The following is a 274,278-nucleotide window of genomic DNA, read 5'->3' as shown; positions in this document are numbered from 1 at the left end:
ATAACTCATTCCATCAAATTGCCTGGGACCAAAGTCAATAGGCTTATTGATAAGGAGCTTGTTTTTTGAGAATCTATTTTCTAGGCTCATTGCTGCCTGGTCAATGACCACAAAGAAGACATGATTCTGAAAACTTTTCAGTGGGTGAGAAGAAGGCTCATCCTTCGTTTACTTTCCTGGCTATATCTTTTTTTTCTCACAATTTTTTTTTGGGGGGGGGGGGGGAAATGATTTTTTTCAATCACAACATTTATAGATTGTTCCTCAAAAGGGGCATCAGCATTTTTAATAAAGGAGTTCAGTGTTTTAACAAGATCAGGGAAGGTACCCCTGAGGTTAAGCAAGTGGCTTTTTGAGTTTTCTATCATGCGCCATGCTTACAGTACGTCTAGTCCTGTTAAGCAACTGACTTTTTGCATTTTCTATCATGCGACATGCTTGCAGTACATCTAGTCCTCGTGTTTGGAGATATTCTGATACTGGAGGGGCAATTTCAAAAATATACATAAACAAAAATGCAAAAACTAATCATTTTGTGTCCAACAATTATTTAGATTATTTGCTTCACTTACTGCTTTGTCACCAAATCTGGGGCTCTTAGAAATGTGCTGCAAACAGCACAATAGTATGCCATACAACTCTTTCGACTGGTCATGGAAGGAACCAAAAATTTGACATATTTGCTCGACTATTGTGTGTCACCAGTTTTCTTAAAGAGGAACAATCAGCAGGTTAGACAAATCTAACCTGCTGATAGCCGCTATAGCGATGGGGATACTGAGGAGGAAGGTATGTGTGTTACCTTCCTCCTTGGTGCCGGTCCGGTGCTGTTAGTTGGGGTAAACTCCGCTTCGGAGCACCATTGGGAGCACTGCCATGTCATCTGGCCTGCCACTTCTTATGATAATGAAGGGGGCGGCCAGATGACGCGGCAGTGCTCCTAATGGTGCTCCGGTTCCCTGACTAACAGTGCGTGTCCGGCACCAAGAAGAAGGGTAAGAGATAGCTTCCTCCTCAGCATCCCTCGTGTTATAAGGGGCTATCAGCAGGTTAGATTTGTCTAACCTGCTGATAGTTCCCCTTTAAGTTTAGCTAATTTATCATGCCTTTAAAGAGGACCTGTCACCCCCCGTGGCGGGGTGACAGGCTCCCGACCCCCCGTTAGATCCCCCTATATTCACGTGATCCCGCCGGGTCCCGCTTCCTGAGCCGGTCGGGTCACGGCGATATCAGCGCCCGAAGCCCGGCGCGTGCGCTGAGAGATGAGTCCGATGCCCATAGAGAATGACGGAGCATCGGACTCCCCATTCATTCTCTATGGGCATCTGACTCTGCTGTCAGCGCGCACACCGGGCTTCGGGCGCTGATATCTCCGTGACCCAACCGGCTCAGGAAGCGGGACCTGGTTGGATCACGTGAGTATAGGGGGATCTAACAGGGGGTCGGGAGCCTGTCACCCCGGCACGGGGGGGTGACAGGTGTCCTTTAAGTCTGATTAGAAACCTGTTCAGTCCATACATTAGATCTTTCGTAGGATTCTGAAAATAAAAAACAGCTGTCTTCTCCAACACACCAGGGAAATCTTCACCTGATAATAACTTTTTGTGGCATCAGTTATCACCACGTTCAGTATATGTGCATAGCACCGACTATACGCTACATTACCGGACATGGCCCTTACTAGGGCCTGAACACCACTGTAAGCTCAACTCAAAGAACAGCCAAAGAACAACCAATAATATTGGTAATGCTCAAGGAAAATGTATCCAATTGTTCCCTCAAGACTGAGAAAAGCTCTTGTCCAGTTGTGCTACTGACATCAATTAGGGAAAAGAGTCTTTAGTTGACATTTCTTTCTTTTACATAACATAAAATAATGCTGCATTGTTCCTGAACTAAAACATATTGGGGAGATTTATCAAACATGGTGTAAAGTGAAACTGGCTCAGTTGCCCCTAGCAACCAATCAGATTCCACCTTTCATTTTCAAAAGAGTCTGTAGGAATGAAAAGTGTAATCTGGTTGCTAGGGGCGACTGAGTCAGTTTCACTTTACACCATGTTTGATAAATCTCCCCCATTGTGTGCTGTCTGTTTCCACACTAAACTTGACCGCATCTTTCACAACCTGGCTTATTTTCTCTTTTACCGTACTTTCCATGATTAAAGGGGTATTCCCTCCAAGAGCTAAAAAAATGAAATGCTCCCAAACCTCGCTGGCCTTACTCACCAAGTCCCCCTGAGTATTTTGAGACGTCTCCCATCTTTCTAGCTGCTGCCGTTCCTGAGTTACAACTTTTTCTAAAACATGGTCTATATCCAAGATAGGAAACTACATTTCCCATCATGCAATGCTCATGCCTGATGATGGTGAAGTAGCAGAGCTGAGACAATGAAGGAGATGATGACAGTGTAGCAAAGCTGAGTTGGAAGTGAGGGTGTAGCAGAGCTGCATTGGCGGTGACGTCGTAGCAGAGCTGAGTTGGCGGGGACGCCGGTGTAGCAAAGCTGAGTTGGCGGGGACGCCGGTGTAGCAGAGCTGAGTTGGCGGGAACGGTGTAGCAGAGCTGAGTTGGCGGGGACGCCAGTGTAGCAGAGCTGAGTTGGGGATGCCGGTGTAGCAGAGCTGAATTGGCGGGGACGCCGGTGTAGCAGAGCTGAGTTGGCGGGGACGCCGGTGTAGCAGAGCTGAGTTGGGGATGCCGGTGTAGCAGAGCTGAGTTGGCGGGGACGCCGGTGTAGCAGAGCTGAGTTGGGGATGCCGGTGTAGCAGAGCTGAGTTGGCAGGGACGCCGGTGTAGCAGAGCTGAGTTGGTGGGGACGCCGGTGTAGCAAAGCTGAGTTGGGGATGCCGGTGTAGCAGAGCTGAGTTGGCAGGGACGCCGCTGTAGCAGAGCTGAGTTGGGGATGCCGATGTAGCAGAGCTGAGTTGGGGGTGATGCGGGCGATTGCGAGGGGGCGGAGCTTGTCGCGGGGGGCGGAGCTAGTCGCGGGCGATCGCGGGGGGCGTAGTTAGTCGCGGGTGATTGCGGGGGGCGGAGCTAGTCGCGGGCGATTGCGGGGGGCAGAGCTAATCGCGGGCGATTGCGGGGGGCGGAGCTAGTCGCGGGCGATTGCGGGGGGCGGAGCTTGCCGTGGGCGATCGCGGGGGGGCGGAGCTTGCCGCGGGAGATTGCGGGGGCGGAGCTTGCCGCGGGCGATCGCGGGGGGCGGAGCTAGTCGCGGGCGATCGCGGGGAGCGGAGCTAGTCGCGGGCGATTGCGGGGGGCGGAGCTAGTCGCGGGCGCTTGCGGGGGACGGAGCTTGCCATGGGCGATCGCGGGGGGCGGAGCTTGCCGCGGGCGATTGCGGGGGGTGGAGCTTGCCGCAGGCAATTGCGGGTGGCGGAGCTTGCCGTGGGGGCGATCGCGGGGGGCGGAGCTTGCCGCAGGCAGGGGGGGGGGGGTGCCGCCGGTGAGTGCGAAGGCTATGCTGCGGGTGAGTGAGGGATGCCACGGGTGATGGGGGAGGGGCTGTGTGCTGCGGGTGAGTGCTGGACGGTGCCGGGAGGCTCTGGACACGGGGTGAGCTCTGGGCTGGGGGTGACCAGGTGGCTGCTGTTAGAGAGGGATGTAGTCACAGCTGCGCTGATCACTGTCTCCCTCTGTAACAGCAGCCACCCCATCAGTGTTCTCAGTCACTTCACTGTGCTGGGACTGAGGACACGTGGTGCCGTCTCAGAGGGTGGGGGCCAGGAGCAGGGAGCGTGTCGGTGTGGACTGAGGTCTGATGATTCTATGCAATCCGTCGGGGTGAATGCAGCTGGATAACAGCAAAACTGTGCAGAATCCATAATAACTTTATATTGGAAAGATGGAAAGCTACGGGTGGGCAGCGTATTAATGCAAAAATAATTTTGGGGGGAATACCCCTTTAATTAACCAACCAGTAAAAAAAACGCATACAAAGCTAAGTAAACGTGCTGATAGATCCCCCAGCACACTTCCCTAAAGGCCCTATTACACAAAGCGATTATCGTCCATATTCGGCCGTTACGGCTGATCGCTTAGTGTAAATAGGAGGCAATGATCAGCCAACATGCACGATGTCGGCTCATCACTGTCTTTCAACATGTCGAAACGTCAACAATGATGATAGCAACAATATGCTGCCGTCACTCCATGCAATAGAAGCGGCGGCAGCAGCAGACTGCCGCTATCTCCTATGGGCTGCCCGGACGATCTAGCAATCACCCGGGCCAGACACGCATGGTTATTACACAAAACAATGCACGGTTGGTGTTCAATGATTTCAGGTCAGGGCCTAAAGAAACGATGAGCAGATGATCGTTTCATCGGCTGCTAGTTGTCTCTATTACACGGAGCGATGATTGGCCGATTACCGTTCCGTGTAATAGGGCCCTAGGATAGAACACCAGGATATTCTGTGAATTCTCACACAAAAAAACTAAGACATTTTTTTTTAACGTGTCCCAGAGACCTCCTGTATAATAATGTATCTGTGTGGTCATTGATGATGGATATGAAGCACATGGCACGTATACCTAAAATATATTCCCTATTCACTGTTTTACTCTTGTCAGCAAATATTAAACAGAATAAATGGAGTAAATCTTTCAAAAACTTTAGGTGTATTGTATAGTTTACAGCTATTATATAGTTTACAGCTATGGGCCTGGCTGGCGTATTCACAGTCCCTGACCCTGAGATACAAACATCCTCCTGAATCCAGGTCGCACACATAGAATTATAGATTATGTGATTTACGGAAGCCTCTGAGCTCTGCACAACTCAATGCTCCACTTATTAAGCGTCTGCGCTTTCTGATTACTCTAATTAGCAGCTGCTCGTTTTCTGCCATCAAAGCAGAAGAGCCGATTTATGACCGTACGCCGCTGTCTGACTAAGTTCATGGTTAGGAGCTAAAATCCAAGTTTAAAGAGGACCTGTCACCGACAGGGAACCTGGAGGAATAAACAGCAACTTAGAAAACTATATACAAGAAATTCGGATAAATTGAAAGTTTTGCTTTCGAGATTTTTTTAGATTTGGTTTAGAAAGTTTGCTGCTTTCCCCAATAAAGTAATGGAGGAAGACCATGTGCTTAAGGGGTACTCCGGCAAAAATCTTTTTCTTTCAAATGAACTGGTTTTGGAAAGTTTATGTAGGTTTGTAATTTACTTCTATTTAAAAATTTCAAGTCTTCCAGTACTTATCAGCTGCTGTATGTCCTGCAGGAAGTGGTGTTTTCTTTCCAGTGCGGCCACCTCTGTCCATGACAGGAACTGTCCAGAGCAGCAGCAAATCCCCATAGAAAACCTCTCCTGCTCTGGACAGTTCCTGTCTCGGACAGAGGCGGCTGCAGAGAGCACTGTGTCAAACTGGAAAGAATCCACCACTTGCAACAGAACATACAGCATCTGATAAGTACTGGAAGAGTTGAGATTTTTAAATAGAAGTAAATTACACACCTATATAACTTTCTGAAACCAGTTGATTTGAAAGAAAAAGATTTTGGCCGGAGTACCCCTGTACTGACCGCAGAATTCTCATAGGCTTATGAAGAATCTTTAATAGTAAGACATTCTATGTGATAGAAACTATAATGGTAACGGAGACTAGCTGCCTGACCATAATAAATCATACAGATTATGATGGATATAGGTCCACAGGCAAGAAGACTATAATGAGCACATAAGCAGCATTCACCATGACCTGTGAAATGATGATAAATTAAGTACGGTATCTTCCAGCTTCAAAGAAAATTATAGATGCAGTTATTACTTTCACTAACATCAAAAAAATCCATTTTTAATGGATTGTCCAGAAATTTTCGGATGATTGTAAACCATGGGTAGCCATTAGAATGACTGCTCTCTTCCTTCTGTAGGATAGATATTATGTATTGCCCTAAAGCGGTGGTTCCTAGTTAGAGAGTCAGAAGACACATGACAACAAGTGACATCAGGGATTCATAGCATCTTGTACAGACTTACAATAAAATTACTAGTTTAAAGTTTCCCTGTCTTTTAACCTGCTGATATGTCTTTATTGCGCAGGAGGCGCAGAAGATGAAGGTATGTCTTGTACATTCATCCTGTGCACCGTTCCCCAGCCGGTCGCTCCATTGATAATCATTAGAAGGGGGGATATCTGTGCTATAGGGGCAGGGCAGTGCTACTAACAGTGCGGCTCGCTCGACCGGTCACCTATTAAGTTGTTCCGGTTGACGCCACCTCTGTGGTGGTTGGTTGGTGGAATATATCTCAGACGGTTATAGTTCTGTCGTGACGCCAGTGCTGGTTCAGCACACAGGTGGGATGGTACACCTTCTTTAGTGTGTGGCTGTATTGGTCCCCAATAGTCGGTGACCTGCTGGGTTGTGATAGGTCTCTTGGGCTCTTATTACAGTGGTTCGGAGTGGAGATGTGACCCACCCGGACTGTCGATACCGCCACCCACAGAAAAGGGAAAGTGACCCAAGGATAGTGTAACTGGTGTAAACGGGTGCTGGTGCAATTATTACTAAATCCTAGTTGAATAAATAAACTGATCTTTACTGACAAGTCTTTGATAATACAAGGTAATAGTATAATACGTGACTGATACGGACTTGCTTTCACTGGATATGTACTGACAGTTGCAGAGGTGCTGAGGTAGAACGGTAGTGATAGTTTGGTTGAGTGCTGAGTAGAGAAGAGTGGAGAGGAGTTTGTCAAGAGAGTCTCAACCCAATTTAGTAGTGTGCACTGCCGGAAATTTAGTAGAAGAGATACATGAAGAAGAATACTTGAAAAGAAGAATACTTGTGCCTGTGTTTCAACCTTTGTCATAAACGGAAAAAAGCCAGCTTACCCCATCCACCGAGCTTCACAGCACGGGCTCACACTCCAACAGGTATCTGTTTGATTATAGACAAGATCAAGTCTATGAATGGGGCAGGTGGGAGCAGGTGTTCTCTACACCTAAGTCCATCCTGAAAACACGTAAAGGAGGACGTAGACACAAAAAGAGTAGAGTCACCTTCAGCTCCCCAGATGCCGAGACCACTGATGATCCCTCTGGTTCTGACTCCAGTTCCACCAACGTCACCTCACAGGCTACATATTACAAAAAACCCAAAACTGTACGGCCCCCAAAAAACGCCAACGCAAACGTGGGGGCAGGAAACATCATAAATCAGGAAGGAACCCCGAGTCAGAACACCAGAACGAGACTGAAAGAACAAGATCAAGTGTGATCAACTTGTCTTCCCATGCACTTACAGATACTCAGATCGAAGTTTTGTCACTAGGTCTCAGCTTCGCACCGGTGCAGAACTTCGATCTATTTGCTACCATAAAGGATATAAATAAATTCATCCGGGATCTTACACTGAGGAAACATTTTTTCCAAGAAGATGAAACTATGGAACCAAATGTGCAGTCTATACAGCCTAATATATATCAGGGTCTGAATTTCACCGAACAATTTTCTTTAAAATGCCTGACAGAGCTCCAGGAATTAAATAGTGAAACGGAACAGGATATACAAGATCCACCACGCTTTAGGATGGCTAATCCCCAGTATTATCCTTTACAATCTCGTACCGACCATATGGAACACTTTCAGCAATGTGTATTCAGAGACCTGAAAGAACTGTCTGAGAAAATGCCAAGCACAAAGCATAAATCCAACCTGACTATACATCAGAAGAAAGCCTATGAAGATCTCAAGAGCTTAGACAACATTGTAATAAAAAACTCAGACAAAGGGGGGGTGGTGGTGGTGATGGACAGGCAAATGTATGATACACAAATACAATTATTACTGTCAGATCAACAAGTATACCATAAACTGTCTGGTAATCCCACTAAAAGTTACACTCAGGAGCTGCAAAAATTATTACAGGAGGGCATAGCACTACATGCACTCTCTGATAGAGAGGCTGAGTTTCTCTGTCCGCAGAACCCCACCACCCCCATCCTTTACGGTCTACCCAAAACCCACAAGGGGGTAACTCCACCACCCATGCGCCCCATAGTCTCTGGACGACAGTCGCTCTGTGAGAGACTGTGCGCATGGCTGGATGGTTTGTTACAGCCCCTTGTGCGGCGTGTCCCAGGCTACCTAAAAGATACCACTGATGTTCTAAGATCACTCCATGATGTCCCCTGGGAACCAGAATACACCTGGGTAGGTTTGGACGTAGTTTCATTGTATACGTCCATCCCTCACCCAGTAGCTATGCAAGCATTAGATTTCCATCTACAAACGTATAGCCATTATGATTCAGATTTGATTGTGTTCATCAAGATGGCCACCTGGTTTCTCATGACACATAATTTTTTCTTCTGTTCGGGCAATTTTTATTTACAGATAAGTGGAGTTTCCATGGGAGCCAAGTACTCCCCCTCCCTTGCTAATCTCACTATGTCCTTTTGGGAGGAAAAATTCATTTATACTGTGTCTAATCCCTTTCTCCGCTCCATACAATGGTATGGCAGATACATTGATGATCTGCTCATTGTATGGAGCGGAGAGATGTCTGATTTGGACCAGTTTCTGTCTTACATCAATTCCAACTCTTGGAACTTACAGTTCACAGCGAACATGCATCCAAATACTATGGTTTTCCTGGATTTGACACTGCAGGGTATTCCAGGCCAGGCTATTGGCACCACAAATTTTAGAAAACCCATTTCAGGAAATACCACACTACATGCTAAAAGTAACCATCCCCCGCACACAATTAAATCCATTCCAGTAGGTGAACTTCTCCGCATGAAGAGAAATTGCAGCCAGGAGACACTCTACATACGTGAAAAACAGATATGCACACAACGTTTATTGGACAGAGGGTACAAAAGGTGGATGATCGACAGAGCATGCAAAAAAGCGGACACTAGGAGTAGAGAAGAGTTATTACAAGACAGAACCACATCTAACTCACAATGCAAACAGAAACCTACACTAGTCACTACATTTAGCCCCCAATTCACACACATAAAGAACATTGTTAATACTTATTTACCCATCTTGAAGGTAGACCCTATAATGAAGACAGTATTGTCAGACGGCATCAATGTTGTATCTAGACGAGCGCGCACATTAGGTGACACACTATCACCATCTATGCCGGGTAACAAAAAACATCGCAGGAATAATGCCACTTGGCTCAACACAGTTGGGTTTTACAAATGCGGCCATCACCCCTGCAAAACATGTTCATATAGCATAACACGCAAAGAATTCACCGATACAGGAGGTAACAAAATATACCAAATAAAATCTTTTCTAAACTGTAACAGCTTTAATGTAGTGTATATTATCCAATGCACAAGCTGTAATATTTTGTATGTAGGCTGTACAACTCGTAAGTTGAAAACCCGTGCTTGCGAACATCTATACGATATTGAAAACCCGGGCAACAGAACACCATCCGGGGCTTCAAAACACTTTCTAGATATACACAATGGATCCACTAAATCCTTTCGCATATTTGCCATTGAAAAAGTACATACCACCATCAGGGGAGGCGACACCCAGAAGCTACTCAAGGACAGGGAAGCTTTTTGGATGTTCTGCCTGGACACCTGTTTCCCCCAGGGCATGAATTTAAAGAGAGAACTTCTCATTTATTATTGATTATTTCTGTGTTCTATATGTTGGGAATTATCATACATACTCCACAAGTTGAGACCACATATACGTGATTGCCCCTTTTTTTTTTTTTTTTTTTTTTTTCTCGGCCAGTAGCTTGGTTATATTCCTCTATGTAGCTATACTGATTCCTGATGACTCCCATGTGAATTCATGTCTATCTGCTCAGCTGTTTAGCTTTCAGCACTGCCATACCAGTGTGAATTCCTGTCTAGTTTTCAGCACTGCTATACCAGTGTGAATTCCTGTCTATCTGCTCAGCTGTTTAGCTTTCAGCACTGCTATACCAGTGTGAATTCCTGTCTCACCCCTAGCATAAGTATGGTTTTGTGCTCATATGTTGAGCATGTATGGCATTTGGGGCAAAGGTGTATATATTACACATACACTAGTGTGATCTGTGTTTTATGATGTATTTTGCTATTATGAATCACTAGTCTTTTGTCTCCACAAGCTGATCACACTTATTTAGTTCTCAGCTGTGCGGTGATGCAGATGCAGTCAGAGAGGTGGGCGGTTCACTGCCCTGCCCCCCCGCCGGCTGGTAACTATTTATTGTGATCTAACTTAGTGGAGGATAGCCATGATTAAGGCTGCGGTGTAGCAGCCGAAACGCGTAGGCTTCAGTTGGGGGCATGCCGCACGTGTGTACGGTGACGGAGATACAATAAACAACGCACTTGATTCCACCTTGCCGGGAGCTGGACTCGTTTCTTTTCCGTTTCAACCTTTGTCACTATTACAACCTTATGCCCTGCAGTGTCCTATGTAGTTTTCTGGTGTCACTTGCGCTGCGAGAGTACGTAGGCCCTTGGCTGCTTTGCTCTATTCAGATCAGTTCCTCTGTCTAGGATACTTTCCTGCACTGTTAGAGATGTTCATGGCGTGAGTTGAGGTGTTGAGGTAGTATAAGTGTTGGTCTAAGAAAGAAAGTCTCTGAGTTCTCCATACATTTCCACTACAGCTGGTCTGTCCAGGACAGGGAATCAGGCAGAGAAGAGAGTGTATAGAAAAGAAGAGAGTAGAGATAGGTAGAAAAAAGGAACAGCATCTCTCATTGGGGTACAGAATCACAAGATACAATAATAACCCTTGGCTTACTACAGCTGTGCAACATAAATAGATATATACAGTGACATCTTGTGGTAAAACCTGAGAATGCACCTTTATTACCACTTTACTTTGTAGTACAGGATTTTTACGACATGTGCCCATACCAGAAACACCCGTGGTGGGACACCACATATCCTATGAACTTTTAATTCAATAAACGTTGGCTGCAGTTGTTTTTTTTTTTACTGATGGTTGCACTTTCTAGCACGGAGGATCCTTCTCAGGCGTACCTGGTGCTGGTTGGAATTATCCATTGTATCTTTCCTAGGCAGCATGTGTCCCTGTTGCTGCTTTTTCCATAGAAAACATTTGATTGATCTGTTTGCAGACATTGTGCAAGTGGCTTTTGCAGACTGGACTATGTGGAATAGAGGTCACTTACAAAGAGCACTGTACTTTTATCACATACTGGCGCCATACGGTATGAATGTCTCCCACTGTGGTCGCTGAGGTCAACGATATTTACTGGACCAACCAGCCCTGAAGAGATGTAATGATGGTTATTTTGTGGTCAATCTTTCCAAACAGGTCAATATAATTCTATCAATATACATATACTAACCACTATGGCCAATAGGTTTCCTTCTGTATCCTGTTTCATATGTCTATGTGTAGAAAGAAGTATTTTACCATGGAAAACTCTGTAACCACAAGACGTCTTACTTAACTAGGACATGAGCGAAACATACAGTAGGTTTCAGGTCACTCATTATATGAACAGGTTATAATGCCACAGTACCTGTAGTCTTTTCATATGGTCACTCAGGTATTCTGGAGCATGGGCTTGGTTTAAATTAAAGGGGTACTCCAAGTAAAGATTATTACTTTTAAATGGTGCCAGAAAGTTACCGTATTTTCCGGCATATAAGACGACTGGGCATATAAGACGACTCCCCAACTTTTCCAGTTAAAATACTGACTTTAGGATATACTCTCCGTATAAGACTACCCCTCTTCCAACGCACAGCAAATAAAAATTAATAAAAATCCTCAGACAGCAGCAAGACCTGAGAGGCAGAGAAGGAGGTATAGTAATACTGGTAGGATACAAGGGCGGCCAGACGGGTGAAAGGGCTGTGTTTTTCTGGGCACAGTGCCACTCTACCGTATCTCTTTTTTCTGTACCCCGCACACCTGCAGCTTGTTCTGCCCTTCATATGTTTCCCGCATACGGCGGGGGTGTGGGCATTTTTTAGTTCCTCGCACCATATGTGGGGGCTGCAGATTCTCCAGTCTGATTCCAAAGCTTTTCATCATCCGCCCTATAAGAAGACCCCTGACTTTTGAGAAGATTTTTCTGGGTTAAAAAGTAGTCTTATACGCAGGAAAATACTGTATATAGATTTGTAAATTACGTCTATTTAAAAATATCAAGTCTTCCAGTACTTATCAGCTGCTGTATGTCCTGAAGGAAGTAGTGTATTTTTTCCAGTCTGGCACAGTGCTCTCTGCTGCCACCTCTGTCCATGTCAGGAACTTTTCAGAGTAGCAGCAAATCCCAATAAAAAACACTAAATTGCCAGAGCAATGCTCAGAGAGAGGATTCATCCTCCCCAAGTGCATTATTCTACATTTGGAAACATTGAACTGCAGTTTACATTGTTGTGACCACTTATCTAGCACAGCTAAATCATTTTCCATATTACTGACACCTCCAGGAATATCAACCCTGTTGCACATTATTGTGTCATCAGCAAACAGACAAACCTTACCTACCAAACCTTCTCCTATATCACTATCCTTACCTACCAAACCTTCTCCTATGTCACTATCCTTACCTACCAAACCTTCTCCTATGTCACTATCCTTACCTACCAAACCTTCTCCTATGTCACTATCCTTACCTACCAACCCTTCTCCTATATCACTATCCTTACCTACCTAACCTTCTCCTATATCACTATCCTTACCTACCAAACCTTCTCCTATGTCACTATCCTTACCTACCAAACCTTCTCCTATGTCACTATCCTTACCTACCAACCCTTCTCCTATATCACTATCCTTACCTACCAAACCTTCTCCTATGTCACTATCCTTACCTACCAAACCTTCTCCTATGTCACTGTCCTTACCTACCAAACCTTCTCCTATGTCACTATCCTTACTTAACAAGCCTTCTCCTATGTCACTATCCTTATCTACCAAACCTTCTCCTATGTCACTATCCTTACCTACCAAACCTTCTCCTATGTCACTATTCTCACCTACCAAACCTTCTCCTATGTCACTATCCTTACCTACCAAACCTTCTCCTATGTCACTAACCTTACCTACCAAACCTTCTCCTATGTCACTATCCTTACCTACCAAACCTTCTCCTATGTCACTATCCTTACCTACCAAACCTTCTCCTATGTCACTAACCTTACCTACCAAACCTTCTCCTATGTCACTATCCTCACCTACCAAACCGTCTCCTATGTCACTATCCTCACCTACCAAACCTTCTCCTATGTCACTATCCTTACCTACCAACCCTTCTCCTATGTCACTATCCTTACCTACCAAACCTTCTCCTATGTCACTATCCTTACCTACCAACCCTTCTCCTATGTCACTATCCTTACCTACCAAACCTTCTCCTATGTCACTATCCTTACCTACCAAACCTTCTCCTATGTCACTATTCTTACCTACCAACCCTTCTCCTATGTCACTGTCCTTACCTACCAAACCTTCTCCTATGTCACTATCCTTACCTACCAACCCTTCTCCTGTGTCACTATCCTTACCTACCAACCCTTCTCCTATATCACTAACCTTACCTACTAAACCTTCTCCTATATCACTATCCTTACCTACCAAACCTTCTCCTATGTCACTATCCTTACCTACCAAACCTTCTCCTATGTCACTATCCTTACCTACCAACCCTCTCCTATGTCACTGTCCTTACCTACCAAACCTTCTCCTATATCACTATCCTTACCTACCAACCCTTTTCCTGTGTCACTATCCTTACCTACTGAACCTTCTCCTATATCACTATCCTTACCTACTAAACCTTCTCCTATATCACTATCCTTACCTACCAAACCTTCTGCTATGTCACTTACAAATATATTAAAAAGAATAGTACCCAGAACGGACTCATGTAGCACACCACTTCCTTGCCTTCCCAACTGCTGCATACACAGCTCATTGGCAGTCATAAAATGATCTGCTATTATCAAGGGCCGGGTAGCAGAAGGAGCTGCTGAGTCTTATCAGACTTAGATCAGTGTTAGAACCATGTTATAGAGCTGTATTCCCCCCTGTGACTGGGATTATTGAGTCAGCTCAAGTTTAAGTTGAAGTCAGGATAAAATAAAACAAAAACAAAAGATATAATGGACACTGACAAGTAAATTGATTGATTGGGTTCTGAGTGTTCAAACCCCCAATGATCATTAGGATGAGTCGTGAGAAGCACTCACTACGTATGTTCCCTCTTTGATCTGTCTTTGCAGCAGGAGCTGGACTCTTCCAGTAACGATACGTTCACACTGAGGAATCCGTGCTGAGATTTCAAGCAGATTCCGCCAGGCAGTCTCCACTTGAGTGCCGCACATTCCATAGACTCAATGATATTTACCGGTGGATTCCGCCGTGCGCTCATAGAATTGACATGCCAATTCTTTGGGCGGATGGCGGAATCCCCTGGCAAATATCATTAAGTCTATGGAATGGGCGGGACTTAAAGCGGAGACTGCCTGGTGGAATCTGCTTGAAGTCTACGTGTGGATTCCGCAATGTGAAAGTACCCTCAGTCTGGACCTCCCTCCTGCAGTGAGATGTGGAGGGCAGCAGTCATTCTAATTCTGTGCAACCTCTTTAAAGATTTTTTTTTTAAGTGACAGGGACAAAATAAAAAAAAAAATAAATGTAAAAAAACCAGCTTTCTGACAGTCTTCCTATGTCCTAATGAAAAAGGATCTGGAGTAGTGGTGGAGACGGCACTGCTGTGGTGGTGGTGCTCGTGGTGGGATGGCGTCCCAGATGTAGTAGAGAAGAAAATCCCGGCACTCACCAAGTAAAGTATTACTTATTTATTCTGTGCAAACATCATAGAGTACAGGAGGACACGTTTTGGCGTATAGCCTTCATCAGCTGATGAAGGCTATACGCCGAAACGCGTCCTCCTGTACCCTATGATGTTTGCACAGAATAAATAAGCAATACTTTACTTGGTGAGTGACAGGTTTTTTTTTTCTTTACTAATGTAAAAGGAGACAATGTAATGAACCATTTTAGCAGCATTTTTGTTGCTATTGGAAGGAAAAAGTGAAAATAAAACACAAATTTTCTTAAAAGTAAAAACAACTAATAACTAAAAACCTTTGTATCACAAAAAAAAAATCTGTACACCCAAATATGTGACTTTGGTGAAACTATAGAATGACTTCGCAGGACATAGGCATCCTGGTTTAGGATATGGGACATGTCTCCTGCAATGACGGTCATACTGGGAGCGTGTGTACGTGTGGCCTGATCACACTGGAAGGATGTTCATCCGTCCCTGAACACTGCACAATGACCCTTTACATTACTACCGCAGCTCAGCAATATGTAATCCCATAAATAAAGTCTATTTGGATTCCAGTGCGGTCTGTCTCCCATCACAGGAGTAATGACCTCCTTACAGTCCTCCCATACATTAGCTGTTTACCTCTGCAATATTATGCGGCCTATGGTTAACTCTTTATTGGACAAACTTCCTTTCCGGAAAAAAAAAGCTATGATATAGAAATTCATAACCACACTGAAAGGTTATTATCCTGGATGTGACAGGCAATATAGCAGTTTGACATTAAAAAAAAAAAAAAAAAGATGCGTGGCGTAAAGAAGAATACGGGCAGAGAAGTGAAGGATTATGTAACATGGATCTGTCATTTGCAGATAATACCATGAAGACTGTCTAAATCCATTCATTTAAACACTGGCTTAATGATGCTAAGAGCTCCTATTGTTGGATAATAATAGGGTTAAAAAAAAAACCTGAAAGGGCATGTATGAAGCTCATGTACATAGAAGGTTTTTGTTCCCTGACACACAGCCTCTTTTTTTTTTTATCTGGGGTACTGTCACAAAATATATATTTTTAAAGAAATTAACAAGGGAGATAGCAATTTTGCAATATTTTTTTATGTTTAAATCAACATTATACATATGGCTTGTCCGTTCACTGTGTACGCGTACAGGTGCTGTGCATCCACATTCAGAAGCAGAGAATCAGAGAATCCTGGTGGTACTCGCATTGTATGGTCAGCTCTCCTATCACAAAGTACCAAAACCCCTGTAACCACACAGTGACATTATACTGACTAAATTGTAACATAAGCTGCAGATCTGATAATAGAATTAATAGAACGGCACACGGCTGCATACTTCTGTATCACTCTGTGGCAGCGAACATGGCTCTGTGTGTCACTGCTGACATGCATGTCATAGGTTCACCATCATGGGTCTAAGGTTTATGGTGGTTCTCCAACTCTCCCCATGACAGATGTCATGGGTGGAGAGCCTGGCCAGGCATGGTGTATTTTCACTGCCCACAAAAAAAAAAAAAAAAAAATCATACAGTTAGGCACCCCCCAATAATAACATCATACCAGTGGCGTAGCTACCATAGAGGCAGGGAAGGCGGTTGCTATGGGGCCCGTGGAGGGAGGGGGCCCAGGGAAGATAAGAGCCTCCTGTGTCCTTTTGCTTAACCCCTTATTTACTGCAGTGTGTAAGTGACCCAGTGTTCTCTAACATGCGGCAAAACAAAAAAAAGGTTAATACAGAAGACAATTAGCTCTCTGCCTGACTACTCTGATAACCTCTGACCTCTGTTAGTGTGTAGGGGAGGGGGGTCCCATACAGTTTTTTGCTATGGGGCCCCATGAATCCTAGCTAGGCCCCTGATCATACCCCCCAATTGAGATCATACCTATTCCCCAGAATTGGGCAATATGAATCACGAAAGCAGAAACTATTGCTTCTTGATCGTAAAAATAAAAACAACCTCTATTGAAATCCCACATTACCAGCAACTGTATACAGAAATACAAAGCCAGCTGAAATAAGCTGCACCCACGTGGCGTGAGAGATACAATGAAACGCTGGTCCAAAAGTAACACATAAAGAATAATAACGCAAAGCAATCCATATACAGGTTAAACCAGCAAGCAGGTGGGATGCACAAGCAGTAATGTGCCTTCCACCCACCCGCAGTTTAACTTGTTTATACGGAATAAAGATGCTTCTGCTAAGAGGATTTGGTGAGTGATGCTGCTTCTCTTTCCAATGGACGTTCAAGCATTTTCTAGCATTAAACAATGAAATTACTGGTCTGATACTGTTTTTACTGGTCAGTAAGTTGTCACAGCAAACATTAATGATTATGGTATTTAACCCTTTGAGGACCAGGCCCAAAATGACCCAGTGGACCGCGCAAATTTTGATCTTAGTGTTTCCATTTTTCCCTCCTCCCCTTCTAAGAGCTCTAGCACTCTCAGTTTTTTATCTACAAGGCCATGTAATGGCTTATTTGTTACAGGAATAGTTGTACTTTGTAATGGCGTCATTCATTTTACCATAACATGTATGATGGAATTCCAAATATATTATTTATGAAGATATAAATTGGTGAAATCGCAAAAAAGAATGCAATATGGTAACGTTTGGGGGGTTCCTGTGTCTACGTAATGCACTATATGGTATCAGCGACATGATACTATTATTCTATAGGTCAGTCCGAACACAACCATATGCAGGTTACACAGATTCTCTAATAATATATATTTTTTTTTTAAATGAAATCCTTTTTTTTGGCAATTAATTATAAATAAAATGGGACTATTGTGACGCTTATAACGGTTTTATTTTTTCACCTATGAGGCTGTATGGGGTGTCATTTTTTCCGCCATGATCTCTAGTTTTTATTAATACCATATTTGTGAAGATCGGACGTTTTGATCACTTTTTATAATTTTTTTTTATATATAATGTAACATAAAATCGGTAATCCGCGTACTTTTTCCCCTCTTTACGTGCACGCCGTTTACCGTTCGCAATGACGCTTGTTATATTTTAATAGATCGGACAATTACGCACGCTACGGTATATTATATGTTTATTTGTTTATTTATTTTTATATGTTTTATTTATATAATTGGAAAGGGGGGTGATTTCAACTTTTATTGGGGGAGGGGTTTTGGGGTTGTGTGTTAGTGTTTTTAACTTTTTTTTTTTTTACACATTTGAAGTCCCTTTGGGGGACTTTTACATCCAGTACTTGGATTTTTACACTGATGAATGCTATGCCATAGGCATATCAGTGATCAGTGTTATCGGCGATCTGCTCATTGAGCCTGCCTGTGCAGGCTTAGTGCAGCAGATCGCCGATCGGACCGCACGGAGGCAGGTGAGAGACCTCCGGCGGCCCGTTTTACCGATCGGGACCCCCGCAGCCACACTGCGGGGGTCCCGATCGGTAAGTGACAGGGGACTCCCCCTGTCACTTACACTTAAACGCCGCGGCGTTTAAGGAGTTAATGACACGCGGCAGCGCGATCGCTGCAGCGTGTCATTGCCGGTGAGGTCCCGGCTGCTGATTGCAGTCGGCCCCCACCTGCTATGGAGCGCGCTCCGCTCCGGAGCACGCTTCATAGCGGGAGAAACACCCAGGGCGTACAGTTACGCCCTAGGTCGTCTGGGGACAGACTTCCATGGCGTAACTATACGCCCTGGGTCGTCTAGGGGTTAAAAAATACCTCTACTGCATATTCAGATCTTAAAGTGTCACTGTCGTGTTTTTTTTTCCTTGCAGAAATCCAGGCGATTTTAAGAAACTTTGTAATTGGGTTTATTAGGCAAATATGCCATTATCTGCATTCAAAAAGACTTTCCCCAAGTCCCCTCCCCTCATCTCCTTTCATTCATTCACTGCTCATTATCAGGAAAACTCGACTTTTTTACATCAGTGTGTAACCTATGGAGAGGGGAGGGGGAGAGAGATTAGTCGCCAGCAGAGAGCAGAGAACAAAGCATTACACAGCAGGAGCTATGTGAAAGCCGGTATTCAGAAGTCAGAGAGGTCAGTGCTGACTTTAGAGGAGATAGCCCAGTGATGTAGCTGTAAATTAATTTTTTGTTGTCCTGTTTTGGTGCCTCATCTCCACCCCTCCCCTCTCCATAGAAAACAATGAAGACAGGGGGGAGAGCTTCAGGGTGCGTTCACACCTACAGGATCTGCAGCAGATTTGATGCTGTGTTCAGTTATTTAAATGAAATCTGCTGCAGAAAATCAGCTGCAGATCCTGTAGGTGTGAACGCACCATTAAACTGCTTTTTCATGATAAAAATGCATTTTTCGGCTAATAAACCCAATTACAAAGTTTCTTAAAATCGCCTGTACTATTGATTTCTGCAAAAACAATTTAAACGACAGTGACACTTTAAAGGGAAACTAACAGCATCTTCAGCATCGGCGCTGATTCTGTGATATTTTAATCCCTATATGTCCCCCCCCAGTGCATCAGTCTGCCCCCAGCTGGCCCACTCTGCTGATATTCATTGGGAGGGGGCGGTTCAGTCCACTGGGGGCGGTAGACCCGTCTCCAGTGCACCAAACTTACCTTAGAAACTTACCTTTATCCTCAGCACCCTGTGCCCTATAGGAACATACATTCCCCTTTAAACATTGGGTTATAGACATGTATGTGTAAAAAAATCCAATGTGACTGATCAATATTTTAGCCACATAATAGTTAAAGCAACTCTGTACCCACAATCTGACCCCCCCCCCAAAACCAGTTGTACCATTGGATTGGTGCTTTTAATCCAAGATCTGTCCTGGGGTCCGTTCGGCAGGTGATGCAGTTATTGTCCCAAAAAAACAACTTTTAAACTTGCAGCCCTGTGTCAAATTGGCGTCGCCTAGAGTGTGTGTGCCCTAGGATTGCAACACCCCTCTGTCCCTCCTCCCTGTCCTCCTCATCATTAGAAATGCCCCAGGCAGGATTTTTCCTATTCATCACCTGTCTGAACACTGCACAGGTGCCTAAACGATCCAGCACATGTGCAGCGTTCACACAGGTGATAAATAAGAGAAACTGTTCTAGGGTCATTCCTAATGATGAAGAGGGCGGGCAGGAGGGATGGAGGGGTGTCGCAATCCTAGAACATGGGTACTCTAGGCCACTCCAATTTGACACAGGGCTGCAAGTTTAAAAGTTGTTTTTTTTAGGACAATAACTGCATCACCTGCCAAACGGACCCCAGGACAAATCTTGGATTGAAAGCAGCTATTCAAAGGTACAAGTGGTTTGGGGAGGTCAGATTGTAGGCAGTAGTGGATTATAATAGGGGCGTTTTGGGCAGCAGCCCGGGGCCCTGAACTCCTGGGGGGCCCATGACCACCCAAAAAGACTTATACTTTCAGTGGTGTACTGTCTCCTGGCTACACTTCTGCCATGATTTGCAAAAATCACAGGTTTTTTTATGGCAATTTTGCACAAATCAGGACATCATGACATTATTTATCCTGTACTATAAACACCAGGCTAGTGCTGCCATAGTTAAAGGGGGGTGGGGGGCCCAGGCTTGGTGAACAGCCTGGGGCCTATGGTAAAGTTAATCCGCCCCTGATTGTAGGTACAGAGTCACTTTAAGTAATGACAGAAGAGTCCTTGCACAGCTATTCCTTTTTTCCCTTGGATTGAGACTACCTACTTTCCCCATCATTGGACTCTCCATGGGCTACTGTACTGCCACAGGGCATCCAGCTCCCTGGGAATTAAAGTGTCCATACACCTTCAATAGCATCAGCTTACAGCTATATCTCCGTTCAGTTGGCTGAGTGTCCATGTGTTCTACATGGCGAGAGCTTTGGCGGCAACTTATCTCCCTAAAAACAAAAGGGTCAGGCTGTTGAAATCCAACATTTCCGATCCTTCGCTTCCTCTATATAATCTGCTGGGGAAGAGTTGGGAGGACTGGCCCACTAAAGTCATTTTACTAAAGGCCATGTTCACACTGGGTTTGTTCACACTGAGAAATAGGCAAAGAATTGAAGAGTAAATTTTCTTGAGGAAAATTTCTGCTTCCTGAGTTGGCGCAGAATTTGTTCCGAAAGTGGAAATTCAAAGCCCCAGTGACTTCTATGGGATTTCTCTAGCAGAATCCGCCCTAGCATATTCCAAGTGTTAATTCCGCTGTGTGAACAACACATTGGAAATCCCATTGAACACAATGGGACATTGCCCTGTACATATTTTACAGGTGGAATTACAAGTGGAATATGCATAAAATTAAGAAAGGATTCAGCTTGAAATTCCTTGCCTGTTCCTCAGTTTGGACATACACGGCATGATTTTCTGGGGGAAGCGAGAAGTGTCCTGTTTAGCGCTCGCTTCCCCCTCGTTCCCCCACTTGCTGCCTGTGCTATTACACGACAGATAGGGAGCAGCGGGAGGGGCCACCACAACAATCCTCAGATTGTTTGGCCTGGCCATTGAAGTCCTATTAGGGTATATGCACACTGAAATTCTTAAGGATAACTTGCCGCAGATTCCGCCGCTCACTCCCATGCGCTCCCGATTGTCTCTCTGCCTGTCCCATAGACTCCATTCTACGCTCAGGAGGGTTTCGCCATCCGCCCAAAGAATTGATATGCCAATAATCGTTTAGTGTAATAGGGACTTAATGTGTTTGTGGCCTAAGGCCTTCTGCCACTCACATCTCATTCCCGGGTTTAGTTGCTCTGATATCAATAAGGCATCAAGGCTGTGCCCCAACCTTAATCTGACCCTATATATACAACTATGTTAGTCTAGACAAAAACTGAAGTCTGCAAGTCTGTCTGGCTAAGCCAATACAAAGTAATAGCGGTACTATATGTAAAAATGAGTCAGTCATAGCTGGAGGGGAATAACTACTTCATCCTTACAGTCAGTATTATTAGACAATAAGCAGTTGACTCATGGAGTGGTGAAATCCAACAATGCCCATTGAAGCAACAGGGATGCCTCCTTATTGCTATCAGGTATGGCTAAAGTACAGACTCATCCAGCACTACATATATAATATTCCCCTGAGACCTGTGTCTTTTTAGCAGTGAACACTCATCTCACTTTTTGTACCCCAGGAATTAAGCTAGCAACCTACGCAGATACAGATGAAATGTTCAAGTGCTCAACAATTCACACTTCACTAAGTGGCAACCCTCCTACCTCCAAAAATGTGCCTCGCATGTAACTCTTACCTTGCCAGCAAACTGGTGGAACTATACCAACTCACAGTCTCTTTCTATGCTATGCCATGTATACAGGGCCGTATTACCAGCTGCTGCTGCCCTAGGCATTGAACCTGAAGACGCCCCATCTTCACTCACCAATTAGCATCAGGACTTTCTAGTTTCTGAACATCATATTGATATCTGACCGGTCTGGCCGCGTTCCCATATTTACTGTACGTCACCACATGCAGCCGAAACCAGACCCTCATGTGGTAACTATTAGGCGTATGGCCAATAAACCTGGTAACAGCACATGACTACTGGGGAAGAAATAGGAGCGTGGTTTCGGCCGCATGCATTTCTCTGCATGTAGAAACATTGTCTGAATCGCGTTTTTCATGGTTTTTAATGGCTTAAAACATAAACAAATTTCCACATTAACCCCTTAACGACATCGGGCGTAAACTTACGCCCTCGCGCCCTGGTACTTGGCGCATCAGGGCGTAAATTTACGCCCGATGTTTCCCCGATCGCTGCGTGTTCACACACAGCGGTCGGGGAAGATGGCCTGCTATAAATCATAGCAGGCCATCTTAGCTTCACGGCACGGGGGGTGGTTAACACCCCCCGTGCTTACGATCGCTGCTATAGGCTGATCAATTCAGATCAGCCAATAGCGGCGATCGGAACCTTTCCGGGTCATCGGCGACCCGATGACCCGGAAAAAAATGGCGGTCGGTGCTGTCCGAGGAAGGCACCGACCGCCATTACTGTAAAAAGTAATGGTGATCGCCGTGCCACCGGCCCGATCGCCGTGAACGGCCGGCCGGCCGTTCACGGCGATCGGGCCGGTGGCACGGCGATCAGAGTCCCACAAAATAGTAAATACCTGCCCTGGACCCCTCAGCTAGGTAGCCGAGGGGTCCAGAGCAGGTATTTGTACATTACTCACCTGTCCCGGGCTCCTGATCGGCGTCTTCCGGGTTCGCGGCGTTCTCGTCTTCGTTCGGGTCTTCGGCTTCTTCCGTGACGTCACGTTCGGCTTCTCTCGGCTATTTTCGGCTCCAGCGTCGGCTCTTTCCGTATTTTGCGCTCTGCTGCCCCCTAGCGGCTGATATGTGTAATACACTTATCAGCAGCTACAGGGATATTCAGAATGTAGAATTTTTTTTTTTTTTTTTTTTCAATTTTTTTTTTTTCTATTTTCCGCACCCTATCGCCGCTGAGTGTTGATCAGCATCGCACGAAAGTGCGCTGCTAATCAGCAACTCCTCCTTTTTGGCGTAGGGTGTTTTTTTTCTATATCCTACTGCCACGGTCTGCTTATAAGTGCCGCACATAAGTGCGGCATTTAGCAGCAACTCCTTTGTTGGCGTAGGTTTTTTTTTTATACTTACTGTAAAAAAACACGTAAAAAACACTACATTACACCACACTACATTGAATAAAGTTTGACACTACACCACTATATACCCCATATACCAATCCCCGTATAAAGACGGCCCCCAGGGTGTTTTCGGCGTCAGAGGGATACGTTATTATTACCTCCGACACCGAAACAGCCAGTGAGGATGAATGGGGGGGATCCTTCTTTCCTCCATTCATCCTCATCATCCTGTGACGTGTCTGGGGGGTAGCATAGCGTACGCTGCCCCCCAGACACGTCTTTTCCGCCAGAACCGTCCCAATAAGAGATGACGGTATGGTGTGAAATTCTACAAACTGTGTGAGCGTACCTCTGGGTACACTTACAGATCCAGGGTACGTGCACACTGCGGAATGGCGAAGGATAACCCTTTGTGCATTCCGCAGCTGGCACCCACCGGCGGACTGATGCGGGCGCATGTCTCCACCCGTGTCATAGACTCCATTCTATGCACGGGCGGAATCCGTCGTCCATCCAAAGAATGAACACATTGGACGGAGAGCGGAATCCGCCCGTGCATAGAATGGAGTCTATGACACGTGTGGAGACGTGCGCCTGCATCAGTCCGCCGGTGGGTGCCAGCTGCGGAATGCACAAAGGGTTATCCTTCGCGATTCCGCAGTGTGCATGTACCCTTAGAGTGTATGTAGGAAGGGACACCCGAATCCAGCCCCCAGATGCCCACTCCCCCCCCCCCATCCTCTGAGTTAGTGGGGACATCGTCCGGGAACTGATCTTCCCACTGCTGGATAAAGGTTACCACCTGTACGGGGATAACTTTTATACCAGCACCCCCTCTTCTGGTCCCTCGCTGCCCGAGCTACTGTAGCTTGCGGCACGATCCGAACATATCAGAAGCAGTAATAGAGCCCTAATATTTAGCAGCCATGGAGCGGACCCAGCGCTTCTGGATATGAAGGACCCCGTATCGCACCAGGGCAACATTTTCCAGGTGACGTCCCCCACACTGGAGAAAGGGAGACCCCAGAAGAAGTGCAGAGTGTGGCGTAACAGGGGGATCAGGAAGGACAACATTTTCCAGTGTGACGCCTGTCCTGATCACCCCGGCCTCTGCATACTGGATCGCTCCAAGGTGCACCACACGTCACTGGGGTTCTACATTATCTAAATTCTGTCCCTTATTCCTATTTCAGGGGTCACGTTGATCCAGGGATTATTCTGATCGCCATTATGGAGTCGGGAAGGAATTTTTCCCCTGTGATGAGGCTACTGTCGTCTGCCTTACGAGGGTTTTTTTTTTGCCTTCCTCTGGATCAACACAGGTTGAATTTGATGGACACCTGTCATTTTCAACCTTATAAACTAATAATTGGCCTAATACCCCCAAATAAATTAGAATTGTCCCTTTTCCCCAGCTAAGTAGGTATGGCCGCCATTCCCATTAGAGGATGCCATGATGCAATTACAAAGCCTCTGTGCGGCCAGGACAGTAGAAACCCCCCACAAGTGACCCCATTCTGGAAACTACACCCCATAAGGAATCTAACAAGGGGGGCAGCGGGGATATGGCCCCCTGGTGACGGCCACATTTGGGACGTGAAAATGAAAAAAATTGTATTTTTTATTTTCTCGGCACATGTTCTACGTAAGTGCCCGTCACCAGTGGGGTCCATATGCTCACTGCACCCCTTGTTAGATTCCTTATGGGGTGTAGTTTCCAGAATGGGGTCACTTGTCGGGGGTTTCTACTGTCCTGGCAGCACAGGAGCTTTGTAATTGCGACATGGCCTCCATCCTCCATTCCAGCCTCTAAATGGCGCTCTGTCCCTTTGGTGACTTGCCCTGTGCCCATATGGCACATTATGCCCACATGTGGGGTATTTTCGTACTCAGGGGACACTACCCTACACGTTTTGTGTTCATTTTCTTTTTTAACCCCTTGTGGAAATGGAAAAAAATCAAGGCTAGACCAACATTTAGTGTAATTTTTGTAAAATTTTTACTCTAAATCATTAATCTTGTCATGTTTTTTCATTTTCACAAGGGGTTAAAAGATAAAAAAAAACATTTAATGTGTAGAGCAATTTCCCCTGAGTACGGAAATACCCCACATGTGGACATAAAGCGCCATGCGGGTGCAGGGTAAGCCTCCAAAGGGAAGGAGCGCCATTTGGTTTTTGAAGGCTGGATTTGGATGGAATGGATTTCGAGGGGCCATGTTGCATTCAAAAGGCCCCTGTGTTGCCAAGACAGTTGAAACCCCCCACAAGTGACCCCATTATGGAAACTACACCCCTCAAGGAATGTAACAAGGGGTGTAGTGAGCATATGGACCCCACTGGTGACGGGCACAAATGTGGAACAATGTGGCGTGAAAATGAAATATTACATTTTTTACACTATAATGTTGGTTTAGCCTTGAATTTATCATTTTCACAAGGGGTTAAAAGAGAAAAAAACACACAATATGTGTAGAGCAATTTCCCCCGAGTCCGTAAATACCCCACATGTGGACATAAAGCGCCATGTGGGCGCAGGGCAAGCCTCCGAAGGGAAGGAGCGCCATTTGGATTTTGGAGGTTGGATTTGGCTAGAATGGATGATGAACGCCATGTCGCATTTACAGAGCCCTCGTGCTGCCAAAACACTGGAAACCCCCCACAAGTGACCCCATTCTGGAAACTACACCCCTCAAGGAATCTAACAAGGCGTGCAGTGAGGATATGGACCCCTTGATGACGGGCACATTTGTGCCATGAAAGTGAAAAAATGAAATTTTTCCCTTTCACGTCACATTGTTCCACATTTGTGCCCGTCACCCGTGGGGTCCATATGCTCACTGCACCCCTTGTTAGATTCCTTGAGGGGTGTAGTCTCCAGAATGGAATCACTTGTGGGGGGTTTCCAGTGTCTTGGCAGCACGAGGGCTCTGTAAATGCGACATGGCCCTTGAAATCCTTTTCAGTGAAATTCAGCTTCCAAAAGCCAATTGGCGCTCCTTCCCTTTGGAGGCTCGTCCTGCGCCCCCTTGGCACTCTATCGCCACATGTGGGGTATTTCTGTACTCGGGAGAAACTGCGCTACACATTTTTTGTCTTTTTTTGCCTCTTATCCCTTTAAGAAAATGAAAAATTGAAGGCTAGAACAACGTTTTAGTGTAAAAAATAAATTTTTCTTTTTTCACGCCATATTGTTCGGAAAATCTGTGAAGCACCTGTGGGGTCCAGATGCTCACCGCACCCCTTGTTACATTCCTTGAGGGGTGTAGTTTTCTAAATGGTGTCACTTTAGGGGTGTTTTTTAGGTTTTGGCACCCCAGAGCCTCTGCCAACCTGAAGTGGTACAGTCAAAAATGACCAAATATAACGGAGGCGTTGAAATTCACTAGGCGCTCCCTTATATCTGAGGCTTGTGGTTGCGTCAAATAGCGCAATAGGGCCACATATGGGGTATTTCTATAAACTGCAGAAACGGGGCAATAATTATTGGGGTGCATTTCTCTGGTAATAGGTTTATAATTATGAAAAATATTGGATTACAATAAAATCTCTGCACAGAAAATTAAAATTTTCAAATTCCTTACACACTTAGCTTTTATTTCTGTGACTCCCCTAAAGGGTTAAAACACTTTCTGGATATGCTTTTGCAGAGTTTGGGGGGTGCAGTTTCTGAAATGGGGTGCTTTGTGGGGCTTTCTAACATACAGGCCCCTCAAATACACTTTAAACCTGAACAGGTCCCTAAAAATATCTGATTTTGAAATTTTACTGAAAATTTGGAAATTTGCTGCTAATGTTTTAAGCTTCCTATCGTCTAAAAAAAATGAAAGATAGTTTAATAAATGCCGCCAACATAAAGTAGACATGTTGCTAATGCTATTTAATATATAATTTATGTGGTATAACCACTTTCTGTATACGCAAAAAAGTTTCAAAGTTGGAAAAATGCATTTTTTCACATTTTTTCACATTATTTGGGTTTTTTTCATAAAGATTTGTTATGAGTATCGACTCCAATTTACCAGAAATGTAAAGTACAATATGTCACGAGAAAACAATCTCAGAATCAGCCGGATAGGTAAAAGCATCCCGAAGTTATTAATGACTAAAGTGACACTGGTCATATTCATAAAATTTGTCTCTGTCATTAAGGCCATTTCAGGCTCTGTCCTTAAGGGGTTAAATCAATGATTAGAGCCGTCTGCATATTGTTTGGTAGATTGGATTGGTAGATTGGTAGGTAATAGCTCCAGACGTCACATTTACCACCACCACATCAGTCCTGAACAATACCACCAAACTGTGACTGGATAACACCGCTATACCAGACCTGACTAATACCACCATACTGTGACTGAATAACACCCCCATACCAGACCTGACCAATACTGCCATACTGTGACTGGATAACACCGCCATACCAGACCTGACCAATACCACCATACTGTGACTGGATAACACCGCCATACTAGACCTGACCAGTACCACCATACTGTGACTGGATAACACCGCCATACCAGACCTGAGCAATACCGCCATACCAGACCTGACCAATACCGCCACACTGTGACTGGATAACACCGCCATACCAGACCTGACTAATACAACCATACTGTGACTGGATAACACAGCCATACCAGACCTGACCAATACCGCCATACTGTGACTGGATAACACCGCCATACCAGACCTGACCAATACCGCCATACTGTGACTGGATAACACCACCATACCAGACCTGACTAATACCGCCATACTGTGACTGGATAACAACGCCACACCAGACCTGACCAATACCACCATACTGTGACTGGATAACACCGCCATACCAGCCCTGACTAATACCGCCATACTGTGACTGGATAACAACGCCATACCAGACCTGACCAATACCACCATACTGTGACTGGATAACACCACCATACCAGACCTGACCAATACCACCATACTGTGACTGGATAACACCACCACACGATACCCGACTAATACCACCATACTGTGACTGGATAACAACGCCATACCAGACCTGACCAATACCACCATACTGTGACTGGATAACACCGCCACACCAGACCCAACAAATACCACCATACTGTGACTGGATAACACCGCCATACCCTACCTGACCAATACCACCATACTGTGACTGGATAACAGCGCCATACCAGACCTGACTAATACCACCATACTGTGACTGGATAACACCGCCATACTAGACCTGACCAGTACCACCATACTGTGACTGGATAACACCGCCATATCAGACCTGACCAATACCACCATACTGTGACTGGATAACACAGCCATACCAGACCTGAGCAATACCGCCATACCAGACCTGACCAATACCGCCACACTGTGACTGGATAACACCGCCATACCAGACCTGACTAATACCACCATACTGTGACTGGATAACACAGCCATACTAGACCTGAGCAATACCACCATACTGTGACTGGATAACACCGCCATACCAGACCTGACCAATACCGCCACACTGTGACTGGATAACACCGCCATACCAGACCTGACCAATACCACCATACTGTGACTGGATAACACAGCCATACCAGACCTGAGCAATACCACCATACTGTGACTGGATAACATCGCCACACCTGACCTGACCAATACCACCATACTGTGACTGGATAACACTGCCACACCAGACATGACCAATACCGACACACTGTGACTGAATAACACTGCCACACCAGACCTGACCAACACCACCATACTGTGACTGGATAACACTGCCATACCAGACCTGACGAATACTGCCATACTGTGACTGGATAACACTGCTATACCAGACCTGACCAATACCGCCACACTGTGACTGGATAACACCGCCATATCAGACCTGACCAATACCACCATACTGTGACTGGATAACACCACCAGACCTGACCAATACCACCATACTGTGACTGGATAACACTGCTATACCAGACCTGACCAATACCGCCATACTGTGACTGGATAACACTGCTATAGCAGACCTGACCAATACCGCCACACTGTGACTGGATAACACCGCCATACCAGACCTGACCAATACCGCCATACTGTAACTGGATAACACTGCCATACCAGACCTGAGCAATACCACCATACTGTGACTGGATAACACCACCACACCAGACCTGACCAATACTACCATACTGTGACTAGATAACACCGCCACACCAGACCTGACCAATAACGCCATACTGTGACTGGATAACACTGCCATACCAGACCTGACCAATACCACCATACTGTGACTGGATAACACAGCCTTACCAGACCTGAGCAATACCACCATACTGTGACTGGATAACACCGCCACACCAGACCTGACCAATAACGCCATACTGTGACTGGATAACACTGCCATACCAGACCTGACCAATACCACCATACTGTGACTGGATAACACAGCCATACCAGACCTGAGCAATACCACCATACCGTGACTGGATAACACCGCCACACCAGTTCTGACCAATGTGATCATACTGTGACTGGATAACACCGCCATACCAGACCTGACTAATACCACCATACTGTGACATATTACTCCCCTAACAAGCCGCACAATGACGTGATGTCAGCCACACCGTGGCCACAAGCTGCACAGCCGCTCTGTGATCTCCTTCTCCATATAGCACATAACAATTATAAATATATTGACTCCTTACGTAGTTGGCGCCACAAAAAATCTGAGAAAGTTCTCCTAAAATAGCAAGTTAAAAATGGGCCGAGTATAGATGTGCATAGACTACGGGCAACGTCAGCCCCTGTAATTTACCTAACCGCTGATATCACGGAGAAATGGAGGATTTTTTATTTTTTTTTAACCCTGCGAATGACGTGGGCGCAGACCTCACCCTGGCTAATGAGTGATTAGGGAGCGGGTCGATGCTTTGATGTGACAGCAGGCGGAATAAACACATTAGTGCTGCTAGCAAGTGGAACAGACACCGCACGTGACGTCACCACGCTGCACACTTGTCACCGGGATTAGGACACTGCCACCATTTTTTTTTTTTCCGTTTCTATAACAACCTGCAACCTGTTGGTCTCTAGCTGTTGCAAAACTACAACTCCCAGCATGCCTGGGCACCACTGGCTGTGCACATTACTATTATATCTGGGATGGGGAACCTTTGGCCCCTTCAGCTGTGGCAAAACTACAATTCCCATCATGCCTGGACAGCCAAAGCGAAGCTTTGGCTGTCCAGGCATGATGAGAATTGTAGTTTTGCCACAGCTGGAGGGCCTAAGGTTCCCATCCCTGTATTATATGATAGTAGTCAATACCACTGTTGAGCTATGGCCATAAAACATTCATTAATGGTAACCCCAATGTTATGTATGGTTCTGATCCCAACACTGAAGGTTATAGTGTCAGGACCGCAGAGAAGAGTTGCATTTAGAGCAGCAAATACAAAAAACTACAAGTCCCAGCATGCAACGGCAGCTCTCTGCACCGTTGTTCTAACTTAGGCGGACCTCCACGCTGTGCTGGGAGTTGTAGTTTTGAGGTCACAACGGTCTGTACGCCACACCAACTCTATAGAGCAGTAAGACACGGTGACGTCATCGGGCTCCTCTTGGGAGCGTCACGGAGATCTGTGCGCATGCGTCCTCCTGGCTTCACCACTGAGCGACGCCACGTGACCCCGCGTCCTGCGTGAGCGGTATGTACGGAGCTCGGCGGCCGCGTTAGTTTAGCTCATTTAGCGTTTGGCCACTTAAAGGGGAAGTTCACTTCTGTGCTTTGTGAACGCGGCAGGCCTGGTGCACATAGTGCGTTTTTTATTGTGCTGGAAACCTTCTACTTTGCTGAGTATATGGGCTGTGGAATTGATACTGGTGATATCATTGTATTCCCTGGATTTGGTGGCTGCCATTGGATGACTTCACATCAAACCTTGCTCAGTGATAATTGGACCTGGACATAGGACACCAAGTGCTATAGGCCTTAAAGGGCTCATCCATAGTTTCCCTAGTGTCAGTAATCCTGCTGATCCTTCCGCTCACATAGAACAAGGCCCCAATATAAGGAGCGACTGAGTACTGATCCTCCTGCCCCAGGGCAACGCCAACCCCCTTCCCCCACACACCCCTAGATTTCATTCACAACAACCCTCCCATTGCAGTTGTGCTGGAATGATACTAATGTAGGACCACCTGCAGAGAGGGGGAAGGGAGGTATACAGTATGGGGACCACCTGCAGAGAGGGGGAAGGGAGATATACAGTATGGGGACCACCTGCAGAGAGGGGGAAGGGAGGTATACAGTATGGGGACCACCTGCAGAGAGGGGGAAGGGAGGTATACAGTATGGGGACCACCTGCAGAGAAGGGAAAGGGAGGTATACAGTATGGGGACCACCTGCAGAGAGGGGAAAGGGAGATATACAGTATGGGGACCACCTGCAGAGAGGGGGAAGGGAGGTATATAGTATGGGGACCACCTGCAGAGAGGGGGAAGGGAGGTATACAGTATGGGGACCACCTGCAGAGAGGGGGAAGGGAGGTATACAGTATGGGGACCACCTGCAGAGAGGGGGAAGGGAGGTATACAGTATGGGGACCACCTGCAGAGAGGGGGAAGGGAGGTATACAGTATGGGGACCACCTGCAGAGAGGGGGAAGGGAGGTATACCGTATGGGGACCACCTGCAGAGAGGGGAAAGGGAGGTATACAGTATGGGGACCACCTGCAGAGAGGGGGTAGGGAGGTATACAGTATGGGGACCACCTGCAGAGAGGGGGAAGGGAGGTATACAGTATGGGGACCACCTGCAGAGAGGGGGAAGGGAGGTATACAGTATGGGGACCACCTGCAGAGAGGGGGAAGGGAGGTATACAGTATGGGGACCACCTGCAGAGAGGGGGAAGGGAGGTATACAGTATGGGGACTACCTGCAGAGAGGGGGAAGGGAGGTATATAGTATGGGGACCACCTGCAGAGAGGGGGAAGGGAGGTATACAGTATGGGGACCACCTGCAGAGAGGGGGAAGGGAGGTATACAGTATGGGGACCACCTGCAGAGAGGGGGAAGGGAGGTATACAGTATGGGGACCACCTGCAGAGAGGGGGAAGGGAGGTATACAGTATGGGGACCACCTGCAGAGAGGGGGAAGGGAGGTATACCGTATGGGGACCACCTGCAGAGAGGGGAAAGGGAGGTATACAGTATGGGGACCACCTGCAGAGAGGGGGAAGGGAGGTATACAGTATGGGGACCACCTGCAGAGAGGGGGAAGGGAGGTATACAGTATGGGGACCACCTGCAGAGAGGGGGAAGGGAGGTATACAGTATGGGGACCACCTGCAGAGAGGGGGAAGGGAGGTATACAGTATGGGGACCACCTGCAGAGAGGGGAAAGGGAGGTATACAGTATGGGGACCACCTGCAGAGAGGGGGAAGGGAGGTATACAGTATGGGGACCACCTGCAGAGAGGGGGAAGGGAGGTATACAGTATGGGGACCACCTGCAGAGAGGGGGAAGGGAGGTATACAGTATGGGGACCACCCGCAGAGAGGGGGAAGGGAGGTATACAGTATGGGGACCACCTGCAGAGAGGGGAAAGGGAGGTATACAGTATGGGGACCACCTGCAGAGAGGGGGAAGGGAGGTATACAGTATGGGGACCACCTGCAGAGAGGGGGAAGGGAGGTATACAGTATGGGGACCACCTGCAGAGAGGGGGCAGGGAGGTATGGAGACCACCTGCAGAGAGGGGGAAGGGAGGTATACAGTGTGGGGACCACCTGCAGAGAGGGGGAAGGGAGGTATACAGTATGGGGACCACCTGCAGAGAGGGGGAAGGGAGGTATACAGTATGGGGACCACCTGCAGAGAGGGGGAAGGGAGGTATACAGTATGGGGACCACCTGCAGAGAGGGGGAAGGGAGGTATACAGTATGGGGACCACCTGCAGAGAGGGGGAAGGGAGGTATATAGTATGGGGACCACCTGCAGAGAGGGGGAAGGGAGGTATACAGTATGGGGACCACCTGCAGAGAGGGGGAAGGGAGGTATACAGTATGGGGACCACCTGCAGAGAGGGGGAAGGGAGGTATACAGTATGGGGACCACCTGCAGAGAGGGGGCAGGGAGGTATACAGTATGGAGACCACCTGCAGAGAGGGGGAAGGGAGGTATACAGTATGGGGACCACCTGCAGAGAGGGGGAAGGGAGGTATATAGTATGGGGACCACCTGCAGAGAAAGGGAAGGGAGGTATACAGTATGGGGACCACCTGCAGAGAGGGGGAAGGGAGGTATACAGTATGGGGACCACCTGCAGAGAGGGGGAAGGGAGGTATACAGTATGGGGACCACCTGCAGAGAGGGGGCAGGGAGGTATACAGTATGGAGACCACCTGCAGAGAGGGGGAAGGGAGGTATACAGTATGGGGACCACCTGCAGACAGGGGGAAGGGAGGTATACAGTATGGGGACCACCTGCAGAGAGGGGGATGTATACAGTATGGGTACCACCTGCAGAGAGGGGGCAGGGAGGTATACAGTATGGGGACCACCTGCAGAGAGGGGGAAGGGAGGTATACAGTATGGGGACCACCTGCAGAGAGGGGGATGTATACAGTATGGGGACCACCTGCAGAGAGGGGGCAGGGAGGTATACAGTATGGGGACCACCTGCAGAGAGGGAGATGTATACAGTATGGGGACCACCTGCAGAGAGGGGGAAGGGAGGTATACAGTATGGGGACCACCTGCAGAGAGGGGGAAGGGAGGTATACAGTATGGGGACCACCTGCAGAGAGGGGGAAGGGAGGTATACAGTATGGGGACTACCTGCAGAGAGGGGGAAAGGAGGTATACAGTATGGGGACCACCTGCAGAGAGGGGGAAGGGAGGTATACAGTATGGGGACCACCTGCAGAGAGGGGGAAGGGAGGTATACAGTATGGGGACCACCTGCAGAGAGGGGGAAGGGAGGTATACAGTATGGGGACCACCTGCAGAGAGGGGGCAGGGAGGTATACAGTATGGAGACCACCTGCAGAGAGGGGGAAGGGAGGTATACAGTATGGGGACCACCTGCAGAGAGGGGGAAGGGAGGTATACCGTATGGGGACCACCTGCAGAGAGGGGAAAGGGAGGTATACAGTATGGGGACCACCTGCAGAGAGGGGAAAGGGAGGTATACAGTATGGGGACCACCTGCAGAGAGGGGGATGTATACAGTATGGGGACCACCTGCAGAGAGGGGGCAGGGAGGTATACAGTATGGGGACCACCTGCAGAGAGGGGGAAGGGAGGTATACAGTATGGGGACCACCTGCAGAGAGGGGGAAGGGAGGTATACAGTATGGGGACCACCTGCAGAGAGGGGGAAGGGAGCTATACAGTATGGGGACCACCTGCAGAGAGGGGGAAGGGAGGTATACAGTATGGGGACCACCTGCAGAGAGGGGGAAGGGAGGTATACAGTATGGGGACTACCTGCAGAGAGGGGGCAGGGAGGTATACAGTATGGGGACTACCTGTAGAGAGGGGGAAGGGAGGTATACAGTATGGGGACTACCTGCAGAGAGGGGGAAGGGAGGTATACAGTATGGGGACTACCTGCAGAGAGGGGGCAGGGAGGTATACAGCATGGGGACTACCTGTAGAGAGGGGGAAGGGAGGTATACAGTATGGGGACCACCTGCAGAGAGGGGGAAGGGAGGTATACAGTATGGGGGGCCTTACTGCAAAGTGGGGATGTATACAGTATGGGGGACTATCGGGGGTTGGGGGTATACAATATGGGGACTACCTGCAGAGGGGGATGCTTACAGTATGGGGACTACCTGCAGAGGTGAGATGTATACAGTATGGGGGACTACCGGGGGTTGGGGGGGTATAAAATATGGGGACTACCTACAGAGGGGGATGCATACAGTATGGGGACTACCTGCAGAGGGGGGTGCACACAGTATGGGGACTACCTGCAGAGGGGGATGTATACAGTATGGGGACTACCTGCAGAGGGGGGAGGTATACAGTATGGGGACTACCTGCAGAGGGGGGAGGTATACAGTATGGGGACTACCTGCAGAGGGGATGTATACAGTATGGGGACTACCTGCAGAGGGGGATGCACACAGTATGGGGACTACCTGCAGAGGGGGATGTATACAGTATGGGGACTACCTGCAGAGGGGGATGTATACAGTATGGGGACTACCTGCAGAGGGGGATGTATACAGTATGGGGACTACCTGCAGAGGGGGATGTATACAGTATGGGGACTACCTGCAGAGGGGGATGCACACAGTATGGGGACTACCTGCAGAGGGGGATGCACACAGTATTGGGACTACCTGCAGAGGGGGATGCTTACAGTATGGGGACTACCTGCAGAGGGGGATGCATACAGCATGGGGGAAGGTATACAGAATGCAGAGTAGGTATACAGTATGGGACTACCTGCAGAGGGGGATGTATACAGTATGGAGGAAGAACTACAGAGGGGAGGGTATACAGTATGGAGGAAGAACTACAGAGGGGAGGGTATACAGTATGGGGGAAGAACTACAGAGGGGGGGGGGTATACAGTATGGGGGAAGAACTACAGAGGGGGGGGGTATACAGTATGGGGGAAGAACTACAGGAGGGGGGAGGTATACAGTATGGGGGAATAACTACAGAGGGGGGGGGGTATACAGTATTGGGGAAGAACTACAGAGGGGGGGAGGTACACAGTAATGGGGGTCCTTACTGCAGAGGAGCTTACAGTATAGGAGCCTAACAGCAGTGGGACACACAGTATGGCAGATAGCTACCATATAGAGTGGGGCCACAGTGTAGGGGCATACTGCGTTTATTTGAAAATAAGACCTATCTTTTTTTTTTCTTATTTTTGGAGAAACCCGGCATGTTGGTGTTTTGTTGTATGTCTTATACTGCTGTTCGTTCTCCTATTAATAACCTAGAGTCGCTTCTTGTCTTTTTCTTTTCTGTTTCTTTGTGATGTATTTGAGCATTTCTGTGTTTGTTTTTTTGCAGCTATTTGCGATCTCTGAGGGGAGAGGTATATATGCAGGGACATCTATTACAGCTATACCAATATACCACACTGAGAAAAGACTTGTTCAGAGGACGAGAGCGTCACATGCAAACCTCACCGATTCCCTCCCAGTGACTTCCTCAAAACTTAGCCAAGGTTCCTGTTTTCTCGCCCAGGTATAGCTCTCATCATTTCCATAGTGCTGGTTACTTCTAGATCATTTTACTTTCAGAGACAAAGGGGGATCAGTTGTGGTCTTGGATCGAAAGTGACACTAAGGAAATATGCAAAACCTTAATTCACCCTGACTCTGACCCCTCTCCACCAATACAGGAAGGCTTCTTCTCTATGAGGTGAGAGGTCTGTTATAAATACTTTTACTGAACATGTGTCATTATTTATATGGGGAACATCCACTGTGTCTGGATTTTCAATGTTTTCCAAAGAAATATCCCCCTTTAGAGCGCCCATTTTCCCTGCAGCATACAGTGCAACTTCCAGTATTAGACCCAGGACCATGGACTCACATAGTGCTGGGTCTCTCAATGGAGGCCGCAGCTATAGACACAGAGCGGGACATCTCATAGGGTACCATTGTATTCAGTGGGGAGAACGGCACTCAAACGCCTATTCCAGGGCCAAATTCAAAATACATTTACATTAGAGAAATTACTATTGTGTACGTTGCTGAACTTGAGGAACACTTTAAGGGAGCGCTGTATACAATCTTCTTTGTTTCTTTTTTTTCCCACCCAGTATTTACTGACTCGGGTACGTTTACCTCCTAATCATAAGATGTCCTCAGAAGAATCCACACAGCCCCCAAATGGAACTACCATTGTGAGTGTTCTGTCTGTATGGTTTTGCTCATAGATATTGTCAATATGCTGTGAAGCTGAATTGCCATTGGGGGGGGGGGGGGGGGGGGTTGCGGTGGGGGTATATGACCTCTGTGTGCCTAATGTGAACACCAGGGAGACTGCAGCCGTTTTTCCTCTCAAAGATATCATCTCTGCTGAGTGTTTTGCCCACCCAAAGAGAACAGTCGGGCTCTCTAATGAGGACACTGTGGTATTTACTAATTTATTATTTTTTACTGATAGGTAACATTGTTAGAAAATGCACTAGAGGTGCACAAAAATAACAAAAAACTGACTATACTCGTCTGCCCTGAACCACAACAGCGTCTGACTTAACAGCTCCCTATCTCTGCTGTTTCCTTCTACCTGTGACATGTCGTCCCCACAGGAAATGTCTTACTGGACCAGCCACCGCTGTGATCAGTGATTGACTGGCTGGGCATTTGTTGCAGGGACGATGCATCACAGGAAGCAGGAATCGGCACAGACCGGGAGCCATCACACCAGGAACTGCGGAGGGATTGAGGAGGGTGAGTATAGTTCTTTCAAATTCTCATGCACCCCCAAGTGCATTTCTGAACAATTTCATGACGCTGAATTACTTCCTTAAGTACATCCTCTAATACACATTCTTTCCAAGTTGTTTGGAAAACATTATTATCCTCTCTCAATCGACTTTACCTTCTTCCTAAATCTTTTTAGAGTCGCATCTGTCCTTTTGGATTGGGACTGAAGTTAGAAACACTACATCCTTTCCAAGGGCAATATCGACCATTTGTGGGGCGACCCTGTCAGTCATGTAATTCAAAAAGTATGGTAAGTGCTGCGTCATGGGTTCTGATTTGCTATAGTTATAATTTTTTTTTTTCTTAATGACACATAATTTACAATGTCAACTTCATGTTACATGCAGGAGGCCTTCTTCTATAAGAGACACACGAAGATGGGATTTTGTAATGCCATCCGTATAACAGAGGAGAACACCCGGTGCAGTATATATATATATATATTAGCTTGGATATATTGAATTCATATGGAAGAGGTTAAAGGGGTATTCCCCCCCAAATAATTTTTGCATTAATATGTTGCCCACCCATAGCCTTTTATCTTTACAATATCAATTTATTATTGATTCTGCACAGTTTTGATAGATGCATTCACCCCCACTAAACGCAAAGAATCATCAAAACTCAGTCCACGCCGACACTGCTTCCTGCTCCTGGCCCCCACTTTCTGTGTTGGGATCTCGTGTCCTCCGTCTTTTCAATGGGCTGGGTTAACACTTCTAACGGCTTCTCATCTGCAGCCTCTCGTGCTCACCCCCGAATAACCCCCTGCCACAACTCACTCACTCATCTCTGCTATGTCACTGCCTCAACTCTGCTATGTCACTTCCTCAACTCAGTTAGGTCACTACCTCAAGGTGGAATACCGCTTTAAAATGGTTTTCCAGGCTTTAACATTGTGCACACCAAGCCCTTTACTGTAGTTCCCAATGGACAACCCCTTTTAAATACCGACAAGACAAATAATAGGTATCCACATGAGTCTAATTTATTCCTGGCACGTTTATGTCATCTGGACTTTTAGAACTTTAGAGCTAAGCAACTGTTCACTACCTGTTGTTAAATTTAATCTGTCCATAGAGCCCAAGATGGAACACAGGAAGTAGGGCCGGGGCTTAGGTGCAGGGGACTGGGAGAGAGCCTAGATCCGTGCTACCTTACTGTGTCTGAAAAGTAAATCAAGGATGCCCTCTTATTTCTTACTACTCCTAAAGTTTTGGGCTGCTGTGTACATTCAATAATTGAATGAACACCTGAAAAGACCCCTATTTCATCATTATCATCAATAGCAGTTCAGTGCTATGTGAAACCCTTTCCTTGCTGTACTGCTACGGTTTTCTTCCTTTCTGCTCCAATAGCACCTTGCAAACCAGTACATAAGTAGTTCCATCTTTAGTACTGTACTGTATATCATCCCCCAGCATAGTGCCAGCCCGTTTGGTCCTGTGTACTTTATCCAGCACTGTGTCATAGCATAATAGAGAGGAGTAAGGGCTCTCTTGTGATAGGTCAGACAGGTAGGGTAGAGGATGTGCCTGTGTGAGTACTGCTGGAAACAGCTCAGCTCTGGCCTCAGCTCCCGATATGTAGAGAATTAGAATTAGTTTTGCAGCATGGAGGGGACTTCCATAGGCTCAGTAACAGAAGTGACTGGACTAAAATCACATTTTCACTACTTTAAAGGGTGTATAAATACGTTTGCCCTTATGTTTTAGAGGGTTTGTTAACATAATGTTTGAGTGCTAAGCAGAATTTTATTCATTATTCTCTTCTTGATGTGCAGCTACCGTGGCTGGTTAGTCAGAAGGTTATGCCATCTTCTCTTTATATGGGGAAAGCCAGTAGATCAAGACCTCTCTATAGAATGGTCTGAGAAGATATGTAAATTTCCCAGGTAATATGCTTATTTCTTTGCCTCTAAGTGTCATCTCTAACAAGGTAATATACAGGAAGAAGAATTGCTTGGCGTATCCAATCCTGCTTGCTGTAATTTCCTTTAATAACATTAATTTGTGTCATTACGTGTAGTTAATTTGTAGATTTGACCTAGTTTCTGAATACGCCTGTTGAGATGTCTTTAATTCTCCATATGCTTTCCACATCGTAGAATACAGTCGGCTATAGAGATAGAAAAAGAAAAGAATGATAGACCTCCTGTTTCTGCAAGTGCTCCAAGCAATGAAGCCCACAAGGAGGTGCTGAGTATTTTTGGCCACATTCAGAAGTCTCTGTCTCCCAGACTCATAAGGTATTTGGAAATAATAAAACTAAAAAAATACTTGCCTACCCTGATCCCTCTGCACCCCTCGGTCCGGCAGCTACTACTTCTTGCTCTGAGCTACTTCAGTGTTGGGCCTGCTCGCTCAGCCAATCACCAGCCATGGCTAGACTCTGCTTCAGCCAGTGATTGGCTGTGCAGGCAGGTTATGTGCTGTCCCGAAAGCAGGGATGTCACCAGACCAGGTGCCGGTCCTATAATTTTGGCAACGCTATCTATGTAGATTGTTTTGGAAATATTCCCTTTGCATTGCAATAAAAATTCTACAGAAGTGTTGACTCCTCATTTTTTCAATTCTGCTTCATCTAGAATAACAAGCTGGATACTGGTGAAATTACTCAACCGATTGTATTTGAATCTTCAGCTCCATTGTGGACAGGTGGCCACGCTAAAAGAAGCATCTGCTGCGGTGAGACCCCTCTGCTATGTAACCAAGTACCACTCTGACATGCACTTATTATAGGGGCCCTCTCCGTACCTGATGGCTGTCAGCTGTCACAGTTAGTCACAGGTTATTTAACCACCTAGGGTTCGTGTTACTGGTGACAGTGCCATCTATATACAGTAATACCTCGGTTTCCGAACACCTCGGAGTTCGAACAATTCGGTATTCGACATAAATTTCCCCCTGATGTTTTGCTCGGTACTCGAACATTGCTCGATATCCGAACAAAATCAGGGGGATAACTGATGTTCAGCTGACAGTTAGAGGTGTTCGGGAACAATGAGAGGCAGGAGCGGGCAGCTATTCAAACTTGCCGCCGCGCTCCTGCTCCTCTCAGCTGCGGGGGACACCCTGTAGAGAAACGGGGATTCCCCTCATTATGATGGGATTCCCCACTTCTTTACAGGGTGTCCTCCGCAGCTGAGAGGAGCAGGAGCACGGCGGCAAGTTTTAATAGCCGCCCGCTCCTGCCTCTCACTGCGGGGATGCCCTGTAAAGAAGCTGGCCGCACTGCTCCCTGCACTGACCTGTCTCCACATCCCCCTGCCGGCCCGGAGCCCTTCCTATACGCTTCCCCAGCCTGTACACTTCTATAGCCTGCGGCGCTCCCGTGCTGTTGTGCCCGCGGCTCCGCTCACCGGCTTCTTAGCTTCTTGCTCCCTCTGCTCCCCACCACCTCTGCAGACTCTCCTTCACCCTGCAGAGGCGGTTGTGAGCAGCGGGAGCAAGAAGCTAAGGAGCCGGTGAGCGGAGCCGCGGGCGCAACAGCACGGGAGCGCCGCAGGCTATAGAAGTGTACAGGCTGGGAAAGCGTATAGGAAGGGCTCCGGGGCGGCGGGGAGGATGTGGAGACAGGTCAGTGCAGGGAGCAGTGCGGCCAGCTTCTTTACAGAGCGTCCCTGCAGTGAAAGGCAGGAGCGGGCGGCTATTAAAACTTGCCGCAGTGCTCCTGCTCCTCTCAGCTGCCGGGGGCACCCTGTAAAGAAGTGGGGGATCCCATCATAATGAGGGGAATCCCCGCTTATTTACAGGGTGTCCCCCGCAGCTGAGAGGAGCAGGAGCACGGTGGCAAATTTAAATAGCTGCCCGCTCCTGCCTCTGTTGCGGGGAACATGGAGCGTTTTTACGTTCTGTGGGCCAGGTGCTCTGGTGTAAAAACCGATTAATCAGATTTACATTGTTCCCTATAGGAATTTACAGCTCAGTTCTCGAACTGCTCGGTTCTGGAACAGCCTTCCAAAACCGATTATGTTCGAGAACCGAGGTACCACTTTAGTTAGAAGTCACATCTTCAGATCGGTTGACATTGCAGCTGGAGGACGTCTTAAAGGGGTTATCCAGTGCTACAAAAACATGGCCACTTTCTTTCAGAGACAACACGACTCTTGTCTCCAGCTCAGGTGCGGTTTGCAATTAAGCTCCATTCACTTCAATGGAACTGAGCAGCAAGTTGGGCTGGAGTGCCCAAGCTGGAAAGTGGCCATGTTTTTGTAGCGCTGGATAACCCCCTTTAGGACCTCCATGGCTGCCACCTCAGATCTACTATTGAAGCCTGTGACTTAAATCTTCAGTTTTGCATTAAATTTTCACCCCAAAAAAAAAGTAAATATAGTGTTCCCTTTACCTTCCAGGTAGTAGTAATAAGAAAAAGATTGGTGGTCTATTTAGAGTACTGTAAACATTTTTTAAATCTCTTATAGTGCCCAAAGACACCGCTCGTCTTTCTCTGCACTCATCCTTCATGGCTGGATTTCTTTCTTGTACCTTTCATCTTATTCTCCCAAAATCTTAGAGTGCCCCAAGTTGCCTGGGACGGGACAGACTGCTCACCACTGATCAGGTAAAGATTTACTGCCTAAGGCCTCATTCACACATAATTGTCTAAAATTACGGATCCCCAGTTATAATAATATATAATGTAGTGGTCAGTGAATTGCGTGAATAAAGACTAACACCAGTATTCAGCTTATGGTATAACATTACAATTGAAGAGAATGAGAATTTCCTTCCGGCCCCCCCCCCCCCCGTCAGTCAGTGGTATCCGTCCCCCGTCAGTCAGTGGTATCCGTCCCCCGTCAGTCAGTGGTATCCGTCCCCCGTCAGTCAGTGGTATCAGTCCATCTTGGACCATTTAGGGGAATTAGCTTTTTACGCATTACCATAATACATTGGTTCGTTGTATGTATGCAAAATTAAAAGAAAAACAAGCTTAAATACTTTTGCCTATAAACTGGGGGAATGTTACCGTATTCACCTCAGTGATATATTAAGGTTGATGTAATAACTCGTATCGCTGTCTAGTCGCACAAGGTAGAGGATGTTCGGAGTAGCCAAGGGCTTTGTTTTGCTAATCATTAGTTATGGCTCATTACGTAAACCACTGACTGTACTTCCTGCACTTCAGATATTGCTGAAAGGGGGTCTCCGGGTCTCTAAGTAAAGTTTGTGCTCCTCTTGTAATGTACAGTATATACAGCAGCATACTAAAGTACTTTTTCTAAAAAAAGTTCTAGGGAATACTTTGCAACTGGCAATGCGAGCTACCTGTGGTAATGGGGCTGACTTCACACTGCTTATGTAACGTATGCTTGACCTGCCTTGTGCACGACTTGTTTTTGGACAGGGTACAACATTACACCTGTGTATGGTCTTTGGTTACTATTAAAGGCATATGCAGCCTAATAAGCCCCCTTAAAGGAAAAGTCTGGCCATTTTCAAAAACGGGCAGGGGCAGGGGGGAATATAAAACTTATCTCTCCCCATGTCTGTGGTGAGCAGTGGGACTGGCCTCGGGTCTCCTGACAGAGGTCACGACTCGGGGGAAAACGCCTGTCCCCTCTGATAGACAGACACTCAACCAATCAGTGACTAAAGCGATGTTTCCCCCTGTGCCCCTGGCTAGTATAGATAGATATAGATATTCTCAGGCTAGACCATGAATATCTGATAATGGGGGTCCAACTCCTGCCTCCCACCCCAATTAATCAGCTGTTTGCCAGAGCCACAGCACCAGTATACATCAAGAACAGAGCAGGAAGCAGACAGCTCCGTACATTATGTAGTGGACATACAGGGTTACTACAGCTCAGCTGCCAATAACTTCAATGGGATCCAGCATGGCCACTATGGAGCCATCTTCTTCCTGCTGTTTGATAGGGGTGTTGGGTGTTGGACGCCCATGATCAGAGAGAAGTCCTAGCAAACTCTTCTAATTAAAACTTTAAATAAGTGTATGGGATGTACATATCTAGAGCTGCACAGTGAGCCCCACACAAACCAATAGCAGTGCAGAAGTTCCTGCAGAACTTTACAGACCTAGGATTTCCCTAATGTTTTAGATGTTAGCGGATTTAGAGAAATACCCTATAATGATTGTCGCCCTGAGATTATCACTAAAAAATGTATTCTGGGAATTGTAAAGAACCCTTCATTTCCTGTTTACTCGAGATTTACGTCTCTGTAGATGTCTCCTAGTAGCCTGGGGTCTGAGCTTTAACAAGTACCAGATTATATAGATCCGCTGTATCCAGCACGTGAGGGTTTACAGGCTCCACACTGTGTATATATATATATATATATATATATATATATATATATATATATACAAAGAAAATCGCAATTGAAGACAGCGTCTCTTAGAATATCAAAAAAGTTTCTTTTATTTTATTTAGCCATATGCGTACAAAATATCAAACAACGTTTCGGCCCTTCAAAAAAACATACTGAGCCTTTCTCAAGTACTTGAGAAAGGCTCAGTATGTTTTTTTGAAGGGCCGAAACGTTGTTTGATATTTTGTACGCATATGGCTAAATAAAATAAAAGAAGAAACTTTTTTGATATTCTAAGAGACGCTGTCTTCAATTGCGATTTTCTTTGTGGATGAAGTACTGGGAACGAGCCAACCTGGTGGAGGACTGTGCGTCTGTATGGAAATACCGCTGTTTTCACTTGGGAGAAACTATATATATATATATATATATATATATATATATATATATATATATGCTTTTTAGGCAAATAAAACCGCCAGAAACATTTTCAGAAGGTGTCCAATTACTAGATTTTACTAGATCATATATACAGTGTTAGTTGTTTTCAACCCACATATCCTGCCTTTTTTATTAAAGGGATCCCTGCATGCTCACTGTAGAAGGAGACCGCTATGAATCAGCCACTGTTTCCTTTCGTATTATTTGCTGTTTCAGCGTAACTCCATTTAAGTAAATGGGTCCAAGTTGTAAAACCACTCACTTCCTGAGGACAGGAATGGTGCAGTTTTTGGAAGAAATATCTATGTTTGTTTAACACAATCTGCCCCTCCAAACTCGTACCGTCAAATAGCTGCTTTTAATTGAAGATCTGTCCTGCCCCTTGTCAGATTCGCATTGCTTAGAGTGTCTATGCCCTGGGCCTGCACTGCCCTGCTCATCATTAGAAACACCCCTGGGTAGGATTTCTCCTATACATAACCTGTCTGAACACTGCACACTGCCTTAAAGTGACACTGTAACCCCCTTTTTTGCATTTTGACTGTAAAGGGTGTAAAGGGTAAATGTTACAGCTTTCATTACTTATTTTATATCACACCTCATTGTGCTTGTTCTGGTAAAAAGTCGTTTTATCACCTGTGGATTGGTATATGTGAGCGGGGCCTTGCGGCCTTTGTGCCACATCGCTCCGCCCCTAGCGCCACTTAGCCCCTCCCCCATCCGTAACGCCTTAGCACCCATTGGAAGGGCCAGCCTAAGCTTTAGGCCCCACCCCCCTAGATTGTCCCACACCAATGGCCGCTGAGGGGACAGGGCCCATGTGGCGATGACGCCACAGATGGGGCGGGGCTAAGTGGTATTAGGGGCGGAGCGATGTGGGACAAAGGCCTTGAGGCCCCGCCCACATATACCAATCCACAGGTGATAAAAACGACTTTTTACCAGAACAAGCACCATGAGGTGTGATATAAAACAAGTAATGAAAGTTGTAACATTTACCCTTTACACCTGTGGAGAGCAGTCAACATGCAAATAGGGGGTGACAGTGCCACTTAAACAATCCATCACATGAGCAGTATTCAGGCAAGTGATGAGTAGGAGAAATCCTTCTAGGGGCATTCCTAATGATCAAGAGGATGGAGAGGAGGTGCAGGCCTAGGGCACGGACACTCTAGGCCACACCAATTTGACACAGGGCTGAAAAATTAAAAGCTGTTTTTTAGGACAATAACTGCATCACCTGCTGAACGGACCCCAGGACAGATCTTGGATTAAAAGCAGCTATCCGAAGGTACAAGTGGTTTGGGGGGGGGGGGGGGGGGGTCAGATTGTGGGTACAGAGTCGCTTTAAAGTGTCACTGTCGTGAATTTTTTTTTTTGCAGAAATCAATAGTCCAGGTGATTTAGTAATTTAGGTTTATTAGCCGAAAAATGCATTTTTATCATGAAAAAGCAGTTTGAAGGCCCCTCCCCCCCTGTCTTCATTGTTCTCCTATGGAGAGAGCTAAATAAAAGACCAAAACAGGACAACAAAGAGTTAATCTACAAATACATCACCCTTCGAGCTCCTCTGACAGTCACCACTGACCTCTCTGAGCTCCGATTACAGCTGTTACCCAGCTCTGTGCCTGTAATCCTCTGTTATCTGCTTTCTGCTGTCGGCTAACTCCCTCCTCCCAAATAATAGCATATTTGGCTAATATACCTGATTACAAAGTTTCTTCAATTGTCTGGACTATTGATTTCTGCAAAAAAAAAAAAAAATACGACAGTGACACTTTAAGGGATTAAACTAATTTCTGAAATTGAAAATAACTATCAATCTATAATTTTCTAATCAATTCTCACTTCTATTAGTGAGCAGACACTATTTTATGTAATAGGTTTTCATATTTTTTTATTTCTTTGGGGGAAAAAAGTTTTGTTTTTCATATTCAATGTAAAAATCAACATAGCTTTGCATTAAAAAGGAACCCAAAAGGGTGCTGTACATTGAGCGTGTACCATGAATAATGGCCTTATACTTTCAGCAGTCAGCCGGTGGCACCTTGCCTGGGATCCGGCCATTATTGTCAGATGTCAATAGTTCTAAGTGTAGGCTGTGTTCTCATGAATATTGATCCCTGCCCATAAAAGCTGCCTTTGCTATGTGTCGTGTACCTTTAGAACACAGCTAAATGAAGCCGGCATAGTAACAGGTGCCGTGGTTTTGTTTGTGCCTTTAAATGTTGGTGCAGATGGTGTGTCCAGGTGTCATCGGTCCCTGTGAAGAAAGAGGTTACAGAGCCTTACTGGGTTATTTCTTATGTCAAAGAGCAAGCTTATTATTCATAGATTCATAGACCCAGGTGTAGAGGTACATTCGGCAGCCCTAGTTAAAAATTCTAAAAAAAAAGTTAGTCCTCCAGTCAGGGTCAGCATCACCATCCCCAGTGTATACTGTAACTATTGCATAGGGCAGGATAAAGAAAAGTAATGGGCTTTTGGCGGAGCCTTCAGGTGGGTCATTTTCTTAGATCTTTACCTAGTGGAACTAGATTTGATAGACCTCTTACGGGCTTTGAACGAAGGAGCGGGTCCTGTGCGTCATGTACTGCCCTCTCTCCACCCCACCCCCCCCAAACACTTCGAGCACTTCTTATTTTTGCGAGTGGGGGAGAGATTTTGGGAGGTCTCTTACAGAACAGCAAAAACAGCGAACAGCGAAAGAGGTGTGGAGAATTGCTTCTGGTTTTACAATATAATCTCTTCCGTTTTCTCCCGAATTTTCCTTATTGCATTTGTCGGAAATACCTATGAGGCAGTATTGGGGTTTGGTGGTCCGCCACCTGGTCAATGCCGCTAAAGTTTGTATCCCAGCATTGTGGAAAAGTGCAGAGACTCCCTCAGTGAAAATGTGGTTAAGAGAGGTTGAAAAAACTTAAAATGGAAGATCTTACATCACACTTAAGGGAAAATGACGATAGATTTAGAGATATATGGGCTTTATGGGGTCAATATAGAGAATCGAATGAATTCAAAAGTATAATGGTCATATAGATTTTGTAATTGGAAGGGGGGGGGGCTTGGATGGGGGTAGGGGGGGTTGTGTATGTGTGTGTGTGGGGGGGGGTACAGGGTGGGATTGGGTTTGTTTCTCTTGTTTAACATTTGAGTGTCCTTTTTCTCTCGTGAGTTTTTTTTGTGTGTAGAATGAGAAAATTTAATAAAGGAAAAGAATGGAAAAAACAGAAAAGTAATGGAATAAGTATCACATTATATTTATGTATTGTTCTTTATTATGCATGCTACCATTTGTGTTAATGATGTATATGTAGTGAATCAACGGATTCTATACTCACCTTAGTATCCATGTGCTGGTTATCTTATAAGTAATAACAATTCTTTTTATATTTTCGTATAGGTAATGCACTGACTGTGCCTGCACTACATGTCTATAGTATATTAGATTTTCTTCATTTATTGGTTTTGTACCATATTATACTGTCAGTCAGGTGTTACTCAGTGATTCCTCGCTTCCTAATGGGTATTCTGCAGTGCAAAACCTCAATTCCGACCATTCCTGGACAGCCAAAGTCATGGGAATTATAGTTTTTCCACAATTGGAGGGCTGAAGCTTCCCCAACATCTGTTCTGTATGGTTCTCTTTTGTTTTGTTTGGTTTAACCCAGGAATGGGGAACCTTTGGCCCTTCAACTGTTGCAAAACTACAATTCCCATCATACCTGGACAGCCAACGTCAGGTTTGGCTGTCCAGGCATGATGGAAATTGTAGTTTTGCAACAGCTGGAGGGCCGAAGGATCCCCATCCCTGGTCTAACCTGAAAGGAACCTTTTGGCCCTCCAGCATGATGGGAAATGTAGTTTAGCAGTAGCTGGAGGGCTGAAGGTTCCCCATCCCTGGTCTAACCATTCACACAATGGGTCCCTGTCAGATACTTGTTACCTATTCTGCAGATTGGTGCCAACTCTTAATCTTGGCATAACCCAAGCTGCGATAGTTAGAACCATGATGGTTTGAGATGAGGTCGGCTGTGCTCATTTATGTGTATGGGAAAGTCGGGAGAGAACTGAGCGGATGTTGAAGTTGTCTAGGCAGCTTACTGCACTTACGCCTTCATGTTGACCTTTTGGGTGGTCTCTGATATTTCTTCTTAGGTGGTTCCTGCAGAAAGTAGGTGTTGTCTTTATTCCACCGAATGGATTGTCCAGACCAGTGGGTGAAGCTGTTCTTTCTGCGGTAAGGGATGAGGCCTCACATGTTATCTTGCCCTGATCTCTATCTCTATAGCACATATATATTATTTGATATAAACCTTCAGCTGTTACACTGCTATACAGTTTCAGATGTTATAGACATTTATTTTCACTGTTTTACTATTTAGTTTGGTGCCTGACCTTGTATCACATCTATTCTAACAGTATATGGAGACACTGCTCACAGAAGGGCAGCATTTGCTGGTGTTTCTGGAGTCTACCCCCTCTTCCAGTTGTCGCCATGTTTCTCCTGCCGCCCATGAATGGATCCGGCAGATGATGTCCGCCATGCAGTCTGGAGCAGTGTCGGACATCCTTATTGTACCTGTGGGTATATCCTATGACTCTTGTCCAGGATCTGACGGCAGTGGTAGACAGGTTAGCGTATACCAATACATGAGATGTTCCTGGATGCTTCCTACCTCTCCTCCTCTAACATCTGTCTTGTTGCGCCAGCTGGCGTCTTTTTTGGGATTGTGGCGATTCCTCACGTCCGCCTTCTGTCCCTGGGCCAGCTCACTGGGTTGTGCACGTGTGGATTTTGCTCAGCCCTTCTCGCTACAGGTTGGTTTTTCATCTCTCACATTTACATTATTCATTTTCCACACAATGAGCCGTATCTAGTGACACTGTTCCATGAAACTCGTGAATTATGAGCGATTTCTGAGAATGGAACGAACATTTAGCGCATGTGCGAGTTGTCATGAAGTTCTTCTTAGTTTTGTGTTGATCTCCAGATTCTAGGTGTTTGTCTGACAGCTTCGGCTTTTACAGCTTCTGTTCAGTTTGTTACCATCTAGCGCAGCCTGTTGTTTTGATATGTTCTCCTTTATAACATTATTTTTTCCTCATTGCTGTATAAGGGTTTGTTTATTTGCATGATGTAATATTATGCTAGATGATGGTTTAGGGTAAAACCATAACTTCTAAATATTTTTGGGGGAATTAATACATCAGTTCTTTCATAGTTTTTTTCCCCCCACTGTGTTTACTGTATGGTAGAACAAATGGATGGATAAATTATGTGACTTATCCCTCTTTTCCACGACCTTTGTTGGGGGATTGTCAGGAGCTCATCATATACATGTAATCATCAATCGTCATTTAGAAAGCTGCAGGTTTAGTTGACTTTTATTGCATGGGTATGGCCAACTTAAGACTCCTCTGTGCTTGATGACGACTTAGGGTCCTTTTACATTTGACGATTTCTGTTTGCAGGCAGCCGCAAACAGGCGCTGATCAGTGAGTTTGCCACTCGTTGCGGTGCCTTAACATGGCGCAAGAAATTGAGTGGCCGGGCTGGGCGAACAATTTATATATAATTTGTGCAGCCATGAAAACTGACAGCTTAGATATACATATATCCGTGCAGTCAGTTTTCAGTTCACACAGCATACTTACCTAGTGGGCTGCTGCTGTGATCCGGCATCCTGTTCTCCAGCTCACCTTTCCAGCTTCGGTGTCTTCAGACCTCTCCTCCTACGGCAGCTTGAAGATACAGCGTCTGGACTGGAGAAGAGGATGCCGAATCACAGCGGCAGTGCACAAGGTAAGTATGTACTGCAGTATGATCTGCAAACTGACAGCACCAATCCTTGCTGTCAGTTTCCCTTTATTGTTATCGACCTCACATCCTCTGTTTACAAAGGAAGATGTGCAGCTGATGGCAATAAATTTTGAAGCCTGTTTTAAACAGACGATCAGCCGATTGGCGTTTGCCCAGTCCTCAGCTGGTGTCTGTCAGTTTTACATGGACTGATTATTGGCCACATAATCATCCCGTGTAAAAGGCCCTTTGGTAAGCTGACATACCAAACATCAGAGACAAAAGGTGACGGACTTTATCACCCTCCACAAAGATTGGTAACAGTAGTGTAGTCAGGCACGGTCCTTATCACATGTTTCTGTATATGTTGTATGTCCCACGTTTTGGGATGAGTTACCTGTTTTCTGTTACAGGAGTACATAAGCAACTATACCTGGAAACATTCAGCACCTGCCCCATGCTTGCGGGAGACTCTTCTCCCTCGAGTTCTGGACACAAGGTAAGGAACATGAAATAGCTGTGTACTGTATGCTACATTGGAAGTAGCTTGGGTATCTGAATGTCCAGGCTAGGTATACGTAAGCCATATACTGGATTGTGGGCAGCTCTATATCCTGCCCAGCGTTAAAGGGGTACTCCCGTCCCGCAGCCGCTTTCTGGTCAGAGCTGCCGCATCAGACCTGACGTCTCAAGGCAGCTCTGCCATTCAGTTGCCGAGGTGGGACTCCAGAGTCCCGAGACCGGCCTACGGCCTCTGATTGGCAGAGCTGCCTTGAGACGTCACGCGATCCGGGCACCGACGCTGGAACAGGGGAGGTGAGTGACCTCTGGCTTCAATTCCCACCCACTCCCTGGCGATCCACCAATACCCCCCGGCCCAGAGTACCCCTTTAAAGTCACATATCTGATAGGGAGTAGAGATGAGCACAACTCAAGCATGCTCGAGTCTAGTCGTTCAGCATTTCAAAACCAGTAGCTGCAGAAGTTAGATACAGCACTAAGGAGTACGGGAAAATGGCTGTATCCTTGTTTTGCAGGCAGTCCTCAGACTGCATCCACCTTCTTCAGGCCGCGGAATTGAAATGCTGATCGTTCAGGTTTGTGCAAACCCAAACTTTCATCAGATTCTTTCATCTCTACTCCTGACCATCCAGATTACATAGTGCACTGGTCTGGCTGCAGTTCCCTACACAGCCAGGCGAGCCTATGTGCAAGGAAAGCTTAGAATGGGCAACGTTGCTAAACCAGCACTGCTGTCCCGTATTCTCAGGATCAGCGAGACACCATCACATAAGGTGCTAAATAACCATATACCTTACCTGATCATTATTTATTCTAAGAAATCCCATTCTTCCTCTTACTTATTTCAGTGTTTGCAAACAATTGCAGAACATTGTCTTGTGGTTTTTCTTTCCTTACATACCGCATAGACTGTGCGGAAACGACACAATGAAAGCATTGGTAAAATAAAAAAAGAAATAGTATTTCAGCTGTCAGAAGGAGAACATTTCATTCCATCCCATCCCATCCAGGAGTATTTATATCCCCACTTGGGATTACACTTCACAGATCCTGTCTTAAATAATGAAGAATATTGTTTCTTGGATAAATGAGAAGAATTGTGTGGGTTGTGGTCTGTATTGCTTCAACCATTTACAGTTCTTAAAGCTAAATATTGCCTTGATTCCAACCTTCCGAGTAGCTAAGCAGCAGATCAAGGAGTATATTATGTAAAAAAACACCGGACACATGCAAAGCCCAAATGTGGCAATTAATATTCCACTGTACGGGACCAATGGTTTTGGCAGGTAAGTACGCCAGGACTTCTGTCCTCAGTTTGTGTTTGGTATTGCAGCTCAGTTTCATTGAAGTAAATTGAGCTAAGTTGTAGTACCACATACAGCCTTAGGACAGGGGTGGCGCTGTTTTGAGGGGGGGGGAGCCACTTTTTCTATTCCTGCACTACCCCTTCAAACAGTGCATGAATGTAGGGGGAATAAATAAAGGCTGTGCTATTTGTATATTAAACATGTACTGATACCAACGAAGAAATAAGGGAAATTTTAAAGCTTTTATTTATTTTATTTTTTTTCAGTATAAGAAACATGTTTTGTTTATTCGTTTTTAACCAGACTGAGTAGTCTAGTTTGCAAAACCCATTTTCTTATACTCTTCTCAGTAAATTCTGTTTTTTCATGTTTACTTTCAATTTTATTGAAAGAATTTTTAAAGCATACAAAGCGTAATAAAAACAAATTGTCTCAACCAGCAATAAGACGGATATACAATTTGTTAAAAAATACAGGCACAAATGGTGAGGCAGATTAAGTGCAATTTGCCGAACAAAATATGACAACTGTTTCAAGGAATAACAATATTCTAATGGCAAACCAACATTTGGGCCCTGTGTGCCTGGCAATAATGAGATTGACGAAACCCTTTCAGAACAATATACCAAAAGAAATCAAAAGGGAGATCAGAAAAGGTCAAAGAAGAAAAAAGGACAAGAGAGAAGAGGAGAAAAGGCTCAAATAACCCAGCGCTCAAGCGCACCTGTATCCATACCCAGCCACAACGTAAAGTATCAAGAAAGCCTTGCTATGGAGAATCCACGCCTATGTGTCTCAGCAACCAGTTCCTCAGCACATCGGATCTTAAACAAAGCAGCAAACCATTCCACCAGTTAATGGGGATCCACCGATTTCCAATGGCAAGGTGTCACCGTCCATGCAGCAGCGAAAAAGTGGCGCAGCACGCCCTTCAGACTCACCAAAGTGACAGGTAGAAGAGAGAGAAGGGGGTGATTCGAGGAGTATCGGTAATGTGCTTCCCCAAAAATTCCTTATACACCCTCATGACCCCATCTCAAAAAGGCTGAATGCGAGCGCAGCCCCACCAGTTATGCAAAAGTTTGCGCAACTCCTGGCCACACTTCCAAAACCTCTCTGATAACTCTGGATACATCCGGTGGATAAGGGAAGGACACCTATACCATCGGGAAAAGATCTTATAGTTTATTCCTTCGAATGGGAAACTAGACAGCCCATGAGTAAAAGTACATATTTTTAGCACTTCTTCCTTTGAGAAGGAGACCCACAAATCCCTCTAGTACATTCTGTTTTTAGAGGGTAAAAGGGGGGGGGGGGTCCTATTGTTAGGAATAGACAGTGTGTAATGCCTCATTTCCCCTGTGGAGGCGCTGCAGGGAAATTGAACATTTACCGTCAGGTTGCCCACAGATTGCAACTGATCGCAGGAGCATACTGTTACTTGCTTAACCTAACAGGACCCTTGTAATAAGTAGAAGTTTTGATAGTTTAGAACGCTTTACGTCAGAGAGAGAGAAGAACCTTGCCCTAGAGAAGATTCTGAGCAGCTACTAGAACAGGGATGTCAAAATGGAATGATGGAAATTGTAGTTTTGCAACTGCTGGAGGGCTGTAGGGTAACACATGTGTTCTAGAGCAAGGGTGTCAAACTCTGGCCCTCCAGCTGTTGCACAACTACAATTCCTATCATGCATAGATACTGTCCAGGCATGGTGGGAATTGTAGTTTTGCTACAGCTGGAGGGCCAGAGTTTGACACCCTTGTTTAAGAAGGTGGCAAATGCTCATTTATTACAACTCGATAAGTCCATTCATTTGACTACCTAAATATCCTAATACATTTTCCCTGTAGTGACTGCAGGAAAGGATATAAGCCACTCGTCAGGACATGAAGAGTATTATGTGACGAGACTCCCTATTCACTACAGGGAGGGATAACAAGCGTTGGTTATATTGTGCTGACCATGACGGCACATAGTAGTTATGACTCCTACGGTTATAAAATCTGTATGGTGTTGGTTCGAATCAGATAAAACTTTCATGTATATCAATATGAACAAGAAGTACTGTACTGGTTCTGCCATGTCAGGAACTGCTAAAACGTCACACAGCTTTTACCAATGCAGATTGCCTATAAGGCTGGTGCTCTCCTCTGTACTCTACAGGCACCAGTATCCTCCTTCTCCAGCTGGTGAGAAGGCATGGTTGTGAAGGGACAAGTTGATTTTCTTTGTTATAGCTCAGATCCTGCTTGTTTCTTATGTTTCCTGTGCAGGAATAGCATGTTTGATGAGCCAGCACTGGATAAAGACCGGGCAACAGCTCAAGAACCAGAGCAGGCCTTAGTCAATGGATTTCTACTGCACTCATTGAGAGGTAGTATGTTTGTATTGTTGGATAATCTCTATGACTTCATCCTTCCACCTAGCATGGACATTTTTACTACACTTTGACCTCAGGTGGTGACACAGATCATGCAGCGTACCTGTCAGTTTCAAAAACATTTGACATGTCAAAAGTCAGGGTCTAATTGTTCAGATTGCAACCGATCAGGAGAATGTGCCAGGAGAAGTCATGCTCAGCAGGTTCTCTCTACCCGCTTTGTGTTGTGTGACTGTGACGGTCGCATAATGTAAGTCTATAGAGCTGTCTCGCTCACATAGACACAGAGCGAAGAGAGGCGCGCACAGCATCGCAGTTGTCTCCTCACTCGTTCCCCTGATCGGTCACAGTCTGAAGTCTCCCGACCAATCAAAACGTTTGACATGTCACTGTAACATAAAGCAACAGCCACCTGCAAGTGTCATGACTTACCGCACATTGTGAATAGAGGTATTGCTGGCCAATTTTTGTATTTTGTGTTACATGTGGGGGAAGGGGGTGGCTACCTCCGGTTGGCTTGCACTTCACCCATCTCCTGTAGGTGTTTTAAACAGAGATTAGTTGGATCCTTCATGCCCAGTTTGTAGGCTTAATGTGAGTCCAAGAGAGAGCAGTGTTAGTGTAGGACCATCAGTCTGAGGTCACCTTTATGCGGTGAGATGGTACACTCTGTTTAATAAAATAGTTTGCTAAGAACCTTTATTAAAAAATAATCTTTAGAACAGGTCGTGTGTATGACAGAGGGAGTATATGCAGTAAGTCCTGGCATTTGCAGGTTGCTGTTGCACTTTGCTTTTTTTGTCTGTATTTGCAACCTGCACAGTCTAAACAAGTATTAAGAGTGCTGGCCATTTTTTGCTTTATGTCTCTATGACATGTTAAAAGTATTAGTTTTTTATTAAATCTATGGCACAGCAGGGTTTATGATCTGCAAGTAAGATGGTGCTGTGATTTTAATGTGTCGCACAGTTTATGATCGTAACATTTCATTGCTGTATTGCAATTTATGAAGGTGGTATTTGGTTTAGTGACAGTGACCACCTTTGTGTAAGGTTTGGGGAGTTTAGCTGCTGCCGTGAGCACAAACAATAGGACGAATGTCCCATCTCTGGGACCCACACCTGTGTCAACAGTGGGTGTCCCATGACCCCTCTGGACTGTCTAGGTAACATTGTGGTGGAAAATGGAGATGTGAAGGTACATGCGTGCAGATTTCTCCATTCTGTTGTTTTGGAGTTATGAAAAGGCAAAAGGTGGGATCCACATCTATGAGAGAGTTGTGTCCTATCCACAGTATCGCAGTATAGGTCATACATGTCTGTTTTGTTTCATTGCCCATCTAAAGCCTTGTGGGTTGAGGACACTAAGCTATATATTCATATCTCATATCTCACCTCTCATATCTCATATCTCACCTATACATTGACCATAAAAGGGCTGTAGAGGTAAAAAAACAAACAAAAAAAAAACCTCTTCTAAAATAACTATAATGTTAGCCATGAAAATCTACCTGCACTTTTTGATGTTAATAGTACGTTAGTATATAAATAGTCCTTAGCTGGGAATGGTGCCTCCAAAAATAGCCTCTTGCATTTATTTCTAGCTAAGTAATATAAAGACTGTGGATTTGGTGCTTTATTGTTCACACATCCCAGCGAGAGTCCCTGACCAAGGCCTGGGACGGACGTGACTCATACACTGTGAAGAGAACTGTATCCAGGTTTCTTTGTTATGCTAGGTGTTACCGACACTTTAAAAGCCCCGAAATACTCATTCCGCCAAGTGTTCTCTCTTATAGAAGATTATGCCTTCCTCAGATCCCACCATTCCTGCCTATTCTCTACGTTACCGCTCCTGACCATAGCGTTTTGCAGTATCCTCCGCTGCATTATTCCGTTAAGTTCTGAAAAACACCTCCGCTAACTTAAAATTCAATGGGATTTTTTTTTTATAATAGTTGGCATCGGGGAATGGTACTTTGGCAGGCAGACCAGCGTAGCCCACTAATCTGGTAATAGGTCACGTCTTTTTAGCCTTATACACTTCCTTAAAAAATCTGCTAAGGGTGCGTTCACACCTACAGAATCTGCAGCAGATCTGCAGCAGATTTGATGCTGTGTTCAGTTATTTAAATGAAATCTGCTGCAGAAAATCAGCTGCAGATCCTGTAGGTGTGAACGCACCATTAAAGTGATTGTCTACTATGCTTTCCATTGTGTCAGGTGAGTATGAGCCCAGGTCACATATCTATTATCCTGCTTTCTGAGATCATATTAGTCGTGTCTAGTGACGGGTCCAACTTTTTTTATTTTTTATTTTTCTATATCCAGACCATCTTTTTCACGTCATTCTATGCAAATGCTAATTCGCACATCCTTCTCTCTTTCTTCTTGCAGTCGGGTTGATTTCGGGTTCTTTACAACATTACCTGATGAGCTGATAGGAGATAGATTACTATGTGATGGAGTTAAGCTTGTTTATTTCCGAGCTGTCACCGTGCCGCAGCCTCTCACCCCCCTGATCATTCGCTCCTCCCCACATCATGTCGTAGGCGAGCGGCAGATGGATTTATTCTCATTTCTTTCCTCTTCATTAATGTAAATTGCTCCGTCTCCCTCAATCCTTTTGTCTGGGGGCTTTTTGAACACTTTGATATGTTGGTGATTTGCGTATACAGCTGAAGTGATCCTTTGTCAGATGACAGCAGCTCAGAACAATAAAGTGGGGGCTGTAACAATATCACAATGGATGGCACTTTTCACAAGGAGATAGGTGACCTTGTGCCAATGATATACCCTCTCCAGCCTCCTATTACTACAAGAGTATCCTACACTCTTTGTTATATGTCTACGAACACACAGTAATAGTATATATAGCTTTATTGAGATTCATTGTCCTTTCTGTGCACCATTCCAGGTCACTGAATAGCTTCTAGATTCCTCTTTAGCTTGTCGTCTATTTACCATTGCATAATACAAGCCTAAGTGTGACACGTGTCATTTCCTTCATTGTAGGAGAATCCATCAAAAAAGGTGTGCCATTCAGGGCAGCTTTTGTCTATATGCCTTATGAATGTCATAGAGCAGGGGTCTCAAACTCAATTTACTCGGGGGCCACTGGAGGTAGAGTCTGGGTGAGGCTGGGCCGCATCAGGTTTTCCACAAGAAACCAAGGGACAGGGGTGTATGACTATACAAGAGGGCACATAAGGATAGGGATGTATAAGTATACAGGGGGCACATAGGGACTGGTGTATGACTACACAGGGGGCACATAGGGACAGAGGTGTATGACTATACAGGGGGGCACATAGGGACAGGGGTGTATGACTATAGAGGGGGCACATAGGGATAGGGGTGTATGACTATACAGGGGGCACAGACCCTGACACATAGGGGTGTATGATTATACAGGGGGCACATAGGGATAGGGGTGTATGACTATACAGGAGATCACATAGGGATAGAAGTGTATGACTATACTGGGGGTACAGACCCTGGCACATAGGGATAGGGGTGTATGATTATACAGGGGGCACATAGGGATTGGAGTGTATAATTATACAGGGGGCACATAGGGATAGGGGTGTATGACTTTACACGGGGAACAGACCCTGGCACATAGGCATAGAGGTGTATGACTATACAAGGGGCACATAGGCATAAGGGTATATAGAGAGCCGTTTGTGCTGTATATGCAGTGTAGGAGGTTTTAGTTTGGTAGTACATAGCAATATACAGTATATTGCTGTGTGCTGTAAGGGTGACCAAATTTTCCCTACAGAGCCTTAAAAGGGTAAAATTCCACTCAGGTAAAATACACGTTGAATTGTGCCCCCTTCTGGAGACTAACAATTCATTCTATACTTATATCATATTCAGTCTCCTTCCCCCAGTTCTGAGCCTGCTGCTTCTTGCTAAAGACACGTCAGCTGTTCACTTGGCCTCCGCTCTGAACCCCCTCTTCCCTCTCCTTTCCGAGATGGTTCATATACACTAAAAGCGAAATATGGCCAGCACTTCAACACCACTGTTTACACTGTGCAGGTTGCATGCTGTTGTGGCTAAAAACCAAACAAGAACAGCAACCTGCAAGTGTCAGGGCTCAAGATGTATACTCTCTCTCAGTTGTACACATGATAAAAACCTGTTCTAAAGATTTGAGGTTCTTAGCAAAATCATTTAATCAAATAGAGTGTACCATCTCACCACATTAAGGTGACCTCCGAGAGATGGTCCTATGCTAACAATGACTTCTCTTGGACTCACATTAAGCCTACAAACTGGGCATGAAGGATCCAACTAATCTCTGTATAAAACACCCACAGGAGATGAGTGGAGATGGGTCCTGTTGGCGTGCACTCCTCCCACCTCCTGGGTGTAAACACAGTTTACTTGGATCCTTCATGCCCAGTTTGTAGGCTTAATGTGAGTCCAAGAGAGGCCATTGTTAGAGTAGGACTATCTTTCTGAGGTCACCTTAATGTGGTGAGATGGTACACTCTGTTTGATCAAATGGTTTGCTAAGCATCTGATTTTTAATAGATAAAATTCTTTAGAACAGGTTTTTATTGTGTGTGCGATGGAGGGAGTATATGCGCTATGTCCTGAAACTTACAGGCTGCTGTTGGACTTTTCTGTTTTTGGCTCATAGAAACAGTGTACCTGTCCAGCTGTCTCTGCACTCTGTAATGACAGGAAGGTTAATCTGAGGTCAAGTTGCTGATGACCTTGCTTTGATTAACCCTCCTGGAAACTCTGCTACACTGATGGGCAGCCTTACCTCCCACCTCGGGTACTGTGTATTCCAGTAAGAATATATAGTACACAGGGGGAAGGGGACCCTGCTCCTTGATAATAGCAGGGGTTCAGAAATTGCAGTTGCCGACACAAACATAAGTGGTAGCAGAGGGGCTCGTGTCGCCCCTTACTGGTACCAATCACTTGAAATTACCTGGTAAAGAAAGAGGAATACATTTATTTTAATGAAGTTATATTATAAAGTATAAAAGCAATGTATTATCAAAAAACTTCAATAGTAGCTGCACTACATCAGTGGCATCGCTCCACAGGAAACAGAGCGAACTGCTTCACTGTAGTGCTGGTACTGGATAGCTGACCATTGGGAAGCCAGGTCTATAGCTAGACTGATACCCTACCCTGTGGACTTTACACTAATCCTTCGGCAAATAACTATGACCACTTTAGGGAGAAGTCCGGCGAAAATTTTTATTAAAGTATTGTATTGCCCCCCAAAAGTTATACAAATCAGCAATATACACTTATTACGGGAAATGCTTATAAAGTGCTTTTTTCCCTGCACTTCCTACTGCATCAAGCCTTCACTTCCTGGATAAAATGGTGATGTCACTTTCTGGATTAAATGGTGATGTCACTTTCTGGATTAAATGGTGATGTCACTTCCTGGATAACATGGTGATGTCACTTCCTGGATAACATGGTGATTTCATGACCCGACTTCCAGAGCTGTGCGGGCTGTGGCTGCTGGAGAGGATGATGGCAGGGGGACACTGAGGGACACAGGGCACTGAGGGGACACTGAGCATCCCCCTGCCATCATCCTCTCCAGCAGCCACAGCCCACACAGCTCTGGGAGTCGGGTCATGATATCACCATGTTATCCAGGAAGTGACATCACCATGTTATCCAGGAAGTGACATCACCATGTTATCCAGGAAGTGACATCACCATGTTATCCAGGAAGTGAAGCCTTGATGCAGTAGTAAGTGCAGGGAAAAAAGCACTTTATGTGCATTTCCTGTAATAAGTGTATATTGGGGATTTGTATAACTTTTGGGGGGCAATACAATACTTTAATAAAAAAAATTTCACTGGACTTCTCCTTTAAACATTACAAGGTCTAGCTGTAAAAAAAGCACAGTATGGACTGTTCATATAAACAGTAATGCCACTGATCCACAACAGTAGTAGCCGATAAGCGCTGCGGAATCTGTCTATACAAATAAAATTATTATTATTACACAGGCTTTCTCCTAGATGCCTAGCTGTATACATATTTAGTCTGTGTAACTCTCTGCAAGGGCAAATTGTGTGAAAATACATGGCTGCTGTTTAACCCTTTGCTGTCTGCCATTCTGTGTTTCAGCTGCCGTGTCGTGTACAGCCATCATGCCCTCCCACATTATTGCAGCACTTCTCCTCCATAAATACAGAGTTGTAAGTACTCACAGTGTATGTATGCCAGTAGCTAGAAGACTGTAATAACCCAAGAGTTATTTATAGGGTATTCTGCAGTGGTTGGTGATATTGTTGTTACCTACTGTAAAAACTCCTTTTTAGGGACACAGATTTTTTTTTACGTCTATGCTAAAACTAGACTAATATCGGAATATTAGGAGTGCTGAATAATTGGATACCGTAGGATACCCTATGGGGGAGATTTATCAAACATAGTTATAAACATGGTTTATCAAACGTGAAACTGTCTCAGTTGCCCCTAGCAACCAATCAGATTCCACCTTTCTTTTTCCAAAGAGTCTGTAAGGAATGAAAGGTGGAATCTGATTGGTTGCTAGGGGCAACTGAGCCAGTTTCACTTTACACCATGTTTGATAAATCTCCCCCTATGTATAGTGCACCATATACAGTTTTTGCCCACTGTGCCCCTCTGTCCAGGAAAATTGTCTACCAAAGCATACTGGGCATATGATAAGACACCCTCGTGGCCTACACTGGAAGGTGCACCAGGACGCACCAGGATGTTTCCCTGTGTATATAACTTTTACACTCCACATTGATTACACAGACAAATACAGACGAGATATAGTTACATAGTTACATAGTTAATACGGTTGAAAAAAGACACATTTCAGGTGCTAGTTGTATGTATGTACGATTGAGAGATTTGCACGAATTGTTATGAATGGACATCTTTAGATCTAGAGGTAGAGTTGAAGGCTGCATACAGCTAACATACTGATAGGGGGGACTTTCATGGCTTCCTGGTGTGTCAGTCCATACTTCAGTGCAGTTACATGCAAAATACTAGTACGTACCTGTACATAGTATACAGAAGCCAGACACAGAACATGCAGTGATTCATGTGTATAAGAAAAGCTGCAGATGCTGTAAGCCATATGGTTAGTGAATATACAATGATGGCACACATTATGGAGATCTGATTCTGGAAGGTGCTTGTATTGTGTCCAAGTCAAATGTAGAGTTCAAAAAGGCACATCCACATATGTTTATGGCAAGGTATATGAGCTGAACTCTAAAGTACATTTAGCATTAAAGATCTCCTATTTACCCAGTGATGTAGCAAGTTAAGTTCCCTATATTTAACTATTTTTGTGCTTCATGGCAGTTTGCCAAGTACAGTAGGTATATCTACAGTCCATCTTTGCAGAAATCAATAGTACAATCGATTTTAGGAAACTCTGTAATAGGTTTTATTAGGCAAAAGAGCTTCCTTCTGTACTGACAAGACTGTTTTCCAACCTTCCCCCCTTAGTTTTTATGTGTTGCAGAGGAGCAATGTGAAGACTGGTTTGCTGTGTCCATTATAATCTATGGAGGGGGGAGGGGCCGAGGGAATGGGTGAGCAGGGAGAGAAACAGCCTGTGCAGTTTCCAGTATAGGCCAGGATAGCACAGCATTCTGCGATCTTACCTCACCAAGTTCCCAGACCAGGACTAAGCGGTCCGACCTGTGAATCCAGCGTCTTCTGTGTCCAAACAGTCTCTAAACTGCACGGCTAGTTTTCTCCTCTTCCTGCTCACTCATCCCCCTTTGGTCCTCTCCCCTCCATAGCTTATAATGGACACAGCAAACCTCTCTTCACTTTGCTTGATAATGAACAGATAAGAATTGAGGGATGGGGGCTGGGAAACAGCCTTGTGAGTACAGAAGGAAGTTATTTTGCCTAATAAAACTAGGTTTTTACTAAGTTTCTTAACATTGCTTGTACTATTGATTTCTGCACGTTATACTTTATTGTCAAGTATAATCTAAACCTTTTAACCACTGTCCTCTTTATTTAGGGCGTCTCCCTGTCACGTCTCCTCTCTGACCTCCCCGAGATAACAGAAGATATTCTTCTTCATGGCTTTGATGTTGCATTTTCCGGCCAACGATGGGATATTCTTCGTCACAGCCTGTATATCCTCCGCCACTGCACTGGGCTGTACGTGGCCCCTTCAAATGATGTATATGTGCTCTGCAGAGAATCGCCAAATAGTATACGAGAACTAGCCCAAAAGAGCTCTTCTCTACTGCCCGTCTTCCTGTATGAAGCTATAGGAGGTAAATGTGCTTGTCTGATCCGTCAAGTATGAAAACTTTTGACATGTTGTCCAGACATGTCAATGTTTAAATCACATCAGGTCTCAGTAACCTGAGACTTTTGGTAACCTTAGACTTAGAACCCTTTGCTTTAGTACTCAGAAGACCTCATTGGCGATCATCTTCCTGTATTGTCCATTGCTGCTTCCTATAATACTGATTTCCACTCATGGTTTTCCCCGTTTCTTGCAGCTTGTGCCATCCACGCGCTCCTGGCTCAGCTACCCAGCCTGTGTTTGGTGGAGATATTGTTCACCCAGGACGAGATGATTGAAATGATGATGTGTCTGGGCTCCTTACTGCACAGAAATATTTTGATCATGCCGGTACTTACTACAACGTTTCCCCTCGTCTTTTCGGCACGGGTGACTATTATTTACGTTGCATCTTCTTTTGTTTTCCAGCCATGTCAGAATGCATATCTTGTATGTCAGGATATCCTGGACAAGCTAGTCCACTGTGGTCTTCTCTCTATGTACGAGGTAAGTCGGTGAAAATGAGCTCCTAGTGAATCCGAAGACGGGTAGACCTTTCTAGCCTCTTTACTTTTCCCAGGATCCGAGCGCACCGGCAGCCTGTGACACAGGAAGACGGCGTTTCGTAGACAAACTGATGTGGAGAGACTTCAATGACATGTCAGATAGTGACAGCGACATAGGAGAAAACCTCAAACGCCACTATAAGGTAGGAAGAGGGATTATATACGGCAAATTCTGTAATGGTTGATCTTTATTGGGGTGACTGCCGCAGGGGAAAGGAGCGGCCCAGGCAGAATCAGTCGCAACAGTGACTGTGTGTGATGGGAAAATATATCAAACTGAGTGAGTGAAAGAAAAAAAAAAAGGTTAATAAAAAAGTTGCGCTTTTTTTTTTTTTTCTTCTAATAGTTGGGCCGATCCAGTCGCAATGCAGACTTCTTTGTTTTCCTTTGTCACCTCTTGAATCCAGTGCTGAAGACATATGAGAGAGCAGCATTATTCCTTCAGGAACGCGGGATGGCTGGACCTGGTATGTAAGAGTAAGAAAACATCAGCTCTAGGATCTTGTATAAGGGTCCATTTACACAGAAAGATTATCTGCCAAAGATTTGAAGCCAAAGCCAGAAACAGACTATAAACAGAGATCAGGTCATAAAGGAAAGTCTAAGATTTCTCCTCTTTTCAAATATATTCCTGGCTGTGGCTTCAAATCTTTGGCAGATAATCTGTCAGATAATCTTTCTGTGTAAATGGATCCTTACATGGACCAATAATCTGCCAAATCAGGCCGATTTGATCAGTTTAATAAAGAGAACAATCAGCTGAAGAATTGATCATGGGCTGATGCCCGGCTGAGGATGTGTACAAGTAAAATAATAAACTTTATACTTACCTCTCCACGCCCCCTGTTGTCCTGGCTTCTCCCCACTCACCATGGCTGATGCTGGCACGATTGAAGCCATCTGTGCTGTGACAGGCCACTCAGCCAATCACTGTCTGCGGCACTGTCCCGTCTCATCATATGATTGGCTGAGCGGTTGCTGTGAACGGGGAGAAGATAGACCAACACTTGGAAGCGTAGAGAGGTATAGTATATACTTTATTATTTACTATATACAACAAGGGCTTCACGGACCTTGCTTATGTTGTATATACAGCCCTTGCTTCACAGTCAGCGAGCCGTCTTACATTTAACATCAGGCCATGTAATGCAGCCCTTTCTTCACAGTCATCGAGCTGTCTAATAGGATTGATAAGCAAGCACCAATCTAAGGGTCCTATTCCATGGGCCGAGCAGGGCCCGATCAACGATGTAAATGAGGTCCGATCTGCTAGATCGGCGCTCATTTACTGGGCCTATTCCGTGGCCCGACAATTGTTTAGCGAGGGCTTCAAGGACATTGTTACCGATGTCCTTGCAGCCCTTGTTTCATACATTGACTGTCTAGGCGCAGGTCTTCTCCTTCTCACGGTCTTGCGCCATAGCAGCTTCGGAGCGGCCTGTCTGAGGAGAAGGAGAAGACCTGCGTCTGGACAGGTAATGTATGATGTTTTGTAATCGATGATTTTAGGTTTGAACCTAAATTAACGATCAGCCGATGACAACGCTCATCGGCTGATCGTTCTCTCCATTCCACGGAGTCGGCCGTTTATCACTACGTGGAATAGACCCCTAACAGGTCAGTTCTCGCTTACATTTAACATCAGGCCATGTAATACGGCCCTAAGTGAAAGGGCAGTGCAGGGATCTGATGTGCACCACATTAATGGCTATCATTGCACTATAGCTCTGTTCTTTATTCAGTCACACTGAATGTACTAGTGGGTATATAAGGGCAGATGAAATACAGATTTCTTGTACGTGTTCACATGCAAATGCATGACTGGACACAACCAGTGTTTCTAGTATAATAGTATAAGATGTATTATAAACTCTTGGTGCATGGTCACTTAAGATGCCAAAGAAAAGCAAAGAGCAGTTACCCCGTGTGAGCAGGGAAAACTGTGCCGATCCAACCGCACTGCATTAATAAGACAAAGGGTCACCATAGCTGTCACCATTAAAGTTTCCGCACCAGAGAGGTATACTAAAGTGGTATAACCCTGGCTCTAGCAGGGAGCTGAAGACAATGAGATTTAAATGGAAAGTTCACAAAAAAAATTCTTTCAAATCAACTGCTGCCAAAAAGTGGCAGAGATTTGTAATTTTGTTCTATTAAAAAAAAAAAATCTCAAGTTTTCCAGTACTTATTAGCTGCTGTATGTCCTGCTCCTGCAGGTATTCTTTCTTCTTTCCAGTCTGGAGACCAGCAGAGGTTTTTTTTTTGGGGGGGGGATCTGCGCAGGGGCTGATTAGCTTTACCATAGGCCCTGGGCTGTACCCCAAGCCTGGGCCCCCCCCACCCCACTGTAACTTTGGCAGCGCTTGCGTGGTGTTCATAGTACAGGATAGATAGTATCATGATGCCCTGATTTGTGCAAATTAGTGGTAAAAAAAGCAGCTATTTTTTGCAAATCATGGCAGAACTGTAGCCAGGAGACAATACACCAATGAAACACTTTTTGGGTGGCCATGGGCCCCGGGCTACCGCCCGAAACTGACCTGTTATAATCCACTACTGGATCTGCTACTGTTCTGGATAGAGATGATGGATTCGAGCCGATCCAAACCCGAACTTTCGGTATTTGATTAGCTGGGGCTGCTGAACTTGGATAAAGCTCTAAGGTTGTCTGGAAAACATGGATACAGCCAATGACTATATCCATGTTTTCCACATAGCCTTAGGGCTTTATCCAACTTCAGCAGCCACCGCTAATCAAATGCTGAAATGCCGTTCGGGTTCGGATCGACTCGAGCATGCTCGAGGTTCTCTCATCTCTATCTCTGGACAGTTCGTGACATGGACAGAGGTGGCAGCAGAGAGCACTGTGTCAGACTGGAAAGAATACACCCCTTCCTGCAGGACATACAGCAGCTGATAAGATTTTTGAATAGAAGTAAATTACACATTTCTGGCACTTACTGGGACCAGGTGATTTGAAAGAATTTTTTTTTTGGTGAACAACCCCTTTAAGGATGCATTTAAACCCCTTTCCCAAGGATGCGTTCTGTGCCTGGTAAAAAACTTGTTGTATGGCTTTCATTGTCAAGTTCTTGAACTCTGTCTGGTAAGTAGATGAATGAACTCAGCTACAATTATTGCTACAACTATATATAATAGATATAGAATAGATGAACAATATTTTCTTTGTCACAAAGTACTCTGCATGAAAACTTTTAAGCATTGTTTCCTTGCAGAGCCTGAGACAGACTATATTACCCGACTGCACCAGTACCTGCTGGAGAAGGCTAAGGAGGATTGCTCCTATGGTGAGTTTATAATAGCCTGGCCTTTTCTGTAGTTATGGAGCTCTGTCATCTCTTGGTATGCACCCGTGTGCACCCGCAATCAAATTCCCTGCGGCACACAATGGATCGTGCGGCCAGAGACGCACTCTCCATTGTGTGTACTGACAGGTTCTCTGCAGTCGCTATTCAATAAATGGCGGCTGCAGAAAACTGACATGTCAGTTTTTTGCGGGGCTGCTAGCGATCCCGGCTGGAGTGTATACTATGGGGGAGATTTATCAAACATAGTGTAAAGTGAAACTGGCTCAGTTGCTTCTAGTAACCAATCAGATTCCACCTTTCATTCCTCACAGATTTTTTGGAAAATGAAAGGTGGAATCTGATTGGTTGCTAGGGACAACTGAGCTAGTTCTACACCATGCTTGATAAATCTCCCCCTATGTGTATAAACTCCAGCCAGGATTCCCTCTAGCTGCAGCACAATGTTGGTTAAGTATTAATCACGGGCGTGTTGCAAATCGTCTACAACGGCCATGATTACTACTTAACTTACGTTGCGTTAACATGGCTTAAGGGTGCGTTCACACTTACAGGATCCGCAGCAGATTTGATGCTGTATTCAGTTATTTAGTTACATTGACATCAAATCTGCTGCTGATCCTGTATGTGTGAACGCACCCTAATGGAACACGGCATGCAGCTACCACTGCAGGAAATGTATACCTAAAACCAAAATACTCACCTCTGTATGATTTAAGAGTGCACCCAGACATCTCCTTTAAGACCTTTAAGAAGGGCAGACTTGGGAACAGCATTTTGGTTTGGTAAAAAAAAAAAAAAATCCCTTTAATGAGAAAATATATTAATGGCACATGAAGAGACAGCTACATTTATTCTTCGAGCTGTGAAAAGTTCACTATGAAATTACAGTAAAATTGGAGGCTTGAAATGATGTGTAGCATGCAGAAGCCTAATGGCAGCAGCGTCAGCCTTCATGCAGTTAGCCTCCGCACCTTTCATAGATGACGCTGGGAAGACCAGGCTGTGACTCGGGCCCCTTGTTATTCCAGTAATGGCTCATTACACATTAATGCCTGCTTTATAGAACCAAGAGCGCAGAAGTCACTAAATATTTTTACAAGTACATGGTAATCTTGGTAATTGTGAGCCGCTCTCTTGTGCCGCTGACCTAGAGCAGATGATTATACTCAGGCTGAATACAGAACTGTGCGTTCACAACAAAGCCCACAGGATTGCTCCTCTTTTGTTGTTTTTCTGTTCTTGCTATTGTTCAATCTGGTGAATAGCAAATACTGAATGTTTCATCAGTTTCTTAGATGGGGACTTGTCTGCTGGAAAGATTTTAACAGTATTAGGGTATATGCACACAAAGTAATTCTCCATTCTCAAAGTAACAGCTCCATTATATGCTCAGGCGGATTCCGTCGTCCACCCAAAGAAATGACAATGTCAATTCTTTGGGCAGACAGCGGAATCCGCCAGACCATAGAATGGAGTCTATGGAGCCAGCGGAGAGGGAAGTGGGAGCGCGGGCACGAGCAGCAGATTCCGCACAGTTTTCAACAAGAATTACTCCATGTGCATATACCCTTAGTCATGTGGGCCCCAAAATTGTTCTGTATCTGAATGTGTGAACTATATGCAACCATGTGCAGAAAGTCTCACTGGTTACTGAGGCTTCACGTGTCACATCTCTGTACATTTGGGACCTCCGCTGCAGAATCCATTTGTTTAACCAGACAAATAATGTGACAAGCACTATTTCTTTCTGTCTGGTTAACATCCTGTATAAGAATGGCACCAGCTGGAAATTGAATGGGCGGAGAACTTATGAACAATCTGGTGTGGTGGCCAGTGCTCCATTCCTTCTCTTTGCAGGTTCCATACATTGGGTCCCATATAAAGTGATTGTTATGCTGACGTCACAGGTGTGATCATTATTTGATCATTATTTTTAGCCAAAATAAGGAGTGAAAAACTAGAATTGAAAGATTTGTCCCTTTTTTTATTTAGATTCACTCCTGGTTTGGCAAAAAAATTCTAAAATACTTCATGTGAACCCAGCCTTAGGGTAGTATTACACGGGCCGATGACGGCACAACAATAACTGTAAATGAGCGCCGATCGGCGCTCATTTACTGGGCCTATTACATGGCCCGATTATAGTTTAACAAGGGCTGCAGGAACATCTTTACCAATGTCCTTGCAGCCCTTGCTTTTACTTTATACATTACCTGTCCAGACTGCAGGGCTCCTCTTGCGGTCTTCTCCCCGAGTCCCGCGCGCTCCAGCTTCAGAGCGGCCTGTCTCAGCTGTCAGGCCACTAAGCCAATCACTGGCCATGGCAGTCCCAGCCTGTGATTGGCTGACCGGCCTGTCAGCTCAGACAGGCCGCTGTAAGGCTGGAGCGCGTGGGACCCGGGGAGCGGGGAGAAGAAGACTGCAAGAGGAGCCCTGCTGCCTGGATAGGTATTGTAAATTGCCAGTCGCCAGCCGCGCACCGCTATTACATGTAGCGATGGGCGGTCAGCGCCCGACAATTATAGGTTCAAACCTATATCAACGATCAGCCGATGATCGCTATTGGCTGATCGCTGTATTTATTACACGGAGCGATAATTGGCTGAATCGGGCCGATTTGGCTGATTATCGCTCCATGTAATAGTACCCTTAGTTTTGTCAATATGCTGGTAAGTCTCCTGACATTGGTGCCACACGTGAACCCTAATGAATGAAGCAGTATATGATATGGTTCTGTTCATTGCCCATAGGGTTCCATGTACTCTATACTTAAAGGGAAACTAACAGGAAGTTAGAAGCATCTAACCTGCTGTCATTTTCCCGTAACACATGGGGTGCTGAGGATAAAGGTAATTTTCTTACATTAATCCTCAGCACCATTCTTGGCAAATCTTTACTTTATTAAATTGATATTGTCCCCCCCTTTCCATATAAGGAGTTCTCAGCACCATTCTTAAAGGGATACTCCGGGCCAGGGTTATTTTTAGTGTATGGGAGGGGTTGGATATAGAAGCCGCTGTTCACTTACCTCCACGGTTCTGGCGCCAGGTTCCAGATGGCCCGTGTAATACTACCCTAAGGCTGGGTTCACATGGAGTATTTTAGAATTTTTTTTGCCAAACCAGGAGTGAATCTAAATAAAAAGGGACAAATCTTTCAATTCTAGTTTTTCACTCCTTGGTTTGGCTACAAATAATGATCAAATAATGATCACACCTATGTAGTCAGCATAACAATCACTTTATATGGGACCCGATGTATGGAACCTGCAAAGAGAAGGAATGGAGCACTGGCCACCACACCAGATTGTTCATAAGTTCTCGGCCCATTCAATTTCCAGCTGGTGCCATTCTTATACAGGATGTTAACCAGACAGAAAGAAATAGTACTTGTCACATTATTTGTCTGGTTAAACAAATGGATTCTGCAGCGGAGGTCGCAAATGTACAGAGATGTGACACGTGAAGCCTCAGTAACCAGTGAGACTTTCTGCACATGGTTGCATATAGTTCACACATTCAGATACAGAACAATTTTGGGGCCAACCTGATTTAAGGCCCTATTCTACCAACAGATCTGACGACAGATTATCTGCCAAAGATTTGAAGCCAAACCCAGGAACAGACTATAAACAGAGAACAGGTCATAGAGGAAAGACTGGATTTCTCCTCTTTTCAAATCCACTCCTGGGTTTGGCTTCAAATCTTTGGCAGATAATCTGTCGTCAGATCTGTTGGTGGAATAGGGCCTTAAGGGTATATGCACACGGCGTAATTCTTGTTGAAAACTCTGTGTGGAATCTGCTGCTCGTGCCCGCGCTCCCACTTCCCTCTCTGCTGGCTCCATAGACTCCATTCTATGGTCTGGCGGATTCCGCTGTCCGCCCAAAGAATGACTAATTTCTTTGGGTGGACGACGGAATCCACCTGAGCATATAATGGAGCTGGCGGAGATGCATGCTATATTATAGAATGGTGTTACTTTTTGGCATGCAACACAGTGTAATCATGATGCAGTAGTCGCCAAAATTCCATCATTGGATTGTTGGTCGCAGTTCACAGGTCATGTGTGACACTGCCACCCCTGACCTCAGTGCAGGTCACTGCTACCTGCTTGCTATATAGGGCCAAATCACAACTGTAATGAAGTCACATGACAGCAAGTTGCAGACAAGCCACACTAGTATTTTGGTCACGTGATTTACACTTGTCCTTCACACGTCACGGATTTTCAGATCTCAGACCACTGGGTCCCAGCTCAGCTTTCAATTGAGCTGTGTTGAAAACAAAGTAGTCAAGACCCCCGATCTGGAGGCCCAGTGGTCGGACCCTCGACCCTCTCCGTTATCCTGTGGGTAGGGGATTGGTTAGTTTAGGTTAGAATACCCCTTTAAGAGGTTGTATAAAAACTCACAACCACGCTAAATGATGCATTGAATGTCCCTGTGTGAACTTGTCCTTATTGCTTCGCTTGTTGCCAGTATAATTACATTTACAATATGAAACTTCTGCTTGAGAAAGTATAAAAAGAAGTGGGATTCCCAGAAGACAGATTAGGATGACTTGTGATGAGTAACCCTGGTGCATACATTAAATGGCGTCACTTATGGCTGTGTTTTCTCTCAGAGTGTGCCGAGCGTTCCCTGGCCGCCTGCGCTGTCAGAACATTCATTGATCTGGGGGTAAGTATCCACATCATTTGTTGTTTATCGTCTCCTCCTTCATTAAGACTATTTCTTCCTTCTGCCGTAATTGATCACTAGACGCACTGAACATTACCACCACTACTTGGCTGTCCCTCCAGATTACTGTGGTTTTCCATCCGTTTAACTACAGCTCCAAGCGTACACACAGTCAGCACAATGGGAGCCATGATTCTATCTGCTGTTTGCTATCTAGGTCTCCTGCTGCTTCTGTAATAATTCAGGCTTGGTCCCCTGCGTTCAGAGACTTTTGCGTCCGTATAAGATATATCTGTACGGTCTTGAACATGTCATAGTTATAGGCCTCAAGCTGCAGGAGGGATACTAGGGAATTTAAAAGGGGTCAAATGTAAACTGACAAAAGGCATAGGTTATTCATACATTGGGAGGATGGCAAAACTTATTTAAAGTGGCAACCCTTGGTACCCTGGCCTGTAAACAAATTGGTACAATCACCACTCCACACTGTGTCTGATATGATCGCTAAGCCTCATAGATGTGCAAAATATACAATTATCGTGGGTGGTGTCAGCTCACCTGTTTTACGTCCCGAGCTGCTTTGTTGGATTAGGGGGGGTGCACGGATCCCGGGTAGCCGGCCAGCTTGATATAGAGATCACCAGAGGAGAAGTAGGTGGATTCATAGATGTGGATGGTGCTGTGTAAGTAACTGCAGATAAGAGGTCCTTTAAATTGCACAATAAATAGGGTTGTACCATTAAAGGGCCAAGAGCAGCAGCAAATCCCTGTGGAAACCTCTTCTGCTCTGGACAGTTCCTGACATGGACAGAGGTGGCAGCAGAGAGTACTGTGTCAGACTAGAAAGAATACACCACTTCCTGCAGGACATACAGCAGCTGATAAATACTAGAAGACTGGAGAATATTTAAAAAAAGTAATTTACAAAGCTGTAAAACTTTGACACCACTTGTTTTTTTTTAAAAAACCCACCGGAGTTCTCCTTTAATGAACACATTTAACCTAACTCTACATAGATTGGACAGATGAAAAATAATTTTGTGTGACACCAGTTGATTTTAATTTTCTTTTTCCCACCGGAGTACCCCTTTAAGATTATAATCAAATCCAGACCCACATTTTGATTGCCCCCCTTCCCCATATAACTTTATTTATCCAGTACAGTAAATGACATAAATTCACACAATAGAATAAAAATTGTCAACGTTCCATCTACCCCAAAATAGTATTGATAATGGCGGCTGACCATGTCAAAAACTAGCCCTAACACAGCTCTGTAGAAAAGTTAAGATATAATGTAGAATATGGCGATACAAAGCTATTTTTATTTACTTTTTTTTTTTCTTTTTAATTGAGTAAGACCACCACCCATCAGAAGACGCATATGGTGGTGTATTTCACCTCCTGGCTCTCAGTCATCTCCATTATAAGTCTATGCTGTCACTGGATGGGAGATGATTGACAACTGGGAGGTGAAGCACACTACCGTGTGAACCTCTGCACTCATTCTTCTCATTGGTGGAGAGTCATGTCAAAACTCTCCCTAATGCCAGTGCTTATTTGAGGAAATGTTCTCTCCTGATGGGTTCAAGTTTTAGTTTAACAACAACTGTACAGCTATCACATACAGTGTCAATAAAGTAGAGACGAGCGAAACTACAGTTATATGAAGCGATAATCGATTATTGCCCTGCTTATAAAGACAACGATCAGCCAATGACAATGATCATCAGCTGATTGTGTCTTTTGGTCCTGACCTAAAATAATCGCCCATCACCTGGGCATCGCTACATGTAATAGCGATGCACGGCTAACCAGCGATTGGCTGAGCAGCCTGTTACTTCAGAGACTGGCTCTGAAGTTCCACAGACTGCTGCAGGGAATGGCGCTCTTTTACGTCTTTGATTGGGCCGTGTAATACAGCTCTTAAGTTTGTTCGTAGAACCCTGAACACTCAGCATTTCACTCCTGGTGGCTGGAGAAGATGGATGCAGCCCTAGGGCTTCCTGGAAAACAGCCATAGGTGTCAGAAACCTAAACTTACTCAAGCTTCTCAGTTTCTAATGGCTAGAATAAAGCCTAAGGTTTCCTGGCCTGTAACAGGCTGCACAATACAGAACAATATGGTAAATCACAGATTTTCTTTTTTTGTTATATGGGATCTGCTCCAGCTAACTGCTGCAGGTCCTACTTTCAAAACCTACAAAAAAACAGTATGTTGGGATAAGTCACAGTGAAAGTGGGACAGTCTTGTAAAATGGGGTTAAAGGGGTCATCCAGCGAAAATCTTTTTCTTTCGAATCAACTGGTGCCAGAAAGTTATATAGATTTGTAATTTACTTCTATTAAAAAATAAGTCTTCCCATACTTATTAGCTACTATATGTCCTGCAGGAAATGGTGTTTTATTATCAGTCTTACACAGTGCTCTCTGCTGACATCTCTGGCCGAGACAGGAACTCTGTCTCGGCTGTCTATAAATCCCTATAAAAAAAAAAAAAACTCTCCTGCTCTTGACCAGAGATGACAGCAGAGAGCGCTGTGTCAGACTGAAAAGAAAACATTTCCTGCTTGACATACAGCAGCTGATAAGTATAGGAAGACTTAAGATTTTTTAATAGAGGTAAATTACAAATCTATATAACGTTCTGACACCAGTTGATTTGAAATAAAAAGATTTTCGCTGGACAACCCCTTTAAGGTGCCTAGACAGCTTATAATAAAGTTAACTGGGATTTGCTGATTGTGTATGGTGGCCTCCCGACTCTTTTGTCCTTGGAGGTATAAGCCCTACACCAAAGCATCCTGGCTGTGGTTTACACCTTCCATAAAGGACTAATGTATATGCTGAGGTTGAGAGAGATAGCTTGGTAAGATTTGGATTTAGGATCAGAAAAATGTAGAATTGTTCTCTTTGCACCAGAGATTTGCTTTGCCTTCTAAGAGGTTGAACTTCATGGCCATTGCTCTAAAGTCATTTAGTGTATGTAAATGATGTGTTGACAGTGTTCTACCCTCAGTATCAAACTGCACGGCACCCATACTCTGCTGACAAGATAACAGCACGCTGTACACAGCTCTCTCCATTTGCAGGTGTTTGAGTGCTCACAGAGCTGTCATGGATCAATTCTCCATCTCTCAGAGACATTTCTCCTGGAGGATAACTGCAAGAACCTGACAACTTTCATCCAGCAGTTTATATACAGACGATGAGCAGGAGAGACTTATCCTCACTGAGCGACCGAAGAGACGCCTGAACAAATCACAGAATCAGAGATAGTGGAGATTTTGGTATAGCATGTTTGGCTGTCAGTACGTATAAAGTTTTCATATTTAGGTTGATTGTTTTTTGTTATTTAGCATTTGATTAATAAAATGTAAAAACTATTTAGTTTAAGTGATGAGCGTCATCCAGGCTTCTGATGGCTGCACCGACCGTCAGACATAGGGGGCGCTGCAGGACTGTGTCGTCTCTGTGATTTCCTTATTAATAAACCTGAATGTTCTACGTTGCAGTGTCTGTCTCTTGTTATGTCTATATCTTCACACCACGGGGTTGCTGATCACTCCTAGCTGATCAATTTCACATTCAACCACATCTCCTGTCTGAAAAATAAGGTGACAGATAGTAAATATCATTTATCAGCAATAGCAGCAGTGTGCCATAAAAACATAAGGAATTGGACTAATGCCTAGATAACCAGGCCATGTCTGATAGTCGTATGCACCCGGCCATCCACATGATGGAACATAAACTTCCTGCTATTTCTCCATGGTCTGGTTCTGCCAGCCATAAAGAGGGGTGTGCAGTTATGTACCCCAATACACAGCAAGCTGCGAGGCCCTGTGTGTTCTCACAGCTTTCCATCATAGCCAGCTGTAACTTTTTTTCAGCAGTTTGTTCAAGTTCTTTGGGATCAGACGCATCTGTGAGCCTCCAGCACCCATGATCCTTTTGCCGAATTACCTTTGTCCTTTCTTGGCCAACCTATGCTAGGTACTAACCACCGCAAACTAGGAACATCCCACTGCTGTTCTTTACTCTGTCCCATTTGTGTATCCATCACAATTTGGTCCTTGTCAGACAGCATGCTGCGGCCTGGACCTCGGGGTTTCCAGCATCAGCATTCAATATCATGCCAGGAGCTCCAAGGTCCAGGCTGCAACATACTTTCTGTGCATGGACTGTATTTTGCAGATGTGTTAATGGCCCCTTCCACTTGCACATTTGTCCTACATTCAACACATCTAAGGGTCCTATTCCTCGGGCAGATGGAGGCCCGATCAATAATGTAAAATCTGAAAATCTGCTAGATCGACGCTTGTTTACTGGGCCTATTCCGCGGCCTTATAATCGTTTAGCGAGGGCTGCAGGGACATAGTTACCGATGTCCTTGCAGCCCTTGATTTAAACACCATACTTACCTAAGCATGTTGCAGGTCTTCTCCTGCGCTCCTTCTCCCTCCCGGTCCAGTGCGCAGCAGAAGCTTCGGAGTGGAGAAGCCCTGCAACATGCTAGGTAAAGCATGGTGCTTTTGAAATCATCAGGCACCAACCGCGCATCGCTATTTCACACAACGATGCACGGTCGGTGCCCGATGATTTTAGGTTTAAAGCTAAATAAAACAATCAGCAGATGACACAATCATTGGCTGATCGTTCTCTCTATTCCACGGAGCGATAATCGGCTGAATCGGGCCAATTATTACTCTATGGAATAGGCCCCTAAAAAACCTACTGCCTAATATATCACAACTTCTAACAGCCACCATTGTACTGAGATAATCAGTCATTCACCTGGCAGTGGTTTTAATGTTATGGCTGTTTGGTGTATGTCCTTTATCTTGATATGCTAAACCAGGGATATCCTTAAGGTTTGGCTGTCCAGGTGATGATGGAAATTGTAGTTTTGCAACAGCTGGATGGCCAAAGGTTCCCCATCTCTGGGCTAAACCACTGCCTAAGGCCTTAATCACATGTTCAGTAAAGTTGTCCGTGATTGCGTATCCGTAATCAGGCATTGCCCATTGATTTCTATTGTGCTGTTCACACATTCTGTTCTTTCGTGGATCTGCAATCTGTGCAGCAAAAATATAGGATATGTCCTAGTGCGGACTGAATTGCAGCATGGACTTGCCAATAGAAGGCTATGGGATCCGTGTTGTTTATGCATGTCACGTCCGTGAAAAACGTGGATCAAATCTAAGCAAACTAGTTATTTATTTATTTTCTTTACCAATTCAACATTTTTGCGACTACGGATGCAATTACGGACCATTCTCCACGGAGAATTGAGTATTTGCAGACCATAAAAATCACTGAATGTGTGAATGAGGCCTAAGGGGCGCATACAGTATATAGTACATTGTCCTATTGAAGTACAGAAGTCATGCACTGAAAATCACGAGGAAACCAGTTTCTATTGTCATGTGATTTCCTATTATTAATAATGTCATTTATAGTAAGACAAGAAAGGAAACTTTACCACTTCCGCTATCCACATCTCTCACCTTAAGGAATACTGGAGGTTTCCTGAATACTCCGACTCCAGGGGGCGTCCCAGTAAGAAATACATCTCCTGGATTTAATGTGACAAATCTGAAAGGAGACATAGCCAAGTCAGAATATACTGTATATAGTGTTTCTGCACTTATAACATCGGACTGAATGAAGATGCACACTACACTTATAATACAGTGAGTATTTCTATAACTATTAAAGGGATTATCCAGGCTTAGAAAAACATGGCTGCCTTCTACTAAAAACAGCACCTCTCCTGTCCTCAGTTTGGGTGTGGATTTTGTAGCTCAATTTCATTGAAGTGAATGGAGGTGAATTGTAATACCACACACAACCTGAGGACGGGGTGGCGCTGAAACACCCTGAGCGGCTCTGGCTGCACGCTCCATTGTGTGCAGTGGAGAGTTCTGATGCAGGCACACACGGATGCGCCCGCATCAGAACTCAGCGGCGCTAAAGATCTTCCGCACACTACTGTAGTAATCCGGGATGATCTTTTCTGAGACCGGCCGTTTGCCACGGAACATCCGGTCTCTTACAAGGTGTGAACATGGCCTAAGGGTGTATGTTAGAGAAATTCCTGTATCTGTGGCCTCATGTCTTCAGTTCTTATAAATGTGCCCGTGTTTCAACTGTTGTCTGCATCTTACGTATCTTACTAGTAAACAACTTGTCCTTGCAATATAATAAAACCTTTTGAACAAAAGGATTGATGCTAAAGTTAGTACAATAGGAGCGCCTCTGTGTGCCGTGATTCATAGTCCATGAGACATTCAGAATGCCACGTCTGTCTCGCATCCATTATGGGTCTTTTTTGAATGTACAGACATAGGGCAGAGGTGAAGAGGCAATAACTTTGACAGTGTTTACAGCAAAGAATTTTCTTTTTTTTCTCATTTGGCCAATGTTTCACGAGTAAACCCTCACTTGGAGACCCAGGCAATGAGAGCTTCCGTCTTGAAAACCATCTGGTTTGTGTTACTATCCTGGACGAGGTTCCCATTCACACGGCAACGGATTCCAAGACTGTGGGGATCTGGGAAGGAAGGGGACTTGGTTATTGTGCAGTGCAAGCGTGATGCAGTGTTATGTCTACAGTCAAGCCTGAGTGCTGGTGTACAACACGGCTGCACAGAATATCCGCAAGAAAGTTACAGGAAAAACATGTCTAGCGTGTACATGAGGAGCAGCACTATTTCTGACCATTATATAACTCGTATATGAGATTTGTCACCACTACAGATGAGCGAACCGGGTTCAGGTTCGTGTCGATCAAAACCCGAACGTTCGGCATTTGATTAGCTGGGGCTGCTGAACTTGGATAAAGCTCTAAGGTTGTCTGGAAAACATGGATACAGCCAATGACTATGTCCATGATTTCCATGTAGCCTTAGGGCTTTATCCAAGTTCAGCAGCCGCCGCTAATCAAATGCCAAAAGTTCGGGTTCGGATGGACTCGAGCATGCTCAAGGTTCGCTCATCTCTAGTCACCACCCTTCTGCAATGTTTCTCTCTCATTTTATCATTTTAAGTCCTTCCTCAGCTAGAGGGTGTAGACTAGCTGCTATGATGTCTCCCATAGACATATGAGGGATCCCGCTCCCCTATACCTTTGTAGGACACCCACAGAAGCAGCAGCATGGAAGATTATCCAGGAGTATTGAGCAGAGAAGGTTGGGTTCACATGGTATTTTGGACCTCATTTTGGTCAGCAGTTCTGTCCAAACCAAGAATGCAACACACACCAATAAAAAAAACCTATAATGGAAAGATTAGCACCTTTTCCTGTGTTTTGGTCTCACTCCTGGTTTTGGTAAAAGTGGTGACCAAAGTAAAGCCCAAAATACTGTGTGGGAACCTAGGGGGGGGGGGTGTAGATTTGGATCATGATTTAATCATGATCAATGAGGCAATGTGAGGAGGCCACACCTCCTCCCCACCTTGTCATGCCCCCCCAGCCCACCCATCGGGCGAGCAGGGCATACGGCAGGCGTACGCCAGGGAGCAGACGAATCTGCACCTTCTCCCTGGCGTATGCCTCGGGCGGGCGTTTCGTAAATGTACCCCCTAGTCTCAGCTGTGAATCTAGCACCGGGATGAGATTTAAAGAGGTACTCCAGCCAATCAGTAGTGTCCCACCTCTGTTGCTCATTGGCTGCAATGCCAGGGAGGAGGAAAGTGTCCATTCTTATTTTTAAACAACCCATCCCAGAGCATACATCAAAAAAAGGCCCTCGCCCAGAGTACCCCTTTAATCTCCTATATCTAGCAATCCAAGCAGGTTACTATAGTCACCACTCCTGACATGTCTGTTTTAATATATCCTTGTTTTTCTCATGAAACAATTCTGGATCATCCTTTCTTATAGCTCGGTGATGTGCCATTCCTCTGCTATTCTTACTAGAAATGTATAACTAAAAAGCCATATGGGTGTTGGGGGCGTGACCCTACACTGTTGAGCACTGACAGCTCTGATTGGATAGTATCAGTGTAAGGACACACCCCCAATTGGTAACACCCACTTAGTTATTGGGTCATACATTTCTAGTAAGAATAACAGAGGAACAGCACATCACACAGCTATAAGAAAGGATGGTGCAGAATTGTTATTTCATTGTCATTGGATGTAGTTGCTGAAACAGGTCAGGAGTAGAGATGATCAAACATCGGGAATTTTCAGGTTCGTTGAACTCGAACCATCAGCTTTCCACTAAATTTGAACCTGAAAATTCCCGATGTTCGATCATCTCTAGTCAGGAGTGGTGACTTTAAGTAGTTTTTGCAGTTTGTTGAAATGATAATGACCAATTAATCAAAGAGTCATGAACAATACATTGTACATTGTCTCCTAAAGTAACATAAACATAAATACCTGAGACGGCATCTTTAGTGACAAGCGCTGGGCCCATTGGACAAAAAGTGTCGAATGTTTTACCCAGAAGCCACTGCTTGCCGTTCTTTTTCATCTGCCAGTCACGAGCACTAACGTCATGAGCCACGGTAAATCCTGCCACATGCTCCATTGCGTCCTGCTCCTGTGTATACAGCAGAAATGTGTCTGTATAAAGGGAGAGTCACATCTTTCAATGTAACACAGGAAAAGGATAGTGGGAACCATTACCCCCACACTGTATGATACAAACATCATAGGTCTATGAAGCCTTCTCCTTACTGACACCAATTACATGGGACAATTATTGTCTCTATTATTGTAATAGAAACAACGATCAGCCAATGAAATGATCATTTTAGGTTTGGACCTAAAATTGTCGGGCACCGACCACGCATTGCTACGTGTAATAGTGATGCGCGGCCGACAGCTGACCATTATCCAAACACCTGATACCTTACCTCTCCCCGCTCTCAGTCTTCTCTCCTGTGCTCCGCAGAGGCCGCTCAGCCAAGCAAAGCCGGGATCACTGCGGCCTGTCAGCTAATGGGCCGCTCAGACGCTGCTGCTGCTGCCACCAGGGCCAGGAAGCTGCGGAGCACAGGAGAGAAGACCAGGAGCGGGGAGAGATAAGGTATCAGTTGTTTGGACATTCGTCAGCCACTCATCACTATTACACGTGTGGTCGGCTCGAACGATGCTAACGATGTCCATGCAGCCCTAACTGCCCAATTTTGGGCTGACTTATAGGTTCAGTAAATAAGCACCGATCTAGCAAAATGGCGCTAGTTTACTAAAACGTGTAATAGTACACTTACTTCAGTCCCTAATGTGGATATCTTGCTTCAACAGATTGAGTCTTACGTATTTCAGCCTTAAAGCAGCGTACTTAAGGAAGCTTGGTGTACATTGAGTCTGTGCTAGTCTTTCCATAATTATGCTTGTAATAATAAAAACAGCTTCTATCTTTAAAAGAAATTGTGCTTGTAATCCATGCATTAAAAAATTAATCTATCCATTTGTACCTTGATATTTTTCCCTTTTTTTCCTATGACAAAAGCCAGTTCAACTTCCCAATCCACTTCCTGCAAACAGAGAGAAAACTATGAGAACATTATCACTATAAAAAGAGAAGCAGATAGAAAATGATAAACAATGTAATAGCGCCATCTAGTGGCTAACACCTGTAATAGTAGCTTATGATAAGTAACACTGCACAATCTATTATACATTCTCCCTATATTATATTATATAAGATAACCTGTACATAGCAGTTAACAAGGCAACCAATAAACACACTATGACAGTTCTATTCATCTTAAAGGAGGTTAGAGAAATCCATGTGCTTCATGAAAAAACAAATCCAAAACAAAGTAAGTACAGCAGAACTACAGTACCACACTGGGTCGCGCTGTTTCTAGAATAAAGCAGCCATGTTTTTTTTTTTTTTTTTTTATTCTTGGACAACCTCTTAAATCATGAGCTGGTTGTCCCATGTCAGCAGAAATTCTACACATTTGGAAACTTCATTATTTTTCTACTGACCTTAAACAAATGTTTCCATTGGAGATGGAGTAAGCAAATTAAAGGGGTATTCTGCTCAAACATAACTTTTCATATTCTGCTACCCTTGGACTAACAATCCATTCCACACTTGTAACTATCTATTCAGTCTCCTTCTGAGCTGCTGCTTTCTGCTCAAGACACAAAAATCTGTGTGTGAGTTTTTCTCTCCATTTCCCCCTCCTCCCGTTCCCTTCCAAGACAGCTCATGTAAACAAGTCCCTGGCTGGCTGTATCTGCAACTGAGCTTCTTTGTACTGCTGGGAGGCTTTTTCTGAAGTCAAGATGCTAATTAAGTCAGTTGTCTCGGAAGGGAGGGGGAATGGAGAGAAAAGATCATACACAGTTTATTGTGTTTTCAGCAGAAGGCAGCAGCTCAGACCTGGGGGAAGGAGACTGAATAGATAAGTATGGAAGGAATTGTTAGTCTCACTATGGGCAGCAACATATGAAAAGTTATGTTTCAGCAAAATAACCCTTCAACTCTCCAATAAGTGGAAAGGGATTTTAAATTAAGGACACTTCATCTATCTATCTATCTATCTATCTATCTATCTATCTATCTATCTATCTATCTATCGGATAGAGGTTATGTGTCAGATTAGTAGTTGGGGTCACACCTGAAAGGGGTCCTACCAGAAGTGGTTGGGCATGCAAGCTGCCGCTCCAACTCTATGGGGCTGATGAAGATAGTCAGACCCCACAGATCACTTGTCAGAAAATGCCTATATGTAATACTTACAGTTGTGTCAGAAACTGGACTTATAGTAAAACAGTGCCTCTAGGTAATGACAGCTTATAGTATATACATCTAATGTTTGCCTAAGGGGTATCATAGACAAACACAAAATGTGTCCCTGTAGAAAGAGATTGCTCCAAATGCTATTTTTATGCATTCAGTAAAGTAGGCACCTCTTAGAGCGGGCAGTGTTAAGGCTCTGTTCACATCTGCATAATGGTTTCCTTTGACGTACAATGGGGTCTCTGTCAGGTTCTGCTAAAGTGTCTGTCATTTTGATGGGAAAATTAGCACCGCATGCAGCACTACTTCTCCTGTCAAACATGACAGAATCTATGGCGGAAGTTCCCAGTGAGCCTCCAACGCAGATGTGAACAGAGCCTAAAATATATCCACGGCCGCCTTGTCTAGGAGAAGCAGTGTGCCATCCCCTGCACATGAGTCACCGCCAGTACCTGGAGCTCCTGAAGTTTCCTCAGAAATTGTGCTGTTCCTTATGACCGACTGAGGAGTTTTCTCCTTTACAGTTTCAGGCTGGGTTCACACTACGTATATTTCAGTCAGTATTGTGGTCCTCATATTGCAACCAAAACCAGGAGTGGATTAAAAACACAGAAAGGCTCTGTTCACACAATGTTGAAATTGAGTGGATGGCTGCCATATAACAGTAAATAACGGCCATTATTTCAATATAACAGCCGTTGTTTTAAAATAACAGCAAATATTTGCCATTAAATGGCGGCCATCCACTCAATTTCACCATTGTGTGAACAGAGCCTTTCTGTGTTTTCAATCCACTCCTGGTTTTGGTTGCAATATGAGGACCGCAATACTGACTGAAATATACATAGTGTGAACCCAGCCTCAGAATAAGGGTATGTGCACACTACGGAATCCGTGCAGATCAGCCGCCGACCATAGAATTGAGTCTATGGCACCGGCGGAAATGTGCGCGGCCGTGAGTGGGGGCAATCTGCGGAATCGGTAGTGTGCACACACCCTTAGAATTACTTACCCTGACACATTTAGTAGTTCTCAAGGCGAACACTACATCTCCCATCAAGATCATATACAGTGGAGAAAAGAAGTATTTGATACACGGCCAATTTTGCAAGTTTTCCCACCTACAAAGAATGGAGAGGTGTGTAGTCTTTATTATAGGTACACTTCACCTGTTAAAAAAAAAAATCCAGAAAATCCCATTGTATGATTTGCAGACACTGCAGCAGGGATTGTGTCCTGCTCCTCCATACACATGTTCTCCAGATCTTTCAGGTTTTGAGGCTGTCACTGGGCAACATTTCAGCTTCCTCCAAAGATTTTCTATTGGGTTCCGGTGTGGAGACTGGCTGGGCCACTCCAGGACCTTGATATGGTTCTTACAGATCTGCTCCTCACTGACCTGGCTGTGTGTTTCTGGTTATTGTCATGACCCAGCAACCACCCATCTTACATAGTCTCACTGAGGGATGGAGGTTGTTGGCCTAAATCTCCCATCAATATGGTGCCTCCTGTCTCCTCTGCAAAAAAGCACCCCAAAGGATGATGTTTCCACCCACATGCTTCACGGTTGGGACAGTGCTCTTGGCGTTGTACTCTTCCAAACATGGTGAGTAAAGTTCTATTTCGGCCTCATCCGACCTCATGACCGTCTCCCATGCTTCCTCTGGATCATCCAGATCAGGTAACCAGGAAACTTCAAATGGGCCTGGACATGTACTGTCTTCAGCGGGAGGACCCTGCATGTCCTGCAAGATTTTAGGCAATAATGGCGTAGTGTTAATTTTTAAGACTGTGGTGCCAGCTCTTTTCAGGTCATTGATGAGGTCCTTCCGTATAGTTCTGGGCTGATTCCTGACCTTTATCAGAATCATCCTTAACCATGAAGCGAGATCTTGCATGGAGCCCCAGAGATTGACAGTCATCTTGTATGTCTTCCATTTTCTAATAATAATAATAATAATAATAATAATAATAATAATAATTGGGCCAACAGTTGTTACCTTCTCACCAAGCTGCTTTTCTATTGTACTCTAGCCCATCCCAGCCTTGTGAAGGTCTACAATTTTGTCCCTGGTGTTCATAGACAGCTCTTTGGTCTTGGCCATGATGGAGAGGTTGGGGTATGATTGATTGAGTGTTTAGACAGGTGTTTTTTTTTTTATACAGGTAACAAGTTCAAACAGGTGCAATTACTGCAAGTAATGACTGCAGAGTAGGAGAAGCTTCTTAAAGAAATTATAACACGTTAGTGAGAGACAGAATTCTTGCTGATTGATAGGTGATCCAATACTTATTTCCTGTAATAAATTATTTAAAGATCATACAATGTGATTTTCTGGAATTCTTTTATAGATTCTGTCTCTCACAGGTCCTTTGTAGGTGGGAAAACATGCAGAATCAGCGGAGTACCAAATACTTGTTTTCCCCACTGTATGTAACTTACACCTCAGGGCTTACACTATGTCTCCCATATAACTTAGTTGACTATCAGGTGGTGACACCTTTACAGAGAACAAATCACCAATATTTCTGATAATTAACTAAAAATACAGCAAAGAAATACTTAATGCGCTATTTTCTTATGTATATTTTCTTATATGTGTCTAAAGTGCTTAAAGGAGAAGTCCAGCTAAAATTTTCATTTAAGTTGTACAAATCCCCAATATACACTTATTATGGAAAATGCATATAAAGTGTTTTTTCCCTGCACCTACTACTGCATCAAGGCTTCACCTCCTGGATAACATGGTGATGTCACTTCCTGGATAAAATGGTGATGTCACTTCCTGGATAACATGGTGATGTCAGGCCCCGACTCCCAGAGCTGTGCGGCTGTGGCTGGAGAGGATGATGGCAGGGGGACACCGAGGGACACAGGGCACTGGAGGGACACTAAGCATCCATCTGCCATCATCCTCTCCAGCAGCCACAGCCTGGGAGTCGGGTCGTGACATCACGATGTTATCCAGGAAATGACATCAGCATGTTATCCAAGAAGTGACATCACCATGTTATCCAAAAAGTGAAGCCTTGATGTATGTGCAGGGAAAAAAAGCACTTTATAAGCATTTTCCATAATAAATGTATAATGATGATTTGTATAACTTTTGGGGGGGGCAATACAATACTTTAACATGTGTTTCTATGCCGTATTTTTACTTTATTGCCCGAAATTTTGGTGATTGGTTCCCCACCAAAAATGAACACAGGCACCTGACTTTCTGCAGGAAGGACAATGGAGTCATAAGGACCAACGATGGAGGTGGGAAACTTGCTGAAGATGATGGGCTCTTTAGGAACGGGGACATTTTGCTCCAGGCAGTGGTCGACATAGTTCATCCCGACACAAATAACCTTCTCAGGGTTGGTGATGGGAGACAAGATAGAGAGCTGACAGCGGCTCAGGATGTGCTGACCAGAGTCCAGGGCCCTGAAAGGCAAGCAATGGTGTCAAGAGGATGGAGCTCCAGGTATACAGTATTAAGATACTATGAGCCTAAAAATTAACATAAAAAGTGACACAGTTACATCACCAACCTGGCGCTTGCCCTGTACACCAATGGCGTTCTGTGTACAGGGCGCGTCTCTGCATGCTAAAGAGAGAAGCCCTGTATATGGAACAAAATAATCCTATACAGGGCTTCTCTGAAGATAAAGAGGACGGGGCAGGCCGCACCAAAGGGATCCTGGCTGAGGCTGCTACGTGACGGAAGATGGCAGCAGGCTCACTATACCTACCTGCGGTTATCTAATGCCGCCCAGCCATCAGTGTACGTACACCTCCCCAGAGAGCAATATTAGTGTAATATATACAGCCTGATACCTCTGCCGAGCTTCCTCCACCACCTTCCCGGCTCCCCAGTTACCTTTGTTGGCTTGGTTTATTCTCAGAGGAGTGCCCAGGCCCCTGCACTGAAGAGAGCAGTGACAGCGTGGCCTATGGCTGCAGGAGCGGGACGGCTGTGTGGATAACAGCAGGTACATATTTATATTGAGCCTGACGTTATAAGTCCCTTCGAGCAATATCACCGCTCTTTAGTGCAGGGGATCGAACACTGCTCTGAGAATAAACGTGGGAGATAGAGTCAGTCAGAGCAGAGAGCGCAGCTGTCGGTAGCATTGTCATCATGCCCTGGGATTACCAAGCCGACAAAGATATCTGAGGAGCCGGGAGGGTGGTGGAGGAAGCTCGGCAGAGGTATCAGGCTGTATACGTTACCCTGAGGTGTCCTTACAGGGACAGCTGGGCGGCATTAGATAATCGCAGGTACGTATAGTGAGCCTGCTGTCATCTCCCATCACATAGCACCCTCAGCCTGGAGCCCTTTGGTGCAGCCTGCCCCAGAAGCTTTGTATAGGATCATATAGTTCCATATACAGGGCTTCTGTCTTCAGCATGCAGACACACGCCCCGTACACACATCCCCATTTGTGTTACCTTCCGTCTACAGGGCGGGTCTTTTAAACCCCACTACAAGCTGGGTGCTAGGTCGTTCATGTCACTTAGTCATGAATCTGACCTGAGAAACTCAAAAACAGGCCTGAATTATTAATATAACCCAATTAGAGATAATGGGGGAGATTTATCAAACTGGTGTAAAGTGAAACTGGCTCAGTTGCCCCTAGCAACCAATCAGATTCCACCTTTCATTTTCCAAAGAGTCTGTGAGGAATGAAAGGTGGAATCTGATTGGTTGCTAGAGGCAACTGAGCCAGTTTCACTTTACACTATAATTGATAAATCTCCCTCAATAATTGCCAGGGTAAGTTAATCTCCTAAATATAAAAATAAGTCAGAAAACCCCTTGGAAGTAAATACTGTAGCTGACATAGACCTCAACATGGGGCGAAAACATGCTGGTGACTTCAGCCTGCAAAGTGCCTGGTAGAAATCAGTATGTACCTCTTGGCTATCTGTAGTGTGGTATCGCCACCTTCTAGGAACTCTCTCATCCTACATGGCAGTGAGGAATCGAAGGCATTCAGGTCAATGACGTTCCCTCCATCCAGCTCTATCCCGATCCTCTGACCTGCAGACGCCGAGCTCTGGAACTGAATCAGCCTCATTCTCAGCACAGGAAAGTGGGAAATGCCTCTCCGGGGCGAGAAGTGGACACGGTTATACTGGAGCGCTCGCAGGACACCTTGGACAGAGCCCAACATTAACCTGCAAGAAAAAGAACACTGCGTCCGTATACTCTTCTGTGATGGGTACAGCCGCCTGTCAGGGGTTCAGTCTGTGCGGAGGACACAGGGGGGACCCTCACATTCTGCGTTATGTCTATACAATCAATAAAGGCAGAAATGAATAAAGATTGTGACTCCATATACTTCTATATAGTTGTATACTTTCCTACTATAGAAATTAATGGGTTAAATCCAACCTGAAAAGTGCTCCGTAAACTTGTGTGAAGCTGCCCTATACTGTGGCCTCACTGACTCCTAGACGTTGTGCAGAGCTGTCCTGCTGACATCACATATCAGCAGATTCCTATACAGACCCCCGAGTAACTTATTAACAATGAGTAGCTGCTTCTCCGCCCAAAACTGTGCTGAAAGCGGCATGTATCGTACATGTATATGTGGTGGTATATACAGCATTATCACCCACCATGGAAAAGTCATCAATATCTGACTGGTGGGGGGACAGGGGTCTGACACCCAGCAATGTTACTGATCCACTATTAGTCACAGTGGTGGCGCCTGTATACCCTAACAGAGCCTTAAGCGGACAGCGCCATACACAGCGTAGTGGCTGTGCTGGGTTAGTGCAACTCAACTCCCATTCACTTCAGTAGGATTTGAGGCCCCTACATAATAAAGAGCATGGGTCTCCAAACTGCGGCCCTCCAGCTGTTGCAATACTACATTTCCCATCATGCCTGGACAGCCAAATCCAAAGCTTTTGGAATGATGGGAATTGTGGTTTTGCAACAGCTGGAGGGCCGCAGTTTGGAGACCCATGTTATAAAGCCAACTGCATCAGGCCTGTTCTCTGTATGTATAGAGGACTGGGTGTCAGAACCTCATTAATCAGATATTGATGGTTAATATAAAAAAGATCTGGAAAACCCCTTTAGACTATAAAAGAAAAATTGTGTTTCCAGCTCACCTCTTCAATGTTAAAGGGGTACTCCAGCAAAAAGCTTTTCCCCAGTAAGTAAAACACATTACAAAGGTATATGACTCTGTAATATGCTTCAATCACCTATCTGCCCCTTCCCTATCTTTTCCCCCCTCAACCCCCCACCAGGAAGTGAAGTAAACTCATTCTTACCTAATGACTGTTGACCCTAGGCTGTTCTGTGGCAGCCATTTTGTGACAATGACATCATCAAGAGGGAGGCGGGTCTAAGCCCTGATAGGCCAGCCGCCCTTTGTCAGATGTCTCAGGTTGCTCAGCTCTGATTGGCTGAACAAGCTGTAAGCCCTCTAACAGTTTTACAGAGTCAATTAGACATCACAGGAGACAAAGTGCATCATGGGAAAGCCAAAACCAGGAAGTGTAGAAAAAAAATGAAGCCACCAACTGGAGCTTCAGTTCATTATTTTATTTTTTTTTTTTATCAGCGCCGGAGTTGTCCTGTTTATGTTCACATTGCTGATCCGAAGTCTTTTCTCTATCTCCCATAGCTTTATTGTCCAGCCTCACAATGACACTGGCTGGCTCCACAGGTGTAACACGTCCGTATTACTGCCCCATGTCCCGGCCTGACTGCTGCTTGGATCTGCAGTAAGGTTGGGATCTATGTCTGTAATACAGAATTTAAAAAAATAAGTGTATGTAAGTGTATTTGCCCATCACATGAGCATATGGAATACTATTATTATATACTGTATATATGTTGCAGTGAAATGATCAAATCACTGACCCCTTTCAGAGAAATGATGGAATGAACGATTGAGGAGTCGTCTGGCTGTATGTTTGGCGATGGGGAGCAGAGCGGCACACCTCCCGGCAGGCATACGGCGGCGGGGAGCAGAGCGGACAGGCCAGGGAAGCAGGAAGCGAGCAGCAGGGGAAATGAGCAGAACGGGGAGCAGAGAGGCGGCGTAGGTGGACAGGGAGCAGAGGGGACCGGCCGGGGGAGCAGGAGGCATGTCACAGGGTGGGGCAGATGGGGAGCAGAGCGGCACAGCTCCCGGCAGGTATATGGTGGCGGGGGTGGACAGGGAGCGGAGGGGACAGGCCGGGGGAGCAGGAGGCATGTCACAGGGCGGGGCAGATGGGGAGCAGAGCGGCACACCTCCCGGCAGGTATATGGTGGCGGGGGTGGACAGGGAGCGGAGGGGACAGGCCGGGGGAGCAGGAGGCATGTCACAGGGCGGGGCAGATGGGGAGCAGAGCGGCACACCTCCCGGCAGGTATATGGTGGCGGGGGTGGACAGGGAGCGGAGGGGACAGGCCGGGGGAGCAGGAGGCATGTCACAGGGCGGGGCAGATGGGGAGCAGAGTGGCACACCTCCCGGCAGGTATATGGCGGCGGGGGTGGACAGGGAGCGGAGGGGACAGGCCGGGGGAGCAGGAGGCATGTCACAGGGCGGGGCAGATGGGGAGCAGAGCGGCACACCTCCCGGCAGGTATATGGCGGCGGGGGTGGACAGGGAGCGGAGGGGACAGGCCGGGGGAGCAGGAGGCATGTCACAGGGCGGGGCAGATGGGGAGCAGAGCGGCACACCTCCCGGCAGGTATATGGTGGCGGGGGTGGACAGGGAGCGGAGGGGACAGGCCGGGGGAGCAGGAGGCATGTCACAGGGTGGGGCAGATGGGGAGCAGAGCGGCACACCTCCCGGCAGGTATATGGCGGCGGGGGTGGACAGGGAGCGGAGGGGACAGGCCGGGGGAGCAGGAGGCATGTCACAGGGCGGGGCAGATGGGGAGCAGAGCGGCACACCTCCCGGCAGGTATATGGCGGCGGGGGTGGACAGGGAGCGGAGGGGACAGGCCGGGGGAGCAGGAGGAGTGTAGCAGGGGAAATGAGCAGAACGGGGAGCAGAGAGGCGGCGGAGGCGGACAGGCAGCAGAGCAGACAGGCCGGGAGAGGCGATCTGGTAAGCAAATTCTATGTCGCAGGGGAGATTATAGAGTTCATTTCATCATTATCCTGAAAGAGGTCGGTGATTTGATCAATTCCCTAGGGAAATGATGGAACGGCGTGGTCATTTTATAATTTCCTGGGATTTGATCAAATTCCTGATTCTATCATTTCACTGCAGCATATATACTGTTATTACATCCGTATCTCTATACAGTATGGACTCTCATAGAGATGAAGGAGATGTGACTGTCCTATGACATCACAACAAAGCTGCAGGAGTAGCAGAAGCATAAAGTGCCCAGAGGGCGCCAGGCAGTCACATGACCGTCCTGTCACCTTATATATACACATATGTATATATATGAGCAGCTTCCATATGTTACACCCAGCACAGGACGCTGCCTCTCTATAACACTACATGTACATGAAGCGATTGCACTCAGCTACACGTCATATATAACGGCCAGAAACCTGTTTCCAGGACGACAACCCAAGACGGAGCCCAGCGTCTTCCGGTATGGGCAACCAGCGCTCAGTCTCATGACACCTGATAAGATCGCGGGAGAACTACATTTCCCCGCGTGCACTGCCTGCCAGCCGCGCGCCTCCAACAACAAAAGCTTTATTTAAAACGGACAAAATCCTTACCGTTTCAAAAACGCCGGGTTACACAGTGTGCTGAGCATGTGCTACCTGCTGCAAAATTACCACCACCGACATGTGCTGAGAGCGGAAGGCATGATGGGAGTTGTGGTTGGCGGACACTGATACACGGGCACTGATGTGGACACCCTGGCTGGCTGTATTGTAGCTGATACCTAGAAAAGTTATTGTTGTTGGGTAACTTCTTGTGGACAATGGAGTTCTCTATTATAAAGGAGCAGGTGAAAAGGCCTTTAAACCCAGCAACGGGGAACCTTGGGCCCTCCTGCTGTTGCAGAACTACAATTCCCATCATGCCTGGACAGCCAAAGCTTTGCTTTGGCTGTCCAGGCATGATGGGAATTGTAGTTTTACAACAGCTGGAGGGCCCAAGGTTGCCCATCCCTGCTTTACCCCAGTAAGTTGGGTGGTACAGGGCGATATTAAGGCTAGGGGCCAGGCCAGGAGATAGTTAGTTATGGGCGACCACTGAATGGCTACTCACACTGATGCATACAACGTCCTGGCACTAAAAGAGAGGACGTGACTTCCCAATGGGCTCTTGTTACTGCCAAGATGGGGGTCAGGGTGTTTCTTCTCTTCTTACTCTACATCGGGGTGATCTCTTGAGTTATCCCGCCACACGTCCATGTATTCAGTAGTCACCCATTTATCTGAGTGGCCTCCATGTAATGCTGCTGTATATGTTCCTATAGCAGCCATTGCAGGGGAAGGGTATAAGTGATAGTGCCTCCTCTTGCACAATCATCCACGGAGACTGCGGTCAGGAAGGGGACGACCCTGATGACCCTCATAATGGGGGCTCTCTACCAATGGGGGGGGGGGGGACAAATGGCGTGAATGGTACAAAAATATATACGCTCCAGGGCGACTTATGGGGAGCAATATCCTAGCACAGTCTTGAGTACTGAAACAAAATGGCAGTGAATCTGAAGATTGTAACATCACAGTTACAAAGGGGCTATCCAATCTTTTAACGTTGATGGCCATTAAAGGGGTTATCCAGCATAAAAAAATTCTTTCAAATCAACTGGTCTCAGAAAGTTATATAGATTTGTAATTTATTTCCTTAAAAGAAAAAAAAAAAAATCAGTACTTATCAGCTACTGTATGTCCTGCTGGAAGTGGTGAATGAATTCTTTCCAGTTTGGAGATCAGTAGAGACTTTCTGTTTCAATATATTTTATTGAATTTTTGTCAATAATTTTTTTTTGCAAACAAAAGTAAAGTTTGGCAAACAAAAGTATAAGCAGTAGAGACTTTCTATGGGGATTTGCTCCTGCTCTGGACAGTTCCTGACATAGACAGAGATGGCAGCAGAGAGCACTGTGTCAGACTGGAAGGAAAGACTGCTTCCTGCATTACATACAGCAGCTGATAGGTAGTGGAAGACTGGAGATTTTGTAATAGAAGTAAATCACAAAGCTATATAACTTTCTGACACCAGTTCATCTGAAAAAAGAAAAAAAAAAATCACTGGAGTACCCCTTTAATATTAGATCAGTGAGGTTGAACTCCAACATCCCCATGATCCAGTGGGTCTGCAGTTCCCCAGCCTCTATCAAAAAATAAGCCATCTATTTTATGAGACTGTATAATCAATTTAGAGGGAACCTTCAGCCATTATATATGCTGGCAATAGGCTTCTAAACATCCGTACTTACCCTTGCCGTCCTGCCCTTCTTCCTAGGACATAGGGCCGACCTGAAAGACTTCCACTGTTGCCGCTTCCTGGCTTCCGCCTTTACATGGGTGGCGTTCATGTCCGCAGCACTATGTTGGTGCATACTCCTTCACCGGGAGCTTCTCTGCTTCTTCTGTCCTTGTCCTTCCAGCTGAGCCATGTTTGGAAATCTCTTTCACGCCCTTCAGAGGCTTTGTCCAATCCATCTCTAATGTCCAATTCTATTACCCTCTGCCTCTACCACTGGTGCAGCTCAGCTTTCCAACCCCAGAAAGATGCCACTGTCTGAAATGCCCCTTGTAAGTTATAAGGTAGCAGTTATTACTCAGGAGTCATGTGGGCGGGCCTGTTTCCTAAGAAGTCATGTGACCCTGACTTGAATGATGTTCCATAGGCCAGAATACATAATTAAAACAAAGCCCTGGAAACCTCTGCCACACACTGTGTGTACTGGCCTCAGCTTCTTCTGGAATAACATATGCATTAAAGGGGTATTCCCACCACCTTGGCCTCTATCCACAGGATAGGGGATAATCAGTGGGTGTCCAACCATTGGACCCACATTAACCCCCAGTATGGCGACAAAAGTGTCTCCAGAATGAATGTCTCTTGGGTGACTTTTATTCTCTATGAAGTAACTGAACTTTTCCAAGCAATGCCAAGGCCCCATAGAGAGTGCTAACCACACACGTACCATTCTGACGATCGGTAGTTGGACCCTCACACGATAAGCTTCTCCCCCATCCGCAGGAGAGCTTCATGAGATGGGAATACCCCTTTAAGAAGTCCACCTCTGATTTGAAATACTGATTTGTTCTGATTTTATTGCCAGATGAATTGGAGGATGTACTGGCACCCAAGAAGCTGCCTGACCCCATCTTCAGACCAGTATTATAAAGGATGTATGGTAGGTAGAGGCTTGTTACAGATCATGCATTGGGGCCAAAAAACTTTAAAGGGGTATTCCAGGAAAAATTAACTTTTACGGAGATCCCTGGGGGGTTCAGGGGTAGGATCTGCTATTTTTAAAAATAGCAGATCCGACCCCTGAACCCCCCAGCTATCTCCGTATCGGACCCCGCCGGCTATGTTATGAATAGAGCCTCGAGTTGACCCGCGACCCGCAGCACTAGTCGTTCCTATGGAGCGATGGCAAGAGCCAAGTATGCCGGAGGAGCGTTGTACTTGACTCTATTCATAACATAGCTGGGTCCGATACGGGGGGTTCAGAGGTCAGACCCTCACTATCTCCTGCTTTTCCCGTATCCTGTGGATAGGGGAAAGTTAATTGTTCCCGGAATACTCCTTTAAGTTAAAGAGACTCAGGTTTATGCTGCATCTAAGGGTACAGAGAACTAGTGACAGAGAAACTGAACAGAATGATGTATCACTTACATTGTTCTGTGCAGCTGATTTAGAGATATTATCCTAAATAACCGGGACAATAAGTAGTCCTCTCCGTTATGTGCATGAGCTCAGTAGTCCTGCATATTCATGAGAAGCAGGAAACTCCGCCCACCAGTTGCTGATTGGCAGATATCTATCCATGCTGTGTATAGTCAGCAACTTTCAATCAGGGGAGGAGTGCGGCAAGAATCTTATTCTCCTACATATTAGGAGAACGGCTGAACAGAATGATGTAAGTAATACACTGATCTGTTCAGCATTTCTGTCAGTAGTTTATGCTGCCCTCATTTAAGACAGCAAACACCAAGTGACAGATTCCCTTTAAGCCTATAATGTTATATACCCTATGTCTAATAATCCAGAATATCTGATGTTCCAAATCAGGTCAGAGATGAATGCCATAGTAAAAGGCACTGGAAGTCAGCGTTCCTTTAAGACGTCTGCACCAGGGTGAGTGACATTGCCTTACAATAACTCTCCGGCTATTTTTAGCCCATTCACCTTCAGTATTGGCGTGCAGTATTTTTGTGGAATGATGCTGATGTTAGGATAATACAGGAAGGCTTTTCTGGGTTGCAGTGGCAGCACAATTTCGCCTGGTAATATGACAGGATGAGTCCTCTCCTATTGTCTCTGGATGATAGACCATCAATACTAGGATGGCTCGAAACGATGAGAACATTATTCCTGTATAACCCCAAACCACAAGCTTTTATTCTTCTTTACCAAATCACAATGATTTCATAAAATATTTCTGCATGAAGAAGTCCTGCTCCGATGTCACTCCTGTTCAGTGAGGTCACATACTGTACATATTCTTTAGATTAAAAGAGGTACTCCAACGAAAATCTTTTTCTTTCAAATCAGCTGGTTTCAGAACGTTATATAGATTTGTAATTTACTTATATTTAAAAATCTCAAGTCTTCCCATACTTATCTGCTGCTGTATGTCCTGCAGGAAATCATGTTTTCTTTTCAGTTTGACACAGTGCCCTCTGCTGCCACCTCTGTCCATGTCAGGAATTGTACAGAGCAGTAGCAAATCCCCATAGAAAACCTCTCCTGCTCTGAACAGTTCCTGACACAGAAAGAGGTGTCAGCAGAAAGCACTGTGTCAGACTGGAAAGAAAACAACATTTCCTGCAGGACATACAGCAGCTGATAAGTATGGGAAGACTAGATATTTTTTAATAGAAGTAAATTACAAATCTATATTAACTTTCTGAAACCAATTGATTTGAAAGAAAAAGATTTTCACTGGATAAACCCTTTAAGGGTGCCTTCACACCTGCCAACTCGCAGCGTAAATCTTGCTGCGAGTCTGGCAGGTCCTGGCAGTTCACTTTCACTACATACAGGCAGCGGTCTGAACAACTGCTGCGTGTATGTAATTCTTCCGGCCCCTTAACCCCTTCTGCTGCCGCCCGGCTCCCCCGCTGTGTCTGTATACATTACCTGTCTCTCGCTGCATGGGGTCCCGGCGTACTGCTCTCCCGCCCAGCCAATTAGTGGCTGCAGCAGGCCAACACACTGATTGGCCGGGCGGGAGAGCAGTACGCCGGGACCCCGTGCAGCGAGAGACAGGTATTGTATACAGAGCGGGAGCCGTGCGGCAGCAGAAGGGGTTAAGGGGCCGGCAGAATTACATACACTCAGCGGTCGTTCAGACCGCTGCCTGTATGTAGTGACAGTGAACTGCCAGGACCTGCCAGACTCGCAGCGAGATTTACGCTGCGAGTCGGTAGGTGTAAAGGCACCCTAAAAAACACCATCCACATCAGTGTCTACCTACATACCGTACATGTCATTATTCAAGCCAGTTAGGACTTGGACATTGATCTGTATTAAGATTTGGTCCACACAAAATGATCTTTCATATGTCCAATCTCTTTAGGTTTAGGTAAAATGTGTTTGTTAAAGGGGAACTCCGGTGATTTTTTTTTCTTCAAATCAATTGGTTTCAGAAAATTATTCAGATTTTTAAATTATTTCTATTTAAAAATCCTACTCTTCCAGTACTTATCAGATGCTGTATGTCCTGCAGGAAGTGGTGTGTTCTTTTAAGTCTGACGTAGTGCTCTCTACAGCCGCCTCTGTCCATGTCAGGATTCTCAGGAACTGTCCAGAGCAGTAGCAAATCCCCATGGAAATCCTCTACTGCTCTGGACACTTCCTGACATGGACAGAGGTGGCAGCAGAGAGCACTGTGTCAGACTTGAAAGAATACACCACTTCCTGCAGGACATACAGCATCTGATAAGTACTTCCAGTCAGTCCAGAATTGTGTGGGGGAGGCTGAGGTCCCTGCCCCAATCAGCACCTGTGGCTGGGACTTCAGCTCCCTTATAGTTTGGTAATTCCTTCTGCCTCATTGCCCGTGATAGAGCGGCTTTCGGGTAGCTTCACACGTAACGGATCTGCAGCGGATTTCACACTGAGTTTGCAGCGAAATCCGCTGCGGATCCTGGTAGTGTGAAGGTCTATGGGGTTACATATCCGCAGCGGAATTTTCATTCCATTGTGGATATGTAAGCCGGTCCCTTTAACCCCCCACTGACCGCATCCCGAAGCATACATTACCTGCTCGGCGCCGCTTCTGTCTGTCAGGCTCCCGGCTCCCCTCGCTCCCCATCAGCCAATCAGTGCACGGCAGAACTGATTGGCTGATGGGGACTGACAGGATCCGGGAGCCTGACACACAGCCGCAGCACCAAGCAGGTAATGTATGCTCCGGGCCAGGGGCTTTGGGCGTCAGGAGTTAAAGGGGCCGGGTCACAAACTGGCAGCAAAATGAAAATTTTGCTGCAAACTTGCAGCGTGATATCCGCTGCAGATCTGGTACGTGTGAAGCTACCCTTCGAGTGTGACTAAGCTAGTGTTGTATCCTGATTACTGTTCCCTGGTTTTCACGATTTTTGACTCGACTTTTTCATTATTCTACTAACTACTGGTTTTTGTACCACATTGACCAATTGTTACCGACCCGGCTTGTTCACTTAGGGTCCTGTTATACCAACAGATTATCTGACAGATTTGTTTGATCCAAAGCCAGGAATGGACTATAAACAGAGAACAGGTAACAATGGAAAGACTGAGATTCCTCATCTTTACTAATCCACTCCTGGCTTTGGCTTACAAAAATCTGTCAGATAATCTGTTGGTGTAATAGGGCCCTTAGAGACTATTGTGTTTGTTTGTCTTGTCCACGTTTCTATTTTACACCAACTCAGGTCAGGGACTGCCACCCAGTTACCCGCTGCCGCCCAGGGCAGTTTGTGGTAAGTAGGCAGGGACAACGGGGCGGGTGTCAGTGCAGGGCTTCACCTGTCCTGTGTTGCTGAGTCCCGTCCTGACAATAACATTGCTCTGCAGTGAGAAAACCTGAAGCACCAGCTGTGTTCATTCCCTGTCTGCTCGTCTGCCTGTTGCATTGTAAGGGTGGGTTCAGACTGAGGAATTCTCGCGGAAAATGTCCACGGAATTCCGTCAGCTGTCCGCCCGCACATCTGGGCGCCTTTCCGCCGGCCCCATAGACACCATTCTATGGGCCGGCGTATTCCACGATCCGCTTAAAGAAGGGACATGACACTTTCAGCATATAGTGGAATACGCCGGCCCATAGAATGGTGTCTATTGGGCCGGCGGAAAGGCGCCCAGATGTGCGGGCGGCCAGCTGACGGAATTCCGCGGACATTGTCTGTGAGAATTCCGTAGTGTGAACCCGCCCTTAAGCACAAGGCAGCATGCTGTAAACACACACACACACATATATATTTGTACAGTATACTGTATGTACAAAGATCCATCAGAGCCTCACTATACTGTATTAGTAAGTGATATGTCTTGGTGGGGTAGTTTTATTGAAATGTAATTCATGATACTGAATGATACTGTAATTCATGATTCTGATACTGAAATACCCCTTTAAGCAGCACCACTTTGGGACCATTGGCTTACATGTACACCCCAAACTGTCACCATTGCTGTCTTTTACTTTAATCCATAGCCAATCCTAAACTTAGTTTAGTTTTAGATGACCATTGTACATTGCTGTGATGGTAGTCACTGATGACAGAGCCTGGGTACCTCTTATAATTATAGTAACACCATTTCCCCTTATTTTCACATACACACATCCATGTACATGGCATTTTGAACCAAGCCCAGTTTTTTTCTATTTATTTTATTAAAATATACAGTGATGAGCCATCAGGTGCTGCCATACACAGACACATCATGTAGTAGTGAGGTGAGTGCATATAAGAGAGAAGACTCCCCTTGTAACATGCATTCATTCGTATACATGCCTCTCTGGTCTAGTGCAAAGTTTCTGTAATCCCAGGGGGAGGGAAGGTTCCTGGAGCCTGTTGCTGATACATGTGATGAGAATTGTATGGGATGATGGAAAGGGTTAAAATACACTACACAAATTCATCCCTTCAAATAAGGGTCGCTAAATAATGAGTACCAAAGGCAGAGGTTAAAGGGGTTGTACCATGAAAAAAACTGTATTACCTATTCATAGGACAGGTGAGAAATGTCCACCTATCCTGCTTGCGGAAAGGTGATAAGTGTTTTTCATGAGATAACCTCTTAAAGGGGCACTCCAAAAAAACTTTATTTTCTATCAAATCAACTAGTATCAAATTTTTATATAGATTTGTAATTTACTTCTATTTAAAAAAAAATCTCAAGTCTTCCAATACTTATCAGCTGCTGTATGTCCTGCAGGAAGTGGTGTATTCTTTCCAGTCTGACACAGTGCTCTTTGCTGCAACTTCTGTCCATGACAGGAACTGTCCAGAGCAGGAGCAAATCCCCATAGAAAACCTCTTCTGCTCTGGACAGCTTCTGTTATGGACAGAGGTGGCAGCAGAGAGCATTGCGTCAGACTGGAAAGACCACACCGCTTCCTGCAGGACAAGCAGCAGTCAATAAGTACTGGAAGACTTCGGATTTTTAAATAGAAGGAATTTACAAATCTGTATAACTTTCTGACACCAGATGATTGGAAAGAAAAAACATTTGTGCTAGAGTACCCCTTTAAATTCCAGCAAGGAAATGACCTGGTTATATAGGGAAGACTTATTGGTTGGACCAACATGGGAAAGGTTACAAAGAACAAATAACCTGATATTTTTTTTTACTAGAACCAACCAAGACCAATCAACTAGGCCATAATCCAGTACTGCACTAGGCTTCACTGTCTGAAGTCTGAATTATGGCAGATTTAGGTTGGTGATGTAGCTAGAGCATGTGACTGCATAACCGCAGACATCTTAGACTGTGAGCCCAGCATAGGTATTGGCATTGATAGATTTTTCCAAGCTGTCAGGGTCCCTGGTAGGCTAAGGGGGTTCCATACAAACAGTGGGGGAGATTTATCAAACATGGTGTAAAGTGAAACTGGCTCAGTTGCCCCTAGCAACCAATCAGATTCCACCTTTCATTCCTCACAGACTCTTTGGAAAATGAAAGAGGGAATCTGATTGGTTGCTAGGGGCAACTGAGCCAGTTTCACTTTACACCATTGGGGAGATTTATCAAACTGGTGTAAAGTGAAACTGGCTCAGTTGCCCCTAGCAACCAATCAGATTCCACCTTTCATTTTCCAAAGAGTCTGTGAGGAATGAAAGGTGGAATCTGATTGGTTGCTTGGGGCAACTGAGCCAGTTTCACTTTACACCATGTTTGATTAATCTCCGCCAGTATGTCTAAATGGAGTTCAGCAGGAATTACGCCCATGGACTGTACATCACTGAATGTGGGCTATATAAGAACTGACGCCATATGTTCAGGACCAACTGAAAATGTTGATATATGCAGACGAGACATGAAACTGATTGCATAAGTCTAATGATTTGGGCGGAACAGAACAGTATGAATAAGAGTCCATGGGTCCTTTTCCTGTGCCTCTTTAACCTGACAATTCCATACAGAGTCATGCTGAGTTTTTATTATCAAGCTGTGACATACCCCATCGCATGCTGTTTCCACTTTTCCCATAGAAGCATGGGATCTGAAGAACATGTATGGTCTCTTATAACATAAAGCAGATATCCTAACCAGAATGTCTATGTGAGGAATGAGGTGACCACAGATATCGGCTATTGGGCTCATTTTAGGATTGTGAGAACCTGTCCCAGTCTGTGGAGCTGCAGTGATATCTCACATAATGTACATAAAATTTAGATATAGGCCCAAGGACCTCCACTTGTAATGGCGTGTCCCTATGTATACTCAGATAATGTACAGTCCACGTGTGTATACTATATATTGCTGCATGTATGGAAACCAAGTGCAGGACTATATTTAGAAGTAATGCTTTCTATACAGCAAGAAGGAAAGTACTGGACAAAGGCCAAAAGCAATAACGTAAGAGGAAACATAAAGACCTTTGGTAATGGATCTCATGACTGAGGCTGATGCTTGTAATATCTGTAGCAGGCTCCATTGCACCTTCCACCCTCTCAGGATCTCCCATGCCTTCATCAAGAATTGTGCTTTTGCTTGAGAGGAGGAGGACGGTAACGCTCAACTCATCATTCGGTGATGTTACATATCACATTGTGTATGCACCAAGAAGTACAAATAAAACTTGTACATTTCATGAAAGTGGACGGTTCTAGAAACCACTAAATATTCCTATGTTTAATCGCCATCATTAAAAGATTAAAGGTGGGGGGGCATGTTCTCTACAAGATCAATGACATCCAGCTGCTCCAAGATGGTGGTAGGTGGGCACGTAGCGCCAGTACATACCACCGTCTGATTACTGAAAGAGATGAGCTCCAGTCTGATCGTTCAGCATTTGAATACCGATGGCTGAAAACGTTGGATGCAGCCCTAGGGAGTGCCGGATAACAAGGATACCTCCATAGGTCATAGGCTGTATCCATGTTTTCCAGGACTCCCTAGGGCTGCATCCAACTTCTTTAGCCACTGGTAATCAAATGCCAAACAATTGGACTTGAGCATGTTCCAGTTGCCCTCATCTCTAGTTATTTAGAATAATAATAATGAGCTATACATCCAAACTGAGAATTATTTCTAAAGCCTTTTGCTACCTCATTTTGGACCCTAGGTCCTCCCGGAATCAGCTGTTTGATGGCATCCACTGCTGGGCACCTCTGCGATCACTGTCATCACTGGACGTCGCTCATGGAGCTGGAGAGGAGCGGTATGTAAATGTTTCTGGGTGTTTTATACATGTAGTGATGTTTAGGCTGATATTGTTTTCATTTATACAACCCTGAAGTCAGATTCTCCAAAGCCACATGTAACCTTAGGAAAGACTATAGTCTGTTCCACCACAAAGGCAGTACCACAGTATGTACCACCATAAGGAAAGTACCACAGTATGTACCACCATGAGGAAAGTACCACATTATGTACCACCATGAGGAATATACCACAGTATGTGCCACCATGAAGAAAGTACTGCAGTATGTATCTCCATAAGAAAAGTGCCACAGTATGTACCATGAGGAAAGTACCACAGTATGTACCACCATGAGGAAAGTACTGCAGTATGTACCACCATGAGCAAAGTACTGCAGTATGTACCACCATGAGGAAAGTACCACAGTATGTACCATGAGGAAAGTACTGCAGTATGTACCACCATGAGGAAAGTACCACAGTATGTACCACCTTGAGGAAAGTACTGAAGTATATACCACCATGAGGAAAGTACCACAGTATGTACCACCATGAGGAAAGTACTGCAGTACGTACCACCATGAGGAAAGTACCACAGTATGTACCATGAGGAAAGTACTGCAGTATGTACCACCATGAGGAAAGTACCACAGTATGTACCACCTTGAGGAAAGTACTGAAGTATATACCACCATGAGGAAAGTACCACAGTATGTACCACCATGAGGAAAGTACTGCAGTACGTACCACCATGAGGAAAGTACCACAGTATGTGCCACCATGAGGAAAGTACTGCAGTATGTACCACCTTGAGGAAAGTACTGAAGTATATACCACCATGAGGAAAGTACCACAGTATGTACCACCATGAGGAAAGTACCACATTATGTACCACCATGAGGAAAGTACTGCAGTACGTACTACCATGAGGAAAGTACCACAGTATGTACCACCATGAGGAAAGTACTGCAGTATGTACCACCATGAGGAAAGTACCACAGTATGTACCACCATGAGGAAAGTACCACATTATGTACCACCATGAGGAAAGTACTGCAGTACGTACTACCATGAGGAAAGTACCACAGTATGTACCACCATGAGGAAAGTACTGCAGTACGTACCACCATGAGGAAAGTACCACAGTATGTACCACCATGAGGAAAGTACCACAGTATGTATCACCATGAGGAAAGTACCGCAGTACGTACCACCATGAGGAAAGTACCACAGTACGTACCACCATGAGGAAAGTACCACAGTATTTACCACCATGAGGAAGGAACCACAGTATGTGCCACCATGAAGAAAGTACTGCAGTATGTATCCCCATAAGAAAAGTACCACAGTATGTACCATGAGGAAAGTACCACAGTATGTACCACCATGAGGAAAGTACCACAGTATGTACCACCTTGAGGAAAGTACTGAAGTATATACCATCATGAGGGTAGTACTACAGTATGTACCACCAAAAGGGTAGTACTGCAGTATGTACCACAATGGGGAAAGTACTGCAGTATGTGCCACTATGAGGGCAGTACTGCGTTATGTACCACCATGAGGGCAACACTGCAGTATGTACCACCATGAGGGCAATAGCACAGTATGTACCACTATGAGGGCAGTACTGCAGTATGTCACACCATGAGGGCAGTACCGAAGTAGCAGTAGTATCTCTAGCATCACGTTTCAATTTCTGATCCAGACAGGCAGTATTGGTAAAATAAGGCTTGAGTTCTATATGGATAATGGCTGCTCTATTGGTATTCCTGCACGGGGTCTTGTAGAGAACATGCACTCAAATAAATGTGTTTTCACCAAACTAAGAAATGGAAGGCTTCTGCACAACAACCATGGTACCTGTACCAGGCCTACACACCAGGCCTAAACTCTTCTAGTGCCGGCAGGTTACAGCGCCACCAATCGGCAAAGGAAGAGGCCATTGCATTTCTTTCTGCAAACATAGCGCTGAGGTGATGGAGGATTTGGCAGGATTTCAGGAAGCACATAATGCAGATATCTGCATATAATTCTTTGTTTTGTTCTTTAAACCATCAAATATATCTCTTCTTTTCATTTTTCGGTGGGGGGTGGGGGGTGAGGGAATGCTTCATATGTCCCACATCTGATACAGGCAAGAGCGGCTTTCTGTAAAAATCCCTGATTTAAGAATCCTGGCTCTTGCAGAGATAAATGTGCTTTTTTTCTGTAATAATATAAAACAGTCCTTAGAAAGGTGAGTTTGTTACGGTGCGGAGTAGGTAGGGATCAGTGCAAACAGGCAGGCAGTAAGTAGGATTGTCTGTTCCCTGGGAGAGAGATTACACCATCCATGGACTGTTGGTGACACAAGGAAGAAGGGCGGTGGATGTGATCCAGTCTTGGGCATACTCGGTCCGATGGGTCAGTTCTGGTGCTGGCATGGGTGGAATGCAATATCTTCTTCTAGATCACATTTTCAAAGAGCTGCATGGATCGCATAATGTTTTCATCCTGAGGAAGGAAGAGGAAACGTCATGATGTTTCTCGTTAAGTAAGGTAAAAAACCTCTGGGAATAGTCCATTTCCTTTTACTGGGTTATGTAGGTCTGTGGAGGTAAGAGCTGGATGGTGAGAGGCAGCACAAGCTTATCCTGTAACAATAGGGGCTTCCATTGGTTTATTCTTCACTTACCTTAAATGGATACTCCAGTGATTTTATTTCTTTCAAATCAATTGGTTTCAGTTATATAAATTTATAATTTTCTTCTATTTAAAAATCTCAGATCTTCCAGTACTTATCAGCTGCTGTATGTCCAGCACGAAGATAAGTATTTTTTCCAGTCTGATATGGTGCTCTTTGCTGCCACCTCTGTCTGTGTCAGGAACTGTCCAGAGCAGGAGAGGTTTTCTGTGGGGATTTGTTACTGCTCTGGACAGTTCCTGATATTGACAGAGGTGGCAGCAGAGAGCACAGTGTCAGACTGGGAAGAAAACACCATTTCCTGCAGGACATACAGCAGCTGACAAGTACTGGAAGATCTGAGATAATAGAAGTAAATTTCAAATCTATATAACTTTCTGATACTAGCTAATTTGGAAAAACAAACAAACAAAAACAAACAAACAAACAAAAACATTTAGCTGGTGTTTCCCTTTCCCCATACACCTTCAATAACTGACAGTCATCCATTGTCAACCCCATCCTCTCCCTGTCCTGCCCATACACTAGAATGTTCTGCATAGATAAATGTTCCTGTGGAGTAAGCCACAGTCACACTGCCCTGACTGTGGCCTATCTCTCCCAGAACAAAGAGGTTGGGCAGGTATTTTCCATCACCCCGACCCCTATCATTGTCGACATCATCTGTCAGTGGACAGTCAGGAGAGCCCCATACACTATAAGGCTATGTTCACACACACACAGTATTTTTGCTCAGTATTTTGTTCAGTATCTTGCAACCAAAAACAGGAGCGGATTGAAACACAGAAAGGCTATGTTCACGCATTGTTAAAATTCAGTGGATGGCCGTCATTTAATGGCAAATAATTGGCGTTATTTAAAAACATCGGCCGTTGTTATAAAATAACAGCTGTTATTTGTGATAAAATCACAGCCATCCACTAAATTTTAGCAGTGTGTGAACATAGCCTTTCTGTGTTTTCAATCCACTCCTGGTTTTGGTTGCAAGATACTGGCAAAAATACTGTGTGTGAACCCAGCCTAGAACCATGTTCCCACTGCGTATCATACCAGCAGTTCTGTGACCCGGCCGGGTCACAGAACAGGCGATGTTACTAAAGATCATCCCGGCCGGTACTGCAGTATCGGCCGGATGATCTTCATTTCTGCTGAATTCAGATGCGGGCACATCCGTGTGCGCCCGCTTCCTAATTCACCACTACACACAATGGAGCGTGCGGCTGGAGCCGCTGCGGCCGCAGAAAACTGACATGTACGCTCTGGCCAGGATTCAATTTATTTAAATACAATGTATGTTTAGCATAAATCACAGCCGTTGTTGCAAATTGCAACAACGGCCCTGATTTATGCTAAGCATACGTTGTGTGAACATGGCCTAAGGGTACGTTCACACGTACAGGATCCACAGCAGATTTGATGGCCCAGAATAGATTCAAAGCAAATCTACGACTTCAAATCTGCTGCGGATCCTGTACTTGTAAACGCACCCAGCTGGGTTCACACTACGTATATTTCAGTCAGTATTGTGGTCCTCATATTGCAACCAAAACCAGGAGTGGGTTAAAAACACAGAAAGGATCTGTTCACACAATGTTGAAATTGAGTGGATGGACGCCATTTAATGGCAAATATTTGCTGTTATTTTAGAACAACGGCTGTTATATTGAAATAATGGCCGTTATTTACTGTTATATGGCGGCCATCCACTCAATTTCACCATTGTGTGAACAGAGCCTTTCTGTGTTTTTAATCCACTCCTGGTTTTGGTTGCAATATGAGGACCACAATACTGACTGAAATATACGTAGTGTGAACACAGCTTAGGCTATGTTCACACTACGTAAGTCTCCGGACATATTTTCGCGGCCGGACATATACGCGGTAAACTCCGGCCGGGGATTTACGGTACTTACGGCCGGCTACGTACGGAGCGCGAACTTACGCCCGAAGTCTACTTACGCTTCCCGAGCGCCCTACATAGCGATCTGAAAGCGGTCTTTTACTTGGAAATCTTCAGCTAGCCCCGGACACCCCACAGAACCTTTTGGATCGGCACAAAAAGCTAGAAAAATGAAGAAATCACCACTACGTACGGGACCGCATGTTACGCTACGGGCGTAAGTTACAGCATTTTCGTCCTCAAACAATGGTCTGGTTCATTTTTTACGGCGCCGCGTACGATCCTCGCGTAAGTTCTTACGTAGTGTGAACTGTGCAGCCGTACATCATATACTTTCCATTGTACGCAAACTACGTAAGTCTCCGGCCGCTTATTCACGGAACGAGCTACGTCCGGAGACGTAAGTAGCGTGAACATAGCCTAAAAGTATAACGTGTATGGGGACCTATTCTACCCCACTATTTGCTGTAAAAATAGGAACAGCACAGAGGCCTTCAAAAGGATTGTATGGCAGCATTTAGGGGGCTAATGACCTGCATCAGCGAGATCATTGCTGTGAGTCATTATTGGCAGGTGTCAGCTACAGAGAACAGTCGGTACCTGTCCTGTGTGATGGGCACTTAGCTTTTAAACCTCCTTCATACACCCCCGCCTTACTGGCAACATGTATTTACGCTGGGCAGTCATGAAGAGGTTAATGTACATAGGCCAAGATTAAAGGTTAAAAGGGGATATTAAGGGATAAAAGGCTGACTGCTGGGACCCTATCGATCACAAGAATAGAAGGCAATTCTTTTCTGACTGAATGGAGTGGTAAAGCACATATTCAGCCACTCTCTATGGGACTTAGGGGTTACCAGCGCTACAAAAACAAGGTCTCCAGTTTCGGTGCAGGTTTTGTAACTTGGTTCTATTGAAGTGAGTGGAGCTTAAAGAGGATGTACCACCATTAGAATGAATGGAGCCGCGTCATGGGGAGGGAATTCTCTCCCACTGGGGGCGGGCCGGCCTACCTCCAGTGCTTGAGCAGCGGCTGGTTCTGGTGCATAGAACGGCGCCGTGCACGGAAACCGGGCCGCGGTCTGAAAAACTGACCATGGCACCGGCTTCCCCGTGACAGCGCCATTCGATCCGTCGGTTCAGATTAAAGAGGATGTACCTGGTGGTACATCCTCTTTAATTGCAAACCACACCTGAACTGGAGACAAGAGCGGTGCTGTCTCTGGAAGAAAGTGGCCATGCTTTTGTAGTGCTGGATAACCCCTTTAAATCACCAGAAATCCTTTATAGGATGGAAAACCTTTTGCCCTCCAGCTGATGCAAAACTACAATTCCCATCATACTTTGGCTATGCAGGCATGATGGGAGTTGTAGGTTTGCAATAGCTGGACTGCCAAGGGTTCCCCGTCCCTGCTTTAGAGGGTGGATGGTCATGTGCTCTGTCACTCCATCCACCTTGGGGGCAATGGACTTTCCTGCAGCAATACTGAGCACACAGTGGATTTTACAGGTCATGGTATATTCATTATTTAGCATCCCTTTTTTCCTTGTGTATGATATACCATTCACTTGCATTACGAGCAGAATGTCAGCAGTTCTGTCATGATTTATGCTTGGAATCTACTAGACTATAGAATGCCTGACCTCAAGAGATAGTAATAGCAGATACAGTGACAGGATGATAGGGGATTATTAATATTCCATAGAATGATGTATAAGAAGAAGTGAATATGTGTCTTGTTTTCATCTATTCTAAGGGTAGAGAACAGTCGTGATCAACTAACCTTCTGACAAGTCTCCAGGAATTCATCAATGGTTACTACTCCGTCATGGTTTCGGTCCATCTTCTGTAAGATACATCAGAATGAAAGAGGTCTAGCGTCCAGAGGCAACTCAGGCAAGTAAGGAAAGCATATGGAAGTGAAACCTTAATATTACCTGGAAGAACCTCTCCACATGCTCGATGGGGGCATCTTCTCTGAGCATGGGGTATGTGTAACGTCCCATCATATCATAGATGGATTTCATTATTGCCAGCATCTCCTAAAGAGGGATGAAACACTTTGTATAACCATATCTGCAGAAAGGTATGGTAGCAGTGCTAGAAGGCAGTAATAAGGGTCGCAATGGTTGCCATTGCGCCCCGGCCTGTGCACTAGTGTGGTGCCCCACCACTGGTGCTGTCTAGAGCACCTGAGTAAGTTACTCTTTCAAGTTTACAAGTGGGAGATGTAGTATTTTGTTTTCCCCCCAAGGTGTCACCACTGTTTTTGTTTCTCCTAAGCTGAAGCCAAGGGTTAACTGTTTTGTACTACACATTTGTGTGCTGACTAGTCACAGGTGCTCTTTCTTCTAACCTATCTCTTATTCACTCTCTTAAACACACTCAGCCCCACCACTTACAGGAGGGTTTAGATTAGCCCCTGTGGGGGGAGTTAGTTCCTGGGGGAAGAAAGTTTGTGGAGTTAGTAGTTGGAAGTCTAAGCAAGCAGACGTGTGAGATGCTAGCTCGTTACAAAGTTATCCTACTACACTCTACAGCAACTCTGCAGTGCTAAGCTCACCTTAGGGAAGAGAAGCCACCTAGGATAACCCTAGCCCATGCCAGTAACCTCTCTAAACAATGCAGGGAAGTCTCCTGAAATAAGAGGAACTGACCCCAGTAGGACAAAGCTACCAGGGAAAAGGTCTACGTATCCTCCTGCACAGCACATGACGACTGGGAAGTCTTGGAAGCCTGCTACCTCCAGATAACCAATGAATGGAGCTTGTATTACCCACCTAGGACAGGTATCTCGCAACTAGAGGGCATAAGGTGGTTCAGAGCCACAACTGGCATCAGTAGGTATGAGTATCTTCTTATCTTTACCTCTACACCTGTTCCGGCAGAGCACATTCACTACATTGGGCAAGGCTCCTCTGGCAACTCCTCTCCTCTTCCTTCTCTCTACAAAACACCCACCTCTACAAGCACTGGTTCTACCTCATTGTCAGCCACAACGTTTCCGTGTCAAGATTTTCACTACTGTATCACATGTACTGTTAAATTAATTAAGTCTTATTCAGTAAAGTGTTCTATTTTTGACTAAACGTGCGGAACTCTGTCAGGTCTGTCTGCACCCACCCACACCACCGTACACTTGGGTTACCTCCCTGTTCTGTGAGTGGCGGTGCCAACTACCCGGGTGGGTCTGCTACCACTCCAGGTTACCGTGACAAGTGCCCAAGTGACCCTCAACACTCCCAGAAGTTACTGACCATTGAGGATAGTAAACTGGCCAAAGCAGGATACCGTATCACGTCTATATAAAAAATCCCAATTCTCGGTTATCGAAGTATCACACTAGGAGGGTCATCAAATACAGGAAGAGGAAAATATATAAGGTTTTCACATAGATTCTATGTGCACAAGGCCTTATAGTAGACATGTATGTGTAGCATTGAAGGAGAGAGTCCAGCTTAGTGCCCCATATAATCATGATCAGTAGTGATCTCAAATCACATAATGACTTACCTCCTTGGTAATGTATCCATCCTTATTTATGTCATACAGGTTAAAAGCCCATTTTAATTTTTCATGGACAGTCCCTCGTAGTAGGATAGACAATCCCACCACAAAGTCCTATGAGACAAAGACAAAAGAGGAAGGGAATAAGATGTTACATAGTAGATCCCAAAGATGGCGTCCACATCTATCAGACATTTGTGGACATTTGTGAACCAGGTAACACCCCCCCCCCCCCCTTCCCGCCAGACTTCTCCTTTAAGCATCTTACCTCAAATCGGATGGCACCACTTCTGTCCAGGTCAAAGGCGTTAAATAGAAAGTGTGCATACATTGTTGCATCTGCAAAGAGAGAAGATTTAGTTACTGTTACAGAATGAAATCATCGTTATTACCAAGTGATGAGGGTTTAAATGGGTGGTCCACCTCTGATGGTCCCTTCTTCTTAGAAAATAAGCTGATTACAGGTGGTCCTGCTGTTGGTACTCCAAGTGATCTGCAAAGGAACCTGGGGGCAAGTGTTAAGGAGGTATTACACTTAAACATAACTTTTCATATGTTTCTGCCCATGGTGAGACTAACAAAACCTTCCATACATGTTATTATTACAGATGAGCAAACCTGGTTCGGGGTCGAGTCGATCCAAACCCGAACGTTCAGCATTTGATTAGCGGGGGCTGCTGAACTTGGATAAAGCTCTAAGGTTGTCTGGAAAACATGGATGCAGCCAATGACTATATCCATGTTTTCCACATAGCCTTAGGGCTTTATCCAAGTTCAGCAGCCACCGCTAATCAAATGCCGAAAGCTCGGGCTCGGATGGACTCAAGCATGCTCAAGGTTCGCTCATCTCTAGTTATTATCTATTAAGTCTCCTACCCCCAGTTCTGAGCTACTGCTTTCTGCTGAAGGCACAACATACACTGTGTGTGAGCTTTTCTCTCCGTCTTCCCCTCCTCCTCCTCTCTCCCTTCCGAGACGACTGATGTAAACAAATCCCTGGCAGGCTTTATCTGCAACTTTGTATATTCTTTGTAATACTGGGAGGGTTAATCTGAGGTCAAGTTACTGATAAAGTCACTGTGATTAATCCTCCCATCATCACAAAATTGCAGATAGGGACTCGATATCTGTCTCGGAGATGGAGAGATGGAGAGAGGCTCACACAGAGTTTTTTGTGCCTTCAGCAGAAAGCAGCAGCTCAGAACTGGGGAAAGGAGACTGAATAGATAATAACAAGTATGGAATAAATTGGTAGTCTCACCACAGGCAGCAACATATTAATAGTTTTGTATGAGGGGAATACCCCTTTGAGTTTCCATACAGGTGAAATGAAGCATTACATGGTACCTCTTGAAATAAGTGGGCTATCCCTATAATGCACAGCCATGCTGGGTCCTTCATCATGTCTAAGGGAAGTGGAAGATACAATTTGCCAGGGTTCCATGCTAAAATGTATAAAGTTGGTAAAATACGTAAATTCAGAGTTGGTTTTCTTAGAGCTTTGGCTGCCCAGGAATGATGGGAATGGTAGTTTTGCAACAGCTGGAGGGCCGACCCTTCCCCGTTCCTGTCCTTTATGAAAGCATTCTCCATCCAGCAGGAAATGAGTGAGATAAAACATGATTACCTTCCTGGAGGTCAGGAGCCAAATCCCACAAGTACATTAAATGAATATTTTAGAAAAATACAGTTCATCCTAGACGCGGTGCTCCACAATGTCCTGCTTCACACATCTCACCCTATTGATCGGAGTTTACAAGGAAAGAGCTTTTCTCTATTTTTTATCCAAAGTCAAGTAGCATTCCTGATTCTTTTTATTGCTTTGAGGGTCAGTAGGTTGGAAGTTAATGTATAAGGGTCTCTTTGTTATTTAGGGTGAAGACACAGGGGGAGATTTATCAAACATGGTGTAAAGTGAAACTGGCTCAGTCGCCCCTAGCAACCAATCAGATTCCACCTTTCATTTTCCAAAGAGTCTGTGAGGAATGAAAGGTGGAATCTGATTGGTTGCTAGGGGCAACTGAGACCGTTTCACTTTACACCATGTTTGATAAATCTCCCCCATATAGTTCACGTTTTTGCAGTGCCACATGTTAAACCTATGACTTATTGAGTCTTTAACTACAGATCTAAGCTGTTTGCAAGGTGCAGATTTCCATAATCTGATATCCAGAGTACAGATCAGCTCCGAGACTTGTATCAAGCACTTCATCACTACAGGGTCACTAGTACGTTTTGTGATGCCTCAAGGGTCGGTACATAATGCAGAGATTCAAAGAACAGCAAAGAGCACATTTCTATGTCATGCATTGTCCCTTCAAGTCTTACTTAAAGTGGACCTGTCACCACTCCTATGTGGTCTGTCTGTTTTAGCAAGTGCATGCAACGTCAGTGAAAAAACAATTCTGGATCACATATTTTTTTTATAGCTGTGTGATGTGCCGTTCCTCTGTTATTCTTACTAGAAATGTATGACCCAATAACTAAGTGGGTGTTACCTATTGTGGGCTGTCTAAAATTATCCAATCCGAGTTGACAGTGCCAGTGCCATCATTGGTAACACTCAGTTGGTTATTGGGTCATACATTTCTAGTAAGAATAACAGAGGAACAGCACATCACACAACTATTGTTATTTCATGGGCATTGCATACATTTGCAAAAACAGATATGTCAGGAGTGGTGACGGGGAATGTCTGCTCTATATCATGCACAGAGCTCAAGTGTCAAGGAGGCGTTGCTGAGCCACAGCATGCATAGGACAGGCTATAGTTCATCGGTGAGGTGCCGAAACCAAGCACCCTTGCCAGTCAGCTGATCAACACGGTTACCATGCCAGAAATAAACAATTTATGGCAACCAATATATATCCATATATTGTTTATAGTGGTGGCACCAGGTTACTGCGGCGCAGTTTTCTATGGTAAAACCTGTTTAGATCGCATATCGGATCGCAGTGGACAAAAGAGTCATCTGGAAAATCTTTACTGATATAAATTGTGCAACCTATTAATAAAATGACCTATCAATGATTAAAGGAGAATTTCGGACAGGACCCATTTTTTTTTCTAAACGCTGTGTCACAAGTCCCGTCTCAAGACCATGAAGTGGCCGGACACCAGGGACTAAAGCAGCTGGTGGCAGTGCAGCAGCCGTGGAGGTAAGTGGATGTTATTCTTTTCACCTACCCCCCCCCCCCCCTCCCAGGCATTTTGAAACAATGGGTCCTGGCCAGAGTTCACCTTCACCTGATCACCTACCAAAAATCAAAGGAAAAAAAATATGAAATTCACAGATCCAGAATGGATTTATTTCATCATGGCAACTCGGAACGATATCGGCCCGATTCACCGATTATCGCTCCGTGTAATAAAGACAACGATCAGCCGATGATTGTGTCATCGACTGACCATTGCCATAGGTTACAACCTATAATTGTCGGTTCTCCCCGGGTCCCGCGTGCTCTAGCTTCAGAGCGTCCTTTCTGAGCTGACAGGCCGCTCAGCCAATCACAGGCCAGGACCGCCGCGGCCTGTGATTGGCTGAGTGGCCTGTCAGCTGACAGGCCGCTCTGAAGCTAGAGCACGCGGGACCTGGGAAGAAGCGGACCGCATCAGCAGCCCTGAAGCGTGGATAGGTATTGTATATAGTTAAGCAAGGGCTGCAAGGACAACGGTAACTATGTCCTTGCAGCCCTGGTTAAACGATTATTGGGCCGTGTATTAGGCCCAGTAAACGAGCGCTGATCTAGCAGATCGGCGCTTGTTTTAAGTTGTTATTGGGCCCCCATCGGCCCGTCTTATAGTACCCTAAATGTGACTCAGTAGTGTGTATGGTCCCCATGTGCCTGTATGGACTCTGGACATGCTCCCGATAAGATAGTGGAAGCTGTCCTAGGGGAATCACTCCCCACACCTGAATCAACACATCAGTAGATCCTGGACAGTCCATGGTGCTACTTGGTGGCACTGAAAGCTTGAAAGTTAAGGTCCCCAAGGAAACGTTGGCATCAATGCTTACATCGTTCAGGACTTGCATACACAATCCGGGTACATGAGGCTGGGCATTGCTCTGCACCATAAGGAACAGCAGTCAGTTGGCTGGTTTGTGCAAACCTCCAAGGGCATGCCTCCCCACACCATAACTGACCCCCTTACAAACTGGTCATGCAGGATGGTGTTGCAGGCAGCATAACATTTACCACAGCGTCTCCAAGCTCTGTCACATGCGCTCAGCGTGAACCTGCTTTTACCTGTGAAGACAATAGGGTGCCAATGATGGGACTCGGGAATAGAGAGTTGACCGGACAAAAAATGTTTGCAACAGGGTTTTTTCCCCGGTCAGGACCCAATGTTTAAATGAAATCTGTGACATAGACCACCAAATGGAGCTCTAACACAGATGTGAACCATGCCAGTCTAGACAATCCTCTGTGAGCTAAACAATGTGGCCGGTACAGTGCATCAACCTATTGTACCAATTGTACGGCTCCTATTGATGTATTTAGCTAGTGTCACGGTAGTAATATTATTGTGTTTTTTTATCAGCCTTATGGAAAATAGAGAGAGCAATGAAAATCGACCAACCTCCTTGAGGGAAGAACTGTGAGTAGATCAGCTTGAAGGTTTCCTCATCCACCAATCCACTAGGACACTCCTGAAAAGACATGACGGGGGTGGTGAGATAGATAAAGGAAGATGAAGATCCTTACCCAAAGTCACTGTGGTTGAGTATTGCTTCCTTCTCTTCTTTACTATAACTAATGTCTCATGGCAAAGAAGAACATCAGTTGATATCGATGATGAGATTCACCAAAAGCCAATAGTTGATTCTTGTAACCAGACTGACCAATGACCAAACCATTTAATTAAAATTGACAAACTATTCATCGCTAAAAACCTGTCCGCTTCCACCAATAAAATCAATGGTAGCTGCAATCACCTACTAGAAATAAGATCGTCACCACAAAGGCAAACTGCAACAAATGTTATGGTGAGGCAAGGTGAGAACTTCAACTGAGATAAACGACAGGAAGAAGCATTGTAGCGGATATAAATCTCATCCAAATACTTTCACATTCCCAGTTTGGAGATGGGTGGGTGCCATTTTTTATTTCATTACTTTTACAACAACTCTCGAAGGATACTTTTCACCAACACATTAGAGAGTAGTGGCCAAACCTTTCTTACTTCTCTTTAGAACGACAACGAATACATTCCCCAATATGTGGCCATGTTATGTAGTCCACACGCCATTACCTGGAACTATAAACAGCCCAGAACACTAGGGTTATCTATCTATCATCTACCTTCCAACACACTGATGCCACCAGCAGAACTTTTTGGACTCTGTTACTAATCCTATTGCAAAGCACTACAGTGAACCTAGCCTGATGCCGCAAAGGATAGAATAAAGACATGGTAGACTTTATGGTTAATTTCCAGATATGTAAAATGTCACCTACAGTGTGTGATGTATATTGGGTGGTGACATCATCATGGACAGAATGCTCACATTTTTAAATCCTCTGTATAAAGATTGAAGCTCCTTCTTTGTGAATTTGGTGACAGCTTGAAGCTGCTCCAATCCCTCCGGCTGGTGGCGTACTGTCGATAGCTCCAACTCACTGTCACTGCTATCTGCAAAACAGGATCACAGCGTCACATCCTAGACAGTTCAGTAGTAAGTTCGAGGTTTATATAGTTTATATGTATATTGCAACCAAGTCATCATACTGTATGCAGTTGCAAGAAAAAGTAAAAGTCATCACTTGGATTTCTGCAGTTGTCCATGTTAAGTATTGTCCATGCTAAGTAAACATCTAAGGTGCAGGGAGAAAAAGGAAAACTCTTTGTTAATGACGTCGCCATGATCTAATTGTGTTTCTGTTAAGATGAGATTAGTAGTGAGGGTTTCATGGGTGCACACGAAGCCTTACTACTGACGAATCTGTTCTCCTCAAGACAGATAGGCATACAAACCATACCTCAATGCAAACTATTTTCAGAGAGAATGCATAAGCTAGAAAAGTCTATAGAAGTTTTGCTAAATTTCTGGGTGTACATCCATCATAGCTAAATTGTCTACAAATAGAGAGAATTTGTTTTGGGACTGTTAAGGGAGAAATAATAAGTGTAAATTTTTTTTTATTTTTTTTTTGCAGAAATCAATAGTTCAGGCAATTTTAAGAAACTTTGTATTTGGGTTTATTAGCCGAAAAATGCATATTTATCATGAAAAAGCAGTTTGAAGCTCTCCCCCCTGTCTTCATGGTTTTCTATGGAGAGGGGAGGGGTGGAGGGAGATGAGGCACCAAAACAGGACAACAAAGAGTTAATTTACAGCTACATCACTGGGCTATCTCCTCTTAAGTCAGCACTGACCTCTCTGACCTCTGAATACCAGCTTTCACACAGGTCCCGCTGTGTAATCCTTTGTTCTCTGCTCTCTGCTGCCGACTAATCTCCCTCCTCCCCCTTCCCTCTCCATAGATTAAAAAGGGCACGTCTGATGTAAACAAGACGAGATTTCCTGATAATGAGCAGTAAATGAGAGAGAGGAGGGAGGGGGGGACCTGGGGAAAGTCTTTTTGAATGCAGATAATAGCATATTTGCCTAATAAACCCTATTACAAAGTTTCTTAAAATCGCCTAGACTATTGATTTCTGCAAAAAAACAAAAAACAAATATAACACGATAGTGACACTTTAAGACCTATGATATTGACCTATAAAACACTTAAAGGGGTTATCCAGTGCTACAAAAACATGGCCACTTTCTTTCAGAGACAACATGACTCTTGTCTCCAGTTCAGGTGCGGTTTGCAATTAAGCTCCATTCACTTCAATGGAACTGAGCAGCAAACCCCGCCCAAGCTAGAGACAAGAGTGGTGCTGTCTCTGGAGGAAAGTGGCCATGTTTTTGTAGCGCTGGATAACCCCTTTAATAACAGTGCCTATGGTTGGACACTACAAAGGAAGCTGCTGCAGTGCAAAAACAAAACAAAAACCCACTGTGGCTTGGGTCAATGCATGAGGTGTATCAAACATTTTTCCAGAGAAAGTAAGGGTCTGCAGCCCATTTCCGCCAGCATGGGTGATGCAACGCGACAATAGCCTTGTGCACACATGGCATCCCAGAACTGAAATACATTTGCACAGAGGAATAGTCCCATATTCCTCCTCAACATCTACAGCTACAGGAAACAATAGGTGAAGGTGATAACTGCTGCAGGTGAATAAATTCAAGAGCTCATTTACGTTTTCTCCCTGCCCTGTGGAAGTTTACTCAGTAAAAGGCATCAATAGTGCAAGTGTTTTTGTGTTATTAGCTTAGTAAGATTGTGTTTGTCTATAATTAAGAGTTAGATAACACGCAGACCACATTTTATTAGTAAGGGGCCATTTACACATCCATTAGTATTCTGCAGGTGTGTGAATGACTCCTTAGGCAGAAATCCAGGTAATTTCAATGAGTTTGCTTACTTTTTCTTATATGTTTTATTTCTGTTAACCTTTTTATTAAAGGGAACCAGTCACCCCTGGACAGCCCCCCGAACCCACCCTACCGCTAGATACGGCCCCCCCATACTTATCCCATCCTACCGATCCCCGCCACGGAGATATGGCCACCCGCTCATCTGCACGCTCAATATGCAAATGAGCCAAGATGAGTCCAATGTCTATAGACAATGGAAGCATGGGTAAGTATGAAGGGCCGGATCCAGGAATAGGGTGGGTACGGAGGGCCGGCCTAAGGTGACAGGTTCCCTTTAACAAACAGTAATTTCTCCAGCTTGGCTCATCTTTGTAGATTCTTTAGAGGCTTTTTTTTGTTGGGCCTCTCATAACAAATCATAAATTATAACTGAATAAAGGGCATTCCCATTTCAGCTTGTTATGCCCTATCTAGATCTTTGGGGGTCCAACCCCCAGGATTTCCACTGATCCTGAGAAGAGGGAAGTTATTGTCCCACAATAAATGAAGCACTCCTGCCCCTTCTCTATAGGACCACCGTATGCTTCTGTGTTCAGTGCCCGGAAGTGTTGGTGGCCCCAACTAGCTTAGAGGTTGTATTCATGATTTATTGTTTAACACATAGGAAATACACAGAAAATCATTTCACTCTGGGGTCACAACCCTTTTAACCCCAATTTATAATATACAGCATAATATGCAACATAGAAATTCAGGTATCAACCTTATTGACAGGGTAATTATTTACTAGCACATATCTTAAAGGAACACTTGGGGCAAAACAGAAACCTAGTTAGTATATTAGCATACCCAGTGGACACTGACTTACAAGGAGACTACCTCCTTTTCGTATTAATAGGGTCCTTTTACACTAGAAGATCTTCGGCCATCTGCAGGAGCAAATGAGTGCTGGTCAGCAAGATCTGTGCTCCCTTGTGGTGCCTTCACACCGCACAATTATTCGAGCGGCTGGGCTGCACGAATGATCCTTGTATCGTTCGTTCGGCCATAGAAGCTGATAGCACAGAGACTGTATGCATATATCCATGCTATCTTCACATTACACAAGCAGTGTATAATTACCATTAGCACTGCTGTGTGATCCGGCAGTGTCAGCTCCTGTCCCGTCACCGCTGTAACTACAGGCCACTGTCCCGCCTCCTTTAGAATGATTGACAGTCGGAGGAGACAGGGCGGGAGCCTGAGGCCATAGTAGTGGCTGCAGAGCAGGGTGGGAGCTCACAGTGCCAGATCACACAGCAGCGCACAGGGGCGTAGCTAGGATTCACGGGGCCCCATAGCAAAAACTGTAATGGCTGCTTGCTCTGTCAGTCCACTGTTTTTAACTATTAGGAGCCCATACCGTTAAATTCATTGATATAGGAGAAGACTACCCTCTGCTTAACCCCTTATGTACCGCAGTGTGTAAGTGACCCAAAGTTCAGAAGAAAAGCAGATATCTGCTTTACTGCTCATGCACTGATAACCCCTGACCTCTGCACGGAGCCCTGCACATTTTCCTACTTGATTGCAGCAGGCAGAGGACAAAGGTCGGATAGGTCAGATAGATAGATGCTCTTATCCTCCCCCCCCCCCCGGGCCCTCCTGCTGCACAGGCCCCATAGCAGCTGCTTACCCTGCCTCTATGGTAGCTTTGTCACTGGCAGCACACTAGGTATGCATGCACTGCTTGTGTGATTTGGAAGCTGACAGGACAGATATATGCATATAAGTGCTGTCAGTTTTCCTTTGCTATTGGCCACACATCTCCTGTTTACACAGGAAAATGAGTGGCTGATAAGGATAAATTTTAAAGTAAAAGATGCGATCAGCCGAGAATTGGGCGTTTTCCCTCTCCTCGGTTAATCGCGGTCACTTTAACATTGCCCAACCCATTTACTTACAGACTCTATATATTATATTGGTCATAGACTTATAGGCAAGATCCCTCCAGTAGGGGAATCCAGAGAGACAGTTTCTTCTTTTTGGAGTACAGCTAATTTACATATGACTTTTCCCAGGGGTATTGCTGGCAGCTAGAGGTACCTACAAGCTTGAGTCCCTGTGTCATGCACTACCACCTCTTTTCCTGGAGTGCTTTTTTATGGAGCTGCTATGTTATAAACTTTTGTATATACAATGAGGCAATAATCTTAGAGCCCTATTCCACAGGACAATTATTGTTTGGATAATCGTTGAATCGTTCAGATTGAAGCGATAATCGGTCGGTTGAATAGCAGTTAACGATTAAACGACGAACGAGAAATTGTTGATCGCTTAATAGGACCTGGACCTATTTTTATTGTTGCACATCATTCACATGGAATAAGACGTCGTTCGCAGTAGTGACAACCGCAAGAACGATCATAAGTAACAATCATCGTTCCGTGTAATTGGGTTAATGATTTCAGGTCGTTCGCAATAGTGGTCGTTAACCATTATGCGAATGATAATCGTCCCGTGGAATGGGGCCCTTATAGAGAGGGCTTATCTTTAGCTAAACTAATATAAAGCTGGTAGCACTTAGGACGACACAGGCTCTTGGTAATCGGAAAACCAAGAATTAGTACTATCCAATATCACTGCATTCATAGTCTCACCTCTCAATGTTCTATCGATGCTAGTTATATAGTCTCCTCTATAGTGCGTCCTATGAGGCATCAGATTACCAACACGCCAACACTGACTCATCCTGCCTGCCCTATAATCTTTCCATTTCAGGGTATTCAATTTTTTATCAGCATAACACTATGTTTATCCCTGATATGCTCAGCTTCATTAAGTGTATCTGTTTCCATCACATCTGTGTGTAGTCTCCTCCTGGGAGACCTGTAATATAGGCGGATGTTATGTTATACTGTGCAGTATTTAAAGGGAACCTTAACTTCTTGGAAGCTTTTAGTCAAAACGGGGAATCTTGTGATTTATACTGTAGTTATTAAAAGACAGAAAGCAGGACAGACCGGGACTGGAATCCCACCCCGCCAGGGATTTGAGCCCTTTATAGTGACTGGCTCGTAAACTGGTGGTTAAGGGTTTCCTTTTCAAAGACAGACCAAGTGATGAAACATGTCCTACAACCATACCTTCTTTCTCCTAAAATAAGACAGGGTCTTATATATTATTTTTTTTTCTCTGAAAAGAGGGCTAGGACTTATTTTCGGGGTTATTCTTAATTTTGGAGAAACACAGTATACCCAACACTGTATTGTCACTCTATACAATAGTTAGCAGCCACGCTGTGTGTCCCACAGTTGTTAGGCTCCAGGGATGTGTTCACATTTAGTAAGAGACCGGCCGTTTCGTGACCCCGCCCGGATGATCTTTCTAGCCGAAGGGTTCTGATGCGGGCGTTGTGTATAAGATGTGTATACCCTCCGGCCGGGATCCCATAGAAGATAAGGCTATGTCCACACCTCACAAAGTACGGCCATTGTTGCCGATGGCAACAACAGCCGTGCTTATACGTAGTGTGAACATAGCCCTATACTGTAAGTTCCCCTGTAAATAGAACTCCATACTGTATACCTCCCCCCTCTGTAGTTCTTCCCCCATACTGTATACATCCCCCCCTCTGCAGGTAGTCCTCCCATACTGTATACATCCCCCCTCTGCAGGTAGTCCTCCCATACTGTATACATCCCCCCTCTGCAGGTAGTCCCCATACTGTATACATCCCCCTCTGCAGGTAGTCCCCATACTGTATACATCCCCCCTCTGCAGGTAGTCCCCATACTGTATACATCCCCCCTCTGCAGTTACTCCCCATACTGTATACATCCCCCTCTGCAGGTACTCCCCATACTGTATACCTCCCTCCCCCCTCTGCAGGTAGTCCCCATACTGTATACATCCCCCTCTGCAGGTACTCCCTATACTGTATACCTCCCTCCTCTGCAGGTAGTCCCCATACTGTATACATCCCCCCTCTGCAGGTAGTCCCCCCCGTACTGTATACATCCCCCCTCTGCAGGTAGTCCCCCCCATACTGTATACATCCCCCCTCTGCAGGTAGTCCCAATACTGTATACATCCCCCCTCTGCAGGTAGTCCCCATACTGTATACATCCCCCTCTGCAGGTAGTCCCAATACTGTATACATCCCCCCCATACTGTATACATCCCCCCTCTGCAGGTAGTCCCCCCCATACTGTATACATCCCCCCTCTGCAGGTAGTCCCCATACTGTATACATCCCCCTCTGCAGGTAGTCCCCCCCATACTGTATACATCCCCCCTCTGCAGGTAGTCCCCCCCATACTGTATACATCCCCCCTCTGCAGGTAGTCCCCATACTGTATACATCCCCCTCTGCAGGTAGTCCCAATACTGTATACACCTCTCTCCTCTGCAGGTAGTCCCCCCATACTGTATACATCCCCCCTCTGCAGGTAGTCCCCCCATACTGTATACATCCCCCCTCTGCAGGTAGTCCCCATACTGTATACATCCCCCCTCTGCAGGTAGTCCCCATACTGTATACATCCCCCCTCTGCAGGTACTCCCGATACTGTATACATCCCCCCTCTGCAGGTAGTCCCCATACTGTATACATCCCCCCCTCTGCAGGTAGTCCCCATACTGTATACATCCCCCCTCTGCAGGTACTCCCCATACTGTATACATCCCCCCCTCTGCAGGTAGTCCCCATACTGTATACATCCCCCCCTCTGCAGGTAGTCCCCATACTGTATACATCCCCCCTCTGCAGGTAGTCCCCCCATACTGTTTACCCCCCTGTAGTTGTCCCACGTACCCTCCGCCCCCTATATTCAGTGTCCCCTACTGTGCATCTTCTTACCCCTCGTGCCTCCCCCGCAGCTTATGTTGAGCGTGTGGGGGCGGAGCATAACAAGTCTGGTCCTGATTGGTTGATGCTCAGCACCCAGTGTCAGGGATCTGGTCAGCTGACTATAACTAGGGCTTATATTTGGAGTAGGGCTTATATTTCAAGCCTTCTCTAAAAGTCCTGCAAAATGAAGCTAGATCTTATTTTCGGGGTAGGGCTTATTTTCTAAGAAACACTGTAGATATTGCTTTAGGATACAGAAGGTTGGCAGATATGATACATTCTAGGTGGCACTATAGGTTTGCTATTTACTGGTCATTCGGGGTGGTATGGGACATGTGGATGTTCTGGAACTTAAAGGGGTTATCCAATGCTACAAAAACATGGCCACTTTTTTTCAGAGACAACACGACTCTTGTCTCCAGGTCAGGTGCGGTTTGCAATTAAGCTCCATTCACATTCACTTCAATGGAACTAAGCAGCAAAACCCCGCCCAAGCTGGAGACAAGAGTGGGGCTGTCTCTGGAAGAAAGTGGCCATGTTTTTGTAGTGCTGGATAACCCCTTTTAAGGATTCCTATCATTTTACTGACTTCTGAAATTGCTCTGCTGAGCACAGTGTTTCTCTCTTTCCGCTCGGCTCGTGCCATGTACGGATTCTTCCATACGATTAATACGATTAAAACTCTATATCCACACAGAGATCATGCTAGTTATTATACAGAAGGTAACTATACAAACCTGCACATATTTTTAGGAGACCCCTCCAGCCAACTCCACCTTAAAGGGGTTATCCACAAAAACATGGCCACTTTCTTTCAGAGACAGCACCACTCTTGTCTCCAGCTTGGGCGGGTTTTTGCTGCTCAGTTCCATTAAAGTGAATGGAGCTTAGTTGCAAACCGCACCTGAACTGGAGACAAGAGTTGTGTTGTCACAGAAAGAAAGTGCCCATGTTTTTGTGGAACTGGATAACTCCTTTAACACCCAATCAGCCCACTAGCTGCCCAAGCTATGTTACAAGCCAGCACACACTAGGCAGTGTGTATACAATACATCTAAATTTTTGCTAAGGTGTACAGTCCGATGTGTCAGTATAGGAGCCACAGTATGTGCAAGTATATTCTTGTAGAAATAAGTGAAGATTCACTTTGTGGTTGAGAACCTTCCCAACCTAAAAGGGCTAGGCTTGGATAAAACAAGTAAAAAAATGCAGTACTCGCCTCATCCCATGCTACAATTCTGACGGTGCCTGGTCTCCGCTGCTCACCACTTCCTCAACCACAGGTTTTCCATCTCAACATAATGAAGTGCCCACCTCAACACAAGGAAGTACCTGCTAAGCTAATCACTAGGCACAGGGATGACCCACCTCTGCCTGTGACTGTCTCTTTGTGACTAGGAAGTGGTGAGGCCATGCATGTCAGAATGGCAAACAGCAGGGGATCAGCCAGATGAGTACACCAATTTTTTCTTAATATTCCCAGCCTAGTTGCTTTTAAAAATAGAAGTAAAACTACGGACAACCCCTTTAAGAGGATTAGGAATTAGTATCAGTGAGTGGAGGCTTTCAAGATTTCTTCACAGTAATATATCCCTTTTGGGGACGTATATTTTACATACAGTATTCAGAAGAATGTAAAGTATAAAGGCTTGGAATATCAACCTTGCATTCAGTTCTGTAATACTGTTGAGGTAGCTCAATACAAAAATGATTTGCCTTCCTAAAATCATTACGCTGGATATTACAACTTACTGGAATAATAAACAGCTGATAAGTGAAATAGTTCTGCATTTAATATCCAGCATTGAACATCTGCAACCTGTGCCACGTTAGAGACTCCATCATAAACCCCCCTCCTATCCACGGAAATTTTGGTAATGGAATCAAGGCAGATCCAAAGATGATTATTTCATGTCTAATTAATTGCTTTAAACATATCAGAAAGGGACGGGCAGAGTAGGCAGACGCCTAGGGCACAGTGACTAATGGAAAGGGGAAGCCCAATGACTATTAACATAAGTAATGTCCAGAGACCGTTCTGGCTGCTCCGAGCTGGTACCAGCTGCATGTGCAGCCTTTCTATATGGCGTTCCTCTCTTCATCTATGCTTCATTAACACCACTAGAGCCTATGTATATAGGGATATAGATTGTGGAGATGGTGCACAACACAGGAACTCACTGTAAACAGCAAAATAAAAAGACTGGTGTATCTTTACCAATAATAGGTAGAGTAGTGTATAAGGAGGGATGGAGGTCAGGTGGGATAGTTTATGGGGAGGGATGGGGGTCAGGTGGGGTAGTGTGTGTGGAAGGGTCAGGTAGGATATTGTATGGGGAGGGATGGGGGTCAGGTAGAGTAGTGTATAGGGAGGGATGGGGGTCAGGTGGGGTAGTGTGTGTGGAAGGGTCAGGTAGGATATTGTATGGGGAGGGATGGGGGTCAGGTAGAGTAGTGTATAGTGTATAGGGAGGAATGGGGGTCAGGTGGGGTTGTGTGTGTGTGTGTGTGTGGAAGGGTCAGGTAGGGTAGTGTATGGGGATGGATGGGGTCAGGTAGAGTACTGTATGGGGAGGGATGGGGGTCAGGTGGGGTAGTGTGTGTGTGGAAGGGTCAGGTAGGGTAGTGTATGGGGAGGGATAGGGGTCAAGTGGGGTAATGTGTGTGTGTGGAATGGTCAGGTAGGGTAGTGAATGGGGGTCAGGTGGGTGGTTTTTAGTTTACTTCAGACAATAATTATTTTTTGGTTTATTAAATGCAGTTATATGTTAGAGTTGCGTATTTTTGTTATTTAAACTACAAATAACGCAAAATTATGGTGTTTTTTCCCAAAGTGACACACCATTCGAGTTATACTCGTTTTTTTGCCGAATGCTGACACACCAAGCTTAAAAGGTTGCCCATCACTGCCCTAGGAGGATGAGTCACTCGACACTGTAGGCCACAAGGTGGTCAGACTAAAGTCTATACACGGGTTCAAGTAAATTTCTCACTCTCAAGTATCTCTTCAAGTTCCGGCAGGGTACATTGCTACATTGGGTTAGGACTCCCTTGACAAACTCCTCTACGCTACTCTACTTTCAACTTTTCAAGCACCGCTACAACTACCTCTACTCTACTTCTTCAGGCATCTCCTCAGCACAAACGAGTAAAGAGTTATCTATTTGCTGCAAAAGTGTATTGTACTACCAAGAGACTATACAGTAAAGCTGTCATGTTTTTATACCACAGGGACTCAGTCGTCTTTCCCTCCGCACCAGCAGCTATACACACTAGGCGCACACCTTGGGTTATTTTTCCCCTTTCTGTGGGTGGCGGTACTGATAGTCCGGGTGGGTTATTGCCCCTCAAGACTACTGTGACAAGAGCACAAGGGACCCATCATAAATATTCAATTGAATCATGCAGATCATATGGCCCCATGCACACATCTGTAGGTGTTACTGATCCGTTTTTGGGGCATGTTCTGTGACACAAAAAAACAATTAAGCCATTGTGTGTCCATGTCACCTATTTGACAGTAGGTCCATGCAAATGCGGACAGTTACTGAAACACATTTGTAATCCTGTCCGCAGTAGATTCTGTATGTGCGGATCCATCCTTGAATTAAATAGTATGTCTGTAAAATTTTCCTAGATGGAACCACAAGTTTCCCTCTTTGGCCGTCCAAAAAGTTGGGAGGTATATTATGTTGATCAAACTGCTAGCGTTGGGTTCGGCCATCAGTATAAGGTGTATGGGGCTCTCCCAGACTTTCCTGACAGATGATGTCGGTGGATTGGGCATGATGGATAATCACTGCCTGCCCTCTATGTTCTTGGAGAGAACAGCCCTTCTATAGTCCATCTATAGAATCACTACCTATAGCTAAAGAAGAAATGCGCAAACATGGCCTTTCAGTCCGGAATCACATGCAGTTTTTTTTTGGCTAAAACCCAAATGGAAAAGTATAAAGGAAAGACCAATACTTCTCCTCACATTTCGATCCACTTCTTTGTTCGGCTTAAAAACTGTGTAAAGCATTGCGCCCACAATTCTAGTGTTAAAGAGGTTTTCCAATTAAAACTTACTTGTCCCCTGTGCAGGTCTGACCTCCGTGCTCCCCAGTGATTTTGTTTTGAACACAATCGGGAGATTGCACGCGACCCGCATCTCTGTTCATTCTCCATGGAGCCCCCGGATAGACCTGAGTACAGTACTGGGCTCTTTCTGGCAGCTCAGTAGAGATCTGGAGATCTACGGGATATGGAGGTCAGACCCACTGCGATCTCTTGTATACACTTTTTATATCACCTCATAATATCTTCATAGCCAGAGGAGCAGAGCGCACTTGTCGTGTTGGGATAGCCTATGAGCAGCATAACAATGTGACATAGTCATAGCCTGACTGCAGTGTCATCTTTCAATGCTCTGTCCTTCTGAAATCCCTACCACCTACCCCCCCCCCCCCCCCTCCTATATATAGACCCAGCTGCAGACAGGGAATTGAGATATGCAGCACACACGAGCCATGGATAGAGTTTCCTTAGTGGAATGACGCATTGTTAGGGGAGGCGTTTATGAAGAGGGATACCCTATAGTGTTAACTGCATCCTTCCCATACATCAGTCAGCTTGATATAATGGCGACAATGTGGCCCGCCGCCCTGTTATGGAGCATGGCGGCTATCTTTATTATGTGTTTCCTGAGGGGAAAAAAGAAAGGCAGCACTCTGGCTGCTTGGACAAGATTTGTTGCATCTGTCAAAGTTCCCATACATCTAATACTTTTATCGTCCGTATCCTCTGCTCACAGCGAGTTTGGCCTCTGTATAAGGTATATGGGGCTCCGACAGATGATGTTAGTGGAGATAGGGGTCGGGCATGATGGAAAATCACTGCCAAACCCCATTGTTCTAAAAGAGATAAGCAACAGCCAGAAGTCTCTGGCTTCGGCTTAACCCTCCCCTCCCCATAGAGAACACAGGATTGCTCAGCCTTGCCGAATTTTCCTGTGTATGGTGAGGACGGGGGCTAGACAGAAGAGGTATCTGATGGAGAAACATTCACTTGGCCGTCAATCTTGAAGGTGTATGGGCGCCTAAACATGTACAGCATTCACGTTACTGAAACTGGGTGCTACCCATACCCACAGTGCTACCCACACACACAGTGCTACTGATATACACAGTGCTACCCACACACACAGTGCCACCGATATACACAGTGCTACTGATAAATACAGTGCTACCGATGTACACAGTGTTACCCATACACACAGTGCCACCGATACACAGTGTCACTGATACACACAGTGCTACCCATACACAGTGCTTCCCACTTGTGTACTGTATATTCTTAGAGTATACAGTACAATAAGGGAGACTAGCTATTGTGGGTGCACTCTATCAGTAGCACTGTGTGTACAACAGTGCTTGTTTAGAGTGGGGAAGTGGAGACCAGGGCCTGGATAGTCCTGCAATTTCCTACACAAACATTAGAAGCAGCAGAGAGGCCCATGTTGTCCCTTACTCCCTTAGTGAAGTTATATTACCTTGTATTTTAATTCTACTGTACTTTAATTGTTACTTTAGGTGGGAGTACTCCTGTTGTTGTGGGCTATTGTGGGAGTGATGTCATTTTCATTGAGGCTGGTGACCATTTTATGGGGTCATGGTGGCATCAGGAAAGGTTCATTATACTTTTAGCTATAACTTATGCCTTGTGGTTACATGTGTAAAGAGAACCACAAGGTCAACCTTTCATGCTTAAAGTGGTTACTCAAGATTAAAAGTCATACCCTATCCACAGGATAGGTGACAACTAGCTGATCGGTGGGGGTCTGACCATGGGATGGAAGTCTTTGGTACCTAAAGTGAATGGAGTAACAGCTCAGTCCTTGCCTATAGGACTTATGAATATTACTGAGTTCAGAGCTTGGCCAACATAGTCCTATAGAGAATGAATGGAGTGGTGGGTGATAGTTGAGGATAACGTGTAATCGTAGGATAAATTCTCAGTCCCATGGCTTTCTAATATACTATGTATCTAATTCTTCACCACGTTCTTGATCTCTGCTTGCTGTCAGCAAATGGAGGTTACATACCTATGTTAAAAGCTTAAAGAGACCTAAGGGTGTGTTCACATCTGTGTCAGGGGTTCCATTAGGATCCTCTGTTGCAGATTCCATTAAAAATGCAAAACAAGACAATGTAGCATACAGTGCTATTTTGTCCAGTAAAATATTGCACACCATGAGGGACCCTATTAAAGTTAATAGGCTCTGACACTGTCTACGTCTGGCTTGTAAGGGATATGGCACTGCTGTTATTTCCGTTATCTGCTCCTGTGGTGGGACTGAACAGAACACACTTGGGGTGCACTAATGTAGGCTATATGGACCTATTGGTGGGAGTTTTTGCACTGAGGTCCAGATCAAATTTTGTAATTTGATGTAATTACAGGTAAAGAGGTTCCAATAATATTCAAGTAGAGAAAATCTTCACATCTTCATTAGAATTTCAAGTACATACATGTTATGTTCCGACCCCTAGGATCTTTATCAATTAAGCTTTCTGGGTCAAAATGTAGCATGTATGTACCTATTTTCCTTTATTGTGGAGTTAACTTTTGAGATAAGAGGCTGACCAGCGTCCATCCACCTTCTCCATTTTGCCATTTGAGTCTACTACAATGCTGTTAGATCCTTAATTTTGTCTTTACGATGAGCGAAACTCGTCCAAAACCCGAACGTGCAGCATCTGATTACCGGTGGCTGAAAAAGTTGGATGGAACCCTAGGGAGTCCTGGAAAACATGGATATAGCCATAGGTTGTATACATGTTTAGCCTTAGGATTGTATCTAACTTCTTCAGCCACCGATAATCAGATTCCACGCGCTTGGGTTCGGACGAGGTTCACTCTTCGCTATATACAACATGTCGAGACTTTTGGCAAGTGACAGTCTATATGGGTTTTCAGTCTATAGATACAAACAAAAATGTTTATTTTCAATGACAACAAACAAAAATCTTGGAAAAGTTTAAGAATGGAAACACAACGTATAGTAGTCACAGGCCTTTTGTTGTATAGTTTTGCTTAGTTGACATAAAACTGGAAAAATCTTTAACCATAGCAATAGCAGGAACCTTCAGTAGTTTTCCTACTCAATATGAGAATGACAGATTACTTATAGGTTTGGGGCACTGATAAGGCCAGGTGATGTGATTTTACCTACTTGCACCGTACCTATATGACTACACCTATATATACTGCCCTCTGAAGAGACAGGAGATGATTAGAGCATGATCAGAGCGCGATCAGAGGGTGACAGAGATGTTCTGGATGAAGATAAGGAATGCTGGAAGCATGTCAATGAGAAGAGCTCCTGGAAAATTATCATTTGTAGTCACAATACCCAAGGAGAAGAGAGACAGAAATCTATAAACAATTTATGGAAAATAACATGTTGTGCTAGCTTGACTGCGCCGTACAGGAAACTGTTACCATTTATGGACTGGCCTATCAGAGTGTGACATGTATGTGTCTTGTGACTTGGAACCCTGCCTGTATTAAATGTTTACATTTCATATGAATACACTACGCATGAGTAGTACCGCCTCATATTCTGTCTATAAAATGTGATTACCATAATAAAACTTAAGCCATTTATCCAGGCTTATAATCATGATACATTGTCTTATCTGTGTCTGTGATTTATAAGTGACGAGTTGGTAATACTGCAGGTTGCAGCTCTAGATATATTTAAAAACCATCCATCCTGGGAGGACCTGGCTCCATAGAGTCAGGACAACATCTAAATTTATACTTACAGGCACATATACAATTAAACCAATGATTGGACCTTATAGGACCAATAATGTAAAAAAAAAATAAAATGCCCCGATCTTCAGACTCCTGAGTCATGGTAGGCTGAACGTAAAGAAGGTCTGAACTAATCTAAGTCAACACCCAGACTATGATGGAAAATGTTGTGTCTATAAGTCTATAGACATGCTGTATATATTATGGAGTCAACCCAACAGCTTGTTCCAGGATTTTGGTAGTTACTGCTGACTATGGTGATGTAATCCTCTGGTGGCTCATACTGGCATGGTATCAGAGGCTACCCTGCTCTGCGCAGTTCTAGGCTTCTAAGTGTTGTGGGTAAACAAACATTCTCCCGACGATGGTGCTGAACGTCTCAAATACATTGACTATCTTCTGATGGAGGAAGAAAAACAAGCACCGTGCAATACATGGGATCCCAATGACTAGGCCTGTAACGGTGACCTTGGTACAATGCTTACTACAATATATGAAGCCGACGACATAAGATTAAAGAAATGTTAGATCTTAGATCAGCATGGATTGTGGAGGTTGCCAAAACCTTATAAAGAAGCAAATAGTATATATCTATTGGCCTAACTGTGTATTCAATAGGACGTTGTTACATCTGCATTCTGGCTCGTGTTTATAATGGCTGTGATAGAGAGTGGTGGCGTCTGACAGACCCTGCATTCCCATCTGGGACATATATGGCATATTCACAGTATGTATAGTAGTCAATAGATGAAGGTTTCACATCTGGAATTCAAGAAGGGTCCTCCTACCCCTTGGGATGACTGTAGGTGGTAGAGAAGCCAAAAACATTGGAATGGGCTGTTTACGCAGTTTATGTAACTCCCTTAGAGGTTAATGGAGTTGTGTATATTATGGAGAACCAATATAGATAACACTATAAATGTTACAGATTGGAATACCCCTTTAAATATCCTGGGCACCAATGCAAAATCTGTAACAGGGCATCCCCAGACATGTTCAATACTGGTGCCATTTTATGTGGTGGTGGGGTCTTTAGGCCCCCCGCAGATCGTCATACCCCAAGCTAACATGTACATTAGTCCACCAAGAAGTTAGGCTAGGCTCATATCATGTCCAAGGTGTTGTCAGAACCCATTCATTTTGCTGGGAAAAGTAGTGCTGTATGCAATGCTATTCTTGTCAAAATAACATACACCTCATCAGAGCCTGATGGGCTTGGGGGGTCTTTCCCAAACATTTCAGATCGGGGGAACTGGAGAAAAAATATGATATGTGTACATATCATAAATGCCCTAATGGGAATACCCCTTTTTGGGTATATTCAGTGCAGATTTTCTGCAGATATTTTTGCACATTTTTTCAGTTAGCCTCAATAGGGAAGGAAAAATCAGTCCTGTGTGAACATACTGTTAAGGTACACTTCTAGGGGGAGATTTATCAAACATGGTGTAAAGTGAAACTGGCTCAGTTGCTCCTAGTAACGAATCAGATTCCACCTTTCATTCTTCACAGACTCTTTGGAAAATGAAAGGTAGAATCTAATTGGTTGGTTTCACTTTACACAATGCTTGATAAATCTCCCCCCTAGTGTTAGTCATGTAACTACAATGGCCTGGCTAAAATGTAAAAAATACCACAGCACTCCTTCAGTCCAAAATTGGACTTAAAAAATGTAAATAAGAAATAGAAAAATGGATAAAACAAAGTTATCAGTCCCGTAGTTCACCAGAACTAAAGTCTATGAAATAGAAAAAAAGTAACAGCATCCAGGCAGTCTAAAGTGCAAAAAGCAAAAAGTGCTTAATTACCTCATGGCACATACACGGCCGCGACGTTTCAACCTACATGGTCTTTCTCAAGCTAGAAAAACCATGTAGGTCGAAACGTCGCTGCCATGTATGTGCCATGAGGTTTTAAAGCATTTTTTGCACTTTAAACTGCCTTTTTTCTATTACAATGGCCTGGGTAAATAGCAATACTAGTAAGCTGTGATACCCTGCATCAGTGTAACCTGACCTCACCATCTTGGCCTGTCCCTACCACTAGGGTTATGCCTGCATCTTTGCTATAGGAAGATGGAGACAACAATGTGACCTTAAAATAATACTTTACTAGCCTTGTCGCCTTTAGCAACCAATCACAGTGCAGCTTTTATCTGTTCACAGCAGTTTTAGGTAATAAGTTGTGCTCTGGTTGCTATCGGCAACAAGGCTAGTTTTTCTGATGATAAGTGGGACCCATGAAGGCCCGGGCCCGGGGACCCTCGGTCTTCTTATAGATGTGAGTCTCAGTGGTGGGATCTGTATCTATCAAACATTTATTGATTATCCTGTGGATATACCTTAAATGATCCCTTTAGTAACTTTATCACATTCAGTGACTACTTTATGGTGTGTTTACACAGGCAGATTTATCTGGCAGATTTTGGAAGCCAAAACCAGGAATGGATTTGAAAAGAGGAGAAATCTCAGTCTTTCCTTTATGACCCGTTCCCCGTTTATGGTCTGTTCCTGGCTTTGGCTTCAAAAATCTGTCAGATAAATCTGTCTGTGTAAACGCACCATTGCTCAGATTGTTCAGCATTTACATGCCGGTGGCTACAGAAATTGGATGAAGCCCTAGGGAGTCCTGGAAAACATGGACACAGCCTATGGCCTGTGGCTGTATCCATGTTTTCCCAGACTCTCTTGGGCTGCATCCAACTTCTTCAGCCACTGGTAATTAAATCTAGAATGATTGGACTTGAGCATACTTGATCTGTAATGTTTTACTATTGTTGAAGTAGAGGGGTACCATAAAATGTAAACCGCCACATAGCTGGGTAGTGAACTTTCTTTAGTGTATACCCCAGCATGGCTGGATCTGCTCTCAATATGTTGGGCCTAATGTCAACACTATAATATAAGGCCCTTTAAGGGGTAACTCAAAACTCTACATGTGAGCGTATAAAACCTACACTAATATACTAGAGAATTGCATAAATAACAATTACCAATACCTAATGTTGCGTTTACACAGAAAGATTTATCTGACAGATTTTGGAAGCCAAAGCCAGGAATGGATTTTAGAAGAGGAGAAATCTCAGTCTTTCCTTTATGACCTGTTCTCTGTTCATAGTCTGTTCCTGGCTTTGGCTTCAAAAATCTGTCAGATCAATTTCTCTGTGTAAACGCACCATGACACACACTAATAATGCAGGGCATTCAGGGCAATGTAAAGGGGACAAGTCCAATAAAATGAGATTAACTCTTTCTGTTCAACTGCTGAGTTATGTTCGCTTCTAGGAAAGCTGGATGACGGGGAATGTCATAGCCCTGCAAGCCCTGAATCGCAAACCTAGCACTGCTGTGCTATATTCCCAGGCAGCAGCCATATTTCTGCAGAACCAAGCAGACCCGAAAAAGCTGAGTGGCAACTCACATTACACTGCGAGCAGAGACCATAGCGGATGTTGTCACTCAGCTTTCCTGGGAGCAGATAAAGAGTACAAATAAGGATTTTTTTTTGTATTGTGGTTCGTACTTTTTAATTTCCTAATATGATATGGAGTGTTCAGTGCCGATAAGGGTTCCTGAAGGGGCACATCTAACGCACACCACTTGGCACTAGATAGGTCATTTGCCAGTGGACCTCAATCTCAGTACAGGATAAAAGCTCTGTGGTATACAGCCCTATATCCTTTCTTCCTTCCCTTCAGCTGCTAATACACCTCTCTCATCCTTGCAGATTGATTTACATAAAAGCTGTATCACAGATGCCAGTTCTCAGTGTTTCCTGCCTGTGCCACACAGGACTTGTTATTATCTAAGTGCATTGGAGAATCAGAAATCCTGTGGCGGCAGGCAAGACCCTACACATCTTCACCTCTGCAATCCCCACATGTGCTCGCTCTGTACAAAACTTCCTGCTTTTTTGCGGTTACAGCAATTAGTTTAGTAATAGGTTAGCATAACAGATGTAGCAGAGCCGAGTTTGTCAGATGTCATTTATTATGCACTGCACTATCATTTATCTGCAGTGAGTCAATTTACTACATTATCTTAATGCATCCACTGCTTAGAGCAAGAAGCTTAAAGACACACTCAGCTCTGCTATAACTGTTAAGAGAATTTAAAAAAAGAACCAGTCTTGGGTGCAGTTTTTGAAGCCAAAACTAGAAGTAGATTGAAAACAGGAGAAGTAGAACCTTCCTGTATTCTTCCCGTCCCAGTACTGTCTATTCCTCATGTTGGCTTCAAAAACTGCATCTAAACGGCATGTGTGAAAGCAGCCTTAACCTATCTATACAAGGAGACATAGAATTGATGATGAATTACCTTCCATAGACATAGGCTCCAGTATTCCAAATTGCTTGAGGACAGCTATGAACAGTACAATAACCACCGCAATTGCACACAGTTCCATTCCATGGATCCCCATGATAGGCCAGTTTTACCCAACACAGGGTCTGTTGCACCAAGCATGAAAATCAACCTGGCCTCCAGGTCTTCTTTTTTTATCGATTTAGAATCCCTTATGAGACATCTGAAATCATATTTCCAAATATGACCAATGAACAAAGTCCCGAATGGAAAAAAAGTCTCCAGGATGGGCACCTAGACCCCTGAAACGCCTAGCAAAGGGCTCCAGGGTGGGCACCTAGACCCCCTAAACACCCAGCTAGCAAAATATGCCCGAATACTTGCTAAGTGCGGAGATGGCTTCAAGTCAGCATCGTTTTAGGTGGAACAACTTGCAGCATCTTGAGAAGCTTGTCAAGTGACCAAAAGTGGTCTCTTGCGTTGGGTTCCAAAGAACTGGTGGGTCATCTCTACCTATACTGTTGTCGTGCAGTGGGTGTTAGCCCAATAACGTCCCATTAGAAGCTGAGAAACTAGCCGGCTCTTATCAACTTCTCCCCCTCCCTTCCCTATCCATCCTCTCTCCAGTATGGGATGGGGAGGAGCGTGCGAGGAGTACCACTCTCCCGTTACATACATTGATTGAGATAAAGGTTTCCATAGAGACAACGGAGTGATGGTCTTCAGGAAGAAAAAGACTTACCTCAGCAAGCCCGCGGTTTTGAAAAGTGAGCTGCAGGATTTTTCAGTCATGCACATGAAGTAATGTGTATGAGTAGAGGTGACACAGGAGAAAGAGGCAGAGAAGGAGGGAGGGAAGAAGGATGGAGCAGAGATGCTTCTTCTGTAAGGTCAAATGCAGATAGTGATGCAAACTAGACATTGTATTATTGCTCTTTATTATGCACTTTGGTACTTGCATAAGTTCAAGCGCTTTGACCTCAGTGCAGAATATGTACCTCCTACCTCACCCCCTATGACTTTTCCCCTTCTTACATGTATTATACATTTATATAAAGGGCAACATAATAACAACAATAAATGCATAATAAACAATAAAATTTCGTTAAAGTTCATTTTAGCTATGACCTTTGGATTGCCTGTCAAAGATTAACATTCTATTGTAGACAACAACAAAGTCAGTCTGAATTTGGGAGTGGCTTATTTAAGTCAGGTATTGCTGTGATTTAACTGGTGTTAGAGATTCCTGTATTTTGTTTTATACTTTGGACAAGTAATAATGTCATGCCAGATGGTTAGATCGGTTGTGTTTGCTCATTTTAGTTATTGGTGGGGGTGTCAGTCCCCTGCTGATATAAATTTCTAATGTCACCACGACGTGTCAGAAGTTAAAACAATAGTTAGTCTCTAAATGGTCACTGGCTCTCAAACAACTTACCGAAGATGTCTGTCTGGCCCCTCCAGATGGTCCACACTGTGCCTGAAAGGTAAATCAGGTTTTCCCTCTTATCAATGACCACTCTTAAAGGGAACCTGTCACCCGGGACGCGGGGGCAGAGCCTGCCCGACCCCCTGGTGCAGCCCCGGATACTTACCCTTTCCTGTAAGTCACGCTCCTGGATCCGGTCCCGGGATGGAGATCTCGGCGCCCGAAGCTGAGCTTGCGCTGTAAGCTAATCAGCAGAGATGAGTCCAATGCCCATAGAGAATGAATGGAGCCGTCATTCTCTATGGGCATCACATGCATCTCTGCAGCGCGCGCACATCGCTTCTGACGGGGATATCTTCGTCCTGGGAACAGGTCCAGGAGCGGGACTTGCAGGATAGGGTAAGTGTCCGGGGCTGCACCGGGGGTCGGGCGGGCTCTGCGACCTGTGACAGGTTCCCTTTAAAGTTCTTGGCAACTGTGACTTGTGGTTGTCACAATCATTATCAGTAGCAGTAATTCACTGCTTAGGCCAGGACTGCTTTTGTGATATAACACACCCTGCTGTGCTACTGTTGCTGTTTTGCTTTGCTTTCTTGCACCCCCTTCCCCAGGTAGCTGCTCAGTAGTACTAGTTGTTAGTGAAACCCCTTCATTGCTGCTGCTTTTTGCAGTGTTGCTTATATGACACCTTGAAAACCCAGTGTATCAGTAACCCCTTCTTCCCCATATTTTCCCAGCCCAGAGAGAAGCAGGTGCTTATAAATGTCTGGTGATCAGCCACTATAATTAGGGAAAGTTTTAGCCAGTCAGCCATTTTTTCTATAGTGCCCACTATAGGCAATATGTAGTACTACATTCAGGCCATTCAAATAAATGGCTCATCTTGTAACATATTGATGGAATGGGTCTGCTAGAACTCTTCTTTGTGAGTAGCTCTCCGGTATGGCTCATAGAGGGAGGAATTGTGAAGAAATGTATGGGTATTGGCAGCTTCTCCTAGTGATAACAGATGCTGGTCAAGAATAGAAAGCTCTTACCTTGAATAGTAGTTATGTAATCCCTTTACAATCTAATAACAAGGGACTGGATCATCAGAAGAAAGCACTGCAAACAGTAAAGTTTACTGTCTAGATGTAGGTCAGGTTTAGGAACTGTGGCATGTGCCTTGAGTTCTGAGAGCCAGGGTGAGTGCCAAAAAGCCCCCATTATTTATCATTTAAATACAGGGCTAGGGCAGATCACCAGATGAAGGAAAGCCTAGCTATGGCTCCTCTTTTACATCCCCTTCAAAGTAAACAACTGTTCAATCTAAATGTTTTAGAAACCCATGGGGCCCCTTAGAACAATGGGTTGTATATATCTCCAGTAGAACAATGACAACTGACATATGATTGGATACTATAGAGGTTGTACCATATGGGGGATCATATGACTAACACCCACTCAACCCATGGCCCTTGTTAATACCACTTAAATTACCCCTCCCCTACCTTTGAGGAGGTGCCCTGTACAGGCTTAGGCCATGTTCACACGGTGTATGACACCGGCTGTTCCGTGTCAGTGATGATCACCCTGGCCGGTACTGCAGTGCCGGCCAGATAGTCTTCATTTGTGCTGAACTGGGATCCATGTGCGCTCGTATCCCAATTCCCCATAGCCGACAATGGAGAGTGCGTCCGGAGCCGCACTCTCCATTGTGTGACCTGTCAGGCATGTGCGGCCACTATTCATGTCAGTTTTCCGAGTGGCCGCAAGGAATCCCGGCCGGAGTGTATACTATGTGTGTGCATTACGGCTGGGATTCCCTCTGAATGCAGGGTATGCAAGTTTTGTATTAATCACGGCCTTTGTTGCAAATCAACAGCCGGCAACAACGGCCATGATTGATACAAAACTTACATTGTGTGAACATGGCCTTTAGGTGCGTTTACACTGAGGAAAATCCCCTGCGGAATCCCCGCTGCAGACTCTGCTTGGAATTCCGCCTGCCTCACTGTCTCAATGTTAAGTATTGGGCGCCTCCGTTCTCCGCTGAAAGAATTGGGATTCCACTCGGAATTTCCACCTCTTTTCCTCAGTGTGAAAGCAACCTAATACCACCCTTGAAGAAGAGTTATGGGTCCTTGTTGAGTTGGAGCCCAACATGACCTTGGGCTACCTCTATGATTTGTTAATACTGTGAATTTATAGGACCCATCATAGATCGTCACTAATCCTTGAGTCGCTGGGGTGGTCCCTGGTGATTTCTCCTTACCCCACCAGCCCTTATTGATAGACCTCCCTGTTTGGGTATAGGGAGTGATCTATCAATCAAGGCCAAAGTGGTGGGGAGAAGCCTGGGCAACATATAAGTGATGACAAGTTCCCTTTAAATTATTTTAAATGATAATAAATCAAGGTATCATAGAATGTCATCACTTTCCCCTTTTGTTTATTTGTTGTCTAAGAATTCTTATCAGCATTTCCCCATCTTCCCATATATCCTCCTTTGTTCCTTTCGTGTTTGGAGAAAATCTCAGGCTCACCCCTGTGTCCCCCCTCCCCACCAGGCCTATCATATACAGTATTTGCCTCCTCTGATTTTCGCTCTCAGCATTTCTGCCAGTGCTGTTATTTGAGCCCCAGAATGAGAGCTAAGATACAGAGGAGATTGATTCCTCTTTCTTTCAATGTAAAATATTAAAGATGTTTAAATGGATAAAAGCTCTAGACAGTGGAATCTATTCTGCATTATACAAATAGGATCCCTGCTCCATTAAAAGCAAGACCTTTAAGTCTAAATGCTGAGAAAGGGAAATAGTTTGGAGGGGACACTCCTGTTTACACATTACACAGCATCATAACTCTAGTGATTTATCTGAGAAAGCAGAAAGGAAATGGAAGAGCAGTAACAACTTAGGACAGCAATAATAGAGAAGAAGGAGATATAGGTATGGCACCATGCTGAGATAAATAGGAGTGGTGGTGGTCGCAGAAGCTGGGGGGTACAGCTTAGGTGGTGATAACTATTAAACTATTGCTTATAGTGTAGTTGTAATGTGGTGTACCCCTGGGGTGATGTTATATTGGAGGACCGGCCGGTCACTTGCCAGATGGTGAAGTGTGACTTCACGCCGGAGGTGGTTGGCCGAGATACAGCCGGACCTTGGAGTGTTACTTTGTGGGGTCCCTTGGGTTAGAGTAATCACGGATGGCCAGAGTGGTATAGTGACCCTCCCGGACTATCCGAACTGCCACCCACAGAAAGGGGAAGTGTCCCAAGGTTAGGTGATGTACCGTGTTGGTGGAAGGCATGCTGAGGGTTCCCTGCTGACACCCGCACGGCGAGATAGAGTTCCTAGGCTTATCGCAACTTTGCTCTATCCGGATCAGTTCCTAGCTTCTGTGGCTTTTGTGGATACTGTCCTGCTCTGTTACTCTCCTTGTCCACAGCATGAGGTGGTCTCTGACTTTCTCTGACTCTCTTAGAAGGGGTTTAGCACTGCATAGTCGTGTAGCGCTACTGAAGAAGAAGGTGTTAGAGGTGTACTGTCCTGCTTCCTACCTATACAAGGTTCTAGCTAAGAGTGACTTACTCTTCCTGTCTCCCACGTGACTTCCTTCCCTAGCGTAACCAACGTGCGCTGTGAGTGGGTGAACAGTGATTTAGAAGATCTAGCAGGCACTCTGGGTCTGCTGAAACTACCGTAACTGTAAGACCCATGCCAACACCTATCTTTTGGGGGAAATAGAAAATGGAAAATGTACTGTCTCTCGCTTCTTGTCGGGCTCGAGAGGGTCCACCTTGATACTGGTAACTCTGTCATGATTGGTGTATGTGCACTGTCGGATGATGGTGGACCACTGGCAATGTTTCTTTGCAAATGTTATTTGTCTTCCTGTTATGTCTTAAAAATGCAAATAAAAAGATTATTAAAAAAAAAAAAAAGCTGTCCCTGCCTACTTGCCAGCCTGACCCTAGGTGGCCGGCGACAACTGGGTGACAAAGAGGTCAGAATTCCAAGGAGGGAAATCCAAAATGAAATGCCAGCACAAGCTACTATCACAAACAATGTCAAAGAGCACTAGTGGACTTCTTATAAGATGCCAAGAGTCCTGGTCCAAAGAATGATTGGACCAGCTCTCTGACATCCAGACCACACAGAACACAGATTGGCAGGGTAGGAAGATAAGTGGAAAAGGCAACTGTCTATCACTACTCCACTACATCACTAAACCATCTGCATCTGAACAGGCTCGGTCATAACAGTAGCCTTACAATGTTTGCATTATGACCATGACCATCAATTGTTGCAGTCCGATTCAACAGAAGTCATGCATATGAAACCTCAGAAGAGTTGAGTCATAGTATTTATGTGGACTTGTACAACAAGTAGCCATGTGAATACCCCCTTATTACGGGTTTAGGTGTAGTAAGATCACTAGAAAAATCTCTGTCCTGTCCATTCATTTATTTGTACATTGTGATCATATTGTCCCTTAGATGTCCTATTGCCAAACTAGATAACCCATAGTTTGAAAACCTGTCTTGTTTCTGCAATATATCCAGTCCTTTAAAGGGGTAGTGCAGCGCTAAAGAATTATTCACAAAATAACACACATTACAAAGTTATACAACTTTGTAATGTATGTTTTGTATGTTAATGGCCCCCTTCCCCGTGTTTTCCCCCACCCACGCTAGACCCGGAAGTGTGGTGCTTTATACTCACCGCATCTCACGTCGACCCCTGTACGCCATCTTGGGACAATGACTTAGTCTTTGGGAGGCCGGCAGAACCACTCCATCCGTCCCTCATGCCGCCCCCCTCTGCCGCGTCATCAGCAGATCAGCCACGATTGGCTGAGCATAACTCTGCTCAGCCAATCGCGGCTGAGCACAGTTATGATGCGGCAGAGGGGGGCCGGCATACATAACATGCATTACAAAGTTGTATAACTTTGTAATGTGTGTTATTTTGTGAATAATTTTTTAGCGCCGCACTACCCCTTTAATTATCTTGATTCAGTTCAGCCATGCCTTTCTTATATACACAAACATATAACAATATACATAATAAAAACACAGACTGAATCAGAACGGATGATGACAAGAAACATGGGTAAAGTGCATATACTACAGTGCCGGCCTATAACATAAATGTGCAAAAATGCAAATGTTGTAAGTATATCAAGTACGATGCCTGGCACAATCAATAAATAGGATCTACATATTCAGTAAGGGTTCATTGTAGTAAACAACATGTCCTAAAGGACCATGAACCAATCTCACAGACAACCATATCGCTGAACCATTACCTGATCTATGTGTTCATACAATACCCATGAGGTGCGCCCCTCATGGGTATTGTATGAACACATAGATCAGGTAATGGTTCAGCGATATGGTTGTCTGTGAGATTGGTTCATGGTCCTTTAGGACATGTTGTTTACTACAATGAACCCTTACTGAATATGTAGATCCTATTTATTGATTGTGCCAGGCATCGTACTTGATATACTTACAACATTTGCATTTTTGCACATTTATGTTATAGGCCGGCACTGTAGTATATGCACTTTACCCATGTTTCTTGTCATCATCCGTTCTGATTCAGTCTGTGTTTTTATTATGTATATTGTTATATGTTTGTGTCATCAATAAAATTTAATTGCGTTTGTATTATATCTGGGTACAGTATTTCTTTGTAGGTTTATTATATTGTTTTGCTGTTGTAGCACCCAGCAGATTACCCCCATTTAGTTTATAGTTTGCACTTGCTTGTTATATCTTTGGGGTGGAGTATCGGCTAGTACATTTTCTGTTTGGCTTTCTTATATACAGGTGCAATGCCAGTGTCATATACAGTATACAGTTTTTTCAAGGGTTCCCTTGTATGTCAATTACCCATCCCTACAAACCTCATCCTTATGTGAACATGCAAGTAGTACTGTGCTCTGCGGTGATGTTGGAGGATGAGGTAGAAATAGAAGAATACTTGAAAGAGAACACTTGTGCCCGTGATCATCCGGATCAGTTCCTAGCTTTCTTTGGCTTTGTGGATACTGTCCTGCACTGTGACTCTCCTAGTCCTCGGCGTGGGTTAAGGTAGTCTCTGACTATCTCAACTAAGTGCAATACTTACAATAGCGACATAAAGTGGCGAAACTTTATCACTACTACATCGCCACTTACTTACAATAAGTACAGGCTTTTTCAAAGGGTGTAACCAATAGCAACACCTTTGGTGGGACACCACACATATGTACAGTACTTCCAGAGAGCCTTATGCCTATAGTTATATGATCGACAAGCATAGTGTGAATCTATAATACAGTGGCCATAAAATTCTGCAGGTTCATACTGTTTCACCATAGACTTCATGGAAAAGATGCACACAAGGGTTGAGAATGGGCCCACAGAATCCGTGAAACTGCAGTATACAGTTTCCGAGTAATTGTACTTACAGGAGAAGTCCGGGCATGGATTTTTTTTTAAAACTGCCAGGGATTAGGTGGCTGAACATAACATGTACGTACCACCCCGACTCCAGCACAGGGGTCTGCTGTCCTCCGCTCCGGTCCCCGATCCCTGGACACTTCCTGGTCTAGAGAGGGGATTTGGGACTTGACATTCCAAGCCTGCTTACCCAGTCAATAGCCGAGGCAGGACCCCACTACAGCTACTGACTGGCTGGGCTGGGCTTGGAATGTCATGTCCCAAGTCCCCTCTCTGAACCAGGAAGCAAACGGGGAGTGGGAACTGAAGCGAAGGACAGCCGACCCCCTGCACTGGAGCCTGGGAGGTAAGTGCATGTTGTTTTGTTCACCCACCTCAGTTTTGAAAACTTCTCCTTCAAAGGGAATATGTCAGCTCTATATCATGCGGCTGTTGGAAAAAATATGGAATCATGTTTTACTTGTAAGCTCAAGAGTTGTGAAGGTTGAACTGAGCTATAGCATGCATGCCTCCTCTTTCCCTTCCCCTCCCTGCCCTGCACGAATGAGCCAGGGAATGATACATACAAAGCAAGATGGGGTGGGGGAGGGAGGAAGCATGCATGCTGCAGCTCAGCCTAGACTCTATGACTCCTTAGCTTAGAAGGAACACATGATTTTATAATCCATCCACTAAGACACAGGTAACATTTTATCTCCCAATCACCTATTATGCATCGCTGCCCTTTTCCATGGGCTTTGTCATGTATTGAGGTACATAGAGCTGAGCCGCAATGCTAGACAATCCAAGGACAGGGAATCTCAGCAGATGGAAAGCCCCATAGTGTTAGAAACCATTCCCAAGGAATTGACCATTTTAATGCTAACATCATAATTACCATTGACCTGATTAACATTAACAACCATTGTTAACGTCCGGCTTGTTTGTGGTCAGCTTTAGACACTGGGTTTATATTCTTGTTTTGTCTTTTAGTTAACTCAGTCCGCTTTATGTTTTCTCTTAAGTGTTATGTTTACTAAGACTAAGATCCATTACTCGCCTCCAACACCCTTTTTGCAAAGTCGTCGAAGCACGTGGCCTGATTTCTAAATATATAACCCTTTCTCCCACATGTCTCCTCCTGTATACAATCTCTGCTCCTTCCCTTGTCCTCAGAAAAGAAATATGATCCAGTTCTTTAGCCCTGCGCTGGTAGGAGTGAGAGTTTAGAAACCGCAGTTTGAGGTCATTTAGCCAATGATTTATATGGTTATTTTGGGACTGCTAAGTGATGAGTGTCCCTTTAAATCTTCTGGATCATTCAGAGATACGTGTGGCATGGGTATGCAGAGCAGATTGGACCACAGATCAATGACAATGGATGGATAATTAGGGCCGGGGAAGAGGGAGGAGGCTGATGTCCATTAATAAAGTTAGAGGCACTTGTGCAATGGTCTCTCGCAGACAGATTTCCGGAACAGACAGCATAAATACTACAAAGGGAATCCCACAGATTGGATTCTTTGGCTATCCTAAATGATTCTTAATCAAGTCATCGTCTTATCCTCTCATTTATAACCATATGTTAATGCTACGGATTGCAGAAGGCGAATATGGTGATTGAATGTTATAGGGTCGAGGAGGATGGTCAAACCTTCGCAATTACATAACACTCACATTACTTTATAGTTAGAATAGGTGTCGGCTATATAGCAATGGGTTCCGTTCCTGGCTGTGGAATAGAGCTTTTACCAAATTTTCTCATATTTTATCAATTCCTTATCATTTTAATGTCTACCTCCATTGGGATCAGATGCCACTATAGGGATATGTAGCATGCCCTAACAGAGCATATGGACAAGGCTGGGTTCTTATCAAGAAAGTGGGATGCCAACATTTGCATACACGTACTGGCACAGGCCCCTAGTCAACCTAGTGACTACCTTCAGATTATTTTCTGACCATATATATGTATTTTTTGGTGTCCTATGCTTTTGATTGTCAGTAAATACACGTGTGCTATTGAAGTCAACTGGGCCCATGCCCGTATGTGCACCTATGTATGTCTCGGAGTATCAAAATGGGATGTTATATTACAATATTTTCCCAAGGGAGGATTCATTTATTTGATATATTACAACCGAATGAGCCATAATAAGCTTTTCACTGCTCTGTTCGTATTATTCCTTACTACAGTTGGGATTAATAGATCTCCCAGCGGTCAGATCCCCACCAATATGTCAAAATTCTATCTCTTATCTGTCTATCTATCTATCTATCTATCTATCTATCTATCTATCTATCTATCTACCAACCAGTTTATCAGCTATCCATAGGACAGGAAATATAAGTATGGTTGGACTAGATAAGGATGGGCCTAGATAATGACAGTGAGGCAATATACTATGTGGACACTAGGGGATGTAGTGAGGCGCGGAAGTGGAGCCGGAGGGTGGGAAAGACAATCTGCCTGCTTTGCCATTTCAAACTCTGTATTTTAAGACAATTAGTGCTGTGAATTATTAAAGACAAAAGAGGGCTGCCTGTAATAAACTATGAGTAAGCAAGTGCCTTATCGCTGTGGTAAGCACTAGCCAAATCAATAAATCCACCTGATTTAGGCCTCATTTTAATGGCTGTAAATATTTTCATTTTATTGTTGTGTATTTGCCTCTATCACTGGGCCGGGGCCAGCCGTGTACTTAGCACCCAGATCGATAATCATGGCAGAACGGAAGAGGGAAGTCACGTAGAACAGCAACATGTAAACACAGAATCTTCTATCTATCTATCTATCTATCTATCTATCTATCTATCTATCTATCTATCTCCTATTATATGTCTATTGATCAATCTTTCCAGCTAATATCTATATCATTTTATATTCAGTGGTCCCTCAACATATAATATTAATTGATTTCAGGACGACCATTGTTTGTTGAGTCTATAGCTCAAAATGTCCTCAAAATGTCATCCCAAAGTAAGAAATCATAAAAGATAAAGAAAAATAGGCACAACATAGTAGATATAAACTCAATAGAACTTGATAATTTAAAAGAAATCAGTTTGGGGACTTCTTTGGAAATTTTTCACCTGCAAAATGGCCATTATTGGGCAAAAATATACTGTTTGACCATGGCCTAAGGAAAACTACAAGTCCCAGCAGATCTAGAAGAACTGTCTTGCTGGGACTTGTATTTCTTTAGAACAGGGGAAAAGTGGATTGATTTTACTATACCGAACCTTTATTAGACAGACACACACATACACACACACACACTCCCTAGTGATACATTACCTTCATCATAATCTCCCCTGTGCTCCTTCTTCTGTTCCTCTGCCCTCTAGCTTAAGAACCAGGAAAATCACAGTAAAGTGACCATCACATGATCGCAGACCTTAACCCTTTGAGGACCAGGCCCAAAATGACCCAGTGGACCGCGCAAATTTTGATCTTTGCGCTTTCGTTTTCCCCTCCTCCCCTTCTAAGAGCTCTAGCACTTTCAGTTTTCTAGCTACAAGGCCATGTAATGGCTTATTTGTTACAGGAATAGTTGTACTTTGTAATGGCGTCTTTCATTTTACCATAACATGAATGATGGAACCCCAAATATATTATTTATGAAGATATAAATAGGTGAAATCGTAAGAAAGAATGCAATATGGTAACGTTTGGGGGGTTCCTGTGTCTACGTAATGCACTATATTGTAAAAGCGACATGATACTATTACTCTATAGGTCAGTCCGAACACAACCATATGCAGGTTACACAGATTCTCTACTGTTATATCTATTTTTTTAATGAAATCCTTTTTTTTTGGCAATTAAATATTAATAAAATGGGCCTATTGTGACGCTTATAACAGTTTTAGTTTTTCACCTACGGGGCTGTATGGGGTGTCATTTTTTCCGCCATGATCTCTAGTTTTTATTAATACCATATTTGTGAAGATCGGATGTTTTGATCACTTTTTATTATTATTTTTTATATATAATGTAACATAAAATTGGTAATCCGCTCACTTTTTTCATTCTTTTCGTGTACGCTGTTCACCGTTCGCAATGACGCTTGTTATATTTTAATAGATCGGACAATTACGCACGCTACGGTATATTATATGTTTATTTATTTATTATGTTTTATTTAAATAATGGGAAATTGGGGTGATTTAGACTTTTATTGGGGGAGGGGTTTTGGGGTAGTGTGTTGGTGTTTTTAACTTTTTTTTTATACATTTTAAGTCCCTTTGGGGGACTGGCATATTGATTACTTTTATTTAACACACTGATCACTGCTATGCCATAGGCATAGCATTGATCAGAGTTATCGGCACTCTGCTCATTGAGACTGCCTGTGCAGGCTCAGTGACCAGAGCGCCGATCGGACCGCACGGAGGCAGGTGAGAGACCTCCGGCAGTCCATTTTACCGATCGGGCCCCCTGCAGATCGCGGCGTTTAAGGAGTTAATGTCACGCTGCAGCGCGATCGCTGCAGCGTGTCATTAACAGTGAGGTGTCGGCTGCCGATTGCAGCCAGCTTCCACCTGCTATGAAGCGCGCTCCTCTCCGGACTTCCAGGACATACCTGTACGTCCTAGGTCGTCTAGGGGTTAAAGCGTCTCTGTTGTTTCGTTTTTTTTTTGCAGAAATCAATAGTCAAGGCGATTTTAAGAAACGTTGTAATTGGTTTTATTAGGCAAATATGCCATTATCTGCATTCAAAAAGCCTTTCCCCAGCCCCCCCCCCTCCTCTCTTTCATTCACTGCTCATTATCAGGAAATCTCGACTGTTTTATATCAGTCGGGCCCTGTGTAACCTATGGAGAGGGGGGAGGAGGGAGATTAGTCACCAGAAGAGAGCAGAGAACAAAGGATTACACAGTGGGACCTGTGTGAAAGCCGGCATTCAGAGGTCAGAGAGGTCAGTGCTGACTTCAGAGGAGAGAGCCCCATGATGTAGCTGTAAATTAACTCTTTGTTGTCCTGTTTTGGTGCCTCATCTCCCTCCACCCCTCCCCTCTCCATATAAAACCATGAGGACAGGGGGGAGAGCTTTAAACTCAAGCTCAAGCCTTTTTATGATAAAAATGCATTTTTCGGCTAATAAACCCAATTACAAAGTTTCTTAAAATCGCCTGTACTATTGATTTCTGCAAAAAAATTAAAAATTAAATGACAGTGACACTTTAAGGTCCTGTAAGTTCCTTTGAGTAAGGAGCCTACACTGATAGGGCTGCTATTATCCATGTCATCTCTGCCTGAAGTCCCTGCTGTGTGCCGATGTCGGGCAGAGGCAGGGCCCCAGCATACTGACATGAGAAACTTCATCAGCCAATGCTTTATTCAAATTACGATGGCCTCTGAGAAGCCATCATTAGCTGAATTATTCATATGTCGGGGGACTCTTACAGCAACGATCTGCTGCCGTCGCTCCGTGGAATAGGAGCGGCAGCAGCAGACCGCCTCTACCCCCTATGGGCTGCCCGGATGATCTAGATACCAAGATGGCTCTATAATGTACTATAATCAACCAGACACCTAAGTGAAAATATAAGCTGTGTACTGACTACTGGCACAGAACTGACATGTTTGTAGTTTTAGCCTAATACTGTATGTACCTTGACTGTATAGTCTATTCATAAAGGAAAATGCTGGCACGACTGTCCATGACAAATGTTCCTGGATCACATACATGGTTGGTACATCAGTATAAGGCTTAAGCGGTGCTCTGCAGTAAGCTTCTTATGCTTTTCACATATCCCTAAGTGATAAGATAGATTTGGGGCACTCATCTTCACTTTTTTCAATGCTTAATTCAGGAAACATACAATAGTATACAGGCAGGTGCATCCCACTTAGTGGTGGTCGTTTTGCGCCTTGTGCTTCTTCCGCCCAGAAGAAATGAAGTTGAGCATGGCTGTTGCTCAGTGTCAAGTACTGTACTGTTTCTTATTACTTATGGATATGTAAGTACCCTGACTGTATGCCCTAATGTTTTGTGTATAGGGCCAGATTTAGGAATAGTGTATATATACTGTGTAATATATATAAATATGTATACTATATCTATATATATACACTGTGAGCTGTAAACAATGGGAGGGAAAGAGCAGCATTTCAGGAGAAGGAGGCAAGTTTGTTAAATGAATGTACATTCATTTTGACGAGTCCTACGAGAATAACTATATTAGTTGAGATGGGAATAACCCTTTAAGATGACAGATTCATTAACCCTACTGGTGAATCTGTTGCATGCAGTAAAATGGAAAAATGTTTTCTTTCACATCAACGGGTGCCAGAAAGTGCCAGAGATTTGTAATTTACTTCTATTAAAAAATCTCAAGTCTTCCATTACTTATCCACTGCTGTATGTCCTGCGGAAAGTGGTTTATTCTTTCCAGTCTGGAGAGCAGGAGAGATTTTCTATAGGGATTTGCTACTGCTCCTGACAGTTCCTGACATGGACAGAGGTGGAAGCAGAGAGCACTGTGCCAGACTAGAGAGAAAACACCACTACCTGTAGGACAAACAGCAGCTGATAAGTACTGGAGATTTTTTAATAGAAGTAAATTACAAATCTCTGGCACTTTCTGACACAAGTTGACTTGAAAGTAAACAAGTTTCACTGGACTGTACAAGCGGTTCTATCATACTCAATGATGGATGAACAGCCAGACAAGCACAGATACAAAAACATTAGAGATCAGGGCATCTCAAGCATGCGCGAGTCTGATCGTTCTGCATTTGACTAAAGAAGTTGGATACAGCTCTGAGGCTGCCTGTAACACACGAATAGAGCCAGTGGCAACCTTAGGGCTACATCTAACTTCTTCAGCCACTGGTAATCAAATGAAGAGCGTTCGGATGAACCTGAACCTGCTTGAAGTTCGTCCATTAAAAAAAAAAATATATATATATGCTGAGAATTGTTACCTGCTGCATGCTGCCCCTTGACTGCTGCCCCTCTCTGCATCTTCTCGCTTACCCTTCTCTGGATCTTCCTGAAGCTCATACCTGCTCCCATTGATAACATGTAACCTGTGTGGCTGTGATATGTGTGCGGAGTGCTCTCTGTTACTGAGTCTTTCTGCTAAAGGGTCTCACATTTATAGATCTCTCCCTTTGAAAACACTGACACCCTTCTATTTCACACAGAGATCAGAAAACACCTTTGTCTGTACATCCTTACAACATCAAAGACAGGAGAGCTTCAAACACAGGCCGATCACATGGACGGACCTGTGATCACTGCTATCATTAACATATTGATTATTATTATTATTATGGTCTAGAGGTTTCTGAGTGTTTACTGGGTAAATTAGGGTAAAGAAAACAGGGATTTGTTGGTACCACAGGCAGTGTGTTAGAGATGCTGCCTGTGCTGGAGGTCCTAGGCGGCTGTCAGTGCTCACTGAATTGCATGTGCATCTTAGAGGCGCACACACACAATTGGATGGTGCCCTCAACCTGGAATCATTGATGGGTTTACTGGACTCTCAGGAAGGCCCTGCAGCAGAGCAGCACATCCATTGGGGCCCACAGGAAGATTCTCTGGTCCTCCGATGGCCAGTCCAACACTGCATAGAAGCATACTAAACATAGGGACTTGTGTGCCCTTACCCTAGTGCAGGAATGGGGAAGCTTGGGCCCTCCAGCTGTTGCAAAACTACAATTCCCATCATGCCTGGACAGACAAAGCGAATCCAGGCATGATGGGAATTGTAGTATTGCAACAGCTGGAGGGCAGAAGGTTCCCTATCCCTTAGTGTGTGGGGTTGGTGCCTCCGGCTCCTAGCTAATTACTTGGGACTGCTCGTCTATCTGTCCCTGTGCTGACAGGCTGGCTGGCAATCATTGGCGAGAACAGAGATTGATCATCAGTGGTTCAGGATAAGTCCCAGCTACAGGGGGTGGTAGTAACGACTGTGTTGTGGCCATTTGAAACTCTTGAAGATGTCATTAGCTAAAATCAGTCCATGTCCAGGCTACCAAATGTGGTTCCTATATTGAACCTATGTGAAACCTGTGTATTCCGACAGCACAAGAGTGTTTTCGGATGAAACAAAAACACATACTCACCTGCCCAGATCCCCCTCCGCTTCCATTCCAATGGCTCCAGGTCCCTGCTGCTCTCTGTGATGTGCTGTCCCCTGTAGTAACCCCCTGCTTAACCAATCCCTGTCTGCACTGCTGAGCCGCCTCTGATAGTCATCATTTACTGTGGGGACAACTTGTCACAGGAATCAGAAAGAAGCTGAAAGCAGCGGAGACTAGGAGAACTCGGGAACAGTTTCGGTGAAAGACTGGGGCAGGGGAGTATGGTTTCTTTTTATTTCTGAAGCAACTGAGCTAAATTAAAAACAAAACAAAACAAAAATATATGGGAATACCCCTTTAAGAGTCTTTCTTTTTAATATGGTTAATTTGTCCAATCTAAATTAGTGATGAGCCAGCATTCTTCCTAGTGTAATAATATTACATGTCATATCTCCTAGCTGGGGATGTTGATCCATGGATTTATTCTGGGAAAGTATGTTGTAAAAACAATAGCATGTCGGCATAGTGCTCCCAATAAATAATACTGACAGTACTGCCAGCATAGTGCTTCCTCCATGCAGCCATAGAATTGATAACATGATAGTAGTGGAAGAGCTCACTACTTACATATTTATATTGCTGTCAATGGAAGAGATATGAATACGTATATCACTGGCTGCCATAGTGGCAGCTGCTGGTAGATTTGCCTGCTTTATCAGGATTGTGGGAGATCAATCCTCTGAACAATCCCGGAGATTAGGCAAGTAGGATATTAGTACATGTATTCACATGGTGGCCACTAGGGATGGTCCGAAACTGCCGAGGTTCTGGTTCGTATGAACCCAAACACTCGGCATCAGATTCCCGCTGTCTGCCCGCTCCGTGCAGCGGGTGGATACAGCGGGAGGACCGCCTGGAAAACTGGGATACCGCCTATGGCTATGGCTGTATCCCAGTTTTCCAGGCGGTCCTCCGGCTGTATCTACCCTCTCCACGGAGCGGGCAGACAGCGGGAATCATTGCAGAGAGTTCGGGTTCGTACGAACCCAAACTGAACTCGGTTCGGACCATCCCTAGTGGCCACCAATACAGAAAAGAGTGCTACATTAAAGTGATCCTGTCGGGAATTTTCTTTTTTAATAAATCCACAGGGGTTGTGATCACAAGCATTTCTGCAATATACTTTATTTTATAAGTTTTCTATGTTTAAATCACCGTTATATATACAGCCAAACTGTGGTCCATGCCCCCTCCATGCAGATATTTGGTCTTGTCTCTGTTAAAAAAAAAAAAAAGAGACCAAACACAGATAGTCCCTGTCCTCTTTGATTTCAAACCAGGAAAGACACCTGTTCATCATGCAAGTTCTATATCAACTGAGGGCGATTAAGCTAGGGTAATTATATTATTAACTTTCTTTAATTCTATAACCAGCTCTGTAGTTTACCAGGAGACAATGCTCTCTGTTATGCAACAATTTAGTCAGTATAATGTCGCTGTGTGGCTACAGAGGTTTTGATGCTGTGTGACAGGAGAGCTGACCCTACAATGCAAGCAACCCCACATACCTCACCTCTCTTGCTCCCGGTCTTCTCTCCTATGCTCAGCAGCTTCCTGGTCCTGGCGGCTGCAGCATTTGGCCGCCAATCACAGGACGGTCCCGAACTAGGAAGCTGCGGAGCACAGGAGAAAAGACTGGGAGCGGGGAGAGGTAAAGTATCAGCTGTTTGGGCAAGGACTCAATGGAAATAACAATGTCCTAACAATGTCCATGCAGCCCTTACTGCCGATTATCGGGCCGTCTAAAAGGGCCAGTAAAAGAGCACTGATCTAGCAGATCGGTGCTCATTTACTAAAATGACCAGAAAGATGTTAGAAAAGATTAGGGGAGGCATTTATTAAGTCCGGCGTTTTTTACGCCGGACGTAAAAATGCCCCCGCAGCTCCGGCGCTACGGAGATTTATGTAGAGGCGGACTGCCTCTACATAAATCCCGTGTGCACCGTTGCGCACCGCCGAAAACCTACGCCAGCTGAGGACTGGAGTAGGTTTTCGGCGTACATTTTGGCGGAACGGATGATAAATCGCGCGGACTCCGTTCCGCCCACTTTCCGCCCCTTTTCCGCCCCCTTTCCGCCCCCTGGCGTACTCGGCGGAAAGTGCCGATTTGCGAATATTTTATTCGCAAATCGTCCATTTGCGTATAAAAAAATATGCAAATCGGCACTTTCCGCCGAAAATCATCCGTTCGCCGGATGATACATGTGGCCCTAGGTCTAGTCTAGTTTTTGTCATCTGCCTCCTTCCTTACTACCATTTCTTTATGTCATCATCCAATTCATCATCTATTGGTGACCTGTTATTTTTGTTCTTCCTATCTACCAGCACTAATACGGTATGTAACCTACGGAAAAACGTGGTCAATCAACAAAAAAAGAACGGAAAAAAACAAACCCCTCTCCATTTCAATCCCCTATTTTTTTAAAAATATAATGAAAGTCAATGGGTAATGGATCCAAATGGATGGCACACAATTGCATTCGGACTGCAAAACCGCAGTGTGAAAACATACCCTAATGCAGTTTAAACATAAAATCAAGGAAAAGAAATCCAGCAAATTCCAGTAAAAAATTCCAAAGCTTCATTTCACAAAGGCCATAAAATCATTGTAGAAAAATTGCATCATTTCCAATAAAAAATTCTTTACGCGTTTCGGCCATCAAGACTGCGATCAAGGCCACGACATGGCCGAAACGCGCCTAGATTTTTTAAATTGGAAATGATGCGTTTTTTTGACAATGATTTTATGGACTTAAATAAAGCTTTGGATTTTTTTTACCGGAATTTGCTGGATTTCGTTTCCTTGATTTCACTTTCTAGTGCCCAGCAGTCTTTTTTTAAATCAATAGTACAGGCGATTTTAAGAAATTTTGTAATTGGGTTTATTAGGCAAATATGCCATTATCTGCATTCAAAAAGACTTTGCCAAGGTCAAGGGGAGGAGAAGGAGGGAGATTAGTCGGCAGCAGAGAGCAGAGAACAAAGGATTACACAGTGGGAGCTGTGTGAAAGCCGGTTTTCAGAGGTCAGAGAGGTCAGCACTGACTTCAGAGGAGATAGCCAAGTGATGTAGCTGTAAATTAACTCTTTGTTGTCCTGTTTTGGTACCTCATCTCCACCCCTCCCCTCTCCATAGAGAACAATGAAGACAGGGGGGAGAGCTTCAAACTGCTTTCTCATGATAAAAATGCATTTTTCGGCTAATAAACCCAATTACAAAGTTTCTTAAAATCACCTGTACTATTGATTTCTGCAAAATAAATTTAAACAACAGTGACACTTTAAGTGTAGCGGTTTGCCTACGTTTTTTGCAGTGTGAACATACCCTTATAGAGACAGCTGAGCCAGTGACTCTCATGCAGTCTAAAAATATGATATTGATGACTTATCTTGCGGAGAGGTCATCATCAATAAATTATGCACAGAAGACTCCCTTATGTTTTACTGCCTGCATTATATGCAAACATATATAAGGTTATATATAGTTGTGGGACACAGCGCCTTGCCTGCCCTCCCAATGCCATGTAGGTGAATGAGGTGAAGAAGAGATCTTCTGCGGCGTAGTCATTGGTAGCATTTGGGTGTAGTTGTGTGACTTGGCATAGATCTGTGCCCCGGCTATGATCAGTGGGCCATGCCACAAGGCTAACCTCTTTAACATTACACCAAACACTATCATTTATTTAACATGCTGCCGCTGCCGCTTAACTTCATTGCCCATCCGAGCACACACAGCAGAGGTAATAAAACGTACAGTCTCCAGACTACTTTCACCCGCTAGACATGGCACTGTTACATTATTTATCCCAGCAGCATCCTGTCTCACTGCAGGGAACAATAGAAGAATGGGAAGACAATACAGCAGTGAGGGAGGGGATGCCTCCAAATAATAATATAATACTAACCCCTATTATATACATTACTATATACATAGAAGAGGGATGGTGGTAGCGCCCCTTCTGGTGGTGGTTAGTACTATCACATACCTAAACACTGGCTCAGGGGAACATGGTCAGAGTTGTAGCTAGATCGCTAGTATAGCTGTACATAGTTTTCTTCCTTCTGGAGGAGAGCTAATTTGCATACTTTATCCCATGAAGCATTGTCCGAAATATAAGTCTCCATATACCGGTGATCTCTTTGATAGGAGTCAGAATTCCCCGGAACTGCATCAATCAAGGTGTCTCTCTCTAATCTATCTATCTATCTATCTATCTATCTATCTATCTATCTATCTATGAACTGGAGCAAGGAGATGGTATAGTAAAGGTATCCCCTGATTTGTGCACACCGTAATTATTGAAGAGGATCCATGTTATGGTATAAAAGATACTAATATTCACCCTCTATAAATAGCCACTTACAAATTTTTGGTAACTTTTTTGCACATATAACATATGTAAGATACTGATTGCCTGTCTGATGGTATACAATGACAATGAGACATCATATCATCATGGTTCTGCCTCTGCAGACTGATTCATGTTGTTTTTGCACCATCTAGTGGTTATAGTGTAAATTACACTTTTATAATCATCTTTTTACATGACTGGCAGGCACCATAAGTCATACTATATGTATTACATACATATATACATCCTGATGCCATTGGTAGGAGTTTCAGTAGAGATTTAGGGATCTCGGGTCTATTAACCCCTTAAGGACAGAGCCAATTTCGATTTTTGTGTTTTCGGTTTTTCCTCCTTGTGCTTAAAAGCCCATAGCACTTGCATTTTTCCACCTAGAGACCCACATGAGCCCTTTTTTTTGCGTCACTAATTGTACTTTGCAATGACAGGCTGAATTTTTGCATAAAGTACACTGCGAAACCAGAAAAAAATTCAAAGTGTGGTGAAATTGAAAAAAAAAAAAAGCATTTTGTTTATTTGGGGGAAATGTGTTTTTACGCCATTCGCCCTGGGGTAAAACTGACTTGTTATATATGTTCCTCAAGTCGTTACCATTAAAACGATATATAACATGTATAACTTATATTGTATCTGATGGCCTGTAAAAAATTTAAACCATTGTCAAAAAATATACGTCACTTAAAACTGCTCCATTCCCAGGCTTATAGCGCTTTTATCCTTTGGTCTATGGGGCTGTGTCATTTTTTGCGCCATGATATGTTCTTTCTATCGGTACCTTGATTGCGCATATACGACTTTTTGATCGCTTTTTATTACAATTTTTCTGGATTTGATGCGACCAAAAATGCGCAATTTTGCATTTTGGGATTTTTTTGCGCTGACGCCGTTTACCGTGCGAGATCAGGAATGTGATTATTTAATAGTTTGGGCGATTACGCACGCGGCGATAGCAAACATGTTTATTTATTTATTTACTTTTATTTATAACCTGGGAAAAAGGGGGGTGATTCAGACTTTTATTAGGGGAGGGGGCTTTTTATTAATAATTGCACTTTTTTTTTTACTTTTACACTTATACTAGAAGCCCCCCTAGGGGACTTCTAGTATAAGTGCTTTGATCTCTCATAGAGATCTCTGCAGCATAGATATGCTGCAGAGATCCATGAGATCGGCACTCGTTTGCTTTCGGCTGCTGCAGCCGGAAACAAACGAGTGCCGAGCCGGGGACGGCGCCATCTTGGAGCGGTCCCCGGCCGGCTTCAGAAACGGAGATCGCTCCTCCGGGATAACATCCCGGAGGAGCGATCTCCCCACTAGACACCAGGGATGATGCTGCGTCCTGTAATCGGATGCAGCTATCATGTTTGACAGCTGCATCTGATTACTGTATTAGCGGGCACGGCGATCGGACCGTGCCCGCTAATACCTACGGTCCCGGGCTACAAGTGGCACCCGGGACCGCCGCGGTTCAGAGCGGGGCCGCCGCGCGGCCCCGCTCTGAACTCCCTTACCGGCATCAGGGCGTAAATTTACGCCCGATGTCGTTAAGGGGTTAATATGGGGGGGGGGGAGTAGCCTGGGCTTTGATCAATATGCAGTGGTCTGGTGGGACCTGATAAATTTGAGGGTTTGGTACTTGTTCTAATGAATATAAGAGCCAGGTTATGGGACTGATAAATTGGTGTTCAGGTCTGGAAGTAGGATATAGGATTTAGGGCTATGGCATGAAGATTAGTAACTTAAGGGGTTGATCTGGGGGCTTTGGAGTATAAATAATAATGAAAATATTAGATTAAAGGAGAAGTCTGGTGAAAATTTTTATTAAAATATTGTATTGCCCCCCAAAAGTTACACAAATCCCCAATATACACTTACTACAGGAAATGCTTATAAAGTGCTTTTTTCCCTGCACTTACTACTGCATCAAGGCTTTACTTCCTGGGTAACATGGTGATGTAACTTCCTGGATAACATGGTGATGTCACTTCCTGGGTAACATGGTGATGTAACTTCCTGGATAACATGGTGATGTAACTTCCTGGATAACATGGTGATGTCACTTCCTGGGCAACATGGTGATGTCACTTCCGGAATAACATGGTGATGTCACTTCCTGGATAACATTATGATGTCACTTCCTGGATAAAATGATAATGTCCCGACCCGACTCCCAGAGCTGTGCGGGCTGTGGCTGCTGGAGATGATGATGGCAGGGGGATGCTCAGTGTCCCTCCAGTGCCCAGTGTCCCCCTGCCATCATCCTCTCCAGCAGCCACAGCCCGCACAGCTCTGGGAGTCGGGTCATGACATCATCATTTTATCCAGGAAGTGACATCACCATGTTATCCAGGAAGTGACATCACCATGTTATCCAGGAAGTGATATCACCATGTTATCCAGGAAGTGATATCACCATGTTATCCAGGAAGTGACATCACCATGTTATCCAGGAAGTGATGCCTTGGTGCAGTAGTAAGTGCAGGGAAAAAGCACTTTATAAGCATTTTCTGTAATAAGTGTATATTGGTGATTTGTATAACTTTAAGGGGGCAATACATTACGCACGAAATCCTCAGCTAATCCGCAATACACGTATTAATAGGAATCATAACACTCTCTCTTCCAATACATTTCATAAACTTCTACCGTTTGATAAGTCTCACCTTCCATTACGGGACATATATGATATTCTCAAAAACCACACTCAAATGAACAATAAACTAAAGGTTTTTAAATCATGGGAAGCTGACTTTCCTATCCCTCAACTACAAAACAAACTTCTAGCAGGCCTGAAAGCAGTATAATAATAATTAATGAACAATGGAGGGAAATGCACCTAAAAATTGTACACAAGGCCACATATGCGTTTGACCGGTTTGACTGGAAAAATGGACCTGCACATTTTCTGAAACATTGCCCTAAGTGTAGTCTTCACAAAGCTGATCTCCTTCATGGGCTTTGGCATTGTCCAAAACTACATAAATATTGGACAGAGATCAGGGAACTAATAGACTCCATTTGGTGTATTGCGCTACCCAACGATCCACTCCCATGTATTTCCCATTATCATTCAGTGAATTCGGCTGGTATAGAAACCCGCATATTATTACCGCAGGGAATCCATGTTGTTTTACTTGCTACTAGTGATGCACGATGCACCGAAATATCGATACTACTATCGATATTTCGGTCAGAAAAACGGTTCGATACCAGGATTTCCTGGTATCGATACTTCATGTTAATCTGCATAATAGCGCAGATTAACATGAAGTATGGTGCAGAGAACACGGCCGGCAGCTCCCTGAGCGCCGGCCGTGTTCTCTGTGTGCCGCCCCCTGCCCCCTGGTGTCCCCTCCTCCGCCCGCGCGCTCTCCGCTCCCGGCGGCGCCAAATTTAAATAGCCGGCGCATAGCGATCGCTAGTGCCGGCTATTTGCAGGGGTCCTCAACTGGCGGACCGCGGTCCGAACCCGGACAGCGGAGGCCAGCTATCCGGACCCCTGGTCAGACCTCCTAACCGCCCCGGATCCGGTCCGTCCCGGGGCGGTTAGGAGGTCCCGCTCCCCACCGCACTGCCTCCCGCCCCATAGGCGTACTGTCCTTAGATGTCAGTACGCCTGTGGGGCTGGGGGAAGTGTCGGTCCGGCCCCCGGCTGATACGCGCTCTCTGGGGATGTCCCGGGGATTCCCCAGCAGAGCGCGCACCACAGACCTCAGTGTACGCTGCCGGCCTGTCCTTCCCGGAAGTGCAGGCCGGCGGCGTACGCTGAGGTCACTGATGCGCGCTCTGCTGGGGAATCCCCGGGACATCCCTACAGAGCGCGTATCAGCCGGGGGCCGGACCGACGGGAAGAGACGAAGACAGCCGCAGCGGGGAACGAGGTGCTAGGTGAGTTGTTTTTGTTATTTATTTTTTTTTCTGTCTGGGGGGCATCTACAAGGGGAGAGCGCACAGGTGGACTATATACTACAGGGGGGACCTCACAGGGGGCTATATACTACTGGGGGGAGCGCACAGGGGGCTATATACTACAGGGGGGACCTCACAGGGGGCTATATACTACTGAGGGGGCTATATACTACTGGGGGGACCTCACAGGGGCTATATACTACAGGGGGAAAGCACAAGGGGGGCTATATACTACTGGGGGGAGAGCACAGGGGCGCTATATACTACTGGGGGGAGAGCACAGGGGCGCTATATACTACTGGGGGGAGCTCACAGGGGGCTATATACTACAGGGGGACAGCACATGGGGGGGCTATATACTACAGGGGGAGCTCACAGGGGGCTATATACTACAGGGGGGAGCTCACGGGGGCTATATACTACTGGGGGGAGCTCACAGGGGGCTATATACTACAGGGGGAGAGCACAGGGGGGCTATATACTACTGGGGGGAGCTCACAGGGGGCTATATACTACTGGGGGACAGCGCACAGGGGGCTATATACTACAGGGGGAGAGCACACAGGGGGGCTATATACTACTGGGGGGAGCTCACAGGGGGCTATATACTACAGGGGGAGAGCGCACAGGGGGGCTATATACTACTGGGGGAGCAACAGGGGGCTATATACTACTGAAGGAGAGCGCACAGGGGGGGCTATACACTACTGGGGGAGCAACAGGGGGGCTATATACTACTAGGGCAGTCACCCCCTTTGTACCTAATATCAAAGGCCTGGTGAGAGAGAAAAAAATGCCAATTTTCCCGCTAATAAGCAGCAATTCTGTATATAAATAGTTGAACGTTTGTGACAAAGTAACAAAACACGTTTCCTACTGATGTTCAGCTCGGACCTTCACCTGACAATAGACCCCGGTAAGTGGACCCTCACTAAAAGTTGTTGAGTACCCCTGCCCTAAAGGGTAGATGCCGACAGCGGCATTTAACCCCTGCAGAGCCGCTCCATATGCAGCACGAGTCTGCTGCATATGGATCGGCCCCTCACTGCTTATGACTGCGGCCCGCAATCCCGCGGGCGGCAGTCATTCAACCATTCCAAATACGGGACCCGCCGGTGCTGCGGCGGCGGTCCCTTACACCAGCCAGTTCCCCAACCTCCGGGTCCACAATCCTGTCGCCGCCCCTCCAGTTCCCGCGGGGACCACCGATACAGTGGCACAACAACTCCCAGAATACCTTCTTGTGGGGAGTTGTTGTTCACAAGGAGGCATGCTGGGAGTTGTTGTGCCAGGAGGCTGCTAATGCATTACAACTCCCAGCAGCATACCTCCTTATGCACTACATCCCCCAGCATACCTCTTTGTGCACGAGGAGGCATGCTGGGAGTTGTAGTGCACAAGAATGTATGCTGCACAGAGTTGTGTCAGGAGCTGCACAACTGCAATTCCCAGCATACCTCCTTGTGCACTACAACTCCCAGCATACCTTCTTGTGGGGAGTTGCAAAGCACAAGGAATTATGCTGGAAGTTGTTGTTCACCAGGAGTTATGCTGGGAGGTGTAGTGCACAAGGAGGTATGCTGGGAGATGCAGTTGCGCGGCAGCAGCCTTTCAAAACATCCCAGCATACCTTCTTATGCACTACAACTCCTAGCATACCTCCCTGTGCACTACAACTCCCCACAAGAAGGTATTCTGGGAGTTGTTGTGCACAGGGAGGTATGCTTGAGGTTAGAGGGGAATAAAAAATGTAAAAAAAGTGTTTTAAAATAAAAAAAAAATAAAGGTTCTAATAATCCCCCCTTTTCCCTTTTTTAAAAAAAAAAAGTAAAAAAAAAAAAAAAAAAAAAAAAGGACATACATGTATCCATTACATGTGAATTGTCCGAACTATAAAATGTAACAAAGTGATCAAGAAGTCACATAAATAAAAATGTTGTGCATGGGGGGAACATATCTGTAGTCAGGGAAAAGGGAAATTATATTTGTATTTTTACGTGTTTTTTTCTCAAACTTTTTATTTAGTATCGAATTGGTATTGAGTATCGAAATCCGAAAGCTGGTATCGGTATCGAACTCAAAATTTTGGTATCGTGACATCCCTACTTGCTACTATGAAATGTATATTACGACACTGGATAAAGAATTCCATTCCCACTATTTCTGAAGTCAAAGATACCGTCATACATCTCCTCCATTTGGAGAAAATCAATGCATTACATAGTCCGAATTCATCTCTAAAGAATTTTTTCAAAAAATGGAGGTTAATAATGAACTATTATCTCCCACTGAAATCATCACCTTCATGTCCTGTTTTAAAAATACAAAATGGTATATGGAAGCTGATGCCGCCAATACACTAGGAAAACTCAAAATTCCTGCTTCCAATAATTGAAAATATGTTATTCAATGAGCGTCTATCTCTGACCTCAGACGGGGGAGCGGCGGGCTGGTCGTGTGTCTTGTGTTGTGTATGTCTTGTGCTTTATGTTATGTCCTTCGTAAATTTTACTCTTTATTTTATATCATTTATCTGTCTTGTCTAGTTCCTCAATCTATTGTCTCTCTTCAAGGTATTCTGGTATTAGGTATGAGTAAGAAACTGTTCTACTATTGGATAATATATCCCCCTTTAGTTAACGGCGCTCTAACAACATAACTTATATGCATCTGGTAACGTTCTCTACAATTTTCCCACTTCTCAACTTCTACAGAAAATACTAAGGGACTCTTTTTGGGACATTTTATGTCTGACTTTTACACTACAGAAATGTAATATTTTTCTTTTATCTTATGTTGTTAAGTAACTAACATCCTCTTATAATCTGATGCATGAGATACTGTACAATATATTAATTTTTGTTACAATGCCGAAAACTAATAAAATATTGAACAAAAAAAAAAATATTAATAGGAATAATACGTGTATTGCGGATTAGCTGCGGATTTCGTGCGTGAGACTCCCGACGGATCCACCTGTGTGAATTAACCCTAAGGGGAAAAGCCTGACGCAGTTTTTTCTAGTTATACCCCGAGCCCGAGACCTAAAATTAACTTTGAACATTCCTACCTTAGAAAGCATAAACAGAGGAAATCCCTATTACCCTCAAAAAGCAACACCCCCCCTTTACCTCCATATGAAATCAGAGACATACAGGCCTTTTAGGCCACTATACAAACAAGCCATATAAACAGCAATAATGTAATACATCTATAGAATATTATTGGCGGACATTTCCTCGGCCCATGATACTGAAGTACAAATCATACATTATGGACATGGAGAAAAAGGAGCTGCTGCACCTCACACCTATGGCTGACACTAATGCCTCTCGGCTACATGCAGCAGCTCCTTTTTCTCCATGTCCACAAATCATACAAATCAATCATATCGTTGCAAACGTCTGGGACGAAGTGGTCCGCACTATATACAATGGAGGCCGCTTTATCTTATTCAGTAAAGATGGAAGGTATAAACACTTTGTTCACTATCTCTCTTAGTCTGACAATTGACGTACTTTGTCTGTCTGGAACTCACATCTTAAAGGGGTTATCCAGCGAAAATATTTTTCTTTCAATTCAACTGGTTTCAGAACGTTATATAGATTTGTAATTTACTTCTGTTTAAAAATCTCAAGTCTTCCCATACTTATCAGCTGCTGTATGTTCTGCAGGAAGTGGTGTTTTCTTTCCAGTCTGACACAGTGCTCTCTGCTGTCACCTCTGTCCAAGAGAGGAACTGCCCAGAGCAGTAGCAAATCCCCATAAAAAACTGCTCTGGGCAGTTCCTGTCTCGGACAGAGATGGCAGCAGAGAGCCCTGTGTCAGACTGGAAAGAAAACATTTCCTGTAGGACATACAGCAGCTGATAAGTATGGAAAGACTTGAGATTTTTAAAAGGACTATCTATATAACTTTCTGAAACCAGTTGATTTGAAAGAAGATTTTCACTGGTAACCTGGGGAATTCAGACTAAAAATATTAATTACCATAAAAAAGGAACGCCCCTCCCCCACAAGATAGACCTCCATTGAGCCCTTAGGCCACTATACAAATAAGTCATAAAAATAGCAATAATGTTATTCATCTATAGAATATTATAGAACAGACACTTCCTCGGCCCATGATGCTGAACTACAAATCATACATTGCTGTAAAGTCTGGGACGAAGCGGTCCGCACTATATACAATGGAGGCTGCTCTGTCCTATTCAGTAAAGATGGAAGGTATAAACACTTTGCGGGAGATTTATCAAACATGGTGTAAAGTGAAACTGGCTCAGTTGCCCCTAGCAACCAATCAGATTCCATCTTTCATTTTCCAAAGAGTCTGTGAGGAATGAAAGGTGGAATCTGACTGGTTGCTAGGGGCGACTGAGCCAGTTTCACTTTACACCATGTTTGATAAATCTCCCCCTTTGTTTACTATCTCTCTTAGGCTAGGTTCACACTACGTTCTTTCAATCCGTTTTTTTAAAGAAATGGATGAAAAACGGATTCCAAAAAACGGATGCAACTGTGTGCAAAAAATGGATAAAAATAGATCCGTTTTATTTTTACGGACACAAAACAGGGTCGACCTCATTTTTCTGTCTGTAAAAAAAACAAAAAACGGATCCGTTAAACGGATTGCAAAAACGTAGTGTGAACCCAGCCAAAGAAGGGTATTGGCTGTCTGTGGACACCTTTGTAATACCTTGTTACACCAGTGGGGACAGTATTTGGGGTAAACCTGTGGCTCTGGGTACCTGGGCCTTGTTGTGATGTACTGGACAGTATCCATTTTACCAGACAACATTTCATCAGAGTCCTGCGGGTCAGACGAGGCTTCTGCCACTTCACACCATCTTTCTTCTCGGGAGAGGTCTGTCCTGGGTCGCCGAACAAACTTCCATCATTCTCCTTAACGTCATCCTGAAGGATAATGAAAATAGTAGTTATCTAACATTGTAATATGTCGTACATTGCGTACCATCCTTATATTTAAATAGTTTAGATCAACTGGGGTCAGAAAGTTATACAGATTTGTAAATTACTTCTATTAAAAATTCTCAAGTTCTTAAAAAATTATTAGCTGCTGTATGTCCTGCATTAAGTGGTGCATCCTTTCCAGTCTGAGATGGTGCTCTCTGTTGCCACCTCTGTCCATGTCAGAAACTGTTCAAATTAGGAGATGTTTTCTATAGGGAATTGCTGCTGCTCTGGACAGTTCCTGACACAGACAGAGGGTGGCAGCAGAGAGCACTGTGTCAGACTGGATGAAAAACACCACTTCCTGCAGGACATACAGCAGCTGATAAGTACTGGAAGACTTGAGATTTTTAAACAGGAGTAATTTACAAGTCGGTATAACTTTCTTATACCAGTTGATTTGAATTTCTTTTCCCTCCAGAGTACCCCTTTAACCTTTCAGGTTGCAGATGTAAGTTCTGATTTTCCTATGAGTTCAATGGCAAACAAAGTAACATGGTTTTATCCCTCATTCAAGCTTCTTTTATATTGTAATTTTATCACCACTTATGGGTGACCCCATGTATTCCTAGCCCAAAGGGCATCCCCCCCCCCATCCTTTCCAGAAGATATAAGTCCTTAAAATAAATTGTATTGTCTTGGTCAATTTATTTTCTTCTCCGCTCCTTCATTATCCTCCTTGTCTTGGAGAAACCTGGATAAAAACCAATATAGCTTCCACATGGGTTGTTAGCTGGCTTCCCCAGAGTCCTCAATGACAAATTGGGTTAAATAGGCCTGAGAGGTGGATGCCACTTTATAACTAGGTAAATCTCAGTGATAGTCCCTGAGGGAAAGGAGCTGTAATAATCAGCATCTGGATTTTTTTTTTTTTTAAAGAAAAAAAGCTAAAAAACAGATGCACAAAGTTTTGTCAACTTTGGCAACTATAGAAATATATATATACATTTATATAAAAAAAAAAAAAAAAAAAAAAAAATATATATATATATATATATATATATATATATATATGTTACTGAAGCCTATATAGAGAAGGGATATAAAGAGTTTCCTTTCTTTGTGTTCAGCAAAGTGTAAATGTTTCCATCTGAACTACAGCCAGACCCCTCCCTGCTGTCACTGCGCGTTATCCATGTACTAATCATGGAGAGAGAAACAGCATTTATAAAGAACAAGCCTCTTATCCCTCGAGAGGAAAGAGTTAATTTTTCATCAGGCTCTCGGTATGAATATTTTAGGTAGTTTAGCTTAAGACATGTTTGTCTTGGTCCCTTAGCTACAGCTGCGTGCAGAGGGAAGTAGGGCCTGGCATGCTGAGATCTGTCTCAGGCTGCCTTAAGAAAGCGTTAAGGAGGAATTACCTTACAAATGTATATTGGTAATCGGAAGCCTCCATTATGATGCTTGTTTAACTAAGTAAAGAAGCACCCCTGGATTTTTTATACAATGTACAGCTAGTAATAACTCATTTAGTTGTTTCTTTCTATCTAAAAATTCCTAGAATGTCATGTGATCACATGGTGACCCCCTTAAAAATGCATGTGTTTCTGCACTCTGCCAGAACTTTCTCTATGATCAAGCTGCAAGGACTGTTTCTGCTTAATCATATGGACTAAACTTTCCACAGTGGGGGGTGGGGGGTATATATAGTTGGGGATTATTATATTATCCCCCCAGCAGAAAGAGATGGTATTGGTTCTATCCTCCCATGTAATGCTTTGCTGATGTATCATAGGATTAAGAGCAGATTTGAAAGAGAGAGGACATAATTTGCAATCTGAAAGTTCACATGGTAGCTGATTTGAGGTCACATGACTGCAGTAGCGAAGTGTGGATACAGCAGAGCTGAGATTAAATGGATGACACAGCAAGAGTAGTGGTGGTTAGTGTACATTGTATGGGGGAAAAAAAAAGTGACCTGTTTAAATCAAGTTTGCTGCTAAACATATATATTTCTTTTTTTTTTTTATTTAACATTTTATTATCTGTATTATAAAATTTTCCTTAAATCTTGCACTTTCCATTCTGACCACTAGGCATAATGAAAGGTGAGGCTTCCTGTTTTGTCTATGATGATAAAGAGGAGGCTGCTGTTAAGTCATTTGTATAGTTTTATGAAAGGTGACAACAGTAGATATCGGTGACACTTACAGATCAGCCTCCTCCTCCTTGTAGAATGATTTCTTTAAAGGTCACAGAGTATGTGCAATAAATAATGTTTCCATTTATGTCAGTGGCGCCGGTCCTGTCTATTGCTGCCTGTGTCAATGGGGCTTGCTGTAAAGCATATCACTAAATGTTTAAAAAAAAAAAAAGAAAAGAAAAACAGCTCAGAGCAAAATGGCCCAGATAAGTTTCGGCGGATTCCGTAGTTCGTACCCGCTCACGGCTGCATGCATATCTGCCCTTCCCATAGACTCAATTCTATGGGCGGGCGGATTCCGCCGTCTGCCTAAAGAATTGACATGTCATTTCTTTTGGCAGATGGTGGAATTTGGCCGCCCATATAATTGAGTCTATGGGACGGGCGGATATGCGCGACGCCGTGAGCGGGTACAAGCGGCGGAATCCGCAGGGAACTTTTCAGCGCGAATTCCATAGTACGAACCCACCCTTAGGCTGCAGCCTATGAGACACTAGGAGGGGATCCCAGCACTGGCCTACCTAATGATTCTGGCGGCTCAAAGGCTGAGTAGAAGGGCCCTATTAATGATGGCACTAAGGGAAGCACCATATTGAATAGAGAACCCTAAGGGAAGCACCATATTTAATAGAGAACCCTAAGGGAAGCACCATATTGAATAGAGAACCCTAAGAAAGTCACCAATCTTAAATGCTTTATTATGGAAGCCATTAGTATTCAGTGTGAGACACCAAGGGGCAGAGTTGGGGGTCACTACAAGCCCTTGCGGATTTATTAGCCTTCTTCAAGATTACTTGTTCCTGCAAAGAAGAAAAGATGGAGACCAATCAAGATGGCAGAAGAGGGGGCCGTATCGCCATTTACTGCTGCCAATGTAAGGCTATGTTCACACTACGTAAATCTACGTCCGTAGTTCTCGCCACAGAACTACAGCCGTAGATTTGCGGGGTGGAACATAGCATTGTTTGCTATGGGATCCCGGACGGAGCGTACACACATCGTATACGCTCCGGACGGTTCCCATGCGGCGCCGCAAACAACTGACAGGTCCATTATATGCGGACGGAATTCAATAAATTCTGCCCACAGAAAGCCCTGTCAGTTCACACAGTAAAGCGAGCGGCTCCGGCCGCTTACTTCACTCTGTGCTATGGGAAGCTCTGATGTGGGCGCGTGCTGATGCACCCGCATCAGAGCTCCACGGAGGAAAGATCATCCGGCCGGTACTTAAGAGAGTCACGGAACGGCCGGTCTCATCCGTAGTGTGAACATAGCCTAAAAATGTAAAAGAATAAAATTTTTTCTTTAATAAAGTCATATTACAAAGTCATATAACCTTATAAAAATTATATATATATATATATATATATATATATATATATATATATATATATTTTTTTTTTTAATTAACCTGAATACCCCTTTAAAGGGGTCAAAATAGAGTGATGCAGAACAATTTTTTGTATTTTTAGTATATTTAGTATTGCTGTAATCGTAAAAAAAAAAGAAAAATAAAGTGCATGTACTTTTACCTGCAGAGTAAATGTACAGTGAGGACAGTTACGATCTTAGCAGGCCAGATATAATCTATATATTACGCCATGATATAGTGTGTTCTATAGAAATAACAAATGAATAAACAGGCAGCAGATCCGCAAACAGATGCTGTTTATTACCAACTCCCGGCATCCTCCCAGCAGATTCTTATAAGAAATGTGAATATTCAGTGTATTTTTGATCCTGACGTACCACACCATTGTCTATGTAGTCAGCAAGCTCCGGCAATTGAAGCTGGTGCTATTTCAGGCCCGGCATTAGCATAACTATAGATGACACCACATGCTGAACGCTGGTCATGTGTGCTGCCATTCCCATGAATCACATCCATTGGCACAGATTTGACCTGAGTATAAATAATGGACGGACATCTTTCTATTGCTTTGTACACTGCTTTTAATTATTTACAGGAAATAGATAATTAAAACAGATAAATGACCCTGGTTTTTACTCATCTATTCACTATAAATGTATGGTGAAGAAGGCCGTCTCAAAGTCTGATGACTGAAGAGTGAAATGCCTTGTCAGCTAATAGATTATACCGTCTTACAGTGTTCATATTAGGACATACTCAGATGTCAGGGTCAACCATGATGTTAATGTGAGATTATGCTAATTTACTCACCCTTACCCCAGATTTTGATACCTGACTCTGACACTTGATTCTGACACCTTACTCTGACCTCTGATACTGACATGTGACTCTGATACCTTACACTGACCCCTGATTCTGACTTCTGACATCTGACCCTAATAATGACCATTAATGCTGACTTGTAACTTTTAGAGAGGATCGAACATCAGGAATTGTTAGGTTTGATTGAACTCGAACCTTCTTCATTTGACTCCCGCAGTCTTCCCGTTCTGTGGGGAAGGTGGAGACACCTTGAGTACCGCCTGAGAAACAGGGATACAACCTATGTAATAGGCTGTATCCCTGTTTTCCAGGCGGTAAACGGGCTGTCTCCACCTTCCCCATGAAAAGGGAAGACTGTGGGAGTCAAATAAAGAAGGTTCGAGTTCGATCAAACCTAACAATTCCTGATGTTTGATTTTGATCATCTCTAGTAACTTTAACTCTTATCCCTGCCTTTGACATCTGACTCTGACTACCTGTGAGCTCCATACCAAACTTGTACCAATAAACCCATGCCACCAGGAATAAAGACTTACACAGTGAATACTTTTTCTGGGTGATGGCCAGCCACAGCTTTTATTTAACAACTTTTCCACATCAACCAACAGTCACTAACGGTGCCCGACTCGTCCTCTGGGATATAAACGGTGTGCCACCAGCGGACTCCCGCCATACACGTCCGACAACACTACGTAAGCAATTATAATTCCAGCCAGCTGTGACTTAATACACATACCGCTCATGACACGCCCAATGAGTGTCAAAGGAAAGTCATAAAGTAAAGCAAAACTTCATTAGCTTTTTTTTTTTTTTTTAATCTAAATCAATTTATTTATTTTTAAAATAAAGGGAGGGAGGGTGGGCAAAACTCGCTATGCAGAGAGAAGTGGACTGAAAAAGCCCAGGAACACCAGGTAATGTATAACCTCCTAGCAGACACGTGACCTATGCAGCCATTGGCCCCCCAAAAACCCGGGAAACTACCGAATTGGCTATTCAGCATAAACGGGGAAGGGGGTGGAGGACTGTACATAAAGTAATTAACCCCTTCCTAGCGTCATGCCTATTGCATATATACTGCAGCACCCCTGGAGAATGCCACATGTAGTCCTTTTGCACCCTTCCTAAGCGGGTGGGTGTCTACTAGTCCCCTGACTGTAAGATTCTGACATGTGACACTGACATGTGACCCTTATATATAAAACTGACAACTGACTTATATCTTATAGAGAACTGGCCATTGTTCATCTATGTGGCTCTAAGAACGTAAAATTCTTACAATTCTATATTTGTATAGAGAGCCCACCATGAGCTGCAGGATGGACATGACAAGAGCTCCTTCCTGTCTCCTTCTTCCCACCTGATCTACATACACAATCTTGGCATCATTGCTTCAGAGGGGTTGTCTCACAATGACTACCCTTTTACCATAGGCCGGATTATAGCATGTAAATGTCATAGATGAGAGGGTTCTCTGTCACTTGTGACATCCCTCTATGAACCAGAGTAGAGAGTTCCCATTTTTGGCAAAGCTGGCCTCTCCATTGATAACATGATAGCCAATGTGTGAACCAGGCTAGCCTCTTTCAAAGATAACCGTTGTGCTGTATGCCTACATAGCATATCACAGAAGTGTACAGTATTAGATACAGAGATACCATATGACTTCATATTCTTCCCTTTTTAAAACTGAATGTTTATTACAGAAAAAATTATAACTATGCGTTTTGTAGAATACATTCTCCTTCTTCAGCTCCCTGAGGAAGGAGAACGCATTGTCCGAAACACGCAGGAAGTTTTTTTTTGTCAAAGGTCGGCACCCATAGTGACGTTACTTAGCCAAACATAGCAGTAAAGATAGGATTGACCGAGGCAGGACACCACTACAGCAGCTACTGCCATGTCACATCCTCAAGACCAGGAAGTGGCTGGAAAACCAGGTACCAAAGAGACGGTATGTGAGTGGCAGCACTGGAGCCAGGAAGGTAAGTGGATGGTATTAATTTCCACCCACCCCCTCCGCAGGCATTTTGAAAAAAAATGGGTCCCAGCTGGAGTTCTTCTTTAATTAATTTGCCACTTTAGATGGCACATTTTTTCCATGCCTCTTTTTCGCAATATACTTTTTCTTCCCCGGTCAAAAATACTAAACAAGGTCCCGGTTCAAAAATGGGCTTTCAAACTGTGCCTCTCTTGTCCTCAGTTTGTGTGTAGTATTGCAGCTTAGTTCCACTGAAGTGAATGGAGCAGAGCTCTAATACCAATCTAAGGACTGGTGTGGTGCTGTTTTTGCAAGATAGCAGCTATGTTTTTCTATTCCTGGATAAAACTTTTAACTGCTTCCTTACCCATGATAAACAACTACATCATGTGGAGTAGGCTCAGGCGCTTTGGCTGCCAGATACTATCTGAAGCTGACACCTGTGGTTAATGTCCAGCATCAATGATGAGTCCAATGCATCACAGCACCTAAATATTTATATACTACAACTTTGGTCAATCAGGGGTCTGGCGTCAAGTCTGTCATGTAATCCCAGGATGCTGATCAGTTTTAATGGCAGATGAAGGCCTTCTGTAGGCCTCTGTCCCTGCCATGGCATCTCTACTAGTACAGCCTGCCAAAGGACTGCCTTTACAGCCTAGGCTAGGAAAATGTTGGCCATTTTTCATAATGACGACAGTCATTATGCAAATAAGGTCTGTTATTAAAAATAACGTATGTTATTTGTTCAATGACGGCCGTAATTATAAAAGATGGCCAACATTTTTGCATAGTGTGAACCTAGTCTAAAAGCATAATAAAAAACAGAAAAAAAATTATAAAAACTAAAATGCCCCTTAAAATAATAAAATGTAAAGTCAAGAATATATATATATATTTATATATATATATATATATATATATATATATATATATATTTATATATATTTATATATTTAATCTTGCAAAGTGAACATTTTAAATGAAAAAAAAAAAACAACATAAAAACAAATTTGATGATGTGATGGTGATTAGCATTTATTTTACCACAAATAAATATCCGGCCTTCGATTCTTAGAAAAAGGAAAAAAAAAAAAAAAAAAACAAGCGAAAAATGTAAATGATAGGGGTTAGGGAAAAGGTTAATTATTCAGTCATGATGGGGGTATGAGCTGCGGAGAATGGAGCACATGAAGTGAGACATGGAATTCCTCAAATAATTCATTACTGAAGGTGCTGATGACAGGCAATAGCTGTGATTAATACATAGAGAATACATGCGTGTGTATGCAGAAGGCAGAAATAGCTTAGATACAGTGTATACAACAGTGTACAATTGTACTGTCATCAGAGACCATGCTGCCTGATACAAGGGTAGTACGGGGACAATTCTGCTCTTTAATAAATATACTCTACCATTTGGCTACTAGGTTTGGTTAGATATTAGTCCAGTAATCAGTTGGCCGTATTACAAGGCGCAATCTGTCTGGTCAGCACCCGTTTCCTCCTCGTTCCCCGCTTGCTGTATGTGCTATTACACAGACAGTGAGTGGGGGTGGGGGATATTGGGAGCTTCGGGAGAGGTGGCCCGGCCGATCCTTAGATCATCTGGGTGGCCCATCGAAGAGAGCATTGGTCTGCTGCCGTTGCTTCTATTACTCGGTGCAGTGGACATCAGACTGTCGCTGTCAGGCAACCATCACTGACCTGACCAACCACTACACATATATCACTTAAATGGAGCTAGACCCAGTACTCTATGCAGAGGGTGAATATGAGGGTCACTGTCAAGAGAAAAAGCTGTTCTTTGGCAGACCATTACTTCCAGATGTGTGAATGATCATAATAAGGTTTAAAATCAATGTGTTAGGGTTAGAATTAGGCTTAAGGTCTGTTATGGATGTGCAGTGCCCCAGAACAGACCCTTTTATCCTCACACGTTTATTATAGCCAGTTCTGTTCTGGAAAGCTATGGTCCACTGCAACTGTGTGTATTGTGTCACCCCTCTCAGTGTTCAGGTCTGCTGTTCCATTCATCTCTTGTATGCATATTCAGGTATCAGTGCCTAAAGGTATTATGTCGCCCCCAGTGTTCAAGTATGGTACTTCTCATGTATATTTCTCTGTATATGTCCTAATGGTGTGATGATGCAATGGCTGGATGTCACGTGACTGTGCCCTGTTGCCATGGTTCCCCCAATGGTCATCGAGCTTTGGCTGGGGTTACCAAGTGACTTCCTGTTCTACCTCAGTCTATTCCCTACCACAGAGGGGATAGGTTGTGTGTTAGACCTCTCTCCCTGCCAAGAGAGAGGCCTGCGTGTTCTCTGCTGCTCCAGTCCACTGGCTGTGTTCCTGTCTCAAGTCTCAAGATTCTCATCTGGGTGCCGATTCTTCAGTTATTCCTCTCATCATCTTCTCTAATCATCAACAGCAAGTATTTCATTCAAGTCTCATTCCACCCAGCATCTCAACCTCAGTTTCACTACTACTCCCATCATTCAGTACGCTATCATCACAGCCTATTGCAGCATCACCCATTACTCTGCCTTATTCAAGATTGCCTTATTCCCGGTTGCATCCGGAGAGACTGTTGCTACTAGTTACCACCGTTACAATAAATATACAACTACCGTTGTTTCTGAACCTTGGCATTGGTGTGATAATTGGTGCCCTGACTAAGGACAACGAAGAATCGCATGCCTAGTCTCCGCTCGGTCAGGAGCCCGGTTTCCAGCTGCGATCCCTCGTGCCTAAACCGTGACAACCATCTAGCTAGCAGCTGCACCGATTCCTGCTCGCAACAACATCCTCTCAGCGGAGTAGGGGCCCGGGCATCGCAGATGCACCTCAAGAGTGCTGCCATATTGACTGCACTGTACTGATCCACTTCAATGCATATTTTATGTAGCTCTATCTTCTACTCATAGTTAAAGTGGTACTCCAGCGGGATTTTTTTTTTGTAAATTACTTCTATTTAAAAACCAGACAGAGGTTGCAGCAGAAAGCTATGTTTCAGAATGGAAAGATTACACCACTTCCTGCAGGACATACAGCAGCTGATAAGTACTGGAAGACTTAAAGAGGTTGTCCAGGAAAAATGAATACTTGGTCAGGCTGACGGGCTCTGGGAAACATGTCGGTAATATATACTTACCTGTCCCATGCCCTCCGACACTGCTGGATCCTGGGCCGCCCACTCTGCACCGTTGCTTGTGTTTTCAGAACATCCGATAACGTTTTGCTCCCATAGGAAATGGCCGCTTAGTATAGGGTCTATGCTGAGTATTTACGCTATGCTGAGCAGTTTACGCTGCTTGCAAATAGTAATAGTAAGAGACTCATTATTTTTGTGGGTATTTTTTTTTTGGCAGTTGGGGGGGGGCTGCTTTTAACTATTTTCATGTCTATGGTGGGTCTGTATCTTGCTGCTGCGGTGAGCTGTTGCATTTTTCTGTGTTTTTGTGTGTTTGCAATTTCAGCCATAGCAACGTGCTCCTGCCTAGTGTGAACAGTGTTTTAGGAGAGCTGACCAATTTTTTCTTTTTTTCTGTGGTCCATTTCCGGTGGAAGCACAATGTCATTGTATGTTATGAAAACACAAGAAGTGGTGCAGAGCAAGCGGCCCAGGATCCATTAGCGGTGGGGGAATGGGACAGGTAAGTATACATTACCGAGAAGTCCCCACATTCCGTCAGCCTGACCAAGTAGTCATTTTTCCGGGTAACCTCTTTAAGTCTTCCAGTACTTAGTCTTCCTCCTTGGTTGAACTTGATGGACATGCGTCTTTTTTCAACCATACTAACTATGTAACTATGTCTGGCCATAGTCAACCAAACCATTGTGCAAGCTAACTATGGGTCGATCACTTCTTTTCTAAAAACATCAATTAAAGGGGTACTCCAGAGGAATTTTTTTTTGTCAACTGGTGTCAGCAAATGATACAACTTCGTAAATTACATGTATTAAAGCACTATTTTTGTTCCTCCGGCATACCCCTTTAATTGATTTTTTTCTTAGGAAAGCAGTGATAGACCCATGGTTAGCTTGCCTAATGGATTGTTTGACTATGGCTGAGCCAGACATAGATCTGGTTTAAATGGGACAAGATCCTGCCAGTATGCAGGCGGTATTAGCCATTCATGCCCCACTCTGCTCAACAATAGACACAATGGGGGAGATTTATCAAACATGGTGTAAAGTGAAACTGGCTCAGTTGCCCCTAGCAACCAATCAGATTCCACCTTTCATTTTCTGAAGAGTCTGTGAGAAATGAAAGGTGGAATCTGATTGGTTGCTAGGGGAAAATGAGCCAGTTTCACTTTACACCATGTTTGATAAATCTCCCCCAATGAGAAGAAATGCAGCGAGAAAGCGCGAGGGATCGAGAGAATTGGGCCTACTCATCAAAGGTTCTAATTTATCTCTTGCAGGATAAATAAGACTTATTATTATCTTATTCTATGCAGCCTGTTCATCAAAGTGTTTAAAATAGCTTCCCTCTTTATAGGAGATAAAAAAAAAAACCTTTAATGAACAATGAGAAAGGGAAGAAAGGGAGAGTGTAAGCTATCGAGGGAGATAAACACTGGCAAATGAGGTCGACTTGGGGATGCAGAGAAGGGTAAGTGGGAGCGAGGGGCTGGCTGCGGCACGGGGTCAGCACTAGTCATTTCCATGAACTTCTAGTCCCGGTATTAGGAGGAGAGGTAGAGTTTCCATTTATGAAATCATTTCTGAGCCAGATTATAAATTAACAACCTAGAGGCAAAGATGCTTAAGTGTCTGCTCGTCTACTTTCCTTGCACTTTTGATGTAGACTTTTCATTCACGGTGACGACATCCTCATGGGAATTTATTACACGTTGCCTCAGCTAATCACCAATACAGCAAACTGCACAGCATCTCTGCCGATAGCTCTCTATTGTGCAGGAGATGCTGAGGAGGAAGATATGTCTCTCACCTTCATCCTCGGTTCCGTTCCGGTGTAGTTAGTCGTTTGCTCCATGATCGGGTAAGACTGTCAGGAGCGGTGGGGCACCGTTAAGAGCACTGCCCCACCCCCATTATGCAGGCCCGCCTTTTTTTAATGATAATCAATGTAGTGTGTTGGATCGTTGATATGGGGGTGGGCAGCGCACCTAATGATGCCCCAGTGCTCCGAAGGGCCAGTTCACATGGAGCAAAAGTGGCGGAATTCTGTGGCAGAACTCTGTGTCACACTGTGTCTAAGGGAGGGCTCGCACACTTCCGCTTCCGTCGCTCTCCGCTCAAAGAATAGACAAAGATGCAAAATTCCGCCGCTTTTGCTCCATGCAAACTGCCCCTAACAGCCTTACCAGACCATGGAGCAGATGACGAATTTCACCAGAACGGTGCCGAGGATGGAGGTAAGACACTTATCTTCAGCCTCTTTGTCTCCTGCACAATAGGGACATATCAGCAGGTTAGATTAGTCTAATGTCTATGTAAGAAGCAGCTACCGACACTACCACCTCCATACGGTCTGGTTCATACGTGGGAAGATAGGAGTTATGCTGATGGTGATTGTACAGATCTGGTGGTGCTCACTTTGCGAGTTGCAATATTACATATGAATAGTCATCAGAAAAAGAAGTATGCCAGGGCACTCACCAGTAAGCGTGCTGTAATCTTTATTATATCAAATTCATTGCATGTTAAAAAGTGGGCAGCAGAGAGGACGCAGCACCCTCAGCAGCACAGCTGTTTCGCGTTTCCACGCTTCGTCAGTCTACGCCCCGTCAGTCTACGCCCCTGAGGGTGCTGCGTCCTCTCTGCTGCCCGCTTTTTAACCTGCAATGAATTTCATATAATAAAGATTACAGCACGCTTACTGGTGAGTGCCCTGGCATACCTCTTAGATTAGTCTAACCTGCTGATAGTTTTTCTCTTTAAAAGGGTTATCTAGTGCTACAAAAACATGGCCACTTTCTTTCAGAGACAACACAACTCTTGTCTCCAGTTCAGGTGCGGTTTGCAATATAAGCTCCATTCACTTCAATGGAACTGAGCAGCTAAACCCTGCCCAAGCTGGGGACAAGAGTGGGGGGAGAGAGAGAGAGAGAGAGAGAGAGATAGAGACACTACTTGTGCTACCAGGAGGGGGCAGTACATACAGTACAGGTAGCCAGCATGTAGTAAAAGTAAAAGGTCTGCAAAGTAAGTTCCCTCAGTAAGTTCTCTGTTATAGAAGTCCATCAATGGCAGACATTGTTATCATAATTATTTACATCAATTTACAATGACTGCTCGATCATGATCCTTGATCCATGATCATGATCATGTTTGTTCATCTGGGCAAAAATAAAAAATCAATCCTCAGATAAAATTAAAATAAGAAAAGAGAAAAAAAATAGAACATTTTAAAGTATGATGGAAATTTTTTTTGAAGTATGATGGAGTGCCTACTACTTCCTTATTGTTAATTATACAACTACATATATTGTGTCGGGACTGGTATTGAAGGAAGGAGCAGCTTATATACAGTGGTCTCTCAACTTAGAATGGCCTCAGGTTACAATATTTTCAACATACAATGATCCTAATGGACCATTTAACTTGAGACCAGACTCAGCATACATTGCTACAGACAGCCTAGATAATCAGCCAATCGATGTGGCCATTTTACCGGTAAAACCCCAGTTTTTGTGAAGTACCTGCAGGGATTGGCTGTCTAGTATCTCCTCTCTACAGTATAGTGTGATACTACATGTCCTGTTCTACTGTGTGTCTAGTATCTCCTCTCTACAGTACAGTGTGATACTACATGTCCTGTACTGCTGTGTGTGTCTAGTATCTTCTCTCTACAGTATAGTGTGATACTACATGTCCTGTACTGCTGTGTGTGTCTAGTATCTCCTCTCTACAGTACAGTGTGATACTACATGTCCTGTACTGCTGTGTGTCTAGTATCTCCTCTCTACAGTACAGTGTGATACTACATGTCCTGTACTGCTGTGTGTCTGGTATCTCCTCTGTACAGTATAGTGTGATACTACATGTCCTGTACTGCTGTGTGTCTAGTATCTTCTCTGTACAGTATAGTGTGATACTACATGTCCTGTACTGCTGTGTGTCTAGTATCTCCTCTGTACAGTATAGTGTGATACTACATGTCCTGTACTGCTGTGTGTCTAGTATCTCCTCGCTATAGTACAGTGTGATATTACATGTCCTGTACTGCTGTGTGTGTCTAATATCTCCTCTCTACAGTACAGTGTGATACTACATGTCCTGTACTGCTGTGTGTGTCTAGTATCTCCTCTCTACAGTATAGTGTGATACTACACGTCCTGTACTGCTGTGTGTGTCTAGTATCTCCTCTCTACAGTACAATGTGATACTACATGTCCTGTACTGCTGTGTGTGTCTAGTATCTCCTCTTTACAGTACAGTGTGATACTACATGTCCTGTACTGCTGTGTGTGTCTAGTATCTTCTCTCTACAGTACAGTGTGATACTACATGTCCTTTACTGCTGTGTGTGTCTAGTATCTCCTCTCTACAGTACAGTGTGATACTACATGTCCTGTACTGCTGTGTGTGTCTAGTATCTCCTCTTTACAGTACAGTGTGATACTACATGTCCTGTACTGCTGTGTGTGTCTAGTATCTTCTCTCTACAGTACAGTGTGATACTACATGTCCTGTACTGCTGTGTGTCTAGTATCTCCTCTCTACAGTACAGTGTGATACTACATGTCATGTACTGCTGTGTGTGTCTAGTATCTCCTCTCTACAGTATAGTGTGATACTACATGTCCTGTACTGCTGTGTGTGCCTAGAATCTCCTCTCTACAGTACAGTGTGATACTACATGTCCTGTACTGCTGTCTATGTGTAGTATCTCCTCTCTACAGTACAGTGTGATACTACATGTCCTGTACTGCTGTGTGTGTTTAGTATCTCCTCTTTACAGTACAGTGTGATACTATATGTCCTGTACTACTGTGTGTCTAGTGTCTCCTCTACACAGTACAGTGTGATACTACATGTCCTGTACTGCTGTGTTTGTCTAGTATCTTCTCTACAGTACAGTGTGATACTACATGTCCTGTACTGCTGTGTTTGTCTAGTATCTTCTCTACAGTACAGTGTAAATACTACATGTGCTGTACTGCTGTGTTTGTCTAGTATCTCCTCTCTACAGTATAGTGTAATACTACATGTCCTGTACTTAGAGATCAGTACTGTACATGTAAAGTTAGAGAGCAGGACTGTACATGTAGGACAATTAGAGAGAAACACTGTACATGTAGGTCAGTTAGCAAGCAGTATTTACATGTAGGGCAGGTAGAGATCATTATACTGCTACCAGTAGAGGGCAGTACAGTATATTTATTGCAGTTAGAGAGCATTATACTACTTGTACTACCAGTTAAGAGCAGTAGTGATGAGCGAAAACCTTCGTATGTTTGTACGAACATGACGTTAATTGTTCATGTTGCCCGATCACGGACAATTTTTTCGATGATCGGAATGGTTATCACGATCATTTTCAAACATTTAAACTTGCGAATGTACGCAGCTGCATAATTTACGCTGGGACCTGACAATCTGTACGCATGTGCATAGACCAAAATGTACCCTTTTACTGTACGTTCGTTATTTGTCCATGAATGTTCAGCGAACATGAACCGGTCACAATCATTTTTTTTAAATGTTCGTGTTCGGGATTCAAAACGAACATTGGGATGTTCGCTCTTCACTAGAGAGCAGTACAAGTAGGGCAGTTAGAGAGTAATGCTGTACATGTAGGGCATTTAGATATTATTATACTACTATCACCAGTAGAGGGCAGTATAGTACATGTAGGGCAGTTAGAGAGTAATGCTGTACATGTAGGGCAGTTAGAGAGTAATGCTGTACATGTAAGGCAGTTAGATATTATTATACTACAACCACCAGTAGAGGGCAGTATAGTACATGTAGGGCAGTTAGAGATCATTATACTATTACCGGTAGAGGGCAGTACAGGACATGTAGGGCAGTTAAAGAGCATACTACTTGTACTACCAGTAGAGGGCACTACTGTACAGGTAGGGCAGTTAGAGATCATTATAATACTACCAGTAGAGGGCAGCATAGTACATGTAGGGCAGTTAGAGAGCATTATACTACTTGTACTTCCAGTAGAGGGCACTACTGTACATATTTGGCAGTTAGAGATTATTATACTACTACCAGCAGAGGGCAGTACAGTACATGTAGGGCAGTTAGAGAGCATTATACTACTTGTACTTCCAGTAGAGGGCAGCACAGTACATGTAGGGCAGTTAGAGAGCATTATACTACTTGTACTTCCAGTAGAGGGCAGCACAGTACATGTAGGGCAGTTAGAGAGCATTATACTACTTGTACTTCCAGTAGAGGGCAGTACAGTACATGTAGGACAGTTAGAGAGCATTAAACTACTTGTACTTCCAGTAGAGGGCACTACTGTACATATAGGGCAGTTAGAGATCATTATACTACTACCAGTAGAGGGTATTACAGAGCATTATACTCGTTGTAGTACCAGTTGATAGCAGTACATGTAGGGCAGTTAGAGAGCATTATTCTATGTGTAGTACCAGTAGAGGGCAGTACAGCACATGTAGGGCAGTTAGAGAGCAGTACAGTATATACGGTATACTATACATATTTACTAACACACCAATGATCTGAACATTATCACTCTGATAACATATTGCATCAGCTCACCCTGAAATATCTGGTGGTCAGAATTGGTGGTCTGCTTCCATATTGCCTATATAATAACAAAATGGATGGGAGTGGAAAGTCTCCGTCAGTGGAAGTTGGGCTTTCTGATCTGTGCACAGAATGACCCCTGAACCTTTTCTATGCTTTTTTTTTTAGCATTTGGACTTGTCAGCTATAGTTGTGGATGGCGCCTCAGGTTGACACATTGAATTGTCTGGAGAATGCAGATTACCTGCTCCTCTAATCCCCGGTGACTTGTTATATACACTGTACCGCATGTCTGACAAAGTTTTAAATGACCTTGAACTGTTTTCTTGATCTGCACAAATATATTAAGACGTAACCTTGCTGAGAGGTTTGGGGGGAGGAGAGAAGGTTGTCAATTTAGTAAAGCCTACTGTATTACCCCAAAGGTCTTATAGGATATTCATGCCATAGGAGAAATCCTTTATTTCTAGTCTCAAGCAGCCCCTTTAATTTAAAGGTGTATTACACAGGATTCCAATCATCAGCTATGTGCTGGACCTGTGCAAAATGTTGAGCTTTTTCTGTAATTTCCATAGAGAGTATGACGTGCTGGCATGCATGCCTGACTGTCACGCTATATAAACTCCTCCAGTGCTATCCATCAGTCAGGAACCCATGGGGATGTGAGAAATGTTGTCTGCTGGAATCTCTCCAATGGCAATTAGCTGTTATTGTGGGGGAAGCTGGAGTGGCGGCCCATATCATACATGGATGGGTTGGGTTCATGAGAGTGGGAGACACTTTACAAAGCTAACTAGTAAAATAAAAAAATAGAGTACTCATCCCTCAGTTTGCTACTGATCCAGGGCTGTCTATATGGTGTCCCTTGCTGGTGTACATTGCTACAGTCTCTGGCCCTAATGATCTCTTCCTGTGTGTACTGTAGGTGACTGCTGAGGCCTGCACAATGTATGCCATGTCACTGGAACCTCACCTCAGTAGGGGGCGCTGGAGAGGTGGCAGTGAACCGAAGGGTGTGCTAGGCTGGAATCACACACCGCAGTTTTTTGAAAACCTGTCACTGTAGTTTTCGAGCCAATGCCAGAGGTGGGTCCAAAAGGAATAGGAAATATACAGGAAGGACTAATACTTCTCCCTCTGTTGGATTCACTTTGGGCTTTGACATAAAAGCTGCTTTTTTCTTTCTTTCAAAAAACTGCTCTGTGGGATTTGAGCTTAAAGGGTTTTCGTTTGTTTTTATTGTGGTCCCTGACTGTATATATATATATATATATATATATATATATATATATATATATTAAAATGACTATGGTTGTACAATTACTTGGCATGTCCTTTTTTTGCCAATTTTTTCTTTTTTTTTGCTCAGTTATTAAAAACAGTTTTTTTTCTACTGGCCAAAATTCATTGTGTGAACATAGTATAAGGCTGGAATTACAAAGGCAGCCTTTAAGCAGTTTTTATTTCTAGATCAAACCAAGAACTAAATATAAAAAGAAAAAAAAAGTATATTAAAATGTTTTTTTTTCTTCTTAGTTTTGTATCCACTTCTCAGTTTTATGCTAAAAAAAACAAAGCATAAACACATAAAGGCCATAATAGAAGAAGCAATATAAACTATACATTGTCTTTTCTGCTTCTTGGAGCTTTTTTTCTGGGGGTGGTATTTTTTTTCTAGTATTTTCCCCATAAGCTTCTCTATAGGACTTGACCACCCCCCCCCCCCAAAAAAAAAAATAAAAATCAATGATAGTAAATTAAAAATACTACTATAACAATCTAAAAAAGCATATTACATAAAAAAGCTAAAATTAATGTATTAATGTAAAGTTCTTTTTTGAATACATATCTATGTGTATCATACACACGTCAGCTATTTCTCTGCCATAGCTTATAAAGCACCAACATATTCTGCAGCGCTGTACTGATGTACAGATGTTACCCATCTCTGATTTCACTACACCAGACACACATGCTGGGGCCAATTTCATTGGAAGTTATCAGTATACAGTGGTACCTTGGTTTAAGAGTAACTTGGTTTAAGATCGTTTTGGTTTAAGAGCTTACAGTTTTTTTAAATTGTGACTTGGTTTAAGAGCATTGCTTTGGTTTAAGAGCTCCCTGTACTGGGTGGGATCGCGAGTGGAGGAGAGACATGGTCTGCATAGCGGGTCTACAGCCTTGTACTTTGACCCAGGAAGTCTCCCTCACCTTCCAAATAATAGCAGATCCACTTCAGGCTGGGGCTTACATCAGGGGACAGGACTGTGGAGGTAATCTCTTCATAGCTATAACCCCTCTCTCTCCCCGGACAGAGAGTGCTGCATTTATGTGTCCACATCTGTCCTGCTCATTCCTTCATGCTCCCTGCGGTCTCTGTCAGCCCTGGTGTTTCCCATTCTCTCCATTCCTGCTATAATGTGCCTGCACTCACACTCAGCTATACACACTGCTGCTATAATGTGCCTGTACTCACATTCAGCCATTATAGGGATCTGCAGCTCCATCCTGCATCTACAAACTGCTGCTGTTTTTTTCTTTCTTATGCACTTACTATACTTTCTACTCCACATGCTGATTGCTATACTGTAAGTAACTTATAATATAACATATCCAGCGTTTTCTTAATCTTTGTTTCATTTGTTTTACATGTTATTTAGAATTTAAAAAAATCATTATTTTTGGGGTGTGGAACCAATTGTCTGCATGTCAGTGATTTCTTATGGGAAGTTTTGCTTTGGTTTAAGAGTAGATTTGGATTACAAGCATGGCCCCGGAACAAATTATGCTCGTAATCCAAGGCACCACTGTATTTATAGAGTGAGGGGGAACCCAGAGGAAGCCCCTGCAAACCCAAGGAAAACCCCGGACCCTAGTGCTGCGAGGCCAGACATCAGTGCTAAGCGGCAAACATCTGTCATCCTCCTGCAGCTTCTTCCTGCATATGATCTGCAGCCTTCATCTATTTCCTATGAGGAACAGGTGTGATTTTAATATTCATGAAGTCTCACGTCTATGAATAAACTTGTGATAAACTTCCATTGGAAGCTGCTACTATGTTACCTTACTATACAGCAAAGAAAGCTCAAGCAGTAAACAACTTATACAGAGAGTAATAGAGAAGATGCTATTCTCTATATCTAGAAATCTATATGATACTCCCAATATTAGATACATGATATCACCACTATGGATGTAGCAGAGCTGTATTTGTCATCTGTTATAGGTTATGGGTTCCTACGACATTCTATGTCTACGTGTAGTCCCGTAATGCATCGTGGTATGACAGCGACCACTCGGCTCTGCTACATCTCTAGCTGGTGGAAGTGACCAGCAAGTGACAAGTACTGAAGGCGATCTGCATCCCTCTCTCGTCTTCAATATTTCATGAATTGATCCTATAGGACAAGCAAGGTGAATGGAAGAATTGGGCACCATGCGATTCCTATGAGAGTGTGAACAGTCAAGTACTGAAGAAGAGAGACAAGAGCGTATGGTACATAGCAACACATGGAAAGAGAAGAGGAAAAGGAAGACCTAGCCAGCAAAGATCATATTGAGTTACATATAGATGGACATACAGGACCATGGAGAGGTCCCATCTCTTACCTGCATGGTAACTGAAGATAGTGGACGGATGCTGCTGCCTGGAATAGTGTGACAATGCTAACACTGTGCTGTGCCTCCTCTCCGCTCTCAGGCTCTTATCCAAGTCTCCAGGAAAAAAAAAAAAGCCTCTTCTGTATTAACCGTTTGCTCACCACACTCCTGGAACCGCTACGACTAATCTCCATTTATAGCTGGTGTTCCCGTTCCTTACAAGCATTAGATTTATTTCTTCTCTTCTTCTTTTTCTTCTCTGATAATAAACATTACACCCTGTATTGGCTTTATCTTTCTTACCCAAATGTTCCCCCGTTTGTTAAAGGAATATGGAAACGTGCCCTTGTATGTGAGCCGTGGGATGTTCCCATGCACCATATGGCGCAATTACATGGTTATTAGGAATATCAATTTTTCAGGCTCCGCAGATTAACATAGATTGTTTGTACATTTAGTAAATTACTAGGGCTGGAACCTCACTGTGCCACCCATTAAAATTGGGATTTCAGGATATTTTTTTTTAACAACTGATGAGCTCCTAGGTGGGTTGATGGTGCAAGTTATTATTGGGGATAGGGATTCCAGTATATGAAGGTGATACATAGGACTGCAGGTAAAGCCTATGATGTAGTTGGGCAGTTTTGATGGCTACTTGATTGTTCTTTGAAGGGAATTTTCACATATGACATTTAATATTTATCTAGGATTAGAAAAAGCACAGATATTTACTTGCAAAAACAGCCCCATCTCTGTCCTCAGGTTGTGTGTGGTGTTACAGTTTGGCTCCATTCACTTCCATGGAATTAAAGGGGTACTCCAGTGAAGTGTTCGAGAAAGGAGATGTTTTCTATGGGGATTTGCTACCGCTCTGGACAGTTCATATAAGCAGATGATGGGTGGAGTAGTACTATGTTTATGTGTCCCACACATCGAGCAGCAAGGGAGGGGGGGTAGTTAGATGTACGGGCACCTCTCTCCCTCCCTGCTTGGTGTGATCTATCTCCACCTCTCCTGGTGTGAGCCTGGTCCCTCTGCCCTGCGTCCCTGTGATACATTACTTACAGTCAGGGCCGATTCTGGGGTCTCTGCCGCCTGAGGCAAACCTCAGGCGGCCGCCCCCCTGTGTGATGGCCGACATCGCGCGCCCCCCCAGCCAGCCGCTCACCTGTCCCACGCCGCAGCCGGCCCACGCTCTCTGCTGTCTCCACATCCCGTCAGGTCCCGCAACGTCACCCTGCAGCTGTCATGGACCTCCAGGCTGTGGTGAGTGAGTGGGGGGGTTGCGGTTTGATGCGCCACCCGCACCGCATCAAACCGCAACAACCCCCCGGCGGTCCCGCGCGACCCCCACCGACCCCGGGCACTCACCACAGTCTGGAGGTCGATGACAGCTGCAGGGTGACGTCGCGGGACCTGACGGATGTGGAGACAGTGGAGAGCGTGGGCAACGGGACAGGTGAGCGGCCGCTGTCATTTTTGTTAAGTGATACTTAACAAAAATGACAGCATGGGGGACATAATGCCGCCCCCTGTCGGACTGCAAAATCTGCCACCTGAGGCGGAAGGCTCATTCCGCCTCATGGCAGGAGCGGGCCTGCTTACAGTTGCATATACAATACAGTTCCATAGACTTCTATATATAGAGCGACCCCTGCTGGACACTCCATAGGAATTACAACTGATTCGTGATGTCACCGTTTTTGAGAGAATTTGAAGATTCCATGATCTACTAAATTAAATAGCAGTATATGGGCCAATGTGCATTTCCCATGATTAATGTACATTAGGAATTTGTCTAACTTTGCATAAGTAATAACATATTAAAAAAAAACTTTTTTAATTAGAAGTAAATTAAAATTCTGTATAACTTTCTAACATCAGTTGATTTGAACTGAGGACAGGGGAGGTGGTGTTTCTGAATAACCCCTTTAAACACTCCTTGCAACTCTTATGCCAAGGGGTTTGGCTTAAAGGAAAAGGGAGCATGGCGTGTCTAGTTTACAAGTGTTCTCCAGGATTAGAAATAACATGAATACTGACAGCTGACAGCAGCGCCGTGCATGTCTTTAGCTTGTGTGTTGTACTGCAGCTCAGCTCATTTGAAGAAGTGAACGGGGCAGAGCTGCAATACCACACACAACCTGGGGACAGATGTGGTGCTGTTCTTGGAAGAAAACATGTTTTGTTTATTCTGAAAAGTACTAAAAAGTTTTTTTAGAATTGCATTTTCTCTTCCCTATAGAAAATCCTCTAGGAAAAAAACAAAAAAACCTCTTACCCTAAGCAAGATGCCTTTGAAAAATATCACTGATACGCCACCAAAAGTTACATAAACACATAATGCAAGTTAGCAGTGGATTTTGTATTTTTCTATAGACTTTGAGGCCGGGTTCACACGCTGTATGACACCGGCCGTTCTGTGAACCTCATTTGTGCTGAATTAGGATGCAGGCGCACCCGTGTGCACCTGCATCTCAATTCACCATAGCACGCATTTGTAAGTGCGGCCGGAGATGCACTTACCATTGTGTGAACTGACAATTCATTAAATAGCAGCCGCACAAAACTGACATGTCAGTTTTTCCTGCGACCGCTAATCTCCCCAATCTCCCACTGCTGCCACTCTAAAACTCCCAGTTCTTGCTTGTCACTGCATCTTTATCCTTGTGACATGTCATTACCACAGGAACTGCACTGCACAACCAATCACTGGCCGAGGAGGTGGGACACCTGTAGCCAGTGATTGGCTGAGTGGATCTGTTATTTTTGAGACAACGACAACATGCTGCATGAGCAATGAGGTAGCAGGGACAAGTGAGGACTGAGAGCATCCAAGCTGCAGGGGATCAGGGAGAGGTGAGTATCACTTATCTATCTATCTATCTATCTATCTATCTATCTATCTATCTATCTATCTATCTATCTGGATAACCCTTCTAAAAGAAAACCCATCAGCAAAATGTAAAAAATCATTTAAAAAAATCATTAGAAAATCACAAAAACTTTCACAAAAAAAGGATTTTTTTCTACAAAAAGGCCAATGTGTTTTTTTTTTTTCTATAATTTATGAGACAAGAGTAGGACCAAAATGGGAAGGCAGTACCACTGGCACAAAGCAGTCATCAGCAATGCATTAGGACGCTTGGTGTTGATGAGATACTGCATTGTTTTTTTATTTTAATGTAGCGCCTTATATATAGTGCCGCCAAACTGAAGTGTTAAATGACAAACTCAGCTCTGCTACATCATCATAGTAAAGAATATGAATATAATCCTATAGTAAAGATATCTGAGACCATCACACCGGAAAGTAATGCAGATAATCTGCAGCATCCTACACCCACCCTCACATCTCCATGGTAACCGAACCCAAGTACCGAGACCCACACATCCAGAGTGGGGGGCCCTAATGTGAAAGATGCCTTATTAATCCGAACCTATGGGTGCTGGCTGCAGAACGGGCGCAGACTCTGCTCACTGAGAGCTATTTTTAATCCAGAGACTAAAATAGACGGAGTTAGCAGAGTAACACTATTCACACCGCCAGTAAGGAGACCATTATTGTTATGTTTTCCCTCTAGAACTTGTGCAGTATGGAGGACAGATAGACACGGGAAATAAAGGATTCAGCTGAATACATTAGGGAATTGTATATCACAAGGAAGTGTCTGGGTAATACAGCTGTGCTCTGGAACTTGAAGACATAGAAGGGTGTTACTGGCAAGGGCGAGTGACGTCCATAGGAAAGGGGGGGGGGGTGTATACTGTATTTCATCTGTCCGTATAATATTAAAGGAGAAGTCCGGCGAAAATTTTTATTAAAGTATTGTATTGTCCCCCAAAGTTACACAAATCACCAATATATACTTCTTACAGGAAATGCTTATAAAGTGCTTTTTTCCCTGCACTTACTACTGCATCAAGGCTTCACTTCCTGGATAACATGGTGATGTCACTTCCTGGATAACATGGTGATGTCACTTCCTGGATAACATGGTGACGTCACTTCCTGGATAACATGGTGATGTCACTTCCTGGATAAAATGGTGATGTCACTTCCTGGATAAAATGGTGATGTCACGCCCCGACTCCCAGAGCTGTGCGGGCTGTGGCTGCTGGAGAGGATGATGGCAGAGGGATGCTCAGTGTCCCTCCAGTGCCCTGTGTCCCTCAGTGTCCCTCTGCCATCATCTTCTCCAGCAGCCACAGCCCACACAGCTCTGGGAGTTGGGTCGTGACATCACCATTTTATCTAGGAAGTGACATCACCATTTTATCCAGGAAGTGAAGCCTTGATACAGTTGTAAGTGCAGAGAAAAAAGCAATTTATAAGCATTTCCGGTAATAAGTGTAGATTGCTGATTTGCATAACTTTTAACAGGGCAATACTTTACTTTAATAAAAATTTTATTACAAGTATATTATAGGTTTTCCACAGGTGTGATGTCAGATATATTATACAACAGCAACAGTCCGCACACCCTCTAAATAATACTGTTGGGTGCGAGTGTAGAAGGATTCCTCAATCCCTTGGTACATGTAGACAAAAGCACTGCACTTCCAAGAGGTTGTATGCTCGTGAAAATTTTTATTCAGAAGAGAAGAAAGGTATCACAATCCAACCAGATCAAGATACAAGAAATTATGCAAAAAGGTAATGCTACTGGCGACGTTTCGGTCGTGCTTCCGACCTTCCTCAGGCCTATGTAGCCATACTGTAAATCAAGTGTGCTGTGAGAGGGATCACAGTGTGGGGGTTGGGTGTCAGGTTTTAGTTTTGTCATGTAAAAAACTTGCCAGATGTACTAAAAGCCCTATCGCATGAAGCGACTATTATTTGGCCGATATCGGCTGTTACGGCTGATAATCATCTTGTGTAATAGAAGACGATGTCAGCTGTTCGTTGTCTTTCAACATGTTGAAAAATTAACGATGAGAATAGCAGCGATATGCTGCCATCACTCTGTGGAATGGCAGCAATCAACCGAGCGAGTTTTCAAAACATTCTACACATCAGTGTTTTAGTTTCTCAAACCACCATATTTATTAAAGTGTCTGACTGCCCATTTAAGGCTATGTTCACACACAATATTTTTGCTCAGTATTTTGGTCAGTATTTTGCAACCAGAACTAGGAATGGATTAAAACACAGAAAGGTTATGTACCCACACGCTGCAGAAATGGAATGGATGGCCGCCATTTAATAACGGAAATAACGGCCATTAATTTAAAATAATGGTAATTATTTGCCAGTAAATGATGACCATCTACTTAATTTTAACAGTTTGTGGGAACATAACCTTTCTGTGCTTTAATCTACCCTTGGTTTTGTTTGCAAAATACTGAGCAAAAATACTGTGTGTGAATATAGCCTAAAAAGGGTATAATGGTTATGGTGAGTTTTAATGGGACACGCCCGCTTTAAAGTTTTAAAGCGCAAAATGGTATTTTTGACTCTCACAACCACTTTAATTTGGAATATGGGTACTGGGACACTTCAAAAAAGTCCTACGGTCCTATAGTGTTTAGTAGAGTTTCAACAGAACTGCTACAGTCAAATTGAAAATCGAAAGGGTGCTGGGGGTAGAAGGCTACTTGTTGGCTACTGCTGGGCCTTAACTGGCATCCATGTTGACTACTGCTGGGCCTCTACTGGCATCCTTGTTGACTACTGCTGGGCCTGCCCTTGCCTCCATGTTGACTACTGCTGGGCCGTAACTGGCATCCATGTTGACTACTGCTGGGCCTCTACTGGCATCCTTGTTGATTACTGCTGGGCCTGCCCTTGCCTCCATGTTGACTACTGCTGGGCCTTCACTGGCATCCATGTTGACTACTGTTATGCCTGCCCTTGCCTCCATGTTGGCTACTGCTGGGCCTTAACTGGCATCCATGTTCACTACTGGTGTGCCTGCCCTTGCCTCCTTGTTGGCTACTGCTGGGCCTTAACTGGCATCCATGTTGACTACAGGTGTGCCTGCCCTTGCCTTCATGTTGGCTACTGCTGGGCCTTAACTGGCATCCATGTTGACTACTGCTGGGCCTTAACTGGCATCCATGTTGACTACTGCTGGGCCTTTACTGGCATCCATGTTGACTACTGGTGTTCCTGCCCTTGCCTCCATGTTGGCTACTGCTGGGCCTTAACTGGCATCCATGTTGACTACTGGTGTGCCTGCCCTTGCCTCCATGTTGGCTACTGCTGGGCCTTAACTGGCATCCATGTTGACTACTGGTGTGTCTGCCCTTGCCTCTATGTTGGCTACTGCTGGGCCTTTACTGGCATCCATGTTGACTACTGGTGTTCCTGCCCTTGCCTACATGTTGGCTACTGCTGGGCCTTAACTGGCATCCATGTTGACTACTGGTGTGTCTGCCCTTGCCTCTATGTTGGCTACTGCTGGGCCTTAACTGGCATCCATGTTGACTACTGCTGGGCCTTAACTGGCATCCATGTTGACTACTGCTGTGCCTGCCCTTGCCTCCATGTTGGCTACTGCTGATCCTGCCTGGCCTCCATGTTGGTTACTGTTGCTCCTGCCTGGCCTCCATTTTGGTTACTGTTGCTTCTGCCTGGCCTCCATGTTGCTACTGATGCTCTTGGGAGTTCTATGTGTGCCCAATGCCATGCTTTGTCTGGCCTGATTTTTGGGAGGCTCACTTGCTTCCTCACTTACTTTTAATGGTTCTATGTATGTTCACTGCCATGATAGGTCTGGTATAATATTTGGAAGGCTGACTGGCTACCGCTTCTACCTTGTTCACTCTGTCCTCACCGCCATGCTGTGTCAGGCTGAAATTTTTGGCTGGATCATGCTATGCTACCTCTGTTTTAATGGTTCCCTGTGTTCTCACTGCCATGCTGTGTCAGGCTGAGTTTTTGGGTGGTCCATATGCCTACCTCTGTTTTAACCAGGCTGTTGCACAGAATTAGGCATAATGGTGCCATTAGGCAGCCTCAGAGGCATGTATACATGCTGCCCCTACTGTTTCCTGTCCATTTCCGTGGTGTTTCCATCATTTTCTGAGGTTGACAGGTTTTCACACGACCTTCCCCCTACCGAACTTAGGTCCATTGCAAAAATGCTCGAGTCTCCCATTGACTTCAATGGGGTTCGTTACTCTAAACGAGCACTCGAATATCAGGAGAAATTCATCTCGAGTAACTAGCACCCGAGCATTTTAGTACTCGTTCATCACTAATAAGGATCAAATTAGGTCATAGTATGTATGTGTGAAACTGACCTATGAACAGTGTGTTCCTGTATAGGATATATCCAACACATCTAGGTTTAACATGGTTTTATAGAGATAGACATATAGTAAAGGGTTTGTTGAGTTTGGACAGTTCCACTTCAGATTCTCATGACCAAGACTGTTGGAAGTTCCCATTTCTAATCAATTGTTTGCCCTTGGATAATCACGCTAGTGATGGATAACAATCGTGACCAATGGACCACCTTATCACTGAGTGTACAGGTGGTGGTGGCCATGTTGGCCTCCAGCGCCAAGTACTGGACATTAGAGATGAGCACAACCTGAGTATTCTCAAGTGTTCGGCTAAAGAAGTGGGATGTCTATGATGACTGTCAAACTACATCTAGATCTCTCCTGTTGGGGGACACAGACTCAACAGGTTGGTGGCTCAGTGGTAATCACTGCTGCCTTTTATTACTGAGCACTAAACTTAGCAATGTTTGCAGGCCCCATAGAGAATGAATGGAGTGGTGGAGATTTCAGTGGTAAGACTGTCAAAATCAAGGGGATAACTTATTCACTTGAGAATACTCCTTCATCTCCTTAAAGGGGTTATCCAGCGCTACAAAACATGGCCACTTTTCCCCCTGGGTGGGGTTTCAAACTCAGTTCCATTGAAGTAAATGGAGGGGGAAAAGTGGCCAAAAGGTACGAGATGAACAAAACTTGGCAAAACAGAAGTGATATCAAGGAACAAGACTGAGTGTCAGTTTAGGAGTCAAAACCATAAACAATAATATAAAGAAGGAGAATGAACCTCATTCAAGAAGCAATGCATAGCCCCATTGTACAATTTACCTTGTACAGCACAGTACCAGAAGATGCGAGGCGGACCAGCACAGAAGGAAGCATCCCATTGCCTAACAAGGACCGACATCTTGGCCGTTTGAAGACTCCATACCATGGTTCCTCCCAACACCAATCCTAGGTAGTGCAAAGAAATCTACTTGAAGGCCACCTGGAGCCAGTATATTAGTAATCTGAAGCATGGTGGGAATTGTAGTTTTGCAACAGCTGGAGGGCCGAAGGTTCCTCATCCCTGCTGTAGAGAATAGTGATGCCCCCGCATCTGCTGGCACTGGCGTACTAGTCTAACATATCATGTCCTATCTTATAGGGAGTAATTATCTAACCAGAAACGTCTGGGTCTCTGGGGCTTCTTAATGAAATGATTGCTTCTTCCCTCCAACACCGGCCTTAATTACAGCAATTCCCACGTCTTTCTGCATTAACAACCCCCACTCACCCATAAACGGTTTCTGCAGAGGGCAATGCTGTCCTGTGGAGCCTAGTGCTATCTGTATCATTCTTCCTCCATAGCACCATGCTGTGCACATACATCCTCCAGATGAGAGATATGTAAATCTACCGGCTCTCGGGATGAAAGAAAGACGTCAGAGACTAGCAGTGCCATACTTCTACTTTGTAAAAGTTGGTAATAACTTTAATTAAAAAGACAAATGTTATATCTGTGTATTTTGGTTACAGAAGAACAGTCCTGTGTTGTTTTATGTAAGCTAAACTCCCCTAAAGGGGTTGGCTACTTTATAGTAAAATAGTTCAGTGTACAGTATTAGTAAGTGTACTCACTGTATATACTGACAACAGCTTCCTGTTTACCTCATAGAGCTAATATCAGACTCCCCTTCTCCAGGCTGTCCTGTCCTGCTCTGTGGTGAGTCTGTCCATAAGATGGCCTACATGGAGGAGCATATGACCATGCCTCACCCCGCTATGTCCACCACTGAGCCTGTATATGTCTATGGAGGACACTGGGGGTGGGGCATGGTCACATGCTCCTCCATATAGGGCATCTTATGGACAGACTCACCACAGAGCAGGACACAGGAGGTACACCACAGAGCAGGACAAGAGAGCTGATATCAGTATATACAGTGAGTCCACTTACTAATACTGTACACTGAACTACTTTACTATAAAGTGGCCAACTCCTTTAAGATTCAAGGCTGTATATATAAGCCTATGGCTATGCTATTGTTTGCCGCCAAGTCTTCATGTTCACCATGTTCTTGGCCAATATAGATTTTTGATTGAACTCTGAATATCACCTTCATCCAAACCTCCACACTTGATCACTTCCATTGATTTCTTCTGCTTAGGTCTTAGTGCTGGTTTTCATTTTACGCTTCTACAGGTAAATTCCATTTCATTGAATCAATTTCTTACATGTTTGTCCCTTCTGTTTCTTCTCGTTTGTTTTTCATTTGTTGTGTTCTACATTATCTATTTTCAAGGCATATTGCTTTGAGTTTTCTATCTTGACTCTGTGATATTGTCCTTGGTCTACCTGTATGTTTTCCTAAACTCCAAATTTTATTGACTGCTGACACTCTATAAGAAAGGACTATTAAAATCCTTTTTGTTGTTTGTATCAACTCCTCTCTTGTTGGGGCCATGTCTTTAGTTAGCCAAATCTACAGTTTGGGCTTATCTTTCTGAGCACAAAGGGGATGGGCAGTGATCTTTCCTCATGCCTGATACCTATCTCCACCAACATCATCTATAAGTGGACTTTCGGGAGAGACCCATACACCTTAAACTGGTGGCCGAAACTAAAGTCCGATAAAAGTATAAAGTGTATGGGGACCTTTATAGTGCTGGAAATACAACCTTAGCAAACAGTTTTGCTCTTGGCTATACAGAATACCAGGGCATGATTGTACACAGTTGCGGATTATTATAGGTCTGTTTTGGGCAGTAGCCTGTGGCCCTGAGCTTCTGGGGGGCCCATGGCCGCCCAAACAGACTTATACTTTCAGTGGTGTATTGTCTCCTGGCTACAGTTCTGCCATGATTTGCAATGATTTGTTAGCGCCAAGAGACAATGCAGTAACATTAGAGAACATACTGAAGGACCTTAACATGCAACTATGATGTCACAACAGGTTCTGTACTGTCTGCACTATATTTACAGTGGGGGGGGGGCAAGCTTGGTGAACAGCTCAGGCCCTGTGGTACAGTTAACCTGCCCTAATTGTACATTGTACATTTTATGACTATCATGTCATGCTTTCTTTCTTATACAGACCCTTACATTGGCCATGTGTGCCTGTAAACTAATTGCCCTCTTTCAGAAACATCCTGCCCCCAAATCAGCTTCTCACAAGGAAGATCAATTCATCCCATCTGCCTCCACATCCCCGCAATAAACGTATCTGTGAGAGCCTGGAAACAAAGCGTTATATAGTGCCCTATGAAATCAATGGGCGTCCATGAAGAACATAGGCATGGTTCTCAATGGACAATGGAAGTTTGTACCCTGTGCCAATGCATACGGTAGAAGATAGTTTTACCTTTCTTTTGTAGAAAGGAGCCATAGACCTTGCTGTACTTTTAGCTTCTCCATCTTTAATAAGGTGATCTAGTTTACTAGAATTATTTGGGAAGTATCTGTACAGCCTGTGAGCTCCTTGTCTTCTCCAGACTTACGTCAGATGTTTTTCACTGGGACCAGAAACATTAATTTTTCAGATGCATCCTGCAATTTATTAACATAAAAAAGGATGAAGACACATTTAGATTGCTACGGGCTGGAGATTTTATATCCTCAAAAGAATTACGTTGCCTGCTTTCGGTCTCGTATTAAGCCCGTCTTAGACTTCCTTTGTGTGGCTCAAAGAAACTTGGAGCATTCAAAATTTCTATTCTTGTATTTGCTGGATACAGATATGACAGACTACATCCGAGACCTGTGAATTTTAGCTGACGTAGGGCTCATGCACACTGGCGCGGCGCCCGTATACCAGTGCATGCAGCCTGGAAGGGACTATACAAACTCCATCAGGGTTGCCAATCTCAAGTTTAGTTTTTTTTTTTTTTTTTTTTACTGTGGACAGATATACTAGAATAAAATTTAGACCTTTTTTTGTATGTCTTGGACCCATTCCTGGTTTTCATGTTTCCAATGTCTGATGTTTATATTGTATGGAACAGCCAGATGGATTAGAAAGTCCAACCAGAAAAGGAATAGAAATAGGGGTTTCTCAGGGACTAGAACAACTGTTCATGCTAATAGGTTTGAGCATCACTGGTTGGAGGTCGGAGGCACTGGTTAATGGCCACTTTTGTTTTCATGGATAAGCTAGACCGGGAAGGTTACAAGTTGTAAGGTCAGTGTGCATTTACTAACTACTTAAAGGGATAGCTAATTAGACCATTTAAGTGTTACAGTCACTTTAAAATCCTTTTGCCATGTCATGCAGACATCTCAGAAGGTTTGATTTTGGGTGCTTAGTCCTTCACCAGTCACTAGATGGAGCCTGACTCCTGCACCCAAATGGGAACAGCTCAAGTTGGTAATGGGCCTATTACACCGGTCGTTTAGAGGAGCAAACGAGCGCTCTCAGCGCTCGTTTGCTCCTCGTTCCCCGCTCGCTGCCACCGCTATTCAATGCGGCTGCAGCGAGCGGGTGAGTGCGGGAGGGGGCGGCGGGGAGCTGCGGGGGGGCTGCCCGGGGGATCGCTGATCGTCCGGGCAGCCCATAGGATATAGCAGCGTCTGCTGACGACGCTCCTATTCAATGGAGCGACGGCAGCAGATCGCTGCTATATCAGTCGCTTGTTTTTCAACATGTTGAAAAACAAGCGACTGCAACGATCAGCCGACATGAACGATGTCGGCTGATCGTTGCACTCTATTCCACGGGACAATTATCGTCCGTAGCGGCCGATATCGGCCAAATACGAACGATAATCGTTCCGTGGAATAGGGCCTTAAGAGAAGTGCTCAGCCATGTGCTTCTCATTCTAGAGTCATTCTAGAGGTTGTGAGAGGTTTGAACTAGTGTTAAGTGGACCTGTCAAACTGTTTGGTTTCAGCAATGTTCTCCTAACCCGCATTTGATGTATTCAGACTAGTATCGAGCGTCCCTGTCAAACTGTTCGGGCTCGGAAGCAACATCCATCTTCTGCAGCTGCAGGGAATCAAATGCTGAAGGTTCGGGTTTGGAGAACGTTGCTGAACCTGAACAGTTTGACAGGTCCGCTTAACACTATCAAAACTTGTTCGTGTGACATGTCAAAAGTTTTTTTTTCCCTAAAAGACAGTAGTTAGAGATGAGCAAACCTCGAGTATGCTCGAGTCCATCCGAACCCGATCGTTCAGCATTTGATTAGCGGGGGCTGCTGAAGTTGGATAAAGCTCTAAGGTTGTCTAAAAAACATGGATATAGTCATTGGCTGTATCCATGTTTTCCACATAGCCTTAGAGCTTTATCCAACTTCAGCAGCCCCAGCTAATCAAATGCTGAACGATTGGGTTTGGATGAACTCGAGCATGCTCCAGGTTCACTCATCTCTAACAGTAATGCTTTCAAGGAGTTATCTGGCGGCAGAAAAGGTGTTAACTTTCCTTGTTCAAGGGTGCTCCACTTCTACCTTGGTTCCATCTATGTGGGAGGTTGGGTACTCTATTGGGATCATTATTGCATGTGGGTAAACCACGCTACCATACGTTGCACTACCAATATGCATCACTTGATTGCAAATGTGTACCCACCCCCATCTTAAACTTTATAGTTTAAGCAGTGCAAGGAAAGGTTATGATCCCTAAATAATCCCTTTAAGTTGGCCACACACATTAAATAAAAGTCATCTGAACTGTGCAAGTGCCTCCCCATTCTCTCCTGACCGCAAGGATTGGGCATGGAAGGGCTGCATCTCTACATTCCCGATACTTTGTTCCTAAACCACTACTATTTTTGACAGTGGCTCATTCCCTTCTACTCATTAGGAGGACTCTTGAGCGGGTATATTTATAGTGGTTGGGAGGCATATCTAAAATTGACAACTTTGTCATTCTTCTCTTCTTGCACAGTATAATAGATACATCTCACAGCCATACTGCCATACTGTTCCTTTAACTACCGACTACTAAGTCAGCTCTACTGAGACCGCACAGATCTGGGATTCTTCATCTACAGCCTGATATGTCATAGATGAAAGTACTGGTGGAGACAGCTACATCCAAAACGAATAAATCTGCCCCTAGCGAGCTAATGAGTCAGGCTGCGAATGAATCCAATCTCCCATCTCCGGACATGCATGAACTTATTAATGGGCTATTAATTTGGATTTTGGGGCCTATTAATGTAAAAGCTCATAATTACAGGAACCGTCTGTTCTCCATAGTGATATTTCATGCCACTTTACAGTCATTTACATAAACCGTGTGCTTTTGATTTCCCGGCAAGGCTACGGAGAGTGGCAGTGACTATGTAGAGAACAAAATATTGCAGATCGCTTAAAGGGTTAACACTCATTCACACTTATCAACAACAACTTGAAATAGAAGCAATATGTCACACATGTCTGTCCAACTAAACCTGGCTTTATTTACAGGCATATGCACACTGTAACCTAGAACAATGAATACATTATCTCGAAGAGTCAGCTTAGGTACCTAGCGGCAGCTTCAAAGCGTCTTCTTCTACTCAGAGCCGGGGATGGAGTCCAAGTCGTATGAGCAGCTTCCTGGCGCGATATCCGCCAGTTCAGAGTAATTTGGCACCAGAAAAATAAAGGAAATGTATAAAACTTAAAGTTTGCTTTATTTTTATTATGGGGCAAAAGATCTTTTGCCAGTTTAATCAGAGAGGTAACTGGTATCTTATGCATAGGCACTGGAGCCATTACAGGTTTCTTAAAAAAACTCTTATTGGTTGGCATTATCATGTTGGCCCTCTTTATTTTTTGCTATGGTGCTCCATGCATATGCCTGTAATATAGTCTGTATTTATTTTAACAATAATCCGATATATTATTGAGACAAGCCAAAGGAATATATTTATATATACATCTTCAAACTATAGGACCCCCCCAGATAACACTATTTTAGTAAATGAAAAAGTAGTCCTTCTTAAAGAGAACCTGTGGCTGCTCCTGAGCTGTCTATTCTAGTATATATTAGTAATTTCAATAAAAGTGACAATTCTGGACCATTTTTTCTTATAGCTCTGTGTTTGTGCAGTCCCTTTGTCATTCCCAATTGAAATAGAAACTGTGTTGAGTCCTTTACCTAGCAGCCGACAGTGTCTTCTTTAGCTGGTCTCCCTGAGATCAGTGATTGGTTTGCTGTAGTGATCTAGACTAGGCATTGCTCCCACTAGCCAGAATCCTGCTCTACACTGATGAGGGGCTGGTGCTTGGGAAAAGACTAGTAACCTGTGGCGGTTCCAAAAATTGTGAGTCTATTCATGTAAAAAAAACAATGGGGTGTACCTAGTGGTACGTTCACTTTAATATGGTGGTTTTGGTGGTCTCATTACAGGAGCCACCCCTTCACTGGGCCCTTCCCTGGAGGGATATCTGGCTAGTCCTGTGATTTGAGACTCTTAATTGAGGCTCTGCGTACTCTTTTGCATATTTGTATTTTCCAGGAAGCAATGCACCTAGGTTTTCACTGTATTGAGCGCTTTAACCAGCAGCCAACAGTGCTATCTTTAACTCATCTCCCTGAGATCAGTGATCGGTTTGCTGTAGTGGTCTACTAGGCATTGCTCCCGCCTAGCCAGAATCCTGCTCCACACTGATGAGGGTCAACACCCCGAAACTGGCTCTGGTATTCCCCTTATCATGTCCTTGGATCCATAATTTAATCGGATATTGACTGAAAGGGCCACTTAAAGTGAATGTGCCACTAGGTACATCAGTTTGTGTTTTTTACATAAATAGACCGCTGGTGGCGCTGAACTTTTTTTGAACCGCTGTCCGTTTCCTGGGCACGGCGCCGGTCTATACACAGGACCCCTCCGGAGCACTGAGAGCAGGCCCGCCAGCCCCCAGTGTGACAATTTCCCCTTCCCTCTGTGGCGCAACTCCAATGATTCCTCACACTGGGGGCCGGTGGGCCCACCCCCAGTGCTTCATGCTGGGACGGTGCTTTGGAATAGACTGGCATTCCTGCGCCAGTCTGTTCATGTAAAAAACACAAGGTGATGTACCTAGTGGTACATTCAATTTAAGTGGCCCTTTCATTCAATATCCGACTAACCCTTCCCTGAAAGATTATCTGGCTAGTCCCGTGATTTGAGACTCCTAATTGAGGCTTCGCAGACTCTTTTGCATATTTATATTTTCCAGGGGGCAGTGCACCTAGGGTTTCACTGTGTGCTTTAACCAGCAGCCGACAGTGTCTTCTGTAGCTGGTTTCCCTGAGATCAGTGATGATTTTGCCATAATAGAAATGTAGAAATGTAGAAATAGAAATAGAAACTAAATAGCCAACTGTGTGCCACGGACGGGGGCATATCACTTTTGCTCTGTTTTGTACTATGGTTTCAATAAAAATGTATGTATCATCCTTTATGCATTCGACACCTATTTTGTAAAACAAAATGAAATAAAATAATAATAATAATAATAATAATAATAATAAACAGACTATTAATTTCTATGGGATTTAAACCCATGGCAAAAGCATCTGCTTGCTTCCCTTCTGTCCTTTGTACTGTACCAGTTTACAATGTGTTACATGTACTGAACAGGGGAAGACATCAGATCTGCCTACTCGTTGCCTTAACAAGCTTTGGGCTAACATGTATGTGGAGTTTACATAGATTATTTCATGTTTTCCGTCTGCGCTGGAGCGTGAACCGCAGACATCATTACATTGAGCAGTGTTAATTGGGGCTCGCAGCTACATTATTTTTTATTATATAGGATACACGCTCTATTACTATGATATTTCATTCTCGGCATATAGGTTGAGGATAGGAAAAGCCAATAACATAGAGCCACACAATAAAAACATAGCCAGGATTTATTTTTTATTTTTATTGCGATACCCTGATTGGACTCCACCGCAAGAATTTTCTCATTTAGCTGTATGTCTACAGGAGATTTAGAGCTGTACAAAACATCTCCAACCCCTATACAGATATATTAGGAAATTTATTAACATAACATGTCGGACATTAAAACAATACTATGTATAAGGTTAATTGTTATGCCCTATCTACAGGATACATGTTACCTAGCTTATAGATGGGGATCCGACCATTGGGACCTCCACCACTCCTGAGAAAGGAGTACAACAGTGTGCCATGCATTGTCTATGGGATTTATGGATATGTTGAGCTTGTGTGGAGGTCACTTACACAGTAAATGGAGCAGTGGGCAAGCGTGCACATCATTGACCCCCATTCTTGTGATAGGTGAATGCCCCAGTGGTTGAACCCCTACTGACCAGCAAGTTAACACCTATCCTGCGGATAGGGGATGATATTTTACCTTGAGATAACTTAAAGAGGACCCGTCAGGCAGCTTGGGCCTCACAAACCAGCCCAGTGACCACCCAGGGCAGGAGAATAGTGTTGGATCACTCTGCAATAGGACATAGGAGAAAAAATTACTTTTATTCACTGTAGCCATGACTGTATTTTCCAGTCATGACAGGCGGTTAGAGTCGCGATGCTGGTGGCTCGGCCTAGTGACTGACTGCCTGTCATGACTTGAAAATACAGCCATGGCCAAGGTGAATTAAAGTAATTTTCTCCACTCTGTCGGATCGCAGAGCACTCAGGCAAACAGAATACTGTTCTGCTGACCTTTCAGGTCTTGAGGCCGGTTTGTGAGGTCCTAAGGACCTGACAGGTTCTCAATAACTGTAAGAGCCCGAGTACATGATCATATTACATATCTGTATTGTAGTACATACTGGGGGAGATTTATCAAACTGGTATAAAGTTGAACTGGCTCAGTTGCCCCTAGCAACCAATCAGATTCCACCTTTCGTTCCTCACAGATTCTTTGGAGAATGAAAGGTGGAATCTGATTGGTTGCTAGGGGCAACTGAGCCAGTCCTACTTTACACCAGTTTTATAAATCTCCCCCATTGTGCCTGATATTTCATACAAAGGCCTTTATAGATCTACATGGAATCTTTAAAATAATATTGTTTTATTGCAAATTGTAGTACAACATGTTGTCTTCTAAAAGCATTGTGGATGGGTGGATACAGTACAGTACTTAATACTGTTGGAGTGCCTACTGCTCGATGTGCACTGTCCCTAAGGACATATTCACATGGCAGATAATGAGTCCACACTGAACCCGCATCAGAAATCTAGGCTGGATCAGTCCCACACATGGGGGCTTATCTGCATCCTGGTACCCATCCTAGTTTCCATGTGCAATAGAAGAATCATAGAATATTGTCGGCAGAAAATGACCACCTGGTCCATCCAGTCTGCTCTTATATTATTTCCTTTCTTATTATCTTAGGATTACAACCACATATGCTGGAAGTTTGTACTACTCTTTTAGTAAAGGAGAAATTTCTGATCTTTACCCAACTAACCTCTATACATCGTAATCACAATCTCCCGCTTCCTACTGGTTATACCTCTAGCTATACAGCCCAAAATACCATTAGCTTTCCCTACCACCTGTTGCACTGGTGACTTATTTTAAGGCTGTCAGAAATCACTACACCTAAATCCTTCTCTTCTGAAGTCTTTGCTAATACAAAACTGCTGATTTAATACTCTGGGTAGAATCCATGTGGAGATGTGCCATCCACATGCAGATTTTTAAGTCTGCCTTGGAAAAATATGTATCATAGAGACTACAGCATAGATAACCATTGATGATAATAGGAGCTTATGTGACTTTTTTGCCTGGATTCTATCATAAAGTCCACAATAATTTCCACTATGAGAACATTCCCTAACGCCTAGGTTATCATGATGAAGAAAGATTATATTGACAAGTTCAGCTCAGCTACATTTGCAGTTGGTTATTCTATGTATATTTTCCAGGTTTAATATAAAGTATTTATAGCGTTTCATACAGTATATGTTCATTTTAAACATCCTTTGGGCTACAAACCTGATTGACATGGTATTATGAGATACTGTACATAGGAGATTATTTTTGGACGAGGTCAATAGTGTTTGCTGTATCTGCGATAATGAGTCCTTGTTGTTCTCATTAGTATGAAGCAGAATCCATGTGGTTATGAGGTTGTGTGAAAGTTCATGATAATCCACTAATTGTCCTAATTCTAGAATAAATAGCAACATGAAATTCACTGTAACTCAATTAGTCGATCAGATCACTGTATATAGCGAAGAAACCGGAGCTAAAAATATACAGCGGCTGACATGAAGGGTCACGATTAATGCTACTAATGGTAATCATTAATAATGCTGAGATATCATAGGGTCTTCACATTTACCAGACTGTTCCAGTGTCTTAAAGGGGACTGACTTTCTATTGATGAATTCCCTGTGCCTTCTGTTGGTGTGCCCCCTGATATTTTATATCAGGGGGATGGGGAACCTTCGGCCCACAAGCTGTTGTAAAACTACATTTCCCATCATGCCTGGACAGCCAAAGCTTTAGCTTTGGCTGTCCAGGCATGATGGGAATTGTAGTTTTGCTACAGCTGGAGGCCCAAAGGTTCCCCATCCCTATTGTATATGGTCAACATTGTGCAAATAACCATACCATACATACCGTGTATATACAGTATAGTTTCCCAAAAACATTCACTGACAAAATAATACCATTATAGAGTTGTCTAAATAATCATGTGATACACTATACACAGCATTGCCATACAATGCATAAATAATACTACCATAGAGTGCTCATATAATGCCGGCATACCGCCACATACATAATCTGACCTAATAAAACTGCTAGATGAGGTCTAAACAATACTCCTATATAGTAAATATGAATATTTGTGGTGGTCACACTAAAATTGGAGGCATAGGGGTACTTTATGGGTACACAGCAACCTATGTGTAGAGTCCCACATGGGCCACTACAGTTTTATATAGGTGTTTATGTACACAAAATAATAATAACACAAAAATGTCCATTTTCGATGGCTGTTGTTTGTGAACAGCGGCCAGAAAAAATAGGCTGAGAACAGAGGTCAGGGGTTATCAGTGCAGTAAAGCAAATATCTAATTGTCTTCTGCTTGTTAACCCTTTTTTGTGCTGCAGCATGTAAGTAAACATTGGGTCACTTACACACTGCAGTACATAAGGGGTTAAGCAGAAGGATACAGGAGGCTCTTATCTTCCCTGTGCATCCACGGGCCCCATAGCAGCTGCCAACCCTGCCTCTATGGTAGCTACACCACTGCCTATGGCCGATAAAGCATTATCGTCCGGAGGAACATATTAAACAGCAGTCGTTGTTTGACACTCAAAACAACGGCCGTGTCAGACAACGGCCATTGTTTTACGTTGTGTGTATATGCCCTTAATCTTTAGCCAGACAGTTCTTTGACTGTGAAAGGTTTACTTACTCTAAAACTGTTGGAACCTTCTGGAAGGAAAGTGGAGCCTAGTCCGAAACAAGCCAGGAAGAAATCATAATCTGTGTATAGGTCAGTCTAAGATTGAGTACAGGAAGGTGAGGAGCAAGAAGACAATTGTACCATGTGAGGAGAAGTTGTGCAAGGACCTCACAGCTCTGGCCTGACCTTGCACAACCTATAGCTTTCTGCCTGAATCTTGCTGAAGACTGTACCCTTCATTTTTGTGTGAAAGTTTTATTCATTTGCTGTGACTTACCATGTTGCATGTTACCCGTCTCTGATTTGTTATGTGCAAATTAACTTCAATGGTAGCCCAACCTACACCCACCAGGAAACATACACAGGGAGTGTCCTCTTGGGGGAATTATTAGCACCATTATTCCAAGTGCTCCTCTTACTTCACTGCACAGGCCCAGGTTGTGTGGCAGGTCAGGTGGAAATACCCTAGCCAGCGTGACCACTTAAATTCTACTGCCGCCATTGTACTCCTCTTGAGCTGCTGCATATGGGTACTGTATAATGGATATGTACAACACAGATCTGTAATGCAATCGTGTGCATGAGGCGTAATGCTTGTTGAGGTTGCTCTCACATTAGTATTGTACCAAGTTATTGGCATTCTTAGTCGCACTGGTGTTATGTAGAGACAAGCGGTCCTCATCTTGTTCCCTTAGGCATCCATAGATGGCACTGTAGCGTCCAGGCTTCAAGAATTTTAGTGTATTTATTTCCTGTGGAAGACTGAAGCTCCGTCCTGTTTGCATTATGCAGTTGTATCCAACAATATGGATACATAGTCTTTAGTAAAGGTTGAGGTAGGCTGTTCATAAATGTGAACAGATGTATAGATAATCTTTGGAATAAAAAGAAGAACCATACGCCTCCAAGTAAACCATAGCAAGCTCCATTACACCTTCACCATAAATTGTCTTTATAAATCATGGACTGGTTTATTAGCAGGATTCCGGCTCTGTTAGGTTTGGTTCTGGTGGAGTAGTCTTTATACGTAAAACCTGGATGACATATCTTAATAAAATTGTACTTTACCTTAAAAAGTGACCATGTATGTCAATTAGTTCCTTTAAGGGGTTTCTCCTGTTCAGGACCCAGAGCAGCTACAAATAACATCTCTTCCTTTGAAGAACCCGACTTATTCATGCATAGACAATCCATTGATTTCAATAACAAATGTGTAATTTTTGGTTTCACCTGCGGGGGTGCTGTAGGATAGATGAACACTTGCAGACAAGTTTCCTTATGTTGCAGCTGATCATCAGGGCAGTGGAACACCCTGCTATGTGCTTCTTCTTTTAAATAATGCATAATACACCTTAATCATGATTTTGGGTCACATGACCATTGATGTCTGTATGCAGTCATTCATTGGTATATGTGCAGATTTTCCCCACTATACCTCAGAAGTCAAGGCAAATTTAACTTGATCTTGCACCTGGCAGCAGTAAATACTTATAAAGATGGACAGTCATTCATATTTAAAGGGAACCGATCCCCAATAGATTTTATGTAATTTTAACATATTATTCCACTTATTATTGTTCCTTTTAAGTATCTAGTATGTATGGAGTCTATCTCTTGTAAACAAATTCCTTAGTTCTATGGACTTCATCCAAGGTGGTGTTTGGTGATTCCACCTTAAAACCTTTCCTCTTGGAAATCAGAATCAGCGATTCCCAATCTCTGCGATTGGAGTTAATGGGAATAGATTCTCCTCTTCAGGACCTCTTGGACCTCTACAGGTAGAGCAGAGAAATTAGGAGGCAAAGATGGCGGGCTAGAGAGGTGTTCTGCATAAGAAACCCAAAGTAACAGAAAAACAGAGTGACAGTGTTAGTGTGGGACACCGGGAATATATGAGCAGGAATAGTATGGAATCACATGTATCTTTAAGGCTATGTTCACATAAGAAAAAGAGCGTCCTTTGTTTTCAATGAGAATATGCACTACTGTTCACACTGTGAACTGCAGAGTATATGGCCTGTACATTTTAATCTTCCTGATTAATTGACGGGTTTCTTAATGCAAGCAGCTTCCTCAGGGGTCCATGTTGGACATGTAGGAGTGGATTAATCTTATCTACAGCAGTAAAAAAAAGTGTAAAAAATACACTGCAAAAATCCAAGGGTACCCTCTAAATTTCTGCAGAATATCAGGAAAAATACACTGTGTGAACATAGCCTAAAGACAGTACAGAATACACACATTTATTCTTAGGAGCCTAGATCACCAGAATAAGAACAGATTGTGATTACAGATTCCCAGTACCGATTCCACTGAAAAACACAACGGGGGAGATTTATCAAACATGGTGTAAAGGGAAACTGGCTCAGTTGCCCGTAGCAACCAATCAGATTCTACTTTTCAGTCCTTTACAGACTCTTTGGGAAATGAAAGGGGAATCTGATTGGTTGCTAGGGGCAACTGAGCCAGTCTCACTTTACACCATGTTTGATAAATCTCCCCCAACCAGTGCAAAGAAATATAAAGTGTCACCCAAAAGAAAAAAAGAAAACATCCCTGTTACCTGTATAGTAACCACCAACAGCCCAAGATACAATAATCATTTTCTTTTCTTGTACTTGTAGTTCACCGTATAAGACACCTCTCTCACCCTCCCCCAGCAAAAAGTCCCAGCACAAACCCAAGCAACAAACCATGACTTAAATACGATTACACATGACCATATTTTCTCCTATAGGGAATGGCTGCTTTACAGTTGCCATGTGGACCATAGGAATCTGTAAGCTGGCAATGCATCACTGACTTCCATAAGACGGGTTTTGTGGGTGTGCTCTGTGACCTGTGCAAAGGTCACTGTGTAGGGAGGTAGTGGGGGAGTGATATCACCGAGTGTGAATGGTGGATTATGAGTTATTTATCTACTGGCAGCACCTTTCATTGTACAGTAATCATGCCGGAAGAGAATTCTGAGAAATGATGCTACAGAGCAGGAAGTGACAGCCTATTATTAGGCTTAGTGGCCAGAGTGAAAATTCCATCATTTCAGTATTTCTTATTTAAAAAAAAAAAAATAGGAAATCACCAAATATTCTTTAAAAATAATTTAAAGTGACTCTGTCAGTTGGTTTATGGTGTCCTATCTAAAGGTAGCATAAACTAGTGACAGAAGCTGAACAGAATGATGTATCACTTATATTGTTCTGTGCAGCTGATCCAGAGATCTCCTCCTGACTAGCATGAACAATAAGTAGTCCTCTATATTATGTGCGTGTGCTCAGTAGTCCTCAATATTCATGAGCACCAGTTTCTTCTGGCCACCAGCCACTGTTTGGCAGTTGTCTTTCTATACTGACAATTGTCAATCAGCAGCTGGAGGGCGAGGGGAGAGGTGCGGCAAAAATCCCATTCTCCTGCGTATGAGGAGAGCGGCTAAACAGAATGATGTAAGCAATACGCCACATAAACCTAGTGACATATTCCCTTTAATGGGAACCTGTCACGCTGCCTGAACTATTGTCACTTGAGTTGTTCCCAGAAGCCTCTCCTGACCCCACCAGCCTTGATTATTAAACCTCTCCTTATACCCAAACAGGGGAAGATCTATTAACCAGTAGTGGGATGCAAATGTAAGCCAATGTAAATGTACTTGTAATATTGTCCATATTGTTGGATTGTTACTCATTATTTTATTAGGGCTAACTACTGTAGATGTATTGAGTGCAGGGTATACTCACCGAGACTTTGGTGCAATGTACTGTGCCGATTTAATGCCGAGTAATACATTAGGAATGAGAATAATAGTGCACCAACCAAGGCAAAACCAGAAGCCGTTCTACACAGAAAAACATAAACGTTAGACCTTGCAGTAAGATCATTTGGACAAAAATACCTCACCATTCCTTGTGAAAAATACATAGAGGTTTTGACATGATCCCCAAAGAATATAGGTACATGGGATTATACTTCGTCTGCTTACCTACTTGCTAGTCCCTCATAATGTTTTCTATATTAAAGGAGTTTTCTAGTTTTTAGAAAAACATGGCCGCTTTCTTCCAAAAACAGCACCTCCTGTTCTTTGGGTGTGGGGTTTTGTAGCTCGCTTCCATTGAAGTGAATGGAGCTGAACTGTACTACCGCACACAACCTGAAGACAAGGGGGGTGCTGTTTTTCAAGAAAGTACAGTAGCTGTGTTCTCCCTAACCCTGTATAACTCCTTTAAGACCCATCATTTTAAGGATAAAAATAGGGCAGATTTGTTGCAGGTTCCAGGAACCATTTATATTCATATGAGCAGCACTATTTTATATCTAGCCTAACCTGTTCTGCAGGAATAATCGCTATTCTATAAATCATAGACAGTTTCATTCTGGCTCCTATCTACAATATATGGGGATTGCGCTGTAACTATCCTGAACTGTTTCTTGCACGTCCGCTCACCCAGGGGTCCGTCACATGATCGCAGAGCACAAGGCGGGCATTGTCCAGTGTTGTGGGCAGTGAACGGCAGGAGGCAATATTATTTGTGATCTGGAATAATAATACACAGTTTAGCAGATACACAATAGACTGGAGTCACTTCCATGAGATAAATGTCATCCATTGTAGTACAGGCAGGTTCTCTGTGGACTACATACTACCACTCTATAGCTCTGTGTACAGTATCTGCTATAATGGATACAATGTCTGGTGCAAACCTGTATATCAGTAATGTAAAATTTAGTGTTGATCCATGATAGATCATACAGGAAGTCATAGGTACTGTATATTGTGTGGATGACCAAGAGACAACTATAGCTGCTTTCGGTTCTGGCTACTTAAACAGTAGGTTTAGGCTGTTCTATCTCAGGGTAGCATAAACTAGTGACAGAGATGCTGAACAGAATGATGTATCACTTACATAGTTCTGTGCAGCTGACCAGAGATATCCTCCTGAATAACATGGACAATAAGTAGTCCTCTCCATTATGTGTGTAAGCCTAGCAGTCCTGGATATTCATGAGCACCAGCACACTCTGCCCAACAGCTGCTGAATGACAGTTGACTACCTAAACTGTATATAGGCAGACAGCTGTCAATGAACATCTGGAGTGTGGAGGAAGTAGAGCAGCACAAAGCCAATTCTCTCAGAACTCAGGAGAAGGTCTGCACAGAATGATGTACAGTACGTAATACACCTAGCAGTTCAGTATTTCTGTAACTAGTTTATACTGCCTTAAATGAAGGTAACATAGGCTAGGGACAGATTCCCTTTAAACTGCGATAGTTTTCCACTATTTCATTTTTATAGCATAGGTCACATTGCAGGAGTCAGGCCCATAGACTTACAATGGAGTCTTTAATGTGATGCAGTGAGCCAATAAACACTGCTGCATGCTTCTCCCGACTACATCTAGAAATGAGCAGCATGGCCGAATATTCCTGTGTTCTCTATGGGGAGGGGGCTTATCTCTACGAGAACAAAGGATTTGGGTTGTGAAATTCAATCACATTCGACTCCTTTCTCCACCGACATCACCTGTCAGTGGAGACTCGGGAGAACCCAATACACTTTACACTGTGACCAGGCCTGCCCCCAGATTGATGGAGGGACCTAGAAGCCCCAGTTCAATACTGGTATAAAAAAAGGGGGGAATTTATCAAACATAGAGTAAAGTGAAACTGGCTCAGTTGCCCCTAGCAACCAATCAGATTCCACCTTTCATTTTCTAAACAGTCTGTGAGGAATGAAAGGTGGAATCTGATTGGTTGCTAGGGGCAACTGAGCCAGTTTCACTTTACACCATGTCTGATAAATCTCCCCCATAGCGTTTAGATAAGTTACTGTCAATACTAATTCAGTAACTGCTAATACTCCTATAAAACCAGTTCATTATAGGCAGAAACTGGTTCTACTGGTACTAAATCATGGTGATTATATACCGTGAGCAATAAAGTGAATGTCATACACGCCCAGGTAGCCTCAAAAGACATTGACATGTGCTACCTACGGTATCTTGCAATAAATCCAGACAGTAATTAGCTAAAGCGATTGTGATTATATATGATATCATTACACGTAATCTGTATAATCTGTAGTGATATCCTGGCACGGCAGACCTCAATGGGTTTGAGAGATTAAAAAGACAGGTTTGTATTCTTAAAGAGACAGTGCACCACTTGTTCACGAGTCATGTCCAGTATTGTAATAATAATAAGGCTTAGCTGCATTACTGGACACAACCTATGAAAAAGGGTGGCGCTATTTCAAGAAGAAAACAGACTTGTTTTACATCTCGTATAATTTTATTGATTCTTTGTCAGAGTTTAATCAACTTACAGTTTGCTTCACCCAGTCGATGTATTGAGAAAAGTATCCTATAGCTTGATCAAGTAGACACTTGCTCTCCTATTGAAGTAACCAGACATGAAAACGTGTCATTTACCTATTGTTACACAATTCAGTAACAATAGACAATTGATGGATACACTAAGGAGGACTTGACAGCTCCCCTGACATATTTTCTAATAAATATTAGTTTCTGTCTCTTCATCTCTTAGAACTATCTCCCGAAAATAAATAAATTGACAACTGGATGTTACCACTCCCTGGTCAAAGGGGTGTGTCCTTACATACTCTGACTAGAACATAGAGTTCTAAGAAAAGGTGCTCCCGAATTGTTATTTTACGGGGAGTACAAGTCTGGATAGTAAGATCAAGTAGTAAAAATTATTCTAAACCAATAAATCAATCACTTAGGTTCTTCATATATTAAAGGTTTTTTTTCTTCCAAATCAACTGGTGTCAGAAAGTTATATAGATTTGTAGTTTACTTCTATTTAAAAATAGCAAGTCTTCCCATACTTATCAGCTACTGTATGTCCTGCAGGAAGTGTTGTTTTATTTACATTTAGAAATGGTGCGCTCTGCTGCCACCTCTGTCTTTGTCAGGAACTGTCCAGAGCAGTTGCAAATCCTCATAGAAAATCTCTCCTGCTCTGGAAAGTTCCTGTCTGGGCCAGAGATGTCAGCAGAGAGCACCTAGTCTGAATGTAAATAAAACAGCACTTCCTGCAGGACATACAGTAGCTGATAAGTATGGGAAGACTTGGGATTTTTAAATAGAAGTAAATTGCCAATCTATATAACTTTCTGACACCAGTTGATTTGAAAGAAAAAAAAATTCACTGGACAACCCCTTTAAATACAGCGAAGGCCACGGTTAAAGAGGTTCTTGAAATTACAGTTGCACCTGGGCCCCGGAGTACTCAATTGCCCCTCTGCCACATAAGGATAAACCAGTATTAAAAAGGCAAATACAGTATCCCTAGGGGTTCCTTTATAAACAGCAATGTGTATGTAACTTACGTTCTTCAGTTGTTCAATTGTTCCCTGAATCAAAGGCCCTTTCAGCGTGTAGATATTTTGCGCAGTACGTTGTATCCCACCCTAAAAGAACAAAGATGTGTACTGTGTTAGATGACATACACAATAAATTTATTACAGGAAATCACTATGCAGATAGGTGTCCATTGGGGTAGACATTTCGGGGGAGATTTATGAAAGGGTGTAAATATACACCTGGTGTAAACTGCCCACAGCAACCAATCACAGCTCCTTTTATATGTTACCAGAGCTGAAAGCTGAGCTGTGATTGGTTGCTGTGGGCAGTTTACACCAGGTGTATATTTACACCCTTTCATAAATCTCCCCCTTCATGTGCAGTCTGTACAGCTATATGGTGTTTCTGAAGGGAATGGGGCTCGCTACTACCCTAATCCCTTAAAGAAACTTGCCCATTAAAATAGCGTGTGTTCAGGCTAAAAGAGAAAAAAAAAATTATACTCACCCACTTCAGCCAGTGATTATATCAGGCAGCGCGGGGTGGATGGAGCAGGGGATCAGTGCAGGTGAGTATAATTGTTTTTTTTTTCTTTTTAATGTCTGCCCAGCCTAGATGTATGCTTTTTTTTCTGCTCCAGCCTATTTTGGGCCTTAAAGAAGTATGCCATCTGAGCTTGTTATCCTCTATCCTAAGAAAATGGGATTAACAAGCTGATGTCTCTGGGGTCAAACCTCAAATTCAGGTCAGGTTTTTTTTTTTTAAATGACACTTTAACATAGTAGTCTATGCTCACTTTAAGATTAGGAGCCAACACTGCCAAAGCTTGAAGACTGTTGTTCAGCTTCTCCTAAAAAATAAAATAATAATTTAAGACCATTGCATTGCTTTATGGCATGCTGTGCTTTTTTGATTAGGACATACATAATGTGAATACAGGTCCCCTTTTACTATTACTGCTTAAACACTGCAAACATTGCAACATAACCCAACATTTACAATGGCGGCCATATCATGGATACAGTCAGTCCAATATGAAGCTCAATGTAGGCCAGACTAGTCTAGCCTTACTTAGCCTTATAGCTACCCTGCAACAAAAACAACACTATAGAATGCCCTGGCAATATGTCAGGATTTCCACACACATCAGAAGTTCTTGACTCAGGCAGCAATTAAACATATTATCATGGTTATTACGCTCTATCCAGTCAGGAGATACCAGGTTAGGCCTGTTCTGAATGCTCTACATTTTATATAGGTATAAACAAGAAGCAGCATGCCACCAGTATATCATTAATGGGTATCTATGTATTCTCTAGTCATTACTAACAATTGATTTCACAAGATTAAATAGCAATAGCGTGTTTATTGTTTTATACTATGATCTAGACCCATATGGTATTTACAGGACAGGAGTGCAGTTGGGGAGGGGTTTCTAGTCTCCTTGTTATAGGGCTAATCTACATCCAAAAAGGTGAAAAACTCTGTGCCACCTTTGTCTATGGATTTCTGACATTTCACATTGAAAAATCTGTAGTCTACATGGGTCCTCAATGATAAAATTCTTCCTGTCTGTATCCGCCTCTAGGGGGAGCACCTTTATACATCTAATTTTGAGTTCACTAAGATGGAAATAGGGGATTCTGAACACAATAGCTAAGCTTTGAATATACTATACATTGTGAATCAGAACAGACCTCTAAAATTTTAAAGGATTTACCTATAACCAGCTTACAGCGCTATAGAGCAAATGTTTCCCTGACCTCCGGAGATATTATGCATTAGCCCTTAAAGGGGTACTCCGGCGGGAGGGCTATTTTGGGATCAGGAGAGGAGGTGGCTGAGAGAAAAGACGTCCACTCACCTCCCTGGATCCAGTGGCAGGTCCTGTATCGCGGCGCTCCGGTCCCCGGTTTCCAGCCGCTTTCTGGTGTCTGACGTGGGCTTGAGACTTGACGTCTCAAGTCCGCTCAGCAAGTCAGTGACAGAGGCGGGATCTGAGCAGACTTTAAAAGGATCCGTCCAGATCCCAAAATAGCCCCCCCCCCCCCGCTGAAGTACCCCTTTAATAACCAGGAACACCATAACTAACCTCTAACCCATCCTATAAAAATACATGTGGTATTATACATATAGAAAATAGGGAAGTAGGTGTAATGTTGGGTTCTCATGTAGTATTACATTTTCTATTATTCACGGCCGTTGTTGCTGATTTGCAACAACGGCCATAATTAGTAGAAAATTTACATTGCACAGCAGTCAATGGAATCCCGGCCATGTGTATACACACAGGGGGAGATTTATCAAAGGGTGTAAAATATAGACTGGTGCAAAGTGCATACAGCAACCAATCACAACTCCTCTTTCATTTTACCAGAGATAAAAGCTGAGCTGTGATTGGTTGCTATGGGCAGTTTCTACTAGTGTATATTTTACACCCTTTGATAAATCTTCACCTCCAGCCGGGATCCCTAGCAGCCGCAGGAAAAACTTATTGTTCCGGCCGGCTGTGTCGGAGCCGCAATTTCCATTGTGTGCTATGGCGAAACTCACTGTAAAAACTCAGCTTTTTTTATGGTGTCAGTGAAGATCATCCCGACCAGTATCGCAGTACCGGCCGGATGAACTTTATCCGTGTGTGCCCGCATCCCAATTCAGCACAAATAAAGTTCATCCGGCTGGTACTGCACTACTGGTCAGGATGATCTTCACTGACACCATAAAAAAGCTGAGTTTTTACAGTGTGCAAACCCAGCCTTATAGTAAGTGTTTATCAGTTGTTGATCTTCATTTTGGAACTCAGTCAGTATGTGTTCAATATTTTGAGCCAAAACCAGGAATGGATCCAAAATTTAGAAAAAGGGGCAGAATTTTTTTGTCTTTTTGGTACCATTCCTGGTTTTGACTAAGAATACTGGAGTCAAAAGAAGAGACAAGCACTGTGAAGCCAGCATTATGGGGCATACTTTGGGATAACTGTTGTAGGCACCCACCAGTTTACATATCATGCTATTGGTCTTTTACACCATGCATTGTAGATACCTACCGTGAAGGACTCTTGATCTTGTTGGGCGGCAATCTGTATACCTGCCAGAGCGGCTGCCTCATTCTCCAGCTGACTCCTTATGTTTGTGTTACTCTGAATAAGGATAAAATAATCCAACAGGATGATGAGTGCCGAGAATGACCCCAATCCGGTGAATGGCCACGGTGGGAATACAGCCACTTTGCTTAATCCCAATGTAATTACAAAACTTAATCCCACAGATTAATGCTGCCATTGGCATCCTGATTATTTGTAGCTGCAATCAGTGTAGTATTAGAAGATAGATCACCAGCTCTAATGTAGCGGTTTTCAAAACAAAGGTCATATGAGGGCCAAATGCATATGGACGCATGGTTTTAAAGGGACTCAAGTTAAGGTGGTAAAGATAGCAGTCATAATTGGGCCCTGTAAGGGGTCCAAAGGGTCCTTAGTCACATATGATAGCAGTTTTTAATATAACATGGTGGTGGGTAAAATGCTTATAGAAATATACATCAGAAAAGAATATCCAGTTGAGAATGTTATATGGTTATTGGAATCCGCCATAGACTCTACAAATAGTGTATCTAACTATTCCTAATCCCAGTACTAGTGTAACTAGAAAAGAATGAATATGTTCTAATTGGATCAGAATATAATCATGATTTACGGGTTACCTGCATGGAGGCGAGACCTTTCAGGTTTGGGATAAATTGGCCAATTTGTACAATTATAGGAGGAGATTGTATCTGGTGAAAAGAGTAAGAAATGAAGAAGCAGTGATTATAAGTTATTACAATATTAAAGCAAAAGGATACACATGGGGCAAACTGTACAATTGAAAAGAGGGTTTGGTACCCTTTTGGCTACTTGAGTGAACTCGCCAAACTGTTTGGGTTCGGCAATGTTCTCCGAACCCGAACGCTTGGCATTTGACTCCTGGTGAGTGAAGAAGCTGGATGCCGCCCTAGGGAGTCCTGGATCCCTATGGATAAAGCCATAGGCCAAAGCTGCATCCATGTTTTCCTGGCATGTTTTCCTCCAGCGGAAGTTGAGTCTTGGGTTCTGAGAACTTTGCCGAACATGAACAGTCTGGTAAGTCCGCTCAACACTATTCCTAGCCTGGATACAAGATGAGATTGGCAATAAACTACCATCCTGTTTCTCACATTCCACTGATGTGCCACCTCTCAAAAACAACTAGGTGAAATGTCTTTGTATCGTAGAGCCATATCTAGCAGTCACAGCTTTCACCAGGAGGTACACTACCCCAAAGTAGCCTCTGAAAGTTTTTTTTTTAAATAGGTCAGTGGTGTTAGAACTTTTACACCCTCTTATCACCCAGTGTTCCTTCAGATCTCACCTGTGATCTTTTACATAACTGCATGCTGTGTTTTAAAGTAATCTGACATTATTATTTAGGTACTTTATTTTTTGTCAATGTACAGTATATAAAATGGTGCCCGAGTAATGTCAAGAAGGGATTTATATACATTATATATAGGGCATTATACACTTCCAGCGATAAGAGGCAGACAGCTATAAAAGTGCTTTATGTAAGGCTGAGATCTGGCAAGACCTTCCTACCTAATAGCATTACCACCCAACATTTGGGGACACGGCCATCTTTGTTCACAGAGGGATCTGTATCTTTCACTAGCAAATTTTTTCTTCTCACAGCATAGTAAATGGGGTGTGAAAATGGGATGACGGACGCATTGACAGCTCCCAAATCCTTCAGTTCTTACTGTACATGAACGCTTAGATCAGTATAAATATTATTATACACGCGGTTCAAAATGTTGGAAAAGAACCATTAACAAATATATCTGAACTTATATTCTGTATATGTCCACTGGTCTCCAATTGTCTTACTCTTCAGCCACCTATACATTAGCCACATCTCCATAGTCATACCTGTGACAGGATGCTGCTAGAAGGCACTTGGTCTAATCCGCTGTTGTTATAGTCCTTTAGAACCATGATTGCAATATTGGAGATCAGGTCGAGGCCAGCCACACTCACATTAAGGTTGTCTATCTGTGATTTCAGTTGTCCTGTGTACTGGGAAAGTAATAAGAAAACAGGTTTACGGCAATACAACTTTACCCTGGGATTAGAGTAGAGATCCTTTCATCTCATCTGTATTACTCAGAAGATAGTAACACAAGTAGCTCAAGGTGATTCACCTCTTGAAGTATATTGTAATGTCTAAGCCTTTAATACAATGCTAGCCTACAGCTGAAACCAAAATAACCGGGATTATAGTATATAGGGGAACACAATAGTAAAGCAATAGGCTGACTTTGTGTATTTGAATGCTATATAGTACATACACACCCTTGGTTTATTCCTACCTCCCTTAGAACATAATGTTTATAATGATAGGTTTCCTCATGCTATATAATAGATAGATACACTACGGCTATTTCTGTTACGGTGTAGTACCTGCTAGAGCATAGCACCACCATAGGTCTTACCTGCGAAATGTTGAATGCAGAGTCCAAGTCAATAGGATTTAACTGAAGAACAGTCCAAATTGGAGCGCCACGTTTACACTGTCTGGAGGGGGAAACACAAATCAAGATCATAATCCTATTTCAACTTCTCCTATGCTATGAAGAACATCCCTCATTCTGGAGCCCATTGACTGTACTGCTCAGTTTGTCCTGCGGAGGTGCTGTAGTGTAATTGAACACTTGCTGCTTTATTATCCCACAGATTGCAGCTAATCACCAATAGTTGGATAGCCTATGATCAGCCTCTTGACCCTTCTAACAAAAATTAGCACAAACCTATCTGAAATGTAATAAGGATCCACAGTCAGCGTGTAATACTCACCTATACAAGTCGGTGAAGTTAGAATTTTCCCTGAGCCCAAGTTGTCTTTTCAAGTTTATGTTCTGAGGTAGATTGTTTGGGTCATCCAGAAACTGCATAAAAACAGGGGGCACATACTTATTAGTTTTCATTACATGTAGGAGATGCTATTTTATGTATAGAATTCTGTTCACTTACCCTATATATGTCCCCATTGGCCCAGTGATTGCACACAAGAGTCTGTATGTTTCCTCCGATCAGGAAGGTGACGAACACAAAAATGATGATCATCCAGGCAAACAGAAGGGAGAGATACACCTCACTGCAACATGAACATGCTTATTAGAGTGTCAGCTTGTCGGCAAACTATTCCACTTTGTATAATAAACACACTATTATATATTAAAGGGATAATCCATCATTTAGTGGAGACATATTGCTAGGGTATGCTATCCCTTGTTGGATTGGTGGGACCAATTGGTGGGATGTACAGTGTTGATTTAACATTTACATTCATTGGTGTAAGGGAAGTATAGATAATCTGCTGCATTTAAGTTCCATCCCCAATGACTTACATTAAGAGGAATCCAACTCCGTCCCTCCTCCTCCGTCTGCTGTTCTCAGGATCTCGCAGTAGGTAGAGGCCCCAAACTCCAAAGAGCAGCCCCAGTATAGTGCAGATAGCTATCAGGAGAAGAACGCAGCACAGAACAACTCCTACTACCCACCTGTGGGGGAAATGGAGAATAATGTGGTCAACATCTACATCGAGATTACTTTTCAAGAAGAAGTCATGAATGCCCAAAGAACATTGGTACTGATAGGTTTGTAATAACAAATTGCTTTAGACATTGAATTAATGATGGGTGGAGTGAGACAAAGGGCTTCAGAGTACAACTAAGGCCGCATTCACATTATTTTTTCATCTAAACGCTGTGGTTTACGTTGGCAACCAATTAAAATGGTTCCTGATAGACCACACTTAGAGACCAGACTACATATAAACTACAAATACCCTGTTTTTGTGCAGGACAGGTCAGGGCCGGCTCCAGGTTTTTGCGAGCTCTCGGGTGACAGAGCCTCAGCGGGCCCCTCATACATCCACTATGCACCCATCATCCGAACACTATGTGCAATTACTTTAGGCACCACTTTAGACCACCAACATACACAAACACACATTATTGACACAGACACTGCCTGACAGACACAGACACTGCCTGACAGACTGAAACAAAGACTGACTGACACACTCAGACACTCTTACACAGGGGCGGGCTGGGCCGGGGGGCAGGGTGGCATATGCCCCCCGGGCCGGTCCCCCCAACTCACCAAGGGCTGCGGCAGCCGGATGTCAGTAAGGCTGCTGTGCAGGGCCGTTTCTACATATCACAGGCAACAGGAACAGCTAAAGCACATTCAGGCCGTATTTGCCTAGGACGGCATCTTCAGGGGAAGGGGAAAAGGTTTTTTTTTCTCCCATGGTCGCCGGTGAGTGGGCGGGGCCATGATCGCGGGGGCGGGGCCACGGTCGCTGCGGGAGAGGGTGCTTACTTGTGTGGTTCTTCCTTCACTCATGGAGCAGGCAGCACAGCTCACAGCTTCCTGCCCACTGCCCTGGAAGAGAGGACAGACCACCCCCTCCTGCCTGGGACTGATGGAGAGGACCCCCATCTACTATGGCCTAGGTAAGGGTTTCGGGTGAAAGGGGGCGGAGCCAAAGTTGTGGGGGCGGAGTTTCGCGGGCGGGGGCCCATCCACTAGACCTGAACAGTATATGGGTAAGATGTTTATTATGAATTATACAGCATCCCCTCTCCCCTGCACCATGGCCTAGTAAGCAGTATTGTGAGGGCAGAGGGGATCTGCACCCCCTCCCATGTACTGTTCAGGGCCTGTGCCCAAATATGCAGGGGGGTCTGTATGGGTGCCAGGCCCTGAACAGTACATGGGTGAGGGGATCCCCTGCCCCCTCTCTGTATACTCTGGTCACACAGCTTTCCAAGCATCATGTATGTAAGTGTAATTGAGGTCACCCAGCTTTCCAGCATCCTGTATGTCAGTAAAGTGGAGGTCGCCCAGCTTTCCCAGCATCCTGTATGTCAGTATAATGGAGGTTACCCAGCTTTCCCACCATCTTATGGTGTGTTTACACAGAGAGATTTATCTGACAGCTTTTTGAAGCCAAAGCCAGGAACAGACTATGAACAGGGAACAGGTCATAAAGGAAAGATTGAGATAACTCCTCTTTCCAAATCCATTCCTGTCTTTGGCTTAAAAAAATCTGTCAGATAAATCTCTCTGTGTAAACGCAGCATTAGGGTACAAACCCACACACCATATACGCAGCAGATACGCAAAAGTTTGACGGTGAAGATTTGATGCTGTGTTCAGTTATTTAGATCTAATCTGCTGCGTATTTGTTGCGTATCTGATGTGTATACGGTGTGTGGGTTTATACCCTTATACTCAGTGGTTGGTAGCCTCGGGGAGCTGCACAGTAGATCTATACTGTGCAGCTGAAAACCACATCAGCACAATTGTGCTAATTGGTTCCCTATAAAGGAGCACTCCAGCCCTTACCTATTATTACCCTCCCCACATCAGTGCAGGGTTGGTAGATGGCACCCCGGACCTGTACTTCTGTCAGCAGCGATGTTCTGACAGTTCGGATAACTTCTCCAGCCCTTCTGGTCATTTGTGACCAGGGAATTTCTACTGCTCTGTGTGAAGGGGCCAGAAGTCACTTTGTCAATATAAGTCTATGGGACGGTTCTGTTTCTGTGATGAGCCGTCCCATATACTTAGGGTATGTTTACACCAGGGCTGTGGAGTCAGAGTCAGCCCTTGTTCACACTGGGTAAATCAGGCGGAATAGTCACACTGAGACAGGCGGGATTCCACCGCAGAATCCCGCCTGTCTCAGTGTGAAACTGCTTCTCTATGGGAGAGCGCGCACTCTTCCGCTGCCGCCGCTCTCCACTCAAAGAAGTGACATGTCACTTCTTTGAGTGGAGACAGCGGTGGAGCGTGCGCTCTCCCGTATAGAAGCCAGGATCCCTAGTGGTGCCGCAAGAAACTAGCATGTCATTCATTGAATAGCAGCCACAGAAAACCCTGTCAGTTCACACAATGGAGCGTCCAGCTCCGGCCGCATGCTCCATTGTGAGCAGCGGAGAATTCTGATGCGGGCGCGCACGGATGCACCCGCATCTGAATTCAACAGCGCTGAAGATCATCCTGCAGTATCGACCAGGTTGATACTATCTGACACCAGCCGGGTCACGAAATGGCCAGTGTCATACAGTGTTTGAACATAGCCTCATACAGGAAAGTGACACAGGGAGCAATTGGAATTCCCTGTTTACAAATGAGTGGAAGGCCCGAAGACGTTATCCGAACTGTGGGAACATGGCTGCTGGAGGACGTACAGTTCCAAGTTACCATCTACCTTCCCTGCACTGATGTGGGGAGGGTAATAATAGGTAAGGGACAGGGTGGTCCTTGAAGGATGGGCCGCTAGCCGCTACTCATGGGCCAGTGCTGTGGGCTTGCCCCCCAGGCTAAAATTTGCCAGCCAGCCCCTGCTCTTACACAGCACCTACAGCTCAGTCTTCTCTCTCTTCCTCTCTGTCGGGCTCCTCTCCACACTGTGAGGTTGAGGACCTTCAGGACATGTGATTAGGTCCTTCACCCTTTTCTCTCTCTGTGCAGGTCTTGCTCTGTCTCCTGTATCCTGTGATGTTCAGCCCTGTCCTATGTTCACGAGGGCCGTATTTACCACTAGGAACCCGTGGTCCGGTGCCTAGGGCAGCACCTTGCAGGGGGGCAACACCAGGGAGAAGGGGGAAGGAAACAACCTTTTTTTTGTTTTTTTTATTTTATATGTCTGTTATAAATCTGGCGTTATCCAGTCTGGTGTGGCGGTGTTATCCAGTCTCAGTATTGTTCAAATCTTGCACTACAGTGAGGGGGCTGAACATTAGAACTCGGACGCCAGCACTGGGACCACCTTTTTATGTCCTACACAAATCCATGATATGTTTCGGAAATAGACCAAACAAGCTTGGTCACTACTAAGACCATGTTTGTCCCATTAAGGTCTATAGGCCTATTAGAGTAGCCATTGACACTTGGGAAATCATGCTACTCAGGTTATACACTATCATCTTTTTGACAGGTTCATGTATACCTTGACATGTGGCTGATAACATGAATGGGGCCTAAGGGAGAATCCCTGGGTCGTGCTCCACCGAACAAGTACTGCAGAAAACAGGTCTAACAGCTGGGCCCACTGCCCCCTCACTAATCCATTGTTAGTATATATGGAGAAGCGGATATGTAGGCGCAATCACATCACTGGAATGAGGTATGGAAAGTTTGGAGGCCCCTTCCAATAGCAAATACATTTGACTTTTCCATAGAGCTTGGAATTAGGACCTTTTGTTCACAGAATCGGTGGAGTCCCCAAAATTATTTTTGACATGTTATATGAGTATTAGGCTATGTTCACACTACGTAAAAGTATGGATGGCAACAACGGCTGTACTTTATGCAGTGTGGAACATTGCCTCTTGTTCTATGGGATCTCGGCCGGAGTGTATACACATGGTATACGCTCCGTCCGGGATCCCATGCGGCGCCGCAAATAACTGACATGTCAGTTTTCTGCAGCCGTAATTCAATGAATTGCGGCCGTAGGAAACCCTGTCAGTTCACACAATGAAGCGGCCGGTCTAATACGTTGTGTGAACATAGCCTAATACTGTGTATAACTTAAGGTACTGGTCCTCACGTATATACAATTTATACTTACCTGTAATATTCATAGCGTTCTACTTCACCGCCATACACTTTGGTCTTTTGTTCAAAGCTATATACTGCATCATCAATAGGTTCAATGTATCGCAGAATAGGAATTTTGCCGGCATAGGATTCGATTACTTTTTGTGTCTCATTCAAGGTCAATGTGATATCTAGAATAGGAAGAAACATGGCATTGGGAAGATTTTAGGTAGCTATACGTAAAAACACAGGAACCCTTTAAGCCTTGTGGCTTTACGACTCACCTCTTATACTATTGGAAGTCTGTGTGTTCACTAGTTTTGGCATATCGCTGAGTGCTTGCAGTGCCTGGGAGGATAAGAGAATAGGAACTAATGACATGTCAGTGAGGGGGAGGGCTGAGAAAAGCAGTCAGAGCCTGTGAGGAAGATGAAAGAACCGGAATGACAGAATGACACAAGCAACCAACAAGGAACGCTTAGATGTAAGGCGGCAAGGAGAAGAACAGTAGAGAAGCAACGACATGAGAAGCCACCACGGGGGTAAAATAAAAAGCTAAAAAATAATTGAATGAAACCAATTTTCGAGAAATGTTTGACTGTTACGGGCCTCCTGCACACAGTATATACATGTCTCTTATTAGAAATCAAAGAAGCCTTCTAGGTTAATGTAGACGTCAGCAGTTTGGCCAATGATTACGGCTTAGCTTAATCCATTGACACATGGGAAATCATGCTACTCAACAAATGATGAAGTAGAAGGACAAATAAGAAGGTTATAAGCAGTCAAATAAAGAAACCAGATGGAAGTACAAGGGTTTATCTGGTGAGAGCAAGTAAGAGAGGTATTTTTCGAAGGCACAGTAAAGTCTATACGATGGCAAGACCTTTAAAGGGAACCTGTCATAACCATGCCATAAAAACCAACAGGTTATAGAGCATGAGGAGCTGAGTGGGTTATCATCAGGGCACACCTCTAACAATAAGAGATTGACTAAAGCCGACAACTTTTTGTTAGATATTTCCTCAAAGCTGGAGAAAAACATTGGTTTCAGCTGAACCAGGAAATCACAGAATACCAAGGAAGAGGAGGAGGAGGAGGGACATAGCAGAAGATTTCTCTATCTTTAGAGATTTCTTTATCTTTTATCAGTTTTAATTTAATATAAGGCAAAACGAGATGATTGTGGATTTTTGGAGTTGCCTTTTTAATGTTTCTTTTATGAAGGGCTGTCATGAGCAATACATGGAAAAATGTTACCTTCACAACACCCTGTCTCTTACATATTGCTCCCCTCCCAATTACTTATGTCAGTATATTCATCATTGGTATTGTAGGAAAATAAAACATTACCCTCTCACAAATCCCAGGGAGGTTGATTTTTCTCACATTGGCCAATTTATCCACATATTCCCCAATAGAAGGAACCTAAAATATAAAACAAATGTCAGTGGTATCAATGGTAAGTACTATCTATCTATCTATCTATCTATCTATCTATCTATCTATCTATCTATCTCCTATTTATCTATCTATCTATCTATCTATCTATCTATCTATCTATCTATCTCCTATCTATTATCTATCTATCTATCTATCTATCTATCTATCTATCTATCTATCATCTTTTTACTATCTATCTATCTATCTATCTATCTATCTATCTATCTATCTATCTATCTATCATTTTTGAAACAACCTTCCCCATTAGTCAGATGGAAAGTTTTGGATAACAATATGGACTCACCTGGATCTGGTTCGGGTCCAGCTGCATATTCTGTATAATGCTGGCGGCATCTTTGCAGTTTTTACAGCTTGGGTCGGATAACACTGCTAGTAGAGAATCTCTGTGACTGATGACCTCATCCATAAGATCTTGTCCTTTTGCCTGCAGGTCCATCAGAGTCTTGTTGACATCCACCACAATCTGAGCTGCCATTTCCAGATCTGTATGACATACAAGAGAAAAAACTTTTACACCTGCCTCTACACCTTAAACTTTTCCATCTGGAATCATCTTTTATTAGCATTCTCATTCGCGGTCTCCAATGGTGGCGCCATTGGCAAAACATGTTTGACTATCAACTGCTGTTTTGCAATATGGTTGTAGGCTATGGAGCACATTACTATTAACCTTTGTAAAATATCCTATATATGCATAGATATATCTTGGTGTTCAGGCTACAGAAGGGACCCAAGTCTCACCTTAAAGGGGTTATCCAGCGCTACAAAAACATGGTCACTTTCTTCCAGAGACAGCACCACTCTTGCCTCCAGCTTGGGTGGGGTTTTACTGCTCAGTGCCATTGAAGTGAATGGAGCTTAATTGCAAACCGCACCTGAACTGGAGACAAGAGTTGTGCTGTCTCTGGAAGAAAGTGGGCATGTTTTTGTAGCACTGGATAACCCCTTTAAAGTAAGCAGGCAAATACTGAGACCAGTTTGGCATAGAGCCTGCTTATTCTGACAACCCAGATCAGAAGAATGCCATAGAAGAGTTGAAAGACTTCTTTTGTATAGGTTTTAAAAATAAATATGAATAAAAAAAAATAGAAGAGTTGAAACATTGAAAAGCTTTGTCCATCAAAGAAGAAGTCTCACCAAATTCAAAAAAGGAGAAAGATGGTGGTGGTGGTGGTGGGGGGGGGGTGGGGTGCAGGAAACTAATAAACAAAGTATACTTACCTATTCTCGTTCCCCGCATCGCCACTCCTACGTCCAGTTGACTGCTGCCGGTGTCCTGCAGCTCTTCCAACTGCAACATCATGTCCTCGGCTGAGGTACTGCCCGCTCAGCCAATCAGTGACTGGGGCGGGACAACACCCCAGTCACTGACTGGCTGAATAGGCAATCGCTCAGCCGGGCCATGACAATGCAGCTGGAAGAGCTGGGAACATGACGTACCTGCTTTTTTTTTTATTTCGTGGGACTCAGATTGTGCGGGAACCTATAGGAGATAGAGGCGGTCTTCTGCCACCGCTCCTGTTGCATGGAGGTACGGCAGCAAATCAATGCTCTTCACATAAAGATAATCGCCGATAGGCCGATAATCGCTTTGTGTAATAGGACCCTAATGCACCATACATTGTATTGTTTATGTTTAATTGTGTTTTAGTTAAAGGGGTTTGCCCACAATGCCAAAATTTGGCTTTCTGGCCTATATGTGGAGATACCAAAAACAATGCATCTCTTAAACAATTTGCATAAGTCCCATTGACATTAATGGGAATTGGGTGAATGGCATAGCCCCATGAACCCCACCATTTACTCCCAAAAACATGCTAACACAAATATGCTATCCTATGAAACATTAAATAATTTCTTCCATATTGAAACTAGATGTGTTATAGGTATTTATGGATACGCTGCCTAACTATCAATTCTTATATGGCATGTCATGAAATAATTCCATAGCAACCAGACTGTCTTGGGTTTATCAGTAGAGATGTGTGAACTTCAGGCACGCTTAGGTTAGCCCGAACACAAACGCTCTGTACTTGATTACTGAAGAAGTTGGATGCAGCCCTAGGGAGTCCTGGAAACATGGATGCAATCATAAGCTATAGGCTGTATTCTGCATTCTCATTCTTCAGCCACGGGTAACCAAATGCCGAACGTTTGCGTTCAGACTAACCTAAGCGTGCCTGAGGTTCGCTCATTTATATTATTCAGGACTTTGTTAAAAAGGCTGGATTGGCGCTTGGCAGTACCAATGGCGGTTACCTCTTGCTGACTGCAACGACTCTTGTAGGAGAGGGCGAATCTCATTATTCAGCTTGGCATTCACAGTACTGTTCACAGCCGGACCGAAGCCTACGAGGACACCACACGGAGAAGAACATATTTAGATCTCACACATTCTGGTGTAACATATGATGAGATGGAGACTAGTAAACCTTACAGATCAGAGCCCGTGATCCCTGCTGCTGTGTCAGATACACAAACAACTAAAACAATCGTAGCTGGTGATTCTATTTATCCAAACAGCATAATTGTTCTTTACATACTAGAAGCTCACACAATACCCAACATTTCATCCAACGGCGGAAATGAACAATGAACAATTGGGCAAAAAACCTTTAGAGGAAGAGTGAGAATATTTTGGAGGGGAAATGGTAAAGGTATTGTGTTTATAGCCACAAACAGCGCCACTCTTGTCCACAGGCTGTGTCTGGTATTGCAGCTAGAGATGAGTGAACCTTGAGCATGCTCGAGTCGATCCGAACCTGAACTTTCGCCATTTGATTAGCGGTGGCTGCTGAAGTTGGATAAAGCCCTAAGGCTATGTGGAAAACATGGATATAGTCATTGGCTGTATCCATGTTTTCCAGACAACCTTAGAGCTTTATCCAAGTTCAGCAGCCCCAGCTAATCAAATACCGATCGTTCGGGTTCGGATCGACTCGAACCCGAACCCGGTTCACTCATCTCTAATTGCAGCGTAATCTAAATTCTGAAAAATTCTGAATATATCTAGTGTGAGTATTCAGATAACAGCAATATTAGCTGCTTCTTATAATGGATGTTCATATTTTTAATAAAAGTGTAACTGTCATTTAATTTTTTTTAATAACGGAGATCACTAGTACAAGCAATTTTAAGAAACTTTGTAATAGGGTTTTATTCGGCTTTATTAATCAAAAAGCTGTTTTCCAGCCTCCCCCTCACTTCTCATCTGTGCATTATCAGGCAAAGCCGTCTTCATTACAGAAGAGCAAAGTGAAAGAAGGTTTGCTGAGTCTATTATAACCTATGGAGGGGGGAGGGGCCAAGGGGGATGAGTGAGCAGGAAGAGGAGACAAGCAGCTGTACAGTTTGCAGACTGTGGCCAGATAAATTGCTGGATTCAGAGAGGTCAGAAAGTTCGACCCCTCCCCCTCCATAGAGCATAATATACACAGAAATCCTGCTTCTAATGAAGTGAGGGGGGAAAACAGCTTTTTGAGTACAGAAGGAAACTGTTTTTGCTTAATAAAATCTACTACAGAGTTCTTTAAAATATCTTGTACTCTTGATATTTATTGATTTCTGAAAAGTGACATTTAAATGACAGTTACACTTTAAAGTGACACTGTCCCCCCTTTGTGTATTCTGACATCTCTACACAGGTGTAAAGGGTAAATTTAGCATTTTTGATACCTTATTTCATATCATACGTCATGGTGTTTGTTCAAGTAAAAAGTGTCCTTGGCGTTAGCGCCACTTAGCCCCGCCCACAACGGCGCCGCTGCCCCCGCCCCGTTGACGCCCATCGGTTGTCAAACATAAAAGGGGTGGGATCTAGACCTTTCGGCCAGCCTGTTCCAATGGCCGAAGAGGGGGCAGGGCCAAATGTGGCGTTGTGGGGGGGGGGGGCTAAGTTGTGCTAATGCTGCGAGGCCCCGCCCACTTAGCACGATCTGCAGTTGATAAAAGATGACTTTTTACTTGAACAAGCACCATGACGTAAGATATAAAATAAGTGTCAGGACTGTATCTTTGCGGAGCATTATGCGCCCCTCGGCTTGTGCTGTGCGGCCAAGAAGGCGCTGATTTTCTTGCCATTCTGTTTCTGTGTTATGTTTTGTAGTGTGTGAACACTGGTTATTTGCTCACCTTGAGAGACACACCCGACTTCACCTGCTGAGTTCTGTCTGGCCATGTCTGGGTTAATCTGTGTTTTGGTTCTGCTGTGACTGACAGGTCATCCTGCCAGTGGATCTGTTTTGTTCTCAGGTGTCTGTGCTTGGAGATCAGAGGGCTGGTCCAATGATGTTCTGGATTAGAACCCTGGCCTCCTATATAACTTCCTCAGTCTGGGATATCATTGCTGGTTATTGACTAATGGAGCGTTTACACAGACAGATTTATCTGACAGATCTTTGAAGCCCAAACCAGGAACAGACTATAAACAGGGATCAGGTCATAAAGGAAAGACTGGGATCCATCCTCTTTTCAAATCCATTCCTGGCTTTGGCTTCCAAAATCTGTCAGATAAATCTGTCTGTGTAAACGCAGCATTAGTCTCTGCCTGCTTGAGTTCTGCTATTATCTGTCGTTTCTCAGACCCTTCTGCCTTGTGTTCTGACCTTCCTTGCTAGCCGCCTGCCCCTGACCATATTGCTTGTTTTTTGACTCTGCTTATTGGATTGTGATTTTGTACTTTTGCTGCCCGATTGTTGTGACCCGGACTGTCGACTATTCTTCATTGTGTTTTGTCTGTCTGTCTTGTCTTTGTGTCCCACCTAGCCAGTGCAGGGACTGCCGCCCAGTTGCTCGCCGCCATCTTAGGGCGGATTGTGGCAAGTAGGTAGAGGAGAGTGGGCGGGGCTGAGCTTAGGGCTCACTGTCTTGTCTTGTCCTGCTGTCCGATTCCTAACAGAATAACCAGCCCTACTTTTTTTTTTTCTCTACCTTGCTATGGACCCCATGAAAGCTCTGGTTGAGCAAATGCAAAGTCTCAACCAGCTTGTTCTGGACCTTACGCAACGGGTGCAGCAGGTAGAGTCTTTCCTGGGCCAAAATGCCATGCTATCTGCTGCTGTTCACCCAGAACCTCCTGTGCAGCTTCCTGATAGGTTCAAAGGCGAGAGAAAGGCCTTTCGAATCTTCAGAGAGGGATGTAAGTTGTTTTTCAGACTTTGTCCCCGGTCCTCTGGGGATGAGAGCCAGAGAGTGGGCATCGTTATGTCACTCTTACAAGGACCTCCACAGGAGTGGGCCTTTTCTTTGCCTCCAGATGCCACTGAGTTATCTTCTGTGGATCAGTTTTTCTCTGCATTGGAGTTACTCTATGATGACCCTGACAGGGCAGCAGCAGCTGAGAGGCAGTTGACAGTTTTGAGACAGGGCAAGCGACCGGTGGAGGAGTATTGTGCCGAGTTCCGCCAGTGGTGCGTTCCATCCGGATGGAATGATCCTGCGCTTAGGTGCAAGTTTAAAGGGGTAGTCCACCCAAAAAATTTTTCTTTCAAATCAACTGCTGCCATGAAGTGACAGAGATTTGTAATTTACTTCTATTAAAAAATCTCAAGCCTTCCAGTACTTATCAGCTGCTGTATGCCCAACAGGAAGTTGTATTATTTCCAGTCTGGAGAGCAGGAGGGGTTTTCTATGGGGATTTGCTCCTGCTTTGGACAGTTCCTGACATGGACAGAGGAGGCAACAGAGAGCACTGGGTCAGACAGGAAAGAAAACACTACTTCCTGCTGGACATACAGCAGCTAATAAGTACTGGAAGACTTAAGATTTTTTAATAGAAGTGAATTACAAATCTCTGGCACTTTATGGCACCAGTTGATTTGAAAGAAATTTTTTTTGGGTGGACTACCCCTTTAAGCAGGGGTTATCTGATGGCATTAAGGATGCCTGGACAGGACACCCAGATCCTTCCACCCTTAAGCAGGCCATGAATTTAGCTATTCGCATAGACCGTAGGCTCCGTGACAGACATAGGGAGAGAGTAGGCTCTGACCCTTCTAAGACCTCTGTTCCCTGCTCTGTCAAAAACTCTGTTGCTATCCCTGATATTCATGAGGACAAGGACGAGCCCATGCAGCTGGGACAATTGGACGCCAGGACCAGGCGAGAACACCGGAGACACAACGGTCTTTGTTACTACTGTGGTGACAGTGGCCATTACATCAGTTTCTGCCACAAGCGGCCCAAGCGGCAAGAAAACCTGCACCCAGATCATCAGCGTTCAGGTGACTCCCAGGAAAGTCACTTGGGCGCACAGGTACCCTCTGGCGAAATAAATGTTTCTAGTTCTGCTGTACCTTATTTGCCTGTATCTGATGTGAATTTATCATATTCTTCTGCTCGTCCTGTCAGTAAGCCTGTTCTCCATGCCATGGACTCGTCTTCTGATGAATGGGAGTCAGATGGCAATTTTCTAAGTGAGGTTGAGTCCTGTGAGGGTCCTGAGGCCCCTCATAAAAGGGGGGGTACCGTCAGGACTGTATCTTTGCGGAGCATTATGCGCCCCTCGGCTCGTGCCGTGCGGCCAAGAAGGCGCTGATTTTCTTGCCATTCTGTTTCTGTGTTATGTTTTGTAGTGTGTGAACACTGGTTATTTGCTCACCTTGAGAGACACACCCGACTTCACCTGCTGAGTTCTGTCTGGCCATGTCAGGGTTAATCTGTGTTTTGGTTCTGCTGTGACTGACAGGTCTTCCTGCCAGTGGATCTGTTTTGTTCTCACCTGTCTGTGCTTGGAGATCAGGGGGATGGTCCAATTATGTTCTGGATCAGAACCCTGGCCTCCTATATAACTTCCTCAGTCTGGGATATCATTGCTGGTTATTGACTTAGTCTCTGCCTGCTTGAGTTCTGCTATTATCTGTCGTTTCTCAGACCCTTCTGCCTTGTGTTCTGACCATCCTTGCTAACCGCCTGCCCCTGACCATATTGCTTGTTTTTTGACTCTGCTTATTGGATTGTGATTTTGTACTTTTGCTGCCCGATTGTTGTGACCCGGACTGTCGACTATTCTTCATTGTGTTTTGTCTGTCTGTCTTGTCTTTGTGTCCCACCTAGCCAGTGCAGGGACTGCCGCCCAGTTGCTCGCCGCCATCTTAGGGCGGATTGTGGCAAGTAGGTAGAGGACAGTGGGCGGGGCTGAGCTTAGGGCTCACTGTCTTGTCTTGTCCTGCTGTCCGATTCCTAACAATAAGGTATGAAAACCACTAAATTTACCCTTTACACCTGTGTAGAGATGTCAGAATGCAAAAAGGAGGTGACAGTGTCACTTTAAGCATGTTATATAATATTTTATATATGCTATATGTATAGTTGTACCTTTATATTCTGCACATACACTTTTTTGTTCAGAAAGGTTTTGAAGTGAACATGGAGTGGGCCTGTCATGAAATGAAAACTTTTGACATGTCACAGAGATATATGAAAAGATTTTACCTATCAGGGTCAGAGTGGGGGAGAAACACACTGTGCCGCTCTCTCCCTGCTCTGTGTCTGTGTGACCGAGACAGTCCCATTGTCTTACATTATGCGGCCATCCTGTTCTCATGACAGAGAGCCAGAAGAGAACAAGATGACTATGAACTTCTCCATGACTCATTTTCCTAATCGGTCGGGGTCTGTACACTCAGAACCTGATGTATAAAAACTTTTCTGGCTCCAATATCAGTTCACTTAAAAGACTGTGGTCTGTAATACCATACAAAGCCTATAGAAAATTTCCACAGTTAAAAAAACCAACTGGTTAGAATGGTCCCTTGACAATAAGAGAATCACAAATAATCTGGGGACCACTCTGATCAGGGGAACAAAGTTACCTAAAATATATATGAAAATGAGGTTCCTAAGAGATTTATCTGACAGATTTTGGAAGCCAAAGCCAGAAATGGATTTGAAAAGAGGAGAAATCTCAGTCTTTTCTTTATAACCTGTTCTCTAGTCTGTTCCTGGTTTTGGCTTCAAAAATTTGTCAGATAAATCTCTCTGTCTAAACACACCATAAGAATGATGCAACTGCAGAATGTGAGGGTCTACCTGGTGCTGTTCACCGTATTTTCGGTAGTGATACTGCTGGATGGTGCCCTGCCAGATACCCTTAGATTTAGTATTACTTGACATGTTATTTATATGCATATGGTTGTTCTGTTTAAGCACTTTAATTAAAGGGGAACTCCTGTAAAAAGAAATTGTTTTGAAATCAACTGGTGTCAGCAAGTTATACAGATTTGTAAATTTCTTCTTTTTAAAAATATCATACGTTCCAGTACTTATCAGCTGCTGTATAATAATAATAATATTTTTAATTTGTAAAACGCCAACAGATTCCTCAGCGCTATATGTCCTGCAGGAAGTGGTGTATTGCCTTCAGTCTGACTTAGTGCTCTCTGCTGCCATCTCTGTCTGTGACAGGAACTGTCCAGAGCAGGAGTGGCTTTCCATAGTGACTTGCTACTGCTATGGACAGTTCCTGACATGTACAGAGGTGGCAGCAGAGAGCGCTATGTCAGACTGGAAAGAATACACCACTTCCTGCAGGACATACAGCAGCTGATAAGTACTGGAATGAGATTTTTAAATACTAGTAATTTACAAATCTGTATAACTTTCTGATACCAGTTAATTTGAAAACAATTGATTTCACCGGGGTACCCCTTAAAGTTGCTGTTATGGCCATGTTTTTTTTAACCTTAATTGCTGTCATCTGATTTTTAGGATAGTTAGGAAAGTGGGGTATGTGTTCAAATAACGGGATTAGATAAGTATTTTGGCCACAGCTGAAAAGAACTCAGCAATACCCATAGTCATGCCCCATCTAATAACACAGATTGATGTTTGCAGGGTCAGCATGCTGCGGCTCAGCCCGGCCTTTACAACTTTGTCCTGTCTGCCCATGTCTAAAGCTCTGAGCATGATATACAGCTGACACATTCCCTTTACATGACTATCCCGTAATGATATTTGGCCAGCAAATGGCAATGTTATATGGGCACCATGTGTTCTAGTTATCTGTACACTGCAGTGACACTGACACATAGTGAATAATCCCTACCATAATATTGTGATAGGAAGTACTTACATTATAATCAGGAGTAATCTATTAATAATCCTGTGCCAATCACCTGCCCTGTACTGTATGGCAGCAGACTACAGGCTGCTGTAATCCCATATGGCAGGGATTGGGAACCTCCGGCCCTCCAGCTGTTGGAAAACTACAACTCCCATCATGCCTGGACAGCCTTCGGCTGTCCAGGCATGATGGGAATTGTAGTTTTCCAACAGCTGGAGGGCTGAAGGTTCCCCATCCCTGCCCTAGGGAGTTCGGGTAGGTTGGGCTGTGTACCCAGGCTGTCACAAAAAGATGGCTGACATGCCCTATGGGAGCTGTAATGGCTGCTTTCAGCCAACACAAGGAGAAACGTCCCTAAATAAAAGGACAGGATCATATTTTGACAGTAGAGGACAATTCAAGGGCTTCTAAAATATATATATTTTTTACTTTTTTTATTACAATACATTTTATAAAAATTCACATTACATGCATAAAAATCTTTTTATATATATATATATATATATATATATATATATATATATATATAATTTTTTTTCAAGGGCGTATAAATTTGGTGATTTTTATTTAATTTTAAGAGGAAATGTTCTTTAATATAATGACGTGAGTATCCTGCTCTGCAGCTTTTATGCTTTGTTTTTGCTAAATGCTTTGATTGTTCTCTTTGTGTAATGTTTAACTAGAGATTACTATTAGCTGGCTGAGCTTTTACTTTTACTGTTCTCGGAGACGTCTCACATCCTGTGCTTGTGAACAAAATATATATATATGCTCTAATTATATGGATTAATAGAAAAATAAATAGACTATATACATATCATACTTGCATACAGGTTATTGTTAGACTGCTTCACTACATTACTGGGCATGACGCCATAGTGGACTGTAATATGAGGTTGACTATAATCTGTACCTAGTAATAAGGTATATTGGTGTCAATGAAACTGGAAGAAAAATTATAAATGGGTTTACCACCTTGACTCTATCTCCTACGTCCCAGCTGCCCTCCTTATGAAGTCTATACGCCTTAAAGGGTTAGTCCGTAGAAAAAAAAGTTGTTAAATCAAATGGTGTCAGTAACACAGATTTGTAAATTATTTCTATTTAAAAATCTCAAGTCTGCAGCTGCTGTATGCCCTGCAGGAAGTGGTGTATTCCTTCCAGTCTGACAGAGTGCTCTCTGCTGCCACCTCTGTCTGTGATAGGAACTGTTTTCTACAGAGTTTTTCTACTGCTCTGGATAGTTCCTGACACTGACACCGTGCACTCTGTTGCCACCTATGTCCGACTGGAAAGAATACACCACTTCCTGCAGGTCGTACAGCAGCTGATAAATATTGGAAGACATGAAATTTTTAAATGGAATAATTTACAAAACTTTTTGACGCCAGTTGATTTAAAGAAAAAAAAAACCCCTCAAACATATGAATATAAGGTATAATACTATATATATAGCAATATGTAGCATAAAAATATAAGGTATATTATTATATATATAGCAATATATAGCATATGAATATAAGGTGTGTATATATATATATATATATATAATCTTGCACAACACGTCAAACTTAGACATCATCCAACCTTTTACACACTCTAATCATGATGTAAGGTTACCCTGTTATTATTATTACCCTGTTACAAGTATTATTGTCAGATGGACTATATACTGTCACATAGTATACCATAATGATATGGCTTTACAACCGTGTTTAGCTTCACAATTTGAGCAAATAAGGCAGAAAAGAAGGTCAACAAAAAAAAGGCAGAAGTTGTGACCGCATGAATGGTTGGTAGCACAAATAAGCTACTTAAAGGGACCCTCTGGGTATAACAGATACACTTGTATTATGGCTAGTATAGGGTCGGGGGGCTAATGCATAAGGCAAGGTTACAAAGAACAAAGTCTTATATGAGGTCTCTAGAGAATGGGGCTATCTGTAGGATTACCTTTAGCTGTGTTAACTCTGGAATTGACTCTAGTTATAGTTTATGGTGGTTTAGGGTACGGACCACAAGCACTGTGTTGGGTCCAGAGCGCCAATCTTTAAGAGAGTAGGGGGGAGATTTATCAAACTGGTTTAAAGTAGAATTGGTCCAGTTGCCCCTAGCAACCAATCAGATTCCACCTTTCATTTTCCAAAGAATCTGTGAGGAATGTAAGGTGGAATCTGATTGGTTGCTAGGGGCAACTAAGCCAGTTCTACTTTACACCAGTTTGATAAATCTCCCCCTAGTAGAAAACCCTTTACGTGACAATTGTTTAAATTTTGCTTAAGGGTGCGTTTACACATACAGGATCTGCAGATTTGATGGCCTAGAATTGATTTGCTTTGAATCTGCAGCTTCAAATCTGCGCCATCAAAGCAGATTTGATGGCACAGATTTGAAGTTGCAGATTCAATGCAAAGTAACTCTGGGCCATCAAATCTGCTGCGGATCTGGTGCAGATCTGCTGCAGATTCAAATCTGCTCCATCAAATCTGCTGCACCCTTAGGGTGCCTTCACACACACCGGATCTGCAGCAGATTTGATGGTGCAGATTTGATGCTGTGTTCAGTTATTTAGATCAAATCAGCTGCGGATCTGCTGCGGATCCGCAGCAGAAAATCCGTTGTGATGAGGTGTGTGAAGCTACTCTAAGGGTAGCTTCACATTTACAGCATTGCAGTGGATTTTCTGCTGCGGAACCGCAGCAAATCCAAAGCGGATCCACAGCAGATTTGACTAAATGAATAAACACAGCATCAAATCTGCTGCGGATCCGCAGATATTACAGTGCGGATTTGATGGTGTGTTCAATCATTTAGTCAAATCTGCTGCGGATCTGCTGCAGATCCGCAGCAGAAGATCCACTGCGATACGGAACGTGTCCATGCATGTTTGTAGATATAAATTCATTTTGGATATCGGGACACTTAATAATAAATATTTTATTTGTATAGTGCCGATTCCGCAGCACTTTACATACAGTACTTTGTCAGTTTTGGTTTTTAGTGGTATTGGTGTCTACTAGAGATGAGCGCATGATCGTTCGGCATTTGAATACCGGTGGCTGAAAAAGTTGGATGCAGCCCTAGGAAGTCTGGGAAAACATGAATACAACCATAGGCATCCAACTTCTTCAGCCATCGGTATTCAAATGCTGAAGGATCGGACTCATCTCTAGTGTCTACTTGTTGGTGTGTGTAGGTCAGTACCCAAGAGATAAATTGTTACATGTCTTTTCCAGCCACAGTTTTATACTTACTGTTCAAATCCTCAAGAACTCTTGCTTTCGGGATTGAATATTCTGACACCAGCTGATCAATGGCCTAAAGTAAAGAAGAACATTTGCAGGATATTAATTTATTGTTCTGACATTTAGGCCTTTTATTATCCTGACTAGGGATGGTCTGAACAGAGTTCGTACGGAGTTCGTACGAACCCGAACCATCCGCAATGATTACCGCTGTCTGCCTGCTCCGTGTAGCGGGCGGATCCAGCGGGAAGAACGCCTGGAAAACTGGGATACAGCCATAGCCATAGGCTGTATCCCAGTTTTCCAGGCGGTCCTCCCGCTGTATCCGCCCGCTGCACGGAACGGGCAGACAGCGGTAATCCGATGTCGAGCGTTCGGGTTCAGCCGAACCCGAACCTCGGCGGGTTCGGACCATCCCTAATCCTGACCACCGATCCTCCCCCCATCGTGGTGAACGACTTTAGACAACAGGGTTATATTCCTAAAAAATATACTAATTTCCTTCTTTTTCTGACGGCGGAAACGTGTCCAAGTAACGGTGCCCTGAGGTTGCCAGGCAGGTCTCATACACTGTACAGGAACGTCTGGGCCTGGTAATTAGAGCTGTCATTGCCATTTAGAAGGTTGTGTGGGTGAAGCAAACCTACTAACACAAAAACCTCCAACCAACATCTAATGTGCCACAATGTTGTTTCATGGTCCTAAATAGAATAGATTTTTGCTTCATTGTGGGAAGGTAATAATACACACTGTGTCAGACACTAAAGAGAAGCCCATGAGATCTACCTACTTAGCATTTCAGCGGAGAGATTATTCTTAGTAATCTTTATTTAGTGCTTGAGACTTTTTAGAAGTAGAAAGCAATAAAAATAGTAGACTTTAGGGTAAGGGGGAGAGGATCTTCATGTTAGCTCATAGGGTTATTCTCCTATAATCTTTAGTGAACCATTGGGTAAATTAGTTCTTTACTAGTGTTTAGCCGAGATGCCGAAATGTTCAGGTTTGGCAACGTTCTCCGAACCCTAACACTTGGGCTGCTGAAGTTGGATGCCACCCTATGGAGTCCTGGAAGACATGGATACAGCTATAGCTATTCTTTACAGGTTTCAGTTAAAGGGGTTATCCAGTGCTACAAAAACATGGCCACTTTTCCCCCTACTGTTGTCTCCAGTTCAGGTGCAGTTTGCAATTAACCCTTTGAGGACCAGGCCCAAAATGACCCAGTGGACCGCGCAAATTTTGATCTTAGTGTTTCCGTTTTTCCCTCCTCCCCTCCTAAGAGCTCTAGCACTCTCAGTTTTTTATCTACAGGCCATGTAAGGGCTTATTTGTTACAGGAATAGTTGTACTTTGTAATGGCGTCATTCATTTTCCCATAACATGTATGATGGAATCCCAAATATATTATTTATGAAGATATAAATTGATGAAATCGCAAAAAAGAATGCAATATGGTAACGTTTGGGGGGTTCCTGTGTCTACGTTATGCACTATATGGTAACAGCGACATGATACAATTATTCTATAGGTCAGTCTGAACACAACCATATGCAGGTTACACAGATTCTCTAATGTTATATATTTTTTTTAAATGAAATCCTTTTTTTGGCAATTAATTATAAATAAAATGGGACTATTGTGACGCTTATAACGGTTTTATTTTTTCACCTACGGGGCTGTATGGGGTGTCATTTTTTCCGCCATGATCTCTAGTTTTTATTAATACCATATTTGTGAAGATCGGACGTTTTGATCACTTTTTATTAATTTTTTTATATATATAATGTAACATAAAATCGGTAATCTGCGCACTTTTTCCCCTCTTTTCGTGTACGCCGTTTACCGGTCACAATGACGCTTGTTATATTTTAATAGATCGGACAATTACGCACGCTACGGTATATTATATGTTTATCTATTTATTTATTTTTATATGTTTTATTTATATAATGGGAAAGGGGGGTGATTTCAACTTTTATTGGGGGAGGGGTTTTGGGGTAGTGTATTAGTGTTTTTAACTTTTTTTTTTTTACACATTTGAAGTCCCTTTGGGGGACTTGTACATAGATTAGTTTGATTTTTACACTGATGAATGCTATGCCATAGGCACAGCATTGATCAGTGTTATCGGCGCTCTGCTCATTGAGCCTGCCTGTGCAGGCTTAGAGTAGCAGATCGCCGATCGGACCGCATGGAGGCAGGTGAGAGACCTCCTGCAGTCTGTTATACCGATCGGGACCCCCGCAGTCACACTGCGGGGGTCCCGATCGGTAAGTGACAGGGGTCTCCCCCTGTCACTTACACTTAAACGCCGCGGTCGCGCCGTGATCGCGGCGTTTAAGGGGTTAATGACACGCGGCAGCGCGATCGCTGCAGCGTGTCATTGCCGGTGAGGTCCCGGCTGCTCACTGCAGCCGGCCCCCACCTCCTATGAAGCGCGCTCCGCTCCGGAGCGCGCTTCATAGCGGGAATAACACCCGTGACGTAAGGTTACGTCATGGGTCGTCTGGGGACAGACTTCCATGACGTAACCCTACGTCCAGGGTCGTCTAGGGGTTAAGCTCTATTTACTTCAATGGAACTGAGTTTCAAAACCCCACCCAAACTGGAGACAACAGTAGGGGAAAAGTGGCCATGTTTTTGTAGCGCTGGATAACCCCTTTAAGGTACCTTGGACCCTAGGAAGACTATTCAGAATGTCTCCTACCCTAAACAACCTCAATCAGGTTCAACATAGTAGCTGTCGGATAGAATTGTTCTCTAATGAAGGTAGTCTATCCATTTCTTCTATTGGGACATATGGGTGTCATAGAGTATGGTCCATTGCCTGGGACCCTACTCTACCAGACAAAATGACTCCCATTCTGGTGAACTAGAGCTGTCCTTATATTATATGGACAGCTATTCATCTAAATGACTACCATGTGGCACCATATTTCTCCACTGGCAATATACTCATTGGTAAATCTCATATGGTCTTGACCAGTGCTATAAGTTATAGTTAACCTCGCCAAAAGACCACCACTGCCTTTCCAGGCTAAGTCCCCCATACATTATGCATAGGGGTTATTTTCTTTGAGAAGACCACCCCTATAGATGACCACTTCCAAGACAATTTTGATTGGTCTTCTCAAAGAGTTTATAGTATATATATACCCTTGTCCATATGTCCTTTTTCCAAAACTCTATGCAATGGAATGGAGAGCTGCTTTAGGAATGAAATCAAGCTATTAAGCTAGGTCATTGTACATGGATTGAGGACTAGTAGTGATAAATGGTAACTGACAATAACTCCCACGAGTAACACCCAAGTAATAATGGTTTTTACAAGGACGCATATGGTTCTAAGAGGAGCCTCGCAATGGCTGCACTGCCACATAAGATTTAAGGTTTGCCACTTAGGTCTACTGGTCAAACTGGCAATGGTTTCCATAACAGACCATCGAAGCCCCATAGATGAGGCAAGTTATGGTTCCTTGTAAAGATGAGCGAACCTCGAGCACACTTGAGTTTGTCCAATGTCTAAGGGTGGGTTCACACTACAGATTCCGCGTGGTTATTTTCTGGCCCACAGACACCATTCTATAGGCGGGCTGATTCCACTATCCACTGAAAGAATTGACATGCATTGAAAGGTGTCTATGGCACGGGCAGAGACGCATGCCACCGTGCGCCGGGATGAGCAACGGAATCCGCCGGAACTTAGCCGCAGTGTGAACCCACGGAACCCACTTATCCACACGGATTCCACAGTGTGAACCTACCCGAACTCTCCACATTTGATTACCGGTGGCTGAAAAAGTCGGATGCAGCCCTATGGAGTGCTAGAAAACATGGATACAGCCATAGGCCATAGGTGGTACCCATGTTTTCCAGGACTCTTTAAGGCTGTTTCCAACTTTGGTGAAAGGGATCGGCCAAACCCGAGTGTGCTCAAGGTTTCTACTAAGCAATAGTGGGAAAACATTACTAGTCTCCTACTGGGACCTATTGGAACTCAATACTAATTCAGGTGCGACTGCTGCCTCTGCACTACCTAGCTACTTCCGTGCCCTGTAGGTATTGTTGTATGTTACCTCCCCTACAATCTGTTATTATTGACGGTTACTTGTTACATTTGGATCTTTTCAACCAGCAGATAATGAAGGGTGTGACGAGTATGATGTAATACTGCTGACAATGGGACTGGTGCTGCCATGCATAATATCTGATAGAAAGTCCCCATGTCTTCCTAGTCTCATGAGGTTAATCTGTAAATGTATAAAAGGTTGTGTCCATGACCATCTGCTATTGTTCAGTGCTAGGCTGTTATTCCCGGATAGATTTGTCATAATTATAGTATTATCTCTCCATTCCTTTATAGACATCAGAAACCATATCCCAGCGTTTAAGGGACAATGACCTCAATTTATCAGTGTACAGAAAGAGGTTTAGTCAAAGTGGAGGCATATGCTGCTATATAAAAGCTATATTCAAGCATACCAACATGGAAGCCAACATAATCCTGCCTTTAAAGCTTTTTCTAACTAGTTTATTGTTTCGGAGTAATGTAACATAGAGAAAAATCTCATGCCCAGTAAATAAATAAGCTTCAACTGTGTACTCCTGTTAAAGGTGAAAAAAATCAAATTAAGTACTTCAAATTCAAGTACTTATCAGCTGCTGTATGTTCTGTTCTCTGCTGCCACCTCTGTCCGTGTCAGAGCAGAAGCAAATTCCCATAGAAAACCTCTCTTGCGCTAGACAATTCCTGACACAGACAGAGGTGGCAGCAGAGAGCACTGTGTCAGACTGGAAAGAATACACCACTTCCTGCAGGACATACAACAGCTGATAAGTACTGGAAGACTTGAGATTTTTAAATAGAAATTATTTACAAATCTGAAAAAACAAAACATTTTTTCAAATCAACTGGAGTGCCCCTTCAAATTGATGATGTACCATATCAATGTGTGACCAATCATTGGTCTGGTCATGTGCCATACAGTACATTGGATACGTAGCCCCTTTGGGCTGATTAACCTCAGAAGCTTGGAGAGGCATCTAATAAAAAATATCTGCTTAATAAAAGCGTCTCTCAGTTGTAATTAGTTACAATTTGTGGGTAAACCTGGCAATAAATGTAAAATTTCTCTGCAGTGCCTCTAAAGGGTAAACAAAGCATTACAAATTTTTAACAGATTAGAGTCAGATACTGAAACATGTTTTTTCTTCCATTCATTATTATGGGGGTTACCATTATGCCTGAGCTGGTTTTTACAGTATTTATAGATATGCTGTACAGCAAGCCTTATGGATATAGGCAAAATAGACTGGAGCTGAGCCTATTCCTTTGTAAAGGAGAGTTTTCTAGGCATGCTCTTTGATCTGTGCAGAGGTAATTCCACAGCAAGGAGGAGTTATGAGCTCTATATATCATATATTATTATAAGAAGCTGTTTAATCTATCTACTGATGTCTTCTTTCACAGTTTTTTTTTTTGTATGTGATGATAAGGAGGGCACTGCTGGTGATTTATAGAACAGGAAGTGTTAATGGGAAGCTTATTAATGGGCCTATTGGTCAAAATAAAAACTATTTTTTTTTTTATAAAAAATAATATACAATAGTAAAATGATAAACTAGAATAAACATTTTTTTCAAAAATACATGAAAACTTTGATTTAAGCAGTTGGTAATTTTTTGATTCCACATTCCCTTTCAAAGGGTTGTCCTTGTAATGTATGCTCATGCTGGGTCATCCAGAGGCTTCTCTCTCCTCTGGCTAACTTATGAGGGGCCTGAATGGGAGCCCTTCCTCTTAATTCCCCAATAGGGTTATTAAAACAGGTTTTCTAAAGCAGATAATCCCAAATAAAGGGGTTATACTGGATTAGAAGAAAAACAAAAAAACATAACTGCCTTCTCCCTGGAACAGCACCATTCTTGTCTTCAGTTTGTATGTAAAACTACAGCTTAGTTCTATTGACGTTAATGGAGCTGAGTTGTAATACCACACACCACCTGAGAACAGGTGTGGAGCCGCTTTAGGAAAAGCAAACACCAACTAATATATTTTTAACCCTGGACAATCCCTTTAATAATATTTGAATAGATTCCAGATTTTATAAACTTTCACCCATATGGTGACTATTATATCTACCAATGATTATGTCATCAGTTTTAAGACTCTCTGCTGGCTCCTTGGACAACTACACCCTCAAAGTCACGCTCAACCCGCGGTTTCCCTTCAAGGAGAGTGAGCACTGTAGACTGTAGGGATGGAAGGGTCATATAGATTACATAGCTGAGGCCTATGGTGAAGCCTCAGGATGGATGTGGTCTGCTGTACATATACTGTGACCCCCGTCATACTGTAACGCAGCTCTGACCTCCTTCTCTTTCTTCTTTCCCTTTTATCCACATAGTCCCTGCTTTGATTTCTTACCTTTTTCCCACGAGATTCCAGCTGTCTTACCCTATTATCAGCAGAGCGTATGAGGCTCCTTCTCAGACGTGGAGCTATGTCCCCTACTTACACCAGCTCTTATCCTCGCTGATATTTAATGTTCTTCAAACTTGATTTCCATTAAATAAATATAGCCGGCAATTTTTATTTTTTTTTAAGATTAAAAAAAGATGCTGCTGATGACTTACAATCTAGTGTGAAGACTTTGTTTCCTTGCAACATTAATTATACACTGGAGCAGATACTGGCATCCAGAAATACACGTCAGTCAGCCGAGTCTTTTCTAATCCTCTCCTTCTGATCTCATCAGAGAGAAGCAGATAACGTTACGGGCTGAAGGCCTCACGAGTGCAGACCCTTCTAGAGTTATGAATTAACACACACATGAGAGGGATCGTGGCGGAGTCAGAGTGTATAAAGCTCATCTTAATGGAAAATAATGTCCTCCTTTAATGCTGGAGCATTATGGTTAAAGGGATTATAATCCCTTTAAAAAAAATAATCACAAATAATCTGGGTCTCGAGTGGAAAAAAATAGAATTCATCTCAGAGTCACAAGGTGAAACGGCTACAACCGCACAGTAAGCTGGGGCTATGTGACAACTCATTTTGGATGGTTCTTAGTCTTGTACGTGACTATGACCCAATTAGGATGTGTTCCTTCCCCCATCCATAGGAAAAAAAAAACCTGAAAGTGCCTGGTCTCACTATATACTCCCTCCGTTGTACACACGATAAAAACCTATTCTAAAGACTTTTTTAAAAATCAAGGAAGTGACATCACCATGTTATCCAGGAAGTGACATCACCATGTTATCCGGGAAGTGACATCACCATGTTATCCAGGAAGTGAAGCCTTGATGCAGTAGTAAGTGCAGAGAAAAAAGCACTTTATAAGCATTTCCCGTAATAAGTGTATATTGGGGATTTGTATAACTTTAAGGTTGCAATACAATACTTTAATAAAAATTTTCACCGGACTTCTACTTTAAATAACCTTTAAAAATACAGATTTGTCTGTTTCCTGTACCTGTGGAATACTGCTTATAGAAGATCGAAAGCTCTGCAAGGTCCTGGTCAGGTCCTTCACACCAGCACCAACCTCTTGATGTGTCTTCTGGTTCAGGTAGAAAGTACAGACTATTCCAGCACTGGTATAGAATAAAAGGGAGAACGTTTCACTTATTATTACAGTGTGCCATCAACCAGTATCAACCATTAAAAATAGCGGCCCTCATGTATAAATGCAAGTGTGAAGCTGGCCATATACGTTAAGCGATGATGACCAAACCTGCTAATTTACACCGGACTGGCTAATCGTCTAACGTGTATGGGGGTCCCCTAATGGAAGATATTGGAAAATAAAGGATATCAACATGTCTGATATATTTTGTTAAGCCACAAGAGTTGTCTGACAGTGGCTTATTTCTCCGCCTCTATTTACAAAAGATGTAAGCGTGCATCAGGAGCAATGAGTTTAGTGTTGCAGCTGTTCCAGTCAGGTTAATGGGGCCAGCATTCCAAAGGATTTATTGGGTGGTACCCACCTAGTGTGAAGTATTACTGAGTGTTGCAATACCAGACCAACCCACGAATGTCACCCTTGACGTGCAGTAAATACAGTAGCTTGAACAAGTGATTACACTCAGTAAGATGCAGTGCATTATGCATTATGCAAAAAAAAAAGAAAAAAAGTATAAATAATAATAAAGCAACCCATACTCACCACTCCTGTTCCCCTGCCGCTGCTATGTCCTTATCGCTTCTTCCTTCTTTCTGATGTTGTCTTGTCAATAACTTGTCAGCCAATCACTGGCCGCAGTGATGTCCCACCTCCGTCAGTGATTTGCTGAATGGGCACATGCTGAGACAACACATCATCAGGAAGAAGGAGGTAGAGCTAAGGACCAAGGAGCATTGGCATGGCTGCTGCAATTAGTTTATATACTTGGGAGTTAGGTTGCACTTTTCGCGGACCAAACAGTTGCCCCATTGCCTGGTGTTATAAATGGAGACCACATTGGTAGCTGCTTTGCTAGTCACATGACATAATACTAAGAGTATAAGTCATGTGAGACCATCCATGTGCATACACAGTACTGCTAGATAACATAGCGCACCTAGATGCCTCGACTAATGTAATTACTCTTCTTTGTATATTGCTACATGAGAACGTTCCGGTTCAATTGTTCCATGTGAAACTCAATAGGCATTGTTGTTTAGATTTACAGGACATGAGAAGAGATGTATATCATGTGTCAGGAACAGCTGCTGTCCATATGCATCATTTGCTCTATACACGACTCGTCTTTGATCTTTGGCACTGGGACAATGTTGTTGTTTTTGTGGAAACATAGAATAGTGTCATCAAAGACTATAGGTGCAGCTCATTAATATATTATGATGTGAAGAAGAAGCCGTGAAGCACTGGATACAGATCCGTAAAAAGGGACCAGACTGAATGCTGGGCATACATGTTAGCCATCTATTCCCATGCAGAAAAGTAGAAACTCTCCGGCAATCTAGATACCACCCCAAATGAACGTCCATCTGTTTCTTCATCTTCATGTTAAAATCCACAAAAGAAAAGGTAAAAAAAGGGCTGTTATACACATCTTTCCTAGAGATGAGCAAACCTGGAGTCCATCCGAACCCAAACTTTTGGCATTTGATTAGCAGTGGCTGCTGAAGTTGGATAAAGCCCTAAGGCTATGTGGAAAACATGGATATAGTCATTGGCTGTATCCATGTTTTCCAGACAACCTTAGAGCTTTATCCAACTTCAGCAGCCACCGCTAATCAAATGCCGATCGTTCGGGTTTGGATCGACTGGAACCCGAACCCGGTTCGCTCATCTCTAATCTTTCCCAATGCCCCATTATACATGCTTAGGGCCCTATTACATGGGACGATTATAGTGCGAAAAATCGTTAAATCGTTCGAATTTAAACGATAATCAATCTGTGTAATTGCAGGCAAGGATCGAAAAATCGTTCGTATGTTGATCGTTGATTTAGATCTGAACCGAAAATTATCGTTAATCGTTCTTTAATCGTTCGCTGTAATTCCACATTCGTTCGCTCAAGTTCCGCATTTTTTTCACTAATCGTTCAGTGTAATTGCACATTGCCCATTGTTTTGCAGGGATCAGAAGGAATAAACAATCATAGTAACGATCGTAACTAATGATTATCGTTCTGTGTAATATGGTGAACGATTTCAGGTTAACGATAAACAATCTTGTTTGCAATCATGTATAGTTAGGGTCCTTTTACACAGAAACATTATCTGACAGATTATCTGCCAAAGATTTGAAGCCAGAAACAGACTATAAACAGACATCAGGTCATAAAGGAAAGCCTGAGATTTCTCCTCTTTTCATATCCATTCCTGGCTTTGGCTTCAAATCTTTGGCAGATAATCTTTCTGTGTAAATGGGCCCTTAGTTGTTAATCGTTAAAAATCGCTCCGTGTAATAGGACCCTTACTCTTATTAGACAGCCCGAGCGCTCTAATAAATGAGTGTCTCAGGTGTATGGGGAGGCTCATGTGTATGGAGAGGCTCATGTGTATGGGGAGGCTTATGTGTATGGGGAGGCTCAGGCTTAGAGTATAGGTTAATGTCATAAGACAAGGTCTTGTACCCCATGAAGACAGACCATGTGGCTGACATAGAGAGACGGTTGTAAGTCCAGGTTGGTCCCATTCTTACCGGTAAAAAAAAACTGCAAAACTCTTCTACTTTAGAAATAACATTGTCAGCATATAAAGGGATGGGGGATTTATCTAAGGGTGCCTTTACACAGAGAGATTTATCTGACAAATCTTTGAAGCCAAAGCCAGGATGGATTTGAAAAGAGGAAAAATCTCAGTCTTTCCTTTATGACCTGTTCTCTGGTTATAGTCTGTTCCTGGCTTTGGCTTTAAAAATCTGTCAGATAAATCTCTCTGTGTAAAAGGCACCCTTAGGGTCATGAAAAGCAGGTGGATCTAAACACCTGGGGAGGGGGCAAAACTAGATGCCATAATGGGAGGCTCCTTTCCGTCTTTGCAATGGAGCTCTTATTCTTCTACCGTACTATTGTGTGTATGGCCAGCTATAATCAGATGAGAAGGGGTTTGTGCCACAAGTCTAACAAAGTACTATGTCAGGTGTCCTGGTGTTCTGTAAAATAGGTGAATGGTCACCGCTATACTAAGCACTGTCAGCATTATTGGGGGATTCCATTGGTCGGACTATGAGCGGTCTCACGTAGATGTTCTATCGAATTGAATATTTATTATAGAAAAACACCAATGACTCCGGCCCCTGCTGCTATTTCAGCCACTGAATCACCTTCATGTGACAATGGAGACTGATCGCTCCCACAATATGACATTTCTCTTTAACTCCTGCAATGCTGGAACGCCACCAGGATAAGGATGCTTAAACTACCCACCATCCGGAGAGGCTGCATGTTCTTTTGTGTTTCAGGTGCATTAACAAGCTCTCCGCTAGGCTCCCAGGCTCTTTAGAGGTAAAATGAAATGACGGCAGCACTGAAATGGGGTCAAGTGACAGTGAAATGACAGTCCTGCCTGCCACACTCACTTCATCAGATCCTTTATGTGGGGATAATTAAAAGTGAATGCTCTCTCTCTCCTCGGCTTGCTATACAAGTCCTGTACATTATTATTCTGCTACTAGAAGCCGGCAGGTTGAGGCTGACACCTGCCGTGTACGGTCACAAATAATTCTCATTGCTGCCTTTAACTTTTCCATGTGTTGCGAAATAAAGAATAATGGTTTCTCATCTGTATATAATAATTATATTGAAAGTCACCCTCAGAGTTGATTGGACATATACAAGGGCAGGGCTCATTAACACCATGGGGGACCCAAGTAGTCACAACCTTGTAAGGGGGGTATTCTACAACTGCACTTTGTTTGTGAAGAGATAAACCCTTTGCTCCTCATAGAGAGCACAGGTGTGCCGAACGTTTCTGTTTACAGGGAGGACAGGAGAGATAACTGATGGCCAAATGATCATTCGGCCATCAGTTGTTGAAGGTGTATGGCCGCCTTTAGTGGTGAGCGAATGAGAATGACCCCTGTGGGTGGTAGAACTATGTAAGCTGAATCCTGCAGGTGACACCAGATGGGATACGCCTTGTGGGTATCCTGCCTTAGGGTCTGTTTACACTTAGTAAACCAGACGGAATTCTGCGAGAATCCCCCGACATGGACTCCGCTCGGAATTCCACCTGCCCCAGTGTGTCATTGCTATGCCTACCACATCTCCGCTCAAAGAATTGACAAGTCAATTCTTCGAGTGGAGACTGGAGGCGCATGAGGCACTGCATTGACACACTGGGGCAGGTGGAATTCTGAGCGGAATCCGCTGCGGGGGCAAAAGCCATCATGCAAGCCACCAGTGTCATGTTCCCACCTGAAAGAGACTGTGACGTTTGCTTCACTGTTCCGCAGTTAAATAGACTCTGCCAGCAAGCATGAGGGAAACCTCCAAGCTGTCAGCCTCTTCAAGAGACATTTAAACCAACTAATTCAACCATAGTACCCATCTAAAGCTCTGATCATGTGCTATGCAATCTACTAGAAGCATAGTCTAAGAAGTTAGGGTGCCCATACACTTTATACTGAACCACTGGTTTGGCTGACAGTATAAGGTATATGGGGGACTCCTGACTCCCAACTGGCAAATAATGTTGGTCAAGAAAAGGGAAATTTCACAGCCCGACCCTTTTGTTCTCGGAGAGATAAGCCCTCTTTACATGACTTTCATACAGTATGTATGGAGAGGACGGGAGAGATAACTGACAGCAGAATGATCTTTTGGCGAGCAGGTGTATAGGCATCTATAGTTCTTACTATGTATAGTGACATCCAGCATCAATACTGTAATCCTTATTCCCATGTGTTTACAATCTAAGGCCGTACTAATAATGATGTAATTGTTATGCCACGGAGTCCATGTAACCATGCCATTGGGTACATGTAACTTACTGAGAGTCCCTATGGCTAGTCTGAAGACAGAGGACAGCTGGTAAAATATATTTTGCATCCAGCATGGATTATTGGATTTTCAACCCAAAGCTGAATTGGAATAAATGTAATAATTCCAGGCAGATCCAATAAATGATGGTTATTCTAGGTGACAATATATACAAACAGCCGAGTCATATAGATGGGGCAAGAAGGGACATGCAGCTATTTTCTTATGGATTTCATGTGACATTTGCTGCATGGTGACTGTAAGGAGCATCTACAGATGTAGCAGAGCTGAATATATATATATATATATATATATATATATATATATATATATATGTACTTCCAGCCATACTAAAACACACATTGTGATGTCATGATATTGGGCATTCTTAAAGGGAACTTGTCATGTTGAACATGTTGCAGGCAATCAATGGTGATCAGCAGCACCGCCCACTTGACTACTAAGCCCCGAATGAGCAGAGATTCATAAGAATAAAGGACAAGTTATCCTGGAAACTTCCCAACAAAACTATATATCAATTGTTTCTGTCTATAATATGATGCCTACACCCTGGACTACATCTTTACTGTGATAGGTTCCTCTTTAGTCAGTCTGATTATCATTCTATGGGGGAGATTTATCAAACATGGTGCAAAGTAGAATTGGCTCAGTTGCCCCTAGCAACCAATCAGATTCCACCTTTCATTCCTCACAGATTCTCTGGAAAATGAGAGGTGGAATCTGATTGGTTGCTAGGGGCAACTGAGCCAATTCTACTTTGCACCATGTTTGATACATCTCCCCCAACGTAGAATTGTCCATGAAATATAACTTACAACAAGATACAGAATGTGCACAGGAGGAGTGTGAATATAGGGGTCGGCTGGCAGACGCCTCCTTCACATGGCAGCATCCTTCGTCCCCGATACTGGAATACGCAGAACGTTATCCCGAACGCCAGCATGAAAATTAGAAAAATTATGGTAATCACGGCACAGGTGACATAACCTGCTTCATACTTCACAACCTGCAACGAGACATGTTTAACAAGTCAACATATGGGTGATACTGACAGAGTGCTACCACATCTTACTACTTTGGATAAGAAGAGTGTTGAGCAACTTCTAAGATCCTGTAAAGTTATTGATCAGCTCCTGTGGGCATACTGTGACTCCTAATCTGTGCCCGTCTCTGTTTTCTTAGTCTTGGCCACGCTGCCTGATCCCTGCCACTACACCCAGTAGCTATGAGAGAACTTACTGAACACTTGGGTTCTTCCAAACCTAAATGCTCAGTATTTGACACCTGCTGGCTGGAGAAGTTGGATGCAGTTCTTGGGATGCGTGCTGCATCCAACTTCTTCAGCCACCAGGAGTCAAATACTGAGCGTTCGGGTTCGGATGAGTTCACTAATCACTACTCTTAAGATGACAATACACCAAAACCTGTCAATATTGGCAAGACCAGTCAATCATCTGTTATGCATGGGGCCTCACTGTTCTCTTTAGGGCCAGTTCACACGGATCAAAACTGGCGGAATTCCGCAGTGGAACTCTCCGCTGTGGAATCCCACCTGCCTCCGTGTCATACTGGCTGTCTATGTGAGGTTTTCACTCCTCTCTTTGGTTGGCTGGTGGATTTCCACGGCGGAGAGTTCCACTGCGGAATTCTGCCAGTTTTACTCCGTGTGAACTGGCCTTTAGGTAGCAATTATGGAAAGCATCAGACAGACTTTTTTTTTTTAACACAGCCTATCCTTTTTTCTTATAGATATAAGCTGTCACCACAGGAGTTTGGTATTGACTCCCTGACCCCCATGCACACTTGGCTGAGCTGGGGCATGTGAATGAGGGTCACTATATCTATCAATGAAAAAAATCATTTGGAGTTACCTAAAAGTGTATGGCTTGCTTTACAATAAACACCTATACACTGTTAAAGGGGTTATCCAGCGAAAATCTTTTTCTTTCAAATCAAATGGTTTCAGAAAGTTATATAGATTTGTAATTTAATTTGATTTAAAAATCTCAAGGCTTCCCATACTTATTAGCTGCTGTATGTTCTGCAGGAAGTGGTGTATTTTTTCCAGTCTGACACAGTGATCTCTGCTGCCACCTCTGTCCATGTCAGGAACTGTCCAGAGCAGCAGCAAATCCCCATAGAAAACCTCTTCTGCTCTGCAGAGTTCCTGACACAGACAGAGGTGGCAGCAGAGAGCACTGTGCCAGACTGTAAAGAATACACCACTTCCTGCAGGACATACAGCAGCTTATATCAGCACAGTGTGAATGTATTACAGACATCATTCAACAATGCTTTGAGAAATGATGAAGGCAAGAATGGACCCTCATTGGACCTTCTTTATTGGTAGAGGTAAAAATGGAGTCAATCTATTACTACTCCAGTGCACAATTAGGGTTTGGGTAAATACTATTGGTGCCCAGAATGTACCAAATCAGCGGTAGAGAGGGGGCGATGTGGTTGATAAATCTGGCATTATAAACTCACTACAGTGTTTGCTGTACAATTTGTGAACATTACAACCCGCAGGGGACATTTAGAAAAACGTAACTATTTTTTTTTAATCCAAACTTATTTTATTGAAAAGGTCAGTTAAACATGAACAATAAGCATTAAGGAACACGCAGGTCCTTGCTCAGAAATACAATCAGTTGGATATATAGAGTGACCTAATTTTTTTAAATTTTCTGCTATAACAACTTATGATACATGTACGTTAAAACGTAAATATTTTAAAACAACAACAACATAAACATAGAGCCAATCAGACAAAAAAAATCTTCCAAAAGTCCTCTAGTCAAAAAATAAGTACCATTTTTTATTTATTTATTTTCTTGCTTTACTCACCTCAGAAGTTTCTAAGCTTGAGGAGTTTCGGAAAAGTGATCGCAATATTTCTAAAATATGAAAAGCAAAAAATATAGCTGAAATACATACAGGAATATATTTTCTACAGCATTGCAATTACTTAAAGGGGTTATCCAGCGCTACAAAAGGTGTCTTGTCTCCAGTTCAGGTGAGGTTTGAAGTTAAAGTGATACTCCGGCGCTAATAAAAAACAAAACAACCAATCAATCATAAACATAGTTTTTACATTTACCATCCCTCCTGAGTCTGTCTCTGTTTAAATTTCCCGCTGTTTGCAGGTCCCTGAAGCTCCAGTTGGTGCCTTTATTTTTCTTTACTTCCTGGTTTGGGCTTTCCCATGATGCGCTTTGTCTCCAAATTCATACAGGTGTGGCTCACACGTGTAAGGTTATACAGTATAGTAAGATAACCCCATTTAGAGTCATTGTAACCTTATCTTAGGGCCCTATTCCACCGGACGTTTATCGTTCGCATAATCGTTAACGATTAACAATCTCAAACGACCGCTATTGCGAAAGACCTGAAATTGTTCACTCATTTCCATGGAACGATAATCGTTACTTATGATCGTATTTGCAATCGTTTTTTCTTCGCTACTTCTTCGCTATTGCGTTCATATCTACTGCGAACGACCGAACGATGTCTTATTCAATGCGAACGATTTGCAAACGTTTTGCGAACGAGCAACGATAAAAATAGGTCCAGGTCTTATAAAGCGAGCAACGATTTCTCGTTCGGTCGTTAATCGTTAACTGCATTTCAACCAAACGATTATCGTTTAGATTCGAACGAATTAACGATAATCTGAATGATAGTCTTGCGGTGGAATAGGGCCCTTACTTGCTGTATGTTCACACAAGGCAGATTTGCTGCACAAAATCCCTTCCATACATGTGAATAGGGTTGCGTCTGGAGCATGTGTATGGATTTCTGAAACTCCCAAAACTAAACATGTGATTAATCTCCTAGAGCGGCTGTGTGTTATTTTGGGGTCCTGACACTTACAATAGTCTATGGCTCCTTGATGTAGGACAGTGAGTGCTGCTGCACTGATATAACCTGATGGCACCGACAACCCTTATAAATATACTGATTTTTTTACACCTCTATGACCAGAACACACCTGACTTTATATAATTGACTTTATTCATCTATCCCGAGGCAAGACATTATAAAACACTATCTGCAGGGCTCCAGAGGTACACAAGACCTAAGGAGCTCACATCACTGGATACAGCAGCTTTTATTCTTTTTTTTTTTTTTGTAAAACTGCAATAAAAGATTTTTCAAGCATGTCTTATATGTCAGAGCAATGCACCCTGTAGAAGTATGTTCGCTCACGTATGAAGCCACGACCACACAATGAGGGAGATTTATCAAACATGGTGTAAAGTGAAACTGGCTCAGTTGCCCCTAGCAACCAATCAGATTCCACCTTTCATTCCTCACAGACTCTTTGGAAAATGAAAGATAAAAGGTAGAATCTGATTGGTTGCTAGGGGCAACTTAGCCAGTCTCACTTTACACCATGTTTGATAAATCTCCCCCTATGTCTTTTTTTACTGTTTGAGGGACCTTTTTTTAGGCAGCTGTCATTTGACAACCTCCAAAAAACACCGAAACAAAAACGGTCATCAAATGGCCAAAAAAAAGACGCTGTGTGGTCAAAGCCTTTGGCTATGTTTCCACGGTGTAAAAATAAGGGCAAATAACACCAGCCATTGTCAAACAACGGCCTTTAGGGTAAATTCACACGGCCGGGAGTCTCACGCACGAAATCCGCAGCTAATCCGCATTACACGTATTATTCTTATTATTATTAATACGTGTATTGCGGATTAGCTGTGGATTAGCTGCGGATTTCGTGCGTGAGACTCCCGGAGGATCCACCCGTGTGAATTTACCCTTATTATTGATCTTTGATAACGGATGTTGTTTGCCTATATTTTACCTTGTGGGAACATAGTCTATATGTGTATTCCACATTGACATGTAGATGGAATCTGACCGAAACATGTCCCATTGATTTCAATAGAAAATTCTTGCAATATGCTGTGTAATTGACATAAAAATTATATCAAACAATTTTACAATCTGCATCCAATTTCTGATTTAAAGGGTATTTCGATCTCAGCTAACAAACATATACTAGTAGGACTGGTCAAGTTGAATATTTTTGTATATACAATCATTTAGCAAACTTGCTTCCTTCTCATGATATGCTGCTCTTTCCCTTTCACCGTTGACAGCTCGTTGACCACCACTCTGCTCTAAAAGCAGTGGTCTGGCTAGAGTATATATAACTGAAATATACACATTTATATAAATTATACAGAATATACACGCATTGGGGGACATTTACTAAGGAGTCTAATGTGTGCGACTATTCCAATGTACAGTAGGTTGGTGTTTATTTTGTTGCAATCTATTGTGTGTGATTCATGGAAAAGTCAGATTGTTGTAGTAAACACCAATGCCGTTTTCAATGGGGTTTTCCAGGTTTAAAAAAAAATAATCAGCTTTTTTTCCAGGCACAACACCAATCCGATCTGTAAGCCGCAATACCAAACACGGCCAATGGACAAGACTATTTCTTTTTAATCCTGTAATATATTTTATTGTATTTATCTTCCTTATTCTATTTCATTAACTTTCCTCATAATCTTAGCTCATTGTATTCAATGTTCCTCAATATATACATTATTTTTTTTTTTTTTTTTAACAATCTATCTTCAGGGTTTTCCATTCTGTTGCAAGTGACTTGTCTTAAAAGGATTGTCCAGGTTTACAAAAACATAGCTGCTTTCTTCCAGAAACAGCACCACTCTTGTCCTCAGTTTGGGTATGAGTTTCGAAATGTTTAGTTCTATGAAAGTGAATGGAGCTTGATTGCAATACCACACACAACCTGGGGACAAGGGGCGGCGCTGTTTTTGTAAAAATAAAAGTAGCTGTGTGATTTCTAATCCTGGTTAAGCCCTTTAAAGTGTTCCTCTTCTATATTTCTCAAGGTAAGGACTGTATCTGTAAGCACTACATTCATCTCCCCAGTTCTAATTCTCCAGGTAAGCACCATATCCTGCTGAGCGCAACTCTTTTCAGTTAATATTGATCTCCCTAAATCTGTATTAAAGAGTTGACCGAACTATATAATGTCCATATTTCCTAACATGGGCTATGTTCACACATGGTATTCCCGTCAGTTTTTTATTGACCAAAACTAGTAGGTCTAGATTTTTTTACAGTTACACAGAACATGGTATTATTCTTCTCTATTATAACAAGTCACTACCCCAAATATCCTGCTTTAGGCATCCTACAAAATGCCCTTTAATTACATGAGGTACCAGGCTAATTACCAATGACCAAAGAAGAGCGCAACTCGAGAATGCTCAGATCCATCCAAATGATCGGCATTTGATTACCAGTGGCTGAAGAAGCTGGATGCAGCTGCATCCAGCTTCTTAAGCCACTAGTAATCAAATGCGAAACGCTCGGATTTGGATGGGCCCTCTTAGCAATGACCCGTGTTCCCATGTCCTCAATAAGAAGACCACCACGTGTCCATCTATAGTAACCAAACAAGTTTTGTGTTTTCCTACCTTCTGGGAAGGGGTTCGGCTGGACTGCGTTCAGAAACAGCTTTTGCATCCTATAGAGTGGGGCCATCCCCCCAGAATCTCGCCTTATCACAGAAATATTTTGACTTTCCAATGTGGTGAATTGTAGCTCTCCAGTGTCATTGAGCAGCTGACATCTCTGAGGAGCCACCAACCCCATAGTGAAGACCTGAAGACACACCAGCCAGCAGCCTATCCTAAAATCCAAGGAACCCATCTTCGATAAGCAGCCCTGTCACCAGACAAGTAGAAGTTTCATTCTTTAGACTACTTAAGTCTTCTTTTCCTGTATAGCATCTAGCTCTGGCGGCTGAGAAGAAGAGTACAGAATCAAACAGACACTCCTGGGACTCCTGTGAGTGTACATGCATGTGTTTCGATGAACCTGATGTACCTGTTTATTTGTGTTGGGACGAGCCCAGTATTCTGCAAGAGCATCCAAGGCACATCCTCCCGAGCTGAGTCACAAATACCTGGGAATGGACAGGTGAGGCTGATGGATTATCACCAGCCACAGGCAATAGTCCTTATACTTTCTGCATTCCTTGGTAAGGATCATTATGTGGTGGGACAAGCTGCGGTAGAGGAAGTATCTGATCCATGGATCGACGTGATCGGAGATATGCTGGTGGCTGGTCAACTCCAAGAAAATTATAGCTTACAAAGATCTTCTCAACTTCTTCAGTGCTGATGATCACATTCTAAGACGTCTTCCAGTAGGCCACCATTTTTCTATTTAGGCTCCTTTGTATATCCCCTACTGTTTTTCCATGCAATGAAGATCAAGAAAGGCAAACCCAAGGTTGGGTGTCCTGGAGACCTGGATGCGATAGACCTTTACCTTGGACTATTTTCTCAACTAGTAGAAAGACTTGCAGACACTCTGCGCAGTTCCTTTGTTTCCTAGTGATACCAGCAACACTTCATTGGACGTGTTCATTCACATGGAAAACACTTGAGTAATTTTACGGCTGAAGATGTTAGCTGATAGGGTTCACTGACGTAAGCCTGGTAAAGCAGTACACCTCTAAGGTTTCATTTAATAACGTATACCCAGCAGCCTGTGGCACCAAGCCCAGGTTTACACTTTCAGATTTGTCATCGTGACACCATGTAGATATTTATACTATCTGACGGACTTATTGATATCTTGTGAAGTCATGGTGCAGGGGGCACAGAGCCTTTCCCTACACAGTGGCATTGTAGCCTCATGAGAAATTACAGCATTGCTTTATAGGGGGCCTACATTTTCAGGATCAAAGGGGGCCCCAAAAGTGATGACATATGCTAGCGCCCACGCTATGGCATCTTTCAGCATAAAGGATTTTCTCATGTTTTCTTTCCAGGTGGTAATCCCTCCTTCTAGAGAGTTGACCGGCTTGGCCAGAGAGCCTTTTAGACGGGCCAAGATGTTGCTAGAAACTATCCTCCGGCCGAAGTGACAGCGTTCGGCAGAGGAGCAAGAAAACGCTCAATTTGGCTGATCGCTTTTTCGCGCGATGGTAAAATAAATTGCTATTGGCAATGTGGACGATAGCAAAGAGAAACTGAGAGCACAGATATGTATATATATATATATATGTATATATATTTATGTTGTCAGTTTCCAGATCACATAAGCAGTGCATACATACATTTGCGCTGCTGGGGGATCTGGCATCCCACTCTACGGCTCTCCCATCCTGATCTCCAGTCACCGCTATTTATGAGCAGGACAGGAGAGCAACATTGCTTGTGCGATCTGGAAACTGACAGTACAGATATATACATTTTCATGCTGCCAGTATCCATGGCTGAACGATTAATTGTACCATGTGAAGGCACTGCAAACGAGCACCGATCTTGCTGATTGGCATTTGTTTGTACCTGTGGATGGCTGAAGATTTGCATTTGTACAAGGACCCTTAACGGGATACTTTGGCAAAATCATTTTCTTTCAAATCAACTGGTTTCAGAAAGTGTTATAGATTTGTAATTTACTTCTACACTTCCCATACTTATCAGCTGCTGTATGTCCTGCAGAAAGTGGTGCTTTCTTTTCAGTCTGACACAGTGCTCTCTGCTGCCACCTCTGTCTGAGACAGGAAGTGTCCAGAGCAGGAGAGGTTTTCAATAAGGATTTGCTACTCCTCTGGACAGTTCCTGTCATGGACAGAGGTGGCAGCAGAGAGCACTGTGTTAGACTGTAAAGAAAGCACCACTTTCTACAGGACATACAGCAGCTGATAAGTACTAGAAGACTTAAGATTTTTAAATAGAAGTAATTTACAAATCTATATAACTTTCTGAAACCAGATGATTTGAAAGAAAAAGATTTTTGCCGTAGTAATCCTTTAAATCCTTTAATCATATTCTTGTCAAGAATTAACACTGACTTTAAGGGAAGGTTACCTCTAAAAGGTGGCATCAGAGTTTAAGTGTATAAAGTCCCCTATAGTCTGACGTGAATCCTAATACAGAGACAGTGACAGGTGATGAGATCAGCGCGGCCTGACACAATAGCAGGCAGGCGTTAAATGGATTGGAATTAGGAATTAATGAAGCAACTCATCCACATAACTTTTTGTGGGTGGTTTGAAAACTGGTTTGGCAAGAGACATGATCATATATTACAATATATATCTCTACATGTATACACGCACAGACACACCTATGTATACATTGTCATGTACAGACTCCAACATCCAATACTCCGCACTTAGCATGAAGACCCATAGTGCCATCACTGACGGTCCCGGACTGTGATTGGCTGAGCGGCCTGCCTGAAGCTGCAGCGCGCGGGACCTGGGGAGAAGCACAGAGGCAGAGGAGCCCTGCAACCTGGATAGGTATGTATTCCTCTTCGCATATCGTCAGCGTCGGCCGATTTCTCTCTTTATTACACGGAACGATAATCGGCCGCATAGGGCCGATTCGGCTGATTATCGTTCTGTGTAATAGTACCCTTACGTAACGGGAGACCTCAATACAAATTCTTTTTACAGCCCCCTTCAACTATGATGTACCATTTATAATACTGGTGTAGGGTCTGGATGTGGCTACTAACACCCCTTTGAGAAGTTTCGGCGGATTTCGTTGCTCGTACCCGCCCATGGCAGTGCGCATCTCCGCCAGCTCCTTAGACACCATTCTATGGCCGGGCCGATTTCTCCGTTTGACTTGTCAATTCTTTCGGCCGGCGGTGGAACCGGCCCGGCCATACAATGGTGTCTATGGCTCAGGCAGAGATACATGCCACCACGAGCGGGTACGAGCAACGGAATCCACCACAACTTCTTTGCGCTGATTCCGTTGTATTCACGTTGTAATTCCGTTGTATTCCGTGATTCCGTCGAAATCACAGCCGTTGTTGAAAAACCGCATTACCGGCCTGCCGAGGTTATTTTCTCTGACACCGGCCGTTCTGTGACCTGAAGATCATTCCGGATGGCACTGCAGTGAATTTCTGGTGAATTCGGATGCAGGCGCATACTCGTGCTCCTGTATTCCAATTCACCGCTGCACACAATGGAGAGTGCGGCCGGAGCCACACGCTCCATTATGTGAACCAACATGGCGTCTTGTGCGGCCGCTATTCAATAAATAGCAGCCACAGAAAACTGACATGTCGATTCTTTGGGCGGCCGGATGGAATTCCGGACGGAGCATATACTATGTGTATACTCTCCGGACAGGATTCCATTTATTCAATTACAATGTATGTTTTGTAAAAATCATGGCCGTTGTTGAAAATTGCTATAACGGCTGTGATTTATGCTAAACATACTTTGTGTGAACATAGCCTTATAGTTACTGTATACTTCCCATAGACCTGATTTTTGTAGTGATCTACTTTGTCTTTTGTGGACGAGTGCTGCCACCTAATGGATAATATTGTAACATACAGCAAACAAAAGGTCATCCAAGTTACCACAGGACTTCAACCATTGTAAGCAGAGAGCGTAACTCTGTGGAAACTAGTCATTGATTTCAATGTACCAACATGTCACTTGAAACAGTGACAATACAATAACTTCTCTATGGAAAACTAGAAAATGGTCCTGAATCTAGAAAAACAAGATGTAAATTATGCATTTACCACTACCAGTAAAATGTCAGGACACATGCTTTCATTCAATGTTTTTTTTTTTTTTTTATCTTTTACATTGTAGATTTATATTTATACTTACTATACCTATATTTTACTTATATAAGACATGCAAATTATTAAGGAACACATATAGAAATTAAAGGGTTCCTAAAATAATTTTTTTAAAACTCAAGACTTCCAGTACTAATCAGCTGCTGTATGTTTTGCAGGAAGTGGTATATTCTTTCAAGTCTGACACAGTGCTCTCTGCTGCCACCTCTCTATGTGTCGGGAACTATCCAGAGTAGTAGCAAATCCCCAAAGAAAACCTCTCCAGCTCTGGACAACTCCTGTCACAAATAGAGCAACATGTCAGGCTGGAAAGAATACATCCCTTCCTGCAGGACATACAGCAGCTGAAAAGTACTGGAAGACAAGATTATTTTAATAGAAGTAGTTTACAAATCTGGATAACTTTGTAGCACCAGTTGATTTAAAATTAATTTTCTTTCCTCTGGGGTACGCCTTTAAATATGATTTCTCTTCAGCTACAACTAAATTCCTTGATTTTGTAATTTTTTTTAGTCTTATACCCTGGGGGTTTATACATTAAATCTCCATGTTCATCTAAGTTATTGTCAGGCAATCAATGTGTGAGTAGTAGAGATGAGCGAACCTCGAGCATGCTCGAGTCCATCGGAACCTGATCGTTCGGCATTTGATTAGCGGTGGCTGCTGAAGTTGGATAAAGCTCTAAGGTTGTGTGGAAAACATGGATACAGCCAATGACTATATCCATGTTTTTTAGATAGCCTTAGAGCTTTATGCAACTTCAGCAGCCACCGCTAATTAAATGCCGAACGATCGGGTTCCGATGGACTCGAGAATGCTTAAGGTTCGCTCATCTCTAGTATCTTTATCTCATTTTGTGACATCTTAGCTCCCCTGAGGAAGCCCATAACACTGGTGGGTGAAATGCGTAGGGAGGTCAGGGAGAAAAAGGAGACAAGGGACAGGTTTCAGGGAGGGGAGCTTCCTTTTTAAGAATTATTAATACTTCTTAAGAAGGGCCATAATAGAGCATAGGGACAGAAAATCCCAACACGAGCGGGAGATAATGGCCGACTGCTGCAACAGCAATTAATAGTAGTTTTAGCCTTTTTTTACTTTGTATTTTGTATCCACTTCATTTGGTTTTTATTAGAGATGAACGAATCTCGAGCACACTCCAACCTGAACACTCAGTATTTGATTCCCGGTGGCTGAAGAAGTTGGATGCAGCCCTAAGGAGTCCTGGAAAACATAGATACACCCATAGGCCATACCACGCTAATACTAAAACATGTAGATAACCATGACCAGTAAAGAAATGGACAAACAAATGTGGACACTGTAATGTGATGGGAATCTATATTACAGATCAAATCACTCTATTAAATTACTCACAAATAGATAAAGTAAATGAAATGAAGGCACACGTGGAGAGCTTTATCACAGGTCTAATCCCTTCATTACATTACTCACCACTAGGCCCAGATGGGCCCGCTAATACCCTGATTTAGATTTCTTGTAGGTGCTGTCATTTTGTTTGTCACACTGCTAAACCACCATACACTGAGGTATAATGGAATTGCAAGGGGTAAAACAGGGTTTAAAAAAATTTACCCATTAGGGTTAAAACAGGCAGAAATTCCAAGCGGAACCCCCGCTGCAGACTTCCTCGGAATCCCACCTGCCTGAATATCTCAATGTTGCGCACCTCCGCTGTCCGACGTTCTCACGCAACACATTACATTTCGCTTGGATTTTCCACCTGTTTTACTCAGTGTAGCCAATAGGCTTTTACCGGGACAAGTTGAAAGTTTTGATGAAGGTCTTAAGGTGGCCATACATATTTGATAACTGGCCACGGAACAATCGTTCAGCCATCAATTAAATCAATATCGCCGCCGCCTCTCCAGCCCGTGCACAGGAACTTACAGTATGGCTGAGTGTTCCTGTGTTCTCTTAAGCCACAGCAAGAGATCTCTAGCTGCGGCTTATCTTTCTCTGAAAAAAGGGGTCGGCCCTAATTTTTTTATCACGGCCAACCCCTATTACCTTTTGGATATGGGATGGACCCTTGCTTCCCCTTGAAACAACTCCAACAACAATAAACACAGACTATGAAATGAAGGCACAAAACACACTAGTTGGCCACAGCTTTATTTAAATGACAGGAGTAAAACAATCACAGGAGTCAGGTGAAGTGCGAGGTCACTGGGATTCATGGATACTAAGAGATCCCCACCTCTCTGACATACAGCACCTGAACAGACAGCAATAAAAGGGTTCGGGGAGCAGAATTCTGGCTTGCCATTCTAGCAGAGCCAGTCTACTTTCAGGGTACCAAATACCCTCCTGAAGATCCTAATTTCTGTGCTTAACACTGCTCCTGCCACTAAATGATGTTACCATTATGACATCTTTAAGGCTGGCCACATCCAAGGCTCAGCCTGTTCACCACAATGAGTTAAAATGAGTCCACCATAACTTGCCTGCAACTTACACCTGCCTCCTAAAGTGCCAAACCAAATTTGTGACAGTTAATAATAAAGAGTCATCCTCCACCACTCAGGAAAGGAAAACCCCCTGTGGAGGAAACCACTAAGGAACCATGGCTGAAGGTTTGCCTTTCTCTTGAGCTTAGAGGGTTAATGCCAAACTGTAACTGATCAAATGAAAATGATCATTTGTACCATGCACAAACGGATAACCCTTACAAAAGTAAATCAGTTATAAAGATTAAAAAATGGGAAGGGCAGGAGGGAAATGTTTTTCTCCAGATCTTCTGTGAGCGAGAAGAAAGGAGAGACAAGACAGGACGTTATATCTATTCCTAAAATGCACCCTCCTCATAGCAATACACTAGGCATATACTCATGTGTCTTAAAGCAGAACTGCCTATGCTTGAGTATTCACCATTATACAGACAAGATGGCGGGGGCTATAGGTTCCCCCCTCCCAAAGTCATGCTCCCCTTTCCTTGGGGCTCCAAGAGAGTCTCTATACCTACACAATGTTTCTCAGTACTTTGCCGCACTAGATGCAGTGACTGCTCCGTTATAGATGCTTTGCCTTGTTGTATAGTCTTCATACCACAAATTAGTAAGATATATTATTAAGGGGTATAACAATTAATAAAAGAAACTTTTCTCCACTCGCTCCCCCACTTGCTTTTGTAGGAAAAGCAAATTTTGTTAGATTTCGGACGTGTCAGAATGTTAGGAAACAATAAATTGTTGTGTCTTGGGGATGAAGGTGCTGTTGTGTAATTCCCCACTAGGTGTCACTCTCTGTCTTATATTTACAAGTCTTTCTAGGAGCACAGCTGAAGGAAAGTTATGGGTTAACAGTTGTCTGTCACATGTTTACTGATTGTCCTATCATCAGTGCAGGTATCTTTCCCTCGCTTTCCAACCTCTTACACTTCTTCTCTCCCTTGTTCCGTGTATCCCCACCAATCACTGTAAAGCTTAGTTACCCCTATAAAAGGGAGGTCAGTTCCTTGTGGGAGGTCTTTGTCAGTCAGTTCATGAGAAGGAGACACAGCCAGAGAGAGACACCCTGCTGCATTAAAAAACGCACCTGGCTTAGGCCAGGATCCATGTCAGGGTCCAGAAACCTTAGAGAGTTTTTCAAGTGAGTGACCTGCTCCAGTATGCAGTGCTAAACCCTCAGGAGGGGTAGCCGTTGTCTGAGTAAACCTTGTCCACGTCTGGGATCCCTCTCCACTATTCTCAGGGCAGTAACCACAGCTAGGTACTGACCCCCAGTAGGACAAATAGCCGGAAGCTGATGCATCCTACTGATGATACACGGCTCTTCTGTGAAACCTTGGAAAGTCTGCTGCACCCAGTTGTAAAGGCCTGGGTACTTTTACCACCCAGCTTGGCACTCGCTGAACTAGTTGGGAAGAAGTCGGTCAGATAGCATACTCATTTATGGGTATTCTTATCTTCTCTACTTCTACTAAACCCCATCCTGGCAGAGTACACTACTAATTGGACAAGGCCCCCAAGAAGGTCCCCATACTCACTCCTCAAGCTACCTCAACCTCTACTCTCCTCTTCCTCTGTCACCTGCATCGGCTTTTAATGTTATTACCAGCATTGTACAGTATTGTATTGCACTGAAGTTACTAATAAAGAAGTTGTTCTGGTTAAGTCATTGGACCACTCCAAGCCTCAGTGACAAGTGCCCAAGTGACCAAACACCCACCTAGCTGCAACACCACCTAGTAGCTACCATGGCATATGGCAAAATCCCCCTACTGTCTTACCCCATCAGCCAGATTACAATATCTTATGCAGCTTCTCATCCTGATAGAAAATAGGAACATTCTTATAAAATGCATTGAGAGCTGAATGATGTAGAAGAGACCAGACCTCCTCTGCAGTCCTCTTTGTTTTCTCATTTTAGCTCTGAATGTATCATGTCAGATATCTCTCTCTCTCTCTTCTCTCTCTCTCTCTCCCTTTGCTCAGCAGCATTTAATTCTCTCCTATAATAACCTCTTTTTTCTTTATCTGCTTTTGATACCTTTACTTGCACTGTCAGACTCATTTTCCTGGGAACACGCTCATCTTGCTCTTAGAAATGCACCTAGGGGTATGGCTCTTATGACACGATGAGGGTGCGAGCTTGATGCTTCCAATATAGTGTTTCCAGCCTGTTTATATCTAGGTTACGTTTATATCAGCATATGCCACTGTCATCAACGTAGAAAGCAATGTCAAATTTGAATGTAAATTTTGTTTGTTGACCTTGTTTTTGAATAAAAACAACAGCAGTAAAAAATAGTGCATTACCACAAAAACAAACAAACAAACAATACTTCATGTAAAAAAACTGATGTTTATATTGGGCTGTTTCAACAGAATGGAAAAACATAATATGTGAACTTCGTCTAATTCTGAGCAAAAGTGACCTCTAGTGGGTATTTCATATATTGCATGATGAAAATTCACCAACACAACAAAAATCTTACGACCTGCAAACAGGGAATTGTGGGCAAAGGATCATCACTGTGATTGGCAGGAACACAGAATATATCTCCAGAAGGCAAAGACTGTCACCTTTTTAATGAGAACCTTGGGAATGAATTATTTTTGTGTGGTTTCTCCCTGACAAAGAAGCCTCTAAACAGCATAGTTTTCTCTTATTAAAATCATCGGAAGAGCTTAAAGGGGTTATCCTGCGCTACAAAAACATGGCCACTTTTCCCCCTCTCTTGTCTCTAATTCAGGTGTGGTTTGCAATTAAGCTCCATTTACTTTAATGGAACTGAGTTTGAAACCCCACCCAATCTGGAGACAAGAGAGGGGGGAAAGTGGCCATGTTTTTGTAGCGCTGGATAACCCCTTTAAAGGGGAACTATCAGCAGGTTAGACAAATCTAATCTGCTGATAGCTTCCTAGTGGGCACAGGGCGCTGAGGAGGAAGGTATGTGTCTTACCTGCCTCCTCAGCACCATTCCCATACTGTTAGTTGTGCCCAATAAGCTGTTAGCAGCATTGGGGGCATGTCTGAGCACCAATTTAGGCTGCCCCCCCCCCATTGCTAATCATGAGGAGGGGCTGGTCGGCAGGAGTCTGATTCCCCAATGGAGGGGGCCGGGCGGATCAGTGCTCAGAGGATCCGTAGCCGCTCTCTAATGACTTACTGGGCACAACTAACAGCACAGGAACGGTGCTGAGGATGAAGTTAAGAGATGTACCATCATCCTCAGTGCGCTGTGCCCACTAGGGAACTATCAGCAGGTTAGATCCATCAAACCTGTTCATAGTTCCCGTTTCAAAAGACTTTACAAAGTTTTCCCTGTTCAGCTTTGTATGGTTGTGCTCAGCTATAAACCTATTATGCTGTTGTGCAGTTAAGAGTGCAGCTGCTATAATCAGACACAGTGTCTGAGCATAGAAGCCGCACCTTTTACACGTTTATTTGCTGTTACTAATTGACCATTTTTGAAGGAGTCAGAGCCTTATAAAATACAGGGGTCAGAGTTGGAGTCGACGCTGTGGCTTACCAACTCTACAGCCCTGGTTGCCAACAGTCCCAGTTTTAAAGAGAATGTCCCCGGCATCATGTCCTACAAGCCCCGCCATCATGCCCTGCAAGCCCCGCCAGTTTGAAGTATGTGTGTGCCAGAGATGTTATTAAAAGGGTTTTTCTAGTAGGGAAAACTATAAATTGTTCCAGTTTTATAGAAAACAATAGAGAAGCTGTGCTTACCTCTCTATGCTGCCCTAGTGTCCTCTTACAGCGTCTCTTGGTCCCCCCTGAATGATCCCGCCTCCAATTCTGAAACAGACTTGTCTTGGCAGTATCAGCCCTTTCAGCCAATCACTTAGAGGAGTCCGTCTCAGAAATAGGGTGGCGGGATCATTCAGTTGGGACCTAGAGATGCTGTAGGAGGACAATGGAAGAGCACAGAGAGGTAAGCATAGCTTCTTCATGGTTTTCTATATACCTGCAACAATCTATATATAGTTTTGCCTACATAACACGATAACAGGGAGTTTAAGTCCGGGAGACCCTCTAGAGACAAGCTAGCAAGTTATAGTAAAGACTTTGCACTAAGCTAAACTACTGACTAGTGTTGGTACCTAAAACAAAAAAGAGGAAGTCCCGTCCTTCACCGCAGCTCCTTGTGGTGCTCTTGCTGGACATTGCTAGGATCTAGTTGTCAGAAGAAATAACAGCAGTCCGGCACAAGGATCCGTCAGGGCCTGGAACAAGATGCTCAGCAGGCTCTGTAAAGATACTCTCTCTCATACACTGTCAGGCCATGTTTACACATCGTATATTTTCATAAAAGTACGGCCGTTGTTGCCGATTACAACAATGGACGTGATTAATATGAAAAAATGTTACGTTGCCGTCTATGGAATCTTGGCCGAAGTGTATGCACAGTCAGTCCCTAGCTGCGCCGCGAGAAACTGACATGTCAGTTTCCTGCGCCCGCTATTCAATGAATAGCGGCCGCAGAAAGCCCTTTCAGTTCACACAATAGAGCGTGTGGCTCTGGCTGCACGCTCCATTGTGTGCAGTCGGGAGTCTTGACCCGGGTGCACACGGATGTGCCCACATCAGGGGCGCTAAAGATCACTCGGCCGGTACTGTAGTGAGGATGTTTTCTGAGACCGGCTGGGCCGCGAAATGGCCGGTCTCTTACAAGGTGTGAACATAGCCTCAGGAAGTAAACTAAAACTGACTGAACTCTTTAGTCCCATCCCAATATATATATATATATATATATATATATATATATATATATATATATATATCTATAATCTGATTAGGCAATACACTGGGAATAACCCTTTATGATAGATAGAAGCTCCTGAGGTAACTGGCGCAGGCATTGGTTCCTAGAAATCAGAAAAAAAGTAGCAGGAAATACACAATGAATAATAGAGACATCATCAGTTAACCCTTATACAGTTTTAGCTATCAGCCGTGCAGTAGAACAGTGACTTCTAGTTGCGAGAGTTGCTTACTACAGACCTCAGTGCCGACCTATACTGTATGCGTCTGTGTGTGTACTGTATGTGTATGTATGTGTGCGGGAACTGTATGTTTATGTGTGTTTGTGTACTGTATATGTATGTGCAAATTAACTGTTTAGCTCCCAGCCATTAAAGGTGCAAATTAGAGATGAGCGAGTAGTGAACTATTCGACTTTTGAGAATTCGAATCGAATAGGCACTGATATTCGACTATTCGAACGAATAATCGATCCCATTATAGTCAATGGGAAATCCAAATTTGACCACTTGGAGGTCACCAAGCCCCTCATGAAACCTCCCTAAACGATGCCAACACCCCCGGAATGACACTGTGACATCAGTGAAGCTAAAAAATAAAACAGAAAAAAACAAGGGCACCGGCGCCTCGTGTCTTACTGTGGCAGACCAAAATAGAAAGAGAGTGTACAATTGCACTCACCTGAAAGCCCCTTGGGCTATGTGCATATCACCCCACTGGGGTATCCGGAGCTCTGTGCAGAGAAGGTGGCAATGGAAGCTGAGGACTGCAGCCAGGTGTATCATAAACGGGATACTCCCAAGACAAGGGCCCGTATAAGGATAAATGGAAAAACAAAAAACTTTGATACTTGCAAACAGCGCTGTCCCAGAAAAGGTCCAAAGTTACACCAAAGTAGTAGAAAACAGGTACATATTTATTGTAGAAGCACAAGGTTTACGCGTTTCAGGAGCTTAGTAATCTCCCTTCATCAGAACAGTGCAGATGCACTGTTCTGATGAAGGGAGATTACTAAGCTCCTGAAACGCGTAAACCTTGTGCTTCTACAATAAATATGTACCTGTTTTCTACTACTTTGGTGTAACTTTGGACCTTTTCTGGGACAGCGCTGTTTGCAAGTATCAAAGTTTTTTGTTTTTCCATTTATACTGTGACATCAGGGGGAGCATGCCTGGGTGCACCCAACACCCCAAAATCGCAGTATAATGCCACTCTCTGCAGTTGCAAAGAAAAAATATTTGTGAGCGCTTTACGAATGTTTACCGCAATGTTCACACATTACCCTCGTATTTCGTGCGCAGCGTTTCATTTATGATTCCAATGTGCATCTGAAGAGCGTCACGTTATTCGCGCGTATCACGCATTACACTGTACAAACGCTAGGCCGCAGCAGAGCAGAGATTAGGCAACTGGCACTATAAGTATCACGTGCCTTTTACTGGGCAACTGGCACAATAGGTATCACTTGCCTTTTACTGGGCAACTGGCACAATAGGTATCACGTGCCTTTTACTGGGCAACTGGCACAATAGGTATCACGTGCCTTTTACTGGGCAACTGGCACAATAGGTATCACTTGCCTTTTACTGGGCAACTGGCACAATAGGTATCACGTGCCTTTTACTGGGCAACTGGCACAATAGGTATCACGTGCCTTTTACTGGGCAACTGGCACAATAGGTATCACTTACTTTTTACTGGGCAACTGGCACAATAGGTATCACGTGCCTTTTACTGGGCAACTGGCACAATAGGTATCACGTGCCTTTTACTGGGCAACTGGCACAATATGTATAACGTTTACGTGCCCTCAGTGGGCTAAACCAGGGACTTGTACACACAGGCTACTGGAATGAATACACCTGCTGATGCTGCTGCTGTTATATCATCTATTTCTTAGCACTGAGAAGTGCTTTGGATTCAAAGATGACCTTTATCGCTGGATCTTAGCCCTGAAAAGGACTTTTGGGTTCAGTAGTAATCCTGCCTAACCAAAACGCTACTAAAACCTATCTCTCCCTGCTCGAAGATCTCTTCCTGGCTAGTTTGAAAGCTCATCTGCGATCGAGAGGCGGAAGTCAATTATTAAATATTCGAGGTCATGTGGTTCAGCCATCCAATGAGGGTAGACGCCGTTTTCACGCTGCATGCGTACTCCCAGGGTCCCTCACGGCCTCACTGCATGGTGATTGGATTAAAAAAAGCGCCAACTACGATGGGAGGGCTTTCGAATGTTTGCCGCATATTCGCCTCACTACTCGATTGAATTTGAATCTTTCGAATACCGCAATATTCGATCGAATACCTACTCGATCGAATCGTATTCGCTCATCTCTAGTGCAAATAAAACTTCAGTGCAAAACATATAAATGTACACTATAAAACATTACACAGTCATAACAGAATGATAAAATATACACATGACAGGGCATAAATGACTGACACCCAACCACGGGCCTCTTAGTGGGACACTGCACTTCATCACCATAGTCTTCAAGGTTAGAATATGAAGTCATTTGTTTCAGCTGTAAGAAATGAATCCCTCCATATATGTGTGGACCATACAGTACAAGTGATGCATAGAAATATTGTAGCAATGGCCAATAGCAATCTTACAGATTTCTTAAATAAACAATACTTATTAACTAACATTAATCTCGGTGGTTTCCAAGGAGAACTATAAGAAATAACCACGTATGAAACACTTCCCTCTAATTACCCACTGAGCTCTATATAAAGGCTGACAGAATGGGCCCTCTCAGGTCGCCCTCTTACAATGGAATGAACCCACATGCACTGTTGGTGGATTCTCTCTATCCCCTGTAGACACAAAAAATGGATATGGCAATGTACAATAAATGTGTACAAAATTGCATGTTTAAACAATATACTGTATAAACGAGGTCAAACGATTTTTTTTAAAATTAAAATTGTTGCTGCTATGATACTAAAATGATGTGTTCCCATAGAATTACATGTGTTACAGTGTGTTCATAAACAGAAATTCAGATGGCAAATATGGATAAAATTAAAGCGACTCTGTACCCACAATCTGAACCCCCCTGCCACTTATACCTTTGGATAGCTGTCCTTCGAAGATCTGTCCTGGGGTCCGTTTGGCAGGGGATGTAGTTATTGTCTTAAAAAAACACTTTTAAACTTGCAGCCCTCTGTCCAATTGGCGTGGCCTAGAGTGTCTGTGCCCTAGGCTTGCACCGCCTCTCCATCCCTCCTCCACGCCCTCTCCATCATTAGGAATGCCCGAGGCAGGATTTCTCCTAATCATCACTTTCCTGAACACTGCACATGTGCTGGATTGTTAAGCACCTGTGTGTACCTCTGTTATCTATATACTGCTGTCACCTGTCTGTGATGATAGGCAGGACATGGCTGGGAAATAATCTGTACAGAACAGGGAGTCTCAGCTTAGTTTTCGGCCTAGTCAACTTCAGGATCATTTTATAATATAGATAGCAAAATGGAAAATTATAAAACAAAAAATATCACCCAAAATTCTTTAAAAAATATGCAGTGGTACCTTGGTTTAAGAGTAACTTGGTTTAAGAGCGTTTTGGTTTAAGAGCTCACAGTTTTTCAAAATTGTTACTTGGTTTAAGAGCATTGTTTTGGTTTAAGAGCTCCCTGTTATAGGTGGGAGCGCGAGTGGGGGAGGGGCATTGTCTGCAATGTGGGGTCTCGGACCCAGGAAGTCTCCCTCACCTTTCAAATCATAGCAGATCCACTTCAGGCTGGGGCTTGCATCAGGGGACAGGACTGTGGAGGTAATCTCTTTATAGATGTAACCCCTCTCTCCCCGGACAGAGAGTTCTGTATGCATGTGCCCACATCTGTCCTGCTCATTCCTTCCTGCTCCCTGCAGTCTCTGTCAGTCCTGATTGGTCCATGCTGAACATCCCCATGCTGAACATCCCCCCTTTCTCCATTGCTGTCATGTGACCACACAGACCTCTGATAGCAGCCCTGTTTCTCTATTCTAGCCTGTTGTACTACACTACTGCATTATGGGCATCTGCAGCTCTATCCTGTATCTACAAACTGCTGCTGTGTTATCAGGTTTTGCACTTACTATACATTACACTCCACATGCTGATTGCTATACTGTACAGTAACTTATAATATCTCATATTCAGCTGCTTATAAATGTTTGTTTTAATTTGTTTTACATGTTATTCAGAATATAAAATCATTTTTTTGGGGTGTGGAACCAATTGTCTGCATATCAGTCATTTCTTATGGGAAAATTTGCTTTGGTTTAAGTGGATTTAGATTACAAGCGCGGTCCTGGAACGAATTATGCTCGTAATCCAAGGCACCACTGTATTTTACATAAAAACTTGATTTAAATAGGTTTGATACTTTTCTTACTGTTGTGTCCCACCACGGGTGTTGCTAGTCTGTACACCCCTCGCAAAAGCCTGTACTCTAAGTAAAAGTGATAATTAAGTTATGCCTAAGTTTCACCACTAGATGTCGCTACTATTTGTCTATGTACTTGTATATTCTACAGCTGTAGTGAATAAGGGGTTATTGTTTATTTTTGATCTGTGCACCAATGAGAGCTCTTTCTCTTCTCCACCTATCTCTGTTCTCCTTTCTTTTCTTTACACTCTCTTCTTAGCCACTCACAGGAGTCATTAAATACCCTGTAGGAAGTTGTCACATGGGGAGAGGAAGTACACACCCACACTTAGTGAGTTTTATCTAAGTTTTGGTAGAGAGAGGACACAAGAAAAGACGGTCCCTGCTGTAGTTCAGCTGGGCTCTGGCTTGGCCAGGTCCCTTGTCAGGGACAAGAGAAAAAGTCCAGTGTAGTCTATTCTGGAGTGTGGTAGTAGACAGATGCACATGGGAAGCACGGAGACACTTTCTTCTCAGGCAACCCTTCTACCAACTATGCAGTGCTAAACCACTCAAGAGAGGACAAGACAGGGATTATCCCAACCCACGCCGTGAACATCTGTAAAAGTGCAGGACAGTATCCTGAGACAAAAGGAACTGATCCGGATAAAGCAAAGTTGCTAGAAGCCTATATACTCTATCTTGCAGCGCAGGTGTAACCAGGTAATTTTGTCCACCTTGCTCAACTCAGGTAACAAGGACTGGGGCTTGTGTCACCTTGTTAGGACGGGTCACCTGACATTGCAGGGCAGTAGGTAGTATCACGACAGAGGTCAAAACATGGGCACAAGTATTCTTCTTCTCTCAAGTACTCTCCAGTATTTTACTTCTTCTTCTTCTAAAGTTCTGGCAGAGGACTGGGTTGGCACTGTCACGGCAAACTCCTCTCCACTACTCTGAACTCTCTACTCTTCTCTGCACGCAACCAGGTCAACTTTACTCTTCTACCCTGGAAGCTCTCAGAGCAGATTCTGTCCAGTCAAGTCAGCAGTCTATTGTCAGCTGGTGTATTAAGTGTTCCTTCAGTGAAGAAGATTTTATTTATGGTAACAGGACTCAGTGGTTATTACTCAAGCACCTACACAGCATCTACACAGTAAATATAAACTCCATGTATTGGGAATATAGAATGCCCTATTTCACAATTGGAAGGAATTCACAATAATACCCAGTAGCCCCATTGAGTCCCATAGAAGACATTCTGGCCGGGCAGCAGTGGGACAGGGTGACTGTTTGCTGACACCACCCCTGCCTTGGACATAATAGAGTCTTACTTTTGCACAGAGTGTTCCTTTAAAGCTAGCTGTTCAAGTGAAAGAACCTTTATGAAGCTAAGAATTACTACACCCCCTCAGCACCATGACTGTATATTGGACAATAATTGCCTTCATCAGTTAATTGCAATGGTATGATTGAAAAATATAAGACCCAACACCTGGTGAGCAGCGCCTCATTCTCCAGAACAAGAACACGAAGAAACCGCAATCTGTTTTGGCTAATTTGACTTATCTCATTATCTGGTTATATAAGAAAGTAATGGAAAGTGATTGTAGGGAAATTTGGTATTTTTGAGTTTCTTTCAAGTGTTGTTTAGTTCAAGAAAATGAAATTGTTAATTAAAATAAATCAAAAAAAGTTTTTTTAGTTTCATGAATAAAACAAAGTCTTGTATGATTCAATATTTAATAAATGTTCATCTGGCAAGAAAAGTTTCCAGAGCGCTTATTTTAAAGTGTGATGCTGCGTTTACACGTAACGATTATTGGCCCGATCGTACGATTAGCGATTTCGGATTTTTTGATTTTTTTTTTTATAACGATCAGCGTTTAGACGGTAATATATATTGTACGAAAATTCGCACTGCGATCGTTTTGCGATCGTTTAAGCCTATCTCACACATTAGTTAAATCGGCGAACGACTGTTCACACGGAACGATTTGCAAATTTTTTGAGTACGATTTGCTGACCTGATGAAAGATCACGATGTACGATTTATCGTGCGTCGTTCGATCGTTCGCTGCGTTTACACGTACGATTATCGTTCCAATTCGACCGTTATCGCGCAAATTTGCACGATAATCGTTACGTGTAAACGCAGCATGAGTCCACTAGAATAATGAAACTCCCAATTGCTACGACTACATCTGGGCGCCCAGTATTTAAAGTGACTGTACCACCAGGCCCAGGCTGAAGCACTGGAGGAGGGCCTACCCACCCTTAGTGGGAGGAAACCCCAGCCCCTCTATGATAGGGTTCCATTGATTCTAATGGAGTCATGGAGGGGCTGAGGTTTCTTCCCACTAAGGGTGGGTCGGTCCGCCTCCAGTGCTTCAGCCTGGGCCTGGTGGTACAGTCACTTTAAAGGGAATCTGTGACCCCCCTGCCTGCTTACCACCGCTGGATAGATAGCAATAAGAGCATTTAGAATATATCTTTATTGCCTGAGTCTGTGTTTTTATTTTAATAAAGAAACACCTTTAGGCTATGTTCACACTGCGTATGAGTTCGGCCGCATTTCATCCGCCGCCGTACATGTGCGACTGAAACTACGGGCGTGGGAAAAGTAGACATGCGGCCGGATACGTACAAACCGCGAACCTACGCCCGTAGTAGAGTTATGCTTCCCTAGCTTGTTTCGAAGCGATCTAAAACAGGTAATTTACTTGGAAATCTTCGCCCAGCCCCGTAAACCACACAGAACCTTTTGGATCGAAAAATCAAGTTCAATTTGGCTAAAATAAGTACTTCGTACGGGACCGCATGGAAATCCACGCCAGTGAGTTTCAACATTTCCGTCCTCAAACAATGGTCTTGTTCATTTTTCACGGTGCCGTATATGATCCGTCCGTAAGCTCATACGTAGTGTGCACTGTGCGGGCGTATATCGTATACTTTCAAGCGAACGCATCAACCTCAAAACTACGTGCGTATATTCGCGGTGCGCACTACGGCTGGAAAGATACGCAGTGTGAACATAGCCTTATTTGGGCTGTGAATGGTGTCAAATAGGTGGAGCCTAATATTCCCTGGGCCCTAGAACCGCTACACTTCACTGTGCTGTATGCAGAGTATACGTGGCTTATTATGCAAGAGACAGGCATACAGAACAGTGAGGTATTGCTTTTCTTCTTCAAATGTAGCATAGACATATTAATAAAACACCTACAGCATATGATACCCACAGCATGCTGCATTTTCAAAAATTCTAAAATTTATAAGAAAAAAACTAATAGTATATCACTATCTGGGTCGGCTCCAGGTTTTTGTGGACCCTTGGGCGACAAAGCCTCAGCAGGCCCCTCATCCATCAATACACTATGCACAATCATTTAAGACACCACTTACATACACAAACACACATTACTGGTACAGACATTGACTGAGAGACACACACACACACACACTGACTGACTGACACACTCACACACTGACTGCACAAACATTACTGCTCTTTCTCTGTCTTCTGATGTTCAGCCCGCTCACCCTACACTACAGTGAGTGGGCTGAACATTAGAGCACCAGGCCCCTCTCCCTCTCTGGGCCCCTAGAGGAGCTGTGGGGCCAGGCACTTGCCCAGGTAAGCCTGGTTCTGACGTCGGCCCCGATCACTATACATATATATTTTCATACCGTGCTAATAATTAATCAAAATACCGGTACTCACACTGACTCACTGGACATATATGGCATGTGCCTCTAACATACCCACTACATCCTGTATGTGCCACTAACATACCCACTACATACCACATGTGCCACTACTATACCCACTACATCCTGTTTGTGCCACTACTATACCCACTATATACTGTATGTGCCACTAACATACCCCCTGCATACCGCATGTACCACTGACATACCCACTATATACTGTATGTGCCACTAACATACCACCTATATACTATATGTGCCACTAACATACCCACCCTATACTGTATGTGCCACTAACATACCCACTACCTACCGCATGTACCACTGACATACCCACTATATACTGTATGTGCCACTAACATACCACCTATATACTGTATGTGCCACTAACATACCCACTACATACCGTATGTACCACTGACATACCCACTACATACCGTATGCAGGCCCGCTTCTGCCATGAGGCGGAATGAGCCTTCCGCCTCAGGCGGCAGAATTTGCGGTCCGGCAGGGGGCGGCATTATGTCCCCCCGCTGTCATTTTTGTTAAGTATCACTTAACAAAAATGACAGCGGCCGCTCACCTGTCCCGTCGCCCGCGCTCTCCACATCCCGTCAGGTCCCGCGATGTCACCCTGCAGCTGTCACGGACCTCCAGGCTGTGGTGAGTGCCTGGGGTCGGTGGGGGACGCGCTGGGGTGATGGGGTCGCGCGGGACCGCCCCGCGCGACCCGATCACCCCACTCACTCACCACAGCCTGGAGGTCCGTGACAGCTGCAGGGTGACATCGCGGGACCTGACGGGATGTTGAGACAGCAGAGATCGCGGGCCGGCTGCGGTGTGGGACAGGTGAGTAGACGGCTGCTGCTGCTGCGTCGGCGGCGTCGGGGTGGTTTTGGGGGGGGGGGTTAGGTTCCGGGGGGATGCCGGCTATCACTCGGGGCGGCCACCTGAGGTTTGCCTCAGGCGGCAGAAACCCTTGAATCGGCCCTGACCGTATGTACCACTGACTTACCCACTACATGCCGCATGTACCACTGACATACCCACTACATATCCTATGTACCACTGACATACCCACTACATACCCCATGTACCACTGACATATCCACTACATACCCCATGTTTGGTGTCCCACCATGGGTGTTCCTATTGGTTACACTCTTCATAAAAAGCCTGTACTTTTTGAGTGTAAGGGGTGTTGTAGTAGTAACAGCGTTTCGCCACAAGATGTCGCTATTGCAAGTATGTGTATTAAGTTATTGCACAGCTGTAGTACTTAAGGGGTTATTGTTTGTTTGTGTGTCACATGGATCTGTATGTCAATGAGAGTTCTTTCCTCTTTTCACCTATCATCTCTTTCTTTAGTTCTCACATATGCACTCCTCATCCACTCACAGCACACCTTCCAGGAGCTTTAGATAGAAAGTCACATGGGTAAAGGAAGTGTAGTGTCTTTTGCCACTAGACTCTGTAGAGGAAGGACAGAACGCTCTCTACAGCAGTCCAGTTGGGCCCTGGCCCCTGCCAGGTCCACAGTCTAAGTTGTGCAGTCTATACATAGACAAGAGCACATGCAGCTCCCTTCAGTTCCTTCTCAAGCACCCTCACTCAACACTATGCAGTGTTAAACCTTCACTAGAGAGGACAAGTCAGGGATCATCTCAACCCACGTCGTGGACAAGGAGAGACACAATGCAGGACAGTATCCATAAAGAAAGTAAAGGAACTGATCCGGATAGAGCAAAGTTGCTAGAAGCCTATGAACTCCATCTCGCAGCGCAGGTGTAAGCAGGAAACCCTCGGCATTCTGCTCATCCCAGGTAACGAGGTCTGGGGCTTGTGTCTCCCTCTAGGACGGGTCACTCCACACTGGTGGGCAGTAGGTGGTGCAAAGACCAAAGAGTCAAAACACAGGCACAAGTATTCTCTCTCTCTTCTCAAGTGTTCTCCTATTTCAACCTCTGAAGTTCCAGCAGAGCACAGTACTACTTAGGTTGGGACTCTCTCAACATCCTCCTCTCTACTCTTCTGATCCTCTTTCAGACCTCTCAACACGCAGCTCAGTCAGCAAGACTGTACCACTCTTTATACTCTCAATACAGATCTGGATCCTAAAGTGTTAAGTGTCTTATCAAGTGTAAATTATTGTATCAAGGCAAAGCTATATGATCTACTGCCTACCTCAAGTATTTTCAGAGTAAATAAGATTTTATTTATGATAAAGAGACTCTGTGATTCCTCATCAAGCACCGACACAGTCCACACACACA

General features: G+C 43.9%; 4 protein-coding genes and 1 long non-coding RNA gene across 15 annotated transcripts; 2 read left to right on the top strand and 3 right to left on the bottom strand.

Annotated features, from left to right (window-relative positions):
• The first annotated feature begins 30,951 nt into the window (after window positions 1-30,951).
• GPAT2 (glycerol-3-phosphate acyltransferase 2, mitochondrial) lies at window positions 30,952-74,930 on the top strand. Of its 7 annotated transcripts, none has more exons than XM_069943360.1 (24): window positions 30,952-31,033; window positions 36,369-36,545; window positions 37,126-37,209; window positions 37,682-37,759; window positions 37,932-38,045; window positions 38,143-38,216; window positions 39,579-39,689; window positions 39,903-40,043; window positions 40,383-40,482; window positions 42,219-42,358; window positions 48,667-48,748; window positions 48,931-49,143; window positions 49,222-49,329; window positions 50,725-50,810; window positions 54,415-54,515; window positions 60,648-60,718; window positions 62,545-62,806; window positions 63,038-63,171; window positions 63,250-63,327; window positions 63,401-63,529; window positions 63,733-63,853; window positions 66,623-66,694; window positions 71,341-71,396; window positions 74,489-74,930. In XM_069943360.1, exons 3-24 carry the CDS (start codon window positions 37,165-37,167, stop codon window positions 74,606-74,608), a joined length of 2,436 nt encoding a protein of 811 aa, XP_069799461.1. In that variant the 5' UTR covers window positions 30,952-31,033; window positions 36,369-36,545; window positions 37,126-37,164; the 3' UTR covers window positions 74,609-74,930. The 7 variants fall into 7 exon arrangements, with proteins under 7 accessions (XP_069799461.1, XP_069799440.1, XP_069799476.1 ...); XM_069943339.1 differs by having other exon boundaries at window positions 36,369-36,722; XM_069943375.1 differs by having other exon boundaries at window positions 36,369-36,722; window positions 74,473-74,581.
• LOC138766072 (oxaloacetate tautomerase fahd2, mitochondrial-like) lies at window positions 74,673-90,722 on the bottom strand. 2 transcript variants are annotated; one of them, XM_069943406.1, is made up of 8 exons: window positions 90,622-90,722; window positions 87,015-87,278; window positions 85,325-85,541; window positions 80,832-80,891; window positions 79,789-79,951; window positions 77,844-77,952; window positions 76,907-76,994; window positions 74,673-75,001 (listed from the first exon to the last, which is right to left on the bottom strand). In XM_069943406.1, exons 1-8 carry the CDS (start codon window positions 90,690-90,692, stop codon window positions 74,939-74,941), a joined length of 1,035 nt encoding a protein of 344 aa, XP_069799507.1. In that variant the 5' UTR covers window positions 90,693-90,722; the 3' UTR covers window positions 74,673-74,938. The 2 variants fall into 2 exon arrangements, with proteins under 2 accessions (XP_069799507.1, XP_069799516.1); XM_069943415.1 differs by lacking the exon at window positions 90,622-90,722 and adding an exon at window positions 88,224-88,297.
• Window positions 90,723-93,327: 2,605 nt separating this feature from the next.
• Window positions 93,328-108,741, top strand: LOC138766034 (uncharacterized). Its single transcript, XR_011358670.1, has 3 exons — window positions 93,328-93,404; window positions 100,989-101,084; window positions 107,409-108,741. It is a non-coding gene; the product is annotated as an uncharacterized lncRNA (long non-coding RNA).
• KCNIP3 (potassium voltage-gated channel interacting protein 3) lies at window positions 100,848-182,410 on the bottom strand. 4 transcript variants are annotated; one of them, XM_069943291.1, is made up of 9 exons: window positions 182,363-182,410; window positions 162,499-162,664; window positions 114,673-114,797; window positions 113,745-113,814; window positions 109,428-109,498; window positions 109,166-109,273; window positions 107,590-107,694; window positions 107,436-107,498; window positions 100,848-103,561 (listed from the first exon to the last, which is right to left on the bottom strand). In XM_069943291.1, exons 1-9 carry the CDS (start codon window positions 182,366-182,368, stop codon window positions 103,514-103,516), a joined length of 762 nt encoding a protein of 253 aa, XP_069799392.1. In that variant the 5' UTR covers window positions 182,369-182,410; the 3' UTR covers window positions 100,848-103,513. The 4 variants fall into 4 exon arrangements, with proteins under 4 accessions (XP_069799392.1, XP_069799408.1, XP_069799418.1 ...); XM_069943307.1 differs by lacking the exon at window positions 182,363-182,410 and adding an exon at window positions 162,787-162,852; XM_069943317.1 differs by lacking the exons at window positions 162,499-162,664; window positions 182,363-182,410 and adding an exon at window positions 134,273-134,412 and having other exon boundaries at window positions 114,673-114,793.
• A 20,390-nt stretch (window positions 182,411-202,800) lies between these two features.
• On the bottom strand, window positions 202,801-253,162 carry PROM2 (prominin 2). Its single transcript, XM_069943279.1, has 23 exons — window positions 252,541-253,162; window positions 248,918-248,967; window positions 246,886-247,076; window positions 241,087-241,207; window positions 233,618-233,681; window positions 223,562-223,651; window positions 221,586-221,785; window positions 221,192-221,266; window positions 220,123-220,186; window positions 219,870-220,029; window positions 215,629-215,781; window positions 215,252-215,375; window positions 215,075-215,166; window positions 214,714-214,795; window positions 214,151-214,297; window positions 212,911-212,982; window positions 212,255-212,347; window positions 210,005-210,058; window positions 209,235-209,315; window positions 208,206-208,274; window positions 206,327-206,416; window positions 205,623-205,720; window positions 202,801-203,714 (listed from the first exon to the last, which is right to left on the bottom strand). Exons 1-23 carry the CDS (start codon window positions 252,773-252,775, stop codon window positions 203,702-203,704), a joined length of 2,418 nt encoding a protein of 805 aa, XP_069799380.1. The 5' UTR covers window positions 252,776-253,162; the 3' UTR covers window positions 202,801-203,701.
• Window positions 253,163-274,278: the final 21,116 nt, after the last annotated feature.

The sequence above is a fragment of the Dendropsophus ebraccatus genome, chromosome 1, assembly GCF_027789765.1.
Source record: "Dendropsophus ebraccatus isolate aDenEbr1 chromosome 1, aDenEbr1.pat, whole genome shotgun sequence".
In the NCBI taxonomy this organism is placed as follows: Eukaryota; Metazoa; Chordata; class Amphibia; order Anura; family Hylidae; genus Dendropsophus; species Dendropsophus ebraccatus.
This window is presented reverse-complemented; position numbering and strand designations above follow the sequence as displayed.

Coding starts and splice junctions, on each gene's coding strand:
- GPAT2 (XM_069943360.1), top strand. CDS start 37,165: ATGTCCTCAGAAGAATCCACACAGCCCCCAAATGGAACTACCATT. Junction 54,516..60,647: donor TCTACTGCACTCATTGAGAG/GTAGTATGTTTG, acceptor TCTGTGTTTCAG/CTGCCGTGTCGTGTACAGCC. Junction 62,807..63,037: donor CCTGTATGAAGCTATAGGAG/GTAAATGTGCTT, acceptor CGTTTCTTGCAG/CTTGTGCCATCCACGCGCTC.
- LOC138766072 (XM_069943406.1), bottom strand. CDS start 90,692: ATGAGACTGAGCGCTGGTTGCCCATACCGGAAGACGCTGGGCTCCGTC. Junction 80,892..85,324: donor TCCTTCCTGCAGAAAGTCAG/GTGCCTGTGTTC, acceptor CTCTGTTTGCAG/GAAGTGGATTGGGAAGTTGA. Junction 79,952..80,831: donor AAAAAGGGAAAAATATCAAG/GTACAAATGGAT, acceptor CTGTATACACAG/GAGCAGGACGCAATGGAGCA.
- KCNIP3 (XM_069943291.1), bottom strand. Junction 107,499..107,589: donor ATGTGGAGAGGTTCTTCCAG/GTAATATTAAGG, acceptor TGTATCTTACAG/AAGATGGACCGAAACCATGA. Junction 103,562..107,435: donor TCCTGGAGACTTGTCAGAAG/GTTAGTTGATCA, acceptor TTCCTTCCTCAG/GATGAAAACATTATGCGATC.
- PROM2 (XM_069943279.1), bottom strand. CDS start 252,775: ATGGGTTCCTTGGATTTTAGGATAGGCTGCTGGCTGGTGTGTCTTCAG. Junction 248,968..252,540: donor GCCGAACCCCTTCCCAGAAG/GTAGGAAAACAC, acceptor TTCATATTTTAG/AAATATTGCGATCACTTTTC. Junction 220,187..221,191: donor TCCCTGGGATTTGTGAGAGG/GTAATGTTTTAT, acceptor TTATCCTCCCAG/GCACTGCAAGCACTCAGCGA.